Source organism: Crocodylus siamensis, chromosome 13 (assembly GCF_052110815.1).
Source record: "Crocodylus siamensis isolate JL-2025a chromosome 13, ASM5211081v1, whole genome shotgun sequence".
Classification (NCBI taxonomy): domain Eukaryota; kingdom Metazoa; phylum Chordata; order Crocodylia; family Crocodylidae; genus Crocodylus; species Crocodylus siamensis.
The window spans coordinates 25,287,421-25,575,010 of record NC_143407.1 but is presented as its reverse complement, the minus strand read 5'-3'; the positions used below and the strand labels follow the sequence as shown (position 1 = coordinate 25,575,010).

General features: G+C 46.8%; 3 protein-coding genes across 5 annotated transcripts; 1 reads left to right on the top strand and 2 right to left on the bottom strand.

Moving 5' to 3' along the window:
• The first annotated feature begins 83,052 nt into the window (after positions 1 to 83,052).
• CASTOR2 (cytosolic arginine sensor for mTORC1 subunit 2) lies at positions 83,053 to 249,801 on the top strand. 2 transcript variants are annotated; one of them, XM_090025168.1, is made up of 9 exons: positions 83,053 to 83,489; positions 171,418 to 171,488; positions 238,242 to 238,435; positions 238,768 to 238,900; positions 240,051 to 240,174; positions 241,021 to 241,131; positions 243,333 to 243,415; positions 246,161 to 246,255; positions 249,373 to 249,801. In XM_090025168.1, the coding sequence occupies exons 1-9, from the start codon at positions 83,377 to 83,379 to the stop codon at positions 249,436 to 249,438; spliced, it is 990 nt and encodes a 329-aa protein (XP_089881294.1). In that variant the 5' UTR covers positions 83,053 to 83,376; the 3' UTR covers positions 249,439 to 249,801. The 2 variants fall into 2 exon arrangements, with proteins under 2 accessions (XP_089881294.1, XP_089881295.1); XM_090025169.1 differs by lacking the exon at positions 83,053 to 83,489 and adding an exon at positions 141,861 to 141,892.
• Positions 249,802 to 249,947: 146 nt separating this feature from the next.
• On the bottom strand, positions 249,948 to 259,039 carry RCC1L (RCC1 like). 2 transcript variants are annotated; one of them, XM_090025166.1, is made up of 12 exons: positions 258,664 to 259,039; positions 258,267 to 258,396; positions 257,573 to 257,701; positions 256,696 to 256,762; positions 255,854 to 255,905; positions 255,488 to 255,572; positions 254,108 to 254,289; positions 253,545 to 253,567; positions 251,856 to 251,926; positions 251,487 to 251,648; positions 251,257 to 251,342; positions 249,948 to 250,079 (listed from the first exon to the last, which is right to left on the bottom strand). In XM_090025166.1, the coding sequence occupies exons 1-12, from the start codon at positions 258,970 to 258,972 to the stop codon at positions 250,002 to 250,004; spliced, it is 1,374 nt and encodes a 457-aa protein (XP_089881292.1). In that variant the 5' UTR covers positions 258,973 to 259,039; the 3' UTR covers positions 249,948 to 250,001. The 2 variants fall into 2 exon arrangements, with proteins under 2 accessions (XP_089881292.1, XP_089881293.1); XM_090025167.1 differs by lacking the exon at positions 253,545 to 253,567 and having other exon boundaries at positions 251,856 to 251,940.
• Positions 259,040 to 259,971: 932 nt separating this feature from the next.
• NCF1 (neutrophil cytosolic factor 1) lies at positions 259,972 to 284,599 on the bottom strand. The gene is made up of 11 exons (XM_090025788.1): positions 281,196 to 284,599; positions 279,322 to 279,402; positions 277,288 to 277,363; positions 272,584 to 272,749; positions 272,147 to 272,202; positions 271,193 to 271,315; positions 269,121 to 269,228; positions 265,545 to 265,662; positions 264,280 to 264,387; positions 261,849 to 261,991; positions 259,972 to 260,732 (listed from the first exon to the last, which is right to left on the bottom strand). Exons 1-11 carry the CDS (start codon positions 281,265 to 281,267, stop codon positions 260,614 to 260,616), a joined length of 1,170 nt encoding a protein of 389 aa, XP_089881914.1. The 5' UTR covers positions 281,268 to 284,599; the 3' UTR covers positions 259,972 to 260,613.
• Positions 284,600 to 287,590: the final 2,991 nt, after the last annotated feature.

Sequence of the window (287,590 nt, the reverse complement as noted above, 5' to 3'; positions counted from 1 at the left end):
AACAATCCCTGTGGGACTGGGACTGCCTGAGGAAAGGCGACCAAGGTGCCCAGAAGGCCAGAGAAGAGCTTAGGGTGCCGAATAGTCATTGACGAATAGTCATTTGAGCTATTCATTTGTTTGCTTCTTTATACGGGCCATGCCTGGCTGACGCTGAACTTATAATTGAATCCAATAAGCATAGCCAGTACACACCAACTCTGGACAACCTGGCTGCTTCTTACCTTTTTCCCCTGAACTCAAGACGGCCAAACATGTGTTCAACACCAGCTAGAATCCCAAATGAAAAAGGGTGGGGTGTAGGGGAGAAGCCCAACAGAAAACCCCAACAGCAACTCATGTCAACCTCAGTTGGCTCTTGCTAAGCACGTACTAGCTCCTTATACCTCTTCTCAACTACATCAAGTCATGGCAGGCAAGATTTAGAAGACAGCAAGAGACCTCCTGAGGCTGCAGCATGCGGGCCCCATCCCAGTGCAGCCACTTGGCTTGGGTCCTTCTATACTGAGCTCATTTCAGATGAGGATTATCTGGGCAACTTCTCAGTCCTGAGGCAAAGAAGAAAAGTGTTCCTGACTGTAGAATATTTATAAGGGGGTTTGGCATAAGCCAACCTCTAAACAGGTGTTAGAAAGAAACGTGGCCTTTGAGCAGGTTATCCTCTGAAGTGCATACTACACAGTCTCTTGGGGAAGCATTTTGGGGTGGCCATTGTCAGAGACGAAACACTGGACTAGATGGACCACTTAGATCAGGGGTGGGCAAAATGCGGCCCATGGGCCAGATGCAGCCCGCCAGGCCATTCTATCTGGCCTACGGGGCCCCTAAAAAATTTAGAAAATTAATATTTATCTGCCCCAGGCTGCCTATCACGCAGCACTCGATGGCTTGCCAAAACTCAGTAAGCAGCCTTCCGCTCAAAATAATTGCCCGCCCCTGGCTTCGATGATCCTGTTCAGCCACTCTTGTATTGTGAGACTCTTCAGGAAGATGGCTTTCAATGAATGGCTTCTCTGCACCAGGGTCACTAGACAGACAGACGTATTAACTAATGTTCCCTTCAGAGCACAATTAAGCACAACCTCTACCCTCTCTGTGCCGAGTCTGAACAAGGGGTCTCTTTCAGTATCGCGGCCGAATTTTGATCTGTTGCATCTTTGGGTTGAAGGGGGAGGGGGAGAAAAAATAAGAAGTGCCTTCAGCTTCAATCAGCAGCATGTTCGGAGAACGCAAATTGCTACTGTGTCTGCTGCAGGATCTGAAATGCAAATGATCAAGAGGCCATTAGAGACATTAAAGATTTAGCAGGCGTATGTTCATCCTGTTTTTATTGTGGGGGGAAAGAGGCATTAATTCCAAAGAAATACATAATGAAATACAGTTACCATATTCAACCTCTCACAGAATAATTATGAGTCTCGTTAAGAGCACTCTTAGTGGCCAATCAGTAACATTTCATGCAGGCAACAAAACAAAAAATATATATATATTAAAAACAAATATATCCCAGTCAGTCTAACTTTAATAACAGTTATTTACATCTGTGATGTGGCTTATGGAAGGGAGGTCCAGGAAACAGAGCACGAACTGCAGCCATCTGTTTATTGACTGGCCTCTAAACGACCTTCAATTTAACTTGAACTGACCATACTTCCTCAAGGGGAAGGAGTCATTCCGATTCCTTTGCAGCCGACTTCGGCGCACCATCAGGACAGCGCCTGGTGACCTTGCATTCTGCATTTTCTAAAGCAGAGAGAGGCTATAAAACGATTCTACCATGAGCTCTTTTAAAGGATATTCCTGCCGTTTCATGCTGCAGAGATATAAAGACAACTGGGTTTAGGCAACTAAATGTATGAAAGGACAACTGAAAAAGGCTTTTACGAGGTTGTTGGGAGTTTCAGCATCCAGCCATCTAGCTTGATCAGGCTCACACAGGTTAAAAATCTACTTTTCAACTACAATGGGACCTACAAGCTTCTATTTTCAGTCTGCAGGCTTAGGGACTATATTATTGTCACAGTCACATCATGTTATTTCCATCAAAACAGCTGGAGGTTTCCAGTGTAGGAAGCAATTATTATGAAAAGTGTCAATGTGTCATTTTCCCCCCAGTCAAATATTTAGCTTCATGTTATAGCATTTGACAAGTACCCGGCTCTTAGCCTCTACCAGGGGAAAAGAAGAGGAAGGAGAGGAAAAAAAAAGAGAGAGTGTGTCAAAGGAGAAAAGAACAGTTTACCCACTGCTATGCAAGTAGATTTTTGACATTGCTGGTTGACGCCACAGTTGTGGTGCATTTTTGGAGTTTAATTGCTTTGGTGGAATGCAGCTACCTTGGCAGATATGAGACTGTATTCATAAAAGATTTCACTGTTTGCCCTGGCCCTAGAGTATGCACGCGCGCACACACGCGCGCGCGCGCGCACACACACACACATACACAGGCTTCAATTTAAAGCAACACGCTTACTAATTCAGTGCCCACTGAGCAGTCCAAGAGTTTCTTGAGATTCAAGAGCATGACAGAAAAGGCTTGACCTGCCAATCAAAGCTATTATTCAATACCAAAAATGGGGGTGGTCCCAGACGATGTCAGGTCCCGAAAGATTAGACATGGTCCTCAACCTATCACTAAACAAGATGTGAAAGCTAGTGCAAGACTTAAGCGTGGTGGTGCAGTTACTTCTCATGGTATGGCTACGTGGCAAAATGAAGATTTGATTGGAGCTTGCACTACCACACCCATGCTAGCTTAGTTTCATTATCATGGGCAACAATAGCAATGAAGGCAGCACAGCACTCAGATGTAAGGCAGCACTCAAACTACCCTTCAGTGGTATGGTTATTATTGCATGCTAAAGCCCAAGCCCATCTTCACCACCATTCTTACCCTGGACTAGCTGGCTTAAAGCTAGCACAGACCTGCCAGAGTATGCTACAGCTGCACCTTCCTCTGGCCATCTAGTCATATCCTCAGAGTTTTTTCTACTAAGGAAATGGGACATGGTCCATTCCAGGGCCAGCGCAATATAGCAGATGGTTTGCTGGGCTAAGTGCTTAACTCACCCTTGGTTTAATACTAGTCCTGGCCCCTGGAGTTGAATGCAAAATTCCACAAAAAGGTCTTCCCCTGACAAAGCTGGAGCCTATCAAGAAAAAGACCTGATACGGACAACATGAAAGCTATCCTTTGGCAGGTATAACCATTCAAGTACCCTCAGCCTCCTTCCTCCCTCACCCTTCAGCACCCCCAGTACCACCTGATTACTCTTGAAGCTAACAGCTTGTAAAAAAGACCCAAAGGACCAAAATAAGAAGGAATCCCACTGAAAAGGTCTTCAATATTTTTAACTGGAATCAAGACAAGAAAGAAATACAAAACAGATGAGATCCTGAAGCACAATTTCTGTTGAGAAGTGATCTACTGTTGGCGCAGTATATTCTCTAGCTACATATGGTATATTAAATTATTGAAAACTCTGAACTTCAAACATATGTTTAATAGCTCTAGTCTGGTTTCGAGTCCAATGGTATGACTTTTTTACTGTACACAAAAAAATACATATGGATGCACTTATGGTGAAAATATACACTATTCTAGAGAAGCCCAAGCATGCTGCAATATTGTTTTACAATGCATATTGTCCATAGCTTCATACTACTCAAGGTAGGGGTGCTTAGTCCAGAAGTGGGTCACCAAAAGTGGCCTGGTAGATCATATACCAACTGCTGAGGATATAGCAAGATCTTGAAGTCTCTAGGGGCCTTGTGCCACGTTACACTGTGAGCTGCGCAAACGTTGATCAGCTTAGTGCAAGCTTGCAGTCGCACCTCTGATATGAGTGGCACACCTTCATGGAACAGGTGCTAGGTACTGAGGATCAAGAGATAATCCTGCCCTGCAGTGGCATAACTATGAGCCACACAGCAAGTGCTTTAGGCCACCTAACCTGCAGACAATCCAGGGGTTAAGACCTCCAGGAGCCCCCCATTGATCTATAAGGTAGCTGCGATTAGCACCTTGAAAATCACATGGTGGATACGTCTGCACAGAACAACGCAATACAGTATGGAAATATCTAAGCTACTTCACTGAGAGCTAGCTCAGGGATCAGATGCAGATGAGTAGTGATCGCACAGAGCTCTGCGCAAGCTAGTTTCTCTGCCCATGGACTAGTAGTTTGAGCATCTGTATTACTGCACGGCATTGTACAGGGGAGAGAGTCAAGACCCCTGGCTACAAGTCCTGAATCTCTCTTACTCACAGATTTTCCCCACAGGCATTTTGCCTCACTTTCCCCGAGAGGAAGACAGGGCTAACAATACTTGTCAGTGTTTGGAAGGTGCTACGTATCCAGTGCACCAGTAACTCAGTATTCTAGTCAATGCACTAAAATACTGCCTCTAACACAGGAGGATAATTGCTTTATTAGAAAGTTAATTTGGACTTCATGCCTGACAAATCCCAGAAGCCCAGTGAGCTACGGGATGCTGTTACATTCGGTGTCTGTAACAAGACCGAGAGAAAGATCTGCACAGTCCAATTGATTTTACTCCTTGGTTTTTGTGACCTGATACTGGGGGGGGAGAGGTTCAAGACAATGTATCCAAGTACAGGGACACCTTACTTCTCCATCGGAGCCACGTTCATTCCAGCGCGAAAATGAAATATTTCCCCAGCAACAAGACAATCTCAGGACAGTTGATACAGCACAAAGGGTGTCGCGGGATAAGCAGAGTTTAGCAAGCCAGATGGACCAAAACATTTCTCCCTGCTCAATTTTCTTTCGTGAATCAAGAGAGACATCTGGTGGCTACGTGGCATCGCAGTCATTCGTCTCTTCGTCTTAAAAGTATGAAACAAATCGGGCCGTCACTCTTACTTTCTACCGAGCCCAAACAAGCCTTTTGTCCAGACGCAGAGCACCAAGAAATCCTGAGCCAATCTTCTGTTGCTCACCAGATTAAATTAAACCATATAATGCCAAACACTTCACCTCACAAGAGTAGTATGCGGGGCAGCAAGGATTTTCATTGCATTCATTTTAGAGACACTTAAATGTAGAGCAGTTAATGGACACTTGGTCAAGATCACGTTAGAAAAAGTCAGCGTCACGACCTGAATCTCCAGATGGCCAGCCCCCAGCTTTACGCACAGGATCCATCGGACCATTAAGGTAACACTGTAGATGCAATATAGAGTATTGTAATTTCAGTCCAAGTCGCAAATTAGGGGCTGGAGGGGACCTCGCAAAATCATTGAGTCTACCCCCTTCCCTGCCATAGGCAGGAAGTCTGCTAGGGTCAAATGATCCCAGCAAGATATGCATCCAAACACCTCTTGAATGAGTCCAGAGTAGGTGCAAGCACCTACTCGGGGGGGAGTCTGGTCCAGACCCTGGACACACTGATTATAAAGAAGTTTTCCTTATGTCCAGTCTGAATTGGCCTTCCACGAGTTTGTGGCTGTTGGACCTTCTTATCCCTGGGGGAGCCCCGGAGAACAACTGTTTTTCCAGGTCCTGATGCACCCCCACTTATATACTTATAGGCAGCCGCCAAGTTCCCCCGGAGTCTTCTCTTCTCCAGGCTGAAGAGTCCCACGTCCCTCAGCCTCGCCTCGTAAGACTTGCTCTCTTAGCCTTTGATCATGTGGGCGGCTCTCCTTTGGACTCTCTCAAGCTTATCCACATCCCTCCTGAAGAGGGGAGCCCAAAACTGGACGCAGTTCTCCAGTATTCCTCACACTCACTGCAAGCTAGCAGAGGCAATGTCAGACAGGATCAATTATACAGGTGGAATGAGGAAGTCTCCTGTGAGATACAAAAGCAGCAGTGCTCACTACAGTCTGATTTAACATCATCAGCTCAGGAGTTAGAAGTCCTCTTCTAACTTCAGTAAATTGCCTCTACTGCATTAAACCCTGCAGTAAATAGCCTGTTAGTCCAGACAGAGCCAGGAGGGACTGCCAGCCTCAGCCAGAAGACGGCAGCATGTAAAACTGTAGGGAGGCTAGAGATAGCAGAATAACAATTTGACTTGGAAGACAGCATGGCCCAGTTGATGGACCATTGTCCTGCACCTCAACATACCTTGGCGGTACTCCAGATTTCACCATTAGCCTGATGGGTGACCTAGGCCAAGTCACTTCTCTTCTCTGTGCCTCAGCATCCCCAAATACAAAATGGGACTCTGAACACTGATTTTCATTTAGTACCAACCTTGGATCGGATCCAAATCTGTGACTTCAAGGAAGAAAAGCGAATATCACGATTCACACATCCTTAAGACGAGTTCCTCCTCAAAGGGACTTAGTACACTGACTTTTTGAAGAGGTGGAGGGAAAGCAAAAGTACAGAGGGGGGGGGAAACCAACAGAGTCAGCTTAGCAAGATACCTATAAGTAAATTTCTGGCTTCAGAGAAGAAGCGCCAGTTGTAGGCTCTGAAGCTGTAAAAAACATGTGCTTAGATACCATAGGTTGCATGAAAATCCATAGAGTATTATTGCCATCTAGTGTCGTAATAAGATCTCTACAATTACTGTAGTTTTCATAGTAAGAGAGATTTGCTCATTTGTTCCAAATAGTGCGAAAGACGCATGCGACCGTCTCACTGTGCAACATGCCTTCAGTAGCTGGCCCTTGTCATTTATTACGGGGGATGGTAACCAATACTAAAACCAATTGGATTAAAATGAAGTGGGGATCTTTCTGGTTTTCCAAAACACACACTGTTTGAAGAAAGCCATGTTCCCTTTTCAAATTATTATTTACTTCATAAAGACTTCTAGGAAAAGTATGAGAAAGTAAAAGGATAGTTTGTGCACATGAATTTTAAGAACTGGAAGGTTACTTGAGCAAATTATAAAGCATTCAGTCTGGAAATACCTGAAGGGTGATTACTAGCAGCCAACATGAATTTGTTAAGAAGAAATGACAGATAAAGGGAATGTGTAAGGCATGATACACCTGGACTTCAGGAAGGCTTTTAATATTCCAGTCTCTTAATTATGCTGGACAACCAGGAAGACAGACTAACCATTTGGTGGATACATAATTGGTCGAATAACTTCAAGTAAAGAGTAGCTTTTATTGGATCAATATTAGAAAAATCCACGCAAGACAGTAGCAGTTTTTTAAGACTATCCATCATAAAGGCCAGTTACCTGGAGATAGCAGTAATATATTTCTACTAAAACTAGTGCATCTTATTGATGCTTTTACAATAGTTTTTAGAACCTTATCTTCATTATTTAACCATATTGATTACTATTGAAATCATTCATTTAAGCTAAGGCTAGTAAAAAAAAAACAACCAGAGAAGTTCTTTATACAAGTTTTGTCCCTTTTTCTGATGAAAAATTTCAAGAATGTTGACCTGCTCCGATTCAGTCCAAAGAGAGACAATCACAAAAATAAATCTGTGCCAATCAAAGGCAACAGGCAAACTAAAAAATAAAGGGCAGTGCTCTGTACTGAACTTGCAAGAGGTATGCAGCACACTGCTTTAGGCCCAAGCAGAGAAAAGGAGGCCGAGAGGATGATAATCCCCTCTTTTGCCCTAATGAGGCCGAGGAACAAAATTTAGGCTGTTCTGGGATCCCGCGGGTCTTACAGCAGCCGTCTGGGGCTGCCCAGAGCCCTTGCTGAGCTGCATTCTGCAGCCTCAGTCTCAGCAGATCAGGACTTGGAGGACAAAAGTATAGTTATCTGCCACAGCTCTTGCACCAGGGGACACTCCATTCATCAGCAAGGCTGGTAGAGCCTTACTCTTCTGCCCAAAGTCAGAGGGACAGACCAAGGATGGAGATTGCACCCAGTGTATTTCCCAAATGGAAAATTAATAAAGCGATTCTCGGGTTGCAAGGAACACAAACCACAACAGATCCGAATCTTTCTGACACTGGATTCCTGCCTGAAATCCTTAGATTTATCTTGTGAACCGCGTGTAGGCATTTGCTGCTGAAATTGCACAGCACACTGCAACACCTTCAAGGAGCCTCCTAGCAGAGGGGTGCCTCAGCACCCAGGGTGAAAAAATCACTGCAGTACAATGAGAGAAACAGGATCCCATACAGGATACCCACAATGGTACAAAAAACTGTAGGGTGTTAAATAATAAATCCAATGGCTCGGCTTTGCTGAACAGCTGAATCTCACCATATTTGGGTTTTACCTCCGGCTGACTTCTGAGATGCTCCGTTTCTTATTTTGCTGAGATCTGAGAGGAAATAAGCCTGGGAGCCTTCCTAGAGCCCTCTTCCTCTTTTCACTCTCTTCTCTCCTCCTTCCAGCCTGTTGCTAATGCAACACGCTGCATCACCTTTGGCAGACTGAGTAAGGTGATGCACATGTTATGCAAATCCACAAAGGGAATTTCTTCCAAAACTTCTTTTTTCCCTTCTCGTTGTCCTTCATCCACTCTGTGCATTCAGCTCCAATTTTGCTTCTCCTATTGTTTCTTTCCCCTCAGACCTTTTTTCATCTCCATCTCTTTTTTTCCCTAGTGTGCTGATTCAACACTCCAGAAAAATGGTACCTCCTTCCAAGGTCAAATGCTATAAAGGACAAACGAGCGTTAAGCAGTACCGGTTCCAAGGTGATGCACGAAAAGCAGCAGGGAGCATCGAGACAAAAGGGAAAAATAGATGCATGCGGAGTTTACGGGAAGTCACCGAACTTGTAGACCTGGCTGGGAATTTTTTCACCACAATGACATTTCCATGAAACGTGCTGCATCAACGACGCTTTTCACAGATATGTATTGGCTTCCAGGAAAGTTGTCAGGAAGTTTTTTGGAGGTGAATTGCAGAAAACAACTCTATAAGCCAAATGGTGGCCTCAGAGATCCTGGTCCAAGGCTCTATTGTGCCTTTTTTGGAGGAGAACAGATGATCACTTCTTGGTCTTTTGGGTAAGATCTGGACGGGGGGAGAGGACAGACAAAGGGACCACCCCCACCTTGCGATTGCCCCCAATAAAGACAGCAAATGCTACTGAGAGCACTTTATCCCTGGCAAATGCCAAATGCCGACTACGTATTAAACAAAGAACTTAAGAATGCATCAGCATCCTACAACTTTGTACCAACGTGGGTATCTGCAGGCCACTTACAGATGCCAGTACAGTTAATTTGCCTTTAAAGGTCTGCTGGGGTCTGCAACCTCCAGTCTCTCCCCCTGCCCCCATTCAGTATTCTCTCCTGCCATGTCTTAATGTAAAAATTAGTTGGGAAGACTGCACATCGGGCAAGGCACAATTTGACCAAGTGGGACCTTGTCTGGTCTGTGGATCCCCCTGGCCTCATCCCACTTTTACTTTAGCTGAGCTCTCTAGCTCAGGGCCCACTGTTCAGGACCACAAGCTCCTGGCTCAGCTATTCTTATGCCCTGCGAGCTCAGGTTCCAGGCCCCGCTATATCTACTATATAGGCTGCTAGGGGCCTCAAGTCCCATTTCCCCCACCACCTCCTGTCTTATAGTCTGAGCAGGCTCAGCCTCATTCAGCCACAGAACATACTCTAGCTCTTCTCTTCTTTTCACTCAGCTGAATTTCAAGTTCAGGGTGTCCCCGGTCACACCCTTTCAGTGGCCTCCATCTCCCCTTCAGACGCAACTCAGTCCCCTGGGCGAAATATGACAAACACAAAGTACTAGCACCAGTCCCAACTCAAAGAAATGTTCTGCATGGGGTTCACCACACCCCCCTGGGTGCTGGGCTCCAAGTAGAAAGAAAACAGAAAGTGCCCAGGTACTTAGCTTGCTTCCTATGCACGTCCACAGCTTTCCTTCACTCGGGGCTCCCTCTTGACTCCCCTTGCTGCAATCTGGTCTCCAGGCCTCGCGCCCCTCAAAAGAGATTCTTCGCCCAGTGGCTTCCACAGCCAGACCACCCCCTCCTGGCCTGAGACCTGAGTTTCTGCGTGGTGCTCTGGATCACCTCATCCTTTACTTCTACCCACTGTGTCATCTGGCGCTGCCTGCACCAGAAGCCAACAGCCACCTTGCTCCAGGATCTTCTGCCTGTGAATTTGCCTCTTGAATCACCAGAGGGACATGGGTAAAAGGCACAAGGAGAAAAAGTAGAAGGAAGCAGAGGAGTAGTAAAGGTGGAGAAATCAGCACCATGAAACAAGGAAGCCAGGGGAAGGGACCTCAGTCCAGGGAAGGGATACACCGGCAGATACACAAAGGTAAGAGAGGAGAAAAGGGCCCGGTACCTCTGTATCCCCTTCCCTTCTAGTATCAGGGTAGGGGTCCCGGTACATGCACCCACTTTCCTTGTTGGTGCTTATGGCCCCATGGGGTTTATGGGTCGTCTTCTTCTCTCTTTCTAGAGAAAAAAAATAAATCAGCATTACTGTTCTATCTCCCTGGCTGGTGTTCTATGGAAAAATTATAATTTTGAAAACTGAGGCTCCATTGAATTAATCATGGATTATTTGACTTCATACAATTAAGACATCTCAATGGGTTGTGATCTGTCACCACTGTGAATGGCCTTCCTTCCAGGCACCAGTGAAAACTTCCTATAGCCCATTTAACAGCCAAACGCGCCTTCTCTATAGTAGCATATGCCCTCTCATGTGGGTCTAGTTCACAACTAATCTACACAAGGAGATACTCTCCTCCTTTGTCCCCTTGGGACAATACTGCCCTCATGGCACCTGTTTGCACAGAGAAGAGTTTAGCAACATCCAGTGTGTATCACAGGGCGGGAAAACAGCACCTCTTTCACTTTCTGGAACTCCTCCTTAGCTGCAGAGGTCCACTGGACCTTGCTCAGGGCCATGGCTCTGGTTAACTCCAACAGAGGGACTGTTAGTTCTGCAAACATGGCTACTAGACACCAGGAGTAATTGGCCTGCCCCAGGAATACCCTTATCTGCCTCTTGGTGAGTGGTGGATACTCCCTCAAGGCATGCACTTTGTCTGCTAGGGATTTAATCTGCCCCCCTCCCACAAGAAACACCAAATATTGGAGTTCTCCCCCAACTCTCCTGCCATATCTTGAATATATCCAAAAGAATTAAAGGAGGGGTTCAGGGATGTAATAAGTGGTCCTCTGTTGGGGTACCATGATCTGGTCACTGCTGACTTGGGGCTCTGCCTCCCATACATCCCATCCACTCACCAACCGTCTATGTCAATATGTTACAGCCTGTAGTAGCTACTGCAGCTCTCTGGTCCTGCTCATCCATCACTGACTGGAGCTCTGTCATCCAATCCCTCGTTGGGCTGACTCAAGGTATGGTGAGAGCGTACCTGGCATCCTTTTCATCACCTACCCTTGCCCTAATCCCTGGGCTCCCTGCTCTGGGCTACCCCCTACTGTGAGAGAGCCCTTACTTCTTGGCCCAACGGGTCTTTGTTTGGTTGGTTTTTTTAAGGAAAAGGTCAAAAGGAAGAGAAAATAGGGAAGGGGCTGCCTATGAGAGGCACAGAGAAACCCCCCAGGCTACGGTCCTTTTAAGCCTCCCTTTTTTTAAGTAGCAAGGGAGCTAAGGGAGGGTAGGGAGTCAAGCTGGAGCTCCTTGTCTTTTCCTGGCCCTATGTCAGTGGGGACCCAGCAGCTTGGGTGCCCTGCAACTTTGGCCCCCCAAAATGCCCCCCACACATGGGCTCAATCTGCCCGGTGTCAGGTCCCTGCCTCTTCTCCCCCTCTTTGGCACCATCTCTGCCTTTTTTTATTTCCTGCAGCATTGCCTACGGCTGACACCATCAGCTGAGAACTGCTGAGCCCGACTGACAGCAATCTCAAAAAGCAGCGCTGAACTGCGGCACATTGCATCAGTCCGGGCTCGTTCCCCTTTGGTGGCGAATCGCCCCAATCCCCCCCGGTGCTCTCTGCTCTTTCCCCTTGGGGTTAGACCACGCTCTCAGGGTTTGGGCGGCCATGTGCAGTCCTTGACAACACAAACTTATTGCTAGGGACCTAGTTAATTTACAGTTTTGCAGAAATACAGGATTGCCCACAAAAGCCGTGAAATGAACAAAAACAACTTAATAAAAAAGAGAATGCCGACTTCCTAGTGGGAGCCACAGGTCCTTGCTGCACAGAGAGGCAGGTGCTGGCTGGCAGAGTGGTACAAAGGGCAGCAGATAAGATGGCAGCCACCCTCTCAACTCTCCTCCCACCAACAGAGCCTCTCCACCAATCAGCACTGAGAGGTAGGCAGCACGAAGGGCAGCCAGAAATCAAGGTGGCCACCCCTTGTCCCTCCTCCCCACAGGATCTCTCTACTAATCAGCTCCAAGAAGCAGGGCCCCTCTACCAATAAGCACCAAGGGGTGGGGCCACTGCAAAACGCTCACAAAGTCAGCTCTGCATTCTCTGAAAAATCCTTTCTTGCCATGATTTAAATAGGTCCCTACTTATTCCTCCAATAGGCATCTAAACAGCACCGAGGCAGGAACCACCTGGCTCAGGTCCAAGGCAGGCCGGTGCTTCTGATCCAGCTACTGCCACTACTTCTCTCTGCCACCCAGCAATGCAGGGGCAATGCATAGGGGGTGCACATGCACCCCCTGAGCGTGGCAGTGTACCCCCTAGAAAAAGGCGCCGTCAACACTGTTGGCAGTACCTGTGGGTAGTCACTGCTTGCCACCCCGCTGCCGGTACGGCTGGCAGCGTCTGCAATCCCTGCTGGCTGCCGGCCCTTGGTCAGTGCTCACCACACCGCCCCCCACCGCCGGCAGCGCTGGCAGCATCTACAGGAGCTCCCCTGCTTACCGCTGCCAGGCTCCCGTCACTACCACTGCACTCCCGCCAGCACCTTGCCCACCCCCCCCCCCCCAGCCGCCAGGGGCACGAGTCATTCATGCAGCAATGGCACAGACAAAACTGCTCTCCACCCCCATGCAGAATGCTGTCAAAGCCCCCTACCTCTATAGGCTGTATCCAATGGCTCTGTGGGGCGGATCTGTCCACTGGGCTGTACGTTGCCAACCCCTGGTTTTAAATTATTTAAAACCAATATTTTAATAATTTGGTAACGTCTATAAATAACCTTCCTTTATATTCTTAAAGGCACACGGTAACAAGAGAGAGAGGTGGCCAAGTTAGAGAGTTCAGACAAGTATTATGGCTTGCTGTTCTGCACATTGCCTCTTTAAGCCTCTGCATTTTGCAACTATGCTGTCCGAAAAGACAAGTAGCCATGTTGTGTACAGTTATATGCAGGCAGCTCTCAAACAGAATGACCCATAGCAAGCTCCCTCGTGAAGACCTTGGTTTTTGGTGCTAAACTTAAGAGAAGTCACTCTAATAGAATATGTGGCTAGCCCTGTGGTTGGGAAAACAAAACATGGCTGTTCAGGTATGTGAATCCCACTGATGAATCTGCAATGGATACAGTTTCCCCAGGTACAGTCTTACCCTGTCAACTGAAGTGGTTTCAGGTCATGATTTTAGCTCTACTGGCCCCTGTTCATTGACAAAAATAGTGGCTGTCACACATACAACTTGAAACTATGGCTGGCCAATCATGCGTATAAAATATTCTTCTGTTATCATACCAAATATCCCCAATTATCTCACCACATAATGCAGGAACGCCGCTGCAAAATGCAGCGGTTTGGCACATTACTGTATAGCACTGTAGCAAACATTTTTTTGAGCAGGTGGTCAGACTTCGTTCCCTTATGCTTGCCAGGTTTGTAAGAGCTACTCATATACAAACCTGCATGGGTCTTGTCATAAAGCTAAACCTTAGCGTTAGGCAAGTCTTCTGTACAAGACTACTGTACAAAACCACACTTCAGGCTGTCAAATTCATTTAGGGCGAAATAAAAAGCCATGCAAAAAGCCCACACGAGCTTTTCTGCTTCATCTAACCTCTTCCATTAAGGCATTAAGTGTTAGGGGCTAGGAGGGGCTCTTTGCAGAAAGGTCAAGTTTAACTTAAATTAAAACCAAGCCACCTATAAGCTGCTTTAGTTATTTTAATATGGTAATAAAACATTTTGTCCTAATTTAGCTCACTAAGCAGCATGGCTACTTGTAACCTCAATACAAATTGTGTAATAGGAGTAATTTCATATAACGTCAAACTCCTATAGGGTTTATTCAGATGTCACAGATGTTGTGGTTAACTTCTGCAATTAATGGTGATCGGATTAAATGCATTGCAAGTGGTAGCAGAGACAAAGTATGAATTAATTACTGTCAGAAGGGTGAAAGGTCAGGATACGGGCCATATTCATATTTGTCATGTTTCTGTGTGCGTTACCTGTGATTTATTTGACACGCTTTACTAATTAAAAATCAAATCACTTTCCCAGAAAAAAAAAAAATTGAAATTTTGCTGTAATGGACTGAGGGTCAAAGTGCCTTGTGAAAAAAAAATTACTTCAAACTTTGTATTTATTGTTACCATCAATTTGTACATTTGCAAATCTGCAGACCTAAATTGCTGTTTAATTGCACGTGGTAATTACTGCACTGTATTATCTAATCCTGGTGCAGGCAGAGATGCATAGGAAAAACAGAAAAGCCTCTCTCTTCTTTCCTCGTTACGTACTACCAGCTACTACCAAAAATAGTAGGATCCTATTTTATAGCTATGGAATTCTATTCCTTTCATCCTCAAAATACAAGTGTCTATCACTGGAAACTCAAAATTTTAAACTCCACATATTGAACATAGGGTCTGGCTGCATTCAGTCATATGTTACATAGTCCTGAACTGAAGTGCAATTAAAGTGGCACAGTTTTATCATGTTTTAGATGCATGAGATCTAGGTTTAACAGAGGAAAGGTTTCACATTGCACCTGACCAACAAAACTGCCTCTATGTACAGCTGGTCAAAGAAGCAGAAAGATCTCTCAACATTTCTTAAAAACTATTTTCATCAAAGTAGAGCATTTTCAGAGCGCTGAAACCACACTATAAATTGAGAAAGCTAGTAAACATTGTTTTTGCAGAAGTTTCCAAAAAAAGAAATGCAGTCAATACTCAAGCACTTTCAAGGTTTCTTTTTTCATTAGTCTGCTGTGTACCAAGTCCAGCCACCCTAGGAACTGGCACAGGGAGCCAGCAAGTGAAGTTCCCACTTTCAGCGGCAGTCGCTGCTCGCCACCCGCTCCTCCTCCCCACTGCCAACACCGCCGGCGGCGTCTGTGAGCAGTCTGCGATCGCCGGTGGTCGCCCACCCGTGGTCGGTGCTCACCACCCCACCCCACCCTCACCAGCACTGGCCATGTCTGCGGGAGCTCCCTGCTTATCGCTGCCATGCCCCCCCAGCTGCCAGGGGCACGCGTCGTTCATGCCCACTTTTATAGAAGGGATGCTGGGCAGTGGCGGACTGATGGGGAGGAGGAGGGGGGGCCAGCTAGGCCCCTCTGAGTTTTTATTGTGTGTTGTGACTAAGTATTAATACAAGAAGGAGCGGGGGGGAAGAAGCATTGGCCCCCAGGCACCAGAGACCCATGGTACATCACTGATACTGAAAAAGAGTAAATATTCTGGTTTTCCAAGCCAACCTATAAAGTCATCGTGTTTAAATAACAGTTGTCAAGGTGTTTTGTGTTTACTCATGGAAAAGATGCCCCCTTCCCAATAATCTGCTAATTGCGAGGTAAACATTAACCTACCTGATACCAACTACTGTGTTAAGATTCATATATTTATTGTCAATTGGTGCACACATCCAAATAAACAGAAGCACATATACACACAGTAGGAAAAGCACTGGGAAAAATGTTATTACTGAGACAGCTTCAGCACAAAAGTTTTCAGACAATGCTCCCATTGAGCTGGGGACCATAATATAGACATTGTGCACAGTCCTCTTCCCTCCAACCCAGGACTGAAATACATATTCCCATCATTCTCAGGAGCTGGGGACGTTTGACAGTCCTGTCATTGTTCGTCTTCTCCCCCGCCCCATGACCTGCCGTTAGTTCAGGCTGATAAGAAATATTGACTCATTCCAGCAATTTGCTGGTTTTATTATTAAATCATGGGCCCTGCAGCAGTGCCTAAGAGCCAACCAACCGCTGCATTAAGCACTGTGTAGTTACCACAGCAGAAAGTCCCTGTCTCACAGAGTTGACAATCTAGATCAACAAGAGTGGGAACTGGTATAGAAAAGGGATCAACAATTTTTGGCCCATAAAGAGATTTCATCCACGAAATGCGAAGCTGGGGTGGGGTGGGGCGGGGGAGAAGCGAGGGCGCTCTGCAGTCAGGTCTCCTACCTTAAACAAATCCATTTAATTTGGCCTCGTACTGCTTCTGTTCCAGCTTCTCTCTGCAGTCTTTACTTGAGGACACGTCTGGAAAGGGGAAGGAAGAAAACCACTTGGCTCTTAGCATCTTGTAGCACGTTCTCGTCTCCTGCACAGTTCTCAGTCCAGCCGGGTGCCGGGGGTGAGCTAGGGCCTCAGCGCGGCACCACTTGTTCTCCTTTCCCAGCGCAGGAACCCCTGCATTGGCTGCTTCTGTTACTGAAGTCTCCTACCCTCCTTCTTTTCCTTCACCCTCCTCTACTTCTTTATCTCATTCACCTGCTGCAGCTTGTCACAACCTAGACCCAAATCCTGTAATCAGCACTGAAAGGGCAGATGTTTCTGCACAGGCACAACAAACTTCACGATCATGGTCCAAGACTGACGTCTGCTTACATACAAGGTCTAGCACAACGGAGGTCTGATTCTTGATCAACCGGGATCCCAGTTTTCCTCTGGCCATAGAAAAACATAGCAAAGCCCAGATTTCCTCCTTTAAAAAGGAGAAAAGCCCAGATTTCCTCCTTTAAAAGGAGAAGAATGCAGGAAAGGGTGGGTTTCCTCTTGCTGGCTTGCAGAGTTTCAGCCTGCAAGGGGCTCAGGGGAGCAGGAGGGCAGTCAGACATGGGGCACCATGTGCATGTGCACACACACGGACGCACGCATGTGCACATGCATACACACATGACTGCCAGGCAGCCTGGAGACCAGCTCCTACAGATAAGGCTGGGGAGTGGGGGGATTGAGCCCCCAAAATGAGGGAGTTGGCTGGCCAGCAGCTCCAGCCCTGACCAAGTCAGTGTATGGGGCTTGGGGTCTGGGGCCACATGTGGCCACAGGGGCCATGGGCAGCTTGTCCCAGTGGCAGGGAGGCTGGCTCCCCACTGTTGCATGCACTCCTGGAGAGGCATGTGAGCCATGTTCCCCCCAGTTTCTGCACAGGGCAGTGGCAGGCTGCCCTCGGTAAGCTCAGGGCTCCCCACCCTGCTGCCCTGCTCCTGTGGCCTCCGTGGCCCAGCAGGCAGGGCCCGGTGGGGCAGGACAGAGTGGGGTGGGAAAGCTCATGTTGCCACTGCAAGCCCCGTGTCACCCTGGCAAGGCACCCCCTGCCTGCCCAGCAGCAATGGGGGCAGCACAGGGCTATGCCCCTGCTGGGCGGGCAGGGGGCACCTCACCGGGGTGGCACAGAGCTTCCCTTCCTGACCCCACTGCCCTGCCACACCGGATCTTACCCACTGGGCTGCAAAGGCCGCAGTGCAGGGAGCACCGAGCCTGCAGCCCGCCTCCATCACCCCCACGGGCTCCACACTGGTTGTGCTGCCCAAGGGGGAGGGAGAGCCATGCTCTGGGATCTGCTCCACAGCAATAGCCACCACCTCCCACAGGCAGCAGCCAGGGCTCAGGTGCTGCTGTGGGGGGAAAGGAGCTATGGACCCCGGTCCTTGGCCCTGCAGCCCTGGCCTCCTCTAGCAGGGCTGGGGAGCGAGGGGCAATGACACGGGCAGGGCTCCAGCATATCAGGGCTGTTCAGTGCCACAAAAGGGGCGGAGGGGGGGGCCACAGCTGGACCTGTGTCCTGCAGGAGCAAAGACGGCGGGGGGAGCTCTGATTTTCCATGATAAAAAAAACCCAAAATCAAACACCAAAATGTACAGGTATTTAGAATGTATTTAATTATAGTGATTGAGGCACTGGCAGGCTTCCAAACTGGTTTAAAATTGTAAGTATGTCAATGAAACATTGTGCTCAATTGATACCTATATAGTGGCATTTCACTGAAATCATGGGAAAAATGCAGAATTTAGATTTTTTTAGGTTTTTTAATCAGAGAATTCGTAGGTTTTTTAAATCAGAGAATTTGCAAATTTTAAACAGACAGAACCAGGATCCCCAGATCAGTACCCATAAATGTCCTTCCAGTATGCCACTATTTTAAGGTCTACTACTGTTAGTATGATTGTATGCCGCTTCTCTTTCATGGAAAAAGATGGCAAAATGCAAGTGGAAGTTAAGCACTGCCTCTAAATCCTACCAACTTTCAATCCAAGACAGGGACATGAGCCTTCTGTAACCCTGAAAATCTTTCTTGCACCACAAACTAAACAGAAGGTGTCAACACCCTTCAAGAGTTGGGCTTCATGTTGCTTTTCATCAAGCGCCCAGTCTATTCCCAATTAACTCCTACAGACAATCACATAGAAGAGATTTTTACTTACATTTATAGTCCTTCAGAAATACACGGCTCAGGCAAAAGCAGTGTCCATGATCCAAAGCTAGGTGAAACTAGGGGAAGGTTTCTATTAAAAGGGGTCTCAAAAGCCTCGACAAGCTCTTGCAGATTCCCCACCTCCCCGATTTGTACAGCAAATGAATGCAGCTGCTTCTCACACAGTATGTCCTCTCATATATGCTGCCACTTTCCTAGAGGCTTCTGCTATTTTTTAAATATAAGCCTGCTTTTGGACCAGTGCTCTCCTGGTAGCATCTCAAGAATCAAGGAAATAGGTAGTAATAGCTGGTGGAGGCCCCTCTTGTCTCTCCATCCACCATCTCAGTAGCACTTCTTTCTGCATGATGAGTGGTTTCCAGCCAGCCTTGCTCATACAAGTATTGTGGATTCAAATATATAAAAGCTTTAGCAAGCTTTTGCCCAGGAGTCAAAAGTTGGATCCCAAGCTATCTCAGATGATGCCTAAAATCCCTCTCTAGGGTCCTACACTCCCACCTCTGTAGCAGGCATAAGAAGCAAGCACTGATTCTCTGTAAACCAGCAGGGCACATCCAGCTTATTTCTCTGAGACAGCGTCTACCTAAGTTCCTCTGTTAGGGAGGAAATGCTGATAAAAGGACACACCACCACCCAATTGGACCTACCCATACCTCTGCAAACAGGAATTCACAATTATCATCAAAAGACGCCAAGTACCTTTAAATTCAAATCAGTCTCCTAACTTCTGAGTGGTTCAGGAGTTATTGGACCTAAGGTTTTGCTTCGCTCTTTTCTCCAGTTCTCTCTACATATCCATAGAGACTGAGGGAAAAAAAAAAAATCACTTTCAGGCCAGATGACTTTAATTTTAAATTAAAGAAAAAGAGCGCACAGCATATATGAGGTTTATGATTTAAGCTGCAGCAGTTCTGAAAACGAAATGGCTACTGGACCCCAAAATTCATGTTTCACAGCTCTTTTCACAACTATTATACCAATACAAACACATGTGTAAGTCAAGCCCCAATCTTCCAAATGGATCTCAATGCTAGTAATGAGTACTGCTTCTATGAATAAAGTTGGACACACAAGTATTTAAAAGCACAGGTCCTAATCATGCTGTTTGGGAAGCATCGATTTTAGATTTCTTAGCACCGCATATATATAATTTCTCAATTTAAAAACAAACTATCCAAGCACATAATGTTAAACTTTCTGCCTTTTCTGTAGTCCCAAGGTAAAGAAAGAGGCAGAACAGTTCCATGCTTACATTTTTAGTCATTTTGATCATTTGAGCTTTTTAATGAACCAATTTTATGCTATTCCTGGGAGGGATCTGCAGATTTCCTTTCATCCATCCACCAAATGCTTATCTAGTTGTCCTGCTCTACCCTCTCACTGAACCGAATTTCCTTCAGGATGGTTTCAAAACTCTCAAACTGTGACAATTCAACACAAAGGGATTTTTAACATCTCTTTGAAATTTTCAGCTGTAATCCTTCAGACACCAGAACAATATAAATCCTGGCTTTAAATATATCCCCAATGAGTGCAACTTGGATGGCCTAATACTCTTATTCACATGTGAGAGAGCCCAAAAACCAGGCAATGAACACTAGTCCTTTGGCCTAACAGCAATTCAGCATTTCGCCCAGCCATCCAAAAATCCCTCCCTCTACCCATTATATTTACAACACTTGCCAATTGTTGAGAATTTAAGTGGGTTTCAAAAAAAAAATGTAACACTAGCAGTATCATACTATGCTGGGTTGATTCCCAAAGGTGCCGATTTTGGAAGAATCCAGAGATGAACTTGGGCACTTCCCCTCCCCTGCCTTTGAATTACAGAGAAAGCTCACCAACTTCAACTGCTGAGCACCATCTCCCACCAACACCAGTCAGCTTGCAGGACCCAGCCTGGGGAAAAGTTTCTTCGACACTGTACGTCGACTAATTTCCTAGGCGGGATATGTATTCTCTTACATATCCCTGTGGTTCCCATTATTTCCTAACTAATGCTATGTCATTCTGCGTACACCTAAGAGATTTTGCTATTACGTTAGTACAAAAAAAATAAACTAAAAATATAGCGACATCATTCAAACTACAAAAAATACAGGAGTGGTGAAATAAAAGACAATCTGTGCTTTAAACCCAATATATTGTATCCTGCAAAGTACAGAGCTGCTACCCCATGCTGTGGCAGAGAGTTTCTTGCATTTAGGATTCATTTTCCAACATCTTTGGATTTTTCTGTGCACTTCAATAGGCCATATTATTATCTGTGTGCTAAAGTCTCCCTCATTCAGATTAGCAAAGCCCATTAGCAAGAAAGCTTCCAAACACATAAAAACAGAGCAAAGAGGCATTTGTACACAGCATAAAGAGCCCCACAAAAACAAAAAACAAAAAAAAAGGCTGGCAAACTAGCAGGGAGATTGTCCACAATAATATTTAGCTCTAACAAACATTATTTTTCTTGCAAGGAAAATATTTGCCTCCATTTTACAGCTGGGGAAGCTGGCATACAACAGGGTGAAGTGAATTACCGAAGTTTACACCATGTGTATAGTGGGGGAAAAGAGGGCTTCAAAACTGGGAAGAAACTCAGGTCCCTTTAACTCTCAATTTGGGGTACTGTCCTTTGAAACATACCCCTGGGATTAGGAGGTAGTACTGAAAAAGAACAGAAACTACAGCCCCCAGAGAAGGGAAATCTCCCAAAAGTTCCTTATAAGCCTCATCCTGAAAGGGGGTCTGGAAACAGAACAGTAACAACTTCAAACACCAATGATATCACATATTAAATATATTCCCTGCCTTTTAGACTCCTACCTGTTCCTGAAAGTGTATCTGAAGATCAGGGGAGCAGTACCTGGCTGCTACCAACCGTCTCGGGCTGGTTGTGGCCCAGGTGGCTAAACTCGACTGATTGCAGCTACTGCAATCACTAGGATGGTTTTCACCTGCTTGGGCTGCAGCCAGCATGGCTACCCAGGCTCACAGAGAGCAGGTAAGGATTTTCTTTTACTATAGTCTTTTTTTAAACCAAAATTATTCTCATCAGCTTTTGGAAATGTTTGCTCTAGTCTGTGATGCGCAGGTAGCTTCTCCTTATGTAACATTTACACCAAAGAAGTAACCAACCCAGTCTACCCTTTAGAAGGAAATTCCTACCAGAGAAGATGGTAGAGGGCAAACATGATGATAGATTTCCAGCCCCAACTATGCAATGAATTCAATAGGGAAGGATCCTATGGTGTAACGGGAATATGTAGGGATAAGAAAAAAATGGAGGGGGAAAACAGGGTTTGATAAAATAACACTGACTTAAAAAAGAGTGTAAATGTTTGGTTTAATTGCCTTGTTTAAGTATCAGTTGAAAAGGCAGTGCATTTCCTAACTCGAGCATGCCCCTCAGTGTTAGAAACTTAAGCAGAGCAACACAGGAAGCAAAAACAAAATCAGCAACAGTGTGAAAAGGAGTGTTTTACTTCAGTAGGCAATGGTAAGATCTTTGGGAAAGCAGAAAAAGGGGAGGTTTGCTTTGAAATGTGTTAGTAATGAGAGATGACTCCAATGGCACAGGTAAGAAATTGTTTTGAATGGAAGGGGTGTTTTTCATACTGGTAATCAAGCAATTGCCAGCAGGTATGGTTAAATCTAGCTTCTGGCTGTAGGGGACAGGGATTAGGTGGGCAATTGGCAGAAGGTATAAATGGATTCCCAAAGGAGAGTTCCTGTTTCCTTCAACAGGATGCTGCATGGGTCCAGAGTACAGGACTGGCCCCAAGGGGATTGCAGGTTATAAAATAAATTATCTCAGCCTTTCTTCCCTATATTAGGGAGATCATAGGCAAAGTCTCATTCATGCTGGTACCAAGCCAAATTCACCCTACTCAAGAAGCAAGAATTTCTTAGGGTGATGACTTTTATTGAACCAACTATGTAGTTGGGATAAAGTCAGAGAAGCTTTCAAATGCAAGAGACCTGACAAAGCATGTCTTCCGTACCAAAGTTTGTCTAATCTTATTGCTGGTCTAATGAATCACCCTAAGAAATTCTGGCCTGGTTAGTCTAAGTCAGTTATCCATGAAGTCCACTTTCAAGATGATGTATTCTTGTTAATATTTAGGTCGGAGTTGATGAGTGAAACTAGAGCATCAAATACAAATAAATGTCGTGTAAAATTCTGTAGATATCTGATGGACCATAGTCTATTTTCCAATTTTTGAATGTTGCACGTGTTCCCCATGAAGCGAGTGTATCCTGTGCAGCAATAATTATGGTGTCATTTGCAATCATGCATGTTCGGTTTATATCAGCCCTCGCAACACCGGCTAGGTACAGGCGCTCAAAACCCCTGAGGCGGAATGGAGCTGTTATGCAGTTTTCTGTAACTGGCATAGTTGAAATGGGTAGTGAACACATGCTTACCCTTTAGGAGTGGAGGGGAAATCTTATGCCAGGCTCTGCCATTTTTAAACCAGTCTATGCATGCCGAACTTCTGTTCTCTCACAGGTATAAACCGGTTTCTGATGGCTGATTATACCGGTCAAAGTGTAATGTCTGCACCTAGCCGGAGTGAACATCTTCTCCTTGCTGAGTGTGTCCCATGCTGAGATTTGAATCTAGAACTCACCTTATTCTGCTCTTCTGCAGACTTTTTGCTGCCTCTTTAGAAGCTATTTAATGCCTTTTCAGAAAAGATGTGACTTTTCATTCTGCTCCGTGTAGCTTCGATGTAGTAGATCTAGTAAGTGACCATCTGAGTGGAATATGTTTTGTTTGCTAATTGCCTACGGTTCTTCGGTAGTTAGGTTTGGTGATATAGTGATCTCCTTTATAATACAGAGGTCACTTGAGAGTAATCCAAAAAGGATTTTAAATGACAAAACCACTGGGCCCCAATTTTCCCAAGCCATGCACTAGCTACATAAACTTGGTGCCTCCTAGAGTATAGGAGGATCATTCCAATTACAAGGGTGGCTGAGCATTGCAGCAGGCAACCTAGAGAAGTTGTGCAATCTCCATCCTCAGAAATTTTCAAGAGCAGCTTTGATGGACACTTGGCTGGGATGGTTTAATCAGGAATGATCTAGCCTTCAGCAAGGGGCTAAGCTAAATGACTTTGCAAGCTCCCTGCTAGCCCTACGTTCCTTATGATCTTTTTTTCAGGAATAGTGCAATATCATCATTGGGTGATGCACCTAAGCTGCCTGCTGACTTTTTGCCCATTGTTGTGTTTTCAACCTGGACCAACTTGGGATTCTCAGGTGGTGATTTTGCAGCAGAGGTGCTAGCTAAGCAGTGCTAATATGCCAGTGCTTTCCTCTTATGTCTATCCAGAAGGACAGACCAGTTCTCCCAGCATTCACTAGCAAATAGTCATAGAGCAGCTCATAAAGATAATCCTCCAGGAGTCCTTGTGTTCTCACAGATGAGTGCAGAACCAGAGAGGATCTAGTGGGTCTAGCTATACCTTTTGCTTGCTGGGGTAGGCGGCATCATGCTGAAACATGCTCCACTTGTGCTTCCTTTTAAATCAGAAGCGGTAGAGTTGCATTTGCACAGCCCTGGGCCTGGTGCTATCAGACACCAACCATTTACTCTGTTACGAAATGAGAAACTGCAAAAACAGCCAACTTACCTTAGCAGACACCATGGACAGCTTCTGCTTATTTTATATAGCAACACTTCTATTGGAACCATTTATGCTCTAAAGAAGGAGGTGGCATGGAAATTACCTGCTGGGGCTGGTTTTGTTGAGTAGTGTCCTCCTAAAAACCCTCAGCAGTCTGCTGATTTTTCTTTTTTCCATGCCGATCATGACTCCTGCACCATTTCTGTTAAGAACGCTGAACTAGGAATGACTTTCCGCTCACTCAGGGATTTCGGCAAGTCTGAGTAATGGTTGCTTTCTGCTCTGAAAACAGCTGCAGCAAGGAAAACATCGAACTGCTAAAAATTCCACTGACTAATAATCCCTCTGCATTTCTTATCTGTCTGGTGAACTGCAGAAGTCATTTGTACGTTATGAAACGCTGTAGCATTTGATAGCTCAGTTAAGATGTGGAACAGTGTAAGTTTGTAGTGTCAGCTTGTAAAAATGATTGTGTTTCGCTTGTGGAGTGTAAAAAGCAGAGCGGAGGGTTCTTGTGAACCGCTACGATTATGACCGTGCGCAAAGGAAAGCAGCCTATATTATTGCCGCGTCTGTCGCTGGCTATTGGTAAATCTGTTTCAGACTAATAAATTAGGACTTAAGAACTTCAGTGGAAACGCCTCTTCCAATAGGAATGCAAACTTTTCTGCAAGGTGTATTTCCTAGTTCAAAAACTGCCGTGCTATATTATTTGACTTTGGTACAGTGTGTGTGCATGGAGCACTGCGTAGTGAGTAAAAACATGGTTCCAGCCCACACATCTGAGACACTAAACTGATCATAAAATGGTCGATTGCAGGGGGTTACGGTTTGCCCATCTGTGCTGTTCAGCTCCTTCATAGGACTGTAGGGAGAAGTGTTGTGCTTTGTTAATAGATCTGGGGATCGCAACTCCACTCTCGGGGTTACTGTGATGTTAACGTCTCATGGTCGGTAAGGGAGTAATATATAGCATACATTATAACATGCATGATGTGATCATTTTGAACAGTAAGAAAGGTTAAATTTGCAAGGAAACTGCAACTTTATACAACTCAAGTAAAGCTAAAAGTTGCCTACTGGCCCTCTTCCAAATGGGCAGAAATTATTACTTTAGGTTGTCTCTTCCAATAAGTAACATTAAATAAAAATGCAGCCATTCTTGGGACAAAGCAGCTTGATGATATGGTTGCACTGTAAGTTATTATAGTAATCTTGTATGAGCTGGGACACTACATATATCTGGGGTACTAAGCACGCAGTCATCTTGGTATAAATAAGGGCAACTAAGTTGCTGGCCCATCCTGCTCTTATTTAGAAACAGAGGTTAATGACTGAACCCATTCAACAAATGGTGTGAATTGGCCCTGGCCAAATATAGATGTCTCTGCTTTTTACATTAACCGTTTTCCATAACAGGGGGCTAAGGGTGTGTTTAAAAACAGCTGTTTCTCAAATCCATTTCCAGACAACATTAGTTCAGTTGATTAATTTAGTGTGAGCTCTTTCTCCCCCACTAGCAGCTTTATTCTAATCCTGATGGCTGTCACAGTCCAGACGTATTCTGTTAAACTCCTCTAGTACTATATATATGGCATACTTATTTCCCTACAGCAGAAGTGATAATTACAATAGCTTTGAACCAAAGTTTGCCTGCCTTAGGTAGAGTAATATGTTTTCCCTCTGAGTGGCATGAATTCACTATTTGAACTCTGCTTTTTTGCCAAGTGCTGGAGAGGGATTTGGCTTAAATCAATACGGTAAGGAAAGGAAAGTACGGCAAAAAATGAACACGGCCACCAGTATCTCTACCTTTATTCTATGCACATCGTGTTCTGGTATCCATCCATTTTAGGCAGTAAAATTTCTGTCTCCCATTCCCCTCGTCTGTTAAGCGGGATCACAAAATGAGCCAAGTTCTGCAAGCCTCCACACCGGGCAGTGGCCAGTCCATCAGGAGGCAACGCTTAATTGCAGCCTGTTCAGAACTAAACTAACAGCTCAGGTCATGGCATTCATTTTTGGTCAGCCCTAATTTCATGCCGGATACACTGTTATCATCACTTTCAGTCCCTCCAGTGAGAGCTGTCTTGTCATTTCTTCATAACATGGACATCTTTTCTGTTGTGAATTCCTCAGTGAGCAGTTACTCATACAACTGCATTGATCACAGCAGGGCTACTCCGGGCTACAACATGGGAGTTAAGGGGACACGCTCTGAATCAAAGCTTCCTATACCTTAAACACTGGAGGCTGCAAATGGGAGAGAAACAGGGGGAAAACCCTGGCCGGAGCCTGTTCACTCATCCTTTCAACATCTGCTCTCTGCTACCGTGTGACCCAGGATACTGGATAAGATGGACCTATGGTCTGACCCAGCAAATGGCAATTCTTACATGCTCATCAAATGACTGCTCACCAATGACAGTATGGGATTCACAATCTAAAGAGCTTACAAATTATATTGCGTACTCCAGAGCCGTCAATTGTCTTGATCAGTGGCTTCTCTCATTGAGGACTGAATTATTCCACCACGTCTGATCCGACTGATCTGCCTGACTCTTTTGAATTATGTGGGAGTCCTGCAGTGTGGTATCATGAATAGTTTCCCCTGAAATGAAGAGAGTGCATTAGCGCAACTGCACGTGCGAGATTGGCTAACGCCGTAACTTCTGCTAGCAATGAAGTCAGTAAATCTAAAGGGATTACATTTGTTGACGCAGCGCACATCTGGCTGAAACAGGCGCTCCAGAGCTTTTGCAGTCCTAAATCATACCCCATCCTCCTCCAGATATGCTGCATGTTGACAAATGCAGTTCTTTTATCAATAGAAAATCCGTGCAAAATTTGGCCTTAAATGTGTGGTTGCAAGATTTAATCTAGTTTCAGAGGTAGCTTTAGGTTCAGCGGGTTGGTTATAAGCACTTGCTGTATGTGAACCCTAACTTTTTGTAGCTTCTTGACCCAAATGTTCAGTTGCTACAGCCTGGTCCTCTTCAACTCCCACTGCTCGTTAGTGGCCAGTGCTTCTATACAGATAATATTGTAAGATCTCCTTGACCACCCAACAACTCAATGGTTTGTTACTGTCCCAAGCACTAGGGTCACTTAGCGTGTCCAGCAAGACTTGAACTAGGACTTGCAACCTTCAACTTCAGCAAAAACGATTCTAGTAGCTGTAATCATCCTGAGGTCTGACATAACGCTTGAGCAGCTACTGATCTCATTCAACAGTATGCATATGCACTAAACCAATGGTTTTCAACCTTTTTCATTTGCAAACCCCTAAAAATTTTCAAATGGAGGTGCGGACCCCTTTGCATTGTAGGTATGGGTATTCACATACTTTTGCTTGATCATAGTCATCTTTCGGGGAGCTCTTAGACGTAATCTGCGGACCCCCAGGGGTCCACGGACCACAGGTTGAAAACTACTGCAATAAACAGTTTTCTATAATAGCTACAATACACTTTTGGTTGTCCAAATCCTCCATCATACAAACAGTGCACCAGTTGCTGCCACTTTGATTTTCCGCTTTTACACGTGTCTTAGCAGGAATGAGAGAAACTGGTGCGGGGCTAATACATTAATGCATAGCTGCACAGAAAAAGTAGGCTGGCCAACACTCCAAAGGGACCTAATGAAAATAAACTAATTAGAAGCTGTGTTAAAAGGGTCAGCCTAGACCTTGTTAGGATTTCATTTGCCCAAATGAACTCGGCTATCTGAGTGACTTGTAATGGGTGCTTTCCAAAGGGATTTGGATAACTAAAATCCATTCATCAGGATTTTTTGTTTGTTAACATATTTTAGAAAGGGTTATATATACACGAACAGATCAGCATTAGAGTCCTGATAAATAAAGGGAAAACCTACTTAATTGCTACAGTCTTGACCCACCGAATTGAAAGTCCATACGCGGTTTAGCAGGTTGTTTTAGTGGTGATTCTGAATTCCTATTAGGAGCTTGGAGAGGGGCACAGATTGCAGGCAGGAAGAGTTTGGATGAAATCAGTCCATTTGCATGTGGCCTCAATGCTAACTGCAGCTGCAAGATCTCTCTAAACAGTTCTTTTAATAAAGAGGTTGCTTAGTTTTATCAGTAGGGCATCCTTACACATGGCATGTGAAACTGTGATAACTTTGCTTAAGCCTGTGTTCTCCAACCTCAACTTCAGGTTACTGATCTCAGTTTGGCATTACTGAAGAAAATGGAGGCAAGCCACTTATCGACCAATGTGAAATACTGCCAGAACTTGTATTTAGAGAAGAAGGGATAAAAGGCCATCCATTATGCCACAGGTAGACATTGTGGAAATGTGTCGATCAGCTTTGGGTCTAGATCAAGGTTGGGCAAGATACGGCCTGCCAACTAACTGGATGCAGCCCACAGTGGGGCAGCCATCACCACGCTCCCACCTGCTGGCCCAGGCCCCAAACAAGGGCATGCAGCTTCCAGGGGGGCAGTTCCTGGGGCTCTGCTCCCCTCGACTCAAGTGAGAACTGCCTGAATGAAGCTGCCTGCCTGGAGGAGCGCAGCAGGGCAGGAGTGGGAGGAGGAGCCGCCTCTAGAGGCAAGGGGAGCAGAGCAGAGCAGCACCCGGGCGGATGCAGCTGCATTGGGAATGGCCCCGGTGAAAGCTGTGCACGCTGGCCAGGCCCAGGCCAGCAGGGCTGCTCTGCTCCGTGCACCTCCAGCCGCTCCTTCTCCTCCTGGCCCTGCTGCGCCGCTCGGGGGGCGTGAGGGGGAAGCTTCAGGCAGGTGGCTTCTGCCTCGGCATGCAGGGCTTCAGCTCCGGCTCCCAGGCACCTTCCACCCACTCTGCCCACCCAATATGGTGAGCAGCCACCTGTGGGTGCATGCAATCTGAGACTGCCCCCACCCCGGGGTGCTCCACAGGGGGTTGAGCCCCACCCAGACATTAACTGTTGGGTCAGGAGGGTGAGAGATCAAGCTCCAATTTGGAGCCGATCTGGGGAGAGAGGCTGTATCCTTGCATCCTCCTCCCCTAGCTCTAGCCCCAAGCTCCCGTTTTGTCCTGGGATAGAAGGGGGAGAAGGCAGGGGTGGCAGGTCTGTTCTGGGGTTTCCCCAGCTGCACTGGAGCGGGGGAGTGGGTGGAGTAGAGCACCTGCACCGCGGGGCGGGGAGGGGGCTCCAGTCCACCCACCCATCCAGTGCCAGCTGAGCAATGCCCAGAACGAGCTCCCTCCACTCCCTTGCCCTCCACCACCCCCCTTTCTGAAAACAGCACCAAGAGCAGGGCTAGGCTGCATCAGCTGAGCCCAGTTTCTGGTGAGCACAGACACAAGCTAATGAAAGCACTCTGCTTTGGAGCACCTTCATCTGAACCCTCGTGTATTGTGGGGCTGGGCCCTTTTGAAGCGCTCTGCAACCATGCACTTGTGTTTGGTCATGGCTGCAGAATGCTTTCAGGGGCCAGATCAGGCAAAAAGTGTCACTTCTTTCTACACTTTTAGACTGGGTTTCACCATTTTTAAACCAATCTATGTATCCCAAATTTCTGTTCCGAGTATCATATGCGTTGGTAGAAAATATTATTTTGGGCAGCTGGGGGCAGTGCAGGGCATGGTGTGGAGCATGCCACCTGACCCCTGACCTTCCCTCCTCCACACGCCTGTAGCATGGCGGGTGCACTCTGCTGCTATACACAGCAGAGGAGCATGCAGCAGGGGTGCTGGGTGAAGTGCTGTTGTGGTGGTGCAACTAGAGCCACGTTTGGAGGGGCTAAGCCCCGTTAAACCCGGCCTTCCACCACCTGTGATGGGTATAAACTGGCTTCTGATCACTTATACCAGTATAGTGTCTGTACCTGGGTTTAGGGTTGACTGAAACAGTGGTTTGGGGGGCCTCCGCTATTGAAGTAAATAATCAATGAAGCCCAGATTTTGCAAAGAGATTTTCTTTTTTAACTCTTTTTTTTTTAATCATTGGCAATATAACAAGCTTGAAAGAGGATATTTGTTAAACTATTTTTATGAGGGCGGGAATTCATCAAAGCAGTCTCGTAACTTCTGGAAGGCAATATTTAAAGAAAACAAAGAACAGTGGCAATTAGGAGGCAATGCATCTTCTCCATCGCATGCTGCGAGTGCTTCCTCAGCTGCTTCTGCATTCAGTTTAGCATATTTATTCTCATGAAAGCTTTTGTTAAAACTTGTTTTTGCATACATGAATTGGCACTCTCATTGCTGGCTCGGGAAGCTATGCATAATTCGGAAGGCCCTTTTTTAAGAAGAATAAAGCACTTCCAGCTAAATACTGATAACAGATTAACTGCCCTGTCTTTGCTGTCGGGAGTAATACTTGTATGTCACAGCTTTATTAGATCCTGTGATGGCTGTACCTGAGCACCTTGCATTATCTATTTGTATATGGCCTAAGCAATGCTGTGATTTAGGGAAGGGCTGTGTATTCATATTTTATAGACAGGGAGCTGAACCACAAAGGGTACAGACTGAAATGATATTAGTTGTGTAAATGACCCCTTGCAAGTGCTATACAGCCATGCCTTGACATGTGCACGGCTGCAGAGTGGTTCCTTGTTTGAGAAGTGGCTGGTCGCGTAACGAGCATCCTTTGTTCTTTGCTTTAAAAGTGGCTGATCGCATAACAAATTAACCTTCATTTGCTGAAGGAGCAGATGAAGGCAATGCACTTTGGAGCACCTTAGGGAGTTTCTGTTCCCTAGGGTCAATTTGTTCTGTGATTGGGACTGGGCTGATGCAGCCCAAACTTGCCCCCAGTGCTGTCCGCAGAAAGGGGCAGGGGAGAAGGGAGGAGGAGTGCACTCCAGCTTGAGGTTTGCCCTGCCTGAGTTGGCAGGAGAATGTGTGGATTGGAGTTCCCCCACCACATGGACCCCCTCCAGCGCAGACCAGGCAAACCCCAGCCTACAACTTACTCCCCATCCCTTCTCCCCCTTCTTTCCTGAAGACCGCATCAGAGCTGGGGGAAGGAAGGGCTGGGCTAGGGGAGAGAGGCTGCAGGCAGGCTCCTCAGCTCGATCAGCCCAAAAATGGAGCTCAATTGTCTTCTCCCTGGCTCCCCCCCAACAGGTGAACATCTGCTGGTTGAGCCGGGGGTGGGGGGCACTCTAACTCATGGCACTTTATGTAATGTGCCGTGTGTTGCAGCAGGGGCCTGCACATCTGTCAGCCCCCAGACAGACGATAAGATTATTCAAGTTCACACAGAGTCTGAATCCCAGCCAAATGCCTCTTTCCTCTTACACCGTTCTAGTACAGTTCTTCTTCCTTTCATCTTAGTATATGCCCAGATTTTGCCGAGTTTTTGTATGTCTTTCTCTGAATACATGTACATGTATGTGCAGGATATCCTTGGTTACCAAACCCTTCTCCAGCACTCGGCAAAAAGCTGTTTAAAAAGCCAAATTCACGTGGTACACGAAGCCGCCACAGAGCCAAAGTTCTTTCCCTTAATATAGTTTCTAACCGACTTGGCTAAACACAGTTCCTTGTGATGTTGGACATGCTCCTTCTAGCATGTACCATATTTGTGCTGCAGCATATTGCCCAAGCACCACTTAGTGTGTTCTGGCTAACTACCAGGACAGGAATAATGGCATCGCATCAATTGATCAGTTGATTCACCTTTAGTAATCAGGGATTCAAATAACCAAGGATTACCTATACTCTATTTATTTATTTATTTATTTATATACATACACACACACACACACACACACAAAATGCCAAAATCCTACTAACACACATACTTGTAGGTTATGTTGCTAATTCTTATACCTCTGAGTAATCCCATTGACTGGAAGTGTAAAATTGTTGCACTTAATTGATTGCAGGATCCGGAGAACAGATTGTGATGTTCTAAATATAGGAAGCATTCAATGAGCGTTCTCCCAAAGTAGGAGGCAGGTCTGGGGGAATTGGGCACAAGGTTGGGCATCAGGAATCTGAGATTCCTTTTAAGCAGTGGCTGTGATTAACCTTTCTACCTGTGTCCTTTCTGCCTTTGTTTCCCTATCTGCACAACTGGGATAATTGTGATTCTCTCTAACAATCATACTGGGAGTTCAGTAGTATCTGGACTATCTCAAGGACTTGTATCTGCTGTATTATTAGTACTATAAAGGTGTTTTTGCCTAGATTTTCAGACTGATCTCATTTTCATATGATGTTACACCTACACACACTTGGGTTGTGTTTTCTGTTGGAGTGTGAGTGTGTGTGGGCAAGATGGCTCCTCTTGTTCTGACCATGTGTTCAGTGCATAGCAAACTGGGGCCTGTATCTGGGCAAAATATGTAAAACCCTCTGGCCTCATTGGCCAGAGGAAGCAGAAGATCCTCCAGGCAGACTGAATAAGACAGAAGCTGGAGCATGGCATTGCCTGTCTGGATAAGGCTTGGGGGATGTCACACCAGATCTATAAGAAGAACTCAGATAAGGTTTTTCTCTATTTCTCCTGGGGCTGCTAAGAGCTGGACTGCTGACTCAGGAGCCAGAAAACCTGCTCCTCATGGGGGGTTCTCCACTTATCTTCACTGGAGAGGCAAAGCAAAAAGCTATGTAACAAGAAAGGTACGGTGAGAGAAAGTCTGTCCCCGAGTTTGAGGCTCCTATTTCCTCCCTCTTTCCCCCACTTTTTTTTTTCCTGAGTAGGGGTGTTGCTCCCGGGAGCAAATTGATCACGAATGGAGTCCTGGCTGTTTTGGCTACACCGGCCTTAGGTAGGATAATATCATGGGGGTGTTAATCCCTAGAGCAGACTGACCAGGATTGGGTCCAGGCAGTTACTGGCCACAGGCCCCCTCTGTTTTGTAATTGTAGTGTCTCAGCACAGCAGTATAGCTGAGATTGGATGTCCAGGCTGCAGTCACAGGCCCATGTCCTTCTTGCTGTTTGCGTTGAAGGGGCTCCGTGTTTTAGCCTAGTTGCATGGCTGAACCTGAGCCGCGTGTTTGGCTGGCATGGTTGGAGCAAGGGTGAGACCTGGCACTACTTGGGTTTATCCAGGCAGTATAGGCCTGGACGGCTTTTTGCTGCCCAGTCCTGGCCCGGTGAGATAGGCCTGGGCCTCCTTGTTGTCCCATTTGTAGTTTATGTCCCAGCCAAGCACTATTTGTAGTTCATGCCCAAGCCAAGATAGGCCTGACCTTTCCTTCAAGTTCTTTTGCAGTTTTCTGCCCAGCAGAGCTGGGATTGGGACTAGGAAATTAGGGGTGTGGTATGCTAATGAAAGCTGCAGTTAACCCCTTACGGCCACCATGTGGAAGTGGAGATTGGTGCTCTACCATTTCTCCAGGAGCAATGGACCCCATTGCACTGCAGAAGGACCCACGCTCCCCAGCAGTTCCTTGCAGTGCAGTAAACCCAAGGAGCAGCTCATAGGACTCTCCGGTGTGCCCCCCCCGGCTCCAGCCCATTGCTGAAGGGCAGGTGTAGGGGTGCAAGCTGGAACTATCCATTGGGGACCCCCATATCCCAGACTGCCTAGGCATGGATGAAGCCTTCTCCAAGAGGATGCCACCTATAGACTTTGCTTTGTAATTAATAGTGCTTTAAAATTATATTTAGTGTTTTCTTTTGTTTTGTTCTTATTCTCTGTAATAAACTTGGGTTTTGTATTTGCACGATTCGTGAGGAGGGGTTTTGTTTATACAGGACACCCCAGCAAATTTAGTGTTCCCAGATTTCGGGGGGGGGGCTCAAGCCACTGGTATAATTTATGAGCAGGGATCCTGGTTTTCCCTGATTAAAAAAAAGTCACAAATTTCTCTGATAAAACCCCCAAAATCTGAGATCAAAATGAAGGGCCATATGTATCAGTTGAACACAATGTTTTCTTGATATATTTGCAATTTTAAAGCAATTTGGAAGCCTACCAGTGCCTCAGTCACTAAAATAAAATACATTCTAGATACCTATACATTCTGGTATTTGATTTTGGATTTTTTACCACGGAAAATCAGAGCTCCCCCCGCCCTCTTTGCTCACAGAACGCAGGTCCCTCACTCCCCACCCACAGCCCACGTGGTGCCCCATGCCTGGCCACCCTCCTCCAGCTCCCCCCCAGCCCCTTGCAAGCTGGGACTCTGCCCGCCTGAAGAGCGTTCTTTGCAAAAATGCAAATACCCGGGTTTGTCCGTTAAAATGAAAAATCCATGTTTTCCTCAAGTAAAGGGGGGAATCTATGTTTTTCTGTTTTTCTGTAGGAAACTGAAAACCCAGATCCCTGTTTATGAGGTACCATGAAATGTGAACCCCGCCCTTTTTGCTGCTGATGGGTACCCAGCAGAAGGGTTACAGGATGACCTCAAAGTGACAAAATGTTCTTTCTTATCTAATATTTTAGCAAATATGAGGGTTTTATTCCTGGTAAAATATTAATTTAAAGGTTTATTAGGTAGTTTCTCGTCTGTAGTTTCCTAGTTCTGAACAGACCCATTCTTCAGCTTGCAATGTCAAGTCATCGCCGTGATATTGCGGGGCTATTTTCAATGGAACAATAGAAGGTTCCTGAAATCTCAGGAAACAAAGGAGATGGGGCAGGCTGAAAGACTGTTCCACCTGATTCTGGCCTGGTGTGTTTAAGCCAGTGTTGTCTGCTTTATCTTTCTGCCTATCTTGTCACATACACTTCCTACACTGCAAAAAATAGCTACACATACCATATCAACACCATCTATCTAAGCAACATAGATTATAGCTCTTGTTCCAGAGGATAAAAGGGCATTCATCGACAATGAAACCTTTCCTATGAAAGGCGTTCACTACTAAGCAATATATGAGCTCTGTCTCTAGAAAAGCAGATTGGTAGGGGCATTTAACTCGTGAATCTTAGCTCTAGGACAGGGGAAAATCACTTAGCCTCTCTGTTTCTCTGCCCCCTGTCAACAAAATACAACATAAGGGAAGGCTACGAAGAAGATGAATGAATAATGTCTGTACAGCACCGGAAAGACACCAGGTGTGAGTCTCTGTTTCGTGCCACTCCACTGCTTTAAGTCAGCGTAATTCCTGCCCAGCTGCACGGGCACAAAAACAGTTCAACAAAGTGGGAAATGTTGTATGCAAGGTACTGTACAAAACTACCAGTCAAATCCACCTCTGGGTCAAATGTAACTGTTTTTGTGACACTCCCTGTGAACTAGTTGTGCCTTCTGCCAGGGTTGCAAAAACCCTGGTCCTTTATTTGGAGTCTTTCTTTAACTTAGAAAGTTCAGGTCCCCCTTCCCACTACCTGCACCAAAGGAAACCAAAAGCAAATAACATTTCCTCTTCAGCTTGAACCATAAATGTTTTCTGGCTTCTCCCAGTAGCAACAACCTTCTTCAGCTTCTCTTCTCTCAGACAGGGCCTTGTGTAAAGGTTTCTAGCTGGGAATCTGCCCAGGGATTACCCCCAGCTGGTGCTCATTGCTGAGCAGGGTTTGCAATAGGGCTGTGCAAAACAGCTATGTTTCATTTTCTTTTTGCTGGTTTGGATCACTGTTCTGCTTCGATTCAGCCAAATCTGTTTCGGAGTTTCAACGCTCTTTCGGAGATTCGGATCAGCCAGGGAGAGGCAGGCACAGCTGGGTGGAATGAAACAGCTCCACCCACCTAGGGAAGAAGGCCCCATGGCTGCCCTGCCTGGCCCCAGCCTCCAGGCACTTTTAAAAAAAAAAAAAAAAAGCGCCCCACACTTACTGGCTGTAGTAGCAGCAATCAGGGCCTCTGGGGGCTCATGGCAGAGCGCTCCCCATGCAGCGCAGGGCAGTGGGGGTAGCAGGGATCCCCCCTCCTGCTTGGTACCCATGCAGCAGCTGCCCCATGGTGCAGGTGCAGCACAGCTCGGCAGGGTGCTGCACGCTGTCTGGGAGCCGGGGCCACTGGGGCTGAGCAGTGCAGGGCTCAGGTGGAGCTGTCCCGGGTCTCAGACAGTGCATGGTGCCCTGCCGAGCCACGCTGCACCCACACCATGGGGCAGCTGCCACGCGGGTGCCAAGCAGGGGGGAATGATCCCTACTGCCCCCCCATTGCCCTGTGCTGCCACAAGCCTCCAGAGGCCCTGATTGCCGCTGCTATAGTCTGTGAGTGCAGGGCGAGAGGTCATCTGAGTGCCAGCCGCAGGCAGAGCATGCCCAGGCAGCCCTGCCTAGTCCTGTTGCAGCCACTGCTTCACATGGGATCCAGCGATACTGCAGCCCCATAGCCCCTCCACTCACCTGACGATGTCTGTCTACAAGCTGGATCAGACGTATGTGTGAGAGACAGAGAGGGAGACTGCATACCAGTATGGTTGTAATTTAATAAGAACGGCACATTATTTTTAGTGAAAGGTTAGGTCCTACAAAACGGATGAGCAAAAGTCTGGTGGCATATAGGGGCATCTGCTAGCTCAGCCTGTGCCCCAACGTTTCATCTTCACGGCACAGCTAATACATGTGAATGTATGAAGTTTTGATCTGAAGGAAACCCTGGGTGAATGGTTGCCTGTATATACAGGGGACTGTACCTGATGGCTTTGATCAAGAAGCTTCAACTCTGGGTTTCTTGAGTAAGAGAAAACAACTTTGACACATCTGACAGCTTGTTGGCTGAAAACCAGTTGATGCCGGACAGTGATGTGAGAAGCAAAAGAAACACTTGCTGGTGCTCAAATCTCAGTTTCACCAGTATTTTTCCTGAAATGGACAATGAGAATGAGTGGATATGTAACCCCTTTGTAGCAGACTGCGACTCTAGGTCCTGTCTGACAGCTAAAGAAGAAAAGGAATTACTCCAGTTAAGGGACTAAACCCTGAATTCAAGCAGGAACCCCTTGCCCCATTCTGGTTGAAAATAAAAAAAAGGAGTGCCCTGATCTGACAGATAAGGCTATTAAAATCTTGATGCCATTCACCACCTCGTACTTATGTGAAAGTGGGTTTTCAGCCTTAGTATCAATAGAAATGATCAAACAAAGCAAACTGGATGTTAAAGATCTAAGGCTGAAGCTGTCACCTACTCTACCAACCTTTCACGTGCTTTCTGCCAAGAAGGAAGCTCAACCGTCCCCTTAGAACGGATGACAAAATGGTGAGTTCACAAAATTGGGTTGTTATTATTTTTATTTTTAACGGTTTGTCAGTAATTATATACTTATGTTAGCTATACGCACAATAGATTTCCATAGTGGTCCACACCTCCATTCATAATTTTTTAGGGATCCACAAATGAAAAAAGGTTGAAAACCAGGTTTTCCTCGGGCCCGTGCAACCAAAGTTTCTGATGTGGCTTTCTCTTCCTCCTCCATCTCCTGTAGTTCTTCTGCCTCTTCTTTTCCATACATCCCTACTAGCAGCTCAGAGTCCCAAGTGACCTCACATGGACTGGTCTAACGCGCACACATTTTCAGTTGCTACATCGCCGCTATCATTTTAATAAAGACCATGGCACACTCGGCAAATGTGTGCGTGCTGTCAAAAACGTTGCCTGGGATGAATGCATTTTCACTTGTGTTGCATAAAGATAGTGACAGGTTGCTTTCGAATAAGACACCCTGTGGGAGCTCATCAGTGCAGGGCAGTGCAGAAGGGGCTTTATTTTCTGCACAGATAACTGGAAGGGGAAATTGGCTGTGTGCGCCGTAGTGCAGGTCTTCGGTTCCTTGCTTAGAGCACAGATAATTCTCCCCACCTCCGCTGTGTCTAAACAAGCTGACAAGCCTGCCAAATGGAGAGCCTGGTATCTCAGAGTTATAGAAAGCCCAGAGGTGCACTCAGCAAACATACCATCCTGAATGCACTTACACCTTATCAACAGTAGCCTAACAGCAACCAAGTGCTTAGCTTGCCCTTCAGAAAATGGCCTTCAAAATCCAAGCCGATAATTGAAGCACTGGGTCTGCCTGAGTCAGCCGGGTTATCTCCACACTAGAAAGGTGGCATCAGTCATGTAATATACTTAGTTTTTTGATATTTCAGCTCCTCTCTAAAAGACAACAGTCTCATTCTCTGTACTAGGCCACATATGTTGTAAAAAAATAACTCCATCCGGTTTAGTCGTTTGTGCCGCACTCACCATCGTACTTTCATAGAGCAGCTAAGGGACCAGTTTCCCCTCAAAATGTCTGTATCGTAATTTCTGCAAAAGTAGTATTACTGTTAGTATGTTGTGGCCAGCCCACATGTCCCGAGAAAGCCTAGCCAGAAGCTTTAGTAAGCCCAGCATGCATCTCTTGATACAAGGGCATGCCTACCATGTTACTACCATGTAACAATCAAGAACAGCACATGCAGGCTGCTGGTAGCTAAAGGAGTCACAAGAAATGGGTAGGAGACATCATAGCACTCAAGTGATCAGGAGCTGTTCAGAGACTGGTGGTCATTGATGCAATTGCAAAACCGGGACCTCCGCCTTGGACATGTCTATGCGTTTATTGGTTATCCTGTGTGTCTGATTATTTCTAAAGGAGGCAAGGACAAGAGTATCACTAACTCCTGGAGTCAGCAGATATTCAGGGTAATAACCTCGTGTAATATTGATGCACATCATGTGGGACTTGGAAAATAAAGAGCAGCATATTCATGTAGTTGGTGTGCAAATGGGTGAAAAAAAGGCCTAAAGCAACGTGGGGCAGAACGTGCCATGAAATTTCACGTTCTTCATTTCGCGCCCCTTATTCCAGTGGCAGTATATGCAAAGCAGCGGAAGATCCCTGTGGAATGCAGTCAGTGAAACCAACTTCCATGCACGTCCAGTGGACTGCAAAGGTGAAGGAAGATGGCAACCAACAGACTTTCTAACCCTATTATCTGCAAAACGTTGTGCACAAGGTTTTATCACTTAGAGAGCCGTTCCATGCTATCTGATGGCATGAGTGTGGGGTGCATTTCTTATCGAGATGTGCCGGTCAGTAGTACACAATGCCTTACTAGCTGTTTGTTTTAGTTTCCTTCCTATTTTAATATTCCTTATGCATCTTAAGGGGTTAGCGCTCCATCTTCCCTAGTGCTCTACCTTGCCCCAGTTCCTTTCTTTGCCTGCATATGTCTACTTCCCCATTAGCATTTCGTTAAGCCATCATCCTGTTTTGGCCCTAACTTTGAACACTTCACACTGAGCTGCTTCCATTTACCTCCATGCAAATGCTTAGTTCGGGAGCTGATGGCAGGGCTTGCAGGGTGATACTGTTTTGAAAGGAGTGTGGTCTGGCAGCTCAAGACAAAAACTCAGAGCCAGAAATTTGGTTTCCATCCCTGACTGCCCCTCTGCCTGACTTGGGTGGCTTTGGATGAGTCATTGAACCTCTCCGCAACAGGAAGGGGCATAATGATTTCAGTCACTTGACCTCTGGACTTCAGTTTAAGGGAGACATGGCAATTTTTTTATTTTTATTTTTTGCAGTCTCAGCTTTGTTCAGACAGAACAGACTACAAGAGGAAGTCTTCCAGTTCAGGGCTGATTAAGGTTTGCTAGTAGAAAAGGTTAGCTGTTCTCTGGGGAAGAGAGAGAAGCCTGGCATATACAACTTTCCTGACTTCTTGGCTGTGCTTGGCAAAGGAAGCTGGCCCAACTGAATGCATGTGTCAAAGTGTGTGTTTCTTATGAAATGAAGACTTATGTTTCAGCCAGACTCTGTCTTGTTTAGTAAATTAAAAACTAGCATTTGTGACCCAGGGAGTGGGGGAAGATGGCCTCTTGGCAAATGATATCTATTGATGCTAAAAACCTGTAGTTAATTGCAGCATACTCTGCTGATCTGTTCCATGTGAGCAGTCTGAGTCAGAGGCATGGGAAAAAGCAAGCGCTCTTCTCTGCAGTGGGGTCAGGCATCTGTGTTCTTGTGCGTACGATATGCAGTTGGTTTAGGCTCATTGAAGCCAAATGTCACCTGCCACTTTCCAGAATAATGAACCTCCCAAACCAGGCAAGTCAAATCTCTACTAGCAAAACAGGGGGACCACGTCTAGGTATTTCAAGTGCTCTTACAATTGGTATCTCACGTAGAGTTTCAAAGCAGGTGGCCTTCAAAGAGGTGAGAAATTCTTTCCCGACTCTGGAAGGCAAAGAATTAATTTCCAGCCAAATGCTTTTCCAATTAGAATAAGTAAGGGGAAAACACATCAGCACCTCAACTGCATGTCTTTCCAAAAGCAATTTTCAGTGCATACATTTCAATAAAAGCAACAAAATGCAATTCCCTTCTTGCCAATTCCACTGCAACTGAAAACATGCCTGTACTTGGGATGGGGGCAGTCACCTTTGTTTCAATTATACCAGATCCCAAGTATGTGTTCTGCCATTTACTGATGCTTCCATAGCAGGGAGTCCCACCTAAGGATGTACACCAATATAGACAGGCCTGTGGGGCAGAGCTATACTGTTACCCAGCACATCCACAGGTGGCAGATAGTGGAATGACCTTCAGGGAAGGTTAGCTGTGAAATAAGCAGGGGTAACTCTGACGAATAAGCAGTCATGGACCAAACAGCAGCAGCACTACCAGGATGTGGAGAGAACAGCCGATGGCAATGGTTTCCCTCCTGAAAAGCCATATATAGCCCTTGACGGTGCTGTGATATGGTGAGTACAGGCCACCACTATAATAAACCTGCCCAGCCCTCAGATACGGGTCTACAAATCCTCAACAGTGGAGCTGGTGGAAGAAGATGTTAGACTCTCAATGGCCGTGAAGGTGGATGAAGGATGCCACAGAGTGAGATCTGTAGTTGTCTGGGTCTCCTTGCCATCGGATCGTGGTCCTGTTGCATCAAGAGCTGTGTGGAAGCTGACGTGCAGCAGCTTCTCCACAATAAAAGGAATCACGCACAAGCATCTTCCATGCCAACACATTCCTTAAGCCCTTTGGAGACTGGCTAATGGCAATGGGAGCAGGATTGTGAGGTCTGGAAGCTCCTAGTCATGAACTGGCATGAAGGTGGCAGTTACTAGAAGGTCATCTAGCACTTGCACAAGACAGGAGATCAATTTGGCAGCTGTAACTGTGGCTGATCATCCCTCTTCAAGATCCACTCTGCTTCTCCCACATGGGGAAAGAACTAGAAAAAGTGCCCTAAACACAGCCTGTCTAATACAATAGTCTGTATTTCTTCCTGGCTGGATAACTGTGTCCAATGGGATCACCTTTACTGCAGTCAAAAATACCAGCGAAAACTCGCTATTATTTTCATGACCTGGAACATCAGGACCCTCGTGGACAACCCTAATAGTCAATGGCCAGAGCAGCACACTGCAGTCGTGCCCTGAGAACTTAGGTGACACAACTTCAATGTAGCTGCACTGAGCAAGACCCACAGAGCGGGAGATGGGCAGCTCAAGGAACGTGGAAGCGGCTATACCGTCTTCTGGAAGGGCAAACAGTAGGGCTGTGCAAGGCTTCAGACAGAGCTTCAGATCCAGGGAAGGTTTGGACACTTCAGGGTCCAAAGCAGCACGTCCGGGTCGAAGCACCGCCTCATTCAGCTTCCCAAAGCACTTCGGAGCTGCCTCAGAGATCCAGCCATAGGGTATAATGGGGAAACAATAAAATATTTATGACTGTTGCTTTTGTATGATTTGGATGAAGTTTTCAGGGGTGGTAGACTTTGCAGACAGAACAAAGCCTGCCAAGTTTCAAGAAGATCGGGGCAGGGGTTTGGGGGGAACTGCCCCTCAAGCTGCGGACAAGCACAACTGGCGCCGTGGTTGCTGTGGGACTGACCGTGTCTGTCCTGGGGCGGGAGGGGAGACACGGCCGCAGGCCTGGCTGCAGAGCTGCTGTGTTCCCAGTTACCAATCGACCATGATTCACTCGGGGACCAGCTCAATACACAGGACCCAGCTACTACATAACAACTTAACGAGCATCAATTAGCACCCACAAAACCAGGCTAAGGAGAGGAAAGAGTCAAGACAGACAATCAACTGCCCCAAGACAGACACAGCCTTGGCACCAGTTTTGTCTGTCAGCAGCTAGGGGCACAGGGCCCCAGACCCCCCCCCCCCCCCGCACCGATCTCCCCCACAGCTGGCAGGTGTCACAGCAGGGGCTACCACCCCTGCAGCTGCCACCCCGCTGTGCCTGAGCACACGCAGGGTCACCCATGGCAGCAGTTTTGCTTGTCTGCAGCTTGAGGGGCAGTTCCCCCCAAACCCTGGCACCGATCTCCTTGAAACATGGCAGGCTTTGTGGCCTCAGTGAGAGCTACCACTCAGCTCTCTGAAGCAAAGAACAGAGCCCTGCCCAGCTCAGAGAGCATGCTGGGATGCTGGAGGAGTCTGGTTTAACTTAAACCAGGAAGGGGTCTGAGATGGACAGTGCATAAACCGGTTTGAGCCAAATCAGTTAAGTTGGATATACTACATTCAACCAGGTTTATCTATGACTGGTTTCATCCATTTTCAAGCTGGTGTATGTGCACTGAATGTTTGTTCTGTTACAGGTTTAAACCAGTTTCTGATCACTTAAACTGGTTTATGTGTAATGTCTGTCCCTAGCTTTAGAGACTAATTAATTCAGTGTCTAAGGGGCCCCCTGCTATACCTTACACCAATACGTGCATATGCGTGTGTAAAATAGAGTAAGCTAAAGAAAACTTTCCTTAATTGAGACAAGCTCCCATGTTTCACGTGTGTAAGATTTAACAGTACAATTACTGTGAGCTTCAGACTCAAAATTAAATCCTTCCTTGTGGCTCAGTGCCCTTTCAGCAACATTTTTTTTCAGTTGAAACACCAATATGTGATCTGTAGGTGCCATTAACCACTATGATACTTCTTTTTTTATGAATCTAAGTTTGCCATTCTTGATTGTGGGGTTATGGACAACTCTTTCCAGGTTCTTTCTCCTTGAAAGCCCTCTCCTATTTCTAACTGTAGTGTGATCTGATAAGTGTTTTTAAATATTCAGAAATGTCTTTGATTATTTATGAGACATTTACTTTAGGTAAATGTTTCCTTCATAAATCGAGGGAGCAGTGCCCTGAGAGAATGAAACAGTGCTTCTGAAAATGGAAAAGCCTTCCAGTCACTTAGTTTTACCAGCCCACTATAAATTCCCCCTGGACAGTTTTGCAAGATGCTCTGAAGCATGAAGATAAATATGCGGATAGCCTTGAACCTGTACTAGAATGCAACATTTTTTTTTTCATTCAAAAAATGGCTTTGCACTATTTTCCACTTCTAATAAAGAATGTTTCTTTTTAAAGAAATATTTCACTTTTCAGGAAGTATTTAACAGTTACTTCTGAATTAAATTGATTACTGCAAATTTCATTTTCTGAGAACCTACTTGTTTTGGCAAATCGAAAAAAAAATCATTACATTTTTGCAAAATTTTTCATTTACCTTTATGGTTTCATGTACAAAGCAAACAATGAATCTGTTTTTAGCCCCACAAAAATAAAAATGATCGTTCCCCTGTCCCCCCCGTTCCACCGGGCTGACAGGCACAGGCAAGACCTGGCTAGGGACCAAAGGCTCTGTGACAGCTGGGGGCAGGACTAGTCCTCCTCCACTAAAAAAGACAGCACAGTCCAGGGATCCAAAGCATCCTGGGATGCTGGGGACTGAGTAAGTATAGACAGTCAAAAAGCCCAAGGCTGAATCAGTTCAATCTTCACAGGTTAGTATTAGCTGCATAGGATCGAGCCAATAAGCAAGTGAACAGGCATTCATTTTTTCATAGGTTCATAATTGTAAGGGTCTAGAAGGCACTTTACAGATCACTGGGTCCAGCCCCCCTGCACTTGGACAGGAAAGACTGCTGGGATCAGATGACTTTTGATTCCAGAAATGCAGCCACATGTCTGCAGTGGCTCAGGCCAGCAGCCGGAGGGGTACTAGAGCACACATCCCTGCTCAGCCGGAGCAGACAGCATAGGCCAAGACTAGCCCACGCACCTTGGGGGGAGTTTGCAGGGGAGGTGCATCCTGGGATGCTGGGGGACTGTGAGTTAACTTGAATTTGGAGGGGATCTGGGACAGAAGTCCAACAAACCAATTTAACCTAAATCAGTTAAGTCTGATACTACATCCATCCAGGTTGATCTTGGACTGGGTCCAGCTATTTTATGTGCACTGAACTTCTGTTCTGTTACAGGTTTAAACCTGTGCACCTGTAACACAAACCTTAAACCGGCTCCTGTGTAACTCCTGTCCCCAGCCCGTGCCTGCGGTTGAATTGAAGTTCAGAGGTGGAGCGGTGACCTGTCCTTCAGCACATGCCTAAGATGTGGAGCTCTGCTCTTGGCATACCAGGTAGTAATTTCACTTCAATCCAGGGGATGAAAGCTATTACCTTCCAGTTTCCCCAGTACGTGAAGCCCACTCTTCACTCTTATTTTACAGAAGGGTGAATAACAACTCAAATTGGAGAACTGAACATGTTGGGGTTCCTTTTTCCTGGTTATAGCCAGTAAGACCCTTTCTGCTAACAAAAGTGTGTTCCTCAGAGGTGCAACTACCAGGTCTGTGCCTGGGCAGTGGCAAAGGCAAAAGCACTGATAGTGCCGGGCCAGCTGCTGCATGGTGGCTGGACCAAAAGGGTGACAACTACCATTTTGCACCCCCTCTAAGAGGGTGCCCAGGTCTAGTGCCTTGGTCCCCCACCCCATTATACTACTGTTCCTGCTCCTTATCAGCTTCTCAAGCAGAATTCAAGTCCTGCAATATACCCCCAGCCTAGGGCTGCTTAGCTTAGCAGTGACATATAACAAGGGTTGTGAGTGCCTAACTCTGTACCAAGAATCTGTAAGGAATTTATTGAATTTGTCCACCTACTGTCACCTGTCAGAGCATGAAGTAATATTTGTTCATGAAATGCTCTCTCTGCCGAGGTACTCAGAGCAGTTCCAGAGAGTTAAACAACCTCATAAAGTACACCAGCAAGCAAACAAACCAAACTGCAATTGCATCATTTAAGAAAAGACAGTGGCTTCCCCTCCCCTTCCTCCACAAAGGCGAGGAATTTGTTGAAAGTTTAAAACTCCAGCACAGATGCCAGTATGACCTGGTGTACAATGGCAAAGTCTAAACAAGGGAACAAAATTAGAAATGTCTAAAAATGACACCTCCTTAGCTAAAATAAGGCTCAGCGCGGTGTTTTCTGAGCTGTGCAAACATCTTTATTTGAACGTCTGCAGGAGACTTCATCAAGGTGAGTCAATAATAATCGCTAGAAAGAACCGCTGCGTTTCGGAGTTTCCTTTGGTGATGTTGTGTTAATGCATTGAGTTTGCAAGCACTTGGGGGTAGGGGCCTTCTTTAACACGTGTATACAACCTACAGAAAAGATCCCTGCTCTCTCTCTGGGGGTCTGTGCACGCTCCTATCATACACATTTGTATTCAACATTTATTTTAATTTGGAATGAAGGATGCTGAATTCTTTCTTTATTCGTTCAACTACAGCACTGCCATTAAAAATGTTTCAACTAAGCAGCTTTTTGAGTCATGGAGAAACGTTTTATGATGTTCACAGCTCAAGTGACAATGTGATTTAGGAACAATTCATGCTCCAGGAATACACTTGACTCTGACCCACGCTAAGCACTTGTGAAAACTTCCACATAAATGCCACAAATAGGCTGAACTATGGTTGAACTCTATTTTCAAGCTAGTGGTCTGATTCCAAGGTGTGTGCAAGTGTTAAGCTGTCTGTAGATCTCAGGTATACAAGGTCTTATCAAGAAGGGCAAAGGTAAAGAGCCTTCTCAATTGTCCTTCCTGTAAGAAACTCCTTTGATTGCACACTGTAGGCAATGGTAGGTTTGATCGCCTGATTCTTAGTCATAGATTAACACAGCTGGCTGTAAAAATCAGGAAGAATTATCAGAATGTTGTCAGGAAGAGGCCAGAGATGAGTGCTCTCTTCATGGGTAATCAGCTGCAATTGCAGGTTTCTTGCATCATTCAGCCTTGACAAGCCCTCCTTCTGCAGCTAGCTCCCCTTGATGTGTTTGGGTTTCTTATTATTTTGCTTTTCAAGAGGAAAATCCTTGGGGGGGGGGGGGCAGTTTGGAGCGGCAAAAGAGTTCACTTCCTGCCCTTAGCTGTGGAGCAGGGGCGCTGGAATCAAAGGCGTTTGTTATATGGAGCTGTCTTGCACTTAACAGATGGAAGGCAGGCTGCACGTGCCAAGCAAGGTTTGGTGACCAAAACCACAGGCCTCAGACCTGTTGTTGAGCACAGCTCTCAACATGCAAACTTGGCTCCTGTGGTTCCAAAATACTGTGAAGGCATTGGTAACTGTGGTCAAGCAGCTGCTACAGCCGTTTGTTTTACTGAGGCTTTGTGTTTCCTTCGGTCCCTCAGTCCAATCACTCCAAATGCCACCTATTAATGTGGAATGCATCGTTGCCATTGTCAGCTGCGCGATTTACTCTAAACCCATGGTCAGTATTGTAACCCAGCGGCACGTACCCCAGGGGCGGGCGATTATTTCCGAGCAGAGGGCTGCTTACTGAGTTTTGGCGAGTCCTCGAGGGCTGCATGACAGGCAGCCAGGGGTAGATCAATATTAATTTTCTAAATTTTTTTAGGGGCCCCATGAGCCAGATAGAACAGCCTACTAGGCCGCATCCGGCCCACGGGCCGCATTTTGCACACCCCTGACGTACCCTATGGGGAAAACCACTGCTCATCCCAATAATCCTACAGCAATTATTTGATAGCAATGTCTGGCTTTGAATCCCATCCAATAGACTGACTTATTTTCTGATTAGCAAATTAAAGGAGTGCCTGCATCATACTAAGGTACTGTTGGATTTTTTGGGCTGCTAATCATACGTAAGATAAGTCTCACTGAAGACCATAGTTTAGTTACTTCACCATTTTTACCCCTTCTCTCATTCTACACTGTAGTCCTTTCCACTTCATACTCTTTCTCTTGTTAACTCCTATAATGCAGTGACCTTGGTCTTCATGGAATCTGCAGAATTGAGAGGAATTGTTCCTGACTTAAAATGGAAGAAGTCATCTCCTAGCTGGGAACTAACACATGCTCATAGGCCAATGAGTCAAGCACAGAGAGGGTACGTGGGTAGCAAGTTACTCTCTCTCTACTACACCTAGCAGACAAAGTCAAGCTTGTACTAAATGTACTTGTCCAACTACAAGTGAACTAGGGGACCTAGATCTATGTCTTTCCTTTTTAGTGAATTTACTCATTATCTTGCTTACAAACTATTATACATTGATTATTCTGTGAAAGTCTCTGCAGTTAAACTTAGAACTAATTTGCTTCTGATCTTGCCAAAGCCATTGCTGTCTCATTATGCTAATTTGCATCTAAAAGATACTAGAAAATGTCTTTAATGAGTCCCATATTAATAATAATGGATTACAATCACGGTCTGAAACTTGCTGCTGGGTAAGGGAATCAGGAAAACTTCTGGGCATAAGGCACTGCATTTGTTCCGTGACTGTATAAGACAGCTTCCTCCCATTAGCTAAGTACAAATCCTGCGGCTGAATCAAATCAATCTTCACAGGTTAGTCTAATCTATGTAGACTGAATTGATAAGCAAGTGAATAGACATTCTCTTTTGATTCCAGAAATGCAGCCATGTGCCTGCAGTGGCTCAGGCCAGAAGCTTGGGGGTCCTAGAGCATGCCTCCCTGCTTGGCTGGAGCAGACAGCTAGGGCAAAGGCTAGCTTGCCCACCCTGGGAGGGGGATTTGCAGGGGAGGTGTAAAACATCCGGGGATGCTGGGGGACTGTCAGTTAAGTTGAATGTGGAGATCTGGGACAGAAGTTCAATAAACTGTTTAAAACTAAATCAGTTAAGTCTGATACTACATCCATCCAGGTTTATTTTAAATCAGTTCTGGCCATTTTGAAAGTGGTTTATGTGCACTGAACTTCTGTTGTGTTACAGATTTGAACCAGCTTGTGATCACTTATACCAGTTGATGTGTAACTTCTGTCCCTAGCCATGAAGACAGCCGTAGAAAACATGGAACTGTCAAAATCAGATAGGCTCGAGGTGTGAAGTTTGCAATTCAGATCCACAAGACTTTTGTATAATTTGAATCAGGATTATAATTTAACCTTTTAATTGCACTGGTGCTCACAGGCCCTGATCATCATCTCAGAATTTGGTCCACTTCATCCTAAAGAGATGTCCTCTGCCTAATTCAATTCTAGGATCATATTTTTAGCTCTCACAAAAGTTTTAAACATTGGCAACAAGTAGGGGTGCATGTGGGTGCACATGCAGCCCCTGAGATTGGCCATGCACCCCATGGAAACACCAGCCACAAAACCAGTAGTGCAGATGGAAGTGCACTTCTGGTTTCACTGCTGGTGATCTTGGACTCAGTGATTGGCCACTGGGGAACCCCCGCCGCCCGATTTGGGTGCACCAGTCACCCATGGTTTTAGACAAGAGTTTGCCATGGCAGCATTGATCAGGTCCTAGGTCAGAGTAGCAAGCATTTGAGAAAACGGTTGAAATAACCCTCTTACAAGCCACCCAGGCTGATGTCATTCTCCATATCACTGCACAGCTACTAGCAGGAACAGTGTATAAGAATGTTTTTGGCTAGGAAGAGTTAACTTTTATTAGATCACCACCACTACATACTGCTCTTAGATGTGTTGACAATGAGTCATACTTCTATAGCCAAGACGTGTGTTCTCTTGTACGTCTCTATTGATTTACAGAGGTGTCTTCTCTGTGTCTCCATTGATTTACAGGTAGGAGATAAATGAAATGTTGTCCATTATCATCTTTGAGCTGGGAGAGATTTTTTTTTTATGATTCTGGAAAGAAATGAGCCCAAATATCAGTCTTAACAGTGGATGGGCTAGTCCTTACTTTCAACTAAAGCAGGCTGGTGGAAAGCTAGTGGAAATCTGTACGGATTCGTTTCTAAAACAGTCTCCCCATGTGCCAGTTCTTTCACCTTCCATCATAAAAGGTTTAATTCCTTGATTATATTTACTGCAAAGGCCCTGGTCCTCCAATTAATTCTCTGTGTCAGCCCAAGCTGAGAATTTTTGGGACTGAGCATGGAATCTAAAATTAGATTTCCCTGATGCAGCGTAACTTTACAGCAAGATTATAAACTTACATCAGCAATGATCATTTCTGAACCTACACTATTGCTTTTCTAAGATTCTTTAGGGAGCTTTTCTGAAAACTAATCATAACAGCCCATCTTTCCTCTTCTTTAGTGGCAAATAAAATCACCCTCTAAGATATACAGTTATCCACAGAAGCATCAGCAAGTGGGCAGAGAGGCAATCAGTTGTTATCTTCTGTTCTGTATATTTCCTAACATCTGAGTAAGCATCAGGAAGTTAATTTGCCACAAATGTGATCATCTGCATTTACCTGCGGAATTTGATTAAAGCCGAACCATGACATGGAGGAGTAGAGAAGAAGTTAGGATGTCTACAGGGGGAAAATGCTAGCAAGTAGCATACCTGCATTCAGCAAATGACCTCAGTGTAAAAATAATCTTTAAAGAGTGACCAAAACTAGCAAAGAAGGTTATTTTGGTTATTTTCAATCATTTTTCAATAGAGTGGTAGGCATCTGTCCCACAGAAAGATTTAAGAAGCTGCTATGGCAACCTCAAGAAGAGATCAAATACAATCAAAGTCTTCCCGCACTGTCAGGAGCAACTATGGGCTATATTCTCATCTCTTCAGGTCTCACTGAGGGCAGCCTGGCTTTGTTGATAATCCCACTAACTTTGTGAAAAGCTACTGCTCCATTTCAATAGTGAGAAAACTTTGCTGTTTTATCAGACAAAGCTCAGGTTCAGAGGGAGGCGCTGCTTGAGGGGGCCCATGGCATTAAAAGTTTCAGGATAGTGTGCATGATATAAGGGGCACATACAAAGTATTCCTGGGTGCCCTTCACGGAAGGTGTTTCTTGTATGTTCACATTACAGCCTGAATCATGTTTGTAGGACTCCTTAGTACATCAGGAAAGGCCTTTCTTTCCAGGATGCCTGTTCCCTCCTCCCATGGTAGCATGGTGAGTGCAAAATAGAGGAAATGTCTGCACCAAATTGCCTGGCGAGTGATTTCTGCAAGTTCCTGCTCCCATATTATCCATAAATTCTTGTCTCTTCAACTTGGCCTGACATCAGGCCTGATTTCTGAAGTTGATGGAGTCCTTGTATGATAGATGCTTGTGCACTCTTCATTTTGTGACAGCTAAGCCTCTACATAATGGTTCTTCTGCTTCACTGGGTCGCAGTGCTGCAAGGTGGATGAGTCAGGCAGCTGGTCTGCTCTGTTGTTTGGCTTAGTTAATCTCTACAGACTTACTCTTTATGGCTAAGAACAGACAGTCAAAAAGCCCAAGGCTGAATCAGTTCGGTCTTTGCAGGTTAGTTTAAGCTGCAGAGATTGAACTGGCAAGCAAGCGAACAGACATTCACCTTTGATTCAGGAAATGCAGGCACAGGTTTTCGGTGGCTTAAGCCAGAAACCGGGGGGTGCTACAGCACACCTTCCAGCCTGCCAGCTCCAACATCTCCCCCGCCTCCCTGCTCGAGCCAAGTGGGCATGACTACACCCCAGCCTCAAGCTAGCTGGAGGGTCTGTGGGGTGGGGGTGAAGAGGGGAGCGCCTGCCAGGATGAGGAGGGGGTGGATGGGGGAAAAGGTAGTGAATTCATAAAAGCTTGAACAAAAATAGCCCTTTGTCTGAAGTTAGCATGCATTGAACAGAAGGGAACAACCCTGAAGGGTCCTACTGGCTGTGATCATGGACTACAAATCCCAGAGGCACCTGGAAACAGGAAGAGAAAGTGATGAACAACCCTACAGAGTCCTGCTTCTGTGGGTCTGGACTGCAAATCCCGGAGACCTTAGGGGCAGCAGGAAGAGGAAGTGAACACACAGCCTATGCTGTGATGCTGGGGGACTCTGATTTAACTTGAACCAGGAAGGGGTCTGGGACAGAAGTTCCATAAACCGGTTTGACCTAAATCAATTAAGTCTGATACTACATTCAACCAGGTTTATCTTAAACCGATTTCAGCCACTTTGAAACTGAGCTTCTGTTCGGTTATAGGCTTAAACCAGTTTCTGAAGATGGGGGCATGGCCCTCTGAGGCAAAGGGAGCAGAGACGGGGTTTATTCCCCTCTCCATTCTCTCTTCCCCTGGGTGACCCCAGCTGGGGTCTGCCTGGCCGCGGCTAAGCAGCAGACATCTGGCAGACCCCAGCTGCTGTCCCCCAGTGGGAGAGAGGATAGAGGGGGAAATAAACCTCCTCTCTGTCCCCTTCGCCTTAAGGGGCCATAATAGGCCAGTGTCTGGCCATGCCCCAGACAGCCACAGAAGTGGGGAAGCCATAGGTACAGCATGGCTCTGTGTACCAGGTGCGGGGTGCTACACCTATGGCTTCCCCACTGCCTCCACCCCTGCTGCCATCTGCCCACCTGGTAGCCAACCACAGTTTGGCGGCATTGGCAGTGCCTACCAGTATGGCCAGGATGAGTCCCCCTGATGGTGGCAATGGCAGCTGAGAAGCCATAGAGGTAGTGCCCTGCACCTGGTACATGGGGTTGTGCTGCACCATCACTGCCACCGGATAGGGTAAGAGTCAGCAGTGTGCACCCAGCTCATTGCCAAGTGGCCGCCAGGTAACAACACTTGGGACCAAGTGGGGCAAGCCCACACCATGCATGCTGCTGTGGGGGCCGGGGCCAGGTTCTGCCTGGGCGCTGCTCTCCGGTAAGGTAGAAGGGGCCACCAGGCAGCAACTGCCCTATCAACTCCATGCTCAGCTTGGCTCTGTTCTGCCCCAGCCTAGTGCCGACACACTTGAGCTCCTGCCCCCCATTCACCTGGATCCCTCTGCTCGGCAGGGCTCACTTCCAGGATGGAGCTGCTGCCACAGTTTCTCTGTGCATGTACCCACCTGGGCTTCAGGCTGTTTCACTCCCCCTGATCTGGCCTTTGCTCCTGGGCAAGCAAAACCCTGGCCCTGGTGGCTGGGACGGTGCAGCAGGATTGCTTCATGGCTGGGAGGGGAGCTCTGGGGGTTCTGAGCTATGCTGAGCCACCAGCAGGGGGGAAGAAGCCTGGCAGCCCCCTGGGTAGGGTTTGTGCTGGTGGTACAGGGGAGGGAGGTGGGGAATTAAATTATCCTCCATCCCCCATTCCCTCAAGGCTGCTGGCAAGGCTAGCCACAGCCCCCGCTGCTCCAGCAGCAAAGGGCAGGAAATGCCTGATAGGGGCTGCTACACCCTGGTCAGGCAGACCCCAACTGGGGTCCCTTGGGGGAAGAGGGAAGGGAGTGGGGAATAAAACTCCTCCCTCCCCTTTCACTTTAGGGGGCCATGTCGGGCCGGCATTTGGCCACGCTCCCGCCCCTGCTCCAGCTAGGCAGCAGGGACACAAGGCTAGCCCTGCTCTCTGGAGCAGAGAGGAGAGCCCAGTTCAGGGCTAAAAAGCATGCTGGGATGTTGGGGGACTCTGATTAAACTTAGACCAGGAAGGAGTTTGGGACAGAAGTTCCTTAAACCGGTTTGACCCAGATCACATAAGTCTGATACTACATTCAACCAGGTTTATCTTAAACCAGTTTTGGCCATTTTGAAACTGGTTTATGTGCACTGGATGTCTGTCCTGTTACAGGCTGAAACCAGTTTCTGATCACTTAAACCGGTTTATGTGTAACTACTGTCCTTAGCCAAAGAGAACATCTCAATTCCTTTTCCTCCAGCCAGCAGAATTGGCACTGTCAGGGCTACAATCCATATTCCAAGTAGAAACTTGCCATGAAGTTTTCAAGGTCTGAGACGGCTGAGGAGGTTGGTGGAAATAGTGGGAAGAGAGGGGTGTGAAGCAAAGATGGGTAGAGCTGGGGAAATTCAGACTCCTGTGAATAAAAGAAAGGAGGAAGTGAGCTGGCTCTGGAGACAGCTGGGCGTTGGACCAGGGTAGGGTTCCAAGACCTGAAGGAGGCCGAGACTTTTTCAGAAAGTGAGGGTCATGGGGGATGGAAATGGAGTCAATTAAGATGCTTTATTTGCAGGCTCAGAGCATTAGAGACCGGAAAGTGAGTGCTCTCCTTAGACCAGATTCTGTGCTAAGAAATCATTATGCTGTGGGATTGCACATATAGAGCTTATGGAATACAGTCCCCATTGCTCTTCAATTTTACAGCAAACTTCAGGGTGTACAAAGGAAGGTCCCTAGAACGTCATGGCTACAGTTACAAGCCTACTGCAGGAGAAGAGCCAAAAGAAAGGGCCTGTTTGATCTTCAAACATATGAAGTTATAGCATAATAGGACTGGAAGGAAACCCAAGGGTCAGCTAGTCCAAACTCTTACACAGATGCATGCTGGAATGAAGTTCTACTGACAAGTGTGCACCCTTCAAAGACTTCCTGCCTGCATTGCTCTGTGCACGCATTGGTTAACAGCAGCTGCCCCAAAAAATATTTGGATACGCAAGAGAACTTTTACACTGCCCACCTAGTAGATGAGATTAAGCTAAGTATCTTGCAGCACTGTTTGATTTTTACATTGTGTGCAGTTGAATCAACTTCTCCCAAAGGCATTGAGAAAATGTCTCCTTTTAAATAAAGATAAGAGAGAATTTGTGTGGAAACTATGCAGGAAAGAAATGCCTCACTTGGATAAACTCCTCATGCCAATCTCTCCTAGTTGTCTAAGCCAAATATTACAAAAGTTAACGCTACTGCAGGTTACGGTCTCTTCTGCTTAAACGCAGGTATATCAGATAGCAGCATCTCTTGCTTAACTACATGAAATGACACAGATTGCAGTGATCCCAGTATTTTTCTGTTGCTTACTCTGCAGCAAACATCAATTATCTCCATTTTGCTTAAATTATATTTCATTTAACTGCATTAAAAAACCTGGTACCAGTAATGGCAAAAGGGAATCACCTGCCAAAGGACTCTTACTGTTTTTGCAATATTTTTGTGCTATATTATGAGCTAACTTCAGCCTTTTGAGGGTAAAGAAAGCATATAACTCTAAATCAGGCTTGTCCAACATACGGCCGTTTTCTGAGTCCCGAGGTGCTGCCACAGGAAACATAAGTAAACACTGTACTTCCGTTTCGGGGGGGGTGATGGCATACCGCTTCCTGTGAGGTCTTTGAATTAGGCTTGCTGGTCCACTGGGTGATAAAAAGTTCATGATCCGGCCTTACTTTCAAAAAGGCTGGACACCCCTGCTCTAAATAACTAAATAATTAGAAGCCTTGATATTGACTTGGCTTGAGTCAGTTTCTGGGCTGATGCGGGAAGCCCTGAAAATAATGGAAGTTAGTAATACCAGAAGACTGACAGCGCGAGTTATTCCATATTTAATGAGTATTTGCGTCTGTATTCATTGATAGAAAGTTCTTCCTGGTAGTCAGCCTAAACCTTCTTTGTTGCAGTTCCAGCCCATTACTTTTTATTTATCCCTTATGGACACAGAGAACAGTTGATCTCCCTTCACTCTACTATGACTCTCTGTATTTGAATACTATGTTATCAAATCCCGTTCAGTCTTCACTTCATCTCTGGTTGAAACTTCCCTTCTCTCTCTGTATTCTTCAACCTTTATTAGATGCATTTTAAAAACCATCAAACTTAACCGATCCTCTCTTTTCAGTGAGGCAACCCAAAAATATCCCTTCAACCGTTTGATGTAAAACATAGCATTTCTACTTGTCACTCATAATCAGTTTTGTAGTTTTTATTCTTTATTATAAATACTGTAGGCCTAGTCAGGGACCAAGATTTTATTGCACTAGGCACTATACAAATCAGACCACATGAGTTTCTTTATAGCTAATAACACTAATAACTATCTTGAGGTCACTTTAACTCCTGCTGTTGAATTTATATTTACCAATGAGCTGCCATCCCATTTAAAACAGGGGGGAAAAGTTTTTAATATTGCTCATCCTTGCTTGATATCGTTAATTTGAAAAGGTGGAAGGGGAAGCAGATACATGGCAAAGAAAATGTGCTGTGTTGGCTTTTTTAATCTCATCAGTCTATGGTAGGATGAGTTCATATTTTCTGCCTGTACTGCTCATCTTTCTCTGGCTGTAGTGATGCAATAAGCTATATGTAGTATAGACTACAGTAGGCCCTAAGATGCTTAATGACAACATGGTATAGCATTTGCTTGCATTCACTTAACTGAAGTTGTGCTAAGAGAAGCAGCAGCAAAGGAAACAAGCAAGTGAAGGAATGTCAGAAGTGAGAATAATTTTAAATGTGGGAGCAAGACAGGTCAAGTAGTAGGATAAAGTTGCTTAAAGTACATGTAGTAGTTTTATGTGTGCTAGCTATGATTTAGGACAAGCTGAGTGTGTCTACATGTACATTAATGCACTGTAATTACAGCACATTGAGTTTTGTATCTATAGGCTAATTACAGACGGTCAAAAAGCCCAAGGCTGAATCAGTTCAATCTTTGCAGGTTAGTCTAAACTGCACAGATTAAACTGAAACAGAAATGGACCTTTGATTCAGGAAATGCAGCCACATGTCTGCAATGGCTCAGGCCAGAAGCCAGGGGTGCTAGAGCACAACTCTCTGGCTGTGTGTTCACTTCCTCTTCCTGCTGCCCCCAAGGTCTCTGGGATTTGCAGTCTGGACTTACCACCTATTGAAACATATTACATTTTGGCCTTATTTAGTAAGCTTTTTACTAAGCCAGGTTATAAAGTATAAAAATCTGGGTTCACCTTGGAATCTTTGCTCTTCAACTTTAATCTACAGGTCTTGCTGTAGATGAACCAACGTAAGTGCTCTTCTAAAATTATTTTGAACCATATGTGAGACGTGCTGCCTAAACAGGCTGGCCACTTATTAAAGGCCTTTTTTAGAGACTTTACAACTTAAAGAAATTAAAATTGTCTCAGATGTTTATTAGATTGTTATTTCTTTAAATGAATGTATACTTATTAAACTTTAGTCATTTACTTGATATGCATTACCTGTACTGTTTGGTCATTTCTATCTTATCTGTATTTCATTATTAAATTTGCTATTAAAATTTAACTACATGTGTTTGTGAGAATTTGAATTTGAACCTTTTTTGGGGATCTACAAGTAGGCAGACAAAAAATTCCCAACCCTCATCCCTGCACACACGCATACGTGCATATTGAGTTGTGTGGATTTCTGCATGCACGCAGATGCCTGTGGAGAGATTTTTGGAGAATAGAGGGGTTGGATCTCTGTTTTGGCACAGGCTGCAGGAAAAGGGTGAACCCAGAAGAGAGTACTTGTCTCTGAAACCTGCTCACCTCTCTGATTAGGTGACCAGTGGGGTCCCCCAAGGCTCTGTCCTTGGACCCATATTGTTCAACACCTTCATTAATGATGTGGACATTGGAGTCAGAAGCGGACTGGCCAAGTTCGCCGATGATACCAAACTTTGGGGCAAAGCATCCACGCCAGAAGACAGGCAGGTGATCCAGACTGATCTGGACAGGCTCAGCAAATGAGCGGACGAGAACCTGATGGTGTTTAACACCGAAAAATGCAACGTCTCCACCTTGGGAAGAAAAACCTGCAGCATCCCTATAGGCTCAGCAGTGCTACGCTGGCTAGCGCTATGGAAGAAATAGACTTGGGGGTCATGATTGACCACAAGATGAACATGAGCCTTCAATGCGATGCTGCAGCTAGTAAAGCAACGAAAACGCTGGCTCGCACCCATAGATGCTTCTCAAGCACATCCTGGGACGTCATTCTCCCCTTGTACTCGGCCTTGGTGAGGCCACAGCTGGAGTACTGCATCCAGTTTTGGGCTCCACAATTCAAAAAGGATGTGGAGAGCTTGAGAGAGTCCAGAGAAGAGCCACGCGCATGATCAGAGGTCAGGAAAGCAGACCTTACGACGACAGGCTGAGAGCCATGGGGCTCTTTAGCCTGGAAAAGTTTATCGGGGTGACCACCAGTACCTGGGGGAACGTTTGTTCACCAGAGTGCCCCAAGGAATGACGTGGTCAAATGGTCATAAACTACTGCAAGACCATTTCAGGCTGGACGTAAGAATTTCTTTACTGTCCAAGCCCCCAAGGTCTGGAACCACCTGCCATCAGAGGTGGTTCAAGCACCCACATTGAACACCTTCAAGAGCAAATTGGATGCTTATCTTGCTGGGGTCCTGTGACCCCGGCTGACTTCCTGCCCTTTGGGCAGGGGGCTAGACTCGATGATCTTCCGAGGTCCCTTCCAGCCCTAATGTCTATGAAGTCTATGAAAAACCTATGAAAGGTAGGGACAGACATTACACATAAATCAGTTTAAGTGATCAGTAACTGGCTTAAACCTGTAACAGAACAGATGCTCAGTGCACATAAACCAGTTTGAACATGCCTGAAACCAGTTTGACATGAACTTGGTTGAATGTAGTATCAGACTTAACTGATTTGGGTCAAACTGGTTTATGCAATGTCTGTCCCAGACTCGTTGCTGGTCTAAGTTAAACCAGACTCCCCCAGCATCCCAGCATGCTCTCTAGGCTGAGTAGATAGGGCTCTCTGCTCCACAGCAGAGCTGGCCCTTCCCCTCTGCTCCATGGTGGGAGCTCGGCAGAGACTGCAAACATCTGCCTGGCTTCCCCCTCTCCCCTCCCCACGCCCTGCTAAGCAGGGATTTCCCCCTCCCTCTCTGCCTTACACAGACCTCTCAACATTAGCTAGCAGACCACGTGCTGGCTACAATCCATGCTGTGGCAGATGGGACAAAGGCAGAATCTACAGGTAGCTGGTAATGTCCCTCTGGTGTTTTCTTAATGGAGTGATAAACACTGAGTTAGGGGTGATAAACACTGTGTTATCAATTCCCTGCTGGGCTGGTCAGAAGCTCGTGGCGGGGGGGGGGGGTGTCCTCCCTAATCAGAGCATCCTGCTAGGGGCTGGCCATGCCCCCCTCAGCTCAGCACTGTGAAGGGAAGGGAGGGCTGCTCTTGCGCCCTCTAGCTTCTTGCCTGAGCCACTGCATTTCTTCTTGCCTGAGCCACTGCACATGCGTCATGTGCCTGCATTTCTGGGATGTCTGCACTTAGAAACTGATTCAGCCTAGCCAGGTAGGACTAACCTGCAAAGATTGAATCAATTCAGGCTCAGGCTTTTTGAATGTCCCTAGCCGGAAAGCCTAAATTGCGTTGACTTTCCATCTCTGGTGTTTACTAAAACTCATAGAAATGGCAGGTCAAGAGCAGTTGGTGTTCCAGTTGAAGACTGGGGAGCTTTTCCAGCTGACAATTGTGTCAACTAAGATTTCTTAATGGCAGGGTTTTTTTTTCTTTTTGGCAAGCACTCTATGAATTTGAATAAATAAAGCACTACATAGAGACTAAGTAGTGTACTATTGACTTTTTATAGCCCTTCCATTAGCGTCTTACTGGAAAAGACACCAAGAGGTTGCTTTACCTAAGTCTGACTGTTTTGTCTTTCAAATTGGCTATCCTTATTTTTTTTTTTTTAAGCTGTGGGTTGATTTATATCTGATGGGTTTAGGAGCTACAATCTGTACCAGGTTAGGATTAGAGAGGGCTGAGTACAGGGTGAGGGACTCACTGGACTTGGCTTGACTTGGATTTTTTTCTTTCCTTACTGAGACAGAGCTAGTGCTACTCGAGGCATGCATGCCTATCGTCTGCTGGCTGTCTGTAAACACCTGATAAGGGGTAGGAAGCACTAGAAGATAAGGAGCTGGAGGCTGCTACAGTTTTCAGCCTTGAGCATTTGAAAGGGCAGCCAAGTCTAATATTGAAAATGATGAGTTTTCTTTTTTTAAAAATATGTTTCGGAGCGAGAGAGAGCCATTGCAATGTGTCTCTTTAATTTGACCTTCCATTGCAGTTTCTAGCAGGGAAATTCTCTGGGTAAGTCTCTGAGCCAGAGCAAACTTTGTACTTGGGCCTTTTTTATGTTCTGCCTCTAAAACTTCATGGATATATAGTACTTATTAGACAATAATCTGGAGATTGATTTATTAGGAAAATGAGCTTAACACATCAGCATATGGTATGACCATCTTGAACAAAGAGGCAACTTGGTAATCAAGTCCTTCTAAGTGGGAGCCAAGGACAAAAGGATCCAGCCACAAAATTCAGGTGACTTGAACCTGAATCTCTTATGACTCCAGTTCCCAAACTTCTCAATTATAGAGGCTGTCTTATGCCACAGCCTCCTATTGAAGGTTTAAGGGAGACAGACCTGGAAAATATGTTGGCTTCATCAGAACAGGTTTTTGTTGCAGTATTTCACTTCTGCAAAAATATACCCACCCCTTTCAGAAGAATCCCAACTAGCTTGGATCAAAGAGCAGTCAGTATCTGAAACAACCACTGAAGCAAATAAAGATGTAAATGACTGGTTCCTACGCACTTCAGTTTGTCTCCTTAAAGTGGACCACTCCCACTTACAGTTGCATATAGCAAGAGAGGAAGTCTAGGGGCAAAATAAATATACTGCAAGTAAATCCATAGTTGTAGCACTGCTGGTAACAATAATGGAGAGGAAATTACAGCAAGATTTGTTTTGGGTAGGGGGAAATCCAGTTGCTTTTAGGTATTTACTTTTCCTCCTCCGAGCATCCCCTGAAGTCTGCATAAACATTGCATTAATGCTTTGGGATCTGAAACAATAATATAAAGCCTTGCCCATCGCCATAAACCAAGAAATGGCTTGGGGGGGTTAAATTCCCAATGATGCATCAAAAGGATGGCCCAGCTCTCTCGCCAAACCTGACGTTGAAGACACGACACAAGATAGCATTGATTCAAGCAGACTGAAAAATGCAAGGTTAAGCAGGAGTTATTGAGAAGACAAGAATGGTCAGTTTGTGGGCAGAAACTGTTCACCTGCTGCAGCATCAAAGTAATCCAAGTCTGTGGGACCCCTCTGGAAAAGCCACTGAGAGGTCAAGGTAGTTAAAAAGTTGCTTGCCCAATAGTCCTTGTCGTTGCAGGGCAACAGAGAACTTGCTGAACAGGGTAGTTAACAGGGTGCTGCCTCGCTTGGGACCCGAGAGGGAGGAAGTCGCATTCCAGCAGAAGCTTTAGCAGCACCACTGAACTCAAGACAATTCTTTAAATGTTGAATTGCAGGCAAGGAGGGGTTCAGAGAGCTGCCAACTAAAAGCAATGGCGCAAGATGCAAATTTGATGCCAAGTTGGCTGTGTGCGCCCTGATAAGGCACAGTAGTGTTTTCTTGCTAATAATTAGGTAACCGGATTTGTAAAGGTGCTGTACAACTACAAGTCCCATGGCAGCCAGAGGGCGTGGGAGGTATTAGAAGATTATGAAAATCAGGCCAGTGTTCCTAACACAACTTTGTATCTGAATGGCTTTCCTTTTTAATGAACTAGCCCCGCACCTCCCCTTGTAATGGAAACAAGCCCAGTGAATAATGTTCCTTGAGTGACTGCAAGCTGCTCCTCTCCTTTCCATTTGGATTTAATTCCTTTCTTTAAACGTTTATTTCCTCGAGCTCCTGTTTTGCAGATGTGCAGTTTGCAAAGCTGCAATCAAGCGGACGAAAAATACCTGCAATAAGGCAAAATATTTTTCAAAAATACATAGGGCTAGGTACAGACGTTACGCTTAATGTGCGTTCAGCACGAGAAAAGCGCTTTAAAGCCATAACTGAACAGATGCTCACTGCACTGCAAGTGCTTTAAAAATGGTAGCTCACACTCTGAGTTCACCCTTGCTGGATGTGCCATCAAACTAAAGCGCTTTAGGTTAGAGCACTTTTTTGATCATCTGTGCCACGTTCATCATGTGTTGAGCTAGGTGGCATTCACCAGCATCCCAAGGACCCCACACCAGCACAGCAAAAAGCACCACAGGGAACTTGCGCTGCTGCATCTGGGGAAAGGGAGCCCCTCACTGCAAGAACGCCCCTGCCCCAGCTTGCTGGATGGGGTCCAATGAGCGGGGGCAGGCTATGTGCATGGCAGGGAGGGCTCCCTCCCCTCCTCCCCCTGGCCACTGCTGACAGTCTCTAGTTGGCGGGGGGACACAGTTGGGGGTGGGGGGCTGACCCTGCCACCTACGGACCTTAGCCAATGCAGGCAGGCACCGAGCCCCCCAACCCTCCCCACCAAACAGCACGTGCCTGTTCAGCTGGAATTTGCTCTAACTTATAGCACAGTAGTTAGAGCACTTTCCACCAGAGGCGTTTTGAACATCTATACTTAGCGGTAATGACTGAGGGATCTGAATCCTGGTTTCAGAAATGACATGGGCACAAAGGAGCCTAAATCAGTAGGATTCAGGCTCCCAAGTCATCAGGGCACTTCTGAAACCTCTGTTTTGCCTGATCACCGGTCTGGTTTCTAAGTGCCCAGCTCCTTGTTCAGTGGCACCAAATACAATCAGTGCAGAAGGGAAGTGCAAGATAACTTCTGATGGTCCATGGCTATCTGTCCGTTAGCCCTTCAGGAGCAACAGTGTAAGAGCCAATACTTGCTTATCCTCAGACAGTTTCCAATGAGGCCTAATTCTGGTGTGCCAAACTACTCTGGAAAACGCTACATTCCTCTGTTTATCTGAAATAAAGTGTCCAGCTGGGAGAATTATTCTGCAATAGCTATAGAAGACTCATTCTTTTAGGGGGGTTTTTTCCTGAAACAACAATGCATTTCTGATTTAGTTAAGAAATAAGGTGCAACTCTGCCCCCTCTTTTGCCTGAGATTGCAGTGCTTGTTGTTTTCCCCCATCTAGGCAAAGTCTTTGTGCCTCCCTTGTCTAATTTCTGCTTTAAAAAACTCTAACATTCCCTTGCATAACTCAGGAGCAGAAACAGAGCTTTAATCTTCATGGCTCTTCACTTAGATAGCTGAAAAAACATATAACCTCTCCAAGAAAGACAGCTCGTAGAGGAAAAATATTATTTTCTCCTGGAAAAAAGAAATGGGCTCATATTAAATACAAAACATGCATTCACGCTGTGTTACCTTCTCCTTGAACCAAAAATATCTTGCCCAACTCTGGGCCTAGAGTTCACTGACAGTGTCTATAAAATTATGAGATTTGCGGGGGGTTGTTTGTTTTCTTTCCCTGCTGTCTCCGAAAAGAAGATTGCCCTTCTGTAACCAATGCCGTGCTTCCAAGTGTGTTAGATCATATGCTCAACTTAAAGTGCACGTGTAATCCCACCCCTGCCCAGCAAAGCCTTTGAACTCGCGCTGAAGTCCCGCTGAAGCTAAGGGAAGGTTTCTATGTGTTTGAAGTTGAGCACATGCTTAAGTGTCATGTTGATTTGGGCCCAGTGAACAACATGCCCTGTTCTCTGTTGCCCACAAAAGCAGCATGGGATTCAACACAGCAGTGTCTCTGTTGTTCGTTTCTCCTCCTAGCAAACAATATAAACATACGTGTGCAAAAACTATCAGTTTAAAAGATGGCTTGTAACAAAAGATGACTACAATAACAGCAGGCTGTTAAAGTTAACGTAATGTGAGCACAGATGCGTAATGTACTGCAACGTGGGCAAATGTCCAACAAAGAGGAGCCTGTTGTTTTGGTTTTTTTAAATGCATTGGATTTGCATTGACGCAGGCAAAAAATAGTTCAAAAACATCTCTTTCCTTGGAGAAAAGTCCTCAGACTTTATCTAAAGAGAGAATCTCGGTTGGGTTGGATTACTGCTTTTTTAGCACAGGAAACTAGATTTCAACCTAGGATGGCCTACGTGCAGTATTGCTAGGAGTGGGGCCCAAACCAAACCCTCCAAAGTCAGCATCCGCACGTTTTTCTGCATCTGAACTTGTGTATCAAATTCATCTCTAAATCTTATTTGCAAAAAAATCAAGCCCTCTTCTCATGCAGCTGTCTGTGCATGTAGCGGTAATTATTTAAGTTACTGCTACTTCATCTGTCAAAGCTTTGTCATGTAAACACAAGCAGCCGGGGAAGGGGCGGCTCGCATAAAAGACCCTCCTGTGGCATATAGTGGGGAGTAAGTTGCTAGAAAATACACATCCGGAAGCATGGATGTAGCTCTAAAATGCTGACCTTTTTCTTCCCTCCAAAGTACTGGCAGTACTAGGACTTCGCTTCTTTTCGCTCTGCTCGGTGTGTGAGCTTGTAGCCCTGTGGCCTGGCTGTTCCTCTGCAGTTTATGCACTAGGAGCCAGATGTTGGTCCCACTGAAACTGGTGGGAGTTTTGCCCTGTGAAGGAGGGGCAGCCTCACTAGGGAAGAATACCCAGTTGATGCACAGTAAACTCAGCCTGCAACTTGAACGCGAAATCAGAGCTCTGCATTTCCTTTTCAGCTAAATGCTGCTCCGGATCTGATGCTGAGAGTTGTTCTTTTTTATCATCTTTTAGAACCTCGAAATCCCTGTCAGCGTTCGTAAAACAGACTTTTCTGCAACGCAGACCCTACCTATATGTCCTGCAACTATAATGCATGCTTTGCAATAAACCCAAGGCAAGCTGGGGCAGGTGAAGAATGCGGTTGCCTATTTATTGAGCAGAGTATCCTGCTGGGGTCACTTAATACTCATGCATCAGGATCTGCATTGGTTTCCTATTGATACGGGCGTACATGGAGCATGAACTCCTGTCACCATTACAATAGGTGGAGGTGCTCACGCTGGAGCCATCTCACATTAAAAGCAGGCATTTTCCCTCGGGGGCCTTAATAGTAGGATCAACGCCCCCTATATTCCCTCATAGGCCTTAATAGTGGAATCCATGTCAGGCCTTTGCATAGTTATATCAGCAAGAGTGTGAAAAAAATCACACCCCTTGCTGACACAGTGACACTGGAAGAAAGCTGTGCTGTGGATGCAGCTCTGCTGACAGACACATGATTTTTTTTTTCTGCCAGCTTAGCATGTGTCATTTGAGGTGGTGCACTCCTTTTGTCAAGCATATGCTATATCTATACTACAAGACTCTGCCCTAGTTTCCATAGCTATGCTATGGACTAAAGGCATAGTTTTGGGACCAAAATATGTGGAGTATATTGACTTGCAGTGTCTGTTGAAAGGTTCATGTTTCCCAGCACTCAGTTGAGAGCTGTGGGTTATGGGTCTGAGTGGTAGCTTCAGTCGAGCTCTTGGGATGGACTTCTGTGGTGTACATGCACTTGCCGTTTTTATTTTTATGACAGCACCTAGGAGCACACTCTGCTGGGCGCTACTTGTAAATGCCTACCACAGTGATTCTCAGCCAACATGCTTTGGCACCCTGGCGTGCCATGAGATCCTTTTGAGAGTGATGTACAGTATTGGCCCCGGTAGGCATACAAACACTTCTGCATGCACAAGATAAATCCAGAGATTTCATATGCGAATCCAGAGTGTCAGAAACATTTCGGGGCTGTTATCTTTAAACACAAGAATTTCTCTGTTATTTTTCTGTAGTCAAAAACCAAGTGGAAGCTAAGAGCTGGTATTTTCTGAGGAGTCCCTTGAGTCTAAAAAGTTTGAGACCCCCTGGCCTAGCAGCTCTGTTGGAGCTTTGAGAAGGATAGAGCTGACCACTTCTGTGCTTAATATTGCTGCGTAGATAAAGAAGGGCGACCAAAGGAAACGGTACAAAGACACACTCAAGGTCGCCCTCAATTATGGAGGCATCAACACAAATGCCTGGGAGGAGCAAGCTGCAAACCATTCGGTGTGGCGCCACCTGGTCCACCAAGGCATGCACCACTTCAAGCCCAACAACTCCGTACTGAGGTGGAACAGCAGCGTTGGAGGAAGGAGAAGGAGATCAACCTGGAGCTGCGAATCCCACTCCCCTGCGCAGCAACTTGCTCCCATTGCCGAAGAACGTGTGTATCCAGAATCGGGCTCCTCAGTCACCTGAGGACCCGTCAAGCCTGACGGACGTCATCCTTGACTTTGAGGGGCTGCTGACGATGACATAGATAAACACTAGGCAAGGTCGGGCCATCTATCAAGGAAGCTACAAGTACAAGCAAACAATAAGATTGACTTGGGCATATTTTTAATGCCACAGTTATGGAGAATGATCTTCAGTCTTGCATTTTGCCTCCGCCTGTTGTAGAACTATAGGTTTAAACCTGTCAAACAGGAGAGTTTGCCTCAGATGATATCTCTGCTGCCTACTCAGGTCTCTTCACATCTGTATTTCAATCTTCCTGTGATGGCAGTACTTTATGGATAAATGCCTTGTTCACACTCTAACAATTGGGCATCCCAGGGCCAGTCAGTAGCTGGCCCACCCACTTGTCTCTGGGCTAACTGCCCACCTTCCATAGATTCATAGATTGTAAGGGGATGGACGGGATCTCGCAAGATCATTGGGTCCAACCCCCCTGCACTAGGTAGGAAAGACAACTGGGGCAGGTGACCCCAGCGAGGTGACCGTCTGGTCTCCTCTTAAAGATTTCCAGGGTAAGTGATTACACCACCTCCGGAGGTAGCTTATTCCACAGTCTGGACATCTCTTTTTTAGGCTGAAGAGATGCCAAGTCCCTCAGCCTTTCCTCATATGACTTGCCCTGCAAGTCTCTGATCACATGGGTGGCACTTCTCTGGAATCACTTAAGCTTTTCCATATCCTTGTTGAAGTGAGGCACCCAAAACTGGACACAGTACTCTGGCTGTGGTCTCACCGATGATGAGTAAAGCAGAAGAATCACTTCCTTGGTTTTACTTGAGATGTATCGGTTGATACATTCCTGGGTATTGTTTGCCCTGCTGGCTACAGCATTGCACTCATTGCTTATATTCATACTATGGTCTATTATTACCCCTAGGTCCCTTTCAGTTGTAGTGCGAGTTAAATTGGTCCACCAAGCCTGCAAGTGTGTCGGGGATTGTTCGTCCCCAGATGCAGCACTTTACACTTCTCAGTGTTGAACTTCATCTGGGTCCGATCCACTCAACTTGCTAGCCTGTCTGGGTCTGCCTGTATCTGCAGCCTATATCTTCATCTGCCATGCCTTGATGATAATGATTAAGAGATGTCAATCAGGTGGGAGGCTGCCCATTTACTTGACCTGATGCCAAGGGCTTAGGTACACAGCTCCAGCCTTCCCTATACTGTGTCCTACGCCTTGCAGATGGCATCCATGCTGTAATACCTGGGGTTATCATACATGGCCTAACACCTGGACTAATAAGCCCATGCCCCCACAATGGGACCTGCACTCCAGAATCTCACGTGGGATTTTCACTCCCCACTGAAGCTCATAATCTCTGCGCCCTCACACTGGGCTCCAGTCCATCGATCGGGGCTCCCAGCCCCTACCAACTCAGCTCAGGGCTACCAGCTGACTCAGGAACCTTGTGGTCCTCTCACACCACCACACTGGGGCCTCAAAATCCCTTGGAGCCTCACACCCAGCTCCCTTACCTCAGCCTCAGAGCTGGCTGTGAGCCTAGGTGCTGCCTCAGGTCCCTCCACCAAACCTGGGCCCTGCCTCAGAGCTCACAGTATGCCTGGGCCCCTGTTGTGCATTTATTACGCACCGCGGTTGTGGGGGCTGGGGTTATAAGGTGCCCCATACTCACCTTTCACTGGGGAGGTGACTGGGCTGGCATTTCCAGGGACTACTCTATCATGGGCAGCCCCACCAGACCATCCTACCCCAGCAGGGTGTAGTTTTATGTTATGCCCCAGGACAGGGAGCCTCCTACCATCTCCATAGTACCCCCAGACCTTCGAGGTGTTGTGCGCAGCAGCTCCAGATAGGTGGGGTTCTCCCAGCTGCCAGCAGCAGACAGGGCTCTGGGCCCTGTTCCCAATCAGGTAATTGTGCCTGATTGGGGTTGCAGCCACCTACCAGCTGCTTTGCTGCTGTCCATGCCCCTATGAGTAACAGGGCACACCCTGTGCTCTGTTATACATACCCATTCACTCTAATGATATAAACCAGTTGTGCAAAACTTTTTTTGCCTGGCACTGCCCAGGCTGTCTGCCGACCACACGCAGCCAAAGGTCCTGATCTGGTGCCCAGGGATGGTGCTATGGGGCCCTCCCTATCTCTTTTTCTTTCTCTTCTGTAATACCAGGACTGCGATCTGTAGAGTGCTGCCTCTGGTGTTCTGTCGTTCAGTCCATCGTCTGTGCTCTCATGGGATACACAGATGAGGAAGCACGGCTGGTGAACAAATGCCAAATCAGAGAAAGATGTACCACACATCATGCGAATGAATTTGGTGCATAAGAGAGTGGGCTCCACTGCGTGTTGACTAGGTAATACTTTCTGACCTATGAATGGTTCTCCCAGATACGGTCATCTTCCAGGCTACAGACTTTAGAAGCCTCATCTCTTTTGTGCGTCCACCGTGAATGAGTCCAGAATACGCATGACTTCACCATTAACTTTTGAATATGTTTGCCAAGCCATTGTGATGTACAACTTACAAACCTGTATAACTAACCAATCATATGGCTATTACCATGGTCCTTTCTTGCCCTTTACTCCCTCTTTCAGAATCTGCCTACTGTTTAGACCAGTGATTCTCAAACTTTTTAGACTCGAGGCATTCTTCCATCGCTGGTGTGAATTGAGCACCTCATTTCAAAAACTAATCTATTTATTACAGTGCTTACCTCCTTTCAGCGGGGCCAGGCAATGGGAGCAGGGAAGCAGACAGGCAGGGAAAAGCCTGAGCCAGTGCTCACCTCCTCAACTCACTGGCACCCTTCAAAAGATGTCATCACACCCACCACCCCAGTTGAGAATCACTGATTTAGACTGGAAGCCCTTGGAAGTTGTCTATGTGCACTTTGGGCCTTTACCATACTAATTATTGATAAAAGCTTGGCAAGCCCAAAAGGCCAGAAATCAAAAAATCCACAGGGAGGCTTTCAGAGAACTTTATCCAACTTCCTGGAGATGGCTTATGTGGATGTGAGAGAGAGCCATACAACCCACAGCAGACTCCTGGTTGAAAAGTTGTTTTTACTGGGCTGGTGGTAGAGGAACAAAGAGAAACTGAAGTATTGACATTTATAGGTTGGCACGTAGTCAACATGGATTATTCTCTTGTGCAATATTTTATAAATATATTCAAGTCACCGTGGTAAAATGTAGATGAAGAGATGAAGGTACTGTCTATGAACACACAGTTAAATCAAGCATTAATGGAAACCTTTTATCCAGAAGATATAATTAAGGATATCATTAAGATATAATTAAGGATGCCAGCTTAGTGGTACAAAAGCAATGCAATGCAGAGACAAATGCAAGCACCAAATTTAGAGTACTCTTGTAACTTGAAGGCTTCTGCATTCTTGGTGGGGGGGCATGAGTCCGCCTGTAAGACATGAGACGCATGCATTGTGGGCTAATTACTAATGAGTGGGGTCATTTTATCCCCTCTCCTTGTCTTGCTAGTTGAAAGTAGAATGGTTGAGAGGGCTGGAGTGACTTGCGACAGATACAACGGGAATTGCCTTGATTCACGAGAGGCTCATTTTGAGTGTAACACTGGCCCTGTGCCGCCTTGAAATTGCAGAAAGGAGACAAGCAGAAGTACTTTATAGCATGCGTCTCTTCCTGCCCCCTTGTACAGTATTTGCACAGCAATCTTAGAGTCCTGTGCAGGGTAGGAAACGTCCTTCTCAATAGCTGTCTTCAGGGAGCTGATCAGGAATTTCTTGACTCAATTTTTTTCCCCCCCAAACTGCTGACTCACCACATCCAAAGCTGTTGTTAAGAACGGGCCTGTTTTGGCAAAGTTCCTCTTTTCAAAAACACTGTGAAACGTCCTATTTTGACATTTTCTTTATTAAAAAAAAAAAAAAAGAGGTTGTTTTAGTTCAGAACATTTGTTAAAGTGAGTATATAGTTAAGTACAAACTAAATCCAAATGAAATGTTTTGATTAGCCCAATCCAAATGCTTTTCTGATGTTCTGTTAACACACTTTTTTGAACATTTCACATTCCTCCCCCTTTCAGGCAGGGAAAATATTTGGAAATCTCACATTCTGATCAGATGGGGAAACATTTTTCTCCACTAGATCCGAAAGGCAAATCCATGCTACGGAGAAAAGGGAGATAAAAGCCCACTACAGGGAAAAGCAAAATGTGTGGCTTACTCTGGGAGTAGTAGTGCTTCTACATACCTGCTGTGATCTCTGATGTGTGTGACATTAGCATCTATTTCCATAATAATATTTGTTCCCTATGTTCGCAGAGCCACAAAGCCCCTCCCAACATGCGTCTTTGCTTAGTATATGTTCATGCATGGGTTTTGCACCTATATCCTGCAAGTCTTAATCCAGCAATGGCCAACCTGTGGCATGAGCACACAAGTGGCACGGACAGCCTCTGTGTATGGCACATGGCAAACCAGGGCGGGAGCAGGGAGCACAGTGGCAGAGACGGCAGGAAGCAGACAGCAGAGCAGCAGATTGGGCAGGGAGCACATGAAAGGAAGCAGAGCAGCAGATCAGTCAGCACAGGGCTAGACGGAGAAAGCAGATCAGCCGTTCGGGCAAGGGAAGGGGATCAGAGCGGTACTTGGAGTGGGTGCGGGGCTAATTTGTGATACATCTGCCAAAAAGCTTGACCCCCACTGTCTTAATCAAAGGCCCTGCGGGAAATTTCATCTCAGTAAAGGTTCACATCTGGATTGTCGAAGACTGGGCTACTCCACAGGAAAAGCAGTCTAGTTTCAGATCCAGCTCCTCTGTAAGTGGCTGAGGTCTGTGTGGCCAGCCCTGTAGCTTAGTACAGTCAGTGTTTTGCATTACCATGATGGTGACGTGGGTTAACAGCCAAGTGGCTTGTAAATCAACAGAATATGAGACAGTAGTACAAGGCAAATACCTGAAGGGGCAGGGGCAGAAGAAAGGACATTGTTATTTTTAAATCTCTCATAATTCCTCCAGTGAGTCAGACCTGTTCTGTGCCTTTCTCAATATACAGGGAGTGTTATGCTTCATTTCCCTACCTGTCATGATAATACCATGCCCCTAGCTGGATGGGACATTATATCCGAGGTTATGACGAAAATCTTATTGGTTGTGGAGGAAGAATTTTTTTTTTTTTTTTTTTGAGTTACCTTGCTAAGATTGAAGCTCTATTTATGCAGTTTGGTTAAGGGGCTTATTTTCCTGCTAGACGTTGCACTTTGATTTTCAGGGCTATATTTCCAGCTGGTGTGAGCTCACATTGCTCCACGAACATCAGTGGTGTAACATATATTAACATCAACTAGGGGTAAGCCCGTAAGATGGACTTACTTGAACAAACATACAAGTACAAAAATGACTAAGGGAGGGGAAGGGAATGAAAGCAATGTTATCCCAGCTGCCTGAGTTCATTGCTAAAAGGTTCCACTGGTCGTTGGAACAGATAAAAACTAAACACAAATATGAAGCAGCAGCTTGTAAAGGGTCCCTTTGAAGTTTCTTTGTAGAAGAGAGTCAGAACAGGAGTGCTTTGCCTGTGCCTGTGAGGACTTGAGGATTAACTCTACATTGTGCTTAAGAAAGTAAAGACAGGAGGAGAAAGACAAGTCTTGCCTTTCCCAGGGGCATGCTGTTCTGTTACCAAATAAAGGCTTGCTTTTTCTTTTTTTCTTTTTTAATTTTAAATGATTTTGAATAGCAGCCACAATACAATCTCACCACTTCACATAATTCAACCTCTCTGCTTTGCACAATAAAATGCTGATTAAGCCAAATTTTGGGACACACCCCATATTCCATTCATTTGGTCATTTGGCAAAGGGCTTTCTTTTGGTGTAGGATTTGTAAAATTGTTCTAAAGCAAAGCAACTTCTCTGACTGGTTTTTTTTTTCTTGTAATTTATGGCAGGGACCTCTGCAGTAGGGCGCATGGTCGTCTGCAGGATGGTACCCTCGGTACAGATCTGAAGAAAAATAAAAATGTGCATCCTCCTAGAGCCAATGATCTAGACCAGGGGTTTTCAACCTTTTTGCAGCATTGCACCCCCCGGCGGCCAGACACGAAGCAGCGTACCCCCAGCTGCCAAGCAGAGGGGAGGAGGGTGGCAGCGTGCGGTCAGATGCCCAGCAGGCGGGGAGGAGGGAGGAAGGGGTTGCAAGCAGCTGGACACAGAGCAAGCTGCCCTCACCCCCATATCCGGCTGGGTGGGCAGTGGAGGATGCTGCGTGGCGGTGCTCTGTCCCCACCCGTGCTTGTGTACCCCCTAGGACCCCCAGGGGTACGCATACCCCTGCTCTAGACATACTAGGCTCTATTAATCCCTTTATCATTTGTGTTCCATTATTAGCTTATAAGCCAGCCAGCTAGACCTCTGATTGACTTATGTTCCCTGTTAAAAAGAGAAGAAAAGCTAAGGTTTGTCTTGTGCACATTTTTAGTCCCTTGTACAACAGCCTGATGCTCGAGTTCTTCTTGATTCCATCTATCAGCTAGGTGTAACTTTCTCTATTAAGTCAGTCAACATAAACCCTCCTCATTTGTCATCTCGTGTTGGTAGGTTGGCTGGGGAGGAGGGGTGTGGGGGAAAGGGATTGGAGAAGAGCCAGGATTGTAAGGCCATAAATCTGTGTCTGTGCTGTTAAATTCAGGTTCTAAAAACAGCCGTGTACCCGTGCCAAGAAGCAGATTTGGAATGTGAGTGACTGAACCCATATAGGATTATATCATGGATCCCTGTCTTTCCACGAACCACAAAAGGCTGCAGTCAAGCTATAGCTTTATGCAAAGACTGAGTAAGTGGAGTTAATAGGAAGTGCCATTTACAGCGAAAGCATAAAGCCTCTACTCGCAATAAAAACACACTGCGTTCCTAATAAAGGGATGTTTTATTTCATTAAAGCACCCAGCATACGTATTTCAGAAATGTAACCGTTTGCAATAGCATGCAGGAAGCAATAGATTTGTTAGTCTCTTTCCAGAGATACTGTTAGATTCGGGGTGGTGTGTCTGCCTGGAAATAGTTCTGTGTTTCTCAACCGTTTAAGGCTCAAGGCATCTCTTGCTAGACTTGAGACAGCCCTCAGAAAATGCCAGCTCTTAGCTTTTCACTCATTTCTTGACTATAGAAAAATAATAGTGCAACTCTTCGGTGGTGGCAAAGAACCCAGGCAAACCACAGCATGTCAGAAGGTTTTAGGCACTGTGGATTCCTATTTGAAATCTGTGGGCACATCCAGATGTGTGAGGACGTTTGGGTCCCTGGGGATGGTGCACCTTGTGCCGCAACTGCTTGTCCCCAGGGAGCACCCATGCCATGTGTGCTTTGGCGCATGGCTAGTTATCCCAGGAGTGGTGGGAGAGGCTGGGGCTGGCACTGTGCTGACCCCAGCAGCCTTACCTAGGGCCCCGGGGGCCTCCCGGAGCTGCAGCCACGGCAGTGCTGCCAGGCAAAGCCTGGCTGGCAGCTCCAGCACAGCTCTGGCTCCGCTTTTCAGCAGCGCATGCTGCCCGAGCATGCACTGCTTCGGGTTTTTTCCCTGCATTTTTATTGTTTTAACCCCTGGATTTTGATCACAGAAAAAAAATGGAGCAGCGCACGCTTGGGCAGCACACCCTTGCAGTGCGGAGAATGCTGGGCTGTGCGGTACGTGGTGCCGCAAGCATGTTTGCAGCGCCATATACCGCACGACCACGCTCATCTGGTTTTATCTTGTCAATCGTGTATAGGTGTGCACACAGCTAACATTGCTAATGTTGTGCAGAGCCCCATGGCACCGTTAAAAGGATTTCATGGCACCTCAAGGTGCTGTGGCACCCTGGTTGGGAATCACAGACATAGTTCTAGATATTCTTGACCGTTTCCCAAACAGACCTTGCCGGTCTGTTTTCTCTGTGCCGGAGGAACTAGTAATGCTGGCCAGATTCTTTGAATGTAAGTGGGCACAAGGTACCCACTTGTGCTGCTCCCATTGCCAAAAGTTCCTTGAAAGCCCGACTCCCCACTCCCCAAAAGAGGAGTCTCTGGAGCCTCAGTTGCTTTCACTCTCTAGCTCCTTCATCTTCGGCTCCCTGAGACTCTTCCAACCCCTGAGCCTTACAGCTGATAAACCCTTTGGAACAAAACAGATGTAGGATCACATGCTCTCCATTAACCTTCCTTTTGCACAGCATTTCAGGGAGGTTTAAACATACTTCAAAGTGCATTAACCCTTTAACAACTCACGGCGAGTGGTTAACTTGAACGCTTTCAGCAGAGAGTTACGTTCTGAGCATTTATACATCAGAAATCCCTAACGTGCAGGACATCAGTACTTGTTGCTGTGTGTACACAGAATTAATGCAGCCCCTTAACCCTGTTGATTCCCACACACAACTCGCTTCAGGCCAAAGCAACCAGCAAGCAGAGATCCAGTCGCGGTTTTGAAAACTTCAGTGATTCAGCCTTTAATCTGGACAGATCTGAGTCCAAGTAAACCTGTGCCTTGTGCGTGGAGGTCTCTTCATTGTTAATTGACAAGCTGTTACTCTGGTTTCAGCTAAGCATCCTTCTGAAGGGCAAAATCATTTCCCCCATTCCTGCCCCCCACCGCAGGTCCTACAACTAAAAGAACCCAACTTTGCACACACAAATTGCGTTTGTGTGCAAACACAAATTGCACACGTGCATTGGTAGGTTGCTGACACCTAAAGGTTGTGTCTTTCAGTCCCCTTCACCTGAGCTTTATCCAGATGGGAATCAAATACTTACCAAAAGGTGCTGGGTGTTGGTAAGGGCGCAATAACTATTTGTCGCTAAAGCAAACAAAGCAGAAGCAAACATAAAGGGTCTCCTAGCATACTTCTGCCTCGCCTAGCACACCTAACTCTGGTGCCTCACCTAGCATACCTACCATGGAGCAGCATCCACAATGGTTACAGGTTCTGTCCACATTCAGGAACAGTCCCCATTCATCCATCAGCACGGCAGGGCTGATCCCCAAGCGTAGACATGAGTATACACAGATTTGCTGTGATTGAGCTAGCTGGGGTTTGCCTCTCCTTCAAGTACTTGCTGAGCAGAAGTCACAAGATAGTGCTTGGTCAATTGGAGCTTGATCAGTTAATGAAGGGGATTATATGGCAGTAACATAGGATTGGACTCGGTGACCCAAGCCAGCTCCTCCAGCCTTTTGTTTTTCGGATAGTCTGGCCAGTAAAATATTCCCTGCAGCCAGAGAAGAGCAAATCTTGTAGTCAGATCCTTTGAACAGGGAATCGGGCATCACAAGATGTACGCTTAGGCTTTTGAACACCAGCGTAAAATATAGCCTTCTTGCTTACACCGATTAGATGGGCAATGGAAAGGAGATGTTTGTTGTGCTTTGTGAGTGTGAATGCAATTGTGTAAGTTGCATCGTAGCTAGTGAGAACTGAAAAAGCGAAAAAATTCCTCAGTCTTGGAAAAATTTGAAGTCTCGCCTTTAAAAATCCACTCCTACGAAAGAGAGACCCACAAAAAAATAGCCCAGAGCCTAGTGAATAAATCAGGCATGTGGTATCTAGGAGCCCATGTTTCTGCTTGGGATTGGGCACGTTTGAATCGGGGCCTCTCATATCACAAGCGAGTGTCCTAACCATTCACTGCCCTGCTCTGGGTCTGACCCAATGAAAATTTATGCTCAACAGAATAACTCAAGTATGAGCTCATGAGCTCTCTATGTGGTTTTGACCAGAAAGTGATATTGAGTAACCTTCCTGACTAAACAGTCTTTGAAACCAATGCCTTTCTTTTTTCTCCAGAAAAAAAACAACCTTATTTTGGCAAATCAGTGCTGTACAAAAAAGAATGTGTTTTGCCAAAAATCTTGGCACCGGTTGTAGTTGTTGCTCTGTGAGCTTCTCTGGAGGGGGTGCTCTGCTTCAGCCCAGGAATTTAAAGAAGTAAGCAGGAATTGGCAACCTTTTGGCACCATGGACTACTGCTTGCCACTCAAGCTCTATGCAGGCCATAGCTCCTCTTCCCCCCACCCACCCCAGCCATCAAGGAAATACAGAGAAAAAGGCAGGCCCTAGGGATGCCTCCACTGCTGCTCAGGCTGGAGCATACTGCTGTTCCCTGAGCTGCTGCAATGGGGATGCAGTGTCTTCACAAGTCAAACCAGACCCGCAGGCTGTAGGTTGCCAACCCCTGACCTAAAGTGATGAATTTTCAGAGGCAAAAAGCCAAGGATCTGGTCCCTCGGCTCCACACGTGTAGGAACAGCGCCGAAATGGGCGGCCGCAAGTCAGGTTCCCAATTGTGCCCAGCAGCGCTGAAGTGACCGCACCTCGTCAACACCAGGACCGTCTGCTACTGCATGGTTTGCCTGAGCTGGCACAAATCGGGATGCTACCTAGTACTGATCCACTGTGGGGTCATGCTTTTAACACTTGGAACAAAAAGCCCATTTCTGGGAGTCCCCTGGGACACCCAAACACAGCCTGAGCTTTGGGTCTGTCCTGGCAGATGAAGGATGGTTGATTGCTTTAACTTGCGAGAGAGTAAGGGGTATGCGGAGGGAGGCATGAAGGAGGTATGTTGTGCTGTCTTGGCTTTCTCTTTCTTGGGCTCAGGCAGGAACCTGGCAGAAGGCACATTATACCTGCGTCTCTCATTACACTTTTCAAAATGCGAAGAAGCTAAAGCACGAGCATAGCTACCTCTGCACTGGTTTGCTGCTGTCAACTGTAAAACCAGCAATAATTTTAAGCACAGACTTGGCCTGACCTCTCAGCTCTGTTTTTCAGTGAACCTTTCTTCCCAGAGTTTCTCCAAAGCCTTCCTCTTTCTGCCAAGAGCCAGTTGTGTGCCCCATAACAGAGCAGTTCTGCTTTTTGCTCAGCCCATCCCCTGTGCTTGGACTCCTCTGAAATCCTTAGAGCGAAGACAGGACCCCAGCACTGTTAATTCCCAGCCAACAAAAAGATTTTGATCATGTTTCCTCTTGAGCATTGACCTGGCATCTGCATCCCACCTCTGCCCTAAAGACACTTTCTTTTCAGTGCTGGAGTATATATATATATATATGTTCACTCAGCATCATGGATCATTTAGGAAAACCTTCCCTTTTTTATGCAGTATTTATGGCATTTATTTTTTTTCACCCACTCTGCTGCCACCCGCCTTCCCTCGCAGTTAAACATGATTACATGTTATTTGGCCTCGTTCCATCCCAGGCTATTTTATAGCAACGTCCTGGAAATTGTGCACAGCATAACAGTTCTAAAGGCTTGCAGTATCTCATAGTCTGAATCAAATGATAGAGTAAGCTGAGTTCATTAAAATAAATAACAGCACAGCATGGGAAACAGACCTGAAGTAATCAAAACTGCAATTTTGAAAGAGTGACTTTAAGTGTTCAGGAGACTGGTACATGGTGCCGGGGAGAGGCAGAAAGGGGGTCTTGCTGATTAGGCGCCGTTTTCATACACTCCACTTAAATCTGTCCGTTCTCAAAATGTGGGGTTTCTGCAGTCATGCTCTAGGCTCCCGCAGGTGACCCTTCCCCAGGCCCCAAAGCAGGGTTATTCTCCCTGTTGTTCCTGATTTTGGTGACAGATCTAGCCAAACCTCAATGCAACCAGTTTTAGGGAAGTTGTGGAGAGTAACCTTCCAAAACAATTCACGCAAGTAACTCACTTTGTCTCTCCCCACTTTTTCCCCTTTCTGACTCCCAGTGTCTCCTTTTGTTTTTCCCGCATCCACGATTTTCCATTTTAAAATAGTTAAGTCCTTTCTGCTATTTGGAAACCCTCTTTGCTTAGTCTTCTTCCCCAGCGTGCGATTACTGAAATGAAGGAAGACCCGGAGCCAGGTTGGCAGAGAGCAGAGCATGGATGATTGCACTGGTGCTTGCATGTTCCATCACTGTAATTGCATGAGCAATGCTCTCCTCCACAAGGATCAATGCATGCACAGAGATGTTCTGCAGACCCAAGGAAAGAGAGGCATTGATCACTTTGTTGGAGGGAATTGCTCTTGCAGTTACTGTGATGGAGCGTGTAACTGCAGGCACAAAAACTGCATGCCCACTTCTCTGCAGAGATGGCGTCGTTCTTAAGACTGTTCAAGCAGCTAAACTATTCCCCGGCTTTCCCCCCATTGAAGTTGAAATAGCGGCGTGTGTGCGTGTGTGTTACCTCTCAGTATGTCCTCTACTTAATTTCTGGCCTCTCTCCAGCCTTATCTCTGTTTAACCGTGGGATAAACGTAGCACAAGCAATTAAGAACGATGTCTCCTCTGCTTTTCATTCCGGTATCTGTACAGCATGCAAGTAATTGGTGACAAAGCCCCTTTATATTTATTTTCTGTGCATGGAGGATGAATGTATGCTAGGCAATGGGGCTGAGCGGAACAGTTTGGAGGGAAATTTTCCTGTGTTTGTGATCCACAGGGACCCAATTCCTCCCTCCTTATGGTACGGCGAGGCTTACTGAGTCAGGCATCTTTGTTAAGTACATGGGGACCCTTGGTGGGAAGAACAAAGAATTTGCATCAAGCAAAAAGGTGTATGTACTAAGACCACAAGAACTGTACATGTACTGGATCAGACCGTAGCTCCATCTTGGCCAGTATCCTGTGTCCCATGGTGGCAGAGTGAGGATGCTTAAAGGGAGAGCAAACAGGATATGACCAGGGGTTTTTCTACTGCTTCTGTCTGATTTGTAGCCTCCAGCATTTGAGGTCTAGGAAGTTCTGATTGAGAGCTTGTACCCCTAACTCCCATGCTCAAGGTGAGGGTGAACAGTCAGAGTGACCAGTCAAAATCCCTTTGAGCATCTACTGTGTTTGAGATCTGATGTCCAGTGCAGCTTGTCTCCATGGAGTAGGACCATTTGGAGGTCATGTTCTTCATCTTTTTTGAGGTCATTCAAGGGAATGGAGATTGGAGACAGACATGAGTGAGTAGAGGTTACAACCTAACATTTAGCTCTGGTTGAATCAGAACATTGAAGCCCATAGAAACTGCACCCACTTATGACTGAATTGGTTCAATACTTTTTTTTCATTTCTTGTTTTCTACCTGATGGGAGAGAGCTTCCTTCTAGGCAGGGGTCATGGGGCTGCCACATTGGTAGAAGCGTTTGCATATCCCAGAAAAGTGAACAAAAGAATACCTCATTTTAACACGTGGAGTCTTGCATCAGTAGATTTCGAAGGGCTTTAGATGCAAGACTCCACATGAGGTATTCTTTTGTTCACTTTTCTGGGATAGTAATATTTTGTCCTTGGTCTTATAGCTCGGGGCACGGAGATGAAGCTCAAGGTGATCCAACTGGCCAAATGTAGAGCCCGGTGCTCTGCTTTCCTGGCACTTGCCTTCCCCACCTGTACATTGTCTTCTACCCAGTGTACGATGCTGAGAGTTATTTGGCTCAAAAGTGCCCTACAAGTGTGAAGGACAAAAGCCAGAGGCAGGGTTGTGATTTTTTTTTCAAGCTGATGCGGGAACGTTGCCAGACAAGACCCGTTCTGGAGCTGGGTTCTTCATAAGTCACTGGAGTGTCTCGTCTGCGCTTGTTCAGGGTCAGATTTCAGCTGATCCTTACCCAGGGCTGTGAACCGCCTCTGAAACATGCTCCTGCCACCACAATCGTTGCACGTTCCTCAAGTGACGCTGGACCTAAGAAGTACCACGCTCCCACGAGCTGCCCTGACAGCTCACATACCTGACCCCTTCCTCCCTCTTTGCCCTTCAACAGTGAATTAAAGGTCTTCATTATCTTACTTGATAGTTGAATGAAATGCTTTGAAACACTGGCACATTAACTGCAATCAAGTTTTGAAAGGTCTCTGGTTGCTAGAAGGAAATTAGCCTGATAAATTGTTCTTTTCAATTAAACAAATGGCTAATTTTTCACAAGCAAGCCCAGAAGCTATCAGCTGGGGAAGTTTTTCCACCGTCTCGCACTGCATTTGTCTTAAAGGACAGATTTATTTCAAGAGACTCGGTGTAATTGTGATGCAAGATAATGACTCACGAACCCACGTTTACTCAAAAGAACTTCACAGAGGTCAAAGTCTAGTGGATTGAAGAGTGACAGGTGAGTTGTATTCCCAGCATCACAAATGAGTCCCTGCGTGATGCTGTAGTGCTGTTTGCCTCTCTGGGCCTCTCTTTACTGATCTGTAAAAGGGGCATTATCATCCATGGCTTTCCTTAACATCTGTGAATTGTTCCATGATGATCAAACTGGGTGTGATTCATGTTGAGAATGAACTGGTTTTGGCTATAAGGTGTCTTGAAGAGAAAGTCCTGTCTACTGTCTTGGCTACCTCCAGGGGGTTATCTGAGATGTCCAGCTCTAAAAGCATCAGACTCCCCAGCGTGCCCTCAGGAGCCAGGCTCTGTAGACTTGCATCATCTGTGTATCAAGCACAAGAGGTGGGCATACAAACGTGCGCTACCGCTAGAGCAATGCTAAGCAATACCTCATGTACCGCATGCATCTCCTATGGCAATGTTCAGCCTTTCCACCCACCACGGAAAAGCAAACGTTAGTACAAAGGAATGCAAAATGCGATTCAACTTGCCTCGGGCATATTTATCCAAGATAATAAAGTTGTCATTGCATCATTCGCATTAAGATTCATATTATTCCATATTGTAGATCTTAGAGGCTGATAAGCCCCTGTGGTTAGAGGTCAAGGTACTGCTGATCCATATTGCTCCAGAGACCCAAGCATAACGTTGTTCTGATGTTGGCAGAATGAGGGGGAAGTGAGCACGGGTTCACAGAAATGAAATGTCAGACAAATTATGTGAGGGGCTTTCATTCCATATAATGCTTTGCTTATTTCCTGAAAACAAGCTAGGAACGTAGATATTACACACTTTAATGTATCCTGAAAAAGTGCCGGGTCACTCCATCTCTGCTTAGTAAGCAGAGTAACTTTGATTTATGGAATCCAAGACCATAAAGGATTTGAGGGCATTTTTCTCTTATCTAAATAAAATAATAATAAAGCATGCAAACTTTGCTGGAGCAAGGGGTAAGAACTATAGCTTTCAAGATCAGCAATTCTTCCCTCACCCCTACTCTTAATTTTTTTAATTGATTTTACTATAGCAAGCACAGTGTTAATAATGTTAATCCTGGTCAAAGTCAAAAGTCTGTCTGGGCCTAGGTGGTTGTTTAGGCTAACATGATTAAGTAAGGCACACCAGTTTCTATAGCCAACAGCTCACATGGGAGTGACCTGAGCGAATTGCACGTTAGGTAATGTCATCCTGCTTAACTAGACTCTTGTCTTGCAGGTTCAGTAGGAATATTATGTCTTTCATTTCCTTTCCCTGAAATGTCCATTGCCGTTCTGTGTTATGCAGTTCTTTTGTTTTACCCTGGAGATGGCTGGATTTCATGAAACAAGACCTTTGTGGAGGTTTTGGATGTTGGTCTGTCAAATGCTTTGGGATGGAAGTTTCTGCAGTGGCGATACTTAAAATTTGGGTTTAATTCAAAGCTCACTGGAGTCAATGCAAATGGCAGTGGTTCCCAAACGGTTGATGTATGAAGACAGAAAGGAAAGGGATGGTTCCCATGTTTGTTAATGGGAAGAAAAGACATTCGTGCAACCGTGAACAGGAGTGGAGGAGTCCTCAAAACAGCATTTCCATGAAGGGATGGTCCCATTTAAGAAAAGTGGAATCTTTTGCTTTGAAAAACCTCCGTGGGTTCTGCTAAACCTGGGTTATCCCCAGGATTGTCAGTGTTTTTTTGAGCGTGGAGGTATCATGTGCCTTAAAATCCATTCTTAAGACTCGCCTCTGCAGAGCTGGCTACAAGAAAGTCCAGATGACAATGGCAAGCAGAGCACGGTCATGCATGACATGAGCTATCATGACAGCAAATTAGGCTAGGATGGGTTTGTTCATCCTCTTCCTCCTTCCTCATCCAGCCTCTTAGTTTGCTTATCCTACATGCACGTGGAAGCTATATATTACACCCCACTGGGTATTAATAAGTTTGAATAGAGTCTCACATAAGCAGTTGCACTCCCTGGTTGGGGCCTGTAGACGCTGAAATAATATAGATAACAATACCAATATAGTTCATAGCATGTAATATTATCATTATACATATTCCAGCATAAAAACTTGGGGGAGGCCTAAATTTATATGTGGTCTAATAGGCGGCAGAAGGATTTAAGAGGGACACACGACAACAGTTTGAATTGGGCTAAAATAATACCTGTGTTCCTGCTCTAGAAAAATGAGCTGCTGACTGGGTATGTGTTTTTTGGATGCCTCTCAAAGAAAACCTCTTCCCTCTGGCTAACTTCCCTGTTTGTCTTTTGGGAAGCTCTGCTTGGGGAAGGATATTTTTTTTCCTTCAGCATGGAAGGGGAATAGGCAAGGTTGTGAATGTTGTTCTGATCGGTGGAAAAGCATTACCAAAAAGGAAGGTTTTGCAGTATTTCCTAGTGGTGATTCAGTCTCCGATTTCCTCTGGAAGCTCATTTGTAACCTTGGTTGAGAATACTTTGTCCGTAACTGTTTCCTTCTGGACTTTGTATTTAACAGAGTCCCAGCAGAACACAAGTGTCCTAGCAATTCATAGAGGCAGGGGTGGATATTGTTGGTAGCTGGGACCTAATCCATTCATTTCTTTAGAGATGAGGGCCAAGGCAGTGGAATCAGGCTGGGAGCACTCCATTTTGAGTATACAAATTATTTCCCTTCTTTTAATATATGCAGAAGCTCAACAATGAAAAAAAAATAAAAGAACAATGAAAAATAAATCCTTGGTATTTAATATTCGGTGACTTTCATCCCAAAGCACTTTGCAAACTGCCTATCTGAACTGATCTGTCTTCAGTTTCACCATTTGGCATGCAACTAATTTGAGAGCGCCGCTACAACCACCTTTGCGAAGCCCATTGGGATCAGATGATGACAGGCACCATATAAAAGCTAGATGGGATGATTATTTTTCACTGCAAGATGGTGGGCTGGGGTGGTGCAGGCACTAAGGCACATGGTTGATAGCCTAGAGGTCACAAATCCAAGGCGCTCATGACGTGGGCTGTCAGATTCCAACACATCTGTGAATTCGGCTAAACACCTTGTCACAAGGACAAGGAAAAAGAGAGCTGTCAGATGGGGAAGCCAATGTCAGTGGGAATCTTTCCATTCTGTGGGCTCTTTGGTGCAAGTCCTGTGCTGGGAAGTGTGCGAGGCAGATCCTGCTGTTGTATTAGCATAGGATCGCAATAAGGTCAGGGAGGGGCTCTCTGTGGCCACACTCACATGCCCACATTGGTGTGGCATAAGTACCGCTAGCTTGTATAGGGCAGTATGTGGGAAGGTAGTATCTGTTTCAGGAGCCCAGGCCTTCACCCTTGTTCTCTCTGGTGCTTAGCACCCATTGCCAGGAGGGTTCTCCTTGATTTCCATGTAACGCTGGGCACGACCTGGCACCAGGTCATGTGGCTTTATGTAGGTGAGTAGGTATATACAGTATGCATCTACTAATTTAACGGTGTGCACTACAGGGCCACTTTCCTATTGGTTTGTAGGATTGACTCTATGGTTAGAAAACCAGCATGGTTCAAATACAAACACAGCTTCCATGTCATTTGACGGTCAGCTGAGCACACCCTGTCGGCATGGGTGGCTATTCCGCATTAAAACAGGATTTCACCAATAAGCAAGGGGGAGGTTGGAAAATACCAGCATTATTTAACACATCCAAAGCTCTCCCCGCTGCCGGCTTCCTTGTCCAGCGGCCTTTTGCAGGAGTCTCTTAGGGTCTGCGCATACTTCATACAGGCAGGTGGCCCCCCGGGAACGCTTACATATGTAACTTTCTGTAGCATTGAGCTGTCTGAATATCAAGTCGTTTGAGGGGTGCGGAAAACTCCCTCTTCATTTTTAATTGTGCATTGGTGGGCTCTTAGAAAAAGCGCAGCAAAACCTAGCAGGGAGGATGCTTCCGCGACCGCCTCAGCATCAGCCTCCCCCCTCCTCTTCCACTGCCTTGAGAAGACTCCCCTGGGAGCTGTGAAAAACACTCAAGGGACCTATTTGCTTCTTGGCTCTATAAGCCCCCACAGCAGCTCAGGCTCTGAGCTCCCTCCCACCCAGCGGAACTACAGCTCCCAGCATGCACCGCCCGCCAGGCGCATGCTCAGTGAAGGTCAGTTTGAGTGGCAAGTTGTTTGTTACACTGTAACACCAGCTGCTTTCTGCACTCTGGAGCTTTTGCTGCCTCTGAGCTCCCTTAACTCCTTTTGCCTCTGATCCTCTGCTTTGCTCCCTTCTCCCCCCTTCTTCTTTTGCTTGAAATCTCTAACTTTTACCGTCGGTTTTTCTTTCCCATCCCCCCCCCCTTCCCTTCCCTTCACTGGAGTCTTAAAGGGGGAGAAGAAGAAGAATCCAACATCATAATAATACTGCCCCAACCACCCAGCTCCCCATTCAGAAAAATAAAAATAAAACCCCAACATAGATGAACTACAAATGAGAAAAAGGAAAAGATGGAGCTGCATATTTTAGAGCACAGGCTTAAAGTAGCCAGCATAGCCAAGGAGAGCATCCAGTTGTTTACCTATGGATTAATCAAACTTGCTTTCCTTTCCTCCAAGACAAGGTAAGTGCCAAATAAATAAGGGAAGCAAAATGCAAGATAAAAGAGGCTGCAAGTGAGATCAGATTCCCTTGGCTAATTCCGTTGCAGAAACCAGGATGGGAAGGGGGCGGGGGTGAGGAGTTGGGGGGGGTAGAGGTGGAAAACAACTTTGTTCCTCTCTGCATTTTTTCCCCCCTTCTTCAAGACATTTCAGGTGGGGATAGTTGGGGGGGGGGGGTTCTCTTTGTATTTCTCTTCTTTCTTTTTTTTATTAAAGAAAAAAGGAAAAAAAAACCAAACCTTAGCCTGCCCCCTTGTATAGCTGATGTATTCTTTAATCTGGACATCTCGCCTGGGAGCTGCTCCTTGCAAATGAATGGATGAATGAAAACAAGTGTGGGGAATGTGCAAGGGGGGGGGGGGAAAGAAGGAGAGAAAAAAAAAGCCTAGAAAGTATTGTTTTTTTCCTCTGTTGAAAAAATGAAATAAATAAAAAGGCGATCGGTCTGGACAACAAAGACAAGAGCAGCAGCAGGAGCAAGAGGAGGAGGAGGAGGGATTTTTTTTTTTCGCTTGCAGCAGTTATTAAAAGAGCAAATCACCCGGTTTGTTTTAAAGGGTGCTTTTTTCAGTGCTGGAAGCATTTGTGTGGGGGGTGGCAAGGAATCGACTTGCATACATTGCACTCTTGGGTTGTTTTTTGTGAAGGAGTGATATGGGTTTCATTAGGTTTCTTGGATTCCTGCAAAAAAAACAGGCAGTGGAAGGTAGTGTGTGTGTGTGTGTGTGTGTGTGAGAACAATTTAAAAAAATATTTTTGACCAGTTTATGAGATTTATGTATTCTGCCAAGGCCTGAGAAGAAAACAACTTGAATTGCAAACGTACACTATATCTAGGGGTTAGCATGTTGACTTTTGTTGGCTTATTCAGCTGGAGTGGGAGGTAAATAATATAACTCAAACTCTTGTTTTTCCAGCCTGATAATTAGTATTTCAGTTTCCTTCACTGAATCATCTTCAATCTCATTTTTCTTTAAAGACTGGGGACTTTTGCTGGTGGGAGGAAGGGGGGAGGGGGCGCGGAGAAAAATAAATAGAAAATAAATTTGTGCCATTTATTTTCTAAATTGTTTTATTCCTATCTCTAATTCAATCTTCCCTCTTCAGTAATGCTTAGGGATGAATGAATCTATTTGTGGTGTAATTTGATTGCAGTCCCTTATCTTCCAGCTTAAACTTCATGCATTGAAATTTCACTCTGATTTGTGGCTCATCCGGGTTGGTTCACCACTGGTATTGTTTGTAGCGTAATGTATATCAGTACCTTGTTTACCGCTGCCCCTGAATACTCAACAGGGTATTAAAGGCATTTTTCTTTAATGTACCATTCATTGCTAAATAAGTGACTGCTCTCACCTTTGTTTCCTGTAATTGCTAATCAGGGCGCTTCATTTTCTGTCACTTCGGACATCCGTATTAAAGTCGGCACCAAAGCCTTTAAATCTGGGGCTTTTCGTACACAGCTTGTTTTTCAAGTTCAAGGATGGTCCAGTTGTCTTCTAGCTTCATGTTACATTTCCCATCCACAATGCCAGATAATCGTGAACAGTCAGGGTCACAGCCCATGTCCTTTTGCATTCGTGTGTAGCACTTAGGGTTATGCTGCTGTGGCATTAAATTGCCTTCCACAGGGGATCAGTAGCCATAGTAAAGCGGCTAGTGGATTTCATGGAGCCTCTGGTAATTTTTTTTTCTTTTTCTGGGTCAGTACGCTGGCAGGGGAATAGCTTCTGTTTGGGTTTGTTAAATAATTTATTTGTTTTCCCCCTTTTGATGGTTGCCATTGTTGGAGGTGGCAGAGACCTCAGGACAGGAGTGTTTGCTGTTCTTGCACCGGCAAACACTGCTGAAGTAGTGGGTTCGGTACCCATGCTTTGCAAGGACTTAGCAAAACCAGGAGCCTGCTTTAAGGAGTTTCTGTGCTGACAAACCCAGTCTGCACAAAGGAAGCTTAGGCCCGACGGTGGGAGCGGGGAGCACAGCTGATTTTATAATACGTTATTCTGTTGTCTTGATCTTTTAAAAAATGAGTGATGGTAACTTGACCACAAAATCCGAGCGCTCTGGAGACTTCCTTTATCCCAAACTCCACCTTCAAGGGACAAGTATGAACATGAGCCAAATTAATCGAGCCTCCTTGGCCCATTAAGCTTTTCTGTTAGGACACTTCTGGTTACTTCTGCCCTCTCTTTATTTGCCCAGGGACACCTCCACTTTCACCAGGGCTGCCAAAGTAGTGTTAAACAGTCATGACTTTAGAAGCTGTCAGTCTGGGGTGGATTTGAACCAGTGACCTAGCACTGAAATCATTGCTATCCTAATTTAAATGGTTTGTGAAGCTTCAGATTCCCTGGACAGGCCCTGCCAAGTAAATACTTGCTGATGAGTGACCTGTGGGGAGTGTGGGAGTATGTCTTACATTGTGAAATTCTTCCATTGCTTAAGGAGAATTGCTGGACCAACCTTTGAATCCTGTATAGTTATTATTTGTTTGATCACCTTTTGGAGGCACAGGGTGGGAATACAAAATACTCCCTCTTTCCAGTTGGCCTTTTGCCACTTGCACAGCCTTTTGCCCAGCTCAAACGCCTTGACTCGGAGTTCTTCTCATGGCAATGGAAACTTTTTTTTTTTTCTTTTTCTTTTTAAGAAAAGCAGCAGCTCTGAAACTGGCTGGGAGTTCAAGGCAGTTAATGAAATGAAGAGAGCAAGGAGATCAGCAGCAAATGGGATAAACTGATGGAGGGTTTTACAATAAAATGCAAGCCACATTTTTAAAACGGGTGCTAATTTGGCAGTGACAGCTCCAAGTTACAGCGGGACAGCGAGGTAAAGGTTAGGTGGCAGCCAAGCTCCTCAGAAATGTACCGTGAGTAAGATGTATGGGCCAGATGTTCTGATGATATACATCTGTACGGGCTTATTGACTTCAGTGGAGCCACACCAGTTCACACCATCTGAGGATTTGGCACAATCATAGTATTGATCATGCCATTTTTAATGGCACAATCATAGTATGCACGTCAGACCTGAGACGAGCATATCTTGTTTTCCAGTTATAAGTTGATTCTATATTTTCAAGTTCGATTTGACAAGAAACCGCTTTTTTTCCAAATACGAGTCAATAGCTACAGGTAGAGTCCTCGAAGTGCTGTTACCCTTATAAAATCTTGCAAACCCAGGAAAGGACCGAAAGGGTTAAATGCCCTAAGAATGCTGAACTCAAAAGAGCATCCTCTGTACCAAAGATATTTTTGCCCAGGGCTGTCATCAAATTATCCTCAGTCAAAAATTTCACATCGATACATATCAGGATAAATATTTTTAGATGAATGGAAAGTGTTTACAGGATTAAACAAAGACAGACCCTGACTAAAAAGCCATTTTTGAGTTGTAGTTCTGGATTCCAGTTTCACGTGGCACCCAGAGCCAAGCCTGCATGCAAATGGCTTTAATTTTAGGCAACCAGAATTCAAACTGCCCTGATTTTCGGGGGATGTGGGGAAGGAGAAAGTGGATGTCTGTGTCTGTACCGTTGTCATGCATAGGTGTCTCTTCAGATTTGACCTCTGAAGATTGTTTAATTTGTATTTTTTGGAAGAATGAAACGCGTTGTCTTTTAGATACTTTAAATTCAATCTTGGACACTTTTGTTTTGGTGGTGGAAATTTTCAGGATGGCTGGTGTTTTCCAAAACGCGCACTCCACTGTTAAGTAAAAATAAATTCAAACCTATTTTCACTTCTTTTTTACACGTCTCCGCTTTGGCAGCATAGCCATAATGCATGGCTTCCTGTCAGCTCACCCTGTGGGCTATTTCCTGACTCACCTTGTGGGCTATTTCCTGCAGCTTCAGCGGTTACCTGTCCAGAGAGCTGGGGACCCAAGCCTTCCCTGTGCCCTGCTCCTTGCAATGAAGCCAGGGCTCTTAGGGCTTCTGAGCTTCTGTCCTGCTCGACTCCCTCGGCAGTGGAGTAGATCCCTAGGACCTGTGGGTTGGTAGCAACTGGGTCAACCAGCCTCTTGCAAGCTGAACCTGCTGCCAGCATGCTAGAGACGATGCCCCTACCTGGTTCCCTGGATGGCCAGCATGTGTGAGGTCACCTGCTTTGCTATCACCATGCTGGAGCAAATGACCCCGAGTGACACGCTTCTGGCTGTCCGTAAAGCGTGTTGTGCCAGGTCATGCTCTGCACATTAATACCACATTGTTCCACTTGTAGGATGACCCCACATGCAAGTCAGCCCATGACTTGTATGGGTTTTCTTGAGTGGGGGGGAACCAGGCTGACTTAAGAGTTGGAGCAGTCTTTCTGCTGTTATCCTACTGTTTGTTACTAGTGTATGATATGCTGCTTAAATTTCTCTTGTATGCTGCTTGGTGGGAGGAAACTTGTCGCTTGCTATTCTGTAAATTATGGAGTGTGCTCTTGGATGCTGGAAAAATAATGACCCCTGCTGAATCACCTGCTTTTGCTATTGCATCCTTTCCCTCCCTCTCTCTCTGTGCAGATTATCTTGTATAGTGCTGTATAGGTAACTGGTGTCTTAGATATCAGTGATGCACCAAACGTAATTACCTTTACAGTGCCATAAAAGGCGCAGCCACTGTTCTGCCAAACCTCACCAGGCCCTCCATTCTGCTTGGGTGATAAAGATTAAACTGCCACTTGCTACAAGGTGATGCACCACAAGTGACATGTTGGAATGGTTTTCACTGGAATAATATCTATTGATTGGTGGATATGTTGCTGTCATCTGTCACCTTCACTTTCGGCCTGCTACTTGAAAGGTTCTAAATTGCATCCTCCTTTTTACCATCTAGAAGTTAAAATCTAAGCGGAGGGTCAGGGGCAGGTCTCTGTTCTTTTGGCAGTGCCCAGGTTATACGTTAGCAATAAGGAGGGAGGAAGGAGCAATCTTGTCTTTTGAATGGCTTTGAAGATACAGTTGCAGAGGCAAGTTTAGATGGTTTAAATCCAACCAAAGGTGCTTAGCTCTACAAAGTCCTCTGAACAAAGATTCATTCAGTAGCCAGGCAATATACTTGGTTGAGTCCATCCTATCATCGTGCATGATGACCTAATCCAATTTTACAGCATTGTGTATGTGTGCATAATGTAAAATTACACTCTTGATTCTTCCTGGCTTCTGAACAATGCCTTGGTATACTCTCAACATACTGGGCAGTAGGTCAAGAAGTAAGCCCTTCCCTTCTGAGTTTCCAGATGCACAGTTAAAAAGGTGTGACATTGATGTTGATTTTTGAGGAAAGGTGAAGTAAGCCTGAGATGCTCTCCTAGCCAGCCATGACTCATCTGAGAGCGTAGCTTTTAGGGGAGTGTGACAGAGCCTCCCAATGAGAATGCAGGGGACAAAAGAAGAAAAACTTTGATTTTGAAGAACAAAGTAGTGATGATGAGATTAGTGGCTTGAAGACATATACAGCTTTCTAGAACTAGCAGCTTCATTAATATCAAACCGTACTGTTAAGGTTTGGTAAACAGTGCGCCAGAAGTGCTTTACCTGGCTCTAACGACATGACTTCCCAATCAGGATGCGGTTAAGAGATGAATTTGTGCAAGGTGTTTTATGCTTGAAAATGATTTCTGGTCTTGTATCTGGCAGTGCTGTTTTTAAAACACAATCCGAGATCTCCCTAGCAGTGTCCTGGTAATACTCTTTAACATTTACATAGCCCTTTTATACGAATGTTATACTCATGATGCCCTTCTGTGGGAGATAATTAGCAGAATCCTCATTGTCAAGACCAGGAAAGTCTGACACAGATGTTAAGGTGAGGCTTTTGCGGTCTCCTGCCAAGACCCTTGGGTCTAGCTTTCAAAGGTGTTGAACATGTGCACCTACGTAGTTTTCAAGTGGAATTGTGGTGCTCGGCTCCTCCGAAAATCCATCATTATGTACTTAAGATTGGGCATCAAACTGAGATCCTCTTTAATTTGCATTTTATTTTATCTTATTTTTTGATTCTGCAAACTTTGGCGTATTGCTGTTCAATCAATGCATGTCAGGAGTCGCAGCTCTTCCGTCCTGGGTTCTGAACGATTCATTATGCTGTCTTCCATATCAAGCGATGGCTTGGAGTCGGAGAGAAGGCTTCACGTTCCATATATTGGGAACGGCCCTCCAAGAAACCTGTGGTCCATTGCCAAGCCTGCTAAGAGCCCGTTGCATAACCTAGGAAAGTTGATGTCTTGGTTTGTTTCCCTTTTTCCAGAATGGAGACAACATGCAACTTCACCTTTGTCAAAGGGCAAGTTACCGCTGTTGGTCGGTTCCACAATCCTCTGGAAGGGGCCACATAAAAAGCATTTGAAAAGGATAAAAGATTTTGCTTGCTTCCAAAAGATGGTCCATTTTGTTTTCTCTTTAGCTATTGCTGGTATGATGCAGGTTTTCAAAAGCCTAAAGGGCCTTGATTTTGTTGAAAGTTACTCTGCAACATCAGAGCTGTACGGACCTCCCCCGGTCCCCTGCCTGTCCCAGTGGGATGTCAATGGTCATGTCCCTAGGTGGTTGAGTAGGGAGGGTACGGGGTGGATGAGCTGGTCCTTAAAGCCTGCTTGAGAAAAACGGTTCCCTTCTGCTCCTTCCGGGTTCTGCATTTTCCAAAGTACTGTTCCTGGATACCTGCCTAATCTGATTCAGATATTCAGACTCACAAATTTAGCAGCAGTTCAGTGTCCAGTAAACTGCAGGTAAGTTCAAGGAAACCTGAGGAAACCATGACTCCAAGTGGGAATACCTTCATTTCATGCTCATGAAGAGTTGCTTGCTAAAATTTCCGTGGGTGGGACAAGGTCTAATGCTTATAATACTTGAAACCTTGGAAATAACTGTTTTTCTCCCTGCTGATCAGGTCTTCTAGGCTAGATGCAGACATTTGAATATCCCGAGGCAGAATCGATTTAAGTTTTAGTGTTGTTTGACTAAACCATTTAGAGAAAAGTAGCAGACATAAACCACATTTGCCCTTTGATGGAAATGGGGGGACGGGGCAAATCTCAGACTGAGTTCCAGCACTTTTTAATCAGTCAATGCATGCCAAACTTCTGCTCTGTTTCGGGTATAGGAAGGGTTTGAATTACACTTTGACTATTGGGGAGTCTGCAAAAAAAAAAAAAAAAAGTAAACTGGTTCATTGATTAACAAGTTTACCTCAGCGAAGGAGAAATCCGATCGGAGATCCCCAAGGTTATGAATTTCAAAACTTACAGGGAGATTCTCGTCTCTTATGGTGGGGCTTAGACCCCCCCCTCAAGCTCCCCTTTAATTTGCATCCTGGGTATAGACCTGTTTCCAATTACTTACACTGGTAAAAGTGTAATATCTGTACCTGGCCTTACAATTTATAACAAACATTGATTCTCATCCTTCTCCCTCTTAAATTTTTTTGTGACACGTGCGCCAGGTGGGCTCACTCTCGTTTTACTTCCTTTGTTACTATTACTGTTGCTTACAGTCTTGTCCTGTGGTTGCTTTAGACCAGAGTTTCTCAACCTGTGGGTCACAGCCCAAAATTTGGTTGTAAGAATATATGGAAAGGTCATGAAGAAACTTCAAAAATGGATTCTCCTTTCAAGGAGAAAGATGTTGGAAACTGTGGCTTTTCCTTTGCAGGCTGGCAAAGGGACTGCTTCCCCACCCCCTTTCCTCCCTCACACCCAGCTCCTGCATACGCTGGGGGTGAGCGGCACTGCATTGGGTGGCCATTGATGTTTACAAATGGGTCGTGGTACAAAAGTTGGGAATCACTGGTTTAGACCTCGTTAGGTTATGCTAAGCCAGAAATTGTCAGAAGCTCTTAGAAGCTGCATGGGAACGCGAGTACCAGGCAAATCCCTAACTTGATGCCACGGAGCATGGTGTTCCTGGAGAGAGGCCGCGATGCACAGATTAGGTAAAACCGAGTTTCTGATGCTATCTTGCCGTTGGTCATAACAAGGGCTGTTAATCTTGCATTTCTTCCTGTTTGAATTCAAGCAACTACGTCCTGACTATCGAGATTACAACTGGATCTGGGTTTTTTTTGGTTGGTTTGTTTTTTGTTGGCTTGGGATTTTTTGGTGCCTTGTTTCTGTGCACTGGCAAACTGCTGCCTCGCTCCACTGCATTTTACTGATGTAGCATGCAAAATTAGTAGTGTCAGTAAAATACTTGGGGAAGTTAGTTTGGGCAGTTTTTTACTACTTACCTCCTGGAAATAGTCTTAGATTCCCTGTTTGTTCAAGGCTTCAGATGAAAGGCAGTATGCACACCAAAAATGTTAATACCCCTCTGGCTTCTAGACCAGTGATTCTCAACCTTTTTTGACTCGAGACATTCCTCAGTTAACCTGAGGCACCTCTGGTTAGACTCAAGGCCCCCCCTTGAAAATGCCAGCTCTTAGTTTTCACTTATTTTTTTAACTGCAGAAACATCATAAAGCAATTTTTCTGTTGCAAAGAGCTCAAAGATCACAATGGACCAGAATGTTTTTGACACCGACTCCAATTTAAAGTCTCTGGGTTTATCTTGTGAATCATGTTTGCAAATCGAACTTGTTAGCGTTGTGTGGCAGCCCTGAAAAGAGCTCAGTGCCGTGGCACCCTGGTTGAGATTCGCTCTTCTTCTTATGGTAGGGTGTGCTACTCCTTTTTTAGTAAAACTACAGTGCTGCAGATGTTACATAATCTGCGCCTGGTATGGTTTTATTACTCCTGCTTAATGATATTGTGACTGAGTTGTTTATTAACACGGTAGTTAGAATCCACATAATAATTCCCCTAACATTATATGGAAAGAGCCCAGTCTGAGGCCTAGAACTATTTGGCCATGCCCCATTTTTGCTTTCTTAAAATGTAAATCAAAAAAGAACTACAGTTATCTTCCGGGTGCGTTAATTAATGTATGTACTGCATAACTTCTTAATCAGCTTTCGTGTCTCTGTTTTAATACATTTGGACAAGTATTGGCACTTCTTTTTTCAGAGGAAACACAGGGCAGATTTGTTCTTTTGTTTATTGCCGACATTAGTAAACTCCAGCTCTGATCTGCTGATAACTGGATGCTGGTAAAGGAAGAATTTATTCAACAAGAATGTGAGTAAGGAAATAACTCCATTCATTGCAGTTCAGAATCAACAGAGCAAAAATTGTGAGTTGCAGTAGTCTTTCCTGAGTAGGGTAACTAATTAGAAAATACAAGTTGGGTTTCACAAAATTAACAAGCACACAATGTTTTATTTCAGCCTAAAAGACGTCAAGATTGGTTAGGACTTCTTCGTGACCACACAGTTCTTTTTTTAGTTCCAGATTTAGTTTACAAAGTTTTTTTGTGGTGACCAGAGTAACAGGGACTCTAATTTCACTTTTATGGTGTGATGTATAATAAACATGCACTGCTTGATAAGGTATTCTGCCCTCCAAAAAAACTTTCAATGCTTTAACTTCCTCACTTTGGATTGTTAAGTATGTTTAACTAGAGAGTAAAAGAAAAAGGTAGCAGCTTAGAAGCGGTCAACCAGCATACACTTTCTTAGGTAAAGTCAGCATGGCAGAAGTGCATAGTAGCAAAAAACTGACATAATAAAGAAGTGCTGAAGTGCTAGACAACTGACTATCAAAATTACAACTCCTTTTGGGGTTTCTTAAGTAAACTCTGCTCACTTCTTCCTATATTTCCATAGCCTTGGCTTGGTGGGCCAGAGAGTTAGTCTGCCTGAGCTAACTTACCATGCCTCTCAAGTTGACATTTAAGATGCAAGCTAATGCATAATGTTGTAACCATAGAGAGGTGTGGGGAGGGACCTGTCAGTCAACTACATGCTTTCATCATGGTGAACTCTACAAGCAACTTATTGATATGTTGCAGAAGGTAAGAACAAGGCTCTAACCTGTGCATGACTGTGTTAATACGTAAGCAGTTGTCTACTTGGTGACTGTTTCTTTATTGTGACAAAGCATGGACAATCCTGATAATGATGGTGCTAGAGATCCCTTTGCACCTCAGTTAATGCAAGTCAAACCAGTAACAACAGACTGCTGCTTTCAGGTCTTTTATATATGAAGTGCTGAAATAGGTAGATTTTGTCCTTTTCCTGATACATGAATTGGAATCTGATGCAATTTTCTAACCTGAGACATTAATAGTAAGCCCTGGATTTGCAGGGATTATTAGGAATATTTGCAAGTTGCGAGGCTGATAAGAAGCTAAAAACACAGGGCCTTTCTGCCCCTGAATTAACTAAATAATAAAGAACGTTCAGGCTTTGTACGTATCTGAGACAAAACCGCTTTCTCTCCTATCTTGGGACTTTTCGAAATAGTGGCATGAGGTAAAGGATTGTGGTGACGCATGTTGGCTACAGTGGTACCCAAGTATGGGGGATCATAGAAAGTTGTCTAATGGTTTAAGTGCCCTGCGATAGACTCCCTGTTCTACCAAAGGTGCCCTGTGTGGTGGGTAGATTGTGTGCGAAGCAGGCCCTAGTCGATTTGGATTTGGCCCAAATCGGGGACAGTGTTTCGATGTGTTGATTCGGGTCACTGTCCCTGATTTGATTCAAACAAATCCAAATCCGAAGGTTCAGTGCTGATTCAGAGAATCAGCGATTCGGCCATAGACACAGCTTTAAATGTTTTTTCTACATGTCTCGAGGTACCAGGTGGAGCTCATGAACACTGCAATGCTGGGGTGCATGGAGTTTCCCACAGGAGCATGGAGGGGGCCCCCCATGTGGTCGGTGTCGAACCCAGAAGTGGACCAGAAGTGCTTCCAGTCCACTTCTGGGTTCACCAGGGAGAGCACTGGAGGGGGGAGGGGCGTGTGCCCCCCCAGGCTCAGCAATCAGCCACAGGGGGGACCCCTGGTGCCCCCCCAGACCCAGGAGGCACCAGTTGCTGAGCTGGGGAGGTACAGGAGGCCTCTGCTGCACTCCCCAGCGGACCTGCAAGTGGACCAGAAGTGCTTCCGGTCCACTTCCGGGTCTGCTGGGGAGCCCCCTGCGCTCCTGTGGGACACTCCATGCACCCCAGCATTGCAGTGTTTATGAACCCCTGCTACCTAGAGATATGTAGGAAAAACATTTAAAGCTGCCTCTGTGTCCGAATCTCCAAATCTTTCCCAGGGTTCCGATTCGATTCAGAGAGATTAAAGAGTCCTCTGATTCGATTCAGAGATTCGGCTACCGAATTGGGCTGAATCTCCACCAAATCAAATCGGGGACTGAAGCGTCACACAGCTGTAGTAGATTGATATGATGTCAGCCATGAAGAAACCTTGATTTTTAAAGGATTTATTTGAATTTTGTTTTATAGTTGTACTGCAGTTATTTTCTCAAAGAAAAGTCAGTTCTCGTTTGTTGGTAACCGGGAAGATGTTGATTTGTATCTAAATGTAAACTTGATACTATTTTTGCCAACTAAGAGGCAAAAGCTACATACAGCAAAAGCTGCGTTAACCAGCACTTTATTAGCCAGAAAACTCTATTAACCGATAACTGAGGGATACGGCAAAAATGAGACCGGAAGTACCACTTCCAGGTTTCGCCACCACCACGAGCAGAGCTCTTGCCACTTCTTCAGCCCGTGGCCCAGGGCAAAGCAGCCTGCGCAGGTCTCCCCGTGCCTGTCCCCCAGCACGCTGACCCAGGGAGTGCACCAGACGGTGCACATTTGATTAACCGGAATACTTGACTAACCAGCATCCCCCATTCCTGGGGGATGCCAGATAACACAGCTTTTACTGTACATATTTAAGCAATTATACAGCTTAACTTCCATGTATTCAGAATCTTATTTTAAACATTTTATTATGTTACAAAATGATGAATGGTATTTCTTTTTTAGTGGATGATTGATTTTGATCCTTGTGGGGGGGTTTTTGTTGTTTGTTTTTTTGTTATACTGGTTTAGATTGAAACTGGAATGCAATTAAATGTACAGAAAAGCAGCATTTATTAGTTGCATAAACTTAAATTTAAGGTGCCATCTGCATAAGGAAACCAGTATCAGAACAAGTTTTGCTACTTAAAACAGATTTATTGAAACAAAGAAAATATTATCCTTAGCTAGTCAATTGAACTGATTGTTTCAAATCACCAGATTGTTCAGCATTTTAGAGCTAGTAGATCTCAGCCTCTTACATCTTGCTTTTTATTTGTGAATTGGAAAATAAAAACATTCTTGTCTTGTGTTTCTGCTTTTAGTTGCTTTTTCAACTTGTCATGAACTAATCATGACACCAAACTAAACTGAATAAATAGAATCAAAGAAATCCACACGTGGAGGAGCTATGCTGTCATATGAGAGCAACAGACTCTGGTTCTAGTTGCTTAGCCAATTTGATTGTCTTCAAAACTTAGGCAGGAAATGTATCAGGCTTACTTTTTATTTAACTTACTTTAATAAATTATGGAAAGGTTAGGCCTTAGTGTTGGCTGTCGTGATTTTAAAAATAATTGTGTTTAGGAAAGAGAATGTGCTTCAATCTAAATAAGAACAATTTTTAAAAATCCAATTTGTTTGGTTTTTTTAATTAACTTCTTAACTACCTTGCTAAGTGATCTTGGGGAAATAATTTTGCTCGTGTGTCTGTTCCTCATTTTAATAATGTGGAGATAATAGTATTGACATACATTACAGGGATGTTATGATGATAAAACATTAAAGATTTGAAGATGGTCAGATGATGAGTATTGAGTGCCATGTAAACATTTACAGTTTCCTACCTGTTTGGCTTGTATATAGGTCAGGCAAAATCTTAATCAAACTGTTTGGTTCCTTCTCTTGTACCGTGTAGCTGTGCTACGAAGTACATACACTTAGTTTGTTCTTTCCTGATACCGCCCTGTTCTTTTAGCCTGAGTAATGAAAGGTTTCACTATAGACAGTAATGCGGGATTTGCAAACATTTCCCTGTTTATAGGCCACTAACTTATTTTTTATTTTTTGACTGTCTGTTCTTACAGGCAAGGGTTAGCAATATGAACAGAGGCTTCAGATGTTTCCACGTGACTAAAGTTAACAAATTATCTGGGAGCGTGGTCTGGAGTTTTAACTGACTACACCATGCCTAGGGTGATGGTACTTAACAATAAGGAAAAACAGTGGGAAGCTAAAGATACAGGCTGTGTTCCTAATAGAGGGGAAGTGCATTTGAGGTCCACAGGATTTATACACACACCGTTTTTAATATGGGGAAAATATTAAAATATTGTTTCTTTTCATTGTGTATGTGACACACAGATGTCACAATATTCTGATGGCTTGATGACTACCATGAACAAATTTCTCAGTAAGTACTGAGCCAGAATCATTTCAGCTGAGTGCAGAGGGAGGTTAGAGAGAAGTCAGGTTGTCCAGAATTGACTTTATTATCTTCTTGGAAGAAATACCTCATACAGGACTTTGACAGTCAACACGCTAGTGGAATTCTGATCTGCTGCTATTGTTTCAGCTCCAGGTCTGGAGATATGCCTCTTTCATATCAAATGCTGTTGGAGGAGACACTGCCCCCTTCACTGATTTCTTGGGTCTGCCAAGTTTCTCAGCATTTTGCAGGACCTTGGTTAATAGACTATAGGAGCCTTGCAGCTGCTCGAACTTACCCTGGAGGCTATACCATTCCCTACTTGCCCAGGGATTGGATGGGTACAAAGGGGACTTGACACAGCTCTGAAGCAGAGGCTCTGGGACCCTCCCCATGTCTGTGCAGAGTAATTCCGGTTTGTAAAGGTACTAGATGGATGTTGGATGTGTTATTCTTACTGCAGATTACTATGTCATTAGCCAAGCCAGGTTGTCTTCCTTTCTCCCTTCCACCCCAAAACCCTCACTGGGAAGTCTTATTAGCTGCAATTAAGGGAAGGTAAAACATTTGGATTATGTCTGGTTCTTTCTCAGTTTGACTGTGTTACCACATTGCATTGTGTGGGAAATGCCTTTCAGTAATAATTATGCCCTGGTTAATGCAGAGCTCGTGAAATCCTACTGCAGAGCAGTCGGGCAATGAAAGCACACTGTAAAGAGAAAATTCTTCTCGGTCTTCATAAAGGTGACAAGCTCCTCCAAAGCAACTCCTCTTGGGACAGGAGGGTGGTCATCGTACTTCCAGTACGGCGAGCCGTTTGTTTTGCCTTGGCTGTAGGCCTTACCATAGAGCCAGTATCATTTTGTATAAAGCCTGTGCGGCTCCGGAACAAATGGGCTCGCTGCTTATTTTTACAACACAGAAGCCTAATCGCCTATAAGGAAAGAGTTTGCCTATAGTTTTATATTTCAGCAGTTGTGATGTTGCCACAGACCAAAAAAAAGCCTCTGTACCCCTTTGTGCTAGCATGTGAAAGAGGCCCTGATGAATAATGCAATAGGATTCTTTCTGCCCCACAAGTTAAGAACTCAGGTTCATTTACTGATAATTTTGACAGAAGGTGGTTGGGAACCTTAAGCCATCATTTAAATATGAATCGGTGCCAAAATCCTACAGTCAATGCCTACTTGCCTGTTACTACATTTTAATGGCCCCGTGAAGCGAAGCGTGTTTGGAATGGGCTTCCCATTATAAGGTTGATTAATGGCCTTATTTATAGGGATAACCAGCACACAATGTGAAGAATCATAAATGCAGATGATTGCGTGCATGTGTAAAATACATGGTGTGCTTTGTAAATTAACGCTGGCATTTTTTTGCCATGTATTTGAGCATATGCTTTAACTTAATTTTTCTTCTTTGTTTATAGTAGTTTTTTAAAGCTTTAAACCAAAATGTCCTTGGCTGTTAGTCTGTTTGACAGGGTTCCATGGCACGTTATCACTAGTTATCTCTTTTCAAATTGAGCTGTTTCCACAGATTATAACTGTTCAATTTTTTTTTTTAACTCTGCTACAGTTGTGTAACTTTCTAGATGACCACAGCAACCAAGATGGGTATTAGCTGTCCTAGGCTAGCATCTCCTTTGCATGCATGATTTAAGTAGGCCCTGCCACATGTCTAGATAGAAGCAATGCATTGAATAAGATGGTCAGGGGGGACACATACTTCACATCCACTAGCATGCCTGTTACTGGAGTAACGTTTTGGAATATTGCGTTCTGTTTTGGGGAGAAACTCCAGTGACGATAATTTTTTTCTCTCCTATTTTACTGTCTGAAAAATTAAAAAACCACCAGAAGTCCCTAAATTTAAAAAATGTGGTAAATCAATACAGTTTTCCCCAGCTTATTTTAACATGTGCCTGGTTACACCTACTGTACAACTTGAGAGAGGGCAATAAAAGTTGAGAGTGCTTTTTAACTGAGTCTAGATAAGAGGGTTAAAATGAATTAGCAGCAGTGTTTTAAGGACTTGTCAGATGTTTCCAGTGTGATGATTTCTTCCCATTTCTTATTAGTTTGATGTCAGACTTAATGGGAGCTGAATGATACAATTCTCCAAAATACCAAAGTGCCATTTTCCAAATGGTTTAGGCGCTTAGTGCCCTAAAGCTCAGTGAAAGGCAGAAAACCCTAGACTCCTCCATGGCTTCTTGATGTTAAAAATTAAGCCACAAAAGGAATTTGAAAGTTTTGCTTGCTAACATAGGTTACCTCTCAACCTGTCTGGTGTGACAGACCCCAAATGAGGAGAGACAAACTCTTCACACAAGAACTTGCAAATATGATATTTTTGTATCTTCTGCTAGGAAGGAGTCATTTTAGGTAGAAGACAGGTGCTGCGGTCCCATTTCCCCCCCCCCCCCAAATAATAATAAGCATTCAGGGGAGCAACTGTTTCAACCTACACTGTATCTTTACAGTAAGGCTGAGGTCCTAATTGACTTTTTTCAGTACCTCTACAGCATACAGCAACTACCACTTACACTTTTCTGGTCCATGCTTTTGATCATGAGTTATGCTTAACTGTACCTCTAAGAGGAGACACGTAAATGCTGATGCCTTCTTACACAGGCAGGGACACGGACACAGAGGCTAAGAACAGACTCTACACATAAATGGATTTAAGTGATCAGAAACTGGTTTAAACCTGTAACAGAACAGTGCACATAAACCAGTTTGAAAATTGCTGAAATCGGTTTGAGATGAACCTGGTTGAATGCAGTATCAGACTTAACTGATTTGGGTCAAACCGGTTTATGCAGTGTCTATCCCCGACCCCTTCCTCGTTTAAGTTAAAACCAGACTCCCCCAGCATCCCGGCATGCTCTCTGGGCTGGATGGGGCTCTCTGCTCTACAGCAGTGCTGGCCCCTCCCCTCTGCTCCCTGGCTGGAGCTCTGGCAGAGACCTCGGGCATCTGCCTGGCTTCCCCCAGCTCCCCTCACCACTTTCTGCTAAGCAGGGATTCCCCTCTCCTCTCTGCCTTGCACAGACACCTCTCAACATTAGTTAGCGGGCCACATACTGGCTATGGTCTGTGCTGTAGGAGATGGGCCAAAGGACGGTGGCTTAAGGCTCTTTGGAGCTAATCAACAGGTCTGCTGGTGATTATACTGCCATTCCTTCTTTGAAACAAGTTGTTTAAGAACAGTTTGAACTAATGAGAGAGGTTTTGTTTTCTCATGGGGTAATAAATGCTGATAACAGAGCTGATAAATATTCTGTTGTCAAGGGGACGGGGGAACCCCCTCCCTAATCAGAGCATCCTGCCTGGGCCTGGCCATGCCTCCTCAGCTCAGTAGCATGGAAGGGAAGGGGAGGGCTGCTTTAGTGACCCCCCTAGCATCTAGCCTGAGCCACTGCAGGCATGTAACTGCACATCTAGGATGTCTGTTCAAACTGATTCAGCCTAGCCAGGTTAGACTAACCTGCAAAGATTGAATCAATTCAGGCTGAGGCTTTTTGAATGTCTGTCCCTAGCCAGAGAGTGTGACGACTTGCCCACACTCGTGTACTAAGTTTATGGTAGAACCGGAAACCTGTACCTGGTTCTCCACCATCTCTAACAGATCTGTATGTGTGTGCATGTGAGCGAGAGAAATATGGGCCTTGTTTTCCCTTTGCACTCACCATTTTAGGTTTATTTCCTGCTAGTACTGATATCTCTTCTTTTCCCATCCTAAATTCCTACTTCATCCAGATTTGTACATGGAAGAGACCTTTGTTCTTTGCTTATGCCTTGAAGATGTATTCAGGTAGATTTGACAAAGGTCCATTTAGGTTTCAGGCAACAACCCTAAGGGTCACTGGGAAAAAAAAAAAAGAAAACCAAAAAACCAAGCTACGCTCCGGTGGAGCCATATGTATGTATGTCATTCCAAAGTCAGAGTGCTCTTGAAATAGAAATTAAGTCGGCTAGAAATGAGAGGTAGCTTGTGATGACAGACAAAAACATGTGTGTTTAGGGGCTGTAATAGCTGCGTTTCAGGATTGAGAATGTTTTGCTTCCCGGTATCCTTCAGATGACAGCTGCCATCACCCAGGCTGACTATGAAGAATACATTTTCAGGCTGCCGTACCCAGAGCACTATTATGACTGTAGCACTCGGAACAATAGCAGAATTCTGAGCTGCCAGCAGGGAGTCTCCGAGTGTACGAGTGTAATCATGCACTGCTCAGCTTTCAAGGAAATTTACAGTTAGTGCACTGACTTACTCATAATAGTGATGCATTGTTTAGCCTAATAACTTATCAGCTTTCCAGGAACTGGCTACTGATCACTGTCATCTCACACTGCTAATCACTGTGTTCTCAGATCATCCCAAAGATGAACTGAGAACCTTACAAAATTGGCAACTGGCGTGCACTGTAATTTTTTTAAACTAGAAGAAATGACATTTCCCACCCTCTTTTGGTTCACTGATTCTTTCATATGTCTTTGTCTTGCACAAAGCTTTGCATTTAATGTATATAAATGCCTTTTTCATATGGGGTTAAGAGCATAACCTTGAAAGGACACACTATCAAATTTGTTTTCTCACCACTCACAGATTCCTTATTAAAGTCGCATTGATCAAAATAATAGCTTAGGGGTTGAATTGGAAAGCTCTTTGCTCTCCCAACATTTGTTTTCTGTAAAACGTACATTATTTTTCAGTGAGTTTTTTTCCAGGGACATGGTGTCTGTTCCTGTGATGTCCCAGCTTTCTTCAATCATGAATGAATTCCCTCTCACTAATGTCATTACTTGATCTTTCCTTGGCTGAGGGAAGTAAATGGATCCATCATGATCTTTCTGCATGGGGAGGAAAATTGTCTTCTAGCTGAAGCAGAAAGCAGGCAGCTAGGGCACTAGAAACTTACTTCTGACCCTGTAGCTGACTTATGCAGCCATAGATAAATCACTAAACCTGTCTTAGGCTATCTATGCTGCAACCGCAGCCATGACTAGCTTGTTCAGATATACCTGAGCTACCTTTAAATTGGCTAGTTTGGGTATTAACTATGTGGACCCAGAGTGGGGTCAGTGGCACCATCACATTCCTCTTTTGGACCATGGTGCTGTGGGAGCAAGTCCCCGAAGTTGGTATGAATTCCTCCCTTCTATGTGCTCAGCTACACATCTCATCTCCTCCCTTCCCTTCTCCTGCCTGAGCTGCCCTTGGGGCAGGGGGGAGGTTCAGAGCCACTTCTGTGTGACACCAACCAGGATGTGTGGGGACCTGGGCTCAGCTAGGGACAGTGGCAGTGGGAGCAAGCAGCTTCCTGCACCCTGTCTCTTCCCACACAGATGTTCCTGCCAGGCAAAGAGGAGGACCTGCCTGCCGCCATCGCTGTCCTCAGCTGAACCTGCCGCCCCACTCAACCTCCCTGCAGCTCTAACTGGAGTAGGGCAGGAGTGGCTGGGACAGTGGTGGTGGTGGGAGGGTCTCTGTGTGCCCAGAGGCATAAATAGAGAGGGGAATGGGAGGGGAGGAGAGGTGCCACAGTGTATGGTGGGGATGGGAGAGGGGGCTGGGGAGTAGGATTCTCATATGATATAGGGACTTGAGGAAAGCCCCTGGTTTCTTCTCCCAGGGGGCAGTGCAACCACTGTGTAGTGCTGTTTGTGGCTCCTGGCCCCTCCCCTTTTGAAAATTGTGGCTCCGCCTATGGGTATTACTAGTGTTATAACCACAACAGTCAATGTGGACTAACTGCTTGAGCACCTCCCCTGCTCCTCATGTGGGTTTTCCAGTCCATGTTGAGTTGCGTGCCACCATAGCTACTGTCCTAGCAGAGCCTGGGACGGCTGAAGTAACCTCTGGGATGTCTCTTCCAGCTGCAGCGACTGAAGTGTAAACATCTCCTCCTCCCCACATGTGAGATGGGCTAACGCTTACCTCACAGGAAGGGGACTTGTTTATAAAGTCTTTGCATGAAAGATGCTACAACAATACAAAATCCTCCTGCCACAGGAGACATCCTATAGACTTTACAGGACATGGGTTCATGAGTAAATGTGGGGAAGTGCCAAAAAGTAATCTGTGCTCGTAGCAGGAATTTTTCATCTGATAAAAGCAAGGAGAGAGATGGAGGTGCACAAATGAGCTATGCCTCTGTCATTCCAAATACTAAAGGCAACTGAATTGTAATGTCAGCTAATCGCTGGGACTGGACCTACAGTCATGTGGGAGATTTTCAGTTAAACCCATTTACAGTTGGCTCGGGTGGTTGTTTTGGTTTTTTTCCCGATAACTTGTATAGTCCAGAGGCTGGGAGCCCACAACCCTGATCACATTTGTGGCTCTCAGCTGATTGCAGTAGGAAGTTAAAATACAACCCCAATTCTATTCCTGGGTATAATTGCTTGGCCAGCGCCAAAGTCCAGGCCTGGGGTACTTGGGGACATGTGAACTGTGTATGCACCACTTAGACACCTGCTCTTATTTTATTGGGTCAGGTGCAAGTTGACCACGCATGAAGTAAAATATTGTAGTCGTGGAAGGTGTGTTATTGGGCTGGCTCCAGGATGGCTAGAAACCATTCTGTGTTGGGGCAGGGTACGAAGGCACTGGTGTGGAGGTTAGTTGACGTGGTCACGCTCTTCTGACTCTTGCCCTTGGCCTCACTCTTTGAGGCCACGGGACATCCTGTTTGTGGTTGGCATGTATTGGTGAAATAAACTCCGTAGTGACACTAAGCCTTGATTTTGGAGACAGACTATCCCCTGGTCTCTAGGCACAGAGCAGTAAGAAGCAGCAGCTCAGCTTTTTTTGGACCTGAAATTGCCAGCTAACAGTACTGGAGCATATGAATGCCTTTGACAAGAGTGTCCAAGTAGAAGCACTTGGCCTCCGTTTAGGAATCTGCTTCTCTGCATTCAGCTTAGTCACCCCCAAAGACCATTTGTTTTCAGTCGTCATCCCCACCTAGGCACGCCAAGCATGTTGCCCAGCAACAAGCAGAGTTCACAGGGTTGTAGAGCATCTTGCAAGGTGAAAGGCAATAGGTATCAGGCACCAGTCAAATCCATGTGGGAGATGGGAGGTTGTAGACTTGCACCAACTAAACATCCTGTGGCAGTGCCATATGCAAGTTTCCAGGTTTACGGTGGAAATAGTCCATTTAGCTTATTGCTACATCTAATATAAGGGCTTAATTTAGGGAATATAGCCATCAATGGCCAGTTGTGATCATTGTTGATCCTCTTCCATTTCCTTGGTATTTGCTAGGGAAGATCCGGGTTTGAAAGTGCTCGAACAACAATGTTTTAAAGCTGTGATTATTTTTATTTCTTTTTTAACCAGGCCTTGTTTTGTTTCTAACTTTGGGAGCCACCGTCGATCCTTTTATCAAGACTGAGTTTCTTTGTATGGCTGTTGCATTACAGCTGGCAGTAGAACAAGCTGATATGAATCAGGCTGATACTGTAATTCAAGGTAGAAGATTAAAGGAGCCTGGCTCAGTGTTGGATGGTTTTGCTTGATAATGAGGAGACGCAGCCTGTGAAACGGGAGAAATTCTGGTCCTATTGAAATTGATGGGAGTCTTGCCATTAGTTTAATTGGGGGGGAGGTAGAGAGCTCTGTCCTTCTTTATTGGTATTTTTTCTCCAGAATACCCAAGTCGAGTTGTGTGTGGCTTCTTCTGGTTGTAGGCGTACAAGGTTGTTGGGTGCTTCCTGGTGCTTAGCTGTTTCCAAAAGGCCAGTAACGCAATGACGTTTTCCCACCATGCGGCCCAACAGCATGCGCTCCCTGCAACATTAAGTGAAACTGAAATTTTGTTTCATGGAAATCCAGTGCAATATTTGACCCTGCTTTACCCATCTTGGCAAAGATAAACCTCGCTGTGCTATTGAATGTCTGGTAAAAAGAAGTCCATCTGTGATTGAATCTAAAATGTGTCCACCACGTGACTGGAAATTAGGTTTAGCTCACAATTAGGTTTAGCTTTTATTCTTTGACATTGCCATGAACTAATTATTTTTTTTCTCCGAGTTGGTAGAAAGCGTGGTCAGGTACCAGCAGATCTCCTCACTAGACCCATGAGCTCTTCCTTGGCTAGCTTTCCCTTTTCATTAGGCATACAAACCTCATTAATAAATTTACAGGTAAGGAGCAGCACTGGGTCAAGTTTTTAGATTTGCTAGCCTCCCAGATCTGTGCTCAATTAGTGGGACTAAGATAACTCTAAAAGATGGTAGGTAAAGACACCGAGGATGGAGTCCTGTACCTCTGCGGCATCTCTTCTTCAGTTGTTTAAGTCCACGGCGATAAATGGGTAGAAGATTGGGAATGGGACTGCGCTATCTGCACTGTGATGCCAGCTAAAGACCCAGTGTGCCCCACTTTTTTGTTTCCTTTCATAAATAATCCTTGACAACCTGGCACATCTTGTGCATACCTTGGGAGTGGAAAAGCAGGGCACTTCCTTGCTTTTTTCCCTCTGGAATTGTCCTCTCCTTCAGGGATCTGAAGTTTATCACTGAGTTTCCCAGACCTCCACGATCTCCTGTCTGGGAAGTCTGTCCTTTTACTTCTAATATTTTGTCTTAAGACTCGGTGTTTATTCAAAGCCTTTTCTGTTAGGGTCAGGGGCCTAGGGATTATTGTAGCTGAAGTTTTCACTACTTCTGTTGACTGTTTTCTTCAGTTTTTATGCCATTTCCAAACTGCTCTGAACTTTTTCCCCCTCTTGGTAGTGTACAAGCCTGATGTGCCAGATGAGGAATAAGTGACATTACATGATTGATTGTATTTTTCATGTTTTGTTTGCTCTCTGATGTGTAGCGAGCTCTATCTTTGCATGGACATGGATGTTTATGGTCCCTACATTCAAGGTTCCCCTACTTTGAATCCTTGCAGATCTTTGCGGCTGTTTGCTCTGCGATGCCTAAAAGAAATGCTGCTAACGTTGCAATAGCCCAAGAAGTCAGATACTGTTCTTCAAGTCCTAGAGCCACTGCGATGCAGCTTGGGAGCTCTTCTGCTTGTAATGTTTTGCTCGTAGTGCTTTACTTTGAGTTGTAAACTCTTTTTGCTGTGTGTTTGTAGCGTGTCCGGCGCTGTTCCAATACTGCAGGCCCACAAGGCAAGCAACTGCATTACAAACCATCAAGTTATAATATACCGCATGGGTGCTGGAGCTCACACACAAGTTCTGGGCTGGCTATGAAAGACCGAGTGAAGTTTTGTTTATGCAAGAAGCGAGACCATATTTTCGGCAGCCTGAACTGGCTCACTTTCTTTCTAAAGAAGATCTCTTCCCTTGACCTTTTTTTGTTTTCTAGGCTGGAGTTAAGGCAGCTGAAATGAAATTCCTGCACAATGCTTGGCATAAAAATGAAGAGGCCAATCATGCTGGCATGTGGGGCTGAAGTTTGAGCTGAATCTGCAACTGCTTCATAGTTTCCTATGCAGGGTCCTTGCACATGTGGACCACATAGTTTATAGAAAATTCCCGAGTTCAAGTTTTCAAGGGCACAGTGTCCTGGGCCAGCTGTTAGTGAGGCTTGCTAGATCAAAGATCCAGTTGTCCTTATGTAAAGCCTCGCAACTGCCAAGGGAAGTGGCACCGGCATCTCTCATGTACTGATCACGCTGGAGCTTTGACGTCTCGTGCAGTGTTGTGTGGTGGCCACCGGCTTCGGGATTAGGATCCCTGCAAGTTCCCATCCCGAGCCTCGTTACTGATTGACTGCCTGGCCTTGCACGAGTCCTCTATGACCTGAATCAAATGGTTTGTAGCTAAGCTTCCGTTGCTTTCAGTGTCATGCATGACCAGCCTTTTGAGCCCTTTCTGTTTCCTAATCTGTAAAATGGGGATAATAAAACTCTTGTCTTCACAAAGGAGATAGGAGGCTTCATTAGTTAATGTTTGCAGGGTGCAGGCTTGGAGCTGAAAGAGGAACTGATCAACTGAAGTTACCAGCTGAGCAGCTGGAGCAGGGGATTGTTGGTCATCTCAGAATACAGTTTTGTATGGGTATAGATAGAGAAAAGGCAGGGCAGGATGACATCTTATGGACTAAATTATATAGAGGATAGTGTTGGAGTGGATAGGCTCCACTCTGAGCAGACCCCTTGGCAAGGTCAGAGTTATATGGACCCTGTTCACTCATTCCATGTGTTAGGATGAGCACTGCTGTTTTTCTTATTTATTTTTTATGCTACCTAAGTTAGGGATAGGTACAGACTCTGGCTGTCAGTGAATTAAGGGATCAGGTGAAAAATTGACACAGTAAATTCCCCTTTTTTTGTGGGCACCAATCAATCAATTTTCCATCTTAATTGCAAGCTCAGAAGGTGAACGGAAGCCACAATTTTGGGGCTGTCACTTAAGGGACACCTTGAACCCGAACTGTTTTCAGCCTCCTAAAATAAAACAAGTTAATTAAAGATCCTGGGAGCATGTTAACTAAATCTGCAAGTCCCTCCTAGGTAAGCAGAGCAGATGGAACAGAAATCAATAAAGAAAATGCTTCTGGAGTTGCCACCTCCTACTCCTGTGGCCTAAACTCTTTGGCTGGATGCAAAGCCATATCTTTCCACAGCACTAATTAACATGAGATTTTTATTTCTCATTAGCAGAGCAAAGGAGCCAGAATCTATTCTGGCCTATGCATCATCTTCAGTGTTGTTGACAATGATCCCTTTGCAAAATCGTCATGACTAATGGCAATTCCAAGTTCAGCAAGAATCTGGCCTGACTTAACCCAAAGAGGTCAGTGCTGGGACCTTGGGAAATGGGTGTTGCGTGCCTGTTGTGAGTTTGCTATGGAAAGTATTGAAAGGAGACGAGTGTGGATCCCTGCAATACCACTGTTCTTAACAAAACCCTTACCAGCATGTAGCTACACCTTGAGGTTGCACATGCCTCAGAAGAGGCCCTTGTGCAAGGCTTCTTTATGTGATATTCACGATGAGGGAGAGTTTCTTGACCCAGAGGTCTGAAAATTTATTTTCTAAAGTGGCTAGGCACTGTGCTGTGAGTCGGTGACTGTGGCACATCTTTACATGCTTTCCAGAGGGGAGAGAAGAGGTGGGGAGCTTTAATTAGCGAGGCTCCCAAGAGCTGCTTTAACTGAAGCACTTGCAGTGTCTTGTGTATTCAGCATCCTTGCGCTTCAAAATGGCGGCAGGGGCACTTTAAAGTTGATTCAAGCTTTAGTTAAAGAACCCCCGCCACCATTTGCAAGTGCGGGGAAGCCAAATACACGGGACGCAGACTCTGCTGGAGTGCGCTGATTAGCACTGTCATTACAGCGCATTGCAGCAGCATCCCCCCACATGTACAGAAACCTGTTGTGCCTAAGAAAAGGGCCTGAAGTAATAGTTTTGGCTTCTCTCTCAAGGGTATAGGCATTGTCCTCCGTCCTTTTTCCCTGTGAAAATGTTGCACGGACATTGCAGCCAGCAGAGTTTCTAGGAGCCTTGGAGAGCTCCAAGAGCATTGGCACCCTGGCAGCCCAGCTGTTGAAAGTGACTTTTAGTCTGGTTGCAAAGTGAATGGTATATGTTTAAGTTTGCATGCAAATGAGCTGGTCTTTCTCCACTTTTCTTTTAGTCAAAAACATGAAGTTATGAGCAGGGCTCATCTCCACACTGGAAATTCCCAGTCCCTCAAACACATCCTGCACAGGGCTCTCATGAAAGCTCAGACATTTCTCCAGAACGTGAAGAGCATGCCCTCTCCCTGGGGAGCCCAAAAGAAACTTCATTTCATGTGCTACAACTACAAGGGCTGTTCTGTCTCCAAAAAATGGATGGCTTGCTCTTTCCTTATTTGTGCAACAGTAGCCTACCTGGCCCAGGGCCCTACAATGATAAGTGCCCTATAATACTTCCCCATAACGTTATCTATGTTTGTGCACATTCTTCATGTTGCTTTGTGCCCACTCCCCTCAAGGCTCCAGATGTGTGTGAAGTTTGCTCTAAGCCTCGTGTCCCCTCCAACATAACGGGTAAAGTGGAGCCTGCCTTGCTGGAAACCTGGCCTTTCCTCTACGCAGTCACGTGTTCAGCTTTTCCACCTGCCTCTTCTTCACTCATACCTTTCTTCCCATACATTGGAAGGGGAGTGTAAAGAACACATGAAACCTAGAAGTATTAAGGAGGTTTCTTATCTCTGCATTTTGAGAATAAGTGTTAGGCTTTTGTGACTATCACTATATGATTTTATATATAAAACAAAGTTATTTTATATGACAAATCTTGGAGCCGCTGTTGGTAATCATTGTGAATTCTTACATGATAGGCGAGATGCTAGAGGACTAAATAAAGGCTAGCATAATGCCCATCTTTAAAGAGGAGAAAAAGGAAGTCCTAGGGAATTCATAGACTACTCAGTTGCTAGGAAATTTGGTCGTCACACCAGACAACAAAGCTAACCTGTTTAACGACTTCTTTGCCTCCATTTTCCTGAGCAGGGACCGGATCAGCCCCCCCACTGGGCCCCACGGGGGAGGTGCACCTAGGCCAAGTGTCAGGGAGGATCTAGTCAGGGAACTTCTGGAGGGACTGGATGTATTTAAATCAGCTGGTCTGGACGATCTCCACCCCAGGGTGCTGAGGGGATTAGCTGAGGTCATTGTGGGACCCCTGGCACGGCTGTATGAGCACTCGTAGTGCCGTGGTGTGGTGCCAGAGGACTGGAAGAGGGCCAGTGTGGGTCCCATCTTCAAAAAGGGGAGGAAGGAGGACCCGGGAAACTCTAGGCCAGTCAGTCTTACCTCGATCCTGGGCAAGCTTTTTGAGAGAATTATTCCGGCGCATCTCCACGAGGGGCCAGCGGGGGAGATCATGCTTAGGGGCAACCGACACGGGTTCATTAGCGGCAGGTCCTGTCAGACCAACCTGGTGGCCTTCTACGACCAGGTCACCAAATCCTTAGACGCAGGGGTAGCAGTGGACATAGTCTTCCTGGACTTTCGGAAGGCCTTCGACACTGTCTCTCACCCCGTTCTCATTAAGAAAGTGGGGGACTGTGGTGTCGACACCCACGCAGTCAGATGGGTCGCCAGCGGGCTGGAGGGCCGCACCCAGAGCGTGGTGGTGGACGGGTCATTTTCGACCTGGAGGGACGTGGGCAGTGGGGTCCCCCAGGCCTCGGTCCTCGGGCCCGCACTGTTCAACATCTTCATCAGCGACTTGGACGAGGGGGTAAATAGCACCCTGTTCAAATTTGCTGATGACACTAAGATGTGGGGGGATGTGGGCACGCTAGAAGGGAGGAATAGGCTGCAATCAGACCTAGACAGGTTACAGGGGTGGGTGGAGGAGAATAGGATGGGATTCAACACCAATAAGTGCAAAGTGATGCAGCTGGGGAGGAACAACTGGCACCATACCTACAGGCTGGGGAACTCCCCTCTTGTCAGTGCAGAGGCAGAAAAGGATCTTGGAGTCATCACTGACTTCAAGATGAACATGGGCCGGCAGTGTGGGGATGCAGTCAGGAAGGCCAACCGTACCTCGTCATGCATCCACAGATGCATCTCGAGCAGGTCCAAGGAGGTGATCCTCCCCCTCTATGCAGCACTGGTCAGGCCGCTGCTGGAGTACTGCATCCAGTTCTGGGCGCCGCACTTCAAGAGGGATGTGGACAACGTGGAGAGGGTCCAGAGGAGGCCACCTGCATGATCGGGGGGCAGCAGGGCAGGCCCTACGAGGGGAGGCTACGGGACCTGAACCTGTTCAGCCTCGGCAAGAGAAGGCTGATGGGGGGATCTTGTGGCCTGTTACAAACTAGTCAGGGGGGACCAGCAGGCACTGGGGGAGTCCCTGTTCCCCCGAGCACCGCCAGGAGTAACCAGGAATAACGGTCACAAGCTGGCAGAGGGTAGATTCAAATTAGACATCAGGAGGCGCTACTTCACGGTCAGGGTGGCTAGGATCTGGAACCAACTTCCAAGCGAAGCAGTGCTGGCTCCTACCCTGGGGGGCTTTAAGACAAGAGTCGACAATCACCTTGCTGGGATCGTTTGACCCCACTACTCTTTCCTGCCACGGCGGGGGATCGGACTTGATGATCTGCTCGGGTCTCCTTCCAACCCTACTAACTATGAAACTATTTAAATACATGGAAAGTTACTACAGCCATGGTTTTCAACCTGTGGTCCGCAGACCCCTGGGGGTCCACAGACTGCCTAAGGGGTTAGCAAAAGATGACTGTGATCAATCAAAAGTATGTTAATACCCACACTTACGATTCAGGGGGGTGTGCAGCTCCATTCAAAATTTGCAAAGGGGTCCACACCTTCATTCAATATTTTTTTAGGGGGCTGCAGACTAAAGAAGGGTGAAACCCACTGTACCAGAGCAAGTTATAAAACATTCAGTGTGCGAATGTCTGCAGGTTGTGGGAATAAATACTTTCAGACCAAATTAATTTTGTAGGAACAAATCCTATCAAACCGACCTGACTTCCTTTCCAGTGGGGATAACCAGTTGATAAGAGGATAAGGAGAATGAAACAGCCATACTAATTATCCTACAGACTTACTGTCCCACCCTAAGTACTAGGGAAATACCTGAATTAACACTTTGCCCCTGGACAATCGAGGTTAATTTGAGTTAATTGCCTTTCAAGATGTATGTGGAAAGGACTGTCCCGGCCTGTTTTGAAACCCAGGGCAATGAACCCTGGATTAAACCAGTTGCCTCTTTAGTTGAATAACTAAGCACTTAGTTGAATAACTGATGCCAAGAAAACCTGCATGCTTTTGCATGATTAACATCGTTGTATTAACATCTTGGGTGCAAGGATGCACAAGCAGGTGGTAAATCTGGAAGGAGATAGGCAACAAGAAAAAGTTTGGGAACCTCTGCTGTATAGGAAACAAAACCGACAGATCAAGTTTTACTTTACCAAATGGCATGAAATGCAAGTGGGACTGTAGACCTGTTCAGAAAAAGGGATTCCTGTGCTGCATCCAATATTTTAGACTTTCAGTTCCCTCTGAGCAGAAATGAGAAACGGAAATTTCTTGCGGAATGAAAATTCAGAACAGTTTTGATCTGAAAACATAGAATAGGATCGATAACATTTTAGCATTAGACTGTAAAATATTACATATCAACTTATGTGATTTCAGTCAGACATAAAAACTGGCTGGAAGTGAACCATTTGTACCTTACTGAAATGAGTCAAAGTGATTCACTCATTTTTTCTGTCAAATTTTATGCAAGTCAGTGATCAGCTTTCCAACAGTGTTTCCATTCCAAGGAAACAACGTTGTCCAATAAAAATCTATTCCATCAAAATGTTTTGGCCACATCTACAAAACAACGAATGGCAACTGGATTTTTTTTTTTAAGTTTTAACAAATGTAAAAGATTATTCAAAACGAAGACGTATTTAAAATTTGACGATGCTCTCATCTGTGTCTCAGTTTGTGAAATGGGCATAGGTCTAGCTGGCAGTGGTTGAACAATTTTAAAATATATACCCAGGGCTTCTCGTCTGATTCGTTTTACTGATGGCCTTTGTTTAAAGCCCTCAGCTTTAAGGAATAGTTTTTAAAGAGCCAAACTGCACCCAGATTCCCAGCAAAAGGTCAATTCAGCAGAAACCGGCTGTGTTTTAACAAGCATGGATGACCTCACAGAGTGGACTGTATAGTGTGCTAATTACAAGTTGTGTTCAAGATATTTAAAAGCAGAATTATGTGTGTAGGGATCTGGATGGAAAATTGCTGTGGTTTAATGTTTAACTCTCTTTTTGCCTTCAGGTGAGTATTCAGGTTACAATAGCTAGTTTGTTCTAGGGAGAGAGGGGCTGGAATTGGTAAGAAAAAATGGCATGATGTAACTGGATATAGCTAACTAGAAATGTTGACTGCTCAAGCAGACAGATTGCCAAAGGCCATAGGGAAAAGAATATGATGGATCTGCAGTAGGAGGCTCCTTTGAGTTGACACATGGAAGGCCCTTACTTTCTAGTTGTTACCATGGTACACTATTGTAATATTTCTTTTTTCAAAGAGCTGACCCGGAAGCCTGTCCCATCCTGGGTGTCATTCCCATCACCCTAACCCTGGTTCGGAAAGCGAGTGCTGCTTTGTAGTTCGACAAAGGGCTCAACCCTGAAGTAAGACTGTGCTACTCAAAGGAGACTTTGCAGAGTAAACTGGCTATTTCAGGAGCAACATGGCCAATAAACTCTCAGTAGCACTAGTAGAAATATTCATCTGAGGAACCCAAGGTACTTCATAAACATTGGTTAAGTCGCAGAACACCTATGTGGCATAGGAGGCAGCAGACTCTTTGCAGTACTGCCAACCCTGAGCATTCAAAGGCGATGAGTCCCCAGAATGATGACATCAGCTTAAAAATCATAAATATGTATTTTAAAACAGTAATTTTTTAAGGGGGGGGGGCAGGGGTTGGGCCGTTGGGGTATATTGACTTCACATTTTCAGGCTCGTCTCTGCAACTACAAGGGCTAGAAGCACTCTTTCTTTGTGCCCCACCTCCCTCTGCCTTATGAACATTCAAGTTCTCACAGATATAACGTGAGTGCAGGAGCCGAAGATTTGGGAAAAATACCACGCATCTCAAGAAAGCCATGAGAGTCGGCAAGGCATACCAGGAAGAAGACATGGAAGTATCCTCTCAGAAGACACAGAAAGAACCCTGGAAAGACTCAGTCATGGGGCATCTTTGGATTAATTCAGCTCTCGTGTTGCCGAGATCTTCATCTGACTTCGTCCTATTGCCTCCTGCCCCTTATACCTTCCAATGGCAACTGGCAGCTGTGATGTGAACACTGCCTGAATGTCTTAAGGAGATTTGGTGGGAAGGCTCTGAAACAAGAAATGAGAGGTGCTGCAGGTATTGATTAGCACAGAATAAATCTGATGCATATGGATGTGTGGGTGACCCCGTTCAGGTGGGGCTTATATGACACCTGACTGTGGAGATCTCAAAACTATATAAGCTTTCTGCATTGGAAAGTGAAGCCGCATGGTTCTGGCTATGGGATCATGACATTAGACAGTGAATGGCTCGTGATGAAATTATTCCCTTTGAAAAACTTTCCTGGAAGAACGTTAATAGACGCTGCCCTGTTGAGCAGAAGAAACTAGAACAAGGGGACGATAAATCAAGGGACGTCCTTAAGAAGCCTTTCTTTTGTCTCAATCGCATATAACACTGTTATCACCGTGAGTTCAGATTCTTCAGCAATGAGATATGTAATAACTACATTTCTGCTGCGGTGGCTGGTGCTCACATGGATAAATGACTGCACAACTTTGGATTATGGAAGATCAATACTGCTTTCAGCTTACTGTGGTAGCTCTCATGAAATCCCTTCTGTGAGAGCCCCCAAGCTGAGCCTTGCAGATAAATTTTCACTGCTGCAGACAAGAGCAATTCAGTGCTCAGCTTTGGTAATGGCTGGTGCCAAGCATGTGGCCAACTCCCCTGCCCTTGTGATTAAGCTTCTGCCAGCCAGGAGGATGACATGTGGCCACTGTCTACCTTTCTCCCACATTGTCCCCAAAAAACAGTCCAAGCACTAAATTCTCTCCTATTTTGATATGTCCAGAGTCCATAGGCTGCTTGGTGGGGTATTCTCTTTCCCCAGTTCTCCATACAGTTGTGACAATTGTGTGCTGTCCAAGCATCTCTTGGTAGTTAGTTTCTTAACCTCCATCTTGGTCAAGTAAGCAGTTCCCCAGTTCATAGTCTCTTTAGGTCCTTAGAAAACAGGTCATTCCACTGCTGTGGTAAAGAAGCGACTATGAAGTCAGCTTTCCTTAAGTAGCTGGATGCAAAAGGTAATGAGGAGATCAACATAAGCCCGTAGAAGTTAGCATAGTTTAAGGTAGATGGTTTGAATGGTACTGAGATGGGGCAACTCTGCTTCTGCTACTTGGAGCCACGGGAATGTCAGCTATAATTGTCTACTTGCTAACCTACTACCTCTTGAGTACTTGCACAGCACTTCTCTGCTGAAATGATGTTCACACGAATCCTGTGGGTTCAGGTGAAGCAGGCAGTGCGTCCAGGCAAAAATGATCAGGGAGCAAGGCCTGGACAGAGTGGTCGAGGGAGGCTGGTTGGTGGTGCTGGTCTCCATCAATGGTTTATTCTAAAACCTAATGCAATCCCTGTGGAAGTTTTTGTGTCACTTTTAGGAGCATTGGATCCCAGTGTCGCCCCTGAACTTGAGGATGTTTGACACCCTTGGGGTGCCATGACCCAGGCCCAGTATTGGTATGGTTCCCAGTCGCACATTTTGAGAAGTATGGGGTGATGCACAGGGAGAAGGGGCAGGGGGGGTGGGAAGAGGGTGGTGAGAAGGAGGCTCGTTGAAAATCAAAACACAGTTTTGTTTGGCTCTCAAAGCCCCTCTTCTAGCATTGAAAGTGCTTGTTCTTGCAGATTCACACCTCCTGTGGGATCTTCCCTTTCTTCTGCAGAGTGCATTTGAATTTTTAAAGACATTATTTATGAGTGTAAGTGCACAGAATCAAAATCTCTTCCCCCACTACGTGCTGTATGAACTTTCTTTCAACCCATTTGAGATTATAGCTTTGTTTAGATGCTAGAGACCATAAAACCCTGGCCTGCATCATTTGCATGTTGTAAAGCCTGCATAAAGGCACAAAATATCTCTTTCCCCTCTCATAACTGTGGTGTTTTCTAGGTTCACAACTAGCGGTAACACAACAGAATCCAATGTTGATCGTTAAATTATTTCAACTGAAAACGTTTAGCGTTGAAGTAAAGTTCGTTTTCATTATTACCCAGTTAGATCGTAAAAACCTCCCTTTTCTATAATGCTCCCCCATGATTTCTATAATACCTGCATCTTACAGGCATGTCAGAAAACAAGGTCTGAGAGAGAGGGTCTCTGCCCTGAAGACCTTGTAGATCATTGAAACCTGTCTTAAACCATTATTTCTGGCTGAGAGTAGAGGCCAGATTGGGAGAACTTGAACTTGGCCTGTTAAGACATGGGATGAACTTGGGGCAAGACTATTAATCTTCAAACCTGTTTGAATTTGTATTTTTTTAGCTAGAGGAGCAGGACATTTCAAAAGGATGAGAGAAATGGCCCTGGCCTTTGGCTTATTATCAGATATGCAAAAGAATTAAAAGACCAGTAATTCCCTGATCATCTCCATACTGTAACAGTTTGTGCAATTTCTGGGGCGACAGTAGCAATTTCTGGAGCCCTTATAGTTTGACTTACTTGGAGGTCCTTCTTGGCCCTTTGGGCTCAGGCATCTGCATGCACGCAGCAGACCCAAGATCAGGACCTTAATATTCCTTGGGAAAGTAACCGCTGTGTCCGCGCACTCCCAGAGGGAGTCTTCTCCTCCACCCCTTCCTCCACCAGCGCTTTTCTCCACCAACACAAGCAATCTGCAGTTCAAAGCAGTGCAGATTAAACTGTCAGGGCTGGCTGAACACAAGAAAACAGCAGCGGCAAGGTTATAACTGGGGACCTACTTAAATTGCCATTTCGTGATTTTTTTTGTTGCGGAAACCGCAAAAAACCGGCGATCTCTGCAAGCGTTGCGGAAAACGGCATTGGCTGCTGTTTCCCAGGTGAACGACCAAAAAAACCAAAAGCTAGTGCAAATAAAACGCTGGCTCCCCAGCAAGAGCCAGTAGTCCTTGCTGCCGCCGCGGCCTGCCCAGGGACCGGCATGAAGGGCAGCAGGCAAGATGTCGGCTGCCCCCTTGCACCTCTCCACCAATCGGTGCTGAGGGACAGGGCTGCACGAGTATGGTCAGCAGTCAAGATGAAGGCTGTCCCCGTGGCTCCTCCCCCCCAGGGCCTCTCCACCAATCAGCACCGAGGGGCCGGACCACTGTGAAATGACTGCAAAATCGTCTCGTTGAGTCACGACCAAGCTCTGAAGATTGCTTTCTCTCGCTGCATGTTAGGTAGGTCCCTACTTGTAACCAAAAGCTGGGCTACCTATCAGACTAGTTTTTTTTCCAGGGGCATCCACTGAAGTAAGTCGATGCCTGCAGAGAGGCTTGCCTGTGAACCATTTAGCTTCTAAGGGACCAGTTTGCACTTCAGTCATTCACAAGCCATCTGTAACGATAGAGCTGGCCGTTAGGGAAAGGAGTCTGTGCTTTATGCTTCCCGATGACACCGAAGACCGTTACTCAGTGGCAGGGGGAAAACAGACCTCCACATTTCTGAGCCGTGGCTCCTTCAGCGTACGGTATAATGGCAGACTGCTCCTTTGACTTCGGCTGTGCTGGGCATGGTCTCAGCAGTTTCCCTGTATGTGGTGAATGGCGTGACCCGGGGCCAACAAGTGGATCGGTTCCACATTCAGGTGTGGGAAGCTGCGTGTGTCCTGAGATGAGCCGGTTGTTGAGTGGGCTGAAAATTGGCCAAGGGGAAGGCAGATGAAATTGAGATTTTTTTCCGTTTTCTCATCAAAATTCTGAGAATTTTTTTTATCAGTTTTAGATTTTAAAAAATCCCTACTATCTCTAGTAAATAATTTTGAGCATGGGTAAAAGTATTCATTGTATTCATTGTTTATAGGACAAACAGTCGGTTCAAAGTATAGTTGCCTCATTAGGCATGTCTTACATTTCCACAGATTTCTGTAGATGCCCAGGCCTATGTTTCAATATTTAAACCAAACCTATGGAATATTTTTGCCCTCGAGTCGTACAGAGAAAATCTAACTTTAAAAATAAAATACAAAAGTTGTTTTAATGTGCTGTAGCGCTTTGCTTTTAGCAAACATGTGCAATGTCTTGAGGACACAGCAGCTGGCTTATGAGTAGAGAGATGCTCTGTCTCTTTCCATTTATCTTGGATTGCTACCACCATTCACCAACTGGAAAGTAGGGAGTCTGGGCAAAGTTACACCCCCAGTGAACCAGCATAAATCCCAAACTACATGCGTGTAATCCAGAGAGGTTACAGCACATAGAGATTAAATGCCATAATAGTGTTGTACAACTGAACAGTTTATCTCTTGGGTGAATGTTCTGTAACATAAGGGTATGTGTTTAACCAAGCTGGCAACAACTATCACTGCTTCCTACTGCATCCTTAACCACTCTTTGAAATTACAGTTGCACAAGCTGGAAATATGTATATCAGAAATGCAGAGGTCTGTTTTCCCCCTACCACTGAATATAAATATCTGAGAAATTGCACCAAAAATAATAAACTATTCTTCCTTAGAAACAAAATAACATTGCAGACACTGTTCCTTCCTTCTCTGTTTAAAAAAAAAATAGTGATTAAGGAGCGAGTGAACAGAATCCACTGAAGAGCAAACCTTGCATTGAGCTGTGCAATAGTTTCTTTGCTGAGCTAGCAAAACAGTGTTAAGGGCTAAACCTGATGGGCTCGGGTTAGTTCTTTCTGTCTGCAACAAGAGCAGGGAATTTTTATTTTGACTGCATGTTGTTAAACATCATAAAGGGAGCATATGGAGCTTCCTAGTGGGCATGGAGTACTGTGGATCTGAGAGCCAGCGCCAACCCCTTCCCCACATCTAGGGTCTTGCTTCAGACCATGGGGTTGAAGTGGCTGTATTGCTGGAGGAGAGGAGAGCAGCATGAGCCTGCAGGCAGCCTGGTGCCTCAGGGCTGAGACGACCTAGTCCCCTGGGTAACCCTCATCCCAAGAAGGGGCATTGGTAGAAGGTGACTGCAGTTACCTTTGACAGGGTTGCTAGCCCTCCACATTCAAAATCCTGGGTTCAAGACCCTGGCCCAGGTCAACTGTGTCCCAGTCCTTTTTCCCCAGCTCCTTTGGGTGTCACTGATCAAGAAGTCCCATGGAGCAGGCCCCGGGTAGCAGCTCAGTGGCCAGCTTGCTAGCCTTTCACGCTTGAGGTCTTGGGTTTGAGACCCCGGTCTTGCACAGACATGCTTGTCTCCTGACCTACGGTGGCACTTTATTTTATCTTTTATTTTCCCTGGCTCTCAGAGACGATATCCATTATGGATTCCTATGGAGAGGGCTTTTGGCCTCAAGCCCCATTTATCAGAGGCCCTCCGCCGTGGGCCTGCTAGTGACAGCCTGTGGGTTTGAGGCTCTCCTCCCCTGCATCTTGTGCGGAGGTGCTGGCTTGTCTCTGTGCCTGGCTGGGCCATTTTCCTTCCCCACCCAACCAAGTAGAGTTGTGTCCAGCTCCCAAGCCTGCTCAACTACAGCAGTATTTCCAAGAGCCAGGCAGGCCCTCTATGCCTTGCTTCAAGCCACAAGGTTGGAGTGGCTATCTCGTGGGAGGAGAGGAGAGTGACCCTGTGGTTGGGAGGGAGCATTGTGGCCAAGCCCTGTCCCATGGAGGGCCGCCAGATGAAGAAGGGGCGCTGGAGGGAAGTGCCTTTGGCTGTGGCTTAGTGGCAGGATTGCTGGCTTCCTAAGCCCTCGGTCATTTGTTCAAGAACCAGCTCAGCTTCTGCAGTTCTCTAATGACCCTCCTTCCATCTACGTCAGCTGTAGGAAGCGCCTGTAATGGCAAAACTCATATAAGCCACGTTGTGAGCTATGCTCAGGGTGAGGGCAGTAAGAGGGTGGACTGAGCAGGTGCACCCAGTCCGAGGGGTGTCCGTTCAGTTCTGCACCCCTCTGCTAAGCGAGCTGAAACGGATGCGACTTGTGGCAGGCAGGCTTTTGTCAAACGGGTGCCTCCAGTCTGTCTCGTGCAAACAGCCCTTTACTGGGCAAAAGGTATTTGCAGGTAGGTACTGCAGTCTTGAACTATTGTGATCTCGAGGTGGCTCCTTGCTCATTCAGCTTGCTTCCGGGTGCTCCTTGGTATGGACTCTCCTCTCTCCACATGGCCCATCGCGTTTAAGCAGCAGAGGTGACTGAGTAGTGTGTACTTAACTCTAGTCTCAAAGAATTCCATATAAGAGTGCTAAAGAGAGGTAGTGCTGGTTTTTTTTGTGACCTTCAAAGTCATATACCCAGAGAGAGGGCCAGGATTTATGTTTGCAGCCCTCCAGTGCCAAACTGCTCAGTAAAAATCCCATTAGGTTTCCAAGAGCATGAGGAAATCAAAGATGGCATTGGGAGGGAAAACTCCTTTTTATAGCTCATGTCACAGAAAAACCTGATTTATTATGCTGTGCTATTTATGACCGGGGAGGTGGAGTGTTAAGTGCAGCCTGGCAGGCGTATCGTGAATGATAGTCCAAGCTCTCATCTGTTAGCATGTTGACCGAATGAGTGAGTGACAGCAGGGGCATTTTAAGAAACGATCGCTTTTCTTTGCTGTGGTGTCACGGTATTGCCAGCCCCGATGCATGCTTGGGCTGGGGGAGAGAGCGCGCATGGCAGCAGCCCATGACTTCTAGTAATGCTCAGCGCGGAGAAGCTCCACGGCAGCAGAGCCGTCGCACCAGTGCTTCTGACCCGTTGCAAAGCAAGCCTGTGGGCTGCTCGGGAGGGAAAACAGGTTAGATCCAGAGGAGTAAAATAAAAATAAAACCCGGAGGTATCTGGTGTCTCATTAGCGTATATTCAGAACTGGAATTCCAGCAAGGTACGTGAACATAACGATCAGGCTCTAATCGCTCCACTGTAACAGCGTAACGATGTGGGGGGGAGAGCAGAATTACATGGCTTATTCACAATTCAGGTGGGAAAAAATTGCTCTCCTTGTGTGTGTCCTCAATGACTCCTTTGGTATTGAGTGTAATAATTAAATAATTCAGTGTTCAGGGGTAGCCATCTTCTTCCACTATCATTTCAAAAATTGATTGAAGGTGGACAGGCAAACCCCAGGGTCTTTGTGGCTTTGTTTTGTGTGGTTCTCACCCCCAGCTGAATGGCAGGGCAGAGTAAAAGTAGCTTTTTGGGAGCATCGAAATGCTTTCCTCTCTGTGTAAATCACTGCTGGCAGGAGGTGCTGGAAGCTGTTCGGCCATAATGCCAGCTTCCCCAAATTGCAATTTGAGCTACACCTGCCAGTCGAGAGGAGCCGTGCCTGCTCCGTCCTTTTTTTTTTCAGTTGCCCAAACGATTCCTCTCCTAACGAAATGATGGGGAGTGGGGACGGGCTTCCTGGAGGGCTAAACAGGCAACCTGCTCGAGAACACGAAACTCGGCACTTGAGAGAGTCGGTGCCGGGGAAGGGGGGGGTTAGTCTTTCTGTGCGGATGCCAAATGGGGATGTACAAGTTGCACCTCTTGTGCCTCAAAGGGAGGTCTTCGTGTGGTTAAACATAGGACCAGGGCTTGGGAGAGCCGGGTTCGGTTTCAGTCTCTGCCACAGACTCCCTCCCTGACCCGGGGCATGCTGCTGGGGGCTGTGCTCCCAAGGGCTCAGCGCTGCCACGTGCAGAGCAGATGGTCAAAACTTTTTTTTTTTAATTTTGTTTTGTTAGCTTACCGAACTGGCCACTTAATGGGGGCTGAGCTTGGAGAGATTTGCGCTTAATTTGCTGTCTTTCTCAGTTCCTCATCTGTAAAGTGGAGACAAAACCGCCTTCCTTTCTCTCTTCTCAGTTAGATTGTAAGATTTTCAGGACTAGGACTGCCTCTTACTGTGTGTGCGCTCTGGGGCTCTGGTCTTCGCCAAGGGGTTTGTAGACACCGTCAAAAAAAAGGAAGAAGTAGTAGTTCAGGACCTGTTTCTTCCAGATAGAAGTGCTGCCTGGTCTAGTCTGTTTGTTTGTGTTTTCCCCCGTCTTTCTAATTATGCTGGTATTTACTACTCGACAGCTGTAGTCTGGAAAGAAAAATGGCAAGCGGCAGGCTCTGCAGCTGACAACCACGTTGTGCCTTGGCTGCTTGTCAGCAAAGGGCCACAGCTGATCCACTTCCCTCCGGAGATCAGCACGAACTCCACGGAGACTGCAGCCACCCTTTCGGCGCTCATTTGCAGCTCATCGCTTGCTAATCCATACGCCCTGCACTTCATCTGGGGCTATGTCTTGCTGTGCTGGGCTGGGGGGTGCGGGAAGATGTCTTCCGTTGCCTGTGACATGGGTCATGGAGCACGACTGTAGCTGTGTAGTAGCTCTGTCCTCTAACGGGAGAGGGTATTTTTTTTTCCCTTTCATAGCTGTAGCGACTTGACCTGGCAGCTGACTGAGGATCTGCAAGCGGGAAGGAGCGAGCATCAACTTTCACATGTAGGCTTGCTTTGGAGGCCTTGGTGGAGGTTGCCTCGGAGGGAAAAAAATGCTGAAATGAGCATTTCCAAACAGGCTAAGAGTGTTCCTGGTCCAGGTTTGCTGCTTTATTGTGCAGATTGCAGTGTCAGTTGCTTTCATTGCACCATTTTGTTCATTCTCAGTCTAGACGGTCATCCAAGTCAAGCGCCTGCCTTGGATTGTCTTTCAACAGCTTCCCGTTCAGTGTGGTGAGCTGTCTGTTAGTTGAGTTGCTGCTCCCTGTGTAGTGCTGTAGCAGGTCCTGTACAGTATCGCCCCCTTGGAAGTATGCACGGAGCAGTTGTCATCCAGACGAAAGAGGTGATTTTTACCTTGGCAGTCATCAGCAGTGAGGCCGGTCTTGGGGTCTGTCCCATTCACAGGTTTAAGGAGGGTGTTGAAAAATTAGGTGAAGTGTAGAGGAGGACCACAACAACGAACCAAGGTCTTGAGAGAAGGCCAGATGCTGAGAGTCTTAAAGGGTCAGCCTTTTTAGTCTATCAAAAAGAGAGAGGCGAATTATGGGGTGTAAAACCCATAAAAGAAGAAATTCTGGAATATCGCATGTCTTGGGTGGCACAAAGCAGTAAAGTGGTCTCTTTCCTCTGCTTTACACAGGACTTCAATCGACCACAGAGGCCTGACAAGAGCCAGTGGTTGCAAAGCTGAATCCATACAAACTCAAAATAGAAATAGAGGCACAAAATGAGTTTTTGGGGGTTTTTTTTTAACAATGGACTCTCCATCTCTGGGTGTCTTCCTGTCAATAATGGAAGGCTTTTGAAACATGTTACCCAAATCCAAGGCTTAATATGGGGGTTCCTGGATTAAATATATTGGCCTATCATAGAGACAGTCCCTTCCAGCCTTAAATTCTGTAAATCTCTAAGCACAGTGATGGTGGCACAGGTTTTGAGCTCCTGTGATAAAGGTTCCTGTATCTTTTAACCCACTTTTCCTGTCTCCCTTCTGTCATGATTTACTTTTAAGAAGTTTTCCTCCTTCTGGAGCTCCTCAGACCTACTCCACTGCTTCAGCTTCTGATATTTCAAGAGAAAAGGGGTACAGGGGGAAGTGTTAGGGACATACGACTATATTGCTTAAAGGGGTTTCTGGAGGAGATACTATGGAGATGCAATGGCCCGCACTGAGCATAAAACTGGAATAGGCCTTTCTTATACTGTAACATGTTCTCAAAATCCTGGTTTTTCGTGTGCTTGATGCTGGCCAAGGAGGGCGATTCCAGAACGTCTTCACTGGTTAATTTTGGGGTCAGGAATAGGAATGGGGAGACGGGATGTGCTTAAGGCTGTCGGCAGCATACAGCACTACTGGTTGCCCAATGTTACCTCCGATTCTCACCTGCGACCACCCCCTAGGCAATGGGTTTATCCTCGGTTCACACATCTGGGGATGAGGGATAGATCTGCTTCAGAGAGCTGCAAGGGTTGACGATTTGTTTTTTTGCAAATAAAGAAGGTTGAAAAGTGCCAGGTTGTACTGATAACTGAACAACTGCAAAGGATGATGCTGGTATGCTTCCTTTATTCCTCTTCATTTCTGTGAGGGCAAGAGACGCTGTTTCCACCCCCACCCACTCCTAGGAGCATACAGACAGAGCCAATTCCTTGCTTTGGGAATCCCATCCTATTCAGTAGAGGGGAGCGGAGCCACTGGATCTCAGAGTTGGACCCCGGTAGCGGCTATACCCTAAACCTCTTCTTCTTTAAACCAGACGTCAAATGCTAGAGCTTTACTACAGGGCTGTAACTACAAAACCCAGTGTGATGTATCCAGTGACAAGTCAAATGGCCTTGATTTTTGTCAGGAGTTGAAACCTGCCATTTGTTCAGGTTCCAGGGAGTTTAATTTTACCAAAAGGAATGTTTTTGGTGTGCGTGTGCCTGACAAATGATTTGTTTTTACTTGATAGAAGAGCTGGCAGAGAAATAGTGATGTGATAAACAACCCTCACTCCCAACCCTGTGCTATTTAAAATGCACAACTATTGACATAACCATGTAGAGAGGTAATTGGAGCCCTTTGTTAAAAACGGAGTTGGCGTGCATGGTTTTGATTGGTGGAGAGGTTTTTATTTTTATTAATGTTCCAGTCGTCCTTTGTCTTGCTCTATTTACAGGGCATAAATAAAGGCACTAGTAGATCAGCATAATAAAAAGGCTTTTAATGACTGCTCGGAGAGCATCGCTCTAACTCTGGGTGCTGCCGACTAACATTTACTATATTGCAAGTAAAGATCTTGTCCCTGCACCATGTCAAATTAACAAGGAGGAAGCAAAGGAGTTCATGCTCCTCTGGACATACAGAAGTCCTTCCTCCTCCTCCTGGATTTCTAAAACAAGAAAACTAGGAGGAGGGGTCTAGTTTTTGCTCGACTGATCTCAGGAGTTGCAAGCATCCATAGGATTTTGCAGAAAGTGCTGCTCTTGGCATCCAAAGCCTGGCTGGAGAGGCACGGCCTGTTGTTTTGTTGCCACCCTGGCTTTGTCGGCGCGGCTGTTTTGCTGTCCAGACAATCAGTGTTCTGATCATGCGTGAGGGCTTATCGTCTTACAGCTACTAAATATGTAAGCACTGCCATCCCCGTGGAAACGCAGAGACTTCATCTTTTACATGATACGGTCAAGTGCGGATTCGACGCTTTGGCAGCGCTGTTGCTTAGACCAGGAAACTTAACCGTGGAGGTGAGCCGCAGGGCAAGCAGGTAGTTAGAGATCTGAAGCGGCAACTCTTGGTCTGAACTCTTTTTCTAGGCTGCAGGGCTTAAGAAGCAAAGCCTGGCTTGAGTTCTCTTTATGCCTAGGGAGGGGACATAAAAAATGCAAATGGGAAGCCAGTGGGACACTTGCCTGTGGCTAGGCTGAGCTCTGCAACCTGATTCTGAGCCCTGGATTGAACTGTGGGCTGCAGAGCGTTTTTGTGGTTTCATATCGGTGATGAATGATACGGATTCGTCTCTGAGGAGCAGGCGCTGTTTCTTGTGGCGTCTTGTTTCTGCTCATTGCCGGACCAATTCTTCCCAGTCAAGCAGTAAGCAAGTACCCCGGGCCTGGCGAGACCAGTATACTTTTGTCACGTACACTCCAGGACTTGCTCATGCATTTTGAATGGATGTGTACAGTCTGCTAATTGCTTTCTGGTTGGAATTCAATCCCAATCTCTCAAATCCATCCTTGAAAGGGCTCAGTTTACACCGGAGAACACGTCTGGCACAGGTAGGCTGGCAGCCACCTGCAACCGCTTGGGCTACTGCGGTAACTTGTTTATGCAGAGTGCGTTTATGGTTACTTGGTCTCTGCGCTGCTCTTTGTCTGGTTACCTGTGTAGTGCGTCCTATAATCCGAGGCTGCACATGTGCATGGATCGGAGCTGGTACCCGGTCCATCACACGTTCTCCATTTCATAATCGGCCCTCCAAACCTTCCAGTCCCCTTGCTTTTCTTGTCATCCGTTTCGGAAGATGAATCTATTTTCCTTGTGATCCAAAAGATCTTGGTCTTTCAGACACCCCCCACCCCCCACATAGTTGCTTTAATTCAGAAGTACAGAGGACCAGGTACTTTAGTGTCCGTTTCACCAAGGGTAACAGATGTCTTTGAACCCGAAGGTGATACTTCAGATAATCTATTAAAGATGAACTTCTTTAGAGGCACATACGCGCTTCAGAGTTCAACTGAGCTACATTTTTATATTTAAAAATATATACTAGATATAACCACCGAAACAAAGGACACGTGACACAGCTCTTCAGTTTTCTTTGTTTAACCCTGTCAGCAGGTTATTGCCTTGGCTGGAATCACTAGACAAAAGCAATGCATGATATCGAGAGAAGAGGTGTCTCACTGAGATTTGTTTTTGTTATGGATCATTAATGTGAATGACTTTTCCCATAGGAGCAGATCTCTTCATTAGGTACCATCAGGGTTTCGTAAAGTGATTGGTGAAAGGGATCTAGCTAGACTTTTACTGGCTGGAAGGATTAAGACATTTGAGATTTGTAGTATTGATGGTTCGCAAAGCAGGATGAGTTGGGACAGGAATTGGAAGTGCTAAAGAAGTTTTGTTGATTTTTTTTTTTTTTTAAAGGATTTTTGTTCACCTTTTTCCCCCATACGGTTGAGCTTGTATTTCTCTTTTCTCTGGGGTCATCTTTATAGATCCAAAGATCTCGGCTTCAACTCCTCTCTCTTTCCATTTGACTTCTGGATAAAGTAGCTGGATAAATACCTTCACAAATGATAACAGCATGAACAGCCAGATAGCATTTGTAGCTAAATGCTGAGGATAATGCACCCAGCTGGAAAGTGTCAGGTGTCCAGACTCCAGGGTGGTCTGATGACACTGAACTCGGCAAACAAAGAGACCAGGTAAACCTTCCCTAAAGATGGAATGAAAACTCAAAGAAAGTTGCCCTTTCACTGTGTTTTGACAATGGGATCCTTACTATTTAATGTGAAACCTAAAATGGTTTGAGTTACCTGAAACTGGACACCTTTTCTTTTTTTTTTTTCCCTCTGGGGCACATTAGCATATCAGAGGTGCTTAAGCTGAGCCTCTCTGACCTTAGTGAGCTTGTGGGCTGGAGAGGTTAGGGGTAGGGAGGGGAGGGAGAGAGACTTCTCTGTGGGAAGTCCCCAGCTCAGGTTATTGTGCTGCCTCTCTTGATCCAAGGAGTTGAAGTTCCTTAATCATCAGAATAATGCTGCAAAACACATTTCTCCTCTGTAGCCACTTATGAGGCAGTGAGTGGAGGTTAGGGTTGGTTATAGTGATGTGCAGTCCTCTTGGATTATTGTATGGGCCTTACCCTGTATGGTGGGAATAGCCTGGATGGCAGTGGATACACTGAAACATTAAGTTGTGACAATCAGCACGTCTGTCTTCTTCTCTCTCTCAGGTTTCTTGGGTTAACACTGGTGCATATGATCTTCTAACAGAGACTTGTGCAATTTTTTAGAAGTCTCCCTGGTTGATTTTTGTCTCGCCTAACAACATGCTTTTCTTTCAGATCCGTTTTAGATATCCCCTATAATCAGAGCATCTTGATCCCTCACAATCTGGACAGGGCTTCTGTGAGGTAGGGACAGGCGCAGTGAGCTAAATTACTTGCTCATGGGCTCACAGGAAGTCTGTGGCTGAGCTGAGAGGTGAACCTGGGTCTCCCAGTTTCCTATCTACCTAGCCCCCAAGGTCTGGAACAGCCTGCCATCAGAGGTGGTTCAAGCACCTACATTGAACACCTTCAAGAGCAAATTCGATGCTGATCTTGCTGCGATCCTATGACCCCAGCTGACTTCCTGCCCTTCGGGCGGGGGGGCTGGACTCGATGATCTCCCGAGGTCCCTTCCAGCCCTGATGTCTATGAAATCTGTGAAATGGCAATGATACCCCTTCGCTGCATCACAGAGGGAAATGCATTGAAAAATGGGGCATTTAAGATGCTAAAGTAATGGAGGCCATATAAATAGGTGGTTTTAAGCCATGTGTCCCTTACCGTTGGACACTGAGGACACTGTTGTTAGACTGTAACCTCCCCAGGGTAAGGCCGGCTCTTGCTGTGTCTGGTGTATGGAAGAGTGGAGTCCCAGCCCTGATTCAGGCTGTGGCATGCTACTGTCATACTAATAACATGCTTCGTTTAATTGCTCAGAAAATTCAAGAGCACTTAATAAACACACAGCACCACTGAAATATAGGCCCCTCAGAAGCTAACCAATGTACAACAGGGGAAAAAGGGGAAGATTTGGTTAAGGACACTGGTATAAACCCTTAGCCTGGAATCAGCCCAAGGGGTTGATGACCTCCACCTAGAGCAGCAAGCAGTTCAGCTGTTAATGTTGCCCCTGTGGGCACCTATACACGTGCCGGACGCTTGCTCTGAAGCATTCTAATTAGGACGCGTCCAAGCAGACTTAATTAATCGAGTCTGCTGGAGCGTTTTAATTGGAATACTCCAGCAGCCTCAGCGTCTCCATGTATTCAGTGTCCCCATGTTTCAGAATGGTGGTGGGTGTAATATTTAGCTCCACAGTTAAAGGACTCTTGCAGGCTAACAGCTGCCCAGCATTGATCTAACTTTGTGTGATTGCTCCAGTTCAGTGAATCGCAAGCTTTTACTTTTGATTCCTCCCAGCATGGCCTAATCCTGCTCTCATTAAAGATGGGTAAAATTCCCCTTCATATCAGTGGGCACAAGATCAAGCCTATCTTTTTTGCCACTGTGTTCCCCTGCCAGTACAGGCGTTCCTCGATTTAAGACGTTTTGAGTTACAACAAACGGCACTTACGACGTTCATAAATTGACACCGTTTCGATTTTCTAACATCAGTTTTGACTTTATGACGCTTGATCTGATGCAACGCCACACCAGCGAACAAGTTCGCTGCTTTGCCCGTCTCCCTGGAAAACATCTGTCCAAATTTCCCTGGATACTTTTTTTTAAGAAAGCAGACAAGACTCCAGCAGCACCTGCAGCCAAGACTCCTGAGAAGACTCCAGCCAAGAACCCTTCACCAAGTCCAGCGAAGTACAAAATTATGGGTTATTTTTGGTGAAAATAGGGTGTTGGGCCTTGGTCAGGAACCAGCTCCCCATTTATGACATTGTTCCTGTGGGAAAATCGGTTCCGAGTTGCAACATTGTGACTTAAGATGCATTTTTCAGGAACCAATTGTGTTGTAAGTCCGCGGACTGCCTGCACTTGTGTTGTTCTGATTGAGTCTCTAGAAAGAAGCAGAGATGAAGTAGAGCTGTTGGGAGTGTTCATTCAGGCAATGGAGGTATCGTAATGCGGAGAATCATAGAAAATGAAGCTTGGAAGGCATCTCAGGAGGTCATCTAGTCCATCCCCCTGCTCAAAGCAAGACCTTCCCCAACTAGATCATCCCAGCCAAGACTTTGTCTAGCCAGGTCTTAAAAACCTCCAGGGATCAAGCTTCCACCACCTCTCTGGGTAACCTTTTCCAGTGTTTTATTACCCTCCTTGTGAGAAAGTAAAGAGCCAGTGTGCAGAAGACTTTTGGGCTGCTGCTTAGTTTGGATGGCTGTGCCTCATGTTCAACTATGCTTGAGCTCAGGCTGATGCTGAAGCACCATGCTTTGTGCTCAGTTGCATCCTTTGCAGGACTGCTGCCCCTTAGTCATCCTGTCTTTAATTATTGCTGGTCTTCACAAAGCAATAGGGCCCACCCTTCATTCTTCCCAATACTCTACCCTTCCATGTCGTCTTAACCAAGACCAAAGGGACGTTACGATTCATCTGAAAACTTAGGTGCTGTGTCTGCACCTATTGGTGGATCCAAAGGTTTGGTGGACTTGAGAAGTGGAAAGGATTCCACCCATGGAGTTCAGACCCTCTACAAATGTTGATCCATTCACGCACAGTTTTGTTTGGGGTTTATCTCCTAATTCCTATTTATATTTTAACTGGGAAGATGCAGGTATCGGTCCACGTTTTCCCATTTTTTTAAAAATAGAAAATACAGCATTGCCACCCCCAAGTATTCAAAGTGCACGTCATCTGTTTCAGAAGCAATCAGACATTTCTTTACTTCTTTCTGGTTTTCTATTTCTCTCCTGTTTGAGCCTTTGGGTTTCGAGGCTTTTGTTTCCACTCAGGAGAGCTATAAACTAGCTTTTGTAACAAATTCCTATAATGTGGCAAACGAAATGGACGACCTTCCTCATTGTAGCCTGCTATTTCCCCACCTATCCCAGGTGGCATCAAGAATTCTTGAGTATTTGTATCAGGCTGAATCTGTACACAACCTCGTACCTGAAATCACTGAGATTAAGGTTTTTCTGTATCCAGTTTAGGTTTAACAACACACAGGAACTGTGCTTTCCTTTCCTCCTCTGTGTCTAGGTTGGCTAGATGACTCAGGATGACTCTTGATGCATAATCCTGTACTTGCTTTTTTACCAAGAGAACTTGAGTGGGTGGGAAGTGGCTACAATAGAAAAGCTGGTGTTTGGATCAAACTACAGATTTCTGACCCATGGCTGCCGAAGGCTTGGCTGACCAGAGGCAGCTGATTTTATTTAGGTTGCTAATAACTTCTGGAACATTACTGGAACCATCTGATAAGTCTCTTCACTCTTTGTATCACAGCAGGACAGAGAAAAACAGTTTAGTAGAGCTTTTGCTAAATGGACAGAGCTCATTTAATCTCCCCACCCCACTGCATTGAAGCCAGAATTCAGCATTCTTCGTCAACAATGGTCTGGTCGCATTACCAAAGAATAACTGTACCATTACAAAATGGATACACTAATCTTTTTTTTTTTTTTTGCATCAGCTTCATGTCAAGGTTTGTTCTTTCTCTTCAGTGGCACATACCTAGTTCTGCATTGATATACAGGCTCTCTGAATCTCTCACATCTCTGAAAATTAATGTACATCAGCAAGTAACAAACATTCATTTCAAGGAAGCAGGGGCATGCTGCCAGCCCTGGTGTTTTTCATTACGGATTTAAAATAGTTCATATTTCAAACAGGAGCTTTCTAAATTTACAAAATAAATAATATAATAACCCAAAGTGGTGTCTCGAAGATGTGAATGCCCTGGTAGGCTACATATCCTATGCATGCATGTGCAAACGCAATATGTCCACTAGCAAGTACTTTTCTTCCTCTTTTCTAACCTATTCTTGGGCAGTTTTGTTTTCAAGGGATGCTTGCAGACTCAGCAAGTGATGGATCAAAATTTAGTCTTCAATGGATAGGATATCATAAACCCTTCCTCAAGTAGAAATATCACATACTGTCATACATTGCCCTTGACCATGTACTTTTTAACTTCCTAGGTTTCCTTCACATGTTTTTCAGTGTAGTACTATGACCATGGAGGCTATTGTATGACATATAAAATTGATTTGTCTATTTAGTGATGCTCAGTTAAATATTTCTCTTTTCATTGGAGTGCTTTGCCAAGACTTGATAAGTATTGAGTTGCTCTGCATTTTTGTTTTATGTTGTACAGTTATGGACAAGGAAGTATAGAAAAGCTTTGGTGACTAGTAGAGGTGTGCTGATAAAGATTTTTTTTGGCGGATACTGGTGGCCAATTTATACCAATACCAATGGCCAATTATTAACCAGCCACATTGGCCAATGCCAATCTGATAAGCAGCCCAGCAGCTTGGAGAGCAGCTCCCTACTGGTAAGTCTGTAGGGTGAAGGGGCATGGGGTGCGCAGATTGAGGACCCCACAGTGAGGGAGGGAGTAGGGTAAAGGCAGGAGCAGGTGCTGCCCAGCTAGGGCAATGAATGCAGCCCTGCCATCAACGCTTTGTGGGGGGGGAGGCAGCTCCCCTCTGCTGCACACACCCTGGGGGGGGCATGTGCCCTCCTGTATTTGTGTGCAGGGAGAGGGCGGGCTGTGGACTCGGGGCTAGGGGCTGCTTCAGCCTCTTCCTGGTGAGGGGGCTGGGCTGGGGCTGTGCTCAGGGCAGGCAGCAGCAATGCTAGGAGGGGTGGCTACGGGGTGGGCTATGGCCACCCCAAAATTCCTTGCAGCCACCCTGCTCAGCGGCACTGCTGCCTGCCCCATGCTTCCACCTCGCTCCCAGGGTCGCATTCACTGCCCTGGCTGGGGAATGCCTGCCCCTGCCCTTGCCCCACTCCCTCCTTCACTGTGGGGGCCTTGATCTGCCCCTTCTCCCCGACCCCACAGACTTACTGGCCAGACACTGCTCTCCACGCTGCCCGGCTGCATTCCTGGCTGCATGCATGCTACGGCTGCGTACATACACACGGCATTTACAAGTGACATTATCAACTAAACGCGCCAAAAATTCCAGTTGCCGATTTATGTTAATTTTTCTTTTATCGGTACCGATATATCGGTGCACCTCTAGTGACTAGTCCAAAGTGCTACATGAATCCCTTTGTGGAGCTGTGAAGAGAACCCAGGTGTCCTGAGTCCAGTCTGCAGGCTACCCATTTTGTCTTAAATAAAACATTTTTTCTGCCATCTCCTGCAGATAAAGATGAAGGTACCTGAGCTTGTTCTAGCTCTTCACACTGCCATACATACACATGGACACACATTTCCAGTGCAATGGCTGTATCAGTTTTCACTCGAGCTTTCTCAGGCAATATTTTTTTTTTCCCCTTAAATGGAGCCATTCACCTGCTCTTGCACTTAAATGAAAAGAAACCTTTTTGCACACAGACACACAGAGCAGAGAAAGTGTGCGACTGGTACGTTACACTCTTGTTGCATTAGGGTTATGTTGTTAAAGTAGAAGAGCTGGTATTTTTCCTAAGAGAGCTAGCCTTCCCCTACCATCTTTCCCTACAGAATAAAAATTCCTCCTTTATTTGAACCACAACAAGGTTGAGGGTCTTTTTTATTTGACTGTCCTCATTAAGACCTGCCTTTCAGAGGTGCAGAGCAGTCACTGATCCAGTTGACTTGGTGGGCTCTTGCTCAGCCACAGTGAATGCACTTGATGTGAAATCCTGTGATCTGTGGACAGTTTGGTTTAAAAAACAAACAAAAAAAAAGACAAATCTGTTGCTTAATGGAAAGTTGCTTGTTGTCTGTGACAATTCAGGTAGTGATCTGTGATTTGTTTCCATTATATTTCGTGTGACATAAGAAGGGAATCTAAACAAGACCAAAATAAATGTGGTTAAATTATCTAAAAGAAATCAGTACTCTGTTGCTCTGATAAAGTATCTGCAGTCCCACGTTTGGTAGTAAGGGGGAATTGCACGTTCCTAAATACAAACCTCTTCCATTCTGCCTTTATTTCCTTAATCTAGTAAGCATTACAGTGCCTGTATTTTCTAATTTTTTTAACTCAACAAAGGCATTTAGTTAGTAGTGTTTTTCATCTACTGCATGTATACTTCTGATTTCCTGCTAAGCTTTTTCCTCAACAATCCAGCATGGTAGTGTGATAAAGCAGCCAGCAATCTGGCCAATTTCTGAGCTCAGTCACACAAGGAATTCTCTTTTACTCCTGTTCACTGGCAAATGCACTGCTGACTTCAGGAACTTTGTTTTCCGGGTGTCATTAAACTGCTGATGAGTTGTTAAAAAGTTTAATAGAAGGGAAAAATAGAGCAGTTTTCTAACTGAATTGTTCTTATAAACATTGGCAAATGTGTATGCATCCAAATGACACGTGCAGCGGTGTGATATTATTTATATCTAGAGGGAAGTAAATCTCTTTACTGGGAAAATCAACATCAGGTGTGTCCTACACCTGTTTTATATGGAATAAATCATCACCGTTGAGGAGAATTTCACATAGCCCATATGGATTTAATATAGATTAAAACTAGATTAAGTGCAGTATTCAGAAATTCAAAATAAAACCATTGTCCTCCTCTCAGATTTGTATATTTAGTGTACCGCCATAGATCTGCAGGCTGAGTGCATGTGGAAGTGATGCAGATTAGAGAAAAGCCAGCCAAAGCCAACATAGTAAAAAGTAATCAGAAACGAAGCCCTGTTCCCCCACCCATCCTTCTAATCACCATGCCCAGCATGAAGGCTTCGGGCACCGTGGGTTAGCTTTGATGTCAGGCTGCCTCCTCCCAGCCTTGGATAGAATTAGAGTTGTCTGCACCAAAGAGCAGCAATGACATGAAAGCTTTCTGCTTGGCTAAGGGGTTAGCTAACTTCATTAACTTTTTTTTTTTTCCAGCCAGAATTGTTTATAGGGGAGCCCCCAGCCTGAAGCCTGTACTCGGTGATTTGCAAAAAGGATGGTTCTTAGGAGCATCCTGCTTAACAAAGTGGCTGGTGCAACATCCCTGTAAATCCAGGTCCACCAGATTGGTGTCATGGCAGCGCTTAAAGGAAGAACTGTTACATTTGAGGTGACATTTGGGGCAGGGTTTCTAAAGCTTTTAAAGTATCTTAAGGTGCAGATAGTCACCCAGGGCATTTTTACGCAGGTAAGCGCCGGGTGCTTTGGAAAGCACCTGGTGCGGCATAGCTGGCAGTTGTATGAGTGGGGAAATGCGCGTCAGCACACAGAAAATGGCAGTGGTGCACTTTTGAACTAGAGCACGCAGGAGGTGTTTTAGTTGAAAAGCGCACTGCCACCATTTTCTCTGCACTGACGCACATTTAGCTGCTTATCCAACTGCAAGCGGCGCAGCGCCATGCGGGTCAGCTGGCGTGCGCGTCGGCTTGCACGCGGAGCAGACTCGAGTCTGCTTCGGTGCGTTCTCATCAGAGCACGTGTGGGTTAGTGCAGAGGAAAGTCCTGGACGTCGTGGTCCCTACTTTCAGGGCTATAATAGAAACCGCTGTTAATGAACTCTGAGGACTGGATTGCTGTCTGAAGTGACAAGTCCTTGGTGGAGAAGACTCCACAGCCCATACCACTGAGCTGATGCAAAAGTGAAGCATCAGTCTCTAAAGGACGTGTATGATTTAACACTCGTGAGATTTTTTTTTTTTTTTAAATAAGTTAAATTTTGCCTTCTGTGCATTGTTCCTTTTAAGGTTGACTTTGTCAAGCATTTCTTTAGGAGCTCAAGGGTTAGACATTCGTGGCTTGCTTAAAAAAGAATGAAAGCTGAAATTTTCCTGTGGTCACATGACTTCAGGGACCGGGGCATATGAAAAGCATCGTATGGCATGAAACGTGCAGTGGAAGTTATGATACTTTGTGGAACGGGCAGTGACCTGCTTTGAAACCTTTTGCTTCCCCAAAGGTTTGCTTCCTCCTCCTTCATGTCTGTGTGGGTTGGCTCACATCTAAAGGAATTTTCCTGACCTTAGCCAGATTGGGAATCCATTAGTCCCAGCTGCCTTTGCTTTAAAAACACCCTGTATTTACAAAAATACCATGGTGGCCCTTTGAATCGCATGTCAGAAGTGGACAGACTTACCAGGAACCCTAAGGACTGTAAAGAAAGAGAGAGAAATGTTAATAAATTAATATACTAAGAAAAAAAAAAAAAAGAACCTAGCCCAGATTTGTCAAATAATAAAACAGTTTAAGTCCCTCTTTTTTTTCTTTAATCTGTCTCTGTTTTCAGTTGACAACTTTTGCTCATTTATTATAAGGGAGGATGTGTGATCTAGAGCATGCATTATGTGCAAGTCTGGGTACGTGTACCTAATGCATGTCTGAAACATAAATATTGTTGGTCTTTATGCCTTATATGCATATAAATGTGTATGTATATATCTATATATATTGTATACATGTGGGATGTGGAGGGAACAACATGGTTTTGTCTTGTCCTGGATACAGGGCTGAATTTGTCATAACCAGGGATCCCGGTTTTCTCTGTCCAAAAATTTTAAATTCACTAATTTAAAAATAAGAGCCGTAAATTCTCTGATTTAAAACAAAAATCAGCATTTTTCCATGATTAAAATGAAATGACGCGCGCGTGCGCACACACACACTCAGTTGAACACAGGAATGTATCTGGTAGTCTGAGACAAAAAGAAATGCAAAAATCTAGAACTTTGTTCAGAAGTGATACCTTTTAGTAGACCAACTACGAAATTGCAACAACAACAAAAATGTCCTTTTTTTCTGCAAGCTTTCAGGCTCGAACACCCTTCGTCAAGCCCTGGGAAAATTTAATGATGGTAAAAAGTCCCCATAGGTAGGAAATAAACTTCATTTTTGCACAGAGGGAGCTGGAGATGGAAAATATATCTGGGTCCATGCGAGTGTCTCTGTGAGTTGTTCTGACTTGCTCTTTGTTGTGTAGAACAGGCAGGATTCCTTCCCTGGAAGTGACAGATGGCAAGCAGGGAGGTTTAAAAATCTTTCTTGTTACTCTACAATGAAGTTTTAAAATCCAAAACTCAGCTAAAATTCAGCATCTTCCATGTTTCAGAGATGTATTTGGTAACCGTGTTGGTCTGAGACGAGAAGAAATGCAAAAATCTAGAACTCTTGGTTCAGAAGTGATACCTTTTTATTAGACCAACTTTTTTTTTACCATCTTTAATTTTCCCAGAGCCTGATGAAGGGTGTTTGACCCCAAAAGCTTTCAGGAAAAGGAATTTTTTTTTTTTTTGCAGTTTCCTAGTTGGTCTAATAAAAGGTATCATTTCTCAACCAAGAGTTTTAGATTTTTGCATTTCAGTTGAACACAATGTTTTATTGATATATTTACAATTTTAAAGCAATTTGGAAGCCTACCAGTGCTTCAATCATTATCATAAAATAAATTCTAAATGCCTGTATATTTTGGCATTCAATTTTGGGTTTTTTAATCATGGAAAATCAGAGCTTTCCCCAGCCCCTTTGCTCACGTGGGTGTGGGTCCAGCTGCAACTGTCCTTGCTGCTTTGTGCTACTGAGCAGCCCTAATATGCCAGGCCACAGTCCTTCCAGCCCTGTTGGTACCCCTTGCTCCCAACCCACAGCCTCCTGCCCGCACAAGCCCTGCTAGAGGAGGCCCCCAGCTGCCAGGGCTGCAGGGCCAGGGCCCACAGCCCTCTGCCCCCCAGCAGTGGCTCAGCCCTGGATGCGGCCACAGCAGAGTGCGGAGCCTGGCTCCACTCCACAAACCAGAGCCCATGTGAAGGAGGAGGATGCGGGCTGCCCACCCTGGGCTCGGGGCTCTCTGTTCTGATGCCCCTCACTTGGGGTCCTCCTCAACCCAGTAAGTGGGACCTAGGGCAGGGAGATGCAATGCCACTGCCAGTGGTGACAGCACTGATTTCCCCCCCCCCACCTGCACTACTGCTGCGTTGGCAGGGAACACCTTGCCATGGTGGCAGTGGCACCAAGCATCTCCACCCTGCTTTGCCCTAGGACCCACCCACTGGGCCATGGAGGCTGCCAGGGGAGGGCAGCAGGGCAAAGAGCCCTGAGCCTGAGGTGGGCAGTCTATATCCACCCCCGCCCCATGCTGCCCTCCCTAGGAGTGTATGCAGTGGTGGGGAGACGGCCCCCCCAGATGAGCTGCCCCTGGCTCCATCCTGCTTCCCCAGTCAGGCCCTGCTGGCAGCACCCCGAGCTCTTCCCCACTCCCTCTCCCCGTGGGGACTTCAATCTTCCCTCCCCCTGTAGACTTACCTGGAAGGAGCTACTCTCCAGGCTGCCTGGCTGCCACGTTCATGTGTACATGCGCACATACACATGGTGCCCCCTGCCTGATCACCTTCCTGCCACTCCCCCAGCCCCAGGCAGCCCCTTGCAGGCTGGAACTCTGCCAGCCTACAAGGGGAAACCTGCAATTTCCCACCTTTTTTCCTTTAAAGGGGAAAATCCGTGTTTTTCCACAGCCAACAGAAAACCTGGATCCCTGGTCATAACCATCTTCCTTGCCTCTCTTTTTGCACTGCTAGTTACCATAAATAGATCTCTTACCTGATGCAAGAACATTCGCCAAAAGGCTACTGAGTTGAAATAAGGCCCTTTACTATGGAAGAAATTGGAGAATAAATGGAGCCTGAGTCTGAAGCCAAGCAAGCACATTTATACCTTTGAGGGGCTGGTCCTCCCTTTGAAATCTGGAGCTAGAAGAGGAAGATGTTAACATTTGAAGAGCACTGATGTCTCCTCAACCTCCTTCATTCTGGATGGGGCAGTGCCTCCTAAACTGCTTTGGTTTTCCTGAGACTGGAATCATTCATGGTGCATATATGCTGTCCGGTCTGGGGCCAGGTACCCAGTAGCCATACTTTTGCCAGTATGAGCGATTGAAAACTGGTCCATACCTGTAACAGAACAGAAATTTGGCACACGAAACTGGTCTATAGCCGTAACGGAACAGAAGTTTTGCAGACACAGGCTGGTTTAAAAATGGTGGAACCTGGTCTAAGATTTGCCTGCGCCATCGGAGGGTGAATATGTTTGCTACCAATCTAAAAAACCATGGCACTTGCAGAAAAAACACGCAACTTAAATCAATTCTACCTCGGGCTTTTTGAATGTCTGTACCTAGCCTAAGTTTGATCTCGGTGCTCCATTCCTCTGTATTGCAACCCTTCTACTACCCCAGATCCTGCAACTAGTACTGGCTTTCCCTTGGTCAGTTCCCTTCCTTATAATGAGTAGCAGCCAACTCCACAACTAGTTTCCTTGAAGTCGCTGCCTGCATTGGAAAGTGTGGTTCAGTGCGAGCAAAGGATTAGAACTGACTCCTGCATAGGTCTGGGTGTTCTTCTGCATTTGCATTTCACAGAACTAAGGTTTTTAAGAGGAAAAAAGACTAACAGAACAAAAGCAAAATAAGAAGGGTCCTGCTGCCAAATGAATGAAAACTCCCTCTGTGAGATTTATTCAGCTACTTCAAATATAAATGTGTTTGCGGAGGTCAGGCAAATCAATCATCCTGCATTAGGAAATGTTGATTGATGTTTTCAGCATGTGTTTGTGAAAGGCTGTAAGTGGATGTTAAAACTACCCACCAGGAAAATGTTGTGCAGCTTAGTTTGCTTGGTAAATAATTATTTGAATATTCAATTCAGCTATTTGTCTAGAATTACCTGTAGCTTGATCAAGCTTTAATTTAATTTAATATATTCATTAAAGATTAGTTTGTTTATTTTTTCCCTCCAGATCCAGGCAAGTATACTGTTCCCTACCACCCAAGCAATACAGGCCTTGGCCATATCACAGTTGACCTGTTGTTTCTTCACATTTCAAACTGTTCCTTGTTTGTATTATAGTAGCTAGAGGTCCCAGCTCTGGAACAGGGTCCCACTGTGCTAGGCCCTATGTAAGAGCACAAAGTATAAAGACCTTGAAATGGAAATACAAGGGTCACTCCTTCCAAGCCTGGTCACTCTGTAGTTGGTAGGAAATGGCTGTTGGTTGTAGAGGTCACCAAGTAGGACTAAAACAGGGGTCAGGTCTAGGCGGTGCTAGCACACGGGTACCAGAGTCATCACTGATGGATAAGGCCAGAATTGCATATTGGCTGATCTGGTCATAGGGGCATAGACCACAAGAGCAGCGAGTGCTGCAGATCTGGACCAAGGTGCACTGATGAAGTTGCGTATACTCATGGGCTGAGTTAGTCAGCTGTGGTGAAAGGTGATGACTGTGGCACATAGGCAGAGCTGTTTGCTGTCAAGAGCTGGAATGGCATGGGGACCTTTCAGCTTGCAAGGTGGGTACCCTAGTGTTGTGGTATGGGGAAGCATTTCTTAGTCTTTACGCAAAAGTACTTGTACTTAGAAACATTGGCCAGAAAATCATTTTGAAATTATAGTCTAGAAAGGCCAGCACCACACTTCTTTATGCCCCTGACCCGATTAATGTTTGAATTTGGGCGCCTAGTGACAAATAACTTGTACGGCAACCACCCAGCCCGTTCTTCTGCTTCCTCTCTTGTCTTCTAACCATCATGGAGATAAAGGTCCAGTTATGATTTCTTTATGTCTTTGAGGAGCCTCCCAAGCCTAGCTCTCTGTCTGCTTGAAAAACATACTGTTTACTCACTGCCACAGGTCAATGGCAGCAGGAAAAAAAACTGGTGACTAAGCCAGTTAATTGCTGCCAGAACAAAGCCTCCAGACCATATCTCAGAGTGCTGACTTTACATAAAGCTTTGGACTTAGCAGTGCTTTAGAAATCCACTATCACGGCGTGGGCTGGCCTGCCTTTCCCACCCTGTCTCTATACATTCTCCCAGCCCTGAAAGAATGGGGACTGGGGAGTTATGTTTCTAAAAAGTTTTCACTTCCCTGCAAACATCATATCGCAGAGCAGCGCTGAAGTCACACTCCGACTGCCTCTGTACAGTAGCATCGAGATCTGTCCTCCACAGAGCGGTACGGGAAAAAGGACGTAGTGGCAACAATGCATGGTAGATGCACCTGATCTGGAACAGGGTTCTTGATAGGTTTGTGAAGGTTACGATCAAGGAGGGGTTGTTAATGATCCTCTTGTCAGACTACTTTCATAATGCCAGGCTGAGAGTAAGGCAGAGATGTGGTGCTTAAGGCTAAGTACAGACATGCAAAAAGCCTGAGTCTGAATTGATTCACTCTTTGCAGATTAGTCTAACTGGTGTAGATTGAACCGATTTGCAAGTGAATAGACATTCACTTTTGATTCCAGAAATGCAGCCACATGCCTGCAGGGGCTCAGGCCAGAAGCTGCAGGGCCGAGAGCAGCCCTCCCTTCCCTTTGGCAGCGGCCAAGGGAAGCTGAGCTGGGGCGGGGGGCATGGCCAGGCCCCGGCAGGCCTGAGTAAGATTGGGGAGGGATTTAAACCCCCACCCTGGCCTGCAGGGTCCCCAGCAAGGTGTGCCTGGAGAGGGAGGGGGGAAGCAGCTCTTTGACAGGCTTTTGTGGGAGAAGGAGGGAGGGAAGAGGAGCATGGCCAGACCCCAGCCCTGGCTGGCACCGAGCAGCAAGAGCAGGGAGAAGGAGGGGGAGAGCCCTGCCGGCTGCAGTGGCACCCTGACAGCCAAGCCCTGTATGGGCATGAGGAGCCAGAAGCAATCCAGCCTCGCAGCTCTCACGACCCCAGTCCAAGCTGGCTGGGAAGGGACCTGCCCTGAGGCCTGGCCTGGCCTCTCCACACCTGCCCTCAGCACAGTGGTGGGCAAAATGTGGCCCGGGGTCAAATGCGGGCCTGGGGCCAGATGCGGCCCACCAGGCCATTCTGTCTGGCCTGTGGGGCCCCTAAAAAATTTAGAAAGTGAATATTTATCTGTCCCTGGCTGCCTGTCATGCGGCCCTCGATGGCTTGCCAAAACCCTGTAAGCGGCCCTCTGCCCAAAATAATTGCCCACCCCTGCCTTAGCACCACCAGGACCAGCCTCAGCTGCAGGTGAGGCAGGCAAATGCTGGGGCCGTGCCCTAGCCCTGGCCCCTGGAGCCAGCAAGAGGGGAGGGCAGGGAGTTACCCTGACAGGTGCTGCTCCACCCTGGCCAGGCAGACCCCGGCTGAGGTCCCGGGGCGGGGGGGAAATAAACCCCCCTCCCTGCCACCTTTGCTTTAGGGGCCATGCCAGGCTGACATCTGGCCACGCGCCCCGTGCTCCAGCTAGAGACCAGAGGTGCAGGGCCAGCCCTGCTGCCTGGGGCAGACAGCCCATCCCAGCCTGGGGCTGAAAAGCATGTTGGGATGCTGGGCGGACTCTGGTTTAACTTAAACCAGAAAGGTGCCTGGGGGAGAAGTTCCGTAAACTGGTTTGACCCAAATCAATTAAGTCTGATACTATATTTAACCAGGTTTATCTTAAGCTAGTTTTGGCCATTTTGAAACTGGTTTATGTGCACTGAGTTTATGTTCTGTTACAGGTTTAAACCAGTTTCTGATCACTTGCACTGCCTTATGTGCAGCTTGTGTCCTTAGCCTATTATGTGCATAGATTCCCCTCCCTGACTGTCCCATTACTTTCTCAATGGGCAGTACGCTAGTTTCTAATCCTTCCTAGCAAACAAGTGTTTTCATGTTCTTCATCTTCATTTCTTTTAGGCTGGAATAAACATAAAAGTTCAGCTTGAAAGCAAAGTAAAAGCCGTGTAAATTGTCAGAGAATTTACCCTCAACGTAACTTATGTAGCATGGATGTTTGAAGGTGGGTTTTTTTCCTCCCAATCAGCAAGTGTGGTGAAAGAGCTCTGAGTATTCAGACCGGTCTGTACGGTGCCAGACCAGGGAGAATGGCTACTTTACACTTAATTCAGCAAAGCTTGGGTTTCTATAAAAACTGATATTGGTGCTGATGTTGTTTCTGCAAGTGCTTTGAGATATGTTTGTGAAAACCATAATGTGAGAGTTGGGGGGGAGGGGAATATGCATCCCAGAGAGATTTAGTTTTTCTTTTCTTTCTCAAGAAAATGTGATGCTGTGCCTCTCTAGCAGGATTTTTCTTTTTTGCTGTTCTCCAGTTTTTTCACATCTGTCTCCCATTCCATCCATCTTTGGACATCATATCTGGTTTCCAATGCTTTTTCAGGACATGTAAGTATTTTTGGGGATTGAGTACGTTTTAAGTCTGTGACTAGCACTGCTGATGCTGATTCTGGAGAAGAGAGAGTTGTACCTTGTGGGTCATTCAAACTCTTCAGTAGGTTACTGTCTTACATTGTGTTTTCTAAAATTGAATGTGAAATCTGTATTTTTTGTGTGTGTGTTCTTTATTTTGGGTGTTTCTCATATTACGACATCCCCGTGTTTGGTGTTGAATAGGATAAGGAGGCAGTTGTGCAGGAGAGTGTCACTGCTCACTTGTTGAGCTGGATGGACATTACAATACAGCAGGATAATACCATTTCCTGCCGCCTGGGATCTATTTGTGAAAAGCGCTGCATAAGAACTTGGTAGGGGTGCACCGATAGAGATTTTGGGCGCCCATACTAATAGCTGATTTTTAAGGAGGCATATAGGCCAACACTGCTTCGATTTCTGATGCACAGCCTGGCAGCTTGAAGAGCTGCATGTAGCTGGTAAGTCTGTTGTGGGGGAAGGGGAATTGGGGGGGACAAGGCCCTGCAGTGAAGGAGGAGTGGGGCAGGGGCTGGGGGAGGCACTGCCTGGGCAGAGCGCGGGACGGAGCCGTGGCTCATTCAGGGGGCGAGGGGGTGGCTTCTGCTGCTGTGTGTACCCCAAGAGGACAGGGTGTGGGGGGTGTGCCCCCAGATCTGCGCGGGGTAGGTCAGGGCAGGCTGCAGCTGGGGGAGAGGGGGCATTTGGGCCAGGCTGTGCTCAGGGCAGATGGTGGTAGCAGCACTGGGAGGGAGCCTACAGGGGAGGCTGTAGCCACTCCAAAATTCGCTGTAACCCCCCGCCCCAACCCCACCCCATCACCACCTCTGCTGCCTGCCCCAAGTGCAGCGCCAGCCCAACACCCCTCCCCACCATACGGGAGGAGCCTGGCGCAGCCCCAGCCCACCCCACCCCACACAGATCCAGGGGTCCCACCCCAGCCGGGCAGCCCCAGCCCCAGAGCCACTCCCTCACTGTGGGGGGCCTTGATCTGCCCCTCCCCCGCTCCTTCCCTCCCCTGCCACCACAACAGACTTACCAGCAGCATGCAGCTCTTCAAGCTGCTGGGCTGTGCTCGCTGCCTATGTGCTGCGCTGCAGCTGCATGCATGCACGAGCATTTATTGGCCAAATTACTGGCCGCATCAGGCTGATTTCTGATACCATCAGTTTTCTTTTTATTGGTTCCAATCCAGTATCAAACCGATGTATCGGTGCACCTCTAGAACTTGGTATTATTATTAGCCCTTTCCACCTGAGAATCTCCAAGTGCTTTGCAAACAGCACTGCAAGGCCCAATCCATTGCTCGCATGAGGTAGGAAATTGGCATTATTACCCTTGTGGTATATACAGGTCAACTTGGACGCAGAGAAGTTACTAGCCCATAAGGAGTCATTAGCTATCTCCAGCAGCATCCAATTTTTTTTTTTTCCCTCTCGAGTTTCTTCCACCCAACCACTGGCAGGGTCTAACCTAACCAACATAATAGAATGGGATTTCAGGACCCTACAACAGACCGTCCAGCACACTTGACAGTTGCACTTGCTTTTCTGATGCATCAGGTAAAGGCAATTGATGAATGGCGTTGTACTTTCTTATACATCTATTCCGTCTTTCTTTTCTCAATTAACCTTTATTGGCTGGGGGGGAAAAAAGTTAACAACTTTTGTAGGCTAAAGACTGAATACAGATATAATCAACCCCTACACTGTGCCCCTGGTGTTGTGCATCCTCCTCTGGGCCTAGCTGTAGATAAGAAATACACAAGGCCATCATTCCTTAATTTGCAAGTCTTTGAATGTGTGCATTTTTATTTTTAATGATCAAATCTTGCATTTCTCTAAAACAGTTCACCTTGGTCCAAACCCTCATGCTTGGCAATAGTATGAGGTAGGCTTCTAGTGTTTTTTTCCAGTTTACTAGGGAAACAAACACATTTTTAATTGGGGCAGAACAACGTCACCATTTTAGTTCTCTTGTAGATCGTTGGCATTTTTTTTTTAATCTATTCTCATACCCAGCGGCACAGCACTCGCTGAAAGGAGCAAAATAAAGAGACGGTTTGTCCATTGAAATTCTATAAGGCCTGATTGCTCTGCAGCCGGGGATTGGATGTTTTCGTAGGAGAAATTTATAGACTTAGTCAGCGGCAAGCAGAACAACGGTGCCTTCATTCTCACTTTGTCTCTCTCTCCCTCTCTCAGAAAGGGAACGAACAGTGCAATAAAATATAAATTGAAATGGGGATTTGAATTTTTCATGTGAAATAGTGTTTAAGACGGGCCTGCACTTGATTCATCTAAATTTTAAAGAACAGGAGGATGGGAGGAAATCTGTTAGTTAAAGCATTAAAACTTGCCTGTGGCGCAGCAACTCCTTCACTTCCAAACAACCCATCCGGTTGGAGACAATTGAAAATGGAAAGATGTTGTCTGGGCCCTGGGGCTATTGCTTTTAGGACTACCTCAACTTCTCCCTCCATCTGTTTGTGGGAAGGCTTTCCCAACATGTTAAGTGCACTTTATTTGTTCCAGCTAGAACCTAAAAGCCTTGTTTAAAGCGCACACAGGCAGCTGCCATATGAGTGCTCTTTAATTTGGCTCGGAAGACAGCCTGCATTGATCTGTGGTGGCTAGAGGCACTGAACTTCTACTCAAACGCTAACCTTTTTATCTCGATGTAGTCTCTTCCACCTCTCCCTTCGTTTAGACATAAAATCAGACTTTCATTTGAGTTAGCATTTAGCATCTCATGGTGGCTAATAGGGTATGTGCCTGTGGCAGGTCTTAGATGGGTTTTGGCATGCGCACCTCTACCTTCTCTACAGAAAAACTTCTGGCACAGGTTTGGAAGTGGTCCCAGCATAGGGCTAGTTTGGATGGTGGTTTGGGTTCAAGCCTATGCTATGCTTAGCTCAGCCTTGAACCTGTACCCTTGTCATGAGGGTGTGGGAAAGACACATAAGTGCCAATAGTCCTCCAAAGCCTCCCATTCATTCTCTGGTCCCCAGAAGGAGAGACGCTAATTCTGTTGAACAGGAAAGATTTCCAGAGTACCCCAGGATAAAAAGCCACAGGACGTGTCCCCAGACACTGCAAGGACAGAACAGGTAGGGCTGTGCTGTGGGGATGCTCACACCGCTGCTAGGCTAAGCCAAATGATCAGGCCTAGTTGCCAGCCACTCACTCAAGTACACAAGACATACCCTTAGCCGTGATTCACCAAGGCGAGTTGTTAATAAAGCCTTCTTGAACAGAACCGTGCAATACGAGGCAAAGAGGAGTTGGGATGCAAAAGCATCCAACCCAAACGTGGTTTCCTTTTGTGTGATGTCCTCCACACTTGTGACCCTGCTCCCCCAGAGCATGAATCCAGGACGCTAGGCCATTTTGGTTTTTTAACCCAGCAAAGCTCTGAGACAAAGCAGACCAGTGTCGTTCTGCAATCATTACTCACTTTTCAGTAGCGTCAGGATCCAGGGGCATAAAAGGGGGCAGCCTCTGTGCTGAACACGTGACAGTGCTGAGAAAGGGCCCAGAGGAGTGCTTTGACTTGTTCCCAACGTGGCACTTTAAAGTAGCTAAGAAGCAGATCCAAAACCCCAAAGTGAAACGAGTAGCTGCCTGCAATTTTAAAGACATCTTGGGCGCCCCAGTTCTGCATTTGGGGATTTAATCAGACACAGGTTACGTGCTGCTTCTCCAGCTCTGCTTGCAACTGGAGTTAATCTGCTGGCCCTGCTGAGCGCTGAAACAGGAAGCCAGGAAGGCCAAGCATTGTGCTAACGTTCATCTCAAGACAGAACGGAAAGTGGAAATGACTGAGTTTGTGGAAAACTAACCAGATTCTGTTTCTCGCAGTCAGACAGTGACTCCCGTGGCCTTTACCTCGCCTGGAGCTTTGGGTTTTCCTGGGGGCGGGGAATTGTCCATCGGATTTCAGTGCTGATGTACGGAAGCTCCGGACTTTTAGCCCTAGCGTTTGGGACCCGCTGTTAAAAGATTTATGGGGAGGAGAGGGGATTTTGTCGCTCACCAGAGTAGCCAGGGTGAATTCTGTGCCCTTCGACACGTGTGGTCGCCTTCATTACTCCGGGGGGGGCTAAATTAAAAACAATTTTGTTTCGGCTAAAGCGCTCTTGAAATAGCATGCCCTGATGTTTGCCAGGTTTAAAGTTCATAATTTCGGAATATCAGTGTCCTGTTTTAAGTGTCTGCATACCGGTGTCATTGAAGGAAAAAGAAGGACCGTTTCAGAGCAGCAGCTGCGAAGCATTCCCCCTCCTTAACTCGCCTCACCTGCCTGCCTCTCTGTTGAAAACAGGGCTGAGAGAAGGCATATCAGTGTTTAGAAGAACAGTTTGGTGCAGGTTTATGGACGGCTGATTGGTTCCCTAGTGCTTGCACCTCCTTCCCGCTAGCCAAATTCCTCAGCAAATCGGCTAAAACTACGCAAAATCGTTTCCTAGTGTTGGTTTACCAGGTACGCGGTCGTTCCAGCGGGGTCTTAGGGCTGCAAACCAGAGGCGGGGCAGTACGTGCCGTCACAAGCAAGAGGCATTTTCCTCTGGCTGCCTTTCTGGTTTGTGCTCACCCCTGTTGCAAACACGTTGCTCGCAGCATGCTCTTTAGCCACCACGTGCCTCTAGATCAGGGGCTCTCAAATTCGTTTTTCTTCGCAGACCACTTGAAAATTGCCGAGGGTCTCAGCTGATCGCTTAATAACCTTTTTTGGGGTCTACAAATCAAAGCGCACTACTCGTATTTTAATATCAGTAGTCTTACTTTACTAGTACAAATATTCTTCTTTGTTCCACAACCTTTCTGCAAACCAGCTGAGTGCAGCTCGTGGGCCAGGGGCGGTCCGCGGGCCACAGTTTGCGACCTAGATATTATTGGCAGGGCAAATGAACGAGAGAGGCAGAGATGGCGCTTGAGCTGTGTAGAAACCTGCTCATGTCTGTACTTGCAATTGTTTCTTCATTAGCCACCTCCTGTTTAAGGAGGATTGTGATTCTGTATTTTCCATGCAGACATTAAATGTAATCTCTGCTCAGAGAGGAAATTTAACAAAACATTTTCTTTCTGCCTCTCAACAGCAGTGCTTGGAGCATTAGTGTGCGCTGAAGTTGTCTGACGCACCGAATCGGAGGCACTGTTCCCTTCAGACAAGTTTTATAACCAAGGGAACTGGACTAGCTGGCAAATAGAGCCCTTTAAAAATGACAAGGGCTGAAATGTCTTTCTAGTCCTGATCCACACTGGTGGAGTATACTTTTCTTCCTCTTCTCCGCCCCCGTGCTACCACACATGTTCTCAATTACTGCCTGCATTGAGGCTGCAAATATTTTCTTGTGCATCTAGCGTTAACACTGAGCCTTTTGTATCTCGAGCCCTGGAAATATCTTTCAATCATTTGTGGAGGAGCTATTGTGTCCCGTGCTGGGTAAACTGCGTTTACGGTTCCTGCAGGGAAATGGCCTCAACAATAGCCGTTCCAGTTACACTACTTCTTCCTTCTGATTTTACATCTCTAACTGCTATTGAGAGAACTTTTTTCTCCCGCTGGGTTCAGCTTGAGACTTTGGGGGTTTTTTCCCCCAAAAAAGTGAACGCACATGCGATGAACCATCTGTGTTCTCACTGTCGTCCGTACAGTGCTCCTTGGTTTTTGCTTGGGCACAATAGCTGCTATATACCCAGCGTATGTGGTTGTTGAGGCAGAGTAGCAAAATATTTTGGTGAGATTTCCAAGTCAGTATCTTTCTAGAGAAATGTGGAAAGGAATAGCAGAAGAGGAAGGATCTGAGCATCCTCATGCTGAGTTGTTATTACCGCCCAATGTGGGATGGGAAGGGAAGGATAATGCTACTAGATCTAGCCAGAAAATATCTGTTATGTTTGTATGTCTTCGTTATATATAAAATTGTATCTTTTATGCTCTAAGCCCTAAATCCTACAGCCATATCTGTAATGTATGTCTCATCTAATGTCTAGTTTGTTGGAAGATATTTGTGATTAGGAAAAATCCCATATATGACTCCACCGCCTCATTTCCGTACACTGAATTTATACTCCTGCGGCTTCAGTATCGAAGGCTTGTTTTGAGGTTGCTGTTACTGAGCTAAAGGGAAGTAGGCTTTTCTGCATAAAGAAATGGAAGAGATGCTGCCAGGGAAAGAAATTCAGGTGTCCCCACCTTAATTTTGTGGATCAGCGGCCTCTCAGTTGGTGTGCTCTTTAAAATATCAGGTTGGGGGCAGGCGAAGAGATGCGTCTGCATCAGTGGTTTAGCTGCAGTCGTTTTGATAAGAAATTAAGCTTCTTCCAACATGCATGTAAACTGCATTTCCTTGCCATTAATCCCCTGTTTGCTGCCGCTTTGGAGATTTCATTACATTCTTCTTCTCCAGAGCAAAGATAAGTAGACATTTTTTTTTTATAAATATGTGTTGTCCCTGTATGGAGATTTGACAAATGACTTTATGGGCACCTCCCAATCATTAACACTGATAAAAAATGTAAACAATATCCTTAAAGAGGCATTAAGGGGGGGAAAAAATCAAGCCAGAAGGAACAAATTAAAGGCTTTGGGGAAGAAAAGTGATACACAGTTTTACTGTTATCCCCAGGGAAGAAAATGAACGTCAGACAGCATTTTGCTGCACATTAAAAAGTAGTTTTTGCTTTGCAAAGAATTTGATGATTTTTGCAAGTTTTGGGACTGAAATACTCTGTCATTTCTATTTTGCTCTTGTTCAAACATTAGAAATGTGGCGGCAACATCCATAAAAGCTGATAAATGAAGGCTGGGCAGCCTGTATGATTCTCACTTTCTGTGGTTCTACCAAAAGTACTTTCACAGCCCTATCAACACCGTAGCTGAGTATATGACAATATCCTTGTTTTTAGTTTATTTTTATTTTTAAAAAAAATGGGAATCTGAGGCTGTAAGGATCAGGTCATGGTCAGTCTTGCCTCATGGTTAAGCCGCTGGGGAAGGGACAGGAACCAAACTGCAGGTAGAATCACAGGGACAGGTATCAGAGCCCACACTGCTGGATCCGAAGGAAATCCAGGGGCAGAGACTAAATCGCAGGCCAGGTCAAGGTCCAGGAGTCAGCAGTCAGGACAAGTCGACAGACAGAGCTCAAGCCGGAGTATGCCACGAGCTAAAACCAAGGCAGGGTCTGCCAGAGTTCAGCGCCAGTCGGAGTATATCAGGAGTCGGAACTGGAATCAGGATGAACCAAGAGCCAGAGACCAAGATACCAGATCCAAGAAGAATATCCAAAAAGCCAGAGTCCAGGAACAACACAGGATCTGGAGTCGGAAAACCAGGCATGCAGAGACGCTGATGAGAGCAGACCTTCTGAAGAAGTGTTGGCAAGCCTGCATCCGTCTGCCACAAGTGGAGCTAAATGGGGAGGCTGCTCTCCCCGGCAGTCGGTCAGGGGCCTGAACAGTGACCAGCTGGATTCATTTACCAAGCGAGGCTGCCAGTCAGAGCTCTCGGGCAAGCATGGCCAGTTAGGCAGTCGGCCCAGGCTGGACTGCTTGTTAGGGTCCCTGACAGAGGCACAGAGAATAAAGACTTTCCCTGAGGACATCCAGGGAGCCTATTGTGAAGGGATTTGGACCTGGTTCTCCCAAGTCTCCGGCTGGCAACAGTAACCCTGGACCCATTCTTCTTCCTTGGACCAGGTCCCGATGTTTCTTCTCTCTCTGTATATTCACAGTAGCATCATCCAAGTCAGTGGGGCAAGTCTTTAGTGTAACTTCACTGCCTTGTTGGCTTGCATGGAGATTTGATAGGAAATAATTTTGCACTGTTGGAGTGCCAGGTGCAAATGGGTGAAAATGCAACCAGACTCAAGCCCTCTGACCTCTGTCATCCTTTTGGGGCTTCTAAAAAAAAAAAAAAAATCTATTTCTCTGTATTTACAGCCTGTCATTGTCCACACTTAGCTTTGTACTGATGACAAGGAGAGCAAAATGAGGCAGTTTGGCACCTAAATATAGCTTGACTTTTGGATGTTACTGTGGCAGGCTGTTGTTGGGGGTGTGGCGTTCAGAGAAAGCTCTTTATAGGATGAGGTACCATTAATGTGAAGGACTTAATCCTGCACTCCTGAAGTCCAACAGGAATTCTGCAGCTGATCGAAATGATTGAGGTTGGCTCATTAGACAGCAGTCTTGGGCTGTATGATATCCCACCATGTGCAAGTGCCTGAAAAAGTCAACACTACAGGTGGATAGGTCTTCCTCCTGCTTGCGGCTTTGGGGACATAGTCATAAAGCTAAAATGATGGGTGTGTTACCGAAGTAAACATAGGAACAATTTTTCAGAGACTTGAGGAGGGTGGAATAGGATCACACTAGATCCAGAATTAGGCACTACTCTCCTCAGGGCAGGTAAATGCCATCTGTGTGTTATCCAGCCTCAAGTTGCACGGTACTGAGAGCATGGACACTCCAGCCGTAGCATATAAGAATGGGGTTTAATGTAACAGTGGCTGACCACTGAACAGAGGACCAAATCCTTCCTGCAGTAAGGAGATGCAAACAGCTAGTTTTTACAAGATATTTACAGTCTCCTGCACGGGACTTAGAGACCTGGTTTGTGTTGCTTCCTTTTCCAAGGCACTTGTAACAGGGAGAGCCAGCCACAGAGAGATCTCCATATGGGGAAGGTGCTTATTTGGGGGCTACAGAAGGACAGGCTGCCATGGATTAGTAGGCTAGGAGTACCTATTGCAGAGCTAACTGCTTTGTAGCAGTATACTAGGACAGGGGCTGCTGAGGCAGCAGAGCATCTATTGCAGAGCTACCACTACAGGAGGGCAGAGCCTTGCTTAGGCAGCTGGGGCACCATGGCAGTCATTAAGTCAGCCAGCAAACCCAACTGGAAACACCTGTGGATGGCTGCAGGAAGCCCCATGACTTGAAGGGGTGGGGTCTAGGAAGTATATAAACCCTGGGCTTGAGCTAGGGAGCAGTCTGGCTCTGCAGACTGCCGGACAAGGAGCTGTACACTGAGATGGCTGGTAGAGCAATGGACTGAGACCCTGCTACAATAGGGACTGCCAGTAAGGAACTGAAGGAGCTAGGCCCCAGGATGAGAAGTGTTTTGTTATGCAGCTAGGATACCTAGAGATTTAATTATAGCCTGTGGGGTTATCTATTTTTGTGACCGTTTAAACCGGAGGACCAGGTTGGGACTGGCGGGAAAGGTGGATGTCCCAGTGGTGCTTGAGGGGCAAATGAATGCATTGAGCCCTACCAGAGGTCAGACTTGAGGCCCAGGCAGCTGGCTGTCACGGGGAGTTGAAGCCTAAGCTAGAGGAAAGGCAGAGCCAGTGGAAGCTAAACGAGACCCAGTGCCAAAGAAAGGCACCAGGAGCCTACAGCCCTGGGGGGCGTTTCTGGAGCCCTTGAGGGACAAGACCAGGATCCAAGAGGAACAGGGCCAGAGCCCTCAAGGGGTGTAGCTAGAGCCATTGAGAGGTGGTCCCAGGGGCAAGGTATGAGACTGAACCTAGTCTAAAGGCCCAGTAAACAGATAGGGGCAGAGATCTGCAAGACATGAGTGTGACTGTAGGGGCAGTCGGAGCCACAGACATAGCCCTTAAGACAACTGGCAACGAGAGGCATGAATAGCAGGCGTGGACCAGACCAGTGGTCCCCTGGGGCCTTTGGGCTGCCTCCCAACCTTTTTCTTTCTAAATAACATCAAAGGCACGGCAGGCAAAGAAGAAGGTAGTCCCCAAGACCCAGAGGAAGCGGGAACCACATGGGCACGAGGGTGCGTCATAACCAACCCAGGGGCCTAATCCTTCTACACATTCCTTTAGCTGTTCTTTTTCACCATGAATTTGCACTTTATTATTGGCTTTGTCTCTTGTCTGCCTTTCAGCTGCCGAGTGCCAAGATGCAGATATGTATGCCTATAAACCAATTCCCTCCCCACTCCAACCCCCCCAAAAACCATAGTGATTTACAAGCTCTGTATAATGCACCTGTGTTTCACAGCAGGAGGATGGCAGCATGTGACATTAGTTCTGATTTGTGGCTTAAAGGTTGAGAATTGCTGACTTTTGGCTGAAGTTGTTTAGAATTAGTTCATCCAGTTATTGACTTCCCTCTAAAAGACTACCTATTCTACTCCCCCCCTCCCCCCCAAAGCACACAATCTTCAGGCATATAATTTTGTAAGAGACGGAGCACCTTATGGACGTGGAGCACAAGACAGAGCCCTATCGATCGTACCAATTGGAGCATTTCCCAACTGTTGCTCTAGGGCTGTTATTTTCCCAGTGGGGCTTATATTAAGTGTACAACCCCAGAGTCTGGTCTTATCTCTTGCCTCCAGGAAATCTATTTCATAAGCAATCATATATAGTTTATTGATTTCCCCCCCACTATCCTGTTTCTTGGAAGAAAAAGCAGGGAAAGAATGGACCGTCTGTCTTCATTTGGGCTCCCAACATTGCCAATGCTAATAGCACAGCACCATCATTAGCATTAGTGGGATCTGTTTCCTACTGTAGGTAAAACTCTATGTCTGGCATTTCCACTTGGCAATCATCCAGATTACCAAGGGATTCGTGCTTTTATTGAATTTAAGTGTGTCACTGTACAGTCTTGCCAGGCACCTGTATGTTATTTTGACATAAAGGCTCAGCCAATATTCTTTAATGTCCTCTTAGTGTTATGCTGGATCAGAAAACTCACTGATGTATCTTAGCCAGCTCTGCAAAGAAGCAGAAGAGTACCAACTGTGGCAGTAGGGTAAGATGAGGCATGTCCTTGAGCAGCGTGTTCAAGACGGATCGACTGGAAGGAGCCCAAGTAATATTTGTTTTCTTTGGACGCATGTCATTATTGTTGTTCAAGTGCTAACATTAATGGTGCACTCCTGTAAGAGAGAACTGACCATTAGTTCTGCCCTTTACTCATTCATATTGGGTAAAGATTGTCTTGGGTTCAGGAATCAGAACAAAAGGAAGGAAAATCGGCATAAGCAAAGGCAATCTGCCCAGTGACCATACAGCCTAAAAATACATATTTTATGGTTTTCTGTTAACTTGGCAAGAAAACCATGTTCAAAATTCCTAGTATTATTTTTGGCTAGATTCAGTATATTAGTTGTGTGTGCTTCAGATTTCGTCGTTATATCCTCCTTGATGGAAGAGTATATTAGAATTGGCTTTCTCTTAAGATCTGTTTTATAATTTGACCTACTGTAACAGATCCTCCACGTCTGTTGAATGTGATCATTGTGGAGATTTCCTCCAAGGATTTAGAGTGCTCCATATCAAAATCTGGGATCCTCTAAAAAGTTATAGTAGCATGAACAAGTTCCATTCTTTCCGAGACAGTAACTGGGCAAGTACAGCTCTTCTGAGGTTTCTCTCATGTTCCCCACTGACCTGGAACAGGTGAATTGACGACGACAGGATTTCCTAAACAGCTTGGCTGAAAATCACATAATTTTTCCTTTCATTTTGCCAGTGTGGAAGTGTCGCAAAACTGCTTAGGGAGCAAAGGCAGCTGGTAGATGAGCCAAGGGAGGCTTCTTCTCGAGAAAGTTCAACAACGCTGGCCATGCTTTGTACTCAGCAATTTGGAAATGCAAACAGATATTGACAGTGTTCTTGGGGACTGCCAGACCGGCTCTTGGCAGTAATGTGGTTCTCATTATTATATTCTGTAACTAAACAGATCACCAACATGCCAGACATTTATATTACGGTATTAACGGAGCCTCATATGCAATACCCAGTACAAATACTAATGGATTTTAGACGTTTGCTCCACAGAGCCACACAGCCATTGTTTGGTAAACCAAGTAAAGGTCAGATCCTTGTGGAGTCCATTACTATCGAGGGCTTGTCTTGCAAAGCAAATGATTCACGTGTTGCAAATTGAAGAACTTCCAGGACATGCATCCATTTGTTGCAGATGCCAAAGTCAGATGTGTGTGATGGGTGGCGTGTCGATTCTGGTCGCTCTGTAGCCGTCTTTCCGAAATACTTCCCTGAAGCCTGACAGCATAAATGCTGTTCTTGTCTTGCCCTTTTTTTTAAAGCTGTTTGAATTCAAGGATAGAGCTGAACACAATCTAGCCTTGAGCTCAATAGAACCAGATTGGCACTGAGATTTGTACAGACCCACTAAGCTGAAGCAGCTGAGCGACTTTTCTGATGCATGGTCTTTGAGGAAGAGGTTAGGGGTCCCCCCACCCCCCGTCCTTTCTGTTTCTGTTCCTTTGCTTGAGCTGTCTCCATCAGAAGTGTGGAGGCCTCTAGTGGCTCCGTAGTTAAGAGTGCACTCTAAGCTGCATTTTAATTTAAGGCTCATAAGGAACCTCTTGATGACCTTTCCCAAAATGAGGCTACATGGGTGAGGTAGCTCCACCTCAAACTCCTCCTACAGTGCACACAGTCATTTCCTAAGAACTGCCCTCAGAAAAACAATTGTAATCCTGGCCGTGTTGAGCAGTAGAAATAGTGCACTATATATATTCACAGCTGAGATGTGGTATCTCTGAATGAAGCTGTAATCCTCTACAACAGTGGTTCCCAACCAGGACACAGTTGTAAATATCAGTGGCCAGTCCCGACCCAGTGCCCCTCACTCCCGACTCACCCCCTTTGTGTGTGGGGCAAGGGGTGGGGGGGGGTGCCAAGCAGCGCCTTGCAGGCTGGAACTCTGCCCGTCTGCAAGGGAAAAGCCACGGTTGCCTGCGTTTTTCTCCTTTAAAGGGGAATCCATTTTTAAAGTTTGTTCGCGACCCTTTCGATATGTTCTTACAACCCACTTTCGGGTTGCGACCCACGGGTTGAAAAATGCTGCTCCAGCGGCAGAGAGATACGTTTGCCTATAGTCATGAGAAACTTCAGTGTATTGGTTGGAAGTGGTTGTAGGTCAGCATTGAAGGACAGCAGGTAGTAGAGCTGAGGCAGCTGTTTTGAGTGCTATGATAGAAGTTGAGGAATGTGAGAGGAGGCTAGGGTAAATGATAAGGTTGCCTTTCCAGGCTGATTACCTTGATTTTTTTTTTTTTTTTTTCCCCCAGTCCATGTGATGAAAGGGATTTGACTTGGGCAACATTCATCTCAAACTAATGAAGTTGTTCTTTTTTTGTATGTGTGAAAAAAAAAATAGATAGGCACACGCTAGTGCTCATGAAGGCAAGAATCTGTTCCCCCACTGCCTGGCTTTAACTAGCCATCTCGCTGTGCAAGCTTCCCCTGCCTAGCTCGGTGATTCACCCCAGTCCTGTCCTGAAGCCGCCCTGAATGTTCCAGCTTTCAGCTTCCCCATGCGGCAGCTGCCAGTCATGTCAGCTTGTGCTTTGCTGCAGTTTTGTGCAGAGCACTGATTGATCCAAGAAAGCCAGAGGTGAGAGAGAGGTTGGTGAATTAACCTGGCATGCCTTCCCTTTAATCATGATTCTCTACAGGCTGTGATTCCTGTGCAGTTAGACGGGCTCAGCTATCAATTATTCCTCCATACAATTCAGAGGTGCCAAATTTGTATTCTCACCAAAATAAGATCAAGCAGTTGAAACAGGAGGGAGTGTTTATTATTTACTTTCATGGTTCCCTGTTTCCCTGCAAACAGTTAATCTGTACTTTCCATTCAGTCTAGTGGACTTAGTTATATGGTTCATTTACTTTTTGCTCGTGCATCTGCTTGAAGAAGTGGATCTAGAACTAATGGAGAACAACAGCAAAAGAAATTTGCCACTTGCTGCACGCAGCAGGTTCTGAAGCTTGTGAGGAGAGCAGAAGACGAATGAATTAGTCATCCTCTTCCCTTATCTGCCCATTACACTTAGAACGTACGGAACATCTGCTTTCAAACAAAGCAAGTAACTGGTTGTATGAACGGATGTACTATGCTGCAATTGTTTACGCCCTGTGAAACTAGTCCGTTTTAAATATGATCAGGAAAGCAAAACCTTATGCGACAAAACTGTGTATATTTACAGTGTCTTTTCCTTATGTCAGTAAAAAAAAGTGGGTTGGCCAAGACCAGCGGAAACCAATACAGTGCAGATCCTTTGTGGGCTTGGAAGAGTGCTCTGAGTTCTAGCCTATCTCAGATGTCATTGACAGGATTGTTAAACTCACTCCAGTGGCAGAACCTTTAGTGCAAGTGATGGGCAAGGTAGAAGGATAACCCCTTATTTCCAGGTTAAAGACAGCAAGTACAGATAGGCGGGATAACATGTACTGAGCTGATTGAAGCCACATATAGACATTCAGTTTCTTCTGGGAGAGTCACTGCTCTCCCAGAAGAAACCGTAAGTGTAGAGATGTTCAGGAGAAAACTAACCAAGAAACAGCCAACTTTAAATAACTTGTGGGAGAGTTTCTTCAGGAGGCTGAATGTCTGTACTCATTCGCTTCTGAGAGAAGTCACAGCACAGTCCTCCAGCATCCCAGGATGCTTTGCATCTGGCCTTCTCTCTCCTTCCCCTCCCATGGAGACAGTGGGTTCATCTACACGTGTATTTAAGCGCCGCTAAATTTAATGCGCAGTAAGCAATCTTAAGCAAGTGTCTACACATGAAGGGACTTGGCACTGAAGTTAGTGCCAAGTCCCTGCATCCTTGCCATGTGACCCCAGTGGCTCAGCAGACCCAGCACTAAAGGTAATGCTGGGTTGCATCTACACGGGTGTTAATGCGGTTTAACTAATTGTGACTAAATTTGATTTAGCCTAATTTTGCCATGTTTAATGTGCATTAAGCATGTGCACGTGTAGCCTTGTAAAGTAGGCTAATGCGCATTAACACATCTCATGTATATGCACTCAGTATGTCACTCTGACTTAGTTACTCCAGCCAAGCAGGGAGCAGAACGTACTCCCTTCAAAATCCTCACATTCTGCAAAAGGGAAACGCAGGCTGGGTCAGCCAATCAGGGCTGCCCTTTGTACTGCTGCCATTCTGTCTCCAGGCAGGCTGAGGGAACTTGCAGAGTGTGCTGAGACGTATGCACGGGGGTCCCTGGCTGTGCAGTGTCAGCACTGCTAGCTCTCTCTCTCTCTCTGCTCTTCAAGGGCTCAGCAATCGAATGTCTGTTCAGGCATCTCTGGGGTTTTCTACCAGGAGAATAAACCTGAGAGAGTTCTCCCAGATCATTTGAATGTGTGTATGCAAGCACCGTCATTCTTTCAGTAACTTTGCAACTCTATATTTCATGCCCCATAAGTAGACTCTGGGACCTCCCTCCAACATGAGAAGATACCTGCCGGTATACGGCAGTTTACATTATTTTGGTATTTTTTGCTTAGCAGAAGAGCCGTGAGATTTTGAGGTGTGAACCCAGATCATCTCACTGATTCCTGTTGGCATTACAAAACATGTGAGTGTTCCCTTCCCAAACAACGCGGGATGGAGGCTTCCCCTGAGGCTCATTTGATCTTGCAAGGATGGGAGTGTTTCTTATTCGGGCTGGTCAAAAATGGTAGATTTCTTCCATGGAAAAAACCCGGGGGGAAATCGCCCAAAAAAATTGCCAAAGGTATTGTTTTTGTTGAATTGAAAGACTTTATGTTGATTCCAAAACGCACGCACAAAAATCAATTGGAAACAAAAAATAAAAATCAACAAGATGTTGATTTATTGAGTTTTTTGCACCCTTTTTTCCTCCAGCCTCTGGAAAAGAGAACAAAAAAGAAATGGTGAAAGAGGAAGGGGGGGGGGGGCGGCTCCACTCTTCGGCTTTATTTCATTTTGAATCAAACTGAAATTAAATTTGTTTTAACTACATTTTAACAAATACTCAAATTTTCATATTGTTTAAAAAAAATCTTTCCTTAAAGGAAAACAAACCCTTCCCCCTGTTCTGTTTCCTGTCTGATAGTGAGCATCTTCAACTTCAATTCACTGAGGTGGAAGTTGAGTACTTAGTGCCCTGCTGATTTTGGTATCAAGTAGCAAATAAGCCAGTAGGAAATATTCAATGTTGCTTATTTCTTATAGAGTTGAAGCAGGAGGGAGTACCACTGCCCACAACTGACACTTGTATAATTTGGAGAAAAGGCAGAGTAGCGAAGTTCACATCCAGGTTTTTGATTCAGCATCATCAGTACTATAATCTTGCGTGGTCATTGATGATGTTCCCAATGGAAATCACTTGAAATAAATTATGATTGGGGAAAGAGCTGTGCTAGCAGTAACTTTTCGTTTCATTTTCAGGTAAGGAAATTTTATAGTATCTTCTTGCCCATGGCAAGACCTGAATAAATTTAGGTGTTGACTTCAGCACGGCCACACCTAGCGAAGCACTACCGGCTTGTACATCTTTTAGTATGTGAGAACATCTTTTAACACATTTGACCCTTTCTGTAACCTGTGTAAAAATGGCAAACCTGCACAGCAGCCCTTATAGAGTCTGCTGCATCCTTCAGGTGCATTTAAAGTTTTTTCTAATGCATCCAACAGTGTTGCAGACTTTTTTTTATTTGCAGATATGCTAGGGTGGCTGACTAGTCTTCTTTTACACGCTTTTCAAATAGTTTATTTAAAAGTAAAGAGCCCCTCCTAAGTAGATCTGATCTTTTCTTTGTAAGTATTTAAAGTCCTTGGTATGCTCTTATATGATGCTTCAGGTGTTAGCAGATGCAATTCCTGTAATAGATGGATTTTTGCATTGCACTTCGTGCAGGATGTTGGAAATGCGTGTGCTTTTTCACTTGGCGCATTCGTTTGCTAGCACTTCACTTCAGTTTGACTTCTGATTTCTCCTTTAGCAAGAAAGCCCCTTCCTCTGAGATTTTAGGTGAAACAGATCATCTTACAGAAAAGAGGATGGAAGAAGAAAACTCTCCGTGCTAATTGCTTGTTAGTGGCTATGTTTAAGAAACACTGGCACAATAAATGCAAGGAAGATCATGTTGGCTTCACAACAGGGCAAAGTACAGTTTTGTGAAACAGCAACACAACAGGCTTCTCACTTGGAGAAATTAAAGCATTGTGATTTGAGCTTCGCTGCTCTTGCAAAACAAGCTGAAAGTACATGTTTTTATAACCAAGAGAACATTCTTGGGAGGTTATGTTGCAATATAACTATTGAACATCTTAGCCTTGTTAAGCTAGTAACCACACAGCTTGGGACGTCTGGGTTGACCATGCCTGGCTTCCGAAAAATGCAGATCTTATCAGAGTTACGTGTCGTAATCATTCCAAGCTCCCATTTAATATTTCATTTTGCATAAGCATTTTGATTTGCTGGGGCTCTTGTCATCCACACCAGATCGAACGGCTTTGGGGGAGACTTGAATCACTAGTTGGTACTGATGTGATCAGACTAAGCCAGGTAGGAACTACGTGGGCATTTTGGAACAATTAATATTTTTGCCCGGTTGGTAGGTGAGCAGTGTCTCTTGGTTAAGGGAATTGGTACATTTGCTGGCGAGTCCAGCTTTTCTTCAAGATCCTATATACTGTCAAACAAACTTTTTTTTGTGTTTTGCATTTGCTTTCAGGGTTGTTATTACCTTGGTGATTGGGGCCCATAGTAATGCAGCTCGTATTTCTCTTGCTCTGCTCTCAGTCACGTCACAGTCCAAGTGAAGACCTTCCATGCAGGGCTGGAAATCTGGGCTGGGGCTCTGGCTGACACTCCATCCTTATTCAGTTGCTCTCATTCACATCTGTGGCTTTAGCCCATCAGTTTTCTGACTGTTATTCTTTGATACGTCCCAGGATCACTAGAATACCTTTCTAAAAATAAATTAAATTCGATACTACTATCATGGCAACTCCGTGGGCAGTTGTTGCACATACAGTGATTGGAGACTAGTGACCAGAAGACCAGCCCTGCCTTCCCAACTCCGTTATCATTGTGCCATGAGATCTTTAATTTGTTAATAGTGCCATAGAGGATCCTCTTGGCTTCTGGAGCTCAGCGGAGCCATGCACTTCGTTTGTCCCCTATCGCCATCAAGCTGGCTGGGTGGTTTGAGGAGCAAATGAAGAGGACCTTTTAGGAGACGCCGCCGGTCAAGTTTTCATCTGAAAATGCCAGCGCTATTCGACTGCGCAGTTGAGTAATTAGATGGTGTAAAGTACCTAACATATTATACAAATATGTTGAAATGTATTAACAGCACAGGTGTTTTTTACTGCTCTAAATAAGTTTCGCAACATGTCACGCTGGAGGCTACCTCTTGTAATTATTTTAAAAACGCGAAGGAGTTATAATCATCAAATGGCAAACCAAAATGCTTAGTCTGACACGGTCGGTCTTTACTGAGAATCTAAATCCTCATCCGAGCATACGGAGTGAGGCATACAAATCTAGTCTCCCCAAAATGAGAGAGCAGCCTGGAAGATCCCATCCATGGTATTTTCTTATTCATATTTTTAGTTTCCTTTTCCATTCCTATTCTGGTCACCCTTTTGCTTTCAAATTGCTGCTTACCAACCTAATACTGGGTTACATGGCTTTCAGCTACAGCGTTTCCTTTGGTGTCAGAAGGCCTATTGTCTCCGATATCTGGAGACATTGATCCTCCTAATTTTCTGAAGTCTCTTTTCCACCTCTGCTCTTCCTCTTGCCCATAAGGCGGCTGCTGGGGATCTATCAATAAGGTTGACAAGAAGGCAGGGTAGAGCTGACTTCCACTTAACTTCAGATTAGTGCAGCTAACTACGTCTCTCTGCTAAAGCTGACCAGCAGATTTCAGTGCTGCTTTTCTTCTCCCAGGTAGCCAAAGTGCAGCTGGCAAACTGAAAAGCTGTTGCCGCAATCCTGTGCATATATTCCTAGGCTGTGCGAGCATCAGCATTGCTTGAACTTCCACACACAGCGAGCTTTACAGGTTCAAAGATCTAATCTAATTATAGATTGGTCTGCATTTGTTGCGGTGCCAGAAAAAGACATATGTTGTCAGGCAGTCAAAGTCAGCAGCCGCACTGGAGTGGAAATGTGCTGAAACATGAAGGAGGCAAAAATCCAGCCGAATCTTTCCAGGGTTCGACTACACGAGGACTAAAATATCCCCTTCTAAAATGGGTGCTCCTTTCCAGACTTGCTCACGGCAACAGTAATTGCCTGAAGCCTCAAGCCCATGAAAAAGTCACTTCCTTTAATTTATTATCTTCATGTGATGTTAAGAGATGCTGCTGTTCTTCGTTTTTTTTCCTGAACTGGTATAAAGTGAGATATACAACCCCTGTACTCTGAGCTGAACGATGTGTGCTTATACAGTATAGTGCAGGAGAGAAATGCTGAGTTAGACGGTAGGGTTCATTATATCACTGATGAATCTTCTCAGGAATAAAAATGCCTGAATCTCGCACAATATTAATTTACACCCTTTATGGCAAGTCTGGGGTTGTTTTTTGTTTTTCCCTACTGTTAGCATGCCATGGCAAGAGATTTTTTTTGTTCTGTGCGGTATTTTAACCTGCAGTATTTTCAGTTCAAAAGCTTCCTGTTTTACCTTTATCAGAAAAGATATCACTGGCTGGAGCTCAGTGAATAGGCACTGTAGACCCCAAGCACCAGGGTTAGCATCTGTACTAGCAAAAAGTGGATATACATATATATATTTTTTTAACATCTGTATGCTGATGATCTGCTAAGGATCTGCTGTGGGATGCGACTTGGGTTTAGGGCTGGTGGCTGAAGATACGAGTTGTTGATGTCCAGTGCAAAGACCAACAGCTTTATGGTTTCATCTATACATCTCTGCAGTGCCCTCCCTTTCAGATACGTGCTGAGGAAAGCGGGGCCTATCACATCTGTGCTATTTCTGGTGGAAGGGTCAGTCTGTGTGTGTGTGTGGTGGAGCGGGGAGTTTGCCTGGAAATGCTCTCACCTTCCTTCACTGAAACCTTGCTGAGAGGAAGCACGTTAGCAAGGAGCAGCAAACAGGCCAGCTTACAGGGGACTTTGCTAAGGGAAGGTGTGCTTGGAAAGAGGGGCAGGAAGAGGGAGGCGGCAGATCAAGAAACTCAGAGACATGCCTGGAGGATGTCACAATGCCAGAGCCGCTGCTATTGCCAGCTCTTCCTCTGCTTGCACCTGCAAGGTGTCTGTCCAGGCAGGACCACTCACCATTAAGGCTTCCCCCCAGGTCCTGGTTTGGCGCTGTGGGGTCGGTGGCTTGCAGGTTCCTTCCAGTGACAGTGGGGTTGGGGGGATGCCTACGGTGTGAGCGGTGCCTCCTGGAGCAGGCAAGAGGGCTACAGGAGGAGGCGGCGAGGCTCCAAAGCATCCTCCGCCATGAGGACTTCATTGATTCAGTGCTGGAGGAGACCCCTAGGACTGCAGAGGCAGCCATAGAGAAGGAAGGGGACATGGACACAGACATCCAGGAAGATGGAAGCTTGTGACATCTGGCAGGAAGCAGGTTGGTTTGGTGGGAGAACAGATGTGGAGCCCTAGCAACAGAGGAGGAGGAGCAGTGTGTGCCATTGGTAGAAGAGGCCAGGCATCCCTGAGGATGCATGGATCGAGTCCACTGCTGCCAAGAGGAAGCAACAGGTGGTGGTGGTGGTGGTTGGTGACTCCCTTTTGTGGGGGGAAAAAGACATCCATGTGCTGGCCTGACCTGTTGTCTCAGGAGATCTGCTTGCCCAAGTGATCACAAAGCATATGTTGATACAGGTTAGTCTAGGCTGAGCAGGGTGAACCAATAAGCAAGTGAACAGACGTTCACTTTTGATTCTGGAAATACAGCCATGTGCCTGCAGCGGCCCAAGCCAGAAGCCAGGGCGGACGTCCTAGGCACACCTCCTTGCTCAGCTGGAGCAGACAGCTTGGGTCAAGGCTAGCCTCTCCTCCCTGCACGGGGGGGCTTGCAAGGGAGGCACAAAGCATGCTGGGAGGCTGAGGGGCTGTGAGTTAATTTAAATCCAAAGGAGATCTAGGACAGAAGTTCAGTAAACCTATTTAACTTAAATCAGTTAAATCTGATACTACGTCCATCAAGGTTTGTCTTAAACCGGTTTTGGACATTTTGGATGTAGTTTATGTGCACTGAATGTCTGTTGTGTTGCAGATTTGAACCAGTTTCTGATCATCTGTGCTGGTTAGTGGGTAACTTCTGTCCCTAACCTAGGGGAGCTAAATCCGAAAGCTGGAACTTGACACTTGGTTTGGAGCAGACTTTTATCATTTTATGGCTTCCGTGACTCCCACATTTCTTTGGCTTGCTTTCTTTCCCTCCACCTTGTCCTGCTGCTGCTTTCTTGTCTTTGCTACTGCCTCTCATTTGCCCCATAACTCCTGAGTAGATGAAGAGAAACTGCTTATGAGCACTAGGATCACAGATCTATGGCATGATTCTCCCTGGATAGGACTGGGAGCAGTGTCAGTGTGGGGCCATGAATACGAATGGCGCCAAACTCAAGCAAAATTCATGTGATCTGAAAGGAGAATTGCAGGTGTGTTGTGGCCTTATTGCAGAGTCCACCATACTGTCCTCTTGAGCCTCTTGAGAGATTGCTTGACTTCACTTGGCAATCTTAAAATGAAAGGCTGAGTAGATCAGAGACAAAATAAGTGCTGCTCATCCAAGGCCTTTTCCTCCAGATTATGATTGAGATGCACAGGCAAGGAGGAAAGCCTGGTGACGTTTATTTTATTTTTTTTTCTGTTTGTGGACCCCCACCCTTTGGATAAACACAAGATTGATCCTATTTGTGTTTTCTGCATGTCCCAGCCACAGTGACTGTAGATTGAATGCATGCTCTATCTCAAAGGAATACATTTATTTAAGCTTTCAGATATAAAGGTATAAAGGTTATTGTCCCAAGTCACTGCAGAGTGAATCCAGCAAGAATTCTCTTTTAACTACTAAATGGCCCTTCATGAATGAATATGTAATATCGTGTGTGTGCATGGACTGGTTTTTCTGGGTTGCTTCACAATGCAGCACAACATTTTTTATGGTTGGCAATGCATTTACTTGGCTATAAATCAAAAGTTTCCTTTGTACTCAAGATAAAGGTTCTTGTAAGGTGTCATTTCATGGATTTCCAAAGCTTTGTGATAACTACCTTGCAGCAATAAATCTAATCTGGAGGTGATTCAAAGGAGAGCACAAGGCCTGATTGTCAGGGAAGCAGTATTTCATGATTAATAATTATTGGAGTTGGGGGGGAAGCAACTCCTATCACTAAGTTGTCAAGCTCTCTATTTATGGAAGGAATTTTTGTGACTTTTTTTTTTAGACATTGCAACACCTCTGTTATTTGCAGGCAACCTTTCAGCTTTGACAAGGGGAAGCCTTTGGGCCGGTCAGGGGTTTTTTCTTTATCCCCTGAAATTCCTTCCTAGTTTTACTGAGCTAGTTTCATAGTTTCTAGGGTCGGAAGAGACCTGAGGAGATCGAGTCCGACCCCCGGCCATGGCAGGAAAGAGTACTGGGGTCAAACGACCCCAGCAAGATGTTCATCCAACCTCCTCTTAAAGACCCCCAGGGTAGGGGCCAGCACCACTTCGCTTGGAAGTTGGTTCCAGATCCTAGCCGCCCTGACCGTGAAGTCGCGCCTCCTGATATCTAGCCTCAGTCTACCCTCTGCCAGCTTGTGACCGTTATTCCTGGTCACTCCTGGTGGTGCTTGGGGGCACAGAGACTCCCCCAGTGCCTGCTGGTCCCCCCTGACTAGTTTGTAACAGGCCACTAGATCCCCCTCAGCCTTCTCCTGTGGAGGCTGGACAGGCTCAGGTCCCGTAGCCTCTCCTCATAGGGCCTGCCCTGCTGCCCCCTGATCATGCGAGTGGCCTCCTCTGGACCCTCTCCATGCTGTCGACATCCCTCTTGAAGCGCGGCGCCCAGAACTGGATGCAGTACTCCAGCGGTGGCCTGACCAGTGCCGCATAGAGGGGGAGGATCACCTCCTTGAACCTGCTCGAGATGCATCTGTGGATGCATGACAAGGTGCGCTTGGCCTTCCTGACCGCGTCCCCACACTGCCGGCCCATGTTCATCTTGGAGTCAGTGATGACCCCGAGATCCTTTTCTGCCTCTGCACTGACAAGAAGGGATTAGGTGTGGTGCCGGTTGTTCCTCCCCAGGCGCATCACTTTGCACTTGTCAGTGTTGAATCCCATCCTGTTCTCATCCACCCACCCCTGTAACCTGTCTAGGTCCGATTGCAGCCTATTGCTCCCTTCTAGTGTGCCCACATCCCCCCCCACATCTTAGTGTCATCAGCAAATTTGAACAAGGTGCATTTTACCCCCTCGTCCAAGTCACTTATGAAGATGTTGAACAGTGTGGGCCCGAGCCCTGGGGGACCCCACTGCCGACATCCCTCCAGGTCGAAAATGACCGATCCACCACCGCTATCTGTGTGCGGCCCTCTAGCCAGTTGGTGACCCAATTGACTGTGTGGGTGTCGACACCACAGCCCCCCAGTTTCTTAATGAGAACGGGGTGAGAGACAGTGTCGAAGGCCTTCCGGAAGTCCAGGAAGACTGTGTCCACTGCTGCCCCTGCGTCTAAGGATTTGGTGATCTGGTCGTAGAAGGCTGCCAGGTTGGTCTGACAGGACCTGCCACTGATGAACCCGTGTTGGTTGCCCCTAAGCATGAAATCCCCTGCTGGCCCCCCGTGGACATGTGCCTGCATAATTTTCTCAAACAGCTTGCCTAGGATCGAAGCAAGAGTAACTGGCCTATAGTTTCCCGGGTCCTCTTCCTTCCCCTTTTTGAAGATGGGAACCACGTTGGCCCTCTTCCAGTCCTCCGGTACCTCTCCAGAGCACCACGAGTGCTCGTAAAGCCGTGCCAGGGGTCCTGCAATGACCTCAGCCGATTCCTTTAGTACTTTAGGGTGGAGATCGTCCGAAACGGCTGACTTGAATATATCCAGTCCCTCCAGAAGCTCCCTAACCAGTTCCTCACTAACCCTTGGCCCAGGTGCACCTCCCCTGGGACCTGAGTGGGGCCCAGCGGGGGGTGGGGCTGTTCCGGTCCCTGCTTAGGAAGATGGAGGCAAAGAAATCATTAAATATGTTGGCTTTTATCATCTGGTGTGACGACCAAATTTCCTAACGTGTCCTGCAGGGGCCCCACGTTACCCGGCACCTTCTTTTTGCCCCCTCTGTATTTAAAGAAGGACTTCTTGTTGTCCTTAATCCGGGAAGCTAGTCCCAGTCCCATCTCTGCCTTGGCCTTCCTGACTGCTGCCCTACATCCCCGAGCAACTGCAGTATAGTCATCCCTGGTGATGCCCCCTCCTTTCCATTGGGTGTACGCCTCCCTTTTAGCTAGGAGACATTCCCGGATGCTTTTGGTGAGCCATGGGGGCTTGTGTGCGAACAGCTGGGTGCAAGGGAACATGGAGGCACAGCAGAACGACTTGTAAACACATCGCACGCTAGCTGTTGACTCTCAGTTGTCCTTCAGGTTTCTCATGGCCTCGAGCTGCAGTGTGTCATCTCCCATCTATTCATATAGTAATCTCACCGTCACCATGAGTGTCCCCTACTCCTGGCTCAAGTTCCAGCAGAACTTGCTTCAGCGACTTCCTGCTGTTCCTCCAGCCCAACAAACCTGAGCTCTTTGTTTGACTGCTGTTCGCATTTCTCAGGGAAACTGAGGCAGCCTGCCAGAATAATAGTTGAATGTGAACACTGGTGTATGTAAACCAGCCTCTCCCAGACTGAGACCCCAAGCTGCACTGTACCTCCATCCTGGATTTGGAGCTTTCTCCAACTGATAGCTAAATGTAGTTATTCTTGTAAGCCCTGTGTTCGCAGACAGTAACAAGGATTCCAGTTTCTAACCTCACTTAGGATGGGGAGGGTGCACAGCAACTGCATGCAAGAGAATTAATGGCAGTACGTGAGAGATTTTGCTTTTTGATTTATGTATTTTTAAGAATGGAAATGCCACCAAGAAAAATACTCCAGGTGTATAATCAAAGTTGCAAAGTCGAGTACTTATTTGCAAATCAGTAAATGCCAGATGGAGGTTGCCACGCTGACAGCTTCTGAATGTTTTTTGACACTGCCTTTATTACTGGACCCCACCGTCCAACTGAAATATGTCCCATTCAAATGTACAGGGGTGCAAAACTACCTTTACCTTAATAATGTAACCACTTAAATATGACGTTTCCATTTTGAGTATTTGGCTTTGCAAACTAAATAACATTTTTATATGTCATCCTTCTATATTCTGCTTCAATTGTCTCTCATTCTGATATATAAACTGAACTGGAAAAAAATACAGTTTTGGACATTTTGAACTGAAGCATTGGTCCAGGTTCTGATCTTGGCAAAACATCATCACACATCTCCTGATTTCAGGGAAAACTGAAGTCGGTGAAGTTGTTCAAGACTTACATTTGTGTAGCTGAGATCAAAATCTGGCACTGTATTTATACAAAGTTGGCAAATGCCGAACTCTGGAGTTTCGTTTGTGTTTATTAGAATAATGCAGAGTAGGCTATGAGAAAGTAAAATTACTCAGAAGTCTCTAGCAATATTTTTTTGATTCCTGCCAATGTGTAAAGCACATTCACACCCAGCTGTCTCAACATCCCTCTGACTACTCAGGGCAAGTTTTCAGAGAGTCAAATGACTTGGGAAAGATTTATCTTTCCCAATAAAAACAAAATCAAACGGTGATTTTCATCAGTATTTCCACAGGGAGATTTTTAATTTAATTTTTTTTTTTTTTTTAGTGAAGAACCAAAATGTTAGAGCTCAAGACAAAAACAGAAATGCTACCCCAGGGCTCTTAGTTACATGCGTCATACTCCCTCTTGCTCCGTGGTAATGGCCTCTCTGGTCAGATGTTATCTCCTATAAGGTGATAAGCTGTGTGGGTGTGGGGTGAGCAATGGTTGTAATATACTTTGACTTCAGAAATGCTTTTCGTAGAATCATAGAAAATTAGGTTGGGAAGAGACCTCAGGAAGCTATCTAGTCCGGTCCCTTCAAAGCAGGACCATCCCCAACTGAATTATCCCAGCCTAATTGGGTCTTAAAAGCTTCCAAGGATGGAGATGCCACAACCTTTCTAAGTAACCCGTTCCCGTGCTTTACTACCCTCCGGGGGGGGACCCGTGGAGCTGGGCAGAGTGGTGACTCCGCATCCAGCCACTCACTACTACCCCCCCACCCCCGCCAGTGACGGTGGCAGCTTCTTCAGGGTCCAGGATCAGAGCGGGATCGGGCTGATTTGCCCCGGGCCCCACACCCTGCTCAGGTTACCTTTGCCTGGTGGTCTATAGCAACCTTTTATGTAAAAAGTACCCCCTAACTTCTGAAAATTTTAATAAGTACCCCAACATTCAATTTTCCAGGGGATTTTCTATTTACAGACTAACGTGTGCCATGTGTTGGAAGAAGGGCTGTGTATGTGAGGCTGTGATATAACGGGTGTCTGATCTGGCGTGGATAGGGTTGCCACCTTTTACACCAGGAGTTCACAACTCAAGTATGTGCCTGGGCTAGAGGTGATGTTGGCCAAAGCAAGGAGGGCTGAACCCAGTGCTGCGCAAAGTGCGGCATGCCAGTTAGGACTGGCAAATTGAATGCATGGTGCACCAAACGTTTGGCCCATAGTTTTGAGAGGAAAAGAGGGCAAGAGAGGGTGAGAGAGAGTGTTGGGGTACCTACCTACCCCCTGCCTGTGTCTCGCGTACCCCCAGGTTGAGAAACTGTGGTCTATAGCAGGCCCCCACCACATCACCATTATTGCTCTCCCTTCTGACCTTAACCCCGGGACTTTGCACAGGCCTATCTCCAGCTTCATACAGCAATCATATGGGTCTTTTACATTACATTACTTCTCGCCTGCCTGTCCTTCCTGCACAGTTTGTGCCCATCCACGGCAGTGCTGCAGTCACGCGAGCTCCCACCAGGCTCTGTTATTCCGATCACGTCCTAGTGCCGTGATGATGCGAGGACTTCCAGCTCTTTCTGCGTGTTTCCCAGGCTCCGTGCATTTGTGTACAGGCACCTGAAGTAACTAGTCGATTGCCCTGATTTCTCAGGAAAAACGGGAAGGCGTCTCTTGTTGCCCCTCTCCTGCTTGTGATGACTTAGTCAGGGATGATCCTGGCTCGACGGGGGGGCTAGACTAGATAACCTCCTGAGGTCCCCTCCAGCTCTACTTCCCTGTGATGCTATACTGTAGCACATGCATGGTAGAAGAATAAGCCCAACTGAGAGTCCCAGCCAAAGGAAGAAAACAGGGAGATGAGGTGACTGAACTACTATTTTTTCCAGGGCCAAACACTGATTATCTCGTACTGAAACTGAAATAGTTGGGTTTCTGTCCATACAGCGAAAACTATTTGGGGGGGGGGTTTCCTGAGACTTCTTTTAACAAAAAAAATCAAAGTACTGCACAGCACGGAGATACTGTTCAAAAATATCTTTACTTGAAAACCAAATAACCTGTTCGAAAGCAATTTTGATGGGAAGATTTTTTTTTTTACCAGGTCTGCCACACATAATGCATTTCCTAGCTGGTGTTGGTCAAACCAGAGAAAACTAGAGAAGTTGCATGATGTGGGGGGGTGGGGTTCACATCACTCGACTGGCTGAAGGAGGCCGGCAGATGCCTCATTATTTTGCCTCAGTTAATTTTGCAGGGAGAAGCTTCATTCTGTGCTCTTTTCAGCCAGGCTGAAGAAAACCTCAAAACCAATTTCAAAGACCACTTCTAATTCTGAGTTCCCAGCTGTAGATGCACAGGGTTTGTCTTTACAGCATAAAGCCAGTATCATGCTGCAAAAATGCCGCCACAGCCCAGCAGAGCCTATTGGCATGCACTTAGCACTGCTGTAATGTAGCTATGCCACTTCTGGTGTAGGACAAGCAAGAGCCTAACCCACAGAGCAGATGCAGACTATCTCGGCACTGCTGAACCATCCTCAGCTTCCACATACTGTACTCCACTTAGTGCTCTGGATGCTTAATAGCTCTGTGTACTAGTCCTCTGAGGCCTGATTGTCAGCTAGACTTTCCCACAGAGCCTCGAGATGAAATTTGGGGACCCCCAGAAAAACCCTAGTCCTTTCAGGACTTAAAATATCTCAGTAGCTGGCCTCTGCTTAATGTGGCAATGTTATAAATATCACTGCAAAAATCCCACTATTCAGTCTTGCATAGACAGAAGCTAAACCTGTCGAACCAAATTTAGCTTCCTGGAGGGAAAAATTTCTCTTGTGACTTGAGCAGCACACTCAGTCTGCCTGCTTCAGAGCACTGCTCGAAAAGCCAGTGCAAGTCACAGTGTGGTTGTTGTTTAATGACGGGCTATGGAGTGATTGTTATGGGAAATTGGGCAAGGATTTGAATAATTCAGTGTTTCTGCCATTGTTGGGAGATGACCAGACAGCATCTGGGTTACAGGTTTTGAAGAGCGAGAGAGACAGTGTGCATGCACACACATACACACGTGGTTCTGTATAAAACAGGAGTCGTATTCCTTATCGTAACTTGTTAAACACTAGATTTTCATTTACCTACTATGGCAGATCTCAATGTTACACTTATTTTGTATATTATAGTATAAAGTGACAAATGGTATGTTATGCTGTAGTTTCATAGCTTTTAGGGTCAGAAGGGACCTGAGCAGATCATCTAGTCCGACCCCCGGCCATGGCAGGAAAGAGTACTGGGGTCAAACGACCCCCAGCAAGGTGTTCATCCAGCCTCCTCTTAAAGACCCCCAGGGCAGGAGCCAGCACCACTTCTCTTGGAAGAAGTGTTGACTGTTTTGCCACGCAAACTAGAGAGGGCCCATCACAAATGACTAACACAGTCAGAAGAGGAGCCCAAAGAAGATGGGATATACTGGGAGGTTCCCAGAAGGAGATAGCTTAGATTTGTTTTGCGTCTAAATTAATGTTGCTGCTATTGCCTCAATTTTGTTGGGAGCTGGAGGTGAAGAGAGACTTGTCAAGAGGTATCTGTATGGAGGAAATGAGACTGTACTTGTAAAGGGGGTGACATTTGGGACTGGAATGGCATTCTGCAGGGGCAAAATGTAAAAAGTCCCTGAGATGTGCGGAAGAGAAGACGGCAGGCTCCTGTCCTTTAAACAGATATGTCAGAAATGCAGGGCCTTGAAGGCGAGGGCAAGAAATTTCACTTCAGATGCAGAAGATAAACACGGGCCTTTTGAAGGGTTGACAGGGGAGTTTGCATAGTTGAATCAATGAGCAAATGTGTGTTTTCTGTATGTGGGAAGCGCAGTAGCGTTCCAGCCCCTGACTGGATCCCGGCTGCTATGATAATACAAAAGATTTGTAAAATTAATAGAGAAATGAGTAGCTCCCTGGTGGAAAGGCAGAAGGCAGGGGGTGTGGGTCGCACAACTGATAAGTGGCGGAGCCGAGAACAGAATCCAGGTCCGTGGATGCCCAGGGCAGCACCTTAACACTGAGCTGTGTAGCCTCTCTGAAAAGGGAATGGGGCGGACTGTGGATATCATTTGAATGCACAGAGAGACTATGCTCAGGCTACAGCTAACAAAGCTCCTGTCCTGCCCTCCTTTGCAGGTGCAAGTTCTTCAGCCTCACAGAAACACCGGAAGACTATACGATCATTGTGGATGAAGAGGGCTTTCTAGGTAAGTCGCAATGCACGCCACTTCCCCCTCCAGGCTAGGGCGGAGGGAGGCACGTGCACCGTTTGTCATTGTCCTGATCAGACTTTTAAGCTGGAGTGTTTGTGAAACGGTCCCTTTTGTCGATGCAAGAAGCACAGTTACAAAAGGCACTTTGATCGTGCAAGCAGCCTGTCGTTGCTGTAAAAAGTGGTTCACGGGCAGGACGGGAATACGTTTTGATCCAGAGTTTCAGAAAGATTTTGTTTTTGCTTTTGAAAGAGCAGTGTTAAGCGAAGCCAAACCCCAAACCAACCACACACTCTCGTGTTTGATTTCTGGAAATGAAATCAGGCTTAATTTCAGGCTGGTTCATCATCAGATCTCCTTGAGGTCTTGATCTTCCTTCTTCCCCTGCATTAAAAGAAGTGCTTGAAAATAGCTGTTTTAGATCCACCACTTACTATAAAAAACTGAAAAATCGCTAGCGAGCACCTTGCCTAATCCTTGCTACCGGCTCCCAGCCTATACCCGGCGCTACCTCCGTGCCCTGCCGCCAGCTGGCTGGGGGCAGAACCGGCTGTTCTTGAATTGCTCAGAAAACTCAATCAGTGCAACGTTGTTGGGTTGACTCTGTGAGCAGCCGTGAAGACCACTGAGTTGACTCTGTGAGCAGCCAGTGTCGTGAGTGTGGGGTGTTGAACGATTGCTAATGGAGTCAATGGTTTGCCCTTGTGGAAGCAGTTTGTAATAGCGTATCATATGGGGAACTTTTTGTTGGTAGCAGTGTAATTTAGGTAATGGAATGAGGAAGTGCTGGGCTCCTGTTATTTTTGGCTCAAATGCTGCTGTTTGGGGCTGGAATTATAGTCTAAACATTTAGCAAAACTGGAGGCAAAATTCATGCATTTCAGTGTGAAAAAGAAGGGTTTATTCTTCGCAGAGTGTCAGCCACGGAGTCGCAACCACCATTCCCACAATAACAATATTCATAATCGCAAAGCACATAAAGGAAATTTAAAACCGGCTGTAGTTATTAATAATTAAAAGGCTTCATAATTTGCAGCAGATCATTTCAGGGGCTGATGCTTGCCCCTTTCTCAGGAAGTGCCGCAAACAGATCACAGTTGTTCGGAATATAAATCTGTTCTGGGTTATTGGTTTATATAATTTCATTAGCTGATCCTGGAATATTTGTGATCATTTGTATTTGCCGCTGTGACCAAAGAGGCTACATGGGCTCTTCTGCAAGTTGTGGCCTGCGTTCTTGTGGGCAACACTATGGGAGGGCTCAGCCTGAATAGGCTTTGCTGTAAATAGTTGCGTAGGTAGGACTTCTAGATGGCCTTTTCACCCCAGGGAGAGATGGAGTCCAGGCCTGGCCACAGACTCCTCTCTGATTGGTTCCCCAGAACATTATTTTTCGTCTGAATGGGTGAGTAACCCAGTATTAACAGGGTTAATACTATAATTTTGTGATGGCTTTGTGGCCAGTGTGGTTGATTGTGCTTGTGGGGGGGAAAGAGTGAGGCTCTGTGAGAGCAAGGAAAAGAGAGCAATGTCAGGGAGGACAGAGCAGAGAGGAGGAGTAGTCCAAGGGAGGACAGATGGGAGTCCAAGGGCGGGCCGAGGGAACAGCAGTGGCACAATAAAGACTGTTTGTTGGGAGCTGAGCGGTCTGCTGGGCTATTTGGGACGTCAGCACTCTGCCCCCTCCTTTGAAAAAGAAAACACCCCTGCCCCCCTTTCCAAAGAGCTAACCCAGTGATCCTCAGCCTTACCTGCCCCAGCACCTTGGGGTGCCTTGAGTTGTTTTCAAACATGCCGTGGGGCTCCACGTGAAGTTTGCGTGCCGCCGTGATTCACAAGATAAACCCAGAGATTTCAGCCAGAAATCCATCATAGTGTTAAAGCCACTCTGACCTGCTGTGGTCTTTCTGAGGTCTTTGCAACAAAAGAATTGCTCTAGTAGTAGTAGTATTTTTTTATATATATATATATTTGTAGTCAAAAACGAAAAAGAGTGTAAACTAAGAGCTGGCATTTTCTGAGGAGTGCCTTGAGTCTAAACAAGGTTGGGATAATAAAAGAAGGGCGTTCTGGGGAGAGTGCAGATCGCTGGAGACGCCAGGGGTTTGAAGCCAGAAGCTGGCCCCTTGTGAAGCCTCATCAGGGCTGGCTTTGTGGGCAATGGGGAGCTGGGGGCAGGGTGGTGTCTGCCAGGAGAGGGAGACTAAAGAAGCCGCCTTCTTGGGGAGTCCTGAGGCAGAGCTTCCCCTAAAAGCAGTCTGACTTGTAACAACAAGTATTTGCTCTTTTGAAATGTGAAAGATGTGTTAAGATGCTATGGAAGGTCACGTGCTACTGTTCTTTTCCACGATAAGCAGGCAAGACATTCAAGGAACAGCCGTTCCTTGTTGCAGATTCGGAGCACGTTACCTATGAATACTCTGCTGTCTACACATGCAGTTTCAATTAGTGCTGGAAGTATTTGTGTCAGAGCGGCAGCTTAGAGGTTCAGAGCAGAGATTGGGTGCCTCGTGCAGTAGGAAACAAACTCCACCTCCAGCAAATGGTGTCTGGTGGGCAAGAAGAACAGGTGGGGAAAAACTAGGTACAGTCACAGAGCAAGTGAATAGCAAGTGAGGAACAGACCCCAGATCCTCCATGTGGGCCTTGTTCACTTAACCATGCTGCAGTGGCTTGCAAAGCGAGCACGGTCTCCCCCCACCTCCTTCATTTCAGTCAATGAAGCAGGGTCCTGTGGAAGACTATTATGTGAGCATGCAATTTAGGACTGTAGCATAATGACAAGTCACAAAAACAGGCTGTAGGCAAATTCCTGGGAACTGGTAATCAGATGTAAGTAGGGAGGAAAAAAAAGTGGTTTTTGGCTACAGATGGCCCTTATAATCCCAGGAGCAGCAAAGAATGCCAAGATCTCTCCACCCAACACTTGTTGGATGGGGAGAGGCCTGCATCCAAGTTTCTTTTGCCTTCCCCTCGGGGTCCTTCCCTTGGCTCATTAATATTACCTCCGTCCTGTCTGAATTGACATTCAGCCAGGCTGTTCTCTTCAGCCTCAGCCTCATCCAGACGCTGTGACATCAAAAGCATTGCACCATCTGGAACTGAAGGGCATAAGATGGAGCTGCAGGTAATTATTGCGCTGTTCGGCCATTCAGTCTGACGAAGCGGAGCCTCTCCGATCCTAGCATGAGAGCACTCATCCTCTGTGTTGTCTTGGAAAGGAGAAAAAGGAGCTTTTCCAGAGTAGTGCTGCCTAGTGCACCTGGGGACTGGTGGCCGGGTACTTAAAAGCCTCGGGGGCAACAGTCTCAAAGACAGCTGGCAGCTTAGGTACCTTGCACTAAAACTTAGCGTTTGCATCCAGTTGCTCGCGCCCTGGTACGTTCTAGGTTCGTGTCTAAAGACACTCTCCTTTATCCTGAGATGTTTCCATTATTCAAGGATCAACAAAACCACAGCAGCTTCTTGATCCACCATCTCATCTGGACCCCCTTCCTTAGCACCCAATTCCCCTTTGTGCCTTTGACACTCCCGGGATGGAGGATGGAGCACCTACCTCAAACGGCTGTGAAGCCAAGCTGGCGGAAGAGATCTGTTTTTCTTTGCTTAGTCCTGGCCCTTGACGGCACGAAAGGGCTCAGAGAGGCACAAGGGTGCTGCCTTATGAGGATAAAACAAAACCAAAAGATTGTAGGCAACCGGGTCAAGGATTTGGGGAGTTTTTGAGAGAGAAACTAATTGTCCTTCCTTTCAGAGATGTAAGGGAGTCTTAGTAACCTCAGCCTAAAATAGGCCTCTTGCCAGTTGTCTCCATTTATTTAGCCCCGGGAGTGCCTGCATCCAGCGCGGAGGTTAACAGTGTGAGCAGCGTTGTCAAAAGCTCTTCCCGTGGAGATGATGTCATGTTTTGTTCTCCCCGGGTACAGAAGTAATCCTGCAAAAGGCAGGATCCACAGCAACAGCTACCTGCCGTTCTTCTCCGCGGATCAGAGGGCAAACGTTGCCCTGCGCGGCTTAGTGGGCAGGACAGGAAGGGGGATTAACCAGTGCCCCTAGCGCATCCTCTGCTGTATCACCGAGAGCGGTTAGGAAAAAAAAGCTTAGGTTGGAAAACCACTGGCAGTTGCAGCTCTGCTTTGGAATGAGGGTTTTTTATCGGTTGCCACAGTTGTTAGCACCCCATAACCTGCTGTCATTTTTATTATTAACTGTTCTGACAAAAAAGGCCTCTCTGAGCCGGTTTGCCTGGGATTAGGAAGCAACACAGACAAGTAAAGAGGTCATTATTTCTTCGCACCGGAAGATGACGGCAGCTCAAAGCCCCAGCCTCCTTAAGCAGTCGTTGTAATGGAGGGAATCAGCTTCAGCCTGGTTCTTTGCTTTAATTCCAGGGCAGCGAGGTAGGGGTTATATCACCATTCAGTCTTATTTGTTCCAGTGGCTGTTTCTTGGTTTTCCTTTAGGTTGTTGGGGTTTTTTGGAGCGGGGAGTGGTGGGGACAAAATGTTTGCATTCAGCTAATAGCACCGAAAAGTCTGTGCCCAGTTGCTGTTGACCTGGCATAACAAAAAAGTATGAAAACAGGTGGCTGAGTGGAAAATCCTCAGGATTTATCACCTTCTGTAGGGGCTTCCAGCTGCAGATGGAGTCTCTGGGCTGCCTTTCCCTACCCCCATCCCAGGGGCAGGGTAGTGTGGCAGCACAGGGAGCTGAGAGTAAGGCTGGGGGCATGTGGTGCAGTGTAGTGGTGGGCGGGCATGGGCACGTGGTGTATCGTGGTGGGCAAAGGGAACGTGGCGCACAGCGTGGGCAGCCCCTGTCTGCTTAGGAGTTGGACAACCTTGACCTACTGCATAAGTCAGGGCATGGAAGAGCATGAGCTCCTACTCCCTAAACCATGCCTGGGAATATACGCTGTTGCTCGGCTCTGCTTTTCTTGCCAGGATTTGCTTGAAAGCTTCCTGAGGGCTGGTAGAGATCCCTCCCTTTGCATCTCTCAGGCGCGGACAAAAACTTGGTTCTCCGCTGCTTTGTCCTCTGCACTGAACTCCCACAGCTGAGCCCGTAGCGTGTGGTCTCTCCAGCCCCTCCAGCTTTGCTGGTGTTGTTGAAGGGTTTTAGCTTTCACAAGAGAAAAGCAAACAATGGAGCATCTAGAGGTAGCGGTGCTTTTTGAAGTCCTGCTGAACACGTCCTGGGAATGAACTGCTGATGTTGCATTTTTGTCCTGCAGATGCCATCCAAATGAGATGGCAGGGGAGGCTGCACTTTCCTCAAATGGCACATCTGTGCTGCGGGTTTTGTACAGCATATCCAGTTTATTTCTCCATTTCCTAGTACCGGTCCCCTCAGCAGTCTCTATCCCGTTTCTATTCATCCTTTTTTCACTTGGGAGTCCACTGCTAGGCTCAGTGATAGTTCTGCTTGGGTAGCTTTGAATGAAAAGCCATCCATTTAGCCTCCCGTTTCAGTGTCTCCCTAATTGCACAGCACAGTGTGAAATGAAGAACTGAATTGCAACTTCCTCCTCCTGACTGCTGAAGCCTAAGAAAAGAGTGGTGGTAAATGATGGTGCCGGTGTAACTAGAGGCAGGTATGCAGAGGAGGAAGCATGCAATAGTTTTACTGGGTGTTTTTTCACGCAGTGGTATCTCTTAGTTCCTCTTCAGCCCCTAATATCTCTCTGATTTCCCCTGCTTTGAACCTGACCGAGAGAGAGGATATGTAGCCATTTTGTTCAACAAGGAACTAACGTCCAAGGATAAGGCCAGGGACATGTGGTGCATTGGGGGCAGGGGGGCAGTGTAGTGGTGGGGGGCACGGGCATGTGGTATACCATGGGGGGCAAGGGAAACGTGGCCCCTGGAAATAACAGCATAGATGCTGGGATCTATAAAGGGAGAGCAACTGCTATATACATGTGTCTTGAGAAGGCTGTTGATACTCAGCACCATACCTAGATGCCTGGTGGCCCTGGGCAAGCTTTGAGTATCAGGCCCCCACACCGCCAGAGATAATGATGATAATAATTGGACAATGGGGAAAAATTACCATTTTCGGGCCCTGGGAGGCCGCCTGATTCTCCCAGGCCTGCGTCAAGGTTTGTTTCGCCTGCATCGTGTCTGCAAGGACCACGCACCCAGGAGCTGCTTAGTTGTACCAGGTTGATTTCCATCACCAGTGGGATGGATGCAAGTCATTTTATGGGCTGGCTGTTAAGCTTGCGTGCAGTAGTGATGATTGGCAGCTTTTTTAATCAGCAGAGCTCACGCCAGAATGAGCGTTGAGAGACCTGGGTTCTGTCAACTCTCATTCTGGCTTTGGACGGGCCACCTCTGGCTTTGGACGGGCCACCTCTGGCTTTGGACGGGCCACTTAAACCCTTCTGTCCCCACCAGTTCCAAGGCGAGCATGCGCTCCCACAGCATTTGTGCCTGGTTGATGGCTGCTGTGTGTGATCCTCCCCTGCTGAAACAGCAGATGTGAGTTGTGACTGTGAAGAAAGAGGGAAAGAGCATTAAAGCAAATAGGGTGAAGGAGGGGGTGAATCTTCCTGCTGTGAAGGATATAAATTAAAGCTCACTTGAAAATAGCCCTTCTGCTGTGGGCTTCTTTTTCCTGGACAATTGACAGAGACCACCAAACCAAGAAAACGTAGGTCAATGATCAGTATTTGGCCTTAGGTCATTACTGATCTGGTCTAGATCTAGAAAAGAAAGATGCTCTTGTGGCCCAGGCCCTGGACTTGGACTACCTACTTCTGCCATAAGGCTCCCTATTTGATTTTGGGGAAGATACTTGGTCTGCTCTGTGCCTCATTTGAGCATCTGTAAAATGGGAGTAACGGCCTTTAATTTCACCCTCTCTTTTTATGCCTTGACCTACAAGAGAGAGAACAGCAGCCCCACAGACTTACTGTATGTGTTTGCACAGTGCCCAGCACCGTTAGGTCTAGTCTCAGTTTGGACCATAAAAGTTCAAAAGACCTAAACTTGAAACTGAAGAAATTTTGACCGGGCCGAATAAGTAAGCACTCCCCAAGTGAAGTCGCTGCACCTAGTTACCGAGCCTGTTTATGCATTGTGGTATCTGGATGACCCCGGGGTCAGAACCGCCAGGTTCTTGTTACTCACCACTCAAAGCACAATTAATAAGAAGAAAGGTTTTGAGTCTGCTTGCATACAATGGACAAGAAGCTGGGCCTGCACGTTCAAGCACAGAGCATAATTCATGCAGGTCTTATGGCAGCCCCTTTTCTAAGCCGGAAAACACAAGGGAGAGCAAGTTAATAGATGAATAAGCTAAAACATGGTAATTATAAATAGCTGTCCCTTGACTTTGTATTGCTCTGTGGCCAGCTGTTTCTGTCTCGGACACTTGTTTAATTTGCCTTCTGACCTTTATAATCATGAAATCTTTTCCCGGTTCACCACGTTCTGGCCACTGGGAGTGTCTGCCGGTTCTTAGCAGAACGTGTTTTCTTTCTCTCTCCTATGTACATATTTTCTCACTCAAGAGGTTTTCATTGACCTGATTCAATTGTGTATGTGTGTGTTTTCAAATGATGGATTTAGCCACAGTATAAATGCAAAGAAGCCGTACCAGCGTTTGACTGGTGACTTCTCAGAAATGCCCACTCATTTGAAAAAACGGTGTTTCTCCTGTGGCACGTGTGTTTTGTGAGACTAGCAGTAACAGCTTAGGGTGGCGAACGTGCATATGGATTCCTTACTTTCTCGTGTCACCTTGGCCAGGAGACTCTCTCAGCCTCACTCTTGCATGGTTTATCCTATCTGTACAACTGTGATTAAACTAGCCTGCCGCACAGCAGGCTTGCAAAGCTTAATTGCTTGCAAAGATGATTCGTTATGTCTGTGACCTTCTGCAAGAAGCCTTTTGGCCCAGTTTCTCTGCTTGTTCCTATTTAAAGAAGCGGTATATAAATAATCCATATTTTTGCTGTTTCCTCCAGTAGATGGGTGTGTGCTGATATCTATTTTTATTTCACAACGCTGGGTAAGAAGGCCAAGACATCTCTTCCTGGAGCGCTTGACTAGCCATGATTTCCTCCTTTTAAATGCATTAAGTCTCTGCTCTTTCCAGACTTATTCAAAGCTGAAGATAGATGGCTGGATGGATACCGCAGCTAGCTGCTGATCTGTCCTCTCCTATGAATATATGGGCCTTTCCAATATTTAGAACAGAAATGGTGGAATGATCCTCTGAGTATTTAGATGGGTTTTGAATGGTGAAAGCCAGACGGATGGAAAAATGGTGATCCTACTTACTTGCTTTGGTAGAGAGAAGTCTGGCAGCGCTCTAAACACATTTTAAAGCATCTCTATAGACCTAGACAAATTCATGGATGGCGGATCATGGATGATAGATCCATTAATAGCTGTTAAATGGAACAGTCAGGGATGTGTCCTCCGGCATTTCTAAACCACTGATGGAGGATGCAAGGGAGGGCATGACAGGGGCACATCACCCTACATCAGAGGTGGAAAATTATTTCAGCTGGTAGGACGCCTAACAAGTTTTGGTGAGCTGTTGAGGGACGCGCACATAAAAAAACCTTCGGAAGACGTCATTTTAACTAATTGTAGGTTTAAAAAAAACAAACAAACAAACAAACAAACCCCAAATCATATTTTTAAAAAAATCAAACATCTACTGGAATTAACATATTTTAATTTTATTTCAGAAAATGATTTTTGTCCATATTTACCTTTTTTTGAGTAGTGTATATAGAGGTGATTCCGTAATAGCATCGCATGCCCAGGCAGGCAGAGGTGAAACTGCAGCCAGGTAGCTCCTGCACTAGTCTGCAGGGCTCCAGCTGCAGCTCCTGGCTGCCTCCCACCCACTCTGCCTGCCCAGCGTGAGCTACCTACAAGCAGCTAAGTGGGAAGAAGGAGACTGGGAGCTGGAGCTCGAGCCCCACGTGCTGGGGCAGGAGCCGCCTGGCTGCAGCTGCCCCCCTTGGCCTGGCTGGGCAGATGGTGCTTGTGTCCCTATGCCTGCTACCGCTTCCGTGTGCGACCTGCTGTCCAGAGTGGGGCAGGAGGAGGAGGAGAGGGAGCCACTGGAGGGTGAGGGGAGCTGAGCAGTACCTGGGCGGCTGCTGCAGCAACCCTGCCAGGAAGCCGTTCACGGGCCAGGGCTGGGGAGGTGCTGTTGGCGGGTACCAGGCAGGTGCATGTGGGACTCAGCCCCATCTGGAGCACCGGCTAGATGCAATCAACTGGCTGGCCGGATCCAGCCCGCGAGCAGTATTTTGCCCACCCCTGCCCTAGATACACCCTGCCCATATGCTCTACCTCTGAAGCAGCCCCCACTGGTGTGCGCCCCAAAAGCCAGCACACCCATTTTGCTTGCAGTGCGAAGAACGCTTGGGCTCATGATGCAGCAGCGGCAAGTTTTTTTTTCTCTGTCGACTTCTGCAGTCTTGCTGCCTTTCCCTGCAGTGACGGGTCTCTTTTGGCTATTTCCCATCAGCCCTGGTCCAGAGTCTGCCTTTCCCTTCCGCGTGACTGAGAGCTGGCCTAACTTTCCCAGTGCCACCCCTCTAGCATAGCAGGCTCTGCTTACGCTAGTGCTAGAATAAGTTTAATTAATGGAAAGCCTTTGACTTCAGAAATACAGAGAGCCGTGCTAGATGGATTTTCAGCTCCGAGGTAGCATCAGATGGCTCTTGCAAGGGTGATCACTGTGAGTCAGTGGCTGTGTTATTAGGGAAGCAGGCACAGGGATGTTGTACCTGTTGTTTGCAGCCCTAGGATAATGGTGCCCCAACCATCCTTTGTGGGCTTTGGCTCCGGTAGGGTCTGGAAGCTGTGTTTTGATTTCAGGTTAGATATGCGAAGTAGCTAAACAGTTCTGCCTTGAACTCTTGGTCCAATTATCTGTGGCATTGACCTTATGGCGGGGGGAGAGAGTGTCCCCACCATTGCAGACATGGAGCCCGAGTTCCTGACTTGACTGTGCCGCAGTGCCGGTGACTTCTTGGGCTGTCCTTGGGCACCTCTCTAACTTGACTGCTTTCTGTGGAGTAGGGACAATGGCATCGACCTGCTTCACATGGGCTATCATATGTATGTGAATGCTTTTAAAGTAGCTTGTGCCACGCCTGTGATAAATAGCATTTCTCAAGTACTTTCCATTCCAAAGGATACCACAGCCTGTACAAACGAGATTCCTGTAGCTTCACTGAATAAGTCACCTCTGGAGTCACGGCGAAACAGGCCAGCATGTTACAACACATAGGCTGCACTGATGCACCGTGGGCTCCATCTTGTCTATTAAAGACCTCACCTTGTAAGTCTTAGCTGCAAAGCAGGTAGACATTTGCACACAGATAGAAGTGCATGCCAGCCACTGTACAAGTTGGATGGAGCTTACTGAGCTCAGAACTTGAATCCAGGATGCTAAATGCCGGAGCAGCTGAATACCAGCAGCCACTATTGACTTCATTACGAACTGTAGGTGTGCTCAGCATCTCTGACCTCGGGCCACAGTGTGATTTAAAATGTAGTGCAGATCACGGTGCTTTCCCTTCTGGATCTTGTCTTGTAAGGGTTGTAACATCCACTTTGGAGGAGGGAAGGTAGAAGCGTTTTCTTAAAGTTTTGTTCTGAGGAAATAATCGCATCATCTCTCTAACGCTCATACGCCTGATACTGCTTTAAGCCTAAATAAGATTGACCTGCACAAGTTAATAGCCACAAAGCTGCTTTAAGAAAAACCCTACTCCAAGAATTTAGTCTAAATATTAGCCTCTAAGCGAGCCTAAGCTAATATTCTAGGCTTCTTTTGAAATACTGCCTCCCATGGTGTCAGTCCAATGAAATATGGTTTGCATAGGTTTTATAAAGATGAATTCCTCTTACGGTGATCTATTTCATCCTGAAATAGAAACTGATAGAATTTAAAGTGTTGGAGTGAAACGGTATGAAGTTCATTCCCTCTCTGTGTTTCTTCCCTTTTTGAGAAAAATGTGCCCATGCTCCCCTCTTTCTCTCCCTGCCCCCTGGTATCCTGAATAGATAGGTCTGTGGTGGTGTTCCTTTTCCCACCCGCTAACCCAGGCTCTTTCTTTCACCGATGCAGCAATCTGGAAGCAGAGCCCTCGCCCAAGATACGTAAGATTTAGAGAAAGTTGTGTCAGGAGGTGGGAAATGTGCTGAATTTTGCAGTTTGTGCACCCTAATTACCATAAACAAAATCCTGAATCCTTTCAGGCTGTGGAACCCATTCATTTTTTAAGCACTAAGTGGGTCAGTGAAGCCTGGCGGTGGACGCTGACACTGAAAAATCGGCGAGCAGAGCTTTCCTGTCTGAAAGCAAATCGCAACGGACAATAGCTGGGGAAAGAATCAGCGGTGGGTCCCCTGTGCTGGGTGGAGGGGTGGTTGTACTGAGCTCACTTGGGAGAAGATGGTATACATGTGCCACACAAACTCGCATACCCGCACACAGCATCCAAGAGTTGGTCTCAAAGCGCTCGCCTTCCTTTACTTGCAATTCGGGCACACATTTTTTCAGAAGCAAACTCCAGCCCATGGAGTCATAGATCAGGTTTTGCCTTTTTTTTTTTTTTTCAGGGTTAATCGCTATTAGAGATGCATGGTCTGCTGGCGCTTTTTTGTGTTTCTCAGAGCAAACGGTCACATAACCTACACTTGTTTTTCTACACCATTCCTCCAGTGAGGGGAAAAATACAGCAATTATTTTTGGAACCCACCAGCCCACATTTTTGGCCACAATGATGCTTTGGCTTTCAGGATCCTTTTAAAATATTCCTGTTTTTCTCTCTTGCGACAACAGCCTGGTTTTTGGGGGGGGTTTTGCACGAGAAAAATAGTCGGAGGGTAAAAGAAGTCACCCAGATCCCACAGGATTTCTGAGGCACTGCTTGGAATTGGACCGTAGTCTCCTTATGCCCAAGATTTTGCCTTGACTTTCAGTTCAGGTTACCACCCTTGCCTCCAGACGTGAACCTGGAGATTGCCCAAAAGCAAGATGTCCTCAGTGATGGTGTCAAGAATTTTTCTAACGTGCCACAATAAAACTTTTGTTTCCTATTAACCTCCTCCACTGCAGACAGTGCTTATGCTTGTCCTTTCCTCCCCAGGCAGGAGTGTTATCCTTTTATAGCTAGTAATTCCTGAGCCCTTGTGAAGAGCTGACTTTTTTATGCGGCAGCATTTACTACAGGTAATAACCACATTAATTGCCAATCTGGCAGAAATATTCCACCATGCTGGCTTTGAAGCAAGTGTTGCATTTTCTACTCCAGAAATCACGGGCCTAAGGTTTATAAATGAGGCCACCGCAAACAGATTTTGCATGTTGTGAATGTTTGTCATTTTTTGTCACATGCTGGTGGTAGTGTACTAGCAAGTACACCCTTTTCACCCAGCTAGAAGAAACTTTTGAGGGTTGGACTAGATGACCTCTAGAGGTCCCTTTCTTCTCTGTAAATCTAAACTACTTATTATTTAAGAGGACCTCCGAATTTGAAGTAACAAAATTGATAGGAAGAGAACGAATGTATTAAAATTAGATCAGAATAGGGTTCCAGCTCTTTTTTTATATTCAGTCTTTGGTAGCTATTGTAATGGATGCTTGTGATGAAAACATTCCTTCCTTTTGGAGATGTTTAAATGTTGTAGGGAGTCTTAATAGATCTGCATAAGCTATATGTTCACACCACCTCCCAGGTCAGTGAAGGAAGTCAGTAAAGACCATACAGCCCTCCACCCTGAACTGGAATGATTGTTATAGCTGTCTGGCATGGTACAAAGTGACAGGGTCTGAGACTATGTTATCTATTCAAATATCTACTTTTATTTTCCAGACCACTATTTACCGGCACGATGATTGCAAACTTGGGCTGTGTATCTGTATACTGTACAGCTTCATATGATTCCAAGTTACTTTTGGGTTATTTAGTTTCCTGCCAGCTGCAATAACATTGCTCTGAGATAACAATGGCCTCTAATTCAACAGCATGCCTAAACTGTTTTATTTGACTACAGCACTAATATTTTGGGCGCAGCTAATGCGTGAGAAGCTTGAGTGAGTTCCAGTTTTATCTCCCTTTGGCTAATGTTTATCTGTCCTTGGATACTCAACATCTGCAGTCATTGCGCTGAAGAAGGTCACCATTGTTCCTCTAAGAAGTCGAGTGTCCACCAAGTTAAGGATTCCCATCCTTTGTGTTTGGCATCAGTAATTTTTTTTCATCCGCAGCCACCGCTCGGACAAGTTTTCTGTCGTTATGTTCTGGCCCACAGACATACTCAGTTGAGTATACGCTACGTTATACATATACATATACATATACATATATGGTTTACCTGCAGTTGAGGGACTGCGGCTTCTCAGAGCTGCCCATATGTTGCCTGCCTGATGCACTTAGTACACAATCAGGCCCTGACAAAAGTATAATATAAATAGTTTATGATAGAAAAGATGGGGGATAGTAGTTTAAACTGGTATATTCTTCTAGCATCGGCGCAGCTTCCATGGAAGTCGACTGTTCTTCCAAATCGCTTCTCCAGTTTGGAAAGTCTGCAAGCATCAGGTTGCATTCATTAAGTTTGGCCTTGTGATTTGTGCTTATGGAAGTTTTTGATTCATTGAACTGTGCAGATCATTGATTTCTAAATTCCTTTCCATGACTGCAGAAAATGGTTATTTGAAAACCCTTTGCCCCACCCAGGCTTTATTCTTCCCTGTGCCCAGTAGGGGATATATTAATAAACCATTAAGGGCAAGTCTTATTTTTTTTTTTCTTTTTAATATTTACCCTCCAGTCATCTGCCTCAGAGCTCAGACCAGAGAATACTGAAGGATCAAACCCTCTTCCATGATAAACCTGTGCACTTTTATTGCAGCTCTTAAAGCATTTTCTTTACACTCTGGATTAAACACCATCTTGATGTCGAAGTCCTAAGTCCTTACCTCTGTTAAGGACACAAAACCAAATTAATTAGAGAGGTATACTAACTCAGGTCTGGATCATACATGTTTTACGTAGTCCTTACTTGTGGAAGTCTTCCCGTTAACCAAAGAGCAGTAGCATAGATCTCATACTGTGTCATTTCTTTTCTCTGTGATGCCCTTGATACCCCTCTATGGCTGCTACCTACCTGGGAGTCCAGCTGTTTCCTAAAAGGAATCTGTCAGCTTGAACTATAATGGCAGTAGCAGGAGAAAAGTGCTCAAAGCACAAGGACTGTTGTTCTTTTTATCATGAGCACTGTGACAGGGCAGGGTGTGTCTGTATTGCACAAAAAGTTTTGTCTAACATACTAGCTCTGTGGCTGTTGTACCCAAGGGCAGCCCATTGTACCAGACAGCTGCCCTGCCTCGGAAACCCATTGGGTGCTATTGCTGAGAGCAGTCTGAAGCTACCAACTTTGACTGACCCTTGGCTACAAATCCTCTACCATGGACCAATGGTGCCCAATTCAGGGGCCTGTAAAATGGGGGCGAGGGAAGCAGGCCTCCTGGTCGGTGCAAGGAGGTTAACTTTCACTGAATAGGTCTTGCAGGAAAGAGGGAGGAGAGACTCTGCCTGGCTAACAAAGCCCGGTTTGGGAAGAAGAAGAGGTGATCTCAGCTGAGATCAAGGAGACTCTCAGGGTTGTTTTCAAAGATCTGTCAGTGTAGTTAAAATGTCTTGTCTTTTTTGTTTTCCTGCTGCAAGGTCATAAGCCATAGGCCATATCCTTTGCAGGGCTCTGGAGAGACTTCTATAAGCCCCAGGAGGGTTTGAGATATCTGACATGGATTTTAAGGTCCAGGGCAGCTAGCGGTGTCGTCTTTTTGTCAAGGCATCATCTGAGATGCCTGAGCCTGTGGCATGTCCTGAGGTCCCAGCACCAGAGATGGTGACTGGCCCCTGCCCAGCTAGAGGTTCAGAAGCACATTAGCTTGAGTAATTGGGACTCCTCACAGCTGGCTAGCGACTGCAGGGTTGGGTGCTCGGGCCAGGCTGCAGTGAGTATAAAGGTATATTGTTTTCCTCAAAGCCTCGGCTTGGAGAATTGGGTTGTTACGTCACAATCTTGGGCTTCTTTTTTATTTACTCATTTTAAATAAGCTGCTTGTTCTTGTGATAATGGAACAGAGCTTGAAAACATGATCCCTCAGCGCGCAAACACTGGAAGGGAAATGAAAAGAGCCCAGGACGTATTTTTGGGGGGTTTAAAATTGCATGATTATAAATAATTTGGAACACCTTGTGATTTTGGGGGTTGACGGTAGCCAAGTCCCGTCTTTGTCCCTTACATAACTGTGCAAGGGCTAGACGGTTCCTTGCGCTTTCTCTCCTCCCTACCAGTTCTGCGCTATATAATATGGAAATATAACATACTCCTCTGAGCTGCCAGATCTCTGCTAATTTTCTGCTGATCTCCCTTAAGTGGGGTTTCCATTATTTTGCAGCTGCTACCAAATTGTTTTTCAAGATTTGATGATTCCTCTATGGCTCGTGCTGCCTTGCTCGCTCCTGTTGGTCATTTTTCTACCTTCCGAAATTAGACAGAGCCTTCATTTGTTCGTGTGTGCTGCCATAAGAAAGATGGCTCACAACGGTTTTTGCGTTCACAAGCGTTAAAGAGTTTTGTAACGTGGGTTAGAATCGATTTCTGAAAGGTCTAGAAGCGTCGCTGATATTATCCAGGTGGTCTGGAAGTCCTTTGAAAGGACCCCATTAACCTGAGCTCTAGCCTGCTCTAGATTGGTTTTATCTTCCTGTTTTTTCACAGCATGCAACAGACTGGTGAGTAAATAAAACTCTTTTGGGTTGAAATAAATGAGTCTGGTAGTTACTCATGTTGTACTTGTTTTTCTCTTCTACTCCTCTGTTGCTTTGGGCTGGACAAGATGTTTATTTACTGAGACACTTTTAGCTGAACTTGTCGTCTTCAAAAAATAAAAGAGCCAGGTTTGTTTTTGGGGGGCTTTTTTCTTTGTTTGTTTCTTTTTTACCCTTAGATTTTAGAGCTGTAGAAAGAGATTGGGGGGCGGGGGTTATTTTCCAGCTGCTGCTTCACAGGTCTCTTATTGAACTCTAGCCTGATGCTGCAAAGGTATGTTGGCTTATCTGCTTCTGGCATGTCCCCAGGGCATCTCTGGCTGGAGTCACTGGTCGAGAAGTTGAACATGATTTCCTGCTATTGGTAAATAAAACTGTGAGCTCACTTGTAGATCTTAATGGCCCTGATTGGCTGAGGACAGCCAAGGAGAAGAGAGAATCCCCAGAAATGTGACCGTCCTTGCGGTTTTGTGTCCCCCCCCACCCCAATTCTGATGTCTTAGGCTAGGGACAGATGTTCCAAAAGCCTGAGCTTGAATTGATTCAGTCTTTGGAGGTTAGTCTACCTGGCTAGGTTGAACTGGTTTGCAACTGTACAGACATTCCCTGTGGACTGAGGAAATACCAGCACATGCCTGAAGTGGCTCAGGCTAGAAGCAGCAGGACGCTAGAGCAGCCCTCCCTTCCTTTCTGCAATGCTGAGCTGACAGGGGGTGTGACCAGGCCCTGGCAGGATGCTCTGATTAGGGAGAGGTTTAAACCCTGACCCTGCCTGCACGGTCCCAGGCTTTTCTAGGAGTAGGAGTGTTACCAGCCCCCAGGCCCTGCCTAGCACCCTGAGACAAAGTGGGGGTGTACGGTGCATGTATCTGTTGATGATACTGAGCTTTTCAGTCTTCCTTTCCCTGCTTCTTCATACTGTCTGCAGCAAACCTGACAGGGGAGAGGGCAAGCAGGGAGCTGATAACACAGCATTTAGTAGCCCATTAACAAAACAAAAGCCTCTCTCATTAGTTCAGGCTCTTCTTAAACAGCTTTTTCCAAGGAAGGAACAGAGGGACTTTACCAGCTGACCTGTTGATTAGCTCCAAAAGGCCCTAAGCGGACATTGTCCTGTCTGCCTTTGTCCTGTCCCGCACACACACCTGCAGACGCTTCTCAGCAATAGCTAGCATACCACATGCCTAGGGTCCATGGAGCTGGGGTCCATGCTGTGGGAGAAGGGAGGGAGGGAGGGGGGAATCCCTGCTTAAGCAGCGAGCAGTGAGGGGAGTGGGGCAGGAGGAAGCCAGGCAGACCCAGCTGTGCCTGCGGTCTGTTCCAGAGCTCTGGCTTGGGAGAAGAGGGGTGGGGCCAACCCTGCTCTCTGGAGCAGACAGCACAGCCCAGCCCAGAGCTGCAAAGCATCTAGGATGCTGGGGGACTCTGGTTTAACTTAAACCAGGAAGGGGTCTGGGACCATAGGTGGAAGGCAGACATTTTTGGTGGGGAGGCTGAGCACGCACACATGGAAGGTCTGTGGGGGAAGAGGAAAGGGCCGTGAGAGTGGGGCTGGGGCTGGGATTGGGCAGAAATTGGGAAGGAGCGAAGCTGGGCCTGGATTGGGGCTGGGGCCATTGCACCTGTGCAACTGCCCCTTCCCCGATGCCCAGGGTCATTGCCTGGTGCTGGCACCCCCCCATGCCAACCAATCTGCTGCCCCCCAGCCCTGCACCAGCCCCAGCCCCAGCTGCCTCCCTGCACTGGCCCTGGCCTTGGCCCTGCACTGCCCATGGGGGCCTGGAGCTGGGGGCCAGAGTGGGGCAAGCCTCAGCTGCGCTGTTTGGCCAGAGAGACTGGAGTCCTGAGGACTCCTGCCCAGCCCCAACTCGGAAGAGCCCAGCACAGCCCTGGCCCCAGCCCGCAATGGCAGCCCGCCCTGCCCCACACAGATCTGGGAGCTCGTGCCACCCCATGCCTCCTGGGGTCTGTATAGCAGCAGGAGCTGTGCCCCCCAAATGAGCTGCTTGCTTCTCAGCTCTGCACTGTGCCGGGTGTGCAGTGCCTGCCCCACCCCTAGCCCCAGCCCCAGCCCCACTCCCTCGCCACCCTTGCTGCAGCCGCCAGAAGCCCTCGGCCAAGCTGCCTTGTGGCCCTACTGCTGCCCTGCATCTGGGGGGGCTAAGCCCCATTCCTCCCCCACTTCCACTGCCTATGTCTGGGAGGGAAGTTGCATAAAGCGGTTTGACCCAAAGCAGTTAAGTCTGATGCTACATTTAACCAGGTTTATCTTAAACCAGTTTTGGCCATTTTGAAACTGGTTTATGTAACTTATGCTCTGTTACAGGTTTAAACCGGTTTATGTGTATTGTCTGCATCTAGCCTTAAGGTTTGGCAGAATTGTATAAGCAATCAGGACCAGCGTCTATATTAGGAGACCTTGGAATACGCAGCTGACCTCATAATCTACTGAACGTTTCGTGTTTAAACACTGACGAAAGAGAAAGGGAGAGAGGGATTGAGTGATGATGAAGGACAGGGCCAGGAGGAAGAAAAAGCCAAGCTCCATCCAAGAATGGATGCAAAAATTCTGGCCAGAATAGAGCCGGTGGTCTCTGTTGTCTGTCTGCAGGCTAGCTGGGGCTAAAACCTGCACATGGTGCATGGTGAGTGACAGTGGGCAGTTCAGCCTGACCCTGTCCCGAAGCAGTATACTTTATATATGGCTCCTAGCTGGAACACACTTGGAAAAGACGCTTCACCCATTTACTGTTGGGTCTGTTGAGAGAGCCATTTGATATTCTCTGGGTTTCTGCGTAAAAGGTAGCAATGGGAAGCGCACCCCTAAAAGTGGGGTGGTGGAAGTGGAACCAGCAGAAGATACTGGGAAATAATAACGAGGGCGGGGGAAGAAAACCATGTATAGCTCTGGTGTTTGGAAAGCCTCAAAGTGGGAGCTAGAGTAGGAGCAGTTGCATAGCGGATACAGCTGTGATGGGTGGGTGGGTGGGGTTGATTTTGTTTTCTTCCCCTGGGTTTGCCGGGTGTTTTTCCCTGCTGTGGAAATTGAGCCATTCTAGGTGCAGAGAGAGGATTTATACGGGTCATCGTGGTGGATAGGTCTCTGGCAAGGTCTCTTCTGGCACTTTCCATCAACGACCAACAACGACAACAACAAATCTAAGCAGTCCTTCAAACAAGCTCTCTGCTGTTTGGAAGAGACAGTAGTGCCTGTGCCGATGAACACTTTCTGCCTGTTTGCAGAGGGAACGGGGAAGAGAGATGTGCCCCCCAGCCAAATACTTTTTTAGCATTTGCACAAACAAATTTTGACCTTGATGAATGCACTGACATGCCACAGCGGTGCCTGCTATTAGTGGCTTGTATGTACCTTCTCTGCCCCCCAAACAAGGGAGAATTATTCATGTTTCCAGGAAACCAAGGGCAGTCCATGTCAGCTTCTCAAATTGCCTCTCAGTCAGGTAAAAGATGACCATGCTCAGGAACCAATTTGTCTTCAAAAGTGCACTCTGCATCTTGTAAACATGGAGTTCAAAGGAGCTATAGAGTACACTTCGCCAACCACAGGGAAAAACACCTACCGATTGGGAAGGGTGATAATAAGGTCCCTTGCACAGCGTTTTTTCACAAACTATAATCCTGCTTTTCCTAAAACTCCTGCACCTGCTTAACTTCAAGCAAGTGCGCCCTGCCACAGGATTCAGTTGAGAATATGTGCAAGTCATTGTAGGATCAGAACCTAATTGCTTACGGCCCTATTGAAATGCTCTCATTTCTGGGGTGAGCCAAAGCAGCCAAAGAGAGCACAGCCCAGTTGGGAAGAGGGAACGTTTGGACGAGGAAACCAAAGGAAAACTTTGCTCTTATGAAAACTGCCGGGGGAGACCCAGGCTAAGTGCAGACAGTCAAAAAGTCCAAGGCCCGATTCAGTCTTCGTAGGTTAGTCTAAGCCGCGTAGTCTGAACCAATTAACGGGTGAACAGACATTCAGTTTTAATTCCAGAAATGTTAGCCACATGCCTGCAGTTTATTCAATAAACGGATTTAACCTAAATCAGTGAAGGCTGATACTACTACATCCATCCAGGTTTATTCTAAACAGGTTTCAGCCATTTTGAAAGCAGTTTATGGGTGCTGAACTCCTGTTGTGTTACAAATTTGAACCCATTTCCAATCCCTTATACCAGTTTTTGTGTAATTTCTGTCCCTAGCCCCAGTGTTCAGACACAATAGTAGCACCTTAGTTTATCAGCTGTGTTAAACCTCACTCAAATAATGGCATTAAAGAACAAAAGTACTTGAACACCCTCCTAAGTGGGATACTTTCTTGAATGGGGCCATTGCGAGTAGTGTGATAGAAACTAATTGTGTATCATAAAAATGAAGGGCTGCCTAGGTCTTGAGCAGGGCCCCTCATTTATCCAACTTGATCCCTTGTTGAAATGTTCACAAACACTAGTAACATGTGTAGAGATATTTCAAATGATGCTATTTGTCTTTTTCTTTTTTTATTTTCCCTCGAACGTTTAACGTCTTAATTTATTTCTCTGAATTGCGAATGTTTTTGATGGAAACTTTAATAGGAAAAAATGAGTTACTGTGACAGCCTTTTTTGTGGCTTGGGTTGGTTTCTTGGGGTTTCTTTTCCATTGCCAATTTTGATTGGTGAGTTTAGCCACATGGAGAGGTGGGGATTATTCCCTAACTTGAAATGGAAAATTTTGTTTGAAAAGATGCTCTGTTTTGACCTGGGAAAATTAAAACTTGGAGATTTTCAAGGAGGAACAGAATGAAAAATACTTTTAAATCTGCTGAAATTTCATTTTTGTTTCAATAGCTCAAGACAGTTGGGCCCTGATGCATGACTGGGGCGCCTAGTCCGTACCACAATATAAATAATAACTTGTTCCAAATACAGTTCCTCCAGGAAGCAAAAGGCTTTAAAGATTCTGGTATGCTGGCAGGTTCTGTTTCCAAAGTATCCAGTGCAACCAGAGAGTTCGAGACGGCAAGAAAGGTATTAAACAGAGCACATAACAAGGCATCTCATTTCAAATTTAACCTCAAGGAAAAGAGGATTAATCATAAGAATTTGCTCTACACAACTGCGCCGGCTTAAAGGATTGCTTGCTAATGAGTAGCCAGGGTAGTCTATTGTTGCATAGTTGCATGAAGTATAGTTTCTGCAATGAGTAGATACCGCAGTAAATCTGTTGTTGTTTTCTCCCTACTTGGGTTTGCAGCTCTTAAATGGTTTGGCTAGAGAAAGACTCTTATGGAATGAAAGTACGGCCTTTTCCATGGCGGAGAGCTGAAATAAAGCAGCCCATTGTTAATTTAGGTTTGATGTGACCTGCTCCTCTCAGGTTTTGCAAGGTGGCAGAAGAATAAGAGCCCAAATCACTGATGCGTGTTAAATGAGCCGCCAACACGACTCTGCTGGAAACGTGGAGCTCTTAGCAGAGTGAGGACCACACGATAAGAAGAAGGCTCTTGTACTTATAAATGCCAGAGATAAATTGCGTGGAAAATTCTTTCAACTAATGGCCTGAAAAATATTCTGCAAAGGCTATTTTCTACCCTGAGTTCTAATTGCATCTTAAACATTAATAGCCTGAGCAAGTGGAGAATCGCACACACTAATGTCACAGTTCACTTGGAGCAATTTGTTTTATAAGATAATGAACTGTGTCAGCAGAAGTTTAAACTTACTATAGGCGGGGCTGGGAGCTCCATCTATGATTAAGGCTGTTCAATACTTCCCGTGAAAAGATCACGTTGTCATTCGCCTGCAACTTTACCAAGCTTAAATAGCATGGGCAGATATTTTCCATGCCTGACATCGTCTTATTTCAGGCTAATTCATCTGGAAAAGTTGAGCCCAAACTGTTTCCAAGAATGGGAATCTAAGAAAATAGTTTTGTCCATTTGAAAAAATTGTTTTCTTTGAGTAGCTCCAGCACCCTCGTGCTTTGGACCAGGTGCTTGAATTTGGTAAGGGCATGGCCTTGGCGCCACAGATGTGCTTTTGCGGTTCCCGGTTGAGTTTTGTCCGGTTCTCAGAAGCCCAGAAGTTTTTATTTCCTCAGTTACTAGTGCTACTTGGAATGCAAAAGCACAGTCCCCGCAGAACAAATGGGCAGACGCTAGCATAGGTATGAGTAGAGGGGACAGAAGTAATAGCTGCTTTCAGCTTGGGCCAGGCACTGGAGTTCAGAGCAGAAACCTGATACGTTATAAGGCCTGGAGGCAGGGTCAGATTAACGCAAAGGCAGACTAGGCATATACCTAGCGCCCTAAGTGAAGAAGGGACCAGGTGTGCTTATTTTACGTATTATAATTATTGAATGAACAAAAAGTAGGGGCCCATGAGTTTGCCTGCCTAGGGCCAACTAAAGGGTTAATCCGGCCCTGCCTGGAAAGTACCTTTACCAGCCTGAGCGGTCCCACTGAACTCAATGTGCACATCAGTCACACGAACAGTAACCGCTGTAGGAAAGGTCCACAATTGCCTCTGGTTGTCTTAAGAAAAAAGGTCACTTTTTATTGAGGGTACATTTGTAACTTGGTTAATAAATGGTTCATTGTTGGATAGTCCAACAGGTCATAAGGTGTTTATGACCATCCAGTACCCTTATGGATCATGTCTATAATGGGCTTTCAGCATTAGTTATTCATTTATGAATAGCTTATGGGGGGTTAAAAATGTAACCCTAGTAAAGGCAAACAAAAAAAGGCTGAGAAACTATCTGTTTTATTCAGGGCTAATGAAATGGGAGTTTTTAGACCATGGCTTTCAAACTACGTTTGAACGTAAATGAAAGGGCGTTATTATTTACTAATTACTTTGAATTTGTTACCAAGAGATGCTTCTCAGCTATGCTCATCTCTGTGATGCCTGTGCCCTTGCTGGATGTTGAGCTAACACATCAAGTGACCCCGAAAAAGAGCGTCTTGTTCTCCCTTCTCACCTCCTGCTCCATTTCTGATCAGAAGAGTTGCTCCCCATGTGGAAATCAGCTGCGCAGCGAGGCAGGTCTCGCAGCACGCCCCAAAAGAAAGAACGCTTGGGTTCAGCATCCTCTTGAGCTACGTATGTTTGACCAGGTTGTTTCCACCACGGAAACTCAAGATATGCCCATATATCACAGTGCGGCATTGCCCAGAGTGTCCTGGGAAGGATACCCAAGGCAGAGCTAGCAGCGAACACATTACTTCGTATGCCACAACGCAGATTTAAATAGCCCAGGTGCAGATGTGGTTACACCGTTCTCAGATCTAGAGCTAACGCAGGTACATCTTCATGGTGTTACCTTGCACCATAACAGACGTGTGTTCCCTGTCCTCTGCTACAGCTGGAGCCACCCAGCCACTGCAGAAACTCTCCCTGTGACACCTGGGGCTCAGCTTCATGAGGGCTTTGCAAAGGCTGGGTTCCTTCAGATGATGATATAGGAGATTTGCTTTTAAGTGAGTCCAGGTCAGAAGGATTCCTGACTTGTTTTATCCTCAGGAAGAGCTCGTGTGACTCCAACTGCCTTATTTATCAGCACACTTCACTTCTATAGTCCCTTTCATGCCACTCGGGCCATGAAGCTTCACAACGACAATAGGCCACAGGAGAAGAGAAGAAGTTAGCGGGTTGGTTTGTTGGTTGGTTTTGTTTAATATCCAGAATCGGCATTGTTTTAGGCAAATCAAACCTTTTGCCACATTTAGCCTTTGAAATAGTATGGGGAAGAATATCGCTGGAAATATCGGTTCTTGTTACCGCTGCCAAAATGTCAAGGAGGATGAAATAGCTGGTGGCAATCTTGCTTCCCACACTGCTGTATTCTGCTCCCAGGTTGGTACTAGACCCTTCCACCACTCTGGCTGATGGATCGGCCCGCCTTCCTTTTTGGCCAGTCGTTATGACAAGGGAAACAAATCTCCTGGCAAACCACTGGGACAAACAGTAGCCAATCTTTTGCCGTTCTGTCTCCTCATCCATGTCCAGTCTGCTCCCCAAGGACGCCTATAGATGTGCGGCACGGCTGCTCTGGCGCGCTGTAATTATGGCGCATCAGAGCAGACTCGATTAATCGAGTCTGCTGGAACGTGGTAATTATTGCGCTTCAGCGGACTCCAGCATCACATTCAATGAGCTTTAGTTAAAGCGCCCCCGCCACCGTTTTTCAATGCAGGGATGCTGATACATGTGATGCTCCAGGCACTTTAATTAAAGTGGCTCTTGGCACCACCCTAATTAAAGCGCCTCCCTTCCCGCCACTCCCGGATCATGTCTATAAATGCCCAGAGGTTCCAGTTGTACTCCAGGACAGTCGGTTCTGATTTTGCTGTCAGTAACTCCCAAGAAAGATCTGGACCATTTCTTTGCTCACCTCCTGAGCTTGCCTCAGAGTTTTGCAAAATTCCTTCATGGGACTTCTTAGCTCTTGCTTCCTCAAGTGCATGGAGATTAGGTTCCACTTTCTCCTCTTTTAGGTTTCTCAACAGCATCGTCGTCGTCATCATTATGCCTTTTCAGATCTTCTAGAATTGCGACTTCAGTAGACTGATATTAAACTGTTGAATCTTTTTGTCTGTTGAAACCCTCTCTTCCTCTCCAGCGGTCATGTTTAAAAGCACATGGCTAACTCTCAGGCCTCTTGAGTGTTCCCAGTCCTACTTGCATGCATGACCACTTGAGATGCATGAATGGCATGTGTGTATTGGACCTATTTATACATGCATGGACCTACTTGGCCCTGATTGTGTCAAATGCCAGGAGAGAACTGAGTGCCCTGAAGCAGCCCGTGGGAGCTCTGCCTGAATCCCAGCTTTGGGTAGTGCCCACATTTTGTATAGGATTTAAGGCAGATGCTCACCCTCCATGCTTGGCAAGTGAGAATATGAAAGTGTGGAATGGGCAAGGGAATGAAGGTCACGACATGCTCCTCTACTAGTGACCTCTGATATTGCTGACCACGTGATTACAAGTAAAGGCTCAGTAGACGCTTACACTACTTGAGCAGTGCAGATGTTAGACACAAAACTGTGCCCAGAAAACAAAATTGCTCCAAGCTGGTGAGATGGATTGAAAGCGGTGACAGTGACATCACTTTTCTGTTAACACCAGTCAGATTTTTTGTCACTTCACCTTGAAACCCAGTGTGTCTGCTGAATTCAGAGGTTGCATCCAGTCTGCTTGTGTATACTGTAAGCTCTTATGGGGCAGGGACTGACCACTTCGTTACCTCACTGTTTTGCCAGTCACAGAAAGGGGCCCAAACCCTTGATTAGGCTTCCTTGGCACTGCAGTAACAGCAGTGATAATCAATAATAGCAACTATACCCCAACATTTTACATCAGTGGTGCTCAAAGTGTGGCTTGTGAGCTCCCCCACAGGTCCAGAAGTTTGGCGATGAGGGAGCAGTGGCAGCATTAATTACTATGGCAGCAATACAATAAGAAAAGGTGCTTCACTTTGCTACTGTTCCTCCACCGCTACATTTTTGCCCCGTGGGGAATCCCATGGGCCAGATGGCATATCTCTGTGTGCCAGACCAGGCCAGCACGAGGGGCCAAACCCGGAGCAGAGACCTGGACCCAGTGTGTGGCCCCAGACGTGGCACATGGGATTGCACCCGGCACTGCCCTGGATCTGGTGGCATGGGATGCATACAACCATGGGCTCAGATCCAGCACATTGGGTCAGCCCACATATTGGATCCAGCCCCCAAACCTGGCCCCATGTGCTGGTTCCAGCCCATGGGTTGGCTGTGCATCACTCATCCAGCCTGCTTGCTAGAAAAAATGGGCACCCCTGGTTTGCAGAATACAAAATCCCCAGAAACTGAGGAAAGGAAAGCTATCTCTAGGCATCCTTTGTATGAGGGAATCCTACTTATGCAAACCAGCCTTTGCTAGAGGTGATAGGTAGATCATTCAGTAGATAACTGGAACTGCCAGCACTTGCCATTAGTTTCCACATTATGTGTTTGGTGTTGGTGATTAGTCACGATTCTGTCATCGTAACAACACTTTCATCAAGTTGAGCATCTCGGAGAGCGGCATGCATACTTATTTGTGAGTTTAAACCCCAAACTCCCCTCTGGAATATGGAAGCGTTCTCAATCGCACACTATTTACCCGTTTCCTTTAATTGTTTGATCATTTTTCAGGCAGCCCCATTTTAAAACCTTTTAGCAGCTTTAGTTTTCCAAGCTGTTACATTTTGTTCCCTCTTTAAACATTTGCTCTGCTGTTGCATCCAATGATAATGTTCCATAGTAATGCAAATATCATGTGCTGCATCGCGGGAGAGAGTAAACATGCTTTATTTTCTTTTGGAGACGCTCCATTTTACTCGAGACCATATTTTTTATGATGAATATAAAGCAGATTTTGAGCAACCGTTTCAAACTGTCAAATGAATTCAGTATACTTTTGTCACCAGGGTAATATCTTGTCTGTACAGCATTCTGGGCAATTTGCAAACAAAGAGAACAGAAGTGCAGATTTTTCTCCAAGCCCACCTTGGCAAAAGCCACGGGCTGGAAGGATACATTCGTTATCCTGAGTTAATTGTGGGGGTCCTAAAGACCCTCTGAATTTTGGGTTTGATACACTGGTTGCAGTTGCATCCAGACCACGGGCTTCTGCAATGCCCTGTTGTTTTCTTAGCTTGCATTATGGAAGGGAGCACATGGAGGCTTCCACCGAAGCTGGAACTGGACTGTGCTAGGTGCTGTACATACACCTAGTCAGATACAGTCCCTGCTCCAGTGAGTTTACAGTTCAAACATGAAGCTGGGCAAAAGGAGTAATACCCTCATTTTATAGGAAACTCAGCTACGTGGAGATTATGGCTTCTCTGGGCACGTGTAGGTGAAACGGGGGCCCTAAATTGAAGCGGTGGGTTTTTAAAAATACTGCTTCAATTTAGGGCCCTTTAAACCCCTGTGTTGTGCACACACCCAAACTTGCTGCTTCGGCAGCGGAGGCAGGAGGGCGAGCTGCTGGTGAGCGGAGAGGTCCCTGGGCTGTGGGGGTGGCTGGTGCTTCCCTCCACGGCAGCAGCTGCCCATGGGCACCTGGCTAGGGCAGTCCTGGGGGCCACTGCAGCCACAGGGAAGCACCAGGCCCCGGCGCGGCTCAAGCAGACAGGCTCCAGGAGGGAGAAAAAAGATCAGGCTCGCCGCTTTGCTTGAGCAGAGCCTACTTTCCCGGGCTGCTGCCAGGCTGCCTGCACGGGCTTCCTGCAGAGCCGCGGAGCTGCACAACGCCTGGTGCTTTGCTCCAAGGCTGTAGGGCAGCAAACTACAACTTTTAGTTTGCTGCGCCCCCAAGTCACTTAAGGTGCATTACGCCACTGAATTTGCTACAGCGGCTGGAATTACTGCTCGATACGCCGCCGACACGTGCAAACACCAGCACCCTTAAAGCGGTGCAAAAGCGTTTAACCCGCTTAAAAGTGTCGTGAACACGTGCCCTCATTTAGTCTACACACAGCCTCTGAAACCACAGTTGATCCCATTTGCCGTCACCGCCAAAGCATCCTTCCCCTCCGTTAGAACCAGTTCTAAAAATGAAGCCAGCCTTCCTCGCTGGCAAGGTGCCAGCAGCTAATCGTTAGTGATTTCACGGTGAACTCTTTTAAAGGGTCTGATTAATAGTTCATATTTTGCAGCTCTTAGGCTTTTTATTTTGCTCGTTTTAAATTTACTGCATATGGCTGGTGTGCGTTAAATTTCTTTTAATTTTATGTTTAATACAGTGGAACCATCTTCCCAGTGAAGCCATTTTTTGTCCAACAAAGCAGCGACACCATTGCAGAGACTCACTGTCCCTGGAATTACAGTAGCTTAGTAAGTCCTTCCATTCCAGTAATGCCTGTCCTTTAAAGATCTCCACGCTTTTTAGAAATGATAATGAATTGAGCCTCCGGGCAGTGCTTTGAGAGAGAAAAATGTTGTACCCATTGTATAGACAGGCCGCTAAGGTGGTACGGACCAAATTCAGAGGGAATTGTTGCAAATAGCAGGTTGAGTTTTCCATTGCATCTCACAGACAGAGCGGGGAACAAGGAGGTGTAAATCATCAGCTTAGATTAAGGGTGGCCAACAACAGCTTGCATCAGGTGACATGGTCAGGCTCGTGTGTGGCACACAGCAGATCAGAGAGAGAGCAGGGAATGGATACGGCAGGGAGCAGAAAGCAGAGCAGCAGACCAGGAGAGGAGGAGGAGAATCGGAAGAGGGTGGGGAGGGTGCAAGACTTATCTTGTGGCACCCACTGGCTTAGGTCTTCACTTCTGAATCTGGACTGGTGAGGTAGAGGCACCTGGCTCAGGTCACTGAAGGAAGCCAGTGAGAAAGCTGGGAATGATACCCAGGAGTCCTCGCTCCCAGCCCTTGACCGTCCAGTGCGCGGCTCCCATAGCACTGAGAGCGGGCTTGCTTCGAGTCAAGAGTCACTCCAAGCCAGTTCCCCCGTCCCCTAAAACGAGGGGTTGTCTGAGGCCCTGCAGCTGCTTTTCCCTGCCTGCTGGCTTGGGCAGAAGGGGAGCATGGCAGGAGGAGTTCCCATATGAGGCTCTTTCTCTGAAGGCTTTTCTTGGGCCAGGCTGTGGATGGCATTCTGGGCTGAACCCTCCCCAGGTTCATCCAACCTCTGAGCTGCTTGTCAGGCTCCCTCCCTTCTTGCATGAAACATCCTTTCTCCAATGACCCCCAGTGGCAGGAAGGCAAAGAAAAGTGTTTGCGCTCCGTCGTCGCCTCTCTCTTTACAGGCAGGCTGTTGGCTGTGGACTGACACAGAAGCGCTGCAATACCAACGGCAGTTTCCCGCTTGATAAAGCGTGCCCCCGCCAGATGTTCAGCCATTCCTTCCCCAGATTTCGGTTTTCCTTCCCCAGGTTTCGGTTTTCACGCGCGCAGGTGAACTGACACCAGTACCTACCCGCAGCCGTGTCCTTGGGCTCATTAACAAGAGATTGAGGGAGATCGTGTAGAGCGGCGGTCTTCAGGAGACTTCCCAACAGCAAAAGGGACAGAGCATGTCGCAGCGTGGCCGGCTCCCGTATCCCAGCCCCGGCGGCGCCCGCAGAACAGCACTGGTTTCACCGAACCCTGAACATTTCTCCTCCGACGCGTGCGCATCCCTCTTGGTTGCCTGGTTTTGCTCCATCTCTCGGTGCTGCACGCAGCTGTTATTTTAAAACCCATTACTGGCTTTTATGGGCGGGAGGAGCACTATGGCAAATACAAAGGGAAAAATATTGCTCTTGCTTATTTCGAGACCTGCCTCTCTCGTATTTCTCAGGCTTCGATTATAAACCACCTCGCTCTGCTGTGGTGAGTGAGGGCCACTTGCGAAGGACTGGGCAATGGAGACCTCTCACCTTGGCGGGCGTGCATTGGAGCTTCAGGCAGCCGAACCCCAAGCATCTTTTTATGCCAGCTTTTCCTATCAAATTATTCTCTTAGTGCATTAATTACTCTGGTTTGCAGCAGGCAGGGGTAGCAGAGGCTTTGCTATTGTGGTAGCGTCTCGTCCCTCATGCAGCAGTGCGCGTCTAATGCTTCATCAGTTGGTGTAAGCTGCTCTTCTTCCACTTCTTTTGACCAAAGCTATAATTTCATGTATCCTCTCCTGCCAGTTTGGCTTTTTCTCCTTCCACCCCATGCTGCTACCTTCCTCCTCCTGTCCTCAGCTGCTTCCTTCCAGGTTCAGCTGTACCCCTCTTGGCTGACAGAGATTGCCTCGCAAGACATTTCTTCTGCTTTTGGGCCACGACGGCTGTGTGCGAGGCTACTCCCGTAACCAGGCCTGCCTCGTGCTTTGAGAGCACAGCTTTCCCTTTGGATCTGCTCAGCAGAAACTGAGCAGCGGCACTGGCCTTCCCCTCGAAATGGGGTCTTTCTGACCGTGCGACAGCGAGCGTGGTGCAGCACCCGGTCTCTCTTCTGTTTAGCTCGCTGAGCATCTGTTTTATTTACGAGCCCCGTGCCTTCAGTGACGTGCCCAGGTTCGGCGAGCGGGGGGCAGAGGCAGCCCCAAGGCGAACCACTCGCTGCCGTGCCTTGCTCTCTTACTGCGTTCTTGCAGTCTCTCTCGGACCTGGCTCCCCCGCTTCAAGCAAGTCCGACCCTGACAGCGGCAGAGATCCCGGGACTGCGAGTCCGTGATGGGCGGGCGTGGGGGGGACCTCGTGCGCGTTCATGGCGTGATGTGATGCGAGAGCACATTTCATGCTAGCGGGCCGATTGTTATTTTTACGTTCAGAGGCAGAGCCCTTGCTGCCGCAGCTGCCGTTTTTAGGTCCAGAGATGTGAAATGACAGGAAGGGAATATTTCTGGCTTTGAGAAACTTTCTCCTTTTCTTAACACCTCGTTTGGAAGTAGAAGGCTCTGCTACTCAGGCAGTGCAGCTGCTCGGGAGAAAAGATAAAAATGTGCCAAGGGAGCATTTAAAGGGCCAGGCTATGGGATACAGACCTGAAATGGATGGTGCGTCCTGGCAGAGATACCATCTTCGGCATCGGTTTCTCCTTGCTTCCTTTTAAATCTTGCTTTTTTCCGAGCCTTCGTTGGAGGGAGAGAACAACTCCCGCGTATCGAGAATGCTGCTGTTTGTCCAAAATCCCAGCCTGTCCCTTTAAAACCCAGATAAGCCTTAGCGAAATTTCTATTTTGGGGATGGTTAATTCTGCTTGGGGTTGGGCAAGAGGGGGAGAGAGGTGCCCACGTGCTTAGCAACAATATTGGTACTCCATTTGATTTTTTTTTCTAACAAGGATTTGCCTCCTTCATTTGCAAGTATCGATACATTCTCCGGTAAGGAAATGATTTCACACAGCGCACAATATTTGCAACTGTTGTGCAGTTATATAAAAGCTATTATGTAATGACTGTCAGTGCCAACTAAAAATATACTCCTAGATAACTTCCAGTTCAGTGAAGCATTTAACTAATGTCCTCCCAAGGTTTCTCTTTCAAGCATACATGACAGTTGCACGGATGGTAGAGCCGGCTCTTCCGAGGGCGCTCGCACACGTGCGGGGCGCCCGCTCCGACGCGCCGGAAATCCAGCGCGTCGGAGCCGACTCGATGAATCGAGTCTGCCGGAGCACGTAAATTGACGTGCCCCGACAGCCTCCTGCGTTGCGTGCGTCAGCAGCGCAGCGCGCCTCCGCCCTGCGCAAACGGCGAGGGTGTGCTTTCGATAAAACGCGTTCGTTGCGCTTCGGTTCAAAGCGCACCGCTGCCGTTTTCTCCGCACGGAGGCATGCCGTGTTGCTGATGCACATGTTGTGTGGGCACTTTTAATTAGCACAGCTCACTAATTAAAAGCATCAGGAGCAGGGGGGAAAATGGCCTGAGTTCTCGGGCGTCTTTCTCTCTCTTCTCCCCAGTCCCAGCCTTTCCTTCCTCACTGCTGCATGAGCTTAAGAAACGGGTAAAGATTGATCCAGCCACCCTTTCCTTCTGCACCACCTTCCACTGCTGCGGGATTGTTCCCTCCAATAGCTTTTTTAATGCTTTTTTTTCAGTTTAAGTTTTAAATACACACAACACATTGGCTTTTGGAGAAGGGCAAGTGTGAAACCATAACGTGGAGTAGATTTGGCACTGTCCATCCAAACTTGGACAGCTTCCTACACATTATTTTACAGTTCTTTTCCTCTCGTAACAAGGCTGTACTTAAAGGGAGGTTGGCTTTTCCATTATAGGCCCCTGCACAGCTGTTTGACCTGCCCACCTTGAACCGGATGGAGCTGAAACTGGTTGCACAGAAATTTCGCATTAACATCTTTGCTTGTTTCGATGAGCAAAACAAATTTTAAAACGGGGCAGTGTCAGTTTTGATCATTAGAAATGCAAGGACTACTCATCAAATTCATCTTCAAGTTGATGTAGCTACAAAGTAGAGTGCTTCTAAAAGTTGAGGCAGCACGTGCTCTTCAGGTTAGCTTCAAACTCATATATATATGTGGGACTGTCTTAAATCACGATTTGGTGATTTTTACAGTGTGAAAAATAGCAGTTCCTGCCATCACTGCGAAAAATACCATTTCCCACGATACTGCGCAGAATTGCCCAGAGGGGGGAAAAAAAAGCACAACTGAATACGTAGATAGTGTCGCAGTCCCAACACTCAGAACACACATGGTCTGAGAGAGCTACTGAGAGGCCGAGCTACTGATGTAGACTCGGAGGAGGTGCCCGTCAGGAAAGCAAAAGGGTTTTGGCACCGTCTTCTAGGAAGCCAGAGACAATGCTGCAATCCGAAGATGAGCGATTGGCCTCTTGGCCAATCAGCAATGAGGGGCGGGGCCACCTGGGCCCCTCAGCCAATCAACAGTGAGGGTGAGCTCTCTGCAAGTAGGTGCCTACACATACGTGTGGCTGCACCAGGACCCATTTCCATCGTTAGAGTTACCCTTTGCTATGTATGGGGGGGGGGGGGGGGGGGGGGGGGGGGGGGGGGGTTAATGAAGAGAGCTGATTTCTTTGACTTGGGTTAACGATGGCACCAAATGTCTTCAGGAAGCAGCTTTTCATATTGTATTATTTGTCCACGTAGGAGAAATCCTGGCCTTTCTGAAGTCAGAAGCAAAATTCCCACCGACTCCCAAGGTAATACCATCTTGAGCTGATGGTAACCTCTGTTTTAAATTAAGCTGCTCAGCTGCCCTCAATAAGTGTGACTTATGCAGATGGGGAGTCACAGCAAGAAGCCAACCTACTTGAGGTGACACAGAGATTAAGGGCATGGAGTCCTAACTCCCAATCTATTCCTGCAATCAGTAGATCACATTTGCCCTTTGTTGATATTAATACCAATGAGAATAGAGTATCATTGCGTGATTTTTTTTTTATAATCATACAAAAAGATCAAAATTTCCTACTCGGGGCCTTGAATCCATCTTAAATCTAGGCACCTGCTTTTGTAAAAGGGCGTCCTAAGTGCAAATGACAGTGTTGATCGGCTTTTCAACAGCGGGGTCTATGCCCTAATACTTCTGGTGAATGAAGCAGTCTGAAATTTCTTAACCCAATGGGACCACCGGATCACCTTCACTGTTTATCCTTCTAGGGTGAACAAAGAAAGTTCATAGGACCACGTTTCCATGGTTTGACTGTATTTCCATGGCCAAAGTATCCTCTTCCCCAGCATGCTATGCCAGTAGGTGCTGTGTTCATTAGCGTTACTATATTCCTAGTTCCAAAAAAGAGCACCCCTGCCTCACTCCCCACCCACGGTGGCTTTGCCGGTGACCCTCAGCCCCAACCTGCAGCCCCCCTGCCCCCCCAGTCTTGCTGGAAAGGACCCCCAGCTGCCCCCATCTCAACCAGACTGGAGCATGGTGACTTCAATTCACGTGGGCAGCAGCAGAGCAAGTCCGGACCCAGTATTGAGCTGTGGAGGGGAGGCTTGTGGGCCCCCTTCTCCCCGGGCTGGGGCTCCTGCACCATGCCAGACGACCTGGCCATGCCCCAGGCAGTCTCCCGGCTGCTCTGCCCCGACAAACACGGGCACCGGCCCCTGTGCTGCCGACCCGGCCACCGAGTTCCTTGTTGCCCTCAACCAGCACCCCCACCTCTTCCCCCACTGGATGGGCAGGCACTTCCCCCTGCCCCAGCCACAGCCCCAGTGCCCAGCCACCACCCCGAGCACCTCCAGCCACCCGTCCCCCTCACAAACCCCTGCCACACATGCACAAGCAGACAGCCCTGGCCCTCGAACCCCCGCCCCCCCACAGACCAACCTGCATCCAGCTGCAAGGCTGCTCCCATGACCCTGCCTGGCTGCGTACCAGCCACACGCGTGTGCACACGCAGATGCATGTGTGCCCACTGCCTCCAATCGCCCTCCCCCGGCTCTCGCCAGCAGAGCGGAGCAAAATCCCAGACGTTGGTTCAGATTTCAAAAAACTGCCCAGACGGCGATTGGAAGACTCAAAAAGAGGACGCGTCTGGGAAAACCCGGTACTCGCAGGTGACGGATTTTGCCATCACAAATGCTAGCGGTGTGGAAGTTGCTATCCTTGACGCTGATTGTTGTTACTCCTTTGTTACAGAAGTATAATGAGGCATGGTCCTGTTCCAATCCTAGCATCCCCGAAACAACGAAAGCCTCAGCAAACTAACGAAGGAAGCAAATGGCTTCTCAGGTTTGCACTGGTTCTGCCAGCAGCAGCGCCATGTCGGAGAATCTCTTCTGCCTCGTGAAAAGAGATGCCTCGTAAATAAGTTAGGGGCTTTGTAGAGTAAAGTTTGATTTCAGCTGACTTTCCGACATGCTTAGTGCCCTGGCTGCAGGATAGCAAAACAAAGATAACTCTTTCTTCGGAGGTGCGGGATTAGGAAAAATTGCCGTGAGACACTGGAGGAGGACTCGGAAGACATAGGTTCAGTTCCTGTGTTGTACCGCCTGTGCGACTACAGATAACTGAGTCTGCTGGCCGTCTTTGGGGCCTTTGGGTATGATATGAAGTCTCCTCAAGTCATCATCACCATAGACAATCGTCATAGACATGATAATTGTTCAGGGCTATAGGCAACTGGCCTTAGGATCGTATAGTCAGAAGCCTGTTTGCCTGTACTTTCTTTACGTGGAGTTAGGATGCCGTCTCTAATGCACTTGCCCCTCACTTTCTCTTTAAAAAAAAAGAGAAATGAGTTCTAGGCAAAGAGATTTCTGCTGGTGTGTCTGTCTGCAGAGACCACTAACAGTTTAGTCCTGCCTGCGTGTGTTAAATACCAGGTGGCAGACAGCTCTAAAAGATAAATGCAAAAGCTGTGGGGTGGGGGGAGAAAGGCAGCAGCTTTAACAATGCCAAAGCGGTCGAGCCAAGCAGAGTTATAGCAATATACTTAGTTTGGCTCTCTTCCCTCGCTGACATCACCCGTGCATTAGCCAAAGGATGTGACCGTGAATTTTTAGTGCCGGCATAGCCCTGAAGGGTGGAAAATGCTTGTGGCCTAATGGGAAGCCTGATCCAGCTTTTGCAAGAGGATCCCTGCACCTGTGCTTTGAAGCCCCTGCATCTCAGGGCAGCTGGTGTGGAGTGACTTGTAAAATGGGAGGCTAAGGAGAGGCTGGTGCAGTGGCACAGATGGCAGGAGCCAGATGCTCAGCATTTTGGCCGGCAGTAGCTCACCTCCTGACAGAGCCAGACAAGCATGGCGCTGGCATGTCAGCAAGCCTGCCTCCAGCACGTGCTGGTAACGAGGCTGATTTTGGAAAGGGTCCTGCAGGTCCCTTCAGTGCTCCAGCTTAGTGCCATCAGGCAAGTTCTGTGTGACGATGACTGTGCTGGGCCCCCAGGAGCTCTCTCCCCCCTACTTTGCCCAGCATCCCGCAGGGAGGTACAAATGTCACAAAAGTGGCAGCAGAAGGAAGAGAAATGGAGCAAATTGTGAATAAGCAAGACGGAGTTGTGCAGCGGTGCTGTTGCAGCGTGCGACTGGCATTTCAGGAGCCGCTTCACTTGTAAGCCTTGCTCAGTTCTTTGGTTTTAAATCAGTTTGGAGTTGTCATTGTGCCTGGGTTTGAATCGTAGGATCATAAGAAAGTTGAGCTGGGAGGGACCTCGCAAAGGTCATCTCGCCCAGCCTCCCGGCTGAAGGCAGGGTCATCCCTGTCCCTGTGGCCTGTAACCACCCTTCAGATATTTGAAGACTGTTATCCGATTGCCCCCCTTAGACTTCTCTTCTCCTGGCTAAGGAAGCCTAGTTCTTTCAGCCCGTCCGCGTAAGTCATGCCTCCCGGGCCCCTCACCACTTCTGTTGCTCTGTGCTGGACTCCTTCCATACTGTCTACATCCTAAATAGATTTCATACATTTCTATGGTTGGAAGGGACCTGGTAGATCATCGGGTCCGGCCCCCTGCCCCAGGCAGGAAAGAGCGCTGGGGTTAAGTAACCCCCGCCAGATGCCTGTCTAATCTCCTCTTAAAGACCTCCAGAGTCGGGGAAAGCACCACCTCCCTTGGAAGCCCATTCCAGATTTTGGCCACCCTTACCGTAAAGAAGTTCTTCCTTATGTCCAATCTAAATCTATTCTCCTTCAGTTTGTGGCCAATATTTCTGATAACCCCGAGGGGTGCCCTGGTAAACAGAGTGTCCCCTATTCTCTGCTGACCCCACCCCACCCCGATGAGTTTGGGGGCAGCCACGAGATCGCCTCTCAGACTGAGGGACCTGAATCTCTCCAGCCTCCACAAGAGAAGGGTGTTTTCATAGGGTCTTACCTGCAGGCCCTCAACTATACGAGTAGCCCTTCTCCGGACCCTCTCAAGGTTGTCCACATCCCTCTTGAAGCACGGCGCCCAAAACTGGATGCAGTCCTCCAGCCGGGGCCTCACCAGGGCCGCACAGAGGGGGATTATTGCTTCCCTAGACCTGCTCGTGATGCACCTACTGATGCAAGAAAGAGCGCGGTTAACGTGCTTATCGCCTCATCACGCTGGTGACTCACGTTCATTTTTGCATCAACCGGGACTCCGAGATCTCTTGCCACTCTTGTGGTACTCCGAATGGTACCCTCCAGTCTATAAGCCAGTTTTTTTGCCCACCTTACTGTGAAAAAAATCCACATCGCGGCTACTCAGTCTGCTCATAAGAATTGGGTGCGGCACTGCGTCAAAAGCCTTTTTAAAATACGGGTAAATAATACCTACTTCCACTCCTGGATCTAAGCAGTTTGTGACCTGGTCATAAAAAGAGGCCAGGTTAGTCGGGCAGGATCTGCCTGCTATAAACCATGCTGGTTGCCCCTTAACACTGTGTTACCCGCTGGCCCCCTGCAAATGTGATCCTATATGATTTTTTTCTAAGGTCTTGCCGAGAATAGAGGTGAGGCTAACTGGCCTGTAATTACCTGGGTCCTCCTTCCTCCCCTTCTTGAAGATAGGGACCACGTTGGCCCTTTTCCCGTCCTCTGGGACCTGTCCCAAGTGCCACGAGCGCTCAAACAGCCGTGCCAGTGGTCCTGCTATGTCGTCGGCCACTTCCTTTAGTACCCCTGGGTGAGGATCACTGGGGCCTGCCAACTTAAATATATCCAGCCCTTCCAAGTGCCCCTTCACGAGGTCAGTGCTGATCGTTGGTATTGCTCTCACTCCAGACTAATTGGGCGGTGTATTCGTATCTGTGTCCAGGAAAGCAGAAGCAAAGCAATTATTAAAGAGCTCCACCACTTCCATCCTATCAGTTACGAGTTGCCCTGGTCCATCCTGTAGCGGCCCTATGTTACCCTGCGCCTGCTCCCTGTGTACTTAAAGAAGGACTTTTTGGTATCCTTAATCTTTGTTGCCAGCTTGAGTTCTGTATCTGCTTTGGCCTTTCTCGCTGCATCGCACAAGCCAAGCAGGTATACTCCTCCCTGCTTCCACAGCCTGTAGGTCTCTTTTTTTTTTTTCCCCTCCTGAAGGCTCCTTTGGATTTCCCTGCTCAGCCAAGAAGGTTTTTTCGCTCTTGTGCCTCCCTTTGCATGTACCTGTAGGATCAGTCCCTTGAGGAGCTCCCACCCTTCTTGGACCCCCATCTCACAGATGTGATTACCTCTCAGTCCCACCCTAACCAATCTCCTGAGCTCATTGAAGTTGGCCTTCTGGAAGTCTAGCACCACTGCCCACCTTGCCAGTTGATCGTGAATCCTATCAACTGGTGGTCACTATCCCCTGGGTGACCCTGTACCTGTAGATCCCCCACTGAGTCCTCCCCTGAGGCCAGCACCAAGTCAAGTAGGGCATCTCCCGTAGTGGGACTGCATACCTCCTGTCTTAGATGCATGTGTCCTTCTTGAAGTCTGGGATCCAACACTGGATTCTGCTTCTGAGCTTAAAATGTGTCCTGGCCCTTCTACATCTTGCCTTAAAAAGCCACTTGATGTTATAACTGGAAGAGTCCCTGAATGCTCTTCCTCTAGTAAATGCCTCAGGAATAGATGGGCATCCAGGTTATAGCCGTATTGGTCTAAAGGAAATGGCAGTCGGGACTCCTAGTAGAGATGATATCTTTTATTAGACCAACAAGATTTTTACCAAAAACGTTTCTTTAATTGCAAGCTTTCGGGCACAAACACCCTTCATCAGGCATTGGAGAAAAGACTGTAAAAGTTCTCCTGGGTAGAAATGGAAGTTCATGTAGGAATTCAGGAATAGATATGCCAGAGCTGTTAAACTGACCCCTGCGGTGACCTGCCTTTCTTCAAGTATTCAAATGAGTTCTGCAAATTAGGCTTTTAGGATTAGTCATCAGAGATTTGCAGCATCATTGCTGTGTTTCCAAGGACCCAATTTTTTGTCACCATGACTACTAAAATGGTGTTATTGAGAAACACAAACTGCGCTAAAGTTTATTAAACAGAAAATTCACATGGCAGATAGTGTGTGGGTGAATGCAGAAGATGCATCTACCACAGCCAGGGGGCCTCTTAAGTAGCGTTAATGGTACCAATTCGTACTGCTACCCAAAGCCAGGCTTCTGAAAAGGGAAAAGCAAACTGCTGCGTTGCATTAATGATGAGAGGAGTACTACTGTGTACGTTTCGCAGACATATTTCATAGTGTCATCTTTCCTCTTCAGAAACTTTTGCTGCTTTGATGAATCGGTTGCAATTACTGCAACACTTTACTTCACTGAAACAAAGTGCTGTTTTGTGCGACGAAAAATCCTTTTCCTCGTAAACAACAGGGTGAACTGCCGCGTTGAACCTCGATTTAGACGGCCGAGACCAAAGACTGCATAGTACCCCGTTTAGCTTAATGTAGCTGAGAACGCCCCCTCGTTGCATGGTCTTTTCTATGCTTATCTGTAACACAGACACACACATGTATACGTGCATGTGAGTTAGCTACCACAGTCTCAAAGCTGCCTTAGTTTAGAGGTTTCCCACTTAAACCATTTCGGTTTCCCTCTTGTATTTTGTTTTTACCTCTAATTTCCTGCAAATGAGCAGTCAGGGAGATCTCTCCACCACACACCAGAAGTTTGTGTGCCCCCCCCCCCTTACCTCCCCCTTTATGCTAAGCAGCTTTAGCCGGTAATTTTTGCTTCTGCAGCATGGACTTTGTTCACGGTCTGGGTAGGGGAATACGTGCTGTTTTCTCTCCCGTTTCAGTGCTGCTCCTTATTTATTTTTCTCCTATGTTGTTTAGGCTCTCATATGGAAATAAGGAAGTGCGTCTTTTAGGTTGAAACTATTGCCACGAAAGTGGTTTTTGCTTATGTCTTCCAAGGCTGGCTGTGATGCCGTCCTGGCTAAAGGGGTGGAAATAAAGGGGCAAATCTTTAGCCATTGTAATCCTGTTCTGGTGAGCCGCCTGCCTCTGAAGTGTATGAGAAGACTTGGAAGGAAACTTGCTTTTAACGCCACCAAGGCTGCTGCTCCTTCCAAAGTTTAAGGGTGTCTTTAGAGTTGGGGCTGGGGCACGTTAATTAGAGTGGCTCGCAGGAGCCGCTCTAATTAAAGTGCCCGCAGCGTCCGTGTATTCAGCGTCCCACGTTTCCAAATGGTGGCCGGGGCGTTTTAACTAAAGCTCCTTCCAACCGCTTGAAAGTGCCTCCTCTGTCATTTTGAAGCATGGGGACCCTGAAGTCACGTGGTGCTGAGGCTGCTGGAGCATGCTAATTAATCAAGTCTTCTCCGACTGGTTCTAATTAGAAAGCATTGGAGCAGGTATTGGGTATGTGTATAGGCCCCCTGACTTTCTAAAGATCATCGTTCTCCTTCCCCCTCTTTTTCTGTCCTTTCCTATGTCCTGTAGGTATAAACGGGGAAAAGGAGACGGGAGCAGTCCATGGGGTAAGGTGGCGGACGGGGGCGGAGGGCAGCTCCATTCCCATCTCAGCCATTGACACATCCCGTGACAGGCGAACCCTTATGTCCCCAAACTTCACCTGTCTTGCCTGCTGAAATTTGGAGGTTTCAGAGCAATAGGCACATTTCTCACTGTGTGCACATACAGCACTTAGCGCAATGGGACCCTGATCTCACTTGGGGTTTCTTCCTGTTGATTATTAACAACAATGGAGTGATTGGTGGCATAAAAAGGTGCTTTGAAGGTGACAGCATCTTCTCGCAGACCAGACCAGGTAAACTCCACTCCTCCAGCGTGGCTTGCTCTTGTTTCCAGGGCACATCCAGACACCTGTATTGAGGGAAGGAGAATCTGGTCCTGAGTTGTGTGCACGTGACCCAAACCAGAACCAATGGAGCCACAACTTGAAGTAGCACGGTGCAGCCATCTCAACCCAGCCCGGCAGGTGGGCTAATTAGCCCCGGTGCTGACACTGTAGTAGATAGAGCTATCTTGGGTGACGCTGTACGGGTCCAGCCTACATTAGGGCACGGCAGTCCTGTGCAGAGTTGTCCGAGCAAACTGTCCGCTCGCTGCCTCCCCAACAGGAAACATCGCCAGGGTGGTGCTGCACCCCAGCTAATTAGCGGTGCCTCTCAGCAGGGCTGATTAGCCCACCGCCAAGGCTCTACTAATATAGCAATACATCTTCCAGTTCAGGAGCGGGTTTGCATTGCCTCGACTTGCAGCATTCAGGGTATCGGACCTTGGTAGTTTCACCGAACTGCCTGTACTAAGGTGTCTTTACAGCTGATATCCCCCTGCACTGCTTCATTCCTTACCGCTGCTTGGTGTTGATCATATTTGCATGGCCCTTTTTCCCTTCAGAAGGCTTTGCCCAACAGTCCTGCCAGTCCTAACCCCATTCCTGGGTGGTAGGTGTGCAGGGATTGCTGTCCTCGTCATACAAACGTGGAAATCAAAAGGGAGAAGTTGGCAACAAAGTTTTCTAAAGCAGTGGTTCTCAACCTTTTGTTGTACCAGGACCCATTTGTAAACATCGATGGTCCCAACGCACTTCCCCCAGGCCTCAGCCCTGCAGCGTGTGGGGCATGGGGAGCCCCAAGCAATCCTTGCAGGCTGGAGCTCTGCCAGTCTGCAAGGGAAAAGCTGCGGTTTCCCACGTTTTCCTCCTTGGAAGGAGCATCCATTTTTTTTAATTCATTGATCTATTTTTAAAGTTTGTTTGCAACCCTGCCATATATTCTTGCGACCCACTTTTGGGGTCGTGACCCATGGGTTGAGAAACGCTGGTCTAAAGCATCTACTGATTATTTTGGGGTGTCGGCTTTTCCAGATGCCCAGTTCACGGCCTTGATTTCTCAGAAGCGCTCCGAGGGACTTCAGGCCAAGTTCAGCATCTGGAAAAAATCAGGCCCTGGGTGTCTGAAACCGGCCACCGCAAATGAAGGATGCCCCGAAAACGGCCCTCTCTTGTGCCCAAAGGCATTGGGAAGGCCGATCTTTGAGTTAGGGTTAGAACTTCAAACGTTCAGGCGCCCAGGCCCAGGCTCAGATTACCAGATAGCACTTCATTTTCTGTCACCATAAATAATAAATGTTTAGCCTGGTATTCCTCAAGCGGTGCAGCTCATGCTTCCGGAGAGCTGTCTCTGGGGGAGCGGCAAGCAAGTTGGAGGAAGGTTATATGTTTGTGGTCTTGCCAGGATGCTTTTCAGGATGCACTATACTAAATGGAGCCATTTACCTAGGATGAAGCTCGCCTTTTGCTGAGTGCTGACCGAACGCAGAGATGCTTGGGGGGCCAGAAAACCAGACCGCTCCTGTCTGAACTTCGTTTGCAAATGCCTCATTTGTCACAGGCATTTTTCCTTGTTGTGGGAAGCCTAGGTCCGTCTCTCACTCCCTGCATGTCTGTGCTGTGGGGCAGGAGATGCTGCAATAACATTTTCTCCTTCGCAGAAACCTAGCCGTGAATAGCAATGATCATATCCAACCGTTTCATTTTTCTGGTCGCAGGCTACAGCAAACAATGGTCCAGGCAGTCTGGCCTCCCTTGTTTCCAAAGGCAGCCGTACAGTCCCCTGCTGGAGTTTCTCCAGTACAGGATCTGTAGGGAACAATGTAAACTATTGTTTTCTCTCCCTCCCGTGGAGCGCCTAAATATGTGGAATGCCCTATCTCTAATGCTCCTTATCAGGAGCCGGCTTTGTTTACGTGCATAATTCCCTCGGTGCCTTATCAGATTAGCATGATTTTCAAAGTGTTAAGAGTATCAGTGCTTGCAAGAATTTTGCACTCAGCTTGCCTTGGTCTCGCTGTTCGGATTAGATGTAAACACATTCTTGATATCATAAAACCATGCAGACGAGTGGTTTGCTTTCACTGGAGCCTGCTCACAGAAGCGTGGGGCCTGAGTAATGCCCATCTTGCGGTTGCCTAATTCCTCTGCGTCTTCGATGTGCAGCCCTCACACCTCAGGCCTGCATTATATAGTAACAGGGAGAACACGTGCCCGGGAAAGAAAGCAATTGTGCAGACAAAGGTGAGCCTTCTGCAGAGGCCTGGTCCAAAGACTACTGAAGAAAATGGAGAGCTCCCCATTGACTTCAATGGGCTTGACATCAGGCTGCAAGTGAGCAAGGGAGTCTCTTTGTCTTGGAGAGTTTGGAGGGGTCCGATGTGTTTCATGGCTGCACATAAATTGGATGAGGGCACTTCTGATAGGAAAGCTAACCACAGGATTATTTTCGTATTGCAGAAGGTGAAGCTGTTTTACGTAGAGACATGCAAATGCAATGTATATAATAAACACCTCCCTTTAAGTTACTTACAATCAGTCTTCCAGCTGCTAATAAAAGCATAGATGTTGCAATTGCTAGAGAAAAACCATTGTACCATCCAGTGAGATGGACATGGCAGGTTACGCACTGTTAGGAGTTTCATTTAATACAAACTGCAAGAAGGATGCTCCCAGCTGGTAAGGGGCAGTGTTGAGCATTCGTCCTCTGAAGCTCAAATAGGTGCACACATGGACCTGGCTCCAGCCAAGCTCAACTGAAATGCTGCCATTTGGATCTTCGACAAGTCCAGCTTGACTCTTAAGCTAAGTATAGACAGTCAAAAAGCCTGAGGCTAAATCAGTTCAGTCTTCTCAGATTAGTCCCAGCTGCGTATATTGAACCAATAAGCAAGTGAACACACAATCACTTTTGATTCTGGAAATGCAGCCGCATGCCTGCAGTGGCTCAGGCCCGAACCCCGGGGGCCCTAGAGCACACCTCCCTGCTCAGCTGGAGCAGACAGCTTGGGCCAAGGCTAGCTTGCCCCTCGCCACCCCGAAGCGAAGTGGGGTTTGCAAGGGAGATGCAAAGCATCCTGGGATTCTGGGGGGGCTGTGAGTTAACTTGAATATGGAGGGGATCTAGGACAGAAGTTCAATGAACTAAATCAGTTAAGTCTGAAACTACATCCATCCAGGTTTATCTTAAACTGATGTCAGCCATTTTGAAAGCAGTTTGTGTGCAGAACTTCTATCGTCTTACCGATTTGAACCGGTTACCAATCACTTGTACTGGTTTATGTGTAATTGCTGTCCCTAGCCTTAGAGGATCATAGAAAAGTAGGGACTTCATGAGGTCATCTAGTGCCAATTTGTGCCCTAAATACAAGCCGATCACAGGGCCAGGTCAGGGTTACATTTTCACCGTGATGTAGGTGTAGTTTGGAATGTAAATGCAACATCACCAGGCTAATGTTTTTGGCCTCGACCCCCTAGCTTGGTTATGTTTATGGTACAGACTGGTCTTCAGTTCTGTGCAACTGCCTCCTTGAAAACTTCCTCTTGTAATGAGTTTAGGCCCAGCTGGGCTGATCCAACTCCAGGACCCAGCGGGAGGTAATGGGGGCCCTGGCTGAGTCATTCCCAAGCTCTCAGGAAGAGGTCCCCACCCACAGTGAAGTATTTAAACTTAGACCAGACAGCAGAGAGCAACAGATGATTTGGCTGCATCTCCTAACCTGCCTTCCTGTTTGCTCCTGCCTAGATCCCTTCTGAACCTTGTTTGGCCTAACCCCATCCTTCGATCCTTGCCTAAATACCTGCTGGTACCTTTGCCTAGCCTACATCTGTGAGACCTGTGACTAGCCTAACCCCCTATACTAGCCTTCTACCCTTGAACTGACCTCGCACGCTGTGGTCCACCCTGACATCTGTCCTCCAACACTGCTGTTTCCCCCCACCCCTCGAAACCATGTAAACAAAATCTCAGGAAGGCGTAGAGTGTGTTTAACAGGCCATTATCCCATATGTTAGATATAAGTCTCAGTAGCTCCCCATCTCTGTGAGCATTGTTTCTTTTTTTTTTTTTTTTTTTTTCTCCTGCTCTGCCAGCTTCCCAGGATGTCAGACAATAGATTCCTGCAACAGCTCTGATTATTACTTGCATTCAACTAATATTTCTGGAGCCAAGCGTTAACTTCCAAAACTGTGAAGATCTATTATAATTCCTTCTCATTTGCCCCCTCTTCTTCCTGAATAATTTTAGGGTGCCAGTTGCCTTCCATAGACGTTGATCTGGAACATGAACGTTCCTGAAGTAATTTTCTGCCAGAGCCAGTCTGCAGCTTATGCAAGGGTCAGTGTTTGTTTCCTCGTTTTCAATTTCTTGTAAAGAAAAAGCTTTGTTTTGTGCTCAATGAGCTGCCCATTACAGTATCTCCATCTGTGACTGCTCTTTCAATGTCACGTGGGTTTCAAGGAAAGCTGACACTAACAATACCCGCTTCTTGTATAATTTAAGTGCGTGGATGGGAGCTGAAAGTCCTGCTCAGTCATGTCCTTTCATAGAGATTGTTGTCTTGCATTTCTCCCTTGACGTAATGAATGAATCTCTTAATCATCTTAAGATCCCCAGATTTGAGACGTATTAGGTCCCTTGCTGCAGTTTGTTGGGCTAAGTGCCATTTTTTCTCCCTGGTGAGTTTACTGCTTCCCTTCTGTAATTTATAAACCATAAAAAAGAGTTGCTGGACAACTGACCCAGCAGTTGAAAAGACATGATGCGCAGCAAAAGGTTACGCTCCATACAGCCGATCTTCGTGTCAGCAGTAGGGACGGGCTTTCCGTTTGATCAGTCCTCCATAGGAAGGCATCCTTGAAGGGGGCACCAGGCAGAGACCTACTCAGAAGGTGTAACATTAGTGACTAGCCAGCTGGTGACCAAGCACCGGTTGCCGGAGTTAAGGCAAACACAAAATGCCCCGGGTTACTTTTTTCCCTACAGCTTACTTGCGACGTTTCAGTTTATCTGGAGGGAATTATTCTTATCTTTATGGAAAATCTGGTGCTGTTTCACAAACTTCCCCAAGGAGCAGTCAGCAGCTTGACTCCAGATGTTGTATGGGGATTGACAATGACTGGGGATAACTTGGGTTGCTGCCTTGCTAGTGGGGATGCAGGGAGGTCGCAAGAGCAGACGGGTAAAGATTTCTCTAAAGCTTCGGAGAACGACCGAGGAGCAGGTGGAATGGGTGCCTCAGCCGAGGCAGAAGCACGGTGAGCTGTGGATTGCGTTTCTAGAGGGAATATAAATCTTAACCAGGAATTCACACCAGCCCTCTTTCCCTGAGCCTCAGCTGGATCTCTTGAAGGGCAGATGGAGTAAACTGTCTTGCCACAAAAGCTGTCTGCATCTTTAAAGGAACAAGGGGTCCTGGTAGCTTTTCACTGCGAGCTGCTTTGCTAAATGGGGCCTCTGGCCTGAGACAGCAGTGAAACTGGATTGATGATCAAGGATGGCTTGGAGGCACGTGGAGCCACGTAGGAGGGAGCGGAGACGTTTGTCTCCTTTTGCACTCGCTGGGGATTTACTGTCCTGTTTGGCTGTTGTGTTTCCTATGGGCTTTCGTGCTCCACCGCTGGCTTGTGGGACATCATCTTGGGGTCGGTGGCACTCCTGCACCACGCCATGGCTTTTACGACTCCATCCATGGAAACGGTGGTGTTGATTGTGCTGCTAGTATTAAAAGGAGCAGGGCAAGTTAGAGAGCGTAATTCAGGCACCTGTCCACTTGGCTTTCCAGAAATGGGAAAGATTTATAATGCCTCTAGATTAGAATAACTCAGCGTCTCCAAGCCAAGAAAAGATTCTCCCGGTTTAAACAGGGTATGGAAAAAGCCTCTTCCTGCACCCACCAGCACACTTTCAGGACACCTTCAAAGCAGAGGAGACATTTTCTTTAAAAAAAACTCAAAAAGGTGCATCTCAGAGTCTATAACCTAAACATGCTGAATCCTTTTAAATATCTAGAGCAGGGCGCCAACCTGCATCACCTGATTTTTATTTCTGTAATTTTTGTTTTCACGTCTCATTAACACCCTGTGTATTAGGTGGGGGCGTCCAGGAGAGAACTCGTGTATAGCAGAGGAGTGCAAGGTCCTAGGGGTCTCATCAGGCCGTCGGTTTTATTTAGCATCACATTACTTTGGAGACGATGCCTCCCTTCTCCAGGCTTTCTCAATCCGTTGCGAGTGACGAGAAAGGTGTCTGCATCAGCCAGGTCCTTCTGAAGGCTAAGTCTGCGTCTTGCAAGGAAGTTTGCTTGTGAATACAAGCAGCAAAGAAGGGCAGTTGTAGCAGGGGGTTTGAGCCGGGCACCGGAAGTCAGGGCTTGGGTGCTTTAGCACCTGGCATTGAAAAGCGTGTCCCCACGGCAGTCGCAGCTTAAAGCAGCTGCCAGATGAGGTACTGGTTGCTGTCTAGCCGTGGCAGTATGGCACCTGGCCTAAGGGCTGCCTGCTCACCCAGCTTCTCAAGAGGATCCTGCAGCCTGCGATGGGTTCCCCGTTGCTGTAGCAAGACTGCTCGCGGCTGCTACACCAGCACAAACAACGCTAGCTTAAGTGTGGGAGTCAAAGCAGTGACTGCTGCGCAGATGTATTCAAGCCCCATATTCAGAAGGGACCTAAGCACTTCCCACTTCCATATGCTTAAGAGTCTTAGTGCCTTGGACACTTTTTAAAAAGTATGCCCTTAATCTCATCATGCTTTAGCTTACCCATCAATAAAACAGGATAATTTCCCTTCTTCGCATGTTTTTTTTTTAGACTTAAATGCCTAATACTTGGGGCAGTGCTAAAGAAGGGCAAAGGATTACTTGCAGAGTTTCAATAAAGCATGAATTGGTTCTTCAGAGGCCTTAGTAAGAAAGATGGCCTGTATAATTCTAACCAGCATCTTAAACTCTTTACAACAGTGTGTTGTGTCATGAAAAATAAGGACAAATATATGAACGCCAGGTCCCGAGGATACATTTTTATGACCAAGGCTTATTGCAGAGTGTCTCCTCTGATATTACCGCCAGTTGAAATTGGTTGGGGAGGCAGGGAAATGGGGACATTTAGAGAGAGGACGTCAGCACTTGGAGACCTTGAAAATTTCCACTTAAACGCATTTGCTTTGCAGAATTTTGCCTGCCAGTCTCGCTGTGTATCAGACGCTCGCCTGAATTTTAAACAAGGTGCTTCTCATTCAGTCCCATTGCCTCCACCGTTTCTGTGGGCCCAGACATAACTTGCAGTGTGAGAAAGGGAGCAGCTGTACTTCCCGTGATTCAGACCTGACGCCGAACCGGTTCATCCGAAAATGCAGTTCCTCTGTGGCGGCTGAGAAGTCGGCTTGGCCTCAATGATGAGAAGGGATCCTGGTTTTCTCTGTGTAAAAACCACACATTCTCTGATTAAAACCTGCAAAATCTGTGTTTTTCCATGATGGAAATTAAACACCGCTATAAACGTAGGTATCAGTTGAACACGAGGTTTTATTGATATATTTACAATTTTGAAGAAATTTGGAAGCCTACCAGTGCCTCAGTCCGTATAATAGAATAAATTCTAAATACCTATACATTTTGGCATTTGATTTGGAGTTTTTTACCATGGAAAATCAGAGCTCCCCCTGCCCCCTTTGCTCCCTAGGATGCAGGGCCAGCTCTGGCTGTCCCCCTGCCACTGCTGCGTGGCACTGAGCACCCCTGATATGCCAGTGCCCTGCCCCTGCCATTGCCCCTCACTCCTGAGCCGCAGCCCCCTGCCCCCTCCAGCTTTGCCAGGTGCCAGGGCTACAGGCCAGGGACCCGGGTCAACAGCCCCCTGCCCCCCTGCAGCAGCAGCTGTGGGAGGCAGCATCTGCTGTGGCGGAGCAGAGCGCAGAGCCTGACTCCCTACCCCGCGAGCGGCACGGCCACGGTGGAGCCCGTTGGGGTGGTGGCGTGGGCTGCCCACTGCAGGCTCAGGCAGGGGAGGCTGGCTCCTTGCCACTGCACGCACTCCTGGGGTGGGACGTGGGGGCCACGTGCCCACCAGATTTGTCTGCGGGGTGGGACGTGGGGGCCACGTGCCCACCAGATTTGTGTGCAGGGTGGGTGCAAGCTTAGGGTTCCCCGTCCTGCTGCCCTGAGGCCGATGTGGCCTCGTGGAAGGGACCTGGCATGGCACGGAGGAGCGGGGCTGGCCACCGCCACCGTGAGCCCTGTGATGCCATGGTGAGGTGCCCGCCATGCCACTGCTCCTGCTTCTGCCAGACGGGCAGGGGATGCCTCACCGTGGCAGCACAGGGCTCCCACCAGTGGCTCCCAACCCCGCTCTGCACTACCATGATGAGTCCGGCCTGCTGGGCTATGGAGGGCCCAGAGAGAGGGGCAGCAGGGTGGGGAGCCTGAGCCCACGGTGGGGAGCCCGCCCCGCGCACAAATCTGGGGGGCATGTTCCCCCCCAAGTCTCCTTCCGGGCGTGCGCACTGCAGTGGGGAAGCAGCTCCCCCCTTCCCTCCATATGAGCTGGGCAGCAGCCCCAGCCCCAGCCCTGCCAGGCTGCAAAGGGAAACCCACCATTTCTATTTCCCATGGTTTTCTCCTTAAAATGAGAAAATCCGTGTTTTACCATGGTGAACGGAAAACCCAGATCCCTAACAATAAGCAATGTTATATGCTGCAAGCTTTGCCTGAGGCTGTGGTTCAAGACCAGCCTAAAGCCGGAGTGGAAGCACAGTCCAAACAGGTGGGCTGTGCCAAATGTACTGTAGACACCGAGGAAATTTGCATTTCTCTGCAAACACGCAGCTGGTCCCGGCTGCGCTTGGACAGCGCCGAACCTTCCCAGGGAGCCAGTATCCATGTAAGAGGGGGCAGCAACCAGGGCAAGAGCCTCAGACACTGCCTTTGGGGATAGAGAGCAAGCACAAAAGAAGCCACCATTGCTGGGGTAGCTGACCGCGCGATGCCATCAACACAGCACCAGAGCTGCCCAGCTACACCTCTCTTTGGAGTTGTGACCGAACGTGGCGTCAGGGGATTTCATGCCACTTGTGGTTTCCCTGTGGATGGTTTGCACAGCTGCCCAAATCCAGGGTGAGGACTCCAGCACTCAATCTGATCGAACTGTTCATTCATCCTGTCTGCGTACCGTCCATGGCAGGAGCAGGTGAATGCGGAAAGAGAGGAACTGTGCACTTTTGGTTAAGTTAAATGTGGCTCTCGTGTGCCTACTCCGTTTGAGTCTCGGCCTTTTGGTTCTCCGCGTGTGAGATGCGTAAGCCATCAGCGTGCAGACTTCGTGTCGTGTCTGCTCGAAGGGCTTGGAGATCTCTGGCAGGGAGCGGCTGTAGGGCATTCAGATGCAGTAAGGGAAGGGCAAGTGCAAAAACCTGCATGGGGCAGTCGAGTTTCTCTTGTCTTGTTGTTCCCAGATTTGCCTTTTGGGGCTTTTATTCATCAAGAAAATCGGGAGGTTAAACCTCAGGCACATCTGTTTCTCTTTCTTCTGCCTTTCCTGGCCTCTGCTATTAAGTTTTCTATCCAGCATAAAGTTCACAAATTCTTTCCTTTTCAGTCCTGTTACCATGAGCGAGCCATGGTGCCCTCTGGGAAAAGTTACACATTACACTTGCACCATATTAAGGGCACTTAAAATGCAAACATATCTGCTAGATAAAGTTGGTTAACTCTGCTAAGTGCCCCCTGAACATCTCCAAGTTGTGTCACTTCTGGGGAGGGTTAGCTCTGGGCCATGCCCCCTAGCTTATGTTCGGGAAACTTCATTCTGCTCCATGGATAGAAAAGCATTATTTGCAGTCATCTAGCATCCCAGGATGCAGCACTCCCAGCATCTGGGAAAGAGCCCAGGTATCTTGGGTCCTAGGCATGTTCCTGTTCCCCGGCTGTCTGATGACAAGTCAGAGCTGTGCACAGGAGAAACGGTATTAACTCGTAATGCGGTATATCCCGTTCTAACTTTAACGCGGCTTAACATTCCCCTTTTCTAGTATGGTCTAAGCGTAGTGTGTAATTTCACCCCCAGGTTGCTACTGTGGTAGTGACTGTAGCCCATTGGGCATGTGCTCATGCTGCACAGAAGGGAAGGATGGCCTAGTAGTTAGGGTACTAGCCTGGACTAGGGGTGCCTGGTTAATATTTCTTGCTCCTATGTGAAGTCCCTTCAACTGTCTGCATTTCCCTATATTTCTGTCTATAGCATGACGATGACCGTACCGCTTCCTGCTGTGAAGATAGATCTGTCAAAGACGACGATCTGCTTGGAAGTCGTAGTATGAAGTGTCACAAATAAATAGGCTTTTGCCTGGAGCATCGCACTTCAGGGCCGATATCTGTGCCTCATTTTGGGCTGGAGTTGTAACCACCATGTCACTAGCCCTCCTGTAGGTAGGGTTACAGAAGACTGTGGTAGAAATGTCTGACAGCACCTGGCATGTTATACGTGCAAAGTTGCATACAGGGAGTTAACTGCTGAGACTTTGGAAATTCAAAAGGCGTACGCTTGCCTTGGAGAGCACGTCGGCCTAGCATGGGGCTTTGTTTAATAGATGTCTCCAAGCCAGTGAACCTCATCCTTAAACTTAAATAGTGTAGGGTCACGTTTCTAGGCCCAGATGTGATCCCTGCAGATGCCGTTGCTACCATCCCGGGGATTGCACCAGAAAGAAAACTGACCCTGCTTCAGACCAGGCTGAGATGAGAGGGCTCAGGGGAGCTCAGAGCACTTGGAGCGAGAATTGAAACCATAGGTGCCAGGGAATGAGATTGGTGTGGAAAATTAGCTGCAGCGCCTTGTTGTGAATGGCTGAAACACAAGGAGGAAAATGGACTTTTGATCCTAGCTTTCAAGCACATAGTGTTATAACTGAAGGCAGAGGGCGGGTGTTGTCTAGTGGCTGAAGTACCTGACCCGGAGTCGGGGCGTGCTACTATACAGGTGATAACAACCCTCCCTGCATGATCCTGCTCCCCACTCATTAAGTTTTTGCTACATCTCGCTTGCCTTTTGGTTACCTGATACTTTCTTTTATCTCCCCTTCTATTTACATATGGATTTTTACACAAGCCTTTGCTCCAACTGTTTTTTTTTAGCTCTGCTGTGCCTGCTTTTCTCCCAGAGACTGGAGGAAGAGTACAATATACCAAAAGCTTGTTTAAAACATAGGCAAGTACCAGGCCTCCTTTGGGAAGAGGATAGGGTAGCCATCCATCCCTAATTGGATGGGACAGTCTCAAAATGGAAACATCAGATCCCGGTCCCGAGCTGTATGATTCGGGGACAACGTTTGTCCTGTATTCCCAGTATCGTGCAGGGATCCATGTTTTCCATTCACCGTGGAAAAACGTGGGAAACGGCGGGTTTCCCCTTGCACGCTGGCTGAGTTCCAGCCTGCAAGGGGCTGCAGGGAGCAGGGCACAGGGAGCACCATGTGCATGTGTGCACACACACATATGCACACAGCCAGGAGTAATGCCCAAGGCAGTGGTGGAGAGCAGCTTCCCCAGCTGCCTGTAGGTGAGTCTATGGGAGGGGGTGACAGATTGAGGCCCCACAGTGAGGGAGGGAGTGGGGCAGGGGCTCTGGGGGCACTAGGGGGAGCAACATAGAGCCACGGACAACTCGTTCAGGGGGAAGAGGGGTGGCTCCCTACTGCTGTGCGCACTCCCGGGGTGGGGAGCATGGGGGGGCATGTGCCCCTCCAGATTTGTGCATAGGGTGGGGGCAGATGCAAGCTTCCCACTTCAGCCTCGGGGCTCCCCACCCTGCTGCCCTCCCCTTAGAAGCCCTGCGCCAGCCGCATCACCATGGCAATGTGCCCCCTGCCTGCCCAGCAGCAGTGGGGGTGGCAGTGTAGAGTTGTGCCCCCCACTGCAGCCAGGCAGGCAGGGTCCCCCACATGGCAGCATGGCTGGTCCAGAGCTCCCATGGAAAGGGCAGCAGGGCAGGGAGCCCTGAGCCTGCAGAGAGCAGCCCACATCTGCCCCCCTCCCCCCTGGGCTCTGCTTGGCTCTGCTCCAGCCATGCCACTGTGGGGGACATCATCTTAAGTCCCTCCCCGCCCCCAGCAAAAATAAAAGTTGGTGTCTGTGGTCCAAATGAGTGGTTCTCAATCTTTCTAGACTCGAGACACCCCTGGGAAAGTGCCAACTCTTAGTTTTCACTCCTTTTTTTTATTACAAAAAAATAAAGTAATTCTTTTGTGGCAAAAAGCTTAGAAAGACCACAACAGGTCAGAACGGTTTTAGCACTGTGAAGTCCTGTTTGAAATCTCTGGGTGTATCCTGTGCTAAACAGTGCTAACGTTGTGTAGCACCCTGTAACACCCTTGAAAGGATCTCATGGCACCCTAGTTAAGAATCACTGGTCTAACCTATCCCAACCATGCATTGGTCCAATAAAAGATATCACTCACAAATGCTCTTGCCTCTCATATTTTCTGGATCATCTTTGTTTCAGCATCATTTCAATGCTACCTTAAATAACAGTAGGCATCATCAAAGCATGCAAATTGGTGACATGGTATTGTACGTAAGCACGTATTTATGGAGGAAGTTGTTAAGCAGTATACCCTCCAGAAAAGAATAAAAATCATGCATAACTGAGGCCATTTAGACCAACTGTGGTTTGAATGTGCAGGAGCCGTAGGGAGTGTGAGGTATACCCTGCTCGATGCATCTGTGGTCCACTCATCACATCTGCTGCAAATCACTGCTAGGGTGGGACTTGCTCCTGCAGGAATTTTTGAAGACTTGTGCATTTGCTGGGCCTCACTGTGTGAGCAACGTGGCCATGTGATGACATTCTCCGTGCATGGAAACCTGTTAAATCAATTATCCCAGATACTGCTATTAGTCTCTGGTTGTAGGTCTGTGGAGGAACAAAGCCATCAGCACAGAGGGTTAAATAGCACTACAGTTTGGGGGGTCCCAGCCTCCATCAGGAGATCAAAAGGATGTCTGCAGTTTTCCTCCTGAGGTTTAAAATGCGGGAGTTGGGGCAGGGGTTGGAGGGAAGACTTGGAGACTGGAGAAAGAATGCATCTTGCCTGACATGGCTGGAGAGACCTTCCTTGTGAGAGGAGCTTATTCACATTGCAAATGGACTCTTCCCTCTGGGAGATGCTGGCTTTTCCTTAATGAGAGGGTAGCCAGCTGCACTCCAGATGTTGACTCCAGGAGCCATTTACTTTGGTTTTAGATTGAAGAGGAGTATCTCACACACACACACACACACACACATGCACTTCTGCAGCTGCTGTTGTTTTTCTGCCTTTAAGGTGAAAGGAAGGGCACGGGGACCCTCACCATAACGGAGGCCTAGTCCTGGATTAGCAGGCTGCGGCTCAGCTAATTCTGTCTGTTGCCCCAAGTGGCTTTTCAGAAGCCAGATGGAAAGGAGACATCAGAATTGGAGATGGTCTCTTGCAGTGTTACTTGTCCCGATGGCTAACCTGACATCTGCTCTGTCTACTGCATTGCTGCTGCTAATACTAATGGTATTGCCAAATCACCTGATGGTCCCTACTGAGATTGGTGCTTCACCAGGCTCACTGTTGTATGTACAACAGGGCAGGGGGCAGCCCCTACTTTTGTGTCCTTATGAAGTAAATAGATGAGCCAGCCAAAGCTTGGTAGGGTCATGTTGGGATGGAGAGGTGAAGTGACTTGTCCGAGGTGATCCAGGAGCAGAACCAGGAATAGAACATAGGGTCCCAATTTAATGCCCTGCCTGCGGGGTTGTAGCAGAAGATAGCAAGAGGCAGCGTGGCTGCAGGAGCTGCAGACATTTTGTGGTTTCAAGGGTGACATAGAAACCTGGTCTGTGTATGTGCATGCAATATAGTCCTGAACCGCCAATGCCCTGAACCCACTTCCAGCATGCCGTGCAGAAGCTCAGACATCTGTGGTTAGGGAGGGATGTCTCCTGGCCCTGTGTTCAATGCTGCTGTGACTTTAGCAATGCAGGTGCTTGGTATTTGTCTTAGTTCAGTGAGTAACCATAAGTCCCAGCAGTATTTCAGAGATGAACAGAGGATACCGCAAAGCAAGGATATCTGTAGTGAAGTTTCTACATGTTCCAGTGTAAGTGCCTATTTTGTGTGATCTCCTCCCTGAAACAGGATCCAGCCCTTTCTGCATGGATAAATATGACCATTGTTCAGGTAATTGCTTGCCATGTTGGCTCTCTCCCCTAGTGTATGTGTTCTATAAAAATGGGCACCTTCCCATCCCTGCTACTGCAGTGCACCTGCCCTACACTAAAAATATAGATTATCATTAAAAAACAGCAAGAGGAGCATCAGCAAAGCCTAGGAAGCATGCTAATGCTGCCAAAGCCACCCATAGTGCCCTTGACATGAATGCTAAAGACCTGCAGTCTAGGTGAGCAAGTGCCTTTATACTAGAGGTGCACCGATACATCGGTCCATATCGTATGAAGCACTGATAAAAGGAAAATTGACATCATCAGCAATTGACTTTTTGTTGGCTGATAAATGCCGCGTGCATGTGCACAGCCGCCGCGTGCATGTGCACAGCCACAGCGTGCACGCAGCCAGGAGTACAGCCTGGCAGCTTGGAGAGCAACATCCAGCCAATAAGTCTGTGGCGGGGGAGGGGGCATTGGTGGGGGGGCAGATCGCAGCCCCCCACAGTGAGGGAGAAAGTGGGGCTGGGGCAGGGAGGGGTGCCAGATGGAGCTGTGGGCAGCTGGTCCAGGGGCATGGGGGGACAGGGATGGGGGTGGCTCCCACTGCTGCATGCAACCTGGAGGAGGCAGGGGAGGCATGTGCCCCACCCCCAGATTTGTGCACGGGACAAGGGCGGGCTTCATGCTTGGGGCTGGGGGCTGTGCTGGGCTCTTCTTGGCAGGGGGCTGCACTCAGGGCGGGCGGGGGTGGGGTGAGCAGCAGCAGCATGGGGTGGGTGGCCACAGGGAAGCTACAGCAAATTTTGGGATGGCTGTAGCCTACCCCATAACCCCGTCTCCCAGCACAGCCCTGACCCAGCCACCCCACCAGGAAGAGGATGCTGCGGGCAGCCTGCCCTCATCCCACCCTGCCCCACTCCCTCCCTCATTGTGGGCATCTCTGTCTGCCCCTCACACCCCTTACCCCCCACAGACTTATCTGCCAGACGCTGCTCTCCAAGCTGCTGGGCTGCATATTGGCAGTCAGGTCAGTAACAGCAGATATGGCTGGTTAAAAATCAGACATTGGTATCAGCCAAAAAATTCTTTATTGGTGCACCCCTATTTTTTACCTTTGTCTTGTTTTTCAAATTCATGAAGTTGTATTATGCAGCTTAAGGAGAGGGAGTGATCCATGCATGTGCACGTGTATATGTGATGTATGAAACATGTTAGCTCAGTGGAATGCCCATCCATTGCCCAGGGTAGCGTATGCATATTGAAAAACAACTCTGTGCGTCCCCAAAATCTGCACCAAATTCTGCTATCTTATGCTCTGCCCATCCTGTTCACACCTGAAGTGAAGAAAGTCTGGACGAGCATTTCATCGGATGCAGTTAGGGGCTGATACGATGGAGCTGGAGCCTTTTCCTTTCCCTTCTTTCTATATTTTGTACGTTCCATGTTTTCTTGGGTCTTGCTTTTTTTTTTTTTCTTTTCCATGTTGGATTCCACCTTAAAGTTACATTTGCCAAGGCAGCATCCTTCAGTCTATATATATATATAGCCCAGCCATCTTTTATTTCTTCAGCCATAGTTTGTATGCCAGCTTTCATCCAAAGCTCTTCAATTTGTTTCTTTTTCAGGCCAAGCCATACTCACCTTTTGTTCGCAGCAGTTCTCTTCCCTGTAAAAACCGGAAAGAACATGTGCTTTTTGTAGCATGGCCTGACAGTCACCAAATCCAAGCTCTTGCCTGTCACGGGGTGGAAGTCAGGTGTAGAATTCAGCACATCTCCGTGAGATATTGCTGCCACTACCTTCCTCCTATTTTAAGGCAGATGGTGGATTAGATTGTGCACCCTATCTGGTTGCAGATGGTGGCTTTTACTGCTACAAGAAGCTTGCACTCTTAAGTGGATACCCATCTACTACCACCTGTGCGTGCGCTGGTCCAGTGGCCAACAGCATTAAAAGTCACCAGGGTGGGTCTGTAACAGCCTGCAGGGCCTTTATCATTCACTTTTATAAGAAGGTCCCCGACCAGTGGAGTTTGTGCTCAATAAGTTGAAAGGTCATTTATAAAAGAAGGTGCTTGCTGATCCTAGCTCAGTTTTGGCATTGGAAGGGTTTATGGTTGTTTCTGTTGTCTTGCCTATGGTCATTTTAAAAGGGTGCAAACCCTAGGACTGCTGAAATAAAGAGGTAACTTTCCAAAAAAGGCAACTCCTAGTATTTGTACTCTGTTTTGTGGGCAGGGAGATGGCACTAGATATGGATATGAGAGTAGTCCTAACCTCACCCCTTAGTCTGAGAAAGGTGTGGACAGCCTTTGCTGGCTGCTGTCTGTGCCATGCTTTTGGATGCTGCAGTAATAGTGTCCAGGGTATACAGCTGCCCCCATCTAGGTCCTCATCAGGAGAATACTTCTTGGTATGTTCAGTTAATGTGTTTTTCATAGAGCTGAATAGTTTAGAACGGGTCAAAGTCTCTGGTTCGTCTCTCCAGTCCCAGAGCCGTGCCACACTCATTGGGTTGCTGGAACCAGCCCAAATTCCACTCAGCACCCCTAATTGGGAAACAGGGACTGGGACAAACAGGCGACTCCGGAGACATAAATAAATCAAGCGGCCACATGGTGTCACCCCTGCTCTGTACAAATGTTACTGAAGATGTGCTGAGCAGCAAGACACCTTTTAAGAAGCCCCTGCCCAGCCAGTGTACATACATCATACTTTTCGCATCCTCTGATGACCCAGTTAGCAAAGCCTTCAGTGGGGAAGCCAGTCCATGCCCTGTGTATTCATTTAAACCAGGGGTGGGCAAAATGCGGCCCGCGGGCCAGATGCAGCCCGCCAGACTATGCTATGCGGCCTGCGGGGCCCCTAAAAAATTGAGAAAATTAATATTGATTTGCCCCTGGCTGCCCATCACGTGGCCCTCAATGGCTTGCCAAAACTCAGGAAGTGGCCCTCCACACAAAATAATTGCCTGTCCCCGATTTAAAGAGACAACTGGGAAATGGGAACCTCTGCTGAGAGTCTGCTGGAAGATGGAGGCTGCGTCTTCCTGGATAGGCCAAAAGGAAGCAAGCAGCAGAGAGGGGAGCTGTGCTCCCCTTAGACATGGGCAACTTTGCACCAAACAGAAGAATTTCATCTGTAGCAGAAACGGTCAAGGGAAGGGCAACCTCCTCCTATTAAGTCTCTAGACATAATGCTTCTGTTACCAACCTTCTTCAGAAAGCGGAGATTCACCCTCCCATAGAGAATGAGCTACATCAAGCACACACCATATCGAGCCTTTTATTAACACCTCTCTAGATACCTCTGGTTGACCTGAGCTCCTGCATAAGAGGGTGTAGCTTCTGCTACAGTCGGTAGGGCTGGTTGAGGAAAGGTTGTTCTTTCAGTGAAAGGTGTTTTGGTTTTATTTGTCCAAACATACCACAGAAGTGTTTTAGTTGCTTGGATAGCTAAAAATTGTCATGGGAAGATGACCAAGTCCTTTCCTCTCTCCAGGGGTGCGTTTAGGGCTAGTCAGCATGCCAGCACAGCTCTTCCAACAACCCTCTCGGTGGCTTAAAACTCTTCATTAAGCCGCTTGGTAACATTTGCTCCAAAATGCTTCTCTCGGACTGGCCAAGCGTTGCTTGAGTGAGCAACGTAGCCTCAGAAAAAAGTTCTTTTAAGTCTCCCAGGTTTCATAAAGGAAAGGTGGGATTGATGGCGCGGGTATGATTCTCTCAAGTGACGTGTCAAATAACTCCGGCCTTTGTGAATAATAAGGGCTCTTGCAGTCAGATGAACTTGGTAACTCGGGGTCACTAAGTGCAATTCCCGGCATATATAATTTGTAGGATTCACACATATGGCATGAAATTGAAACTCGTCATTAGGCAGGAAGCAGTTTGAATTGAACTTGTTGGCAAAGCAAGAGAAAATTACCCTTGGTAGATTCATTCATTTTAATGTAGGACCTCCACTAGCCTTTTAGGTTTAAGTTAATCCCGAGCATATAAAACCTTGGAACAACAACTGGGGCATATGTCCAAGACACCGTTTACTTGAAAAATGTACGGGGAACACCTAGTGTTAAAAGTAAGTGATGCTGTTTTCTGTAATGTGGACCTGAACCTTTTTATGCTAAGAGGTATATAATGTATACATAAAAACCCAGAATATGCAACCAAGCAGCTTGGCAAAGGATCATTCTTAACAAGCTTCTCCTACGTGTTATCCCTTACTGTAAAGAAAATAAACCTTCCCCTTTTATGGACCCATGATCATGTGTTTCATACTCCATCCTAGCTGTTGGTCTTTGTGGAATTAGGAGATGTGGCTCCAACACAAGAGCCATTATGTTGCTCTAATAACTTGGTGCCATATGAATGAAAACGCATGTCCCACAAGAGGAACTGTCAGGAAGAAAGTAAAGGCAGAGCTGCAGCATCACTTATTAAGGTTGCCCAGAACTCACTCCCAGGAGACCCTGCATTTAGTTAAATGTGTTTGCCAAACTAACTCTTTGGGCAGAAATTCCCCAGGTTGGGCATCTCCTTAGGCTGAGTGTTTAAAATAATAAAAATCCAGCCAAAACAGTGCATATATTTTGAGAACAAAACAAAAAACATCATATTTTCCAAAGGAAAGGGAACTGGAGCCAAAAGTACTGTAGGTGCCTGATTTGAGACTATATTAGACTATTTAGTATTCTTTACAACTTAGTACAGTACTTCTCAACCAGGTGCCATGGGGTGCTGCACAATATTAGCACTGTTAGGTGTGCAAACACCTGCTACGCATGATCCACCAGATAAACCCAGAGATTTAAAATAGGAGTCCACAATGGCAAAACCATGCATACCATGGTACGGTCTTCCTGAGTTCTTTGCAACAAAAGAATTGCTCTTATTTTTCCAGTGTGACAAAAATGAATGAAAAGTAAGATCTGACATTTTTGGAGGGATGCCTTGAGTCTAAGAAGAGGTGCCTTGAGTCGAAAAAGTTGAGAACCACTGACTTAAGCAGAGCTCCTGTTGACTTCATTTGCACGTCCAAGTGCTTAGAGCATCTTAGGGTCTTGAGGCGAGAACCCAGAAAATGAGGTATGAACAACGAGGGATCATCTATGAAGATTTTAGTGTTTTGACTAGCCTGGTAGAGGCAGAGATTAAATCCAGTTTCCCAGGGTAACATTCAGCTCTGTGTACCAGAAGACTATCCTTTGTTTTCCTGCAATTTCCCACTTCGGTCTATGTGCACCCTCCAATAAAGACAAGTCTCCTTTGCTTCCCAAATATGATTCTACCCTAGCCAAGGTCCACCCTGGAAAAAAAAAAGTCTCCAATTTAATGATCAAATGCTTCAAAATGCATGGGCACAAGGGAGCTGAACTGAAGCGGTACAGGCAACCCTAATACGGCATGTGCATACTTTTCAGAGCAGGCCTTTCTGAACAGAGCAATCAGTACCGTAGCAAGGAAGTTTGGCGCCTGGGGCAAGCCCTCACCCTACACACAGATCCAGGGTGCCTACACTGCCAGGCGTGCACGTGACAGCACAAGCCGCCCCCCTCCATCCCTCTGCCCCCCCCCCCCCGGGGCAAACGAGCCACTCGTGGCTCCATCCCATGCCTTGGCCCAGCTGGGCAGTGCCTGTTGGCGCCCCTTAACTTCAACACCCGGGGCAGTCACCCCACTTGCCCCCCACTTGCTTACGGCACTGAAAACAATGTTCTGTTAATTGGAGTACCTACACTTATTATGATAGATAACTGAGGCTCCAGATTTCATAGCTTGCTTGAGGAAGACAAGGGAAGCTGGGAAGAAACAATCAGTTTTCGTTGCGCTGACGTAAGAAAGTACTAAAAGCACAAGCACGCGGATTTAAAGTTCGAGTCTTCGTGCCAAATACATGCGTGGTGTGACGCGACTAAAGCAGCCCCAGGAATGACTTTAAATGATACAGAGTGGGGTGGAGCAGAAACGGAAGTGCACGTTTGACCACGACCCTTGAGAAACCTGCATCTCATTTGCAAACAGTGCTCGTCAGGGTCACTTCTGAGTACTTTAAAAATTTCTAGCGAACCAGTAGGAGAGATGCATCACTCCTTTCCTGCTAAGTGCCACCAGCACGTGGCTATTCGGCCTTATGTCGGTGTTTGCGAGATCCAAGCGGAGTACATAATGCCACGTAGAAAAGGGGTTTTGAAGGCCGTGTTACTCGAACAGTGAGAGGGCCCTTCACACCCGTAGCTCACACTTGAAGCGCGCCCGAATTGATTATGACGCACACTGCCTCCTCTGCTGCCATTTGAAGAGAAGCGAGGGTGACAGCTGACCAAACAGGCAGCGTAAAGGGAGATTGCTTTTGTGTTTAGCCTTAATGGAGAAAATTGCAGAAGCTGCCTGTTCATGTGAAAGCCGACACATAGCAAGGGAACAGAAAAATCTTGTCTTGGAAGGAGCTCGTGCTGAAATTGAGGACAGACAGGACTGGGTTTGGGACGTTAGGCGATTTTTAGTTGGGCAGGACGTGGGGAGAGTTTAATTCCCTTCTTCTTTCTTCAGGCATGGACACTGTAACTTTGGACAAACCACCTTGTTTCCCAGCGCTAGGCTAAATTAAGTCCTTTTATCCATTTGAGCTATTGTGTTCGGATAAGTCGCTCAGCGCGGGAGCTAAATATGGTACTCAAATCCAACTGAAGCCAGGGACTTTTCTGCCTAGCAACCATTTTGCATCGAGTCGATTCCTAGAAATTGCCTACTGTGTTTGTTTATAGTTTGTGTGGCAACAAAAATGCCTTTGCTCCACAACTGCTAAGCAAGAGGCCAGCAGGCTTTTTTCTCGTTGTTTCAGAAGGGCAGGAAGGAAAGGTATTTGCATCCTCTGAAAGGTTATGATTTGAATTGTAAAATCCCTGATGTTGCTCTGCTGCCCTGCAGAAATCCCTGCGGAGCATTGCTGGTGGGTTGATATTGCTTGTCCTTGCCCGCTGTTCTGGCTTTGCTACGCTGCATCATGCAGCGTAGCTGCCACATTACTTGAATTGGAAAGGCTTAGTATAGCGATCTAGGCAGCGAGGTCTTTTTGGATGTCTGAGTACTATACAGAAACCCCCATCAGATCCACTTTTGTTTCGTTTCCAGGCCAGGGGAGAATCAGAGTGCTCCCTTTCTTAACATCACAGTCACAATGCAGTTTTCCCCTATTGCTCATCCTAATCCATTTACCAAGTTTTGCTCTCCAGTGCAGTCCTTCCAATGGCTCCCCAACCCCACAGGCTTTGGACCAGCCTTTTGGCCCACAATAACATGTGGCGTCATTGTGAGACAGGATTGAAAATGGGAGACCAGTGAAAAGCTCCCTTGAAAAAAAACGAACCCGTTTATAACAATCGCTTTAAAAAAGAAAAACAGCTGCGCTTCGAACATGAAACTTGGGACGGCACAAATGCTGCCTTGACAACTCATGATTTTTTTTATAATGCGTCTTGCAATTTTCAGTGATGGTGCACATGAATTTTAGCTCCCCTTACAAAAGAAAAGAGTAAAGCTCTATCCCACTATGTTGGCAGAGGGAAGTCTGAAAAAGTCAGACAAGGGTGCTCTGCAGGCTGAAAAGCCAGAAAGCAAACAAAAAGAAAGAAATATGACTCTTACTATTTGCAAACATGATTTCTGATGATTTCTGGAGCTGGCAGCCCTGCAAATGAACATTAAACCGTAAGGTGAAGAATCTTGAGCAGTCGATTAATAGTGAGTGCCGTTCAATCGATGAATAACATGCTACCTGCAATGTATTGCTCTAATGAAAAAACAGCTGTGCGCTGAATTAAAATAGGCGCCTCTGAGATGAGCTAGTACAGGGGTGTGCAAAATACGGCCCATGGGCCGGTCCCGGCCTGCCAACAGATTCAGTCCAGCCCACGGGTGAATGGCCACCAACTAATTGGATCTGGCCTGCGGAGAGCTGGCAGCTCCAGCCGTCACGTGGTGCTAGACGGGGGGAGGCAGGCGGGACTGCTCCCACCCAGCAGCATCAGAAGCTCCCACCCAGAGCCCCGACCCAGTACCTGCCATCAGCATCCGGTGTGGACCCAGCCAGGAGCTTGTGCCATGCTGGGTGGGTGGCAGCATCCGCTGTGGACCCAGCCAGGAGCTTGTGCCATGCTGGGTGGGTGGCAGCATCCGCTGTGGACACTGCCGGCAGGTTCTGCATCAGGCTCTAAGTCTTTACCTGGGTCCACAGCTGAGCTTCAGGGTGAACTACAGCTCCATCCGGGTTCGGGAGAGAAGGGGGGAGAGAGACACAGAGAGGAGGGGATGGAAGGGAAGGGAAGGGAGACAGAAGAAATGAGAGAGAGATGAGATGAGATGAGACGGGAGAGAAGAGGAGAGGTGAGATGTGGCCCTCAACGGGTCCCCAAAACTCATTAAGCGGCCCTCCAGATGAAATAATTACTCACCCCTGAGCGAGTGTAATAACCCAAGGAAACAATCCAAAAATAAACACATCTTTGCTTCTTTTCATTCACCAGAGCAAATGTCACACGTGTCCATTTTCACTAGGAAGGCAATTAGAGTCCTCAAGTAGGTATCTAATTGTAGCAGGGTTGAAACTGCCTCTGTGTGAACCAGCTCACAATTTATCCTCCTTGAGAAAGGGCATATTTTCCTATTTGGCAACACTTGATGCAGCACTGATCCAGTTATCTGTGTAGGCAAACGCTGCCTATCTCTGATATAAAGCTACTCATTTTCCAGCTATTCTTACGGACCCTTCATTGTAACCCTTTTCTAGATGGCTTGAGCAAAGTTGAAATGAGTACAGGAAAAAATGGCTATGACATTTGTTCATTTTCTCACACCGTTTTGCCTGGATTCCAGTGCTGTTGCTGGAACTAGAGCATGATCCAGATGTTTTCTGACCATTCGGTGAGCCAGCATCTCGTCTCCTCATCTGGACTGGAGACCACATTGTCCCGCTCCTCATTGTCACTTGTAATCTTGAGCAAGAGTTGTCAATTCAGTTTTGTCTAAGAGTCATCTGAGGTGATTACAGATAAATCTTGGAAGAGTATTGTTCGGTTTCTGAAGAGGTGTGTTGAAGCAAGTGAATCCAAGCTGGTCTGCCAGAGTTGGCTCATTGCTTGATTGGGTTTATCCAGTGCTTGGTGCTCCTCTAGCGCATTTTTCCTACCGAAGCAGTTGCCTGTGGTGTCGAATCTATCTGTTGTAGATGGCAGAAAATCCAGTGAGGCTCTCAGTTAAGAACTCACCAAGTTTTGCCTTTCATTTTGACCCCAGCGGTACCCAATAGCTAGTTCTTCCAAGAAAGCCAGAGGCCCGTGACATCACACTGGAGCTTAAATGTTCTTGCTTAGGCCTGTGTGGCCCTTGTGAACCTATTAATTTCTACACCCATATGCTTAATATGAATCAAAGCGATGGCACAAATTCTGTGGCCTGTCCCTGCTGGCCGTGGTGACTGTGTAGCCCACACAATATCCGTTCGCCCCACGTGAGGGACATGGGCAGCTGAATGGAAAGGCAGAGCTCTGCCCTGGGAGAGTGTCCTGTACAATACTATACTCTGAAGACCTTGACCTAAAATTTGAACTAAAAATCAAACAATATCATAAGCTTCATTGTAAAAGGAAAGCCGAACCCCAACTTTCTGACATCTCTGCGAGTCCTTGGTCTGTTTGAGAGCAGTGGGAGAGGCTGTTTTCTTAGTTGGGCTTGGGAAATCCGAGTCTCTTATTATCATAGGGTTTCCATGCTATTTTTGCAAGCTTAGAAGCTTCAAAAATGCTTTTCTCATCTGAACATGTAAGGCTCCTAGAGCTGTACCTTTCTCTAAGAAAAAAGGTTTGGTTGGGCCATTCCACCTGGAGGGGAGGGGGCACCACTTTGGTTTCTCCATCCATCCCCACTCCTGTGATGGGAGATACAAGGATAGGCCTGGTTGTTTGCCGGCTTCCCGTTGGCGGGTTGCTGGTGAAACACAAGCACAACCTTCTTTTGCCTTTTATTTATTTGCTTATTCTGCCTCGTTGAGCCTGCGTTAACGTTACGTTTGGTGTCTCCAGCATTCTTTGTACTTAGCACATTTTACAGCTCCCTGGGCAAGGCACCTTCCCACGCAGCTTATTTGATGCTATTTAGATGGAATTGTTGAGCCTCCAGTCTGTGTTTGTTTCATTAAAATTTGGTTTGTACTTTTCCATCTGGCTGCCTAATGGAAACAGTGTCCAGAAGTGGTAATTTAGTCACTTTCCATACACATCTCTCTCCCTCTCTCCTTTTTTTTAATGTTAATTGAATTACGAGACACTGGTTACTTAAGCAAACAAAATGGCCATAGGCATGCTTCGCAGGGTTGGTTAAATCCAATTAAACACACATAATAAACACTTTACAGTAATTGCAAATGTAAATGGTGCATCGGCCTCTGTCACCCTTGAGGGAAAGGTCATCTGGGAATGTAAGTTCAAGGCTTCCCACTGAGGCCTCCCAATGCACCATCCCTGTCTGTATCCTTTGCAGGTTCATTCCTTCTTCTGTCTATCCACAGATCACAAAGGCCCCTGCACACTTTAATTTAAGTGTGCCGTGAGATCTGACCTAGATCCCAACAATCATCAACAACCACGCATGTGGAGCAGGCACGGGGTTTAAAGTCACCAGCAGGGGAAGCTCTTCAGTTCCCTCTGCTGGGAGCTTCTGACCCCTATGCCCGACAGCTGAGGGAGCTGTGAGTTGCTGGGGGAATTTGGGTACAGAGTAGGTGAAAGAGGAGCTCCTTGGCTCCCCGTGCCAGTGGTCTACATGGCAGCCCTGGGCCCATTTGGAGAATTGGGGCTGCCCTGTGGGCTGGTGCTGACAACCAGCTGAGTGTTGACACTGACCCTGGGGCAGCCCCAGACATGCCACATGTTCAATTTAAGGCGCCAAACAAACCAGCTGTAAAAATGTTCTACATTATATATGGAACATTTTTATGGCGGGTTTGCCATGTTTTTGCACCTTAAATTAGTTGTGGCATAAATGTAATGTATAGGGGGGCGCCCAAAGGTTTTTAATATATCATAGCAAAGCTAAGGTCCTCCCACGAAGATGGTACATAGAAGTTATCTTCCTTTATGGAAGGGGTAGTCAAGGCACAGACAGATTTGGGGAATTGCCCACGGTCACCTCTTGTCATTAACAGGTTGGAAATGGAGCTCATATGTCCAGGTTCCCAGCCTTGAGTGACACCACAGGAGCAAGCTCCCTGCTTTCCACTCTGAATTTCATGTTGAAAACATATAGGGGGAGACACCTGTTCTGTCAGATGGTCTTCCTATGAAGAAAATAGAGAGAGCAACATGGCACGTATTGCTAATGTCAGACAGGAGCTGCTAAGACTTGGGCAGCAGCAAAAGGATTAAAAATGATGGTTTCTTTATACCATGCACTTTGTGATTCTGGCTGTTTGCAGTGCTTGGGCAGGCGCTCGGTTGTCTGGTACAAGGATTAGATCCTGCCCTGGACAGTCTTATAGGGAAGCAATCCGTGCAGGGCGAGTCAGTGCCGGTGCAGCGTGATTTGACTTTCCATGAGGGTAGATGGATCTTGCCATCTTGTTTTTGCTATGCCATTGCGTTTGCTGTGCCTGTGCCTGGATGAGCAGCCTTCCACAAGGGTTCCCCTCCCAAAGCGCAGTGGCCTCATCATCCTTTCTACCACATTTCCTGCTGCCTGTGATTCTGATGGGAAGCTCAGGGACTCCTCTTAGTATTCAGTGGGGAAGGGGTACGGATTGGATCGAGCAGACTTTTAATAGGGCTGGTTTGCAGCAACAGACAGGGGGTGCTGTTCTGCACTACACCCCCTCCCTAGCATTTGGAGTAGGCACTCACCTCTAAAATATGCTTGTACAGTTCCCAGTGGGCTCTGACTTGGGTTTAGGCCGCCACAATGCAAATGATGATAAAAATGCCTCTGAACTTCATAGCAGACTGTACCAGGGGGCCTTCTCGGGTCCAATTTCCCTGTGGCCCGCCCACCTGTTTCTGGGCTAACCGTCCACCTTCTCACCTGCCATGCCTTGATGATAATTAATTCATTGATGTTCATTAAACAAAAGACCGCCCACTTCTTGCCCCGATGCTCTGAGAGCCCCACCAAGCCACCCACTCCCAGCAGGGTGCCGTTTCAGGTCCAGGAGCCTCCTGACCATCCCTTACAGCTTCTCCCTTACCTCCAGTGTGTTTCACAAAGCTTCACAGCCACATGATGTTGTCTGCCCCCTGCCAGCAGCAGCAAACGTGCCCTGCTTATATAGGCAGCCCTGAATCTAAAATGGCTGCCTTACTCTGGCTGCTTGGCTTCAGTCCTTAAAGTGGCAGGCGCAGACTGCCTTCTGCCACACACACTCTTGTTTCTGTAACAGCCTGACCAAAATCTTGAAATCATATGTTCTTGGATTACAGAGGTTGCTGAGTGTACCTCTAGTCTTGAGACCCGTTCGTGGATTAGAAGTCTCTTGCGGTGGTCCAGGGGTTTTGTTGCGTGTCCTGATCTAGGCAGCTCCGGGGTTCCCCGGCCCTGCGACTTGCTTATACTTTTTCCTTCATCTCTTTTCAGAGCTCCCATCGTCAGAGCACCTGAGCGTGGCAGATGCTACCTGGCTGGCCCTCAACGTGGTTTCTGGAGGAGGAAGCTTCTCTAGCTCCCAGCCCATCGGTGTGACTAAGATTGCCAAGTCAGTCATAGCGCCGCTGGCTGACCAAAACATCTCAGTGTTTATGCTGTCCACCTATCAGACAGATTTCATCCTGGTAAGAGGAAATAAGGTGATGAGAGCAGCTTATACCCCAACAGAGGAGAGTTTTGCGGGGCCGCGTTGCTGGCATGCGGTGATTGAAACGCATTCGTTTCACCGTTGGAGTCTTTGTGATGACTCTAAGCCTGTTGGAGGCAGGCAGGTTGGTAACTGGACCGAGATGATCAAACTATTCACCAAGCCTCCATCGAAGTGGTAACTGTCCCTGGGCATCTGCCACTGCGAGCTTAAATGACAGGCATCCCTTAGCAACACCTAACGTCCCCCTGATCTCATCTGCTGTGTAGGGAGCACGTTGTCCCAAGTGATTTCTGTCATCGTTCTCAGGTACGCGAGCGAGACCTGCCCTTCGTGATGCACACGTTGGCCACCGAGTTCACCATCCTCAGGGTAGTGAATGGGGAGACGGTGGCTGCTGACAACCTCGGGATAACGAACGGATTTGTCAAGCCAAAATTGGGTGAGGACCTGCACTGGCCATCCCTGCTCGGTGCTGCGGTAGGGAATCAAGTCTCTGTGGTTACAGTGGAGGGGAGGGCGCGTCGTAACTCTGTTCCCCAAACTTTTTGTTGAGCAATCACTCTCTGTCATGCGTGTAAGCCCTGTTTCAGCCCGTGCTTGAGTCTGCCTCTCTTTGGAGAAGCACATAAGCAGATGCCATTAATGTCAGTGAGAACTGAGTGTGCTTTGCTGAACTGGGCCTTGGCACTCGGGAGCCTGCTGTGCAACACTGCTCTTCTTCTACCTGTAGGTATCCAGAGAGACAGAATTAGCAAGACAAAAAAAAGCCAGAAAGGCCCTTGGGGAAGGGTAGAGCCGTGATGTTGGACTCACATTTCTAGCATAAACGACGCATTTCTCATCTCTGCATAGACGCTAATGCATTTCTAAGCTTACTTGAACACTTCCTGGGGACTGCAGTGACTAGCCCATGAAAAATATCACTGTTATTTAATATTTGTGTGTTAGTAGCAAGCTGGGGCGAGGCCACGTTATGCTAATAAAGATGATCCTGACTTTGAGAGGTTTCCAGTCTACCCCACTGAATACGCTGCGTGCCTTCGTGTCTTATTCAGGGTGAAGCCACACTCACAAAGCATGGCAGTCTGTCCTCTGTTAGTGGTGGGGCACTTCAGCACATCTCAGTGTGGGCCAGCCAGCACAAGAGGGATAATTTGACTAGGAGTGGCCGTGGTGATGGCGGGTGGTGTTATTTCCAGTGTGCTCACATGTAGGCACTATGTGCCAGTTTCGAAGAGGAATAGTCAAGGCCGAGAGGCTCTTTTCTTTCTCCCACTCCCACTCAGTGGCTTCCTAAACAAAACTGGCCAGGGCCTCCCTGCTATCCAGTTACTTGAGGAACCCTTCCTATCAAGAGTGGATGTCACTGGGCCTTAACGAGTCAAAAACTCAGGCCTAGCCTGATCTCTACTTGAACCAAACTCCAGAGGAAAGAGCCTGGCCCCAAGAAAGCTCTGTCTTCCTCCAGTTGACCTTACAAAGGTGGCCACTCTGGTCTGTGGCTATTGGAGTTGCATGGATAAAAGAGTTATGGGGTGGCTTGTGAACCTGATACCAGATAGGCTTTACGCTTTGTGTATCTCTTTCAGTTCAGAGGCCCGTCATTCATCCCCTTTCCAGTCCGAGTAACATGTTCTGTGTCACCAGCCTGGATCCAGATACCCTTCCCACTGTCGCGACGCTCCTAATGGATGTCATGTTCTACTCCAATGGGTACGTTAAAGCTGGCAAAGCAACGCGCACTGCTGTTTCTGGGTACACCTGGATTTTAAGGATGCAAAAATGTGTCACCGTCTTAAAGGCAAGAATCCAGGGCTGGGCTCATGCAGTATAATGCTGCTGGGCTGCTTCTGGGATGCATCCTTGGGCCGACATCTTCAAAGCTGCGTTAGAGCAGTGGTTTTCAGCTTGTGGTCCACGGACTCCTGGGCGCCTGCGAGCTCAGAGGGGTCTGTGAAAGATGATTATGATCAATCAAAAGTATGTGAATACCTACACTTGCAATTCAAAGGCATCCGCACCTCTATTTAAAATATTTTAGGGGGTCCGCAAGTGAAAAAACCACCGCATTAGAGTTTAGGGTGCCCAATCCCCATTAAGAGATGTCCGCTTCCTATTTAGCTGGGCTTGCAAAGTAGTAATACAGCCTTTAAGCAGCAGCCTAGCAATGCCGGTTCCTGCCAGAAGATGGCATGGGCGCATTGCAATACGCTGGCATCACATCGCAACGAGTTTTGTAAGCCAGGCTTGGATGGCACTGGACCTCTGCAAAAGTGGGGCAATCCAGGGAACAGCTAGACTTTGGGGAAAAAGACTTTTTCTCCAGACCAGCATGATGAAATAAAACCTTTTCCTCTGGAAGGAGCAAGGGCATTAGGCTGTATAAAATGCTTGCAAAAAACAAAAAGGAGAAAGGACATAACTAGGTGGAACTCGCGCTCTCTCAGAAAAATAGGGGCACTGAGTCATCTGGTTTCAATGGCTGTGTCTTCTCTGAAGGGTTGGGATGTCCATTATCCATTGGGCTGTGGGTAACTCTGTTGTGTTATTGTTTTTCAGAGTAAAAGACTCAGTGGTGGGAAGCGAAGACTCTGGACACATTCGCTTTTTCTCCTTCTCTCTCATTGAGGGTTACATCTCCTTGGTGATGGATGTACAGACACAGCAGAGGTGAGGCTTCATGACTGGCTTCAGCATGGGGTGGGACCCCAGCAAAGCACGAGTCAACTTTTCAGGAGTATCTCGGTCCCCATTTTCAAAAAAGACTTGAATGCTCCAGTCCCATTAAAAGTCAGCGAGACCTGGACTCCCAAGTGCCCGAGCCATCTGAGAATGACCGTGGAGCTTATTGGCTAGGAACTTAAGAAAAGCTTACCCTTCAGTTTGGGAACAAGAAAACCTTGAAAATCTTGTGGGTAAATTCTCCAAAGAACGAGAGCAGAGTAGGGGCTTCATATCCGCGCGGCACTCCCTTGGTCTACATTTCACTGGGACAGTGATGCGATGACTTGTGCCCAGTGGTGCAGGAGCTCACGACACTGTTTGACAGGCCCAGCAAACAGTCAGGTGGGAAAATATTATTCTGAACTTTTGTGTTCAGTGTTGTCTCATGGATTGGAGTGCACTTTTCTCTGAGGGGCTAGAGACCATATGGGAAGTTGTGTCCAGGTGCAATTTGCGGTATGCAAAGTGTTTGTTAACCATCTTAAGACCTGGTTTTGCAAGCTCCTTTAGCTTCCTTTGACTAAGCAGCCCCTCTGGTTTGTGGGATCAAGGTCCGGGAAATGGGAAGGATGATCTAAATTGCAGTTAGGACTGATGGTCAGTTCCTTACTCAAGCTCAGACTGCCCGAGTGACTTTGGACAAATCACTTAACCTCTCTGGGCCTCGGTTTCCCATGTGTAAAATGGGCATAATAATAGCATTGCCCTGCCTGACAGGGACATTGTGAGAATAAACCAGTGGAAGACTGTGAAGTGGTCAGATGCTGCTGCAATGGTAGCCACGTAAACATCTTGTCACAGGCCAGCTGGGCACTGTGAGTATATCAGTTTAGTTGCAGACTCACTGAGCAGTGCAACTTTATTAGCCACTGGGCTTTTTGGTTCGGGATCGAGGAGGTGATGTTGGGAAGGAAAGCAATGACAAGTTTTACTTTTAAAAAAAGAATAAATTTTACGTATAACAACAAAAATTATAGTTTACACATACCACAGTGAGTAAAAAGTTTAAGCTAATACACAGATAGCATAACAATACCAGTTAAAATTGACAGTGATAATAGAACAGACAAAGAAATTATGCAAGAGTTCCCACTTGGTTAGCAACTTATCAGTAGTCCCTCAGTTAGAAGATACTCGTCAAGTTGATTCAGCGAAGTCAGGCGTCCCCAATTCACGCTGTCAGAGGGACAACCGGAGGGAAAGTCCCTCGGTCAGGATCTGGTCCTTGCTGTCACAGGGAGTAAGAGAGATCTGTGGGGCATGGGACAGCAATGACCCTTCTGCTCCATCCTTCCCTGAGGGTTACTTAATGTGCATGTTCTTTTATATCCTGTTTATGCTAATTTTTTTGGTTATACAGCCATTTATAGTGTTACTTTATCCTATGGGGTTAAAAGGTGTTAGAAATCATTATAACAAGTTACTGCCCAAGCTTGGGTTAGCCAATAAGCAAATCACACCACATCACTTTGGGATCTGAGATTAACATGCCCCCACCTAAGTTCAGCCCACTATGTTAATTCTACCTTGTGACGTTCGTTAATTTTTACTGACTCTAAGCAAAATCAGCTACATCTGCCATTATAATTTGGAGTTCTGCTCTTTAAAGTTCATGCTGTCTGAAGATGAGTATAAAAAGCTAGACAGAAATCTTGCGGGTTATACTCCAGACAGACAGAAAACTGCTCCATAAGCTATTTCAGATATCTTCAAAAAGCAGATTTCTCTTTGTTATAAGTTGCTCTTCTGGTCCTGGCCATCGCAACATCTAAGACAAAGAGATGGGGGAAGCAGCTTCTCCCCCCCGTGGTTCCAAAGCACGCGTCTCCTGGGGTCCGTGAACTGATTGATTTCTAGTTTCGCATCATCAAAACACAGGATCTTTCAGAAAGGCCCTTTCTGTCTCTCTTCCTGGCACAGCCCTAACTTGGCTTCCAACGTGTACGTGCAGTGTTTTCAGTAGAAATGCATAAGGGGAAAAGACAGCCAAATCCATGTTGGTCACCTCATTTCCGGTCATGTTCACTTCTTGCGGCACCTTGTCTGTTCCAAGCAGCGTGGAGATATAGGCATGGAAGTGCCCAATGAAGCAGCAAGCAGTGGAGGTGTGACCACTTGTAACGGCATCCTTTCATAATTTTTTGCAGGTTTCCTAATAACTTGTTGTTTACGAGTGCATCTGGAGAACTCTGGAAGATGGTTCGGATCGGCGGACAGCCCCTCGGCTTTGGTACGTAAGCAGCTGGAGAAGCAGCTGAGCGCAAATGCCGTGATGTTCATGCCTCCTGGATAATGGGGAAAAATTGAGTGATCAGAGTCTGGGGTTTTTTTCTTTCCTTTTTTTTTTTTTCTTCCCCCAGTAAGAGTCTAATTCCAAATGTAGTCTCAGCTCTTTGAAAATGTTGCGCATCTCTCATTTCTTGTCAGCCTCCAGTGGGATAGACCTAAGCTGATGTAGTCCAAGCTGATGTAGGGGTGACTCCATAGCTTCAGTGGCGTGAGTACAGACGAAGAGCCGCAGAACTGGCCCTCCACGCCCTATCAGCTGCCCACGTTGCCCTTGAGAGCTGCAAAAATGGCTTTTGCCAAGTGGCTCGGTGAGGAGTGCTGCAGAGGAAAAGCCCAAGATTTTCTGCAAATGGCTCGCTTTGAAAAATCAGGCCCTTTTACAGTGCCTTCAAAGTTTGGACTGCTAAGAAACAGCCACCCAGGATCAGTAGTCACTTTTGAAAAAATGGGCCCCTTTCATTTTGGTACCCGGCCTCTAGCAGCAGCCGGGTCAGCAATAGCCAGCATAATCAGAGCCCTGGTTGTTCGCAGAGCCCCTGAGAGTTACGTGCCGCCAATTGAAGGCACATCCGTGATCTCATGCGAGTACGGTGCACTGACTGCTGTGGAGACTGGTCCCAGTTTCCTTAACGGGGCAATACCAAGAGCCGTTCAACATCTCCTTTACGGATGCAGGTCAACACATGATGAGGGATGGAGGAAAATGGAGTGAAAGGCATCATTCTCGCATGCTTCTCAGGAGTGACTTTTGTTGCGCTGGTTGAAAATCACCCTGGCTGTTGTTCTGTTTTCCGGTATTTACGTTGAGTTGTGAAGGGGAGGAGGCACGCTGGTGATAGACTGTTCTCTGTGTCCGGGGAAGAAAAGTTCGATCGGCTAATAGGAAAAATCCCTCCTGACGAGGGTTGAGTGCTGGAGCAAACTCCCTAGAAAGGCCGCGGCTTCTAATCACTGAAAGATTGGAAGTGAGGGTCGGACAAACGTTTGTCACGAGTGGTTCATCCAGAGATGATCCTGCTGGAGCTCATGAGCTCTGGAGGCCCACCCATCCCTCTCTGTCCCGGCTTCTACATCACTAGTGCCAAAGGAGGCTGGTTTTGCAGACCTTGCCTGCAGGAAAGCTCCCAGTTCCCTGTAGCAGGGAAGAAACGAGATGCTGCAATAGACAGTTGCTGGGCATGAGCAAGGGATCCAAGCAGGAAGGCTGCTCGGGAGCCCTGCTTGAGTGCCAGTGCTTGCTGCCCCCATGTAGGTCAAAGAGCCTCAGCGGTGGAAACTGAAGAGGCGCGCTGGCTGCTGTGCCGCTTTCATCGTTAATCATGCCTCGAGCAGGTCATCCTTTTGCTGCTCAGAGGCCAGTTTTTGTCTCGCAGCGGCAAACATCTGCCTTGCAGCTGAGTTGTTAAACAGGCCATAAATGGTCAGGGAGCCAGCAGAGCACGTGCTGCTTTGTGCCTCCTGGTGCATGCGGGGAAGAAAAGCTCCTTGTTTGTGGAAAATGAGCTGGTCAAGTAGCTTAATCAGGCAGCCACTTGGAGGCTAAAGTAGAAAGGGAGAAGAGAACGACTGAAGCCCTCCCAAGCCAGTGGAAAGGGGAAGGGCAGAACCCAGACTCTCCTGCTGCAAGAACTACGCCATGTTACTTAGTGTGTACAAAGCACAAAGTAGCCCAGGGTAGTTGTGATCCTGCTGTAGGATGCTGAAGAGGTGCTTTGTCGTGACACTGTCAACCACCAAAGCTGGTTCCCTAGTCCTTGTTTTTCTAGGGCATTGCAGACGTGCTGAGAAGCCGGGGCGAAGTGGTCCGTAGGTCACTGCCTCCAAACACTTGTGGCCTTGTTTTGTGATTTGTCTTTGGGGAGGCCGGGTAGCAGGTGCCAGGGATGGCGTTGTGAAGGACTCTGTCACGTCAGCGCGCTTCTGAGGCTGCTGCTTTGATGCGATTGTCGAGCCACCAGGGTCTGTAGAGGTGGCGGTCCACGTGGCTCCTGGTTCTCCTCCCTGTCTACTGTGGCTTGCCAAAAGCAACAGAAAGCAGGTTTTGCACGTAAGTGGTGGCTGCCAATCGCCACACTTGTGTTACAGGATTACTACTCGTGGAAAGGAGGCTGTATGGGGATAGCCAGAGGGGATCAAGCAGCAGGCGATGGGCAGGAACAGGGATTTCTGCAGGGCCCAGTGTTAACGTTGGGTCTGTACCAGTAGGCACGGCGAAGCCTCTGCGCCTGCCACACGAGGAAGGGGTCATTGGCTTCTGAGAGCATGGCCCTCTGGCTCCAACGTGTACATAAGTCTGTCCACAGAATAATTCGGCCCCTGACTTAAGACGCTTGTTGCAGGGAGTAAATGAAATACAAACAGAAATGCCCCTGTTGCCTTAGGTCCTTCACCCAGACACTGATGGGCGGCAGCCTCATCTGCTTTGGATCCAAGAACTAGCCAAGGATCGATCTGGATTCTGAGGCCAGGTCAATAGACCTGAGGGGTTATTTGCAGAACTGGAAACTGCATCGACTCATCCTTAACGTTTCTGATGCCTTTTCTTGCTCAACACGATGCCCGGGTGATGGCTGGAGGGGGGGTGAGCTGCTTCCATGCTGGTGCTGAAAGCTAGGTAGTGCTGGGTACGCCTCGCTGTCGAAGAGCTCTGCTTGAGTCTGTGACTTCTCCTCTGTGTCTCCCGCAGATGAATGTGGAATTGTCGCTCAGATTTCTGAGCCCTTGGCTGCTGCTGACATCCCGGCCTATTACATCAGTACTTTTAAGTTTGATCATGCATTGGTAAGTAGCCTGGTAGCTCTGCTGGGGTACTGGGGAGATGGCACCTTTCCCCATTGCGTTGGGGAAGCATTGTCCTATCTTGTTACAGCTGCTTTTGTACAGCATAGCCAAAAGCTGGGGGGCAGAGACCTTTTTTTTAGCTCCTCTTGTTGCAGACAGGCTACTTGAAGCTCTCTAAATTCAGTGCCCGACAGAGGGCACAGTGCATCGAGGTCTAAGTGCTGGGGTGGGGTGTCTGTGTGTGGAGAGGAAGGGTAGACAGTAGGCATATGGATCAAAAGTTGTTGCTAGTCCATTTTCACTTCTGCCATTTGCAGCAGCTCCCATATTGTCACTGCCCCCCCCTTTTTTTTTTGCATTGTAAGCAGTGCTTTGACTGCTGCTGCTCAGTGTCAAGTAGCCAGAACCACAAACCCTGTAAACACACAAGCAACAGACAACAGGCAGCTGGATTGTATTTCCCCTGGCCAGCCTATGCATGTACCCAACTGTGAATGTCTTTTGTCTCGATTCTTGCAAGTGCGGCGTAGTGCTGAGAGTAGTTTTGTCTTGCCAGTGATACAGGTCCAACCCCACTGTCCCTGCACATACAAACAGCTGTGATAGTCTGTTGTGCCCTTGCCTCTGGGGTTTTCTTGGAAACGCCTGCACCCTGGCACTTCCCCTGCAGCCACAAACAGCATCCCTGTAGCCTTGCAGGATGGGGAACGTCGGTGTTGGAACCATAGGGGAAGCTGATCTGCCCATTTAGAAACAATCCTCTCTGCGGTCTCAAAGTGCTTGAAAGCCCTTTGTGTTCTTTGCCACAACTCTTTATGTTCCAGGCTGCATTTAGGGGAAGTACCCCATTGCTTTACACGCCTCCCCCCACCCAGCCTAGCCGCTTTGTGGGAGTGTTCGCAACAGAGCATCCTGACTAAATGAGAGTTCCTTAGCACTGCCCTGTCTGCACAGGCCAGTAGCATAACCTAATGGGGCACAGCAGCCTCAGATGTCGACTTGCAGGGAGCAGCATGCAAAAAAACCCAGCTGTCACAGCTGCTGGCTGGTCAGCACAAAACTGCCCTGTTACACCTCCAGTTTTTCATGACATCACTACATACTTGGTTCCCTGGCCTGACTTGTGACTTGCTCACAGCTCCGATTCCTTTTTTTTTTTAAAACAAAAAAGCGAATTACTTTACATGTTTGCAGTTGGCAGGTACCATTTACAGCCCGGAAGGCCTTTGTGTGCAGAACAAACTTAAACGTTGTTCTAGATGGGGAAGGTCAGGGTGCTATATAGATGATAAAGCTAAGCCAAGAAGCTGGAAGTGGCCCTGGATAATCGTTTTGCTGGGCGCGATATGCAAAGCCTTTAAGTGTAAATAGAAATCCAGTTACACTTTGGCAAGCAAATTGTAACAAACCTAAACACTGCCTTTCATTGGGCCAGCTGCAAGGGATATTAGGCAAGCTTTTGGGCACAAAACCACCCATCCTCAGGTCTGGGCAAGGGGCAAAGGTAAATTGAGTGATAACTTTTGAGTATTCTGTAAATGGAAGTTGCTTGCTAAAGGAGAAGGAGGACTGTAAGATGGGAGTGAAGAGCAAGGGGAGGGAGGTGAATCCCATAAAGCCATTGAAAAAGGAACAGGGATATGGTTACCTTTAAAGTACAGCGCAATTAGGAGAGGTGAATTGTAATGAGACACAGAACTCTTCTCTGTGTTTAGTCTGTGGTTTTTAGGGACCAGTCAAGTTACGATGCTGTTTGCAACCCTCAGCTTCCAAAGCTAGTTGGGTAGGTTTTCCTTGAGTACAAGAACCAAGATGAAAAAGTGGGTCGGTCAGAAGCAGTCTCCCGCTGGAGCCTGGGAGTCTCTGTCCTTTATCAGACCTTGCTCTTTCAGGAACATGCTGGGTGGATGCAGCTGGTGACAATGTTAGTTTACTGCAGTCATCTTTAGACCAGGCTAGGCCGTTCTCCCTACTGTTAAGCTCAGTTTGATAGCTTAAAAACCCTCGAATCCACTATTAAAATGAAACACCATAGATATAACATATAAAAGAGCCGTAAATTCTCTGATTTTAAAGAAAACCAAAATCAGCATTTTTCCACCATGAAAATGAAATGCCACTATATACAATTCATTTTCATGAATTTCATTGCATTTCATTTTCATGGCGGAAAAACACTTTTTGAGTTTTTGTTAAATCAGAGAATTTACAGCTTTTTTTTTTAAATTAGTAAATTTACAATTTTTGAACTACGAAAACCAGGATCCCTGGTTATGACAAATTCATCTCTGTATACAGGACAAAGTGTATATATAGGTATCAGTTGAACAGAGTTTTATTGATACATTTACAATTTCAAAGCAATTTAGAAACCTACCAGTGCCTCAAATCACTAATAAATTCTATGTTCCTATCATGTTATTTTTTTAATAACGGAAAACCAGAGCCTCCCTCCACCCCTTCTCTCACCAGGACGCAGGTCCAGCTGCAGCTGCCACCTCCCCCCCACCTTTATGGCACTGAGCAGCCAATATGCCAGGTCAAACACAAGCCACAGTCCCACCAGTGCCCCTCACTTCTGACCCATAGCTCCCTGGTCCTGCTGCTGGTGCCCCAAGTCCCAACCCACAGCTCTGCCCGTTTTCTGCACTCCTGACTTGCTGCCCCAAGCCACTTGCCCCCTCCCCAATTCTTGTGCCTGCAGCAGGGTATGGGGCTGCAGCTGGGCTAGACAAGCTCAGGGTAGAAGCTACCTCTGTGGCCCAGCAGGTGGGACCAGCACAGGAGGGAGTGCTGTGCCACCATGGGCAAAATGCCCCTGTCCACCCAACAGCAGCAAGGGGCCACTGTGCCTCACCTTTAAAGGAGAAAAATCCACATTTTTTTCCATGGTGAGCAGAAAAAGGTGGATCTCTGCTGTTCACTCTTTCAATCTTGTACTAAGCAATATGACACCCAGGGGAACCCTACTTGTCACCAGTACAAGGCCCAAGGAGGAGGCATCAGGAGAGTGCTATGGAGCTTGTTCCCCCAAACGCCTCTTCCAGGTATGAGTAAGCAAGTTATGCGTCTGTCTAAAGAGGATGGTTCTCACCCTCTTTTTTTGGTTTTCTGCAGGTACCTGAAGAAAATATAAATGGCGTAATCAATGCACTCCAAGTCAGTCAAGCTGGAAAGCATTAGAAATCTTCTGAGCTGGTTCCAGATGCTTTTTCTATCGTAATAATATGGTTATTCCTTTTTTCTCACAGTATTCTTGGATAATCTGATTCTGGAGAGGTTGAAGTGGAAAAAAAAAAAAAGACATGAGCATAAACAGCTCTTTTTAAGAATTGCTGAACTTAGAGCCCCGCTGTTCAGTTCCAAAGCAAAAAAACCATAACCTTGCTGGTGTGAGAGGAATTGCCCGCAGACAGGCAGATTGTGTGTGCTGCAGCTTTAGCAAGAGCTTCTCCAGAGGAACTGGGGTGGAAGGGCTGGTTTCTTTGTGACGAGTGTAAAGAAATAAGGAAATAAAGGAAAAAAAAAAACCCAAAAAAACCAGAATACAGCAGTCCTCTCTGTCTTTAAAACCATATATCCTTGGAGGTTGTATGAACCAGCCTCCCACAGCTGCAGTGAAGTGTCCAACAACCGAGAGCCCCTTCCCTGCTCCAGGTTTTCTAGAAGAGGAATAAAATGCTTGCAGCAAGGACGGGTTAGAATATCTTTATTTTCTCTGCTGGCTCATGCCTGCACAAGTTCCATTAGATCCATGATTTTACCAGCGTTACCATGTGATCCACTCCACATGCCACGGCCACCACCTCCCCCGGTATCGTCACCTAGGAGGAGAAAAAAAAAAATAGAACCACTAAGTTCAGTGCTGGGTACTGCTGTCTTAATGAAGAGGTGTGCACTTATTCTGTAGTGTCCTCATGAATCAGACCAATTACTTACACCATAAATTACCATAAAAAGTGGAGCAGGTTGCCTGATCCTTTTTAACTACATGTTGTGTAAAAATATATACACACACTACCTGCTGGTTTTAAGTACCTGCCCCTGACTATAAGTGCCCCTCTTATGTTCTGAGACTTGGTGGTGAATAGGTTCCCTCTTCACTTTTCCCATGCCCTTCATGCTTTTGCAGATCTCTACGTTTCTCCTGTTGAAAATGTGTCACAGTAGGAGGGACAGCAACTTGCATGATACTGATCATGCAATGAAGAGCTCTTATGGCATAAATGCAGTCTTTAATAAATGCAGCAACTTTGCTGTTCCTTAAGGGGCAAGAACAGGTGACCCTAATGGGAAGAAAGGACAGGAAGTGCAGCACGAGGCTAGCCAGGCACAAAACTAGTTGAAGAGAGTTTGAACTCAAAAAAGGAAGAGCTGACTGCCTTTTCCAAGTATGCCAGGTAAAGAGGACCAACAAGTAAAGAGAAGGCTTAAGTAAAAAGAGGTACTGAGATCAGCTACCAACTAACAGCAAGGACAGGGAAGGCAATAAGTAGCCTAGTGTTCAGGGAATTGGCTACTACCTTTGGATCATGGAAAGGTCAGGTGAGGGCTCTGATAATGGTAAACACACTGCCCACGCTTAAAGAAAGGCAGGAATGAGCTGGGAAGTTCCAGACCAGTCAGCCTGAGCTTGATACCTGTGACTGGAGCACAAGGCACCGTGAAGTGATGTGCCTCTACCTTAGCAAGGCTCTTGCCAGCATCTCCATGGTCACCTAGATAGATGCATGACTGCTCTTACCACTGGCTCAGTGCCCACATGAAGTAATTACCTCTTCCTGCCCTCATTACTGATTTGCAGGTTATTATATGCTATTCCCTGTGGCCAAGGAGCACTGGTCTCAAATTCCCAGAAGGGTGGTTAAGCATTGGAACAGGTTACCCAGGGGCTGTGGAATCCCCATCCGAGGAAAGCTGAGGGTAGACGAAACCCATCGCTCAGAGCAGGATGTTTGAACCAGAGCCCAATTCAGCTGACCAGGTCTCACTGACACTTACCCTCCAGGGAAAATACTGGTCTTCCCTTCTTCCAGTTCCCAAGCACCCTCTAATATTCTTGCCCCAGACAAACAGCTCTCCTCTCTCTGCAACAAGAGAAACAAAGACAACCTCAGTAAGCAGTGCCAAGCTACAGCCTTGTAAATAAGGCTTTAGAGCCAACCTTTTTGCCTAAGCTTATGACGGCTATTTTCTCCTCGCCTCACTCCTCTGCATGTTCAGATTCTTACCATTAAGTGCCGCAAAGTGGCTGAGTCCACAGCGAAGGTGCTTAACACGAACATCTGATGAGCCAAAGAGAGTGGGAGGGATCATTTCTGGAGTTGCTGTTTCCAGAAGGTTCGGTCCTTTCCCAAGGATTCCGTATCCCCACACAAAGACATTTCCTTCCTCTGTATGACAAATGCACACAACACTTCCATCAGCTGCTGAGTCTTGAGGAGCTGTATTTCACCAGAGGTGATGGACTCAAATACATTTTTCCCTCCCAGGTTTTGCAATATACGGGGCCTGTACACACCTCCTCACTTCTACCTCACAGCACATTCACTTCCAGTGGGGGCATGTAACTGGAGGATTTCTTTAATAGAGATACTCACCATTCAGAACAGCATTGCCGGTCCCTCCGCATGCAGCCTCCTTTACCTTCCCAATCTTGAATGGTAAGTGCCTGGGGACATTCACCTTTTTTTAAGAAATCCATTATGGCTTGAGACACAGAGCTACTTTAAAAGGGGGTTGCTCAGGATGTAGTGCAAAAAGAACAAGATACACAACACTTTGAAAGAGTTTTGACTACTGTTTGTGACATCAGAAAACCTGGCTTTCTGAGCTCTGAGGAATGATATGGAGCCAAGCCCAGATGCCACAACTTTTCGGTATGAGACCTTACTTACAGAGTGGCAGCAATTTGACAGTCTACCCTTTGTTCTCCCCATGAAGCAGAGATGTCTTTTAATAGTGGACAGCACACATTTCAGCAATGAACAAAATACAGCAGGTGCTTCTCTGCCACAACATGTATGGTCAAGTCAGTACAAGGGGTGTGCCAATAGAGATTTTCCACCAGGCATGTCAGCGAATACAGATCTGATATCAGATTTACAGGAATGCAGCCAGGCAGCATGGAGGGCAGTGCTCGCCAGGTAAGTCTGTGGAGGGGAAGGGCTGGGAGCAGGGAGAGGAGGGCACAGATCAAGGCACCCATGGTGAGGGGGGGAGTGGGACAGGGGCAGCAGTAAATGTGACCCCAGGGCCAGGGCGGCGACTCTAGAGGATCAGTGTCCTGGTGCTTAAAAATGGCAGCAGGGGCACTTGAACTAGAGCTCGTCTAATGAGCTTTCATTCAAGTGCCACCACCACCATTTTTAAGCATGGGGATGCTTTTAGAAGCAGAGCTGAGCAGGGCAGAGGAGGAGGCAGGCTTCACTACAGGCTCTGGGTGCTCTACTTTGCTGCCTTCGTCCCACCACCACCGGGCAAGGCAGGGACAAGCTGCTGGCACAGAGCTCCCAGAAAAAAGGCAGCAGGGCAGAGAGCCCTGAGCCCACAGTGGGCAGCCTGCCTCCACCATGCGCACAGGACCTGGAGGGGGGAAGGAAGCACATGCCCCCCCATGCCTTCCCCAGGTGGGCATACAGCAGCCACACACCCCCACCCACTCACCCCCCCACACTGCCTAAATGAGCCACCCACAGCTCCATTCTACTCCCCACCCCCGAGTCCCATTCACTGCCTCGGCAGAACAGTGCCCCCAGCTCCTACCCCACTCCCTCCCTCACCGTGGGGGCCTTGATTTGCTCTCCTTCACACTCCTTCCCCTCTACAGACTTACCTGCAGGGTGCTGTTCTCCATGCTGCCCAGCTGTGCTCCTGGCTGTGTGCAAGCTGTGGCAGCGCACATGGACGTGGCATACTTATTGGTACATTATCAGCTAACCCCAGCCAAAAAAAGCCAATAGCCAATAGTGTTAGTTTTCCCTTTATCGGTCCAATATGGACTTTTGCTTTCAGCTATTCTGAATCAACCTCAGGCTCCCTTACTACATCCATTCATTTCGGTGCTTCTTGCTGAATCGCTACACAGCTTGAAACAGTATTTTTATCCGAGTCCAAGTCTCTTTAAATTTCACTGCCTTACTTTTCCCATTTGGGTCTCAAAAATGGAACACAGAAGTATTTAGCAGTATTAAGTCACCGAATGGGGTGGGCATTTAGCCAGCACTGTCACGAAGACTACACTGATGGTGGAAGATTTCTGCAATATATGATATGCCTTGGTGCCTTACCTGCTTCCAAAAGGGACTGGCATCTAAAGAAACAAACAGTTACTTAACCTAGGGGATAAGAAGGAAGGGAACTTTTGCTAGAGACACAAGAGGCCAAATGAGATGCTCTATTGCTTGCTTGAGAAAAATCAGAACTATATGGCAGATAGAAGGGTGGCCATAGCATCTGCAGAAATGAGTTTGGGCTCATGAAGGCTTATGCCATTTATCTCTGATTTGGTTAGTCTATGGGGTGGTACATCTACCCTGCCTTCTGCCTGACTTCAGGCTAACACAGCTAATTGCCTCTCTCTGCTCATGAAATAATTGCCAGAATCCAACCCTCCCCACAAAAAAAAAAAAACACCCCTCACAAACATGTACAGCAACAGGTCTGTCCCAAGATCTCTTTGGAACAACTTTCAGCACATGGCACCATAACCAGCAACATGCCAGTCTGTTACTGTGAGGAAAATTAAGCCTTTCTATAGCTCAGTACTGCATCCACATACCCCAGGGTGACTAGTGGACAGGTGTCCCTTTAGCGACATGCAATATAAAGAAAAGAAAATTCCTAAACAGACCTGCGTTGTCTCCGTGACGCACGCTAGTTGCAGGTATTCCGAGTTTCCCCAGCCGAAGAGGTCTCCTTCATCAGAAACAGCCAGACAGCAATCCGCGTAGGAGGCAACCTGGATAATGTTGACTCCAGCGACATCTCCACCTAGCTTGGTGGGAACACTGGAAACATCGTAGTGCCCTAGACCTGACAAAGAAACAGACAGTCTGGAATGATGTGCTGCCCTCCTGCAGATCAGAACAAAGCCAGGCAATGCTGGCCTAACAGAAGTCACTCAAATCACACTTTCAAAGCTCTAACTAGAAGTCTAAGCAGGCAAGACACCAGCTCTAATTGTGCGCAGGTTAGGAAACCACTTGGCCTCATTACCAGGATCAGTTTGGTGCACTCCACCAGGAAACATCCTGGCAGAAAGAAAAGCGTAGCTGAAGGTAGGAACCTAGTGCCCTGTAATGTTACCATAAGTAGTGCAAAAGCCCATCAAATGTCCTGCAGGAGTTACAAGTGCAAACTTGCTGACCGTGGTGCCAATAAAGCCAATTAAAATAAGACTGGCAACCTTCACAGTCAGGGTGTCCAGACTGATCTTCCAAGGTCCCTTACAATCTATGAATCTGAACTACTTTTACTTTGGCCAGGCTCAGGTCACCTCCAAAGTTTCCACCTACTCTGCAAAAGTAGCAGCAATTTTTCAAGGTACTGAAGTTCAGTGATGTCCGTTATAGTATATCATGTGTTTTGTTATAACCGTTGTGAACTATGTTCCAAACCACTCCAGCACCCGGACTAAGGCTATTCCTAAAGCTGTGATTCTAGTCTCCAGGCAAATTAATGTTTTGTATGAGGTGCCTTTCAGCCAGTCCAGCAAGACCTGTACAGTACAGCCACACTGAAGGATGGGGAAGAAGCGGGGAAGGGGCAGGGTAAAACTTAGACCTTATTCTGCGCAGCTTTATGAGGAGGAACAAGCAACCGAACGGGCCTCAACCAAAGCTCTGACCTGAGCGCAGGATGAGTCATCAGGAATCAGTGAAGCCGTCAAGCAAACAGTGTAAAAGCAACAGGGGGCACTCACCCCACCCCCAAAGAACAGCAAAATCAAGGTTTGGTGTTTTACCACAAGATGCTTCTCAGTTTTATTCCCAGCACCCGTGCCATAATCAAGGCTTAAGAGCTACATCTTCACTATGCAAGAACACACAGTTCAGAACACTCTTCCCAAGCACGCATTTTTCGATTCACAGATTTCAACTTTTACTCGTTTGCTGCTTCCCGAGGTCCAGCATGTCATCATACGTCACACCCCCTGCCCAAACTGACACCATTCCTCAGACTTGCGCCTCAGCTCATTGCATTTTCAGCTCCACTTCACAGGACATCGTACCTGTTTGTCCATCGGCTCCCCATCCACAGGAATAGATCTCTCCTTTCTCTGTCCTAAACAGACTGTGATCCTGACCACAAACAACCTGTGCAAGAAAAAACCTACACTGAACTGCATGCACAATTTGTACTTGTATACCCAGACTACAAAGAAAAACCCATGATGAAGCTCATTAAAATTATGTCTAAGACACCTCCAACCAGTCATCCACAGGGTTGAGGGCGGAAAGGAAAGGAGAAATCCAATACACCAGACCAAGAATTTATCTACTTTGTGTTACCAATTCGCTTGTTACTGAGGTGAACACGGTCTGGGAACTAAGTATAGGCCTAATCATTTTTCTCATCTTTTAGTCAAAGTTGTTACCTGCATAACTCTTCCATCAAACTCTTGCAGTCGATTTATCACATGGCTCTCACTATACACCATTAGGCAGGCATCAAAACAAAGACAAGAAAGGAAAAAATTGCAAGTTTAGCACCCACTGAATTTTAAGCACTTTCTTGTACACGTTGTTACAGTTTTTAATCAGTTCTCCCCTGGCTGTGGGGCAGGCAGTTTCAAGTCTGACTAACCGATCTAGGAAGGTAGTACACACAAGGTTCATGAATTCAGGGTTTGACTGAACTCTCTCAAAGGCATCATCTGATCTACAGTGGCTTGCTGTTGTGGTCCTTCTTTGCTTTGTCTTTATTCCTAGTCCCCCATTCATCCCCTTCCTCCCTGAAGCCTACAAAGGACAGGTGTGCTGACACTACTCCCATTCTTAGAGACCAGGTATGCATGACAAGGATGGTGGTCTCACTTGAGGCTGAACAGGTTCTGCTCTCACTTCCTCCCTCAAGGCAGTAGGCAGAAATTTCACCTCCCCCTCCCTCAAGGGCCAAATCTGGTATGCGCAAGTGTTTGGCACCACAGGAGTCGTGGGCATCACAGAAACAGTGGCACAGCACTGGTTCACCCCACCAACCAGCTTCCTGGTATGGCCTCTCTTCCTTAGCATCACTCCCAGGGCCAGATTTGAACGCAAGAGCTACTTCAAGTTACACGATCCTCACCAATTTAGGATACCAATAAAATTCTAATTTACTATTTCTTGGACCTATCACTCCTCATCAACTCCCTTTCAGTTCTACTTCTCCCCTGGATCCCACAATATTTACAGGAGACATCCCATTCCATGTCATTAAGCTCTTTGTTATTCTCACCTATAAATTTCACCTTCAACTATTTCTCGACCACACTGCCCATACGAGTTGTTTCCCATGCTGAAGACTGAAAAGGAAACATACACCTAGTTACAGCAGCTCTCTGAAGCAGCATCAAGCATTTTTTCCTCCCCTCTAGGGCCTGACTGAGGCCTACACAAAGCTTAGTGTCCACACACGTTTCTCAAGCAGTACCAGGTATGGCAGACTCCCACTTTCTTTGCCTGAACCTAGGTTAAACAGGGCAAAAGCATTTCTACTAAAAAGACCCAAGTTCCTACACCTTAATTATCACACACCCTTGAGGTCATCACTTATTCCTCTCAAATTGCCTCTCTCATTCTCCCACTGCTTAGACTTGGCAATAAGATCATTATTCCAATAACAACTCTGCATCAAATGATTACCTCCACCAGCGATCAAGAACTAGTAAGATGCTAACTAGCACACTGAAGGATTCCCTGCACAGTAGAGCGCCCATTCAAGCAAGGAACCTTTATTATCAAGGTTTATATATCCATTACAAAGGCAATATTTAGGGGCTTCCCAAGGAAGATACCTTGAAGGAACTGGCATAGCTGTTGAAACAAAATTAGCCAATGCCCTTGGTGAAACATAACCAATTTCTTATGCTTACCACGCCCCAGGGCTAGACTTGCCAGCTTTAGTTTATACTGCTTACAATGCACACACACACAGCTTCAGCCAAATGAACACATTGCACAAGGAATGTGGTTTCAAGCTTACAGTTCTGCCTCTGCTTCAGGAACTTTTCTGTACACCAATTTTATACCCCTTATCAGCTTTGGGTTTAGCTTCTAAAGAAGAAAGAAAGCATACACTCAGGCAAATCAACTGCCACCACCACAGGTCGTACCTCCTTCATGGTCCGTCAGGATGAGGGAATGGGCTCTCCCGCAGGAGACCTGCAACACTCGAGTCTCCTGGGGCTTCTCCAGTGGCAATGGAATAGGAGATGGCTCCAAGACATACTGGTAGCTTTTTGCTTCAGGGAAAAATATAAAAGGCCAGCAAATAAACAAGCTAAGTTTGCTTCCGTAACAGCTACACAGGCATTTATGATCTAGAAAGCACATGCACTTGCTCAAACAGACAGCCAATCTAGATCCCTCCCCACCTATCATGAGACTATCAAGATGACAGCAGCAAGGGGACCAGACACACACACCCCTGGAAACAACAAGCAGGATGTATGGAGACAACAAGTTCCAGGCAGTCGATTCTGAGACCGCTGGAATTTAGCCTCCTCGTTTCTGCCAACTACTTAATCACAAGCTCACATCCTGCTTAACAAGCAATGAGCAGTTTGAGTTAAGCATGCAGATAACACATTTGCTGAACAGGGTCAGTGTTTCTGGAGCATTAAAACTAGCACGGGAGGCAGAGGGACCCCAGTATCTTCTAAAAGCAAAACTCATATTTGCTCTTGGAAAGGCCGCTGAAGTCTGAAAACGCAACCGGAAAATAACAGTCCCGAGGCAGCCAGAGCAGGAAAGCAGCTCCGCACCCGCGGTTCGCTCTCTGCAGCCGTCCAGGACCGAGCTCCTTACTTCGGTCCTTCCGGCTCCTCTGGAAGCCGAGCTGCGAGTCCTCGTTCAGCCCCATGCCCCACACTTTGGTGATGTCAGCGGTTTTGGAGGAGAGCAAGGTGAAGCCATAGCCGCAGGCTGCTGACGAGATCTGCAACGAGTCCGGCACACGGCAAGGGGTGGGGATGACACTCCAGTTCGGCTCCTCCGGTCAGAGGCACGGTGCAGGCCCCTGCCCAGCGCACAGGGTCCTGTCCAGGCCCCCCCCTCCTCTCCCAGCGCCAGCTCCGCTGCCCTGGCCCAGCTCCCATAGGAGCGAGCCCAGGCCCCGGCCCCACTCCGACATGAGACCCAGGGCCCGGGGCCAGAGCCAGCCCCCCCCCCCCCCCCCCCTCCCCCTCCCCCTCCCCCTACGCGCCTTGTCCGCAGTGACGAGCCGGTAGGGCGTATTCTGCACGCGACGGGGCCTCTTCCAGGACGCGTCGGGCCGCACGAAGCTGGGCACGCCCAGGGCGCCCGCGTGGCAGAAGCCCCAGACGAAGACGCGGTCCGCGCGCCGCGCGCGCTGCCCCACGTAGCGGAACACGGGCGTCGCCTCGTCCGCCTCCTGCAGCGCCCGGCGGCCCCCCAGCTTCGGCCCCGCCGCCCCGGCCCGGCCTCGCCGCGACCCGTGACCCAGCGCCGCCGCCGCCGCCACCCGCCGCCGCGCCGCGCCCAGCGCCAGCATCTAGGACGCTGACGAGCGCCTCCGCGCTACGGCCGTATGGGCGCCGCCATCTTGCCGCCCTCTGACCCCATCGCGCACTCCCGCTTCATTGGAACATTGCGCAGGAAGGGGCGGGGCCTACAGGGCGACCGGCTACGACGTCTGCGCATGTGCGCGAGGCAGGTTCCCCTCCGTGGGGAACGTGGTTGCGCGACCCGCATGACGTCAGAAGCCAGGGGCTCAGTCTCGCGGTGCCTCATCTTTACAGAGACAGAGGCCGCAGTTTGGGGAGGAGGTATTTAAATAAGGTGCCAGAGTCCTAAATAGGAAATGATTATACTGGAAGCTCCAAATGATGGTGTTTTCCAAAAAACTGAAGTACCCTAAAAAAAAAAAAAAAAAAAAAAAAGCATGCAAACAAGTGTCCAGAGTGACTTGGGTTTTGCAGGTGTTGCATCAATTAACTGCTTCCAAAAATATTTTGCATTTTGAAATGCAAAACTCCAGCGCTCCTGGTTCTGCGGTGAGAACTTTTATTAGACCAGCTAAAAAAAATCAAGCCCAAAAATCCATCTTTTTTAGTTGGTCTAATAACAGGTTTCAGCTCTGAACCAGGAGCGCTCGGGTTTTTTGCGTTTCTTCTCGTCCCAGACCAACACGGCTACCAAATATTCCCTTGTATATTTTGAATGCTTAGTGCCGTCTCTGCCTAGGCTGCAGCGGGCGGTACAGACCTCCCCTTCTCTTGCACTGGCACTTCCCTTTCCCCTGCCTGTGTTTTTCCACTGGAGGGAGTGAAGGAGCTGGATTTTATTAGACTGTGGCTGCAAACCGCTCCAGCACTGCCACCAGTTACCCCCAGCAAATCTCCTCTGATATTAACATACCTTGCAAGATACCCTCAGCAATTACCACATTCAGCAGCCCTGGCGCCAGGAGCGCTGCTGGGCAGGATTTCCTTTTTTCAACATAGCTTTTGTGGCTGAAGCAAGCAGGCCAGAATGAAGCAGCTCTTTTCACTTGTTCATTTGTTTGTTTTTTTGACGAGAGACGTGATACAGAACATGGAAAAGGCGTTTTCAAAACCATTGACCCATTTCCCTAGAATACACCACACAAACATTTCTTTCTAAATGAAACGCACCAACATATTTGCTACAATAACGGGGGAACCACCAAAGAAGCTGTGTATATTACAAAGCAGATCAAACAATACAAACTCAAGGTTCAAAGCACAAAGGAGCAAATAAGAAAGGGATACATCAATTAGGAATTTAATTAAGGAGGCATTAGTTAAGCAGTAGCGTGCCGAGCATCTGCCACTACCATAACAAGGACAGGAGTCACAGTTACTCAATCCCTGTCTTTGTAACAAACTGCATGTCACTGTGTAGAACAAGCAAGGACTGAGTGCAGTCCCCAGTAGCTCTTTGGTATAAGTGACAGCAGCCTGGTCCATCAGTTTAGAACAGCTCAGACCCTAACTTGACAGGGTGTTCTGCATTGCAGCTCTGCCTTGCACCTCCTAAAAACTCAGTGAGGCATGAGGCTGTTTCAGAGGAGTCGAGATTACACACAAGAACTGTCCAGTCTGGAGACAGTGTCCATGACACATGAAACCAAGCAGAGATGAAGCGTCAGAGTTTTTTTGGCCCCATGGGATCAGTTGATCTTGCTCTTTGTGCTCTCGGTACAGCGATTCAGAATGAGAGCTTTGCTGGGTCGGGGTGGGATGGCAGGCTGAGCCTTGGACTTGCTTTCTGTGGGTTCTGTGTTCTCGACTGCAAATAAAAAGACAGGGGCATGAACACCCGTGTTAGATGTACCTGTGCACTAAGGCTGGGGCTTTGAAAGGAGGCAAAACATCCTACTCCCACTGAATTTTGATCCCAACCCCTTTTTGATCCTATGCCACCAAAGTCAATGGTGCACAATCAGGCCTTAAAGTGCTTTCATGTAAATAGCACATTGGGGATGAAACCATATGGGATTTTGTAGGTTCTTGCCACACAGAATCATAGAAAATGAGGGTGGGAAGACACCTCAGAAGGTCATCTAGTCCAACCCCCTGCCCCAAGCAGGACCATCCCCAACTAGATCATCCCAGCCAAGGCTTTGTCTAGCCAGGTCCTGAAAACCTCCAAGGATGGAGCTTCCACCACCTCTCTGGGTAACCCGTTGCAGGGCTTTACTACCCTCCTAGTGAGAAAGTTCTTCCTAATATCTAACCTAAACTTCCCTTGCTGCAACTTCCTTGTTCTGTCATCTGCCATCACTGAATACAGTCTAGATCCATCCTCCTTGAAACAACCCCTGAGGTAGCTGAAAATTGCTATTAAATCCCCCCTCATTCGTCTCTTCATAGATTGTAGGATTGGAAGGGACCTATTAGATCATCGAGTCCAACCCCCTGCCCTGGGCAGGAAAGAGTACTGGGATCAAATGACCCCAGCTAGGTGGTTTGTCTCTTCTCCACATGACTCCTCTTAAAACTGTTCCCTCCCACTTTTTAAATAGTCAGATATTTTTCTGTATTTTTCTGTGTGCTTTTATACACAGGCAGATATGGAGAAAGCCCAACCCTAATGCCCTACCAAAATAAAACTATGCATGCTTTCCCCACTGGGGGAGAGGATGGGAAAGCAAACAGCATATGACAGATGGGCAGCCACGTTGCTTAAGGTGCCAATGAAAGGTCTTCAGCACCCAGTGACGAGTACTTTGTATGAACCTTCCCTGAACTGAATAGGCTGCTCCAGGTGATGGAAGCCTAGAGACTGCAGAGATATCTGCCAACCCAAGGTTTAAAGAGGTCCCTGAGAGTTTCCTACAGCAGAACACTCATTGCTACCTGCTGTATGGGGCCTCGGCCATCAGTCTAGTGCACTGAAACTTACTGATGGCGCTGGTCTTGTTCAGGAGATTGTCCTTCAGATTCCGCCGGCTCTGCATGTATATCTTGCTGTTCCGCCTGTAGGTCTCCTGGCTGATTTGCTTCCGGCTCTGGTTGTGGATGCTCTTGGCATTTCGGATAGTCGATCTGCACAGAGAAAAAAAGATGATGTCAGCTCTCACCATTGTACACATAACTGCCTCCATCTCCCTACTCCAAGCTCCTCAACACAGGACATTTCTCTTCTTGACAGGCTGGCAGAGCTGTGGACAGAGCATCCCCATCTGGTCAGCCGATGTCTGTTCCATATTATCTCTGGCAAAAGGGCAGTGAATCAATGCCTGCTACTGTGGGCAGCTTTCTGCAAGGGGTTGTGCAAAATTTGACAGGCAGTGTCCAACTGCTACAACAATGCTTTGAAAAGGAACGAGTAATTGTGAAGGATGGGGAAGAAAGACTGTATATATAGCAACACTGAGCTCATCCCCAGATCTCCAAACACATTGCCAAAGAAGGCAAGTATCAGAGATCTTTTACCTCTTCACCTGTCAAAATAAAAGGACTTGCCCATGATTTCACATAGCATCTTGCACGTGGAAGGAGAGTGGCAGAGCCATATCCCCTGACTTTAAGGCCTGTGTCCCACCCAGTGGATGACACTGCTCCCATGTACATGTCTTTATGGTATATGCTGCGATTCCAAAGGACGCTATTCTTGAATTACTACAGGAATCCATTTGTGCATGTACATATGCACGCACACGTACAGAAATGTATGCCAGAACCTTGCATCCACATACATGCACGTAAATACTTATCCCTTTGACATCAGTGGCAAAACTCCCTTTGACCTCAGTATTACCTGGACCTAGCTCCGAAAGAGATTAGACTACATGACTGTGAACTGTTTTGAGCATATAGCTGCCCAAGTCAGACCCATCTTACTGAAGAAATGAGAAATGAAAACAAAACTTATGTGAGAAATGAAAAAAGCACAAAGACAGTGCCAGGTTCACAGCTGGAAGAAGATGGCATGCTGCCATTGCACTTTCCTCTGGGATCTGGACTGGGACCAACTCACTTCTTCCTCAAAGTATCCAACAGCTGCAAGCAGATGGGTCCAGCTGTCCGTCACTGTTTTTTCTGCACCCTTCTCACCGGGGTATGAGACGATCCATACTCCAGAATTATGCCGCTCTCAAATGTTCAACACACCTCACATCCACAAAAGTACACGTCCCAGTTTTACAGCTGCTCTAACAGGAACAGCTTTCTTCCCAAGAGAAGGTTACATACCCCATGCGGCCTGATTTGTGTGACTAATTCCAGTGAATCTAGGTGACTTATCCAAACTGAAGACAAACTCAAGGCTTTAGACCAGGCTTGTCCAACATACGGCCCGCAGGCTGCCATGCGGCCCTCCAAGCTGTTTTCTGAGGCCCAAGGTGCTGTGACAGGAAACGAAAGTAAACACCGTACTTTCGTTTCTGGGGGGGGGGGAGGGGGGGTGATGCAATACCACTTCCTGTGAGGTCTTTGAATCTGGCTTGCTGGCCCACTGGGTGATAAAAAGTTAATGATCCAGCCTCACACTCAGAAAGGTTGGACACCCCTGCTTCAGACTAAGGTTTCTCTCACTAGCAGTACCTCCCCAGCTTCTTTGTTTAATGACAAAAATGCCACAGTCACTGGTGCTGTAGAAATAGCACAGTTACAAACCCCATGTTTACTGCCCTTGAGGTATCAAGAGCCAGATCTTCAGTGGGTATAAATCAAATGGGGCTGCATGGAAAACGGTGGCACTAGAAAACTGCATGGAAAACTCATTTATGCCAATGGAGAACTGATCTGCAATCTGGCAGGGCTGGATTCAAGAGATTACAGAGGTATTTCGCAGCAAAGAAAAGATGCACTTAAACTATGCCCTTCCCACAAGTTGTCACTGCATCAGCATTAATGAGATATTATTGCTTTTTATCTTTTTAATCAAAAATAAAATCCTTTCCATTAGCTCAAATCCTCCCATCAGATTAGGCTGTTTGGCAGCTCTTATTAGTCAAATCTCTCTTTGCGCTTCAAAGATTCAATGAAAGCTGTTTTAAAAAAAATCCTACTTTAAAATGAAACAGGATTAGCCCAGAAAAGAAATTTGGCAAGAGCGCTCATAGATATAAATCTGAATAGAGAGAGAGCTGGAGTGAAGGCCATCTGGGCACGTGTTGAGAAAGGCTCCATATCTTCCTCTCCCCACAGTGCTGACAGAGGTCAAGACTGCACAGGCACCTTGCAGACACACTGCCCACCTCTCACTGTCCTTCCAAGAAAAAGTCCCCTTTCCCCTTGCTCACAATTCCTCATTTCTAGGCTGGAAACCACTGCCTGGTTTCATTCTGTCATGCTCAACCAAGGTAATATGAACCTGCCTCCCATCCTACCTTCGAGGGGGGACACCTTTGTTCCTCATCTGGTTCTTTGCAGGGTTGTTTTCTTCTCCAGACTTCTGCAGATACATGGAGGGGTAATAGCCAGTGGTTGCATCCTTCCTGGGGTACAAAACAACCTTGTTCACCATGACAGCTCCTTTGCCATGGCAAAAGTGCATCCATACCCTTTCCCCACCTTCAACAGTGCAGCAGTTCTGGGTGAATTATTTTTGACATGCTTGGTGGCACAAAGGGTGGCAGCCATCAACACAGCAACCTGCCTCTCTTCCTCATTGTCTCTCACAACGTCCCTACAGATGCTTTAATAACAAAGTGTTTTGATTCTGGAGAATGCATGGGTGATAGCAGTAGAGCGAGGGAGGATTCACATCATTTAGGGCCTAGTGGAACAGGCTGCCTAGGGAAGTTGCAGACTCTCCATCACTGGAAGTGTTCAAAAAGAGGTTGAACAGTTACTGGTCAGGGATGATCTAGGTGTAGCTATACCTATATTCTATTATGGGTGTTTCCCATGCTTCTGGGGTTTGCTGGTTGCCCCTTCTCCCCCTTTCTGCTACATGCATCAGGGTGTTTTTAAGCCTCTCTCAGAGCCACTGGGTGTTGGCTAAAGCCAAGGCTGGGGACTTTGACTTCAGCAGTGCTCCTGCTAACAGCAAAGCTGGAAGTTCCTGGCTAGAGGGTCTTGCCCCTCTGCTCAGGGTCCAACCAATTGTCATATTTGGGGTCAGGAAGGAATTTTACCCCATGGTCAGATTGGTATGGACTGTGAGGAGTTTTTGCCTTCCTTCATAGCGGGGGCCATGGCCCTCTATCTGGAATCTTTTGAGCATTTCTTGACAACATTTCACAGAAGCGGGACATTGGCTGCCGCAGTTCCCCTGCTTTACCTGTGGAAGGTTAGGGTGTTAGGTCTGTCCTGTGTCAGAGTTAATGGTAGTTTTATGTAGAGTCTAGATTATGGTTTGTATGGGATGGTTTGGATAAAGATGATCCTGGCTCAGGCAGGGAGTTGACCTGAATGACCTCTGGAGGTCCCTTCCAGCCTTACTTCTCTATGATTCTATGGGCGTTTTTACACATGCTTCAGGAGTGTGGAGGGAAGGAAGGATGCTTTAATTAGAGCAGGCCTGAGAGCCCAGAGCATCTTGTGTATCAGCGTCCCCAGGTTTCAAAATGGCACTGGGGGTGCTTTATCTAAAGCTTGTCGAACAAGCTTCACTCATCCTTGATGCCTTCAACCTGACTGTGACCCTTACCTGACAACCCACCAGCCATCAAGTAGCTTATGGATGACTTCAATAGTGTCTCCCTCCTTCAGAGACATCTCATCCTCCTCAGTCGCTGTGTAGCTTTTTCTGACAATGTAGAGTTCACCTGCACATAAGAAAATAGAACTAAGGAAGCCTCAAAAAGGCGTATGGAGTGCTAGCATAGCACCAAGACCTCCAGAGAGGACCTCTCCAGCGATCGAAAGTAGGACTTTGGGGTAACTGAGGCAGAGAAAGAAAACACGGTAGTAGACTGGGTAGTATCCTAACAAGGGAGGAAGAAATGAAAGTGGGATTCTACGGCATATACAAAACTCCGTGAACTTCCTCAGACCCTAGCACATCAGGTAGTTTCCCATGTAAATTAACTTACCCTCCTTGAGTAATGCACACAGGTCGGAATTAAATAAAAAGTTCCACCACATGAAATCCTGGAAAGCACTATATCCTTTCCTAATAACAATGCCTCAGGCCCAGATGGCTACCCAAGTGATTTCTATAAACTATACTTGAAATAAATTGCCACCATCTTTAACAAGTGCTATAATCACATACTGAAATCCAAAGAACAACCCCAAAACTTCTAAGTCATCACCCTTTGTCATAAAGAAGGCAGAGATAAAAAGAATGTGAAAATTACAGGCCCATAATGCTTTTCAATGTAGATTTAAAAAAAAACCTAAAAAAAAAACTTTAGCCAGCGAATTAAATGCTGTTATTGGTGTGCTGGCCAAAATGGATTGGCATCAAGGCCAAATTGGATTTTATCCCTGGCAGATTTGTATTGGATGACGTCAGAAGAATCATAAAAATAATACAACAAAGAAGGAACACTGAAGTCCAACAGCTAATTGTTTCATTAAATGTAGAAAAGGTATTTGACAGGATTGAATGGCCTTTTTTATTTGAGACTGAGAGTAAAATGGGATTTACTGGGAATTTTGCTATTTGGCGTGCTGCTATTTACAAAGAACCTGAATCGCAGATTCTAATCAACATTAATCTCACTGAGCCTTTACAGCCAGAGAGAGGTACCAGACAGGACTGTCCTTGCTGTCTACTGTTGTTTAATATAGACTTTGAACCACTAGCGCAAAGCATCAGAGAAAACAAAGATATCAAGGGAGTTATTTTGGGAGGAGGAAAGCATAAGGTTGCATTTTTGCAAATGGGGTGTGTGCGCGCAAGCAGATCAATACCTAAAGTTGTAGGAACTACTGCAGCCTATGGCAAGCTCTCAGAATAGAAAATGAACTATTATAAATCCTCTGCATTGGTTTCTGCTAAAATGGATAGTGATTAGAGATCTCTAGAGAGTATAATCCCATTTAAAGTGGAACACACTGAAATAAAATACCTTGGAACTAAAATTACAGAAGATCCCAAGTGGTTAGACTAAACAAACTTTTTACATCTCATTGAACAGGTTCAGAAAGAACTACATTCTTGGTAAAACCTTCTAAGAAGCTGGATAAGCAGCACTGATCCCGTGAAGAGGATGGTCCTGCCAAAATGTTACATATGATGTCAACCTTGCCCAAAAGGTTGCCAGTAATATTTTGTAAATGGCTGCAAAAAATTCGTGAAAACTGTGTGTGGCAAAATAAAAAAGCCCAGAATCAATGGGAAACTAATGGTAGAGAACAGAAAAGAAGGGAGACTCAGTGCTGCTCATTTTAAAAAGCACCACTGAGCAGTCACACTTAGAACCACAGAAATGTAGTGTAATCCACCACAAAACACTCCATGGGCTGATATGGAAAGTAATGTACTTTTGCATTACCCTACCTAAGTTCAGTGGCCCCAGATCTATGGTACAGGTACCACCAGTCCTACACAGACAACCTGTCAGCGATACACATTAACAGATTTATTATAATTACTTTATACGACAAAAGTTTGCTGGTGGTACTTAAGGTTGTATCATTTTAAATTGGTGGTGCGCAATCTGTCAGAGTTTGGGAACTGCTGCCCTAGATGATGTGGAAATGGATAATGCCTACACCCCCATTATTATTCCTAGGCTTTAGATTTTTAATTTAGCAGTCATTGCAGGAACAGAATAAGAGCAACGGACAATAAGGTACCTGGCACAATTATTTTGCAATAAAAGTATTTCTTTTGATGCAATAAATGTAATATTGGATAATCCATGCAATAAATTCCAGAATATGCAGGTAAGAAGGTTTTCAACACAATCTAATAGGAAAAAACCTATTTTACTTGTTCTCCAGCTGTGATTAAAAGGACACTTTGATTTTTCCTCAGCTAAGGCTATTTTAACCAAAAGTTCTGCAGCAGTTGAACCCTATAACAGCAAATCTCCAGCCACATATGTTAAAAACTGGGAGTGTCTTAGGTACGTAACTGCGGAATTGGAGAGCAAAATCATGGACAAACACCCACACTCTGCCCCCTTGTCTCTGGCAACAAGACAGACTTTGGTCAAATTACTGCATTGATCGTATCTTACTCCATCTAGATTTAAAATATCCAAATGATATTTCTAGTTTGCTGGAAGGGTCACACGCAAAAAAGTACTACCATACATACGTGGTGGAACTACCCTTATGTACAGGGTTTCTGGATATCTTCCAGAAAATAAAACATTAATGTAGTAACTGGATTGTGGTTCCCCCACCCTTCAACCAATTTTTTCCTTCTTGGGATATCTGCCAAGCTTCCAGCTATGGATTACTACAAATCTCTGTGCGTCCACCTCATCTCAGCAGCTGTCAATGTGATTGCTAGAATCTTGGAAACAGGAATCCCCATCAAGTCAGGGAGAATACCATACATATTCACCATAAAGAATCTTCCCACTACACTAAAAGTTAAGTATGAGGATTTTTATGCCACCCAGTTTCCACGCTTTGACTATCTGAAAGAAAAGCATCATAATTAATTTGCAACATGGAGACAGAAGTCTGTTAAAAAATGAAAAGGCAACAGGAACAAAACCTGATGGACAGTGACTTTGTGGGAAGTCACTGGAACATTTATGTAGAGGACTACAAGTTATATCCCAAATGTGTTTTTGTTCTACTGTTCTTTATCTGGTTATGTTTTTATATGGTTCTGGATTTGTGTTCAGAAAAAATAAAAGAAAACAATATTTAAAAAAAATAATTGGGGTGCATTTATGTAGCAGAATTTCCTCTGGGCCTGACTTTTAGCTGAAAGTTTTAGAAATGCTAGCCAATGCAGCCAGGCCAGATGCAGGTAATAAAAGTATCATGAGTCAACCAGGCTGGCTGTTTATTAGCTCCTTAATCCTGCGGTCAGAATAAAGAACAAGAAGCCACTCTGCTGGAAATACGCCCACAATCATGAGTCACTGTGAGACGCGACTTAAGAGCCTTTGTGGCTACAAATGCCAAGAGTCTATAAAAGAGCAAAGCAACTTGCAACGCAATCTGACCTTTCTGCACCTTCCGACTCCAGGGCAGGATGTAAAAAGATTCTACCTGCGTTATTCCAACACCCTGCTCAGAAGTACTAAGGAGACGTCCACAAGGGATTAACAATCCGACTATGTGGCTAGTTGGCATGATATATTCTTACCTGCATAGTTGGGCTCTTGCTCTTCAGACTCATCAGGACCATCCACGGGCTCCAGGTAGGCAGCTGGGACCCAACCCCGTTTATTCTTTAGCTGACAGAACCACCAGCCTGTAACGCACACAACAGCGCATTGCCACTCAATCCAGATGCAGAGTGTCCATGCAGAGCTTCTACAATGAGGACTATTCCCAAATAACTCATCGGGAAGAGCTACACTGGTACATTTCCAAGTGTGGACAAAACCTCCATTCTGTTTTTACCACCTCTGCGTCAGAAGATACAAGTGAGGTGGAGCTGCTGGGCATTTTTTATACCAGTGAATATATAAAGCAAGGGCTGTCATCTGACAATACAGGGCTCTGTTCTATGGCATTAGAGTCCTAACACTACATTTAATGCCCTTGAAAACTACTTGTGATTGTATTTCCCTTTGTGATTATTAGGCAACTGCTACGTATAAACTGCCCTTCCTCCTAGCGGTTCCTGACCGCCAAATCTGAATGCAGCAACCAGCTTGGGCTTCACTGAAAGGCAGCCACCTCCGGGAGGAAATAAAGATGCATTTATGTCTGAGTGTCTTTTAGTGGCAGGCAAACCAGAGGACAGAAAAAAAGAGGAAGTACGTATATTCATTGAGCCCCCACATTTTATATATGGTTCCTGTCACCGTTCATGAGCAGAGCATGTCTAGAATGCTATTAATAGTCTATCAAACCTTGAATAGGACTCAACAAAAACTGGCCCATGAATTTTCTAATGGCTTGTAGGACAAGTCATGAAGGTGCGTCTGAAAGAGGCAATACGGTGCAAGGGAGTACGCTCCAGGTGTACTAAACAGCCCCATGGCTACCCATAAATCATGCACAGTGAGCCAATGGTTGTGGATGGGAAGCCATTGGTGTTTGCCCCCATATCTTCTTGGATAACATGATTTAGGAATAGGGGTTTGGGTGTCAACCCGCATGAAAACAAAATGTGGGAAGTTGTTGTCACGCGCCAAGCATGAGGATCATATACTTCATGCTATTTTTTTCTCCTGTGACAGCAACCCCCTCCCTATGACTCATGCAAGGAACTCCATGGATTTTCTCAGGCTGTCTTACTGGTCGAAATCTACTATCATGCGGAAACATGTGGTGTCTTCCCATCCCCACCACCCTAAAAGGGCTGCCTTTTCCAAGGGCTCTGCTCTTTCAGACCTGGTTGGCTGGCTCTCTCAAATCATTCCCTGTCATCAAGCTTGCTCTCCCATGAGCCTCAGTCATGGGCTGCGACCTGACAGCACTGTATGCTATGCACAAAATAAGCACAGCGCTGCCCACAAGACCCACCAGAGGAAGCCGATAACACATTGCAAGTTCAGAACATTGCACAAACAATATTCTGCAACCTCGCCCTCACGAAGGAGGATGGTGATGTTATCTTCTATTTAGACACACTGGATGGTGATGGCCCCTCCCTGAGGGCTGTGGGCGCATGGCTATAGTTACAGCAGAGTAAACACGAGCGTGGGAGACATCCTAGCAGCGACGGAGTCCAACCCACCAGCTGTGGTTCTAACAGCTCAAAGGCACGAGAAAGGTGCCTCATCCCTGCTCTGGCTCAGTGCTGGAGCAGGGATGAACTGGGCCTATGAAAAACTGTCCAAGGCCACCAAACAAGTAAGTGGCTAGGCCAGGAATGCAACCCCGGTACGTTTAGATCTCGACCCTACTCAAGCTGCCTCTGCTAAAAGAATTTGATAGAACTAGAGGCTGACCCCTCCCCAAAAGGTCTCTGTGACTTGAAGACCATGTCTCAACTGCAAACTGAGCTTGTTGTCAGTGCTGTGCAGATGTGGCTGCACCACTGTTGGTCTGTGAGTTAGGACGGGTAGACCCATGCACCATGTTTGAGAGCAGTGCTGCCAGGCGCAGCAAGTTGGCAGCCTAAATGTGGCCAAACTCCCTTGAGCCTTAAAGCCAAGCACAGGTCCTGGTCTTTCCCTTTGCCATGGGCTGAAACAATAACCCAGGCCTGGTAAACTCAGCACAATGCAACTGAAGTGCCTTTACAGAGCCAGAAGCTTTTACCACTTTCACTCTTCTCCACAATATCCACCAAATCCCCCGCTTTGATAGCCATCTCAGATTTGGAGTTCTTCTCGTAGTCACTGATTGCACGGTATGTCTGCAGGATGATGGGACCAGTGATATCTGCAGGAGAGAAGGAGGAGAATTTGACGAGTTCCTTTAGCTACTTCCCATCCAGCAGTGCAGCAGCCCAGCTCTACCCAACTCAGTGGGAAGTGCCAAAGCCACTCAATCTCTAGTAGGTGAGGCCAGCTCTAGTGTTTTTGTGAAGTTTGAGGAACTTTGAGAATGAAAAAAAAAAGGGCAGCAGGAATTTTAATAACATTATCAAGACAGCCACAGTGACCGGCAGCTCTTAGGAACCCTGCATTCTTCATATTCATAGCACAGCATCCAGCAGCTAACTCTGGGATTTAATATAGTGGACAGACCACCAGTAACCCAGGCAGTGCTTGCCCATCAGAGGCTGCCAGCATTCAGGCACAAGCTGCCACCCACATGGTGCTGCCCTGAGCAATCTGGTCCTGCCACATGGTTGTGCACAGGCATTCTAGTTCTCCGGGGAGAGGAAATGCACTGTGAGCTGCTGGAGCAATGAAACAGCAGACAAAGTGCACCTGTGTAATAAGCAGGGGCTTGCAGATCCACCAGCTGCTGGGCGGACAGGTGCTGAGTGCAGAAGGGAGACGCAGCCTGACCACGAAACTAGACCATGAAACTTTTGTGGTTGCAGAAATCCATTTGGCCATGACCCCAGTCCTGGCCCCACTGCACTGAGGGGCAAGTCACCGAACCACATTCCAGGATGGGTTCCCCAGCACTGCCCAAGACACACTCCTACTCTGGAGGGGATTCTGTGGGCATGTTCCTTGGGTATTACTGGGACCCCATGCTTGCTGCGACTTAGACACCGAGCTGCTTGTCAGCCTTGCAGCAATCACAGCGCTCTCTTACCTGTTAAGTTTTGCTTGGAGTCCTTTGGCAACAAAAACGTCTCAGGTTTCTTGATCCTAAATAAATGACAACAAAGCCCACGTAAGGGCACTGGAGTGACTGCCGGTTTCCTTTCCATTCCTGTCAGTGAGAGCTGTCCCCTTCCTCCATATAAATGGCGAAGTGACATTTGCAACAAGGAACATTTTAATAATGGTGTTTCTGAGTGGATGAAATGCTGTATTTAAATCTTTTGGTGTGTGACAGTTTGAGCTCAGAGCTCTGACAAGAACAGCCAGTATAACTGGAGCTCTTCTGTGTTTCAGTTTTGCTGTCTTTAAAACGGGGATCATAATAACACAATAAGAGAAAGGCAAAAGCAAGCCTCCAGAAAGATGTGTAGAAAGGGGTGTATGGCAAGAGGCAAAGCGACTGTCAGTGGAAGAGATTATACTCACAGACTGTCTGTAGGTGGGTTCAAGTCATCAGGCCTGACTTTGAAGAAGGTCAGCACGTGCGGGCATCTGGAAATCTTGCGCGGCAGATTCACCAAGGTGTAGCAGTATTCAGTAAGTGTGCCTTGCCTGTTCTGCGTGGATTTGTGGCCATCAAACCACTTTGGTGCTAGAAAGGAGATGAAAGGAGCAAACTCAGATGTATTTTTTTAAAGCTGGCTGTGCCTTCAGTCTACAGCTGCAGCGAGATACCTCATATCAGTGGCGTAACTAGGGTGGTCACCAAAACACAAGCCCTGGGTGCCCACTTAGCAGGGGCACAGGAATGGGAGCCATTGCTGCTGCTGGCCAGGTGCAAAATCTGGTTGTTACAACCTCTGCCTCATGTCCTCCTCACACAGAGCTGGAAAGCACCACACATTGTTCAGAGCTTTAGTTACTGTCCATTCCAATTGCCCTTTGACAACTGAAGCGGTAACAGCATTTAGGAGCGTCCCAAAGCCGCCTCCTCAGACACTACAGGCAACATTTTCCACGGCAGCAGTTATTGCTGACTGCAGAAAATTGGCACGTAGAGAAAGCCTCACTAGCACCTGAGAAAAATGTGTCCTCTCTATTCATTTTCAGAGAGCCATTGTAAAAAAGGCACTGATTTTAAAGCAGCTCTGAAGCCACAGCATGAAGTTCCCCAGTTTGCAAACACCTGGGACAATTGCTCATGCTGCACCAAGACAGGAACTCTGCATTGAAACTGAGAGAGAGAAAGGACTCACTCAGAAGAAGTCTGTTGTGGAGGGCAGTACAGATCACAGCAAAAAGGCCCATTATTAATCTCAAAAAGGCGGAGAACATCCCCACAAGATTAAGCCTGACATCTTCCTGTGGGTTATCGAGTCAGAAAAAGACTGTCAGCTGCAGAGGCAATGCTCTTGTCCTATGGTCCAAGGAAGCTTGATCGGTCGGTTCCAAAGCCAGGGAATGGCCATATGGTTTTAACAGCCAGGGTGATGCTAATCCAGACTTGGTGATGGGAGAAGGGCCCAAGCCTGCTGACCAAGATACCTGAACCTCTGACATTTCATAATCCAAATAATACTTCCTCAAAACCAAGGGGTGATCAGGCCTGGAGGAACAAAGCTGATAACTCATCTGGGCTTGTTGCTAAACTTCCTGGTATTTTAAATACTGGTTGCAGATAAGAGTTAAGAAGAAGTGCTGTTGGGCTCATGCACAAGTGCCGATTCTTTCGAACTGCAGCAGGGTTGCCAGCAAAGCAGAGCAATGCACAGTTACTACAGGCTAGGAGGAAATGCATCTGCCTCATATCCCAGTGTGTTTGCATAGGAAAATGAACCGACCAGCTCATTCTCCTTACCACCTAGAAGGACACCAATGCAGCCATAAGCGATGATCTCATACAATCACCAAACTAATTTATTAGCCAGCAGGGGACTTTCAGTTCCTCAGATTTCTAAACTACTCTGCTCTCGCTTGGGCTCATTGTGTGCATTTAGGGAAATTAATGTTATAAATACGTGGTGAGTTACGAGCTGCCCAGGTGGCAGGGTCTCAGAATCGTAACGTACGGTGGATACGTGCAGCTTGGCTGCTTAACAATGAATCTGACTGGCGTGGGCCTCTCAGAGGCCCCTGGCTCTGTGATATCTATTTGTTGAACCTCATAGGACCGGGGTGTTGTTCCTGTAGGAGGAAACCAAGACAATTCCCCTCTGACTTCTATGGTCATCAGATAGAAGGATTATATTAACCCCTGCCAGGAACTCTAGTTCCTCCTCCTCCCTGGAGGTTATATTGGCCAAAAAGCTCTGCTCCTGCTTAGATGTCTACTTGGGCAGAATCGCTCAGTTCCCCTCTGCTCCCATAGCTCTGAGCTGTAATCAATGCACAAATCAACCTATAACTATCCCTGTGCAGAAAACACTCATCAGATTTTAAGCTCTGCAGACCAGGACTCATTTCCTTCATGTCTTGTACAATACAAAACACACTGTCAGAGCCTCTTATGAAACACAGGAGATATACAAAATGAAGCAGACTTTCACCAATTGGTTTGCTGGGTTGCTGTAACTTCAGGACATTGAACCCTGAAGTAGCAATGCTGCAGAACAGTGTAGTAACTCCTTTGCTGTTTATAGCCAAGCCTGGTTTCCTGCCAGTTGCTCTGCAAATATACAGGTAACAAAACAGTGGGGGAGTGGCAGCAGGGGTAAGCAGATGTAGCTTCCCAACTCCCTCTCAGCCATCACTATCCTTCAGTGTGCAAGCAAGACATTTCTGTGCTCATATAACTTGGGAAGGTGCACATGGGTTTCATTTGGAAGTTCAATGAGTCTCATGCTTCACCGGTGCTCTTCAGTCACAACCAGCGCTCTTCATTGTACAGCAGCCCTTACAATTTTTCAGACTCGGACATTCCCTCTTCAGCACAACCCTAACAACAGCTTCACAGTAGAGCCAAGTATCTCTGTGCATCAGGAGCAGCTACAGAGATGGACACTGGTCCACTTCACTCTCCCTATGTTTCATGATTAACTCAGCTCTCACCAGAAGCAAGCATCAGTTTACCCTACCATCTGCTCTTCTGCATTTAATGATGAAATCCTTCACAAGCAAGGAAGGAAAAACAATGACAAACGCACATAACCCACAGCCCAGAAACACATAAAAACAAATGCAACTACACCCACCAACTCTGTTGCGCAAGATAGGATGCTAGGAAATGAAATGAAACTGCTAGAATGTGCAAACCCATGCAAAATTAACATGCCACAGGAAAGTACAGAGGAGCCCAGAGGGGCATTCTCCAGTCAACTCTAATGTCCATGTCAGCACTGTTAGCTGTTGGCTTGTAATTGCTCAAGGGCCACTTGAATCAATGCCAGAGAAGATGCCTGGTACCTTGGTCTAGCTTTCTAACAAGGCAGTGGGAAAACTCCCATTGATTTGAATGGAAGCAGCATGGTATTCGAATTGCTGCTCTGCTTGAACACCGGTCATTCCAGGCATTCACCATCTCCAAAGTGCTAATGAACTAGCCTCCACAATCACAGACAGACAATAATGACACGCAAAAAGAGGGAAACCAGCCAAGGTTGGTGACAGAACCCTGATCTTTTGCTTCCCCACACTGTGCCTCGGCTGCAAGGCACAGGGATGAACAGACAAGCTCTTTGCCTGCCAAGGTTTATCTCAGCAGCACCTGCGTGCTTTTTACAGCAGTTGTTTGCATCATCGCTAGGTTGCAAGGGCAAGAGCTGCCTAGGGCTGCACTTGGGTGTGTGTCAATGCTCTCTCTGCAGCGTAAGATGCAGGCATTTCCCTATAAGCATGGTGCTCTGCCTACCCCTGCCAGAGCTGGGCCTACAGGCCATGGTGGTTTCCAACCTGACAGTTTGGGAAGCGTCCAACACAAATGCAGTTAATTGCATTTATTTGTTTTAACTAAAGCGTCTCAATTTACCCCCAAGTACCCACTGCTGCCACAAAATTGACACGAGAAGAGATAGTGCACATGCCAATGCTTATGGAGCTGTAACTATGAGGAAATACAGAATAAATATGAGAGCTTCTAGACCTACCAACCTAGACCCCCCATGGGCATTTATACACATACTCAGGTGGGGGGGCGGGCACTTTAATTAGAGTGGCTCCAAGAGCTGCTCTAATTAAAGCAATAGTCACCAACCAGCGGATCTTGATCCACCGGTAGATCTCGGAGCCTCTTTTGGTAGATCTCGGAACGTCTTGGAGTTGATCGGAGGCTGGGGTGGGGGGCTGAGTGCTTGCATGCCCGAGTGCCCATAGACTGACCTGCTAGGGAGGGAAGGGGCGGCTGTTAGATTGAGGCCCCAGCAGTGAACGACAGTACCACAGATGCAGGAGCAGGGGTAAGTTGAGTGGGGCCCCGGCCTGGTGGGACTTACCTGCTGGGATGGCGCACCCCCAAATAATTTTTTTATCCATCTGTTCCCCCTCACCACTTCCATCCCCACAGACTTACCTGCTGGGCGGCAAGGGGGGGGCGGGGAAAGAGGTGGCGCTGCATGGTAGATCTTGGGTTACTTTTAAATGCCAAAGGTGATCTCTTACTTAAAAAGGTTGGAGACCACTAAATTAAAGCAACCAGAACGTACTGTGCATCAGCATCCCTGTGTTTAAAAATGGCAGTGAGAGCACTTTAACTAAAGTTTGTTCGTTAAACACCCCTGCCGCCATTTTTAAGTGTGGAAACACTGATACATGAGATGCTGGAGTCTGCTGGAGCACAATAATTACCACACTCCAGCCGACTGGATTAAGTCAAGCCTGCTTCGATGCACTCTAATTACAGTGCATTGAAGCAGCCTTGCTGCTCGTGTATAGGCGCTCCGTGAGCCCAAGGGTGTAAGCACATGCTGGTACGTACCTAGCTTTAGGTACTCCACCAGTTTGTCACACACCTAAAGAAGTCACTACTTAAGCTCATGCACTTATGCTTTTGAGTTTACACCACTGAAGACCAGGGGGATCTGCGCATACACAGCCATGCTCCACACTGTTTCCCTGGCAAAAGCCAAATCAGGGTGTATGCCAACAAGGAATAAGAACAGCTACCATCACAGCTCTAAAAACCCTGCAGAACTGCTGCCACCCTTTGGTATTCCAGCTTCCTGACCTGCTGGAGACACAGGCTGCTCTGCTGCTTACCTGGTAAGTGAGGGATGATCCTGTTCTCAATGCTGATGTCCCCAGATTCAATAGGGAACATTTCCTTCAAAGCTTTCTAAAGAGAGAGACAATTCAGGGTGTTAGACATATAGTTCACTCAGAATAGCCAGAATGCAGGCATTCGGGCCCCTGCATATTTCTGCCTAGAGCTCCAGTGGAGGAAGTTGGTGGAAGAGACTCATGAATAGTTTTTTCCTGTTACCCAAGCTCAGCCTCTCCCTTTACGCCCACAAAAGGTCTGATTTGGCAGACCAATTTGATGGTTCCTAAAGAACTACCTACCTGATAGTGCTGAGGAATCAGGTGGTCACTATTCAGGGCCTGGTCCTGAGGGTGCTCAGCACCTATACAACTGGGCATCTAAAAAACGATCTGTTGGCACCATTGAAAGTTCAGCCTAAGTGACTGTGGAGCCTTAGTCTCGCTCTCCATAGTGAGACACACAGAGAACCAAAGTCCCATTGGCTTCTTGAAACACCGAGGTGCCTGAGCCCCCTTTGAAAACAGGCCTGAGACTTTCTTTATAGTGCTGCCCTTTATCACTTCTTTCTGGATTCCACTTGCAGATCAAGACAAAGAAATCATTAAAAAGCCCTGTGAGGAGCTGAGCACAATGGTGCCCTTAGGCAGGAGGAGAGGGAGAGAGAGAGAGAGAGAGAGAGAGAGATCACTGCCATCTGTTGCAGAAGGGGCACTTTTGTACATGGTTTGATAAAACCACTGGCACACTGCAGTAGTTCATGGCCGTCATGTACAGATACTGAACTAGCAAAGCCAGGTTGCCAGAAAGCCTGTGAACAAGATACTTGACTCTCAGAGCAACCCTTACCCTATGGTACTTCCATTCTGACTTAGCTTCTCCTTCACTGAAGTAAAATGTGGCTAGAAAGATAGTAGGGCTGTGCGAAATTTCGCCAGCTGTTTTGATTCAATGCTGTTTCGACTCATTTCGAGCTCAAAACAGCGAAATTGAATCGAAGTGAAGGGCTTCGAAACAGCCTCGAAACAAAAGGAGGCTAGCCGAAACATTTTGAAAGTTTTGAAACATTTCAAGTTTCGAAGCAGCCTGCAGGCAGGTGGTGGGAGACAGGGGAGAACCGGGGCTGCGCTCCCAGCGGCTCCGCAGCCCCATGTTGCTCAGCCAGGAGCACAGCCCTGGCTCTCCCCACCTCCCACTGCCAGGCTGCGGGAAGCTGATCACAGCTGGGCTCAGTTCCCTTCCCCAGCTCCCCAGTCCCAGGTGGCAGCACCCGGCTTCCCTTCCTCATCTGGCAGGCAGATTGGGGGCCTGCAGCCCCAGGAGGACTGGCACAGCAGCCCTCCTGGGGTTGCGGGCTCCCAATCTGCCTGCCAGATGAGAGAGGCTGTTTCGAGCTTCCCCATTATAGCGAATGGGCGAAACGGCGAAACAGCGTTGAAACAGCCTCACTGTTTCAACGAAGCAAAACGGAATGGCGGTTTCGAATCAAAATGAAATTTGAAATGAAATGTGGTTCTGTCGAAACCTTGAAACTCAAGTAGAAACGGCACGGTGCCATTTCGCACAGCCTAAAAAGACAACCATTTCCACAGGCTTCTCCCTGGTGAACAGCAAACCCTGGCTCAGACAATGGTTAACCAAAGGAACAAAATCATGACAGCAAAGAAGGGTTATTTAACTGGCCAATGCTGTTTTCAAGTGAGATGTCTGAACCAGTCCATCCCTCTCCCCCACTGGACAAAGAAAGATTGGCTGGTCCAGACTGGCCTCTGAAAGCTCAGAGCTTTGTCCTGTGATTTGGAAAACATATGTGCAATGCCCTCTCCCACCCCATGCCCTAGCCCTGCAGCCAAAGCTTAGGCATTCTGATACCTGTCCCAAGAGCACTGGCAGTCTGGCCTTAAATTTTCCCTTTTAAGTCCTCTCAATCCCCTTCCCACCCCCTTAAGCAGACTGTCAGCACGCATAAAAAAAAATCAGGCAGGTGCTGGAGACAGCTCAGAACCACCAAGGCAAACCAAGCCGTTACTCACATGAAATTCGTATATCTCAGTAAATTTCCGATAGACGAGTTTTTCAGTCAGATCCTGCCATTTCACCAGGAACATGTAAACCTAAAGGACAAACACACCAGAAGTCAAGCTTTGTGCTGTGTTCTGTGGGATCCCGGTTTGGACCACTGCTTCTGGCCCATGTTCCCAGGGATGCCACATACTTTCGATGGCTATAGTTTTCAGATGCTCCGAGCATTTCCCTCTGCAACCTAGTCCCAAACCCATGTCAGAAGTGACAGCCACACTTCTCGCCTCACATTTGATTCCCTAAGCATGTGCCTTACAGTATCCTAATACAATTTGGCACCAAGGGTCAGTCTTCTATAAGCAGAGAAATTCAGCAGTTACTGTGCTGGGCTCATTCCATGCCTTTCCCACATCACCAAGGTGCCAGTCTGCACTCCCCTAAACACCCCTATGCTTTCTTCACCATCACCCTTACTCAGAGGATTTTCCCCTGAATTGATCAGGGAATCTATTCCCATCCCTCTTTCACTTCTTTTCCCAAGCCCATAATTCAGCTGAGGGGCAGCTGCAGAGAGTCAATATTTATCTGAATCAGAGAAGTTACAAGTAGCAGGTATATATAGGAATTGTATCCCAAAAGGTCAAAACACCCAATTTGAGCTCCAAGAAGATTTTTTTCCCCCCAAGGCAAACCATTCAAAATGAAAATTGAAACTTCTTTTACTTCTCTTTTTGCTGAAAACCTGAAATCTCAGTCAGCCTTGAACTCCTTGCAAACAGTATTCTGATATCAGACACGCTGCATCTCCCCCAAACTGGTGCTGACTACTGTAAGCAGAGAGAGAGAGACTAACGAGGTAGAGGCAGAAAGAAAACAGCAATCCAGAAACATGTAAGAAATGAAAGGGGGAGAGGCACAAGCTTTGCATCTTCAGTACTTGCAAGTTACTAGTTTGCAGCAGAAGCATGGGCAACATTTTAAAACTAGCAGTGATCAGGAACCACCAGATTCCCTTCTGGTCTCAACCCAAGTGCAGTTGCCCCTTACAAGGCCCAGGATCTGGCTAGCAACTGAGATCTGGACACTCGCCCAAAGTCCTTGCCTGTTCAGAGCTGGTAGAGACATTTCAAGCCCCCGGCAACCTGCTGTCTCCTAAGAACTGCTATTTACTGGATCAGACCGTAGGTCTGTCTTGCCCAGTACCCTGTATCACACGATGGCAGAGTAGTCCTGATAAGGAGGATGAATGGGATACCACCAAGGTTTTTTCCACTGTTCCTCTCCCACCTGCAGCCCTCAACATTTAAGGTCTAGGAAGCTCTGATTCGGAGGCTGTCTCCCTAACTCACATGCTCAATAGCTACTGATCCCCCTTTCCTCCGAGGATCTGTCAGATCCTTTTTTTGACTCTGTCTGAACTGTCAGCTTCCACCACATTCAGCGGCAACAAGTTCCACGCTTTAATTACGCGCCATGCGGAGAACTTCTTTTTGTTAGTTTTCAACTTACTACTTACGAGTTTCATTTTATGACCCCTAGTTCTTGGATTGTGAGAATAACTTATTTCTCTTCACCATTTAGTGTTTTACAAACCCTTATCATGTCCTCCCTCAAGCATCTCTTCTAAACTGAATAGACCTAGCCCCTTTAGTCTCTCCCTGATCATCTTTGTTGCCCTCCTGCTACAGGGTCTCTCCCAGACTGATGCTTCCTGAAGTTCTCAAGCTCTTATTTAAAATTTCAGGCTGAAGTAAAGCCAAGGGCACTCGGATAGCTGCTTTTCACCTCCCGAGGAAGGCTGTCCTAACAAAACAAAATACACAGGAAAAAAAAAAAAAAACTTCTCTAGTGACCAGTCTGCAGTATGGTGCCTCTGGGTACTTACATAGTGCTGGCTGGGGAAGAACCTTTTCTCGAAGCCCAACAGCTCAATGTGTCGGATGTACGTATCCCCCATGGCCGTCGCTGGGCACCTGTCCTGAACTTGAGTCTGGGTGTTGAGATAAGCTGGGTCTCTCACTGCTTGCCCAAAGGATCTCTGCCACCTTGTCTTTCTCCGCCTGTGCTTCTTTTTATCCCCTCTGAAAAGAGGAAGTTAAAGTGCTTTGCCACCTGTGGCTTTCTTTTTTTTTTTTTTTTTTTTGCCTTGCTGCTTCCTGCTCCAAGCCCTTGGACCAGGAACCAAATCCTCTTTCCTCCTCTCTGACCCTCAAAGGCCTGCAGTTACCATAAGGAGGAGGATGGTGATGGAGGGGACCTTTGTGGTAGGAAGAAACAGGAGTCAGATCTACTCTGCAGATGCTGCTTCCTAGGAAAGGATCCAGGAAATCATCAGACGTTTCCAAAGAAAAAAAAAAAACTGAGCAGATGTTTCCAAACAGTACAGAGGGAGTCCAGAGCTGTCACTTTGCTCCATCTCCTTAGCCAGAGAAACCAGCAGGAAAGAAGCCAGGCAACAGGCTACTTAAGTATCCAGCTTCAGACATCAAGTAGCATCAGGGAAAAGCACAAAGAACATGTGGATGGACACATGGGCTCTCCGGTCCACAGTGGAAATTCCCTGCGAAGCTGCACAGTTTGGATCATTCCTAAGAGCTGAGAAAAACGGTTGGTAGGGAATCATTTATGCAGCATTTAATTTTTTTTTTTCCTGTTGGCAAACTGTTCCTGAGGAGTTTACACTTTTCTGGCGCAAGCAGCCGTTTGCTGAATAATTCTGCTGCTGGCAGACAGCAAGCGTGTGGAATGAGAAGTTCTCTTTTTGTCACCCGTGTCCCCTCTGCGGTTGTGGATGCATCTGCTCTGCACGCCAGAGGATATCCTTTAGACCCTCCCTGACCTTGCACAACACAAGCCTCTTGGGGAGGATGCACCACATCTAACATGCAGGACTGAAGCCAGCAAAGGCGGCAGGGGATCCCGATTCAGTTACTTGCAGTGCCGCTAACGTGCCCCTGAAGTCCCTTGAGCCCTGAGTTCAGGGAGAGGGATGAACTCCATATGGAAAGCTACTAAGAGGGAGCGAGTGCCCCCAGGCCTCAAACCCTTCCCACACACCCCTGCCCAGACCTGAATCTCATCCTTGGCACCCCTTACCCAGGAAGCTCAGAGCTGAGACAAAGGGCAATTCTTTGGGCTCTTTCCCTGTCAAGTAACCTCCACTCTACAGCATATCAAAGCAAGGTAACATGGGCACCTGCATTGCCCAGCTGGCAAAGGGTAGACTGTGTGCCTCACTAGGGAGTCAATACTAAGAGCACAGGGAGCACAAACACTTTCAATTAAGTCTTTCTTCCCCAGCAGTCTCTCTGCCTTTCTCCTCTTCCTCATCCTCCAACTCTCACACCCGACTGTCTCAGCTGCACACATCGCTCAGCTTTACCCCAGCTTGTTCAGAGCCCTCCCAGCCTGTTGGCTCCCCATAACTCATTTCAAACACCAGTGGTCAATCCTTTATCAGAGCCAAACACATGCCATTTTATAGTCATAGATGGACAAGCTGTACTCCCCAGCCTTTTAAGCCACTTCTCCAGCTTAGATCTTCGGGCTGAATCCACTTCTACAGAAGTGCTTTGGCTGTTCATTGTGAGCACTTTTCAGACAACAATCAAAATGCCCAGTGACTCAGTGAGTTTTCAGTGGGCATGTTGGTCACAAGGTGTGTTGCCAATCCCAGATGGGACAAACATATTGCTTACCAGCAAAGTCCCGATACAACTGTGTAGATTTCCAGGGTAAGTCTGCAAATACTTTCAGGCAGGTTTAAAGCTCACCACTTCTGCACATATCCCTGCCTGTTCCTAAGGCATCGATGGCTACAGTCAGATGGGTAGCAAATTGGCTCGATGGTCGAACCCAGAGAGTGGTGGACGGGTCATTTTCAACCAGGAGGGATGTGGGCAGGGGGGGTTCCCCAAGGCTCAGTCCTCGGGCCTGTGCTATTCAACATCTTTATCAGTGACTTGGAGGTGAGTGTGGAAAGCACGCTGTCCAAATTTGCTGATGACACAAAGATGTGGGGTGAGGTGGGCATGCTGGAGGGGAGGGACAGAATCCACCTAGATCTAGACAGGTTACAGGGGTGGGCAGATGAGGATCGGATGCAATTCAACACAGACAAGCGCACGGTGCTGCACCTGGGCAGAAGGAACCTGCAACACACCTATAGGCTGGGGAACGCCCTTCTCAACGACACAGCGGCTGAAAGGTTCATCCTGGAGTCAACAATGACTTCAAGATACATGAGCCGCCAATGTGAGGAAGTGGTCAGGAAGGCTAACCGCACCTTGTCGTGCATCCACAGATGCATCACAAGCAGGTCCAGCGACATCATCCTCCCCCTCTATGCGGCGCTGGTCAGGCCGCAGTTGGAGTACTGCATCCAGTTCTGGGCGCCGCACTTCAGGAGGGACGTGGCTAGCACTGAGAGGGTCCAGAGGAGGGTCACTCACATGGTCAGGAGGCAGTAGGGCAGGCCCTATGAAGACAGACTAAAGGGCCTGAATCTATTCAGCCTACACAAGAGAAGACTGAGAGGGGATCTGGTGGCCATCTACAACTCACCAGGGGAGACCAAAGAAAAATAGATGAGGCTCTGTTCCCCCGGGCACCACCTGGGACAACAAGGAATAACAGCCACAAATTGATTGAGAGCAGGTTCAGGCTTGATATCAGGAGGCATTACTTTATGGTCAGGCTCTGGAATGGGCTCCCAAGGGAGGTGGTGCTCTCCCCTACCTTGGGGGTCTTCAAGACAAGGCTGGATGGATATTTGGCTGGGGTGTTATGATCCCAGCACTCATTCCTGTCCAGGGCAAGAGGTCAGACTTGATGATCTGTTCAGGTCCCTTCCGACCCTAGAAACGAGGAAACTAAGTCCGTGGCCACAGCTCAGCCTAAAGAGAGTTTACCAAGTCACAAGGTGTTTTTCAAACCATTTGGCAAGGCACAACCCAGCACCCGCCAGTCAGGGGCAAGGCTCTGTCAACTTCAGTGGCTGCAGAATGAAGCCAGTTCTGTCAGCTTTTAAAAATCTCACCCTCAGATCCTATGGTGAGTTTGGATTGGACCTGGGTTATCCTTGCTGGGCATGTCTACACATGCATTAATGTGCTTTTACTAATTTGCATTAAATTCAGTACCTCCAATATGAGGTACTAAATTAATGCACTAACACACAGTACTCCAAGCACATACTTTTATAGTGACATTTTATGCACAGTAGCCTATTTTACTGTGCATTAGCATATTAACATGGCTTTTTACACACCATTTTAATGTGCAATCAAATAGATTACTGCATATTACAGCGCACATGTAGATCTGCCCTCTGAGAAGGGAGTTGCCAGAGTGCCTGTTCAGAACCTGCACTCCGTTGTCCTGTGTCATGTACAAACTGGCATGTTTTCACCAAAATCATAGGCAGAAGTGCAGCTATCCCAGCACAAATACTCTCAGAACGGAAACGTGAAGCGCAAATTCTCCTACAAAGGCTGCAAGTGGATTCAGATTTATATAGTCAAATGCAAAATATAAAGGGCGGCTTCTCCACTGGGCCTACTGGGGTCTCTGCCCCATGCAAAGCAATGGACCCAAATGTCCCAAAGGTCTTGCATTTGCACTGTGAGGTTTAGCTGCAGAGGTGATCTTTGAGGCTGTAAGCTCCTTGGGGCAACAGCTGACATTTACTACAAGCCTGACTCCCATTTTACACTAAGACCTACCCCCCTTACATCAGCCTTAGTTTAAATGAGAATCAACAGCCACATCTTTGTACAACTCCTACCAGAGTCAGATCCCAGCTTGGGTCTGAGCACTACAAACACTAAAGAATTATGCAACAGAACAGAAAACATGCTACATGATCACCACAGCCTGTGTGAATGATCATAAGACATGACCACATGTGCAAATGAAAAGTAAACTTGGGAGCAGCCAAGTGGTTTGCGGAACTAAGTTATTTTCAGGCAATGTGCCTAGATTCGCGGTGTATTAGTAAATAGTTTTTCTCACTCTCCAGAAGCGGGCGCACTCATTGGCTTGGCAGGTGAGAGGCTACGAAAAATACATTGTTCCATCAATACCATAACAGATCCCAGTAAGTTTACGGCTTCCGAGGCCACGATGGGATGGGGCAACATGAAGGTTCAGTGGCACTCGTTCAAGGCTTTGCCACCGGTCCAGAAAACTGCTCTTCTAAATCCAATCCAGCTCATCAGACTCTCAATGCTGTCATTCCCCTTCAGGCTTTCCTTGATGGTAAATTAAAGCAATTAAGGAAATGCACAAAGTTACTGAATTTCAGTAACTAGCTCACTTCAATGGGTTTGGAGGGACTCTCAGCATAAACCGGCAAACCAAATTAAGCTCCCACCTGGGGAGAGCTCGAGTGTCCTCATATGGCCCAAAGCCACTGGGCACACGAGACCTCCCGAGTGTTCAGCTACCTCCTGAGCGTGCAGCTACCACAACACAAAGCTACGGGCTGTGCCCCCCTGCCCAGCTGCAGTCAAGAATTCCCTTTCCCCAACTCTATCCTCTGTGGTAAGAGCACTCACTAGGCACTTGGCCTAAGCCAAAACAGCGCTGACTTTGCTGGGAGCTGCATGGACATTTTTACATGTGATTTAGGATGCAGCACCGGGCACTTTAATTAGCCAGCCACACCAATTAAAAGTGCCTGCCCATCACATGCATCAGCATCCCTGCATGTCCCTATACTGACAAATTGGCGGTGAGGCACTTTGAACTAAAGCTCATCAAATGTGTTTCATTTCAAAGCACCCTGCTGCCACTTTTTCAGTGTGGTTAACACGGATACACAGGATGCGGGAGGATGCCAGAGTGTGTCATTTCCATGCTCCAGCAGACTCAACTGAATTTGCTCCAATGCGCAGGATTTCCAGCATGTCGGAGCAGACCCCACACACGTCTCCGTATGTCCAGCACCTCATCAGACTCCAGGGCACTAATGACAACAGGATCTTTTTCAACTCTCAGGAATTGCTTCTTCAGTTCTGCAGACCTTCCTGCCCTACATCCATGATTGTAACAAGGAAAAAGCATGTCAGCACATGTAGGACTGCACTGTTGCTTCCTGTGGCCTAATACAGACTGGGCATTGCACTGGAAAAGAAGGTACCTGAGGGAGGCAGGTGTAACAGCTTTTCTGAAGTAATGTCCAAGCCAATGACTAGTGGAGTTTTACAACAGGGGCTGAAGTGACACATTTCCTGCTTTCAGAAGTAAACAAAAGACCCTGACAGTCTTTGTGCCAAAATGAGCATGTAAGGAGGGAACAGGGAGCTGAGAACAGGACAGTAAGAGCCCATGATAAGCACAGCACTGACAGGAGCAAATGCTTCCTGTCCCAGGAAGCTCACAGTCTGCATCCCAAACTGGCTGTGTAACAAGGGACTGGAGCAGACAAGGCAGGAGAAGTGAGTTGTATACATCTCCAGTAGTCTTTGCTGTCCAGCTGCCCAATGGACAAAGCAACCACTGGTCTCCTCCAGAAAGTCCCACAGCCTATTTTGTTACTGCCTGCTAAGGAACAGCTAGAGGTGGTCTGGAGCAAAAGGTGCAGGATGTCCCTCTGCCCAGCTCACCTCCATGTCCGCATTTTGCTTAAAGCAGGTTTGCATCCTGCAAGGTAAATTCACACAAAGCAGCTCTTGGCTTTCTCTTTCCCTGGGACAACGAAGCAGCATAGTCAGCAAGTCCTGCTGGGGGAAAGCCTAGGGAAAAAAATGCAGCCAGTCACCAAATGCCCTGGAGCTGCATCTCCAATTGCAGCATAAGGAAAAATAAACAGAAGCAAAAAAAAGTCTCTATTGTTGTAACTTCTAAAAGTCCCTGGGAGTTTTACAAAGCCCTGCCACAGCATCCATAGTGGACCCAGGAGATGTCACGCATCTCCTTTAAAGCAACCAGGACTCACACAAAGAAAGGGGAACTGAGGGTGAGGGAAGGGTTTGATATCAGCTCTGCGCAGTCATGGTATAAAAATGAGGACAATGAGAGTGTGAGGAGAGATAAGGGTTTGGCTGCTTTGTGTTTGCAAACATCACAGTAGCAAAGCCACAAGAGCTAGCTCTGCAGTATCTCAGCCCGGGGGGGGGTCTACGCAAGACACTTTACTGCATGTCAGACTAATCTAATGCACCGTAAAGCATCACTGCCTACACGTGCACAGCAATTACTGTGTGGTATATTAATCTAATGCACTGTTTTTTAGTACTTGTAGATACCAATTTGCTCCCGGTCAGCCTAGATAGCAGG

What these genes read in the sequence shown, in the direction of transcription:
- NCF1 (XM_090025788.1), bottom strand. Translation starts at nt 281,267, where the DNA reads ATGGGGGATACGTACATCCGACACATTGAGCTGTTGGGCTTCGAGAAA. An exon ending in CTGAGATATACGAATTTCAT is followed by an intron (nt 277,364 to 279,321) that starts GTGAGTAACGGC and finishes CTCTCTCTTTAG; the next exon opens with AAAGCTTTGAAGGAAATGTT. An exon ending in GATGGCTGGTGGGTTGTCAG is followed by an intron (nt 264,388 to 265,544) that starts GTAAGGGTCACA and finishes TTTGTACCCCAG; the next exon opens with GAAGGATGCAACCACTGGCT.
- RCC1L (XM_090025166.1), bottom strand. Translation starts at nt 258,972, where the DNA reads ATGCTGGCGCTGGGCGCGGCGCGGCGGCGGGTGGCGGCGGCGGCGGCG. An exon ending in GTTGAAGGTGAAATTTATAG is followed by an intron (nt 255,906 to 256,695) that starts GTGAGAATAACA and finishes AATGGTGTATAG; the next exon opens with TGAGAGCCATGTGATAAATC. An exon ending in GCGTCACGGAGACAACGCAG is followed by an intron (nt 253,568 to 254,107) that starts GTCTGTTTAGGA and finishes TTGTTTCTTTAG; the next exon opens with ATGCCAGTCCCTTTTGGAAG.
- CASTOR2 (XM_090025168.1), top strand. Translation starts at nt 83,377, where the DNA reads ATGGAGCTGCATATTTTAGAGCACAGGCTTAAAGTAGCCAGCATAGCC. An exon ending in GGATGAAGAGGGCTTTCTAG is followed by an intron (nt 171,489 to 238,241) that starts GTAAGTCGCAAT and finishes ATCTCTTTTCAG; the next exon opens with AGCTCCCATCGTCAGAGCAC. An exon ending in ATTTGTCAAGCCAAAATTGG is followed by an intron (nt 238,901 to 240,050) that starts GTGAGGACCTGC and finishes TATCTCTTTCAG; the next exon opens with TTCAGAGGCCCGTCATTCAT.